This window comes from Rhipicephalus microplus, chromosome 3 (assembly GCF_043290135.1).
Source record: "Rhipicephalus microplus isolate Deutch F79 chromosome 3, USDA_Rmic, whole genome shotgun sequence".
NCBI classification, from domain to species: Eukaryota; Metazoa; Arthropoda; class Arachnida; order Ixodida; family Ixodidae; genus Rhipicephalus; species Rhipicephalus microplus.
The window spans coordinates 50,065,236-50,306,079 of NC_134702.1; the positions used below are offsets into that span (position 1 = coordinate 50,065,236).

At 46.6% G+C, this 240,844-nt stretch overlaps 9 protein-coding genes and 1 long non-coding RNA gene across 60 annotated transcripts; 4 read left to right on the forward strand and 6 right to left on the reverse strand.

Annotated features, from left to right (window-relative positions):
• Positions 1-874: 874 nt before the first annotated feature.
• eIF3c (eukaryotic translation initiation factor 3 subunit c) lies at positions 875-26,021 on the forward strand. Its single transcript, XM_037426077.2, has 20 exons — positions 875-996; positions 1,631-1,738; positions 2,486-2,551; positions 2,725-2,801; positions 3,518-3,639; positions 4,215-4,386; positions 5,223-5,326; positions 5,456-5,562; positions 6,737-6,869; positions 8,811-9,073; positions 9,404-9,578; positions 11,016-11,174; positions 13,791-14,198; positions 19,003-19,128; positions 19,916-20,069; positions 21,447-21,530; positions 23,233-23,546; positions 24,235-24,397; positions 24,527-24,592; positions 25,939-26,021. The coding sequence occupies exons 2-20, from the start codon at positions 1,644-1,646 to the stop codon at positions 25,965-25,967; spliced, it is 2,817 nt and encodes a 938-aa protein (XP_037281974.2). The 5' UTR covers positions 875-996; positions 1,631-1,643; the 3' UTR covers positions 25,968-26,021.
• A 3,207-nt stretch (positions 26,022-29,228) lies between these two features.
• Positions 29,229-36,205, reverse strand: LOC142803724 (uncharacterized). Its single transcript, XR_012894248.1, has 2 exons — positions 36,077-36,205; positions 29,229-29,395 (listed from the first exon to the last, which is right to left on the reverse strand). It is a non-coding gene; the product is annotated as an uncharacterized LOC142803724 (long non-coding RNA).
• An 896-nt stretch (positions 36,206-37,101) lies between these two features.
• Positions 37,102-70,358, reverse strand: LOC142803725 (uncharacterized). Its single transcript, XM_075889480.1, has 2 exons — positions 70,115-70,358; positions 37,102-67,600 (listed from the first exon to the last, which is right to left on the reverse strand). Exon 2 carries the CDS (start codon positions 67,253-67,255, stop codon positions 37,289-37,291), a length of 29,967 nt encoding a protein of 9,988 aa, XP_075745595.1. The 5' UTR covers positions 67,256-67,600; positions 70,115-70,358; the 3' UTR covers positions 37,102-37,288.
• Positions 70,359-75,015: 4,657 nt separating this feature from the next.
• LOC142803727 (uncharacterized) lies at positions 75,016-85,343 on the reverse strand. The gene is made up of 4 exons (XM_075889482.1): positions 85,117-85,343; positions 79,317-82,682; positions 77,203-77,318; positions 75,016-75,281 (listed from the first exon to the last, which is right to left on the reverse strand). The coding sequence occupies exons 2-4, from the start codon at positions 82,667-82,669 to the stop codon at positions 75,145-75,147; spliced, it is 3,606 nt and encodes a 1,201-aa protein (XP_075745597.1). The 5' UTR covers positions 82,670-82,682; positions 85,117-85,343; the 3' UTR covers positions 75,016-75,144.
• A 12,719-nt stretch (positions 85,344-98,062) lies between these two features.
• Positions 98,063-116,339, reverse strand: LOC119160057 (endothelin-converting enzyme 1). Of its 2 annotated transcripts, XM_037412801.2 has the most exons (14): positions 116,257-116,339; positions 115,322-115,446; positions 113,993-114,224; positions 111,366-111,464; positions 109,628-109,705; positions 108,776-108,885; positions 106,080-106,138; positions 105,632-105,683; positions 104,013-104,080; positions 102,901-103,037; positions 101,829-101,894; positions 100,511-100,618; positions 99,337-99,413; positions 98,063-98,425 (listed from the first exon to the last, which is right to left on the reverse strand). In XM_037412801.2, exons 1-14 carry the CDS (start codon positions 116,314-116,316, stop codon positions 98,320-98,322), a joined length of 1,377 nt encoding a protein of 458 aa, XP_037268698.2. In that variant the 5' UTR covers positions 116,317-116,339; the 3' UTR covers positions 98,063-98,319. The 2 variants fall into 2 exon arrangements, with proteins under 2 accessions (XP_037268698.2, XP_075745598.1); XM_075889483.1 differs by lacking the exon at positions 99,337-99,413 and having other exon boundaries at positions 98,155-98,425.
• A 1,835-nt stretch (positions 116,340-118,174) lies between these two features.
• LOC142802794 (neprilysin-1-like) lies at positions 118,175-132,898 on the reverse strand. Its single transcript, XM_075887838.1, has 8 exons — positions 132,887-132,898; positions 131,519-131,606; positions 128,613-128,807; positions 127,070-127,123; positions 125,947-126,123; positions 124,813-124,869; positions 121,682-121,896; positions 118,175-118,572 (listed from the first exon to the last, which is right to left on the reverse strand). Exons 1-8 carry the CDS (start codon positions 132,896-132,898, stop codon positions 118,369-118,371), a joined length of 1,002 nt encoding a protein of 333 aa, XP_075743953.1. The 3' UTR covers positions 118,175-118,368.
• Positions 132,899-134,555: 1,657 nt separating this feature from the next.
• Positions 134,556-176,645, reverse strand: LOC142803729 (uncharacterized). Its single transcript, XM_075889484.1, has 5 exons — positions 176,235-176,645; positions 154,583-154,850; positions 142,770-143,011; positions 139,687-139,799; positions 134,556-134,930 (listed from the first exon to the last, which is right to left on the reverse strand). The coding sequence occupies exons 1-5, from the start codon at positions 176,564-176,566 to the stop codon at positions 134,806-134,808; spliced, it is 1,080 nt and encodes a 359-aa protein (XP_075745599.1). The 5' UTR covers positions 176,567-176,645; the 3' UTR covers positions 134,556-134,805.
• An 18,170-nt stretch (positions 176,646-194,815) lies between these two features.
• Positions 194,816-208,295, forward strand: LOC142803726 (uncharacterized). The gene is made up of 5 exons (XM_075889481.1): positions 194,816-195,040; positions 197,612-203,031; positions 205,232-205,388; positions 205,865-205,977; positions 208,175-208,295. The coding sequence occupies exons 2-5, from the start codon at positions 197,634-197,636 to the stop codon at positions 208,183-208,185; spliced, it is 5,679 nt and encodes a 1,892-aa protein (XP_075745596.1). The 5' UTR covers positions 194,816-195,040; positions 197,612-197,633; the 3' UTR covers positions 208,186-208,295.
• A 1,672-nt stretch (positions 208,296-209,967) lies between these two features.
• Positions 209,968-212,436, forward strand: LOC119174930 (mitochondrial ubiquitin ligase activator of NFKB 1). Its single transcript, XM_037426067.2, has 3 exons — positions 209,968-210,188; positions 210,770-210,981; positions 211,311-212,436. The coding sequence occupies exons 1-3, from the start codon at positions 210,063-210,065 to the stop codon at positions 212,023-212,025; spliced, it is 1,053 nt and encodes a 350-aa protein (XP_037281964.2). The 5' UTR covers positions 209,968-210,062; the 3' UTR covers positions 212,026-212,436.
• A 1,053-nt stretch (positions 212,437-213,489) lies between these two features.
• On the forward strand, positions 213,490-240,634 carry LOC119174730 (uncharacterized). Of its 50 annotated transcripts, none has more exons than XM_075889486.1 (25): positions 213,490-213,593; positions 214,035-214,118; positions 214,751-214,828; positions 216,668-216,763; positions 220,161-220,178; positions 220,401-220,418; positions 220,645-220,662; positions 221,027-221,044; positions 221,166-221,183; positions 221,408-221,425; positions 221,655-221,672; positions 221,900-221,917; positions 222,152-222,169; positions 222,395-222,412; positions 222,639-222,656; positions 222,866-222,883; positions 223,112-223,129; positions 223,931-224,001; positions 227,456-227,521; positions 230,162-230,292; positions 230,971-231,133; positions 232,345-232,461; positions 233,727-233,831; positions 237,458-237,544; positions 239,530-240,634. In XM_075889486.1, the coding sequence occupies exons 1-25, from the start codon at positions 213,512-213,514 to the stop codon at positions 239,704-239,706; spliced, it is 1,491 nt and encodes a 496-aa protein (XP_075745601.1). In that variant the 5' UTR covers positions 213,490-213,511; the 3' UTR covers positions 239,707-240,634. The 50 variants fall into 50 exon arrangements, with proteins under 50 accessions (XP_075745601.1, XP_075745602.1, XP_075745603.1 ...); XM_075889487.1 differs by having other exon boundaries at positions 220,404-220,418; XM_075889488.1 differs by having other exon boundaries at positions 214,035-214,109.
• Positions 240,635-240,844: the final 210 nt, after the last annotated feature.

Here is a 240,844-nt window from a genome sequence, read left to right on the forward strand (position 1 = left end):
CATTGGTCGTCATAGGCGTGTCCTTCGGACAAGATGTCGACCGTGCCGTCAAAGGTATCTTCAAGGACATTGAGAACCCGGACCTGCGGCTCAAAGGCAATCACGTGATACCACTCGCTGTGTTGAACGATTGAAGATGCGCACACGTGGTATTACACACCCGGATTGTGTCGCTGTTGTGCTGCTTCGGCGTCATGGTTTGACGGACAGCGTATTGTGCCGCGTATAGTACGACGCCGAACGCAAGCCTCTGGGACTTCTTTACAGAACGGTTCTATTACCGAAGGTCGACACGCACCCTGAAGCGGCCGGATTGTTTACAGGAAAGAAAGTTGCGGCTGGCCACGAAACAAAAAACACGATAATATTTTCTCTTTATTTAAGTCTTCGACTCTTATCTTCATTAAAGAACGCCTTCGACTCTTATCTTCATTAAAGAACGCCTTCGACTCTTATCTTCATTAAAGGACGCCGTACTCACGTAACTGCGCATGTTATCAGCAAAATGTGGCAATACCGCGGAACATCTAAGGAGCATCTAAACGTTAGCGGTACTTATTTCATAGGTACATGAATATTTACTGATGACAATCATTGGTTCGTGGTGCTCTAATTTTACTCAACCGAAGTTAAACAAGTTACACCACTCAAAACACACGAATTTCCCGCCAATGTCTTACGCCAAATCAATTAAAGTGCTCATCAACTACCAGTGCTCATCTGTGCTATTCATACTCTATAGCATAAAATAATCACACTAGTACTTACAATTATGATGATTTGCACTAAACATTAGTGAAAACTTGTTTTTCGCTTCGAAGTGATCATCGTCTCATTTTGGTTATTGTCTATTGTTTATGTTAGCAACGTTGAGCAGACGATTTTTGGTATATATTTTGTTTTCCTACTTTCCTTCTTTCACTTGTAGCTCCGTTGCCGTGTTTTACGTGTGTTAAGCCTGTCTCTGAGTTTGTGAGCTTTCTTACGAGTGCGAAAGTAAGTATTCTTCTCATTAGTAACGCTCAGTTGACTTTATGATTAGTGATCAACGGCGATGATGAGTCAACCGGCGGCAGCTGCTTGATTCACGGCGTTTCGTCGCTCTCATCGGCGGCATGGAAGCCGGCGTGACCGCTGATCACTGGTGTTATTTCAACGTTGGCGAAGTGGTCACGCTGGCATTTTCGTCATTGTAAACACACGCGAATCGTAGTATTCGTGCAAAAAGGGTTCGAGACCCGTTTAGCGCAGCTTAGAGTTGTGGACTTACTATTAGCCGCTCGGACGTTTCGAGTGCGATCGCCGAAGTGACTCGCCCTGCTAGCCGTATGTCAGTGGAATTCTTTAAAATCGGCGCTGTAGTTATGGACAGTTATGCATGCGAGTAGGTTCACATCCATTACGAAACTTCAACGAGTTGCTTACTTATGCATTGTAAGCGCGTGAACAGCGCTGACGCAATATGGTATCGATGTATGCAAGTTCCATTGCCGGGTTGTCAAAACTAGGGTAAGTATGTAAAAGATAGCAGATTCGTTTGTCCTTCACTTGTAGCAGCTGACTAACGCGTGCACAATATGAGCGGTCAGGTTGAGGCCGGCCGTGTTGATGTTCGACCGTTTCTTTTCAGGTAACCGCTAGCCATGAGCAGATTTTTCGCCACCGGATCGGACTCTGAGTCCGAATCTGAGTCATCTGAGGAGGAGCAGATCCCGCAGAAGGCAACAGCCATCACATCGTAAGTAGTCCGTCGTGCATGAGATAATGATATTCTCTTTCTCCCGGTGACTAGTTGGCCAACTCGAGTTATAACGCGCCTTACTTTCGCTGCTTAAGCTTGTGATGCCAACCGTTGTGTGTTGCTGTGGCAGAGCCGACTGTCACACTCGGCAGTGTGTTTTTACCGTTAGCATTTCTGTATGCCTTCGTGGCATTCATTTAGAATATTTATATTGAAAGATGTTGCTAATTCACAGCACTGTCAGGCCACGGCACATATGCAGCTTGAACCATGATAGGCAGAGGGCAGCGTCATTGGTAAACAGCTTGCCCGACATCCCACGCCCTTCCTCCCATTTTGTATGCCTCGAACATGTAGCATTGATTCTACATTGACATATATAAGCTGCATGAATTCATAGAGACTTTGGTTTAGTCTGACTTGGCTAGCAGCAAATGAAGTGCCCACTTGAAGTGATGTAATGTACCCTGCATGTTTTCCAATCCCGGGTTATTTGTTAGCGTTGAACACACCAAAAACATTATTTGTAGTTTGTAGGGTACAGAGCACAATGGGCAGTGAAATTACAATGAGACAGGAGTCTACTTATCCGTACGACTGACTTTGCATCAGCCACAGAGGAGGGGGTAGACTGATACTGGTTGCAGTGCTAAAAACGTCTTGGAGTTATCTCTGAAGAGCTCTGTTATGTGTCTATCTTTTTTGTGTTGAATGGGAGGCTCACTTGTGTCTTTTTTCCCACAGGGCATATGCCTTCAGCGATGATGAGGAAGAAGCCAAGCGTGTTGTTCGCAGCACACGAGAGAAAAGGTAAAGAAAATTAGATGTGAAGCTTAACAGGGCTCTTCCACATAATCGTGCTCATGCCTGCATTTTCTAAAGCACCTGCTCTAGGTGTTTTTCAGGTTGCAATTGTACATGAAAGGATGTGGTGCAATCATGTTTGTGCTACTAATGGGATAGCTGCCATGTTTGCTTTGCAGGTTTGAGGAGCTGACTGACATCATCAAACAGATCAAGAACCACAAAAAGATCAAGGATATGAGTAAACTTTTAACAAGTGAGTTTTTTTTTTTTTTACTGAAACATGTTTCACATTCGAAGTTTTGTTGATTCATACTGCTTAAACGGCACCACAAAGTAAGACGAAAGCACGAGCAAGGACCACAATGAGTTGTGGTCCTTTCTCATCTGTTTCGTAGTAATATGAACACGCGTGTTTCGTGGTAGTAGCAGACCAACTTGCCCAGTCGTCAGTCCTTCTAAGCGGTTGGGCACTGGCATTCACTGGTTTCAATATGTTGTCATTATTTCGAAAAACTCAAAACTGACCTACTCGTAGCATCGATTCACTGGCAAGATGGATGCCATGGTTATACATATTATTTAAAAGATCTTTGTTTCAAATTTTAAGCAACTATAGACAGCCTTGTCATCATACAGTGACTGTAATAAAATTGATATATGCAGAAATTTTGCTTCAGGGAATAATAATTTGAGAATAAGATGCAGCCAATATTCTGGGAGAAGATTCAAGCCAATATTCAATACATTCAAGCCAATATTCTATGCTGCTTTGAAAAAGACAAGGCCACTTGAAGAACGTTAGCTCCAGTGACACCCCATGTTCAGGGATATTAGTTCAGGAAATTACTTATGTTCGCTATTCCTAGCAGGTCTGTCTAGTTGCTATTCGGTTTTCAGTAAATTTTATTGAGCAATTGTTTTTGTGGTTTGTCTTCCGCTCAATGATTATCTGAACATTTACTTTTCCAGGTTTTGAAAACTTGACAAAGGCCTTTCAGAAAGCCAAAGTGGTCATTGATAAGGAAGAAGGGGGCAACATTCCCAAGTTCTTCATTCGGAGCCTTGTCGAGCTCGAAGACTTCGTGACGGAGGTACGAAGTCGGATAGCACATGTTGGCACTTGTTGGGCTCTTTGCAATTCTTCTGAAGCATGTTCTGCCTTGATAATTGGCTTATACCGTGATAGCATAGCACTTTACTCTGAAGATTTTGCTAGCTTAACGGCTAGTTTAGCTGTTGGCTACATTAGGCAGTTTAAATCATTTGTCATCTACCGAGTGTTTCTGTGGAACACTTTCTGCGGGAACAGAAACTTGGTCTTGTGTTCGGATATTATACCGGAAAGTGAGACAAGTACTTCATTAGTGGATAATGGAAAACAGGTTGACAGTGTAAACATAACATAGCACACTCATACAATGCTAACGAGTGGACTTTTAGAAATGTTGCTACTGATGAAGTGCTGTTGAGAAATTCTTTTCAGACTGAAGGAAGAGTTTGTTCAATTGTCAATCCTTTCCTAGAATTGTCCATTGCTTTTGTGTGTTGGCCAGTTGTTGACTGTTTTCAGAATTGGTGTGTTTCTCTGTTGGTGTGGCTACAGCGAGAATAGAGATGGGGCAGGCGGCCTCATGTTTGTTTTTTCCCCGTCTTATTCAAACTGAAGTGCTGGGAGGACCGTGAGGGGCGCAAGAACATGTCCAAGAACAATTCCAAGTCACTGGCCACCCTGCGGCAGAAGTTGCGCAAGTACAACAAGGACCACGAGGCTGACATCGCCAAATATCGTGAGAATCCAGAAGAAGAAGACGAAGAGCGTGAGGATGACGAAGACAAGGGTGTGTTAAAACCCTTTCTGTTTATTCATTCTATGTGAGAATACAAAGAGATACATAAGCTCACATAAGTAATTTGAACCCTGCAATTCCAAATAAAGCTGCTCTAAGCCCAGGGAGAGGCTTCGTAAATTCGAAAAAGTGCAGAAACACAGTGCTGGTTGATGCCACTGGGCTAATGTTCCTGCATCGGCTTGCTGTAATGTTGTGGAGTTTGATGACTTGTTGTCATGCCTAGCTGATTTTTTCAGATAAAGATCTACTACTTTGCATTCTGAAAGATTCGGTCTATGAGGTTACAAATTTAGAGGCATTTAGCCTGTAAGGTTACCTAATTAGAGGCATATTCTCATCCTTGGGGCACTTTAAGCAGTTGAAAGTTCATGAAACTAGTTAAATTTTTTGCTCCTTTAGAGTGGGGTGTTTCTTATGTTTGACAAGAAATTGTTTAGGTGTGAGGTAGTTGAGTCGAAATACTCATCACAACAAGCTGGTGCGGGAGCTTGAGTGTGACATTGGCGCCTGTCTTTTATTTCGATATAATTAGCTATGTTCTTGTTCGTGATAACTGTGAGGTGCGGTTGTTTTTGCCATTAATTCTCTTTAAAGTGGCAGCACGATGTTTTATCGTTTGCAAAGTGGTAGATTATTTGTTTCATCCTGTGTTAATTTCACTGTGTAGTACACTTCTATAGTGTCGCTACAGTATTGGTCCAATGATCTTTGACGCTTTTGTCGCTATGGTACATTGGCTTGTTTTATAACGTGACAGTTTGGATTTTTCAGAAGTGCCTGCCACTATAGGTGGTTCTAACTGCATATTTCTGTGTTGCATTCAGACTCTGATGTTGACGACGAGATGAGCTTCAAAAAGAAGGCGTCCTCGAAAGCTGATAAAGACGATGCAAAATCCAAGTTCGTCAAGGGTGGCTCTGATGACGAGGTAAAGTGTTTCTTGCAGATTCATTATTTTTGAAGGTCACTTCTTTTTTTTCCATTTGCATTATGTATTCAGATGCTGTCTTGTCGAACTTCAACTTTGCTCTGTGTAAGATTCCTTTTTATCTTACAGTCGGATGACGATTCAATGGATTGGGGATCATCGGATGAGAGTGAAAGCTCTTCGTCGAGCGACGACGAAAAGTATGGCGGAAACCTGGCCAACAAGTTCTTGAAGAAGTGAGTGTCTTTAGTTTTACGCTGCTTTATGGTTTTGTGTTGTGTAAATGTTGTAAAACCTGAAATACTGCTGTCTTTCAACTTCTCACTTTGATGCGAGAAGTCTTTTTTGGTGGATTTGATGAAAAAGGCTTCATAAGCAGTTTGATGATTCTTGCTTAAAACAGTGACCTTGGGTGACAAAATATATGTGTTTCAAAGGTTTCTTTGGCGAAATAAGGATATGCAGCATCAGTGATGTGCTTTGCCTTATGAACAGTGTCGGTGTGTGATGTTTCGTTGACTTTATATTCTTATTTTTAGACCTCAATGATTGAGCCATTAATTTTTTCTTTACTGATTACTTTTCTTTAAATATAAATTTTTTTTTTCCATTACCCCTGTAAATAACATTGCTATCATGATGAATTAGTATTTTGCCTTTGTAATTGTACATTTTGGCCTTTAATTATTTTTTTAATGTATGATAAATCAAATTTAATGTGAAATAACTTAGTCACATCAATTATGAGAAACCACATATTTACAGCTTCCTGAGATGGGCAAAAAACATTCTAGGTCTACTTTGTGACATCTGTTGCTATTGTATCGAGGTTGATCTTTATGCAGGAGAAGTTAAATAGCAGTAACAATAACAAAAATCTCAATTTTTCTCATGCCATGCAGTAACGGTTCCTATTTTCATTACCGCTTTTGTATATGTGCCCGTGACAGCTAGTGAAAATGCGAGGCATCTTTTCAGATGTGACTTTGTCTCGGCCTATGTAGCGGACCATGACCATCGTGTTGAACAGTTTGTTAAAAAATTTTTAATCGCTTAGCATATGCGGCTAACCGGAAAACCCCAAGCCTACTTTGGTTTCGCATGGGACTCTCCTGTCTTGAATACATCTTGAAAGTAAAGGTAGAGTTAAAATTACAGCGCCGAAAAGAGTGTGCCTGACCAACTTGCAATAACTCGCGCCACTCTGAGCATTGTGCCTCGTCAAAATAATATTGCAAATAGTGGCAGCTTTAGTCCATCTGTGATAATCCTCGTAGCGAGTTTTGTATGCTGCCCCACACATTTTTCGTTAGGGCCCACCAGCCCTCATTAATGGCATTAGTGGCTTGCCTGTGCAAATCGTTCGTGTTGGCATGTTAATTGAATCTTGAATTTGGCCTACCCCAACAGCCGAGCTGGTGGTGAGAAGGACGAGCAGAAGGAACAGCGTCGTCGTGAGAAGAAGCGAGAGCAAAAGGACAAGCGCCGTGAGGATGACGAGGAAGGATGGGAGGAAGTCAAGGGTGGCGTGCCGCTCATCATGGTTGGTGTTCGTTTCTTGCTTTGCTTCTTCGCTCCTGTCGTTTCCTCGTACACTGATTTAGTGCAGAGATCTGTCCAAGTACGTGCACTTGTATTGCCTTCAATGTTTACCAACAACGCTCGATCTACGAGACAAGGGACGAAGCGCTGAAGCAAAGTGCCCATCCTTCCACCATAGCGGTAGCAGCGTCGTCTGCAAGCTGTGTGAACAAAACGAGAACGGTGTTAGGAAAGGCTAGCCTGTTTATTGAACGCTGTTATTTGGGTTGGACCATGGGGCGATTAACGACACAAATTTGGCAAGCACTCCTCTTTTCACTTGACATAACGTGGATGGTAGAACCACCTCGTATTGCAGTTGGCTGTGAGAAGCGCACATCGTGATAAGATTGTGGGTTTCACTCTTGCTGGGTGCTAGTTATTGTACCTGAAGTTCATCTTTTCTTAGGCTATCTGTATGCTTTAATTGAAACTGCAAATAAAATTTTTTGTGCTTTTCTTGGCTGCATTATTTGCGGATGTAGCAGGTGAGGGAGTTAACTTTAGTAGACTAACAAGTTACTGTTTATACTATGTACTGTCATGCTAAGTGTGACTTGGAATATGCAGGTTTTTGCTATCTAATCCACTCAGAGGTTGAAATTTAATTGTGTTGTTGTGGCTGTGTGTAAGTCTGCAATGAATACGTAGTTATGAGAATTTTTTGAAAGGGTGCCATAATAGCTGAGCTACATGCATTTCAAGATCTATAAAAGTTCCTCCCTTGTTTCGCTCTTTTCTTCGCTAGGCTCCATTTGTGTAAGGAGGAAGAGCAGCAAGTGCTCATACCGGTGTGCAGACAAACAGGTTCATCATGTGGATGGCATGGGCAGATTAGAATGTTGATGGCACAATGAACACTGAAGATTACGGAAAGGCACGGAGAGGAAAAGGGACTGCTTCTAGGAATTTGTGGGGTGCTCGCAGCGTAGTGTTGCCACGCTTGGCATTGTTGATCGTGACTAGGTTCTGAACTTGGTGTGTGCATTTGCTTGAAGCATTAAAAATTTATCGGATATGGTTTAGGAGCCCTTTAGGATCACCCACAGCTTCCACAAGCCTTCACATCCACATCGAAATGGAATATAGCCAAGTAAGGAAATATACTGTATTTACTCACATAATAGGTGCACCCCCAGTTTTGTCACAAGAAATCAGATTTTTTTATTACTGCGCATAATAGGCGCACCTCGAGCTTGCCCGTGATCAGTATTACTGTACTATATTTGCATGGTTGCAATTGGACGCCCTCTTACGTTAACTGAAGTGAGAAAAAAAAAAAGAGAAAAGGATTGCGCCAGCTCCGTGGGCTCGTCGAGTGAGAAAGTAGGGTGGTTGCCTGGGTGTCGGAGTAACTTCTGCACTGGCGCCGGCGTGGTTCCGGCTGCTAGCTGGTTAGCAAGCTACGCATGGAATGCGTGCGTCCGGCTACGGTATATGATGTAGTAGTAGGAAACAAACTTTTGAGAAATTTTATTCTGCGTAATAAGCGCATCTTAACTTGGAGTCGGATTTTCCGAAAAAAAAAAAAAAAATGATGCCTATTATGCAAGTAAATAGGGTAGTTTAGTTGGGTGAATGAGGGCATGGCTAAAGCTACGCGCAGTCACAAGGCCATGCACTCCCGTGTTGCAAGATGTATGGAATGTGACTGTACATATAGCCATCGGAAATCGAAAGCGTTGGGGGTGGTGAGAACGAGCGGGCATCTTTGTTTTTGTTTTTTGTGTTTGTTAATGCAATGCATCTACAAAGTTTCCGGACAGCACCCGTAGTGTGAGGCAGTGGTTCCGGCTGCTGTGTTGTAGCTGCATGGTACATCTGAAATCTACTGTGGCTTCAGAAAAATTTGTCTCGCAAAGTTCCGCAAGCACTTTCCAATGCCAAAACATTGGATGCGCAGGAGAAACCCAAGATGTTTGCCAAGGACGCTGAGATCAACCACCAAGTTGTGCTGAAGAAGCTGAATGAAATCATGGCCGCTCGAGGCAAGAAGGGCACCGACCGTTCGGAGCAGATTGAGCTGCTCAGCGAGCTGCTGGCCATCTCGCAAGCCCATAACCTGGGTCCCGGCTTTCAACTGAAAATAGTCTTTGCTGTTGTGTCGGCCATCTTCGACTACAACCCCAACATAGCAACCTGCATGAAGCTCGACATGTGGCACAAGTGAGTTGAAAGGAACCCACATTTCTTGGGAAGTCATGCGTGCCGAGTGCTGCAGTGGTTAAATGGAAACATTGCATTTTTAAAAATTTGTGAGAGAGACGCAAGAAAACAAGCTCTATTTTTACCTTTTGAAAAATGTATCTTTCAAGATTTAGTTGCATAGCAGTCAATTTAATAAGTGCAGCATAGTCTCTGTTCCTGGAAAGTGTCCTAGAAGTTTAGCTGCCACTGATTTTTTTCAATTCCTAATTGAATTAATAGCCTGTGGCAGTAATTATGAATAGTACAGTGATGCTGTGTGTCAAAGTGAGTTTTCATTGATGTGCACAGGTGCCTGGAGTTCATCAACATGCTTCTCGACATTTTGATCGAGAACAGCAACATCTCGGTTGGCGAGCATGTTGCGGAGGAGTCTGAGAGTCTGGTGACACCACCGTACAAAGTTAAGGGATGCATCCTCACTGTGGTTGAACGTATGGACGAGGAATTCACCAAAATTCTTCAGGTGAAATATCGCTTCCACTGAGTGATACATCTAGCCGTGTTTTACGTGTAGTGAGCTTGCAAGTGGGACTTGACTACTATCTGTGTCCACTTGTGGCTTAATGCTAAGGTCTTCTTTTTATGGAAGTCCTAGCTCATACTATGTGTAAGCATGCCATATTATGAAAGGTTTTGTTTTGTTAGGTAGCTTTTCACAATCTTGCGGATTCACTGCTTTCACAAAGTTTAGTTAACGTCCGATTTCCTAGAACCTTAAGAACGATTTGCGAAAAGTATGAAGCTCGCATGGTGAAAACAATTACGAAGGCAGTTGCTCGTGAAAGGCAGTTGCTTAACTGCCTTTCACGAGTCTGTAAGCATGTCGACAGCAGACTTCAGGTTAACAGCTTATCTTTTCTCATTGTCGGAGCACAGCACCATGTGGCTGTGGCCACAGGTTTGACTAAAGTGCGGCTGGCAATGGATTCGCGTGCGCTAGCTTGCAGCATTTGCGGTTTCGAAGGTATGACCACAGCAGCCGCGTCGCGGTGCTGCTGGCCGCACCTGGGATGCGAGTATGGTGGGTTTAAGGGTACACAAACGACCAAGATGGTGGCAATAATAGCTGGAGTGTGCGATTAGTGGTAAAAAGTCCGGAAAATCGAGTGGCAAAAGCTATAAACCTCCGAAATTTTGTGATACATTGTCTCTGCGGGGAACTTGCCCCGTCGTGGTAGTCTAGTGGCTAATGTACTCGGCTGCTGTCCCGCAGGTCGCAGGTCGCGGCTGTGGTGGCTGCATTTACGAAGAAGGCGGAAATGTAGGCCCGTGTGCTCAGACATGGGTGCAGGTTAAAGAACCCCAGGTGGTCTAAATTTCCGGAGTCCTCCACTATACGGCGTCTTTCATAATCATATGGTGGTTTTGGGACGTTAAACCCCACATATCTATCTATCTGTTTATGGGAAACTTGATGTTGCCGCAGATGAGTCCGAGAAATCGTGCATGTCCGGAATTTCAGGCGTTTGAGAAATCGAACGATGACTGTAGATGTTAATTGTTACTTATCAGAAAAAGCATTAGCCCGTGAAGCCCTTCGTATTTTTCCTACTGTTGTTGAGCAGAATGCATGCCAACACTAGCATATTGAGGTCTCCTTTAACATTGGAACGAAGCTTTGTCCTAATGGCTACATTGTCGATGATGATAAAATTTGTATACTGATACATTACCAAGCACAAAAACAGAAGTTCTCAGCTGTGGATATGTTTGCAAGCTCTCGTAGATTAGAGAAGACAATGAAATTCCCAAATTTAATATGAGAGTGACGAAAGCTTCACTTGGGGATTATTTTTGTGGTAGTTTTTAAGTGTCACAAATGCTTTATGTTCTTCGTTCCCAGTCTGTTAGATGAGAGTACTTGCCCTTATGTTTTCTTTTTTTTGTATCCTGCAACCAGGGTTGTGATGCCCACTCGCCAGAATATGTGGAACGCCTGAAAGATGAGAAGAATGTGTGCGACATCATAGAGCGGCTGCAGGGTTACCTGGAAGGCAGGGGTTCTGCTTCAGAACTCTGCCACATCTACCTTCGTCGCATCGAGCACCTCTATTACAAGGTGAGGAAACTTGCAGAGTTGTGAGGGCTCTCTAGAACGTTTTCTGTTTCGGAAGTGGTGTGTGCCGATTTCACTAGGGTATAGAAGACCTTAAAGGCGTGTGTAGCTTTAGCTAGCGTTTACGAGGACTTCAAAGGAGTGCTAACATTGCGTGCTTGATTTTTGTTTTTCAAAGGACCCCTGACAGCAAAACTTTTGTTCGTAACTTTTTTTATCGTAATTTGTAGCCTTGTGTCCAGTAATGCCAAAATTGAATGGTAAATGCTTTAAAATATCATATAATTAATCCTAGTGTCAGTAAATATGACCAATTTTAGTGTCGCTTCAAAATGCCCGCCTAAGTTCATGAGAAACTAGCACCGCACAGTGGGCGGGTGCCCAAGACCATGTGCACTCAAGCTTTGGTGACTCTGAATGCGCAGTTTTCAAATGTTGGACCCGCGTGTGGTGAAGAATGAATTGACATGGGTGCTTTGAGCGTGTCCTCTTCAAGGAAAAGCATTCCTGGCGTAAGCAGCCAAAACCACCTTGGTAGCAGCCTGCAATCGAGTGAAAGAGACGAGGAACAATAGCCCTCGTTGGGTGCCAGTCACGGTTTTACCGTATATACTCGCATAATGATCGCACTTTTTTTTTTCAAAAACATTGACTCCAACTTCGAGATGCGATCAATACGCGGGGTAAATTTTCCGTGAAAAAATATTCTGAGCATCGGAAATGCAAGAACGTCACTAATCAGAATTCTTACGATAGCTATCATGAAAGTAACCAAAAATAAAAATAAATAATGCTTACGTTGGTAATAAAATGCACGCATTACGCAGGAGCTACATGCATGGCACACTGCCCTTTTAGTTTTTGCCTCTCTGACCCCCTAACGTTCATTCAGACTCCGAAGCATCACTGGCGTCAGTGTTGTCGCCGCACGATTCCCTGTCGGAACCGGCAGTGTCTTCACTGTCCCACAGAGGGTCATCTTCCATTCCGTCGAGCACATTGGAAAAGCCAGCGACAGTTCATTCCGCCGCATGAAGCGTGTCGTCCAGCCGGAACTGGCGCGGAAGTCCTTTGTGGCTATTCTCAGCCTCTGGGAAACTGCACGCCTGTGTCCGTATAATCTAATGATACTGCATAACCATCCTTGCGCATGTCCTTCACGAATTCGAGGACTGCCTTTTAAATGTCGGGGAACTTGCCAGATTTGGGTCCGTGGAAAGCCCATTGCGTGCTGTTAGTAGCCATGAGCACGTTGCGCTGTTTTTTCAAATATCTGATCCGGATTTCGTCGACGCCGAAATGTTTGCCGGTAGCGCGCTTGCCGTGCTGTAGCGCGTAGTCAAGTGCCTTCAGCTTGACGCATAACGCCCCATGGTGGAACGGCGGTTCAACAGACAATCACAAAGCGCACAAAAAAATGTGATCTCGAGAAAAAAAAAAAAAACATTGCTGCGGGATGAACACAGGTCGACCAACAGGCGGCCGCCCCTGTAACAGTGTGGGATGTCAAAACAAACATGGCGGCTGACGGAGCGAAGCCCTCTGTGGAGCGAAGCCACCGCATTCTTTTTCTTTTTTGCGTTAGTTATGGAGGTTGTGAGTACGTCACATGCGTGAAAACAGTTTCTTTCATCTAAATAAGGAATGCTTTCATTTAAATCAGTAAATTTACGGCATTAGCAGAGTGATGCCCGCCTTCAGATCACAGAAACAATGATAGGTGCTGCGCCTTCAGCTAGACTTAGCACATGACATGTTGATGTGGCAAGTTCATGGTGCGATCATTACGCGGGGAAAAGGAAAGTCGAATTCTGACGACAAAATTTAGGGGTGTGATCATTATGCGAGTGCGATCATTACGCGAGTAAATACGGTATGTGTGCCCCATATGTTTGTGAAGTCGACAGCAGTTGCTTTCTTTTGGAATGCCACTAAGGGCTGTTGTCTACGTCATTTTAGTGGTAAAGTCGCAAGGTGCTCAAAACTGTGTGTGCTCATGCTTATTTTAAAACCAAATTAAAATACCTTTAGGGCAATGTTTGTTCGTCACAATGATCAGAAGTGTCACTCGTGCAGACTGATCAAACAGTAAAAGCATCTAGAGTTCCCCAATTTAGCGTCGGGGGGGGGGGGGGGGTGAGCATGTGGAATAATTTAGTACGATACATGGCACAGCTCATGAGCATCATTGGTTTGATTTATTGCCATGGCAACCACATTTTTTTGGGGTGAAATACAGTGACATCCTTCGACTTACTAAATTTGGTGCTCATTGGAGACCGTCAGGTGGTCAGAATAAATTTGTACACACTCGCCATGGCCTGCAGACCTACCATTAGCAACTCGGGCTGCATGTGACTGCATTTGTCCTGTCCTATACTAAAGTTCACGTTTGTTCATGAGCTATACAGACATGACTGGCCTCAGGCATTTTTTTTTTCTTTTTGTAGTACACCTCACGCAGCCACCATGTGTTTAAATACAACCCTAAAACAGAAAATACATTTCTGAAGTACTGGCTGTCGGGCTAGTTAGCGCAGTTGTAAGTATCAATAGTCAATTTTATGCAGAAAATTACATTTAATTGTGAATATTTAATCCTAATTTGCCCCACGGCAGTTCGACCCTACTGTCCTTGCTCAACGCACCAAAGGGAAAGGTGGCGATGCCACCACCGAAAAGCAAGACACAGACACCGAAAAAGCGCCGGCTATGCCCGAGAAGGCCCCCGAAACAAAATCAGCGGAGGCTCCGGTTATGAACGAGGCTGGCGGCGACCAGCCTGCCGCAGTGCCCGAAAGCGAGCAGAAGCCACCCCCGCAGCCACCAGCCAAGAACAGCCTGGAGCAGATGGAGCAGCTGTGCAAGTTCATCTATGCCAAGGACAGCACGGACCGCATCCGTACGCAGGCCATCCTCTGCCACATCTACCACCATGCACTGCACGACAACTGGTACCAGGCGCGAGACCTCATGCTCATGTCTCATCTCCAGGAGAGCATCCAGCATGCAGACGTGCCCACCCAGGTACGTGTGGTGCTGACACGTGTCATGGAATTTCTTGAACTTTTCGTGTAATCAAAGAGCCGGTTTCAACAGCTTGTTTTGGGTTGAAATGCCTTGTCATAGTGCTTTAACATGCCTCTTGCAAAATCCTTGCCTCTTTCAAATTGCTGCAAAATCCCGTTGCATGGGGAGTGCAGTAGGGATTTAATTTGTGTGGAAGTATTGATCAACATACTGGTGCGAGAGGTTCACAAAAGTGTGGCTCTTGGTCGAGTTCGAGATAACAGCATGGCTTGGAAGGAATTGAGTTTTCGGGTCTGTCGGAATACAAAGGTCTTTAAAGTTCCTTATTCTGCGAGTTTGATGCTGAAAGCTAGCAGGTGTTTTTAATTTATGGGCTTATTTATATTTTGTATGAACTAATTTTGGGCATGTAATAGTTTAAGATTGCTTCATTAAAGGGGTACTGACACAAAATTTCTCACTTATTGTTCTTTTTTTGCGTCAAATGATAGGCCAAGCACTCGAGAGTGTAGAAAATGTACCGGTAAGTGTGAGTGCGCTATGAAAAAATATTTACAATATGCTTTTAAAAGCTAGTTTCTGTTCCTACTGTACGCTGACGTCACCACAGGTTATGAGTAGCGCCAGCAGGCGGTAATATGTGTGCGTACATGTTATGTATCCTCGTCAGCACGTCGCATCTTTGATTGTCGATTGTCTGCTTCGTCTGCTGTGCACCTTACATGTGGCAACTGTTGTGGCAGGGAGGCTCTACGTTTGGATGGTATCATTTTAGTGCTGGACACATGGTGCAAATTCAGATGTGATTTGCCGTACGGCTGTTTGTGCCGACAGCCGCATCCGCGCAGGATCATGACATGCAGCGCCACTGGTGGGCGCCCGCTGCAGGTTTGTTTCTTGACACCCCGATAGCCCCGATCGCCCTGGAATTTGTGGCTATTGCCATTGCTGGTGGCATAAAAATATTGGATAAACTGTTTGTGTGACATGAAATAACTCATGATTGAATAAAGTGGAGCTTGAAGTGTGCTATTTCTCCTTAGCAACACCCTTTTTCGAACTATCAACGAGATATCAAGCGATGATGGTAGGCTATTTCGCAGATAAACAAACAGTGGCACTGACCGTCAAAATGTTGGCGCCACGATGACAAATTCAACATAAAATAATTCCTTTGCCCTCTGATTGGCATATATATCGTATTTGCGTGCACGTACGCTATATTACAGACTCCTCTAGCTCGCTTCACTGGTACGATGAATTAGAGCACTGCACAGGCCTGGGTCGGCCCGAAAGCCCAGGTCCGGCCCGGCCCAGGCCCGAGTCAGGTCCGTATCAGGCCTGGCTCTCATAAATGGGGTGTTTCAAGAAATGAGTCTAACATTTTTGAAAAACTACAAAAAGGAGGCATCTGCATTCTGCGTGCGTTGTTCCCTTTACTTTGGCAGAAGGCATCTTCAGATGTATACAAATTATTACGGCAGTAATTAGGTAAATTAATACAATTGACTTCACACAATTTAAAACAATTGACTTTTCATTGAGGGTGTTTTCGAAGTGGATGGTTTGGTGCATCGGTTCCGGTTTCCCCAGCTAAATTAGCCAGATTTCATCGCTCAGCGGTCATTACAACTTGCTGCCTTTCCCAAATTTCAAAATGGCTATAGACTATTCGTAGGAAGAACTTAGGAAGAACGTAGGAAGTCTCCCATTTGACTCGACTAGTGATCTCGACTGGTAAAAAGGTAATTATTTTAATTTCTGTATTTACTGCCAAATTATTGTTTTTACACATCTGAAAATGCATTCTGGCAAAGTAAAGAGAATATAGCAGGTAGAATGCAGATGCCTCCTTTTTGTAGTTTTCAAATTATATTAGACCAATTCCTTGAAACACCTCGTATATCAATATAACGGCATGTCTACGCTGCTTGGCTTTGTTGTGTTGTGGGGTTTAACATCCTGAAGCGGTCCAGGTTACGTAAGATTCCATAGCTGAGGGCTTCGGCTAATTTATACCAGCTGAAGTGCGTTAGCATCTACTGAAATCGGAACATACATGATAATGTCTGGCATTTGGATCCATTGGTATGCTGCACGTTTTTTCAAGAAACACGTAATATATGTTTGCGGTAATATTTGCGTACCGTAAGTAAAGATTTGCCAAGTGGTACTGCTGCAACAGCAACGGTACACTGCTAATGTCATAATAGTGTATATAATACGTGCACGCTGCTATCTAGGGAAAAATTTCGAGTATGCAGATACACACGCATGCTCGCCAAGCCTTTCTCCGCCTGCGTATACTACGCGACTCGCGAGTCACAAATAACTCTGGAGCTGTTGTTGGTGCTTTTTAACTGCGAGATGCGAAGTGACTTATCACGGGCGCGCCAAGCGATGGAAATGTTCCCAATTCTTCGTGCTAGCAAGGCAGTTGCAAATATTCAGCACTTGGCAGTTACCCGAAAATGTTAAGAATTTAACTGGAATGTTCATCATATAGAACAAGTTTTTGCTTGTTTTTACGGACACCGTGCTTTCCATAATTCGACAGTAATTCATAAGCGTCCTCATATGTCGAAGCGCAAGTGTTCTCATGGCACTAAAAAATGTGCAAGCATTCCCGCAGGGGAAGCAAGAGTTTTATACAAGGAAGTTCATGATTAAGATTTTGATTTGCTGCTGTACACCTTGAAACAGAGGGGCGTGGTGTATAGGCACGGGTGCATTGACACCTTTTACCGGATGAATGTGCGACGGCTGCTGTGGCACCCGGAGTTCAAGAATATTGCATCCCTTCAGACTATTTCCCCCCAATTTCTGCCATTTGTTTGGGTATTAACGGATAAGTAAGACACATCAAAACTGGAAACATGAGCTCCTACTCCTGTGATAAATTGAATGTACACAGGTCGCACGCACTAAGTTTATCTTTCCTTGGTGTCTGCAGAGGACCAAGCTGCTTGTGTCATACAGTCTTGCAAGCTGCATAGTTGCAAGGAAACTATGTGCGCTGTCATAACAAGAGTGAATTGAGTCAAATACGATGTGTTGTACTCGCGATTGTTGATATTGTAGAGAAGCCTCCGAACACTCAAATGGGTCGAACTCTCAAGTGCTTTCTAGTGGGTCTACCCAAAAAGGACGCCGCTCGCGCGGAGAGCCCGTGCTTGGCCTTTACTGTCGCCGTTGTGTATACTTGCTGTGTGCTGGCTAATAAACGCCCCAACAATATGTAGTTTTCTCATTGGTACAGGATTCTGGGTTCAACGTTTGCTCGTCATGTCCATATTTAAGTTGTAAATTGAAGCTTATTTTATAGATCGACACTTTTGCACTAAGTGGGTCTGTTCTTTCTATACAAATGTGCAATTAAAAAGTTCATTTTGTTTGTGCCGTTCATCTTACCGAGAAATCAGTCAGCTTAACTTTCGCCTCTTCAGAAAACACGAACAAAGTTAGAAAAAAAGATTAACAAAATTTTATGGCCACATTGGCTAAGCGGCCAGCGGACTTGAACAAAAAGGCACGAGCGCATTGCGCATGCATGCAAAGTGGGAAAGTAGGGATTCGGCATGCAAAGTGGGAAAGTAGGGCAACCCTCCTTCTCCCAATTTTCGTCCTTTCCCTATATCTAGGGACCTCACCAGTAACGTCATGAAAGAAATTTTCTGTTCAACATTTATGTTTAGTAGGCTGCCCGGCAACCGCCAGTGGTATAAAAGTGGCTCTGCCACTGCCGAGAGGGAATACATAGGAGGTATAGGCAGTTTTCGCCCCCTGGTAGTCCTCTCAGAATTATCTAAAGCTGTTTTTTTTTAATTGCATGGTGTAATAAATTACGCTTGTAGGAGACTTATTACATTTACCGTACTCGACAAACTTGGTTTGCATGCAAACTATGTAGACTCAAACTATAAATGTCTGCCATTTCTTTTTCCAATTTATGGGTGCAGTATATTTTGTAGTCATTCTCTGAAATTAAAAAAACAACAACAAGATTTTCTGGGGCACCACTTATATAATACAGCCAAACTATATTTTAATTACCCTGCAATTATTTCCCATTATGTTACGGGCATAATTACCTGAAAGTACGCATAATATACCAGTTAAATTCATTACACTCAAAGAAGTTCTAAAGACAGTCTAGAAAATATCTTGTAAGCGGCAAGTATCATGACAGTTACTGAATATAAAACAGTGCCTCGATTATGCTCCTGGCAGAATTGGCTGAAACGAGCTGGGCTGGGTATGGGCTGTATTTAAAAACACCGGGCCGGGCTCGGGCGGGCCGGAGCATGAAGTTTTCGGGCCGGAAAAGTCGCCCCGTGCAGTGCTCTACGCTGGATGACAGTGACAGCACGACTGCACGGCTCGAGCAGGCAATCGAGAGGGCGACACGCAAGTGCCATTTTTGTGTTTTGGTGCTTGAGGTTATCACAACTTGCCAGACTGCTGCTTGAAGTCACCAGGATTAGTACTGTAGACTGTTGCCAAGTTAGTGTCGATGTCGGTAGGTGCGCTGCAAGAAATTTGATTTTAATATCGAAATAAAACATCTTGTCAGCATTTCCCGAGCGTCGCACTTGTTTAGAGCCGTCTCTGTTTACAGGAGATTTGTATGGCAGAGCACAATCTCCTACGAAAACAGGTGTCGGCACACCTTTAAGGATGGATTACTCAAACTAGACTCCTTTTTACAACCTATGGTTTCCATCGCGTATATTTTTGTGAAGGGTTTATGCTGCTGTGTTATTGCAGTTTCTTCTTTTTTTTGGTACTTTTTTCTGTTTAGATCATGTACAACCGAGCGCTGGTTCAGCTGGGTCTTTGTGCATTCCGTCACGGAAACATTCGTGACGCTCACAACGCCCTGCTGGACATCCAGAGTGGTGGCCGTGCAAAGGAAATGTTAGCCCAAGTAAGCTTTCCAGGATTTCCCGTTTAGTGCATTGGTAATGTGACGAAATCTATCCTCTTTAAACCTTAATGCATATCGCTGGCTTTCTCAAGTGATCTTTAGTTCCATTTACAACTGGAGGAGTGCTAACAAAAGAACTTGATGCCGGAATCAAGCAGCAACCTTGTGCTGACACAAAAGGCTTGGAAAAGCTCATCATTGGTGGTTAAAGCATTTTTTTTTTGTTTCGAAAGCAAGCTCTTAGGCATAGCACAATATGGTGCTATATTCACTTCATGTAGACTCGTGAAGCGAGTGCCGACACTGTCCATACATCTAGTGATCAAGGTTGGGTGGTCAGCGAGGTCATGGGCCTGTTGCATGGATTTGGTGAAGGCTGGGCAAGCCCATATCCAAGTGTGTTGACTTCACATAGATGAGATGTCAATTGCTTATAGCATTCCATGGCACTTGCTCATGTTGCTTGGTTCTCTGTGCATTTCTTATGTGATAAAGTGACATTACCGACAACAGGGGCAAGTTCACTGGAACTACAGTTATGCATGGCTGTCAAGCTTGCGCATTGCAATTTCAATGCATGACGTTTGCCATATTTTGTGGTCTATGTGGATTACTCATGAGGCTACTAGTTATGAGTGGAGCATTTTATTCAAAAAGGTTTACAAACGAATGGGGCAGTATTCTACCTTGATGTTGTAGCTACTACATTGGGGCACTATCGTGGCGGGGGGGATAGGCTTTGACCTTCAGTCTCTGACGTACTTGCTACTGCTGCCCCATATCGCAGGGTCTTCTGCCTCAGCGTAAGGAAGAGCGTACGAACGAGCAGGAGAAGATTGAGAAACGGCGTCAGATGCCCTTCCACAAGCACATCAACCTGGAACTGCTCGAATGTGTCTACCTAGTGTCTGCTATGCTTCTTGAGATTCCCCAGATGGCTGGTAAAGTTGGTCTTGCTGACAACCAGTTCTTTCTAAAAAGGTTTCCTTGAGCACGTCTTGTCAAGTGGGCAAACCATGGCTAGTCCCATAGCCATAGGTCTAATGAGATTTCAACAAATTGTGATAAAAGACAGCATAAAGTATGTGAGTGATCAAATTTAGTTTTTATGCTTTGAGAGATCATAAATACACACAAAGAAACAAAGTGTTAATTGTAGAACATAAACAATAAGTTTAAAAAAGTAAATGAAAGAGAGATGCTTGCTAATAGCTCACATACACAAAAATAAATGAACAGAGGGAATTATGAAAGTGTGTTCATGAGACTTGTTCATGAGACTTATTGCAAAGCAATAAAAAAAATTGAAACGCCTTCTGCAAGATGAATTGTAGAAGACATCAGTATTCAACCTATTACCTTCTGCAAGTAGTAGTGTTATAATGTTTGCAGAAATGTCAAAAGGAGACAGCATGCTCATTCATTTGGAGACTGCTTGCCAACTGTGAAAAAGAGCTCAGACTATGGGGCTTAGTTTGGAAATATGTTTTGGGATTTGCAGACTTTGTTTCTGGACGCTTTCTTTCTTTAATGCCTCATTCGCTTTCTAGCATAAGATTCTATGCCTTCGACAATGTGGGGTCTCAATATGAGAGAGCGCCACGCTCTTGGTGTGAATGGACGCAGTTGACATGGTTGGAACGAACCAAACAGCAGACATTTATTTAACTACTCTTAGAATGACGATATCGCCAGCCGAATTATAACATTCATAGGGATCAAAACACTAAATAGCCTTACACAACATTGCACAACACTCGCCAACATAACAAACACATGAACACACACAAGGCGGCTTCGCCAACGCTTGACATATTCGAGGGCCTGTGGCAGACGACCCGCGGTGCCGTCCACTGCAGACCCACCTCTAGACAACCGTTCGGGTGAACCGCCACCGGCCAAAGAAACCCGCTCTTTTTCTCCCGTGCCGCCACCAAGGCCTCCGCCAGGCTTCGCTGCCGGCACCATCGTTCTAATTATGATGATGATGGTGGTGGTAAACGCTCCCGAGAACAACGCCACCTACGACTCCATAGTTGTGACCTCTGAATGTGGCCTATGTGCGAGACACGTACGCCACGAGGCGGAAACAACTTTACAGGAAGGTTTTAGCACCCTTACAACGAGAAGCATGTTTTGGCAAGGTTTTCTAACAGTTTGGTTGTGTGCTTGTTTCTGATAAGTTAACGCCTTGTGGACAAGTTCCTAATGGATCCTGGTAGATAAGGTTAATAACATAAGAATGTGCTGCTGCTGCTGCTGCTGCTGTTATCAGTGACCGTTTGATAATCTTGATGTCATTTGCTTTTCGCTTGCAGCTCACGAACTGGATGGCAGGAAAAGAATGATCAGCAAGTCGTTCCACTACCAGCTTCGCAACACAGAACGACAGCCGCTTGTTGGTGAGTGGTATAAAAGGAATTCCTGGTTCATGTAGGCAGTCATTGTTCATTTAACTGCTATATTACTATAGGTTCTCTGAAAACTGTGTAATAAAGCAGCTACTCCTTAGTTTGACTGCTTGCTTGCATGTGGCCAGCGAGAAGATTCAGTAGCCTTACTTGTGCAGCATTACAAAAAATTGGCTTGTGCATTGAAGTGTCATACCGACATTGTAAAGTGTAAGTAAACATGGGTGGTTATAGCGGTAATGAAATGTAGACATGAGTGTTTAACAAATCAATTTTGCTTTAGCTTTATCACCATGGGTTAGATTCTTCTTATTAGAGTATTATTAATTGTTCGGTCATTTCAGTATACTAGAACTAGTGTAATAAGCTAAACCTGCTTATAACAAACCTCTATATATAGCAAATTCATCGGTATAACGAAATTTTTCTATTCCCCGTTGTCACTTCATAGCAGCACATGTATTTGTGTCCTTTATGTAACAAAGTAACGAAAAGAGACATCCTCGATATAAGGCCTCGGATTTTGTCATTTTGGCATTTTCCACGGTTGCCCCGAATCGCGAAGCCGCGCTGGCGCGCTCGTGGCCCCGGCGACTCCCAGGCGAGAGTGAGCGCTCGTTATTGCGCAGGGTTGTGCGTGCGAGCGAGCCGGGCAAGGCGGGCCTGCACCCATCGAGCCGGCGTTGCTGCCGTTCTACCGAATAGTTTTCTGCGGTATCCAAGTCGTTCCCTCTTTGTTTCCGACGTCAAGCGCACGTGCATCCTTGGTTTCACTGAGCGAGCATGATATGGCCCCTGAAAACGTTCAGCTATGTTTTTTTTCTGCTTTTTTAAACGCGGGCAAGCATGTCGTCACTGCCAAGGGGATGTCAGATTAGGCGCAGGCGGAAACTCTCCGAGACCACGGCTATCCGCTTTTGGTCATACAATCACCTTTGTAAGATTTCACCCGTGTTGCAGTGCACATTTTGAGCACTATGGGCAACAGCGTTCATGGCAGTGTGCCATAAATGATGCAACATCATAGGTGCTAGTGCATTATGTGATAGTTACCACCGTTCAGTGTGACCTCATCTGCAAAGGGCAAGGAAGAAGGGTATTTCTTTAGGTTCGGTGTGCTGCATGAGATGCAGTTGGGGGGGGTTGCTTTGTGCTGGGTGCATCGGGGGGGGGGGGGGGAGTTTTGCATAGGTCTAGGTTGAATCTTCATGATAACTTGGTGGTTACGACACATGACTGCTTAGTCTTCATTCAGGTTGTGGGTTTGATCCCAGCTGTGGTGGCTACATTTTGACACAGACGAAATGCGAAAATTCTTGCGTACTTAAATTTAGGTAAAGATACATTGAATTAGGTGCAATTAATGTGGATACCCCTCGGATTATGGCAAGGCTCGTATTTGTATTGTGCTTTCGGTGCATGAATTTCTTGGATCAAAAATTTTTTGGGGGGGTCTATACTACTGCACTTTTCCAGAACTGGCGGTTGAGATATTGTAAGTAGAGAGATATGGTCAGCTCGAAACTGCCCTTATATTTTTGGTGGGTCGGTTATTAGCCATCAGAAGATAGTGTCGCAGCCGCTCTCGCCTTGCTGCTGATGTCTGGTGTCGTAGCAGAAGCACAAGCTAAAGGCAGTGCAATCCCCGACTTCCTAACGGGACGACGCATTGCGCTCACCTGTTGCTACCTAGGTCCCCCCGAGAGCATGCGGGAGCACGTGGTGGCAGCCTCCAAGGCAATGCGGGTGGGCCGCTGGCGCGACTGCTTCAACTACATCATCAACACCAAAATGAACGCCAAGGTGTGGGACCTGTTCCACCAGGCGGACACTGTGCGTGCCATGATCGCCCAGAAGATCAAGGAGGAATCCCTGCGCACTTTCCTATTCACCTACAGTAGCGTCTACGACTCGCTCTCCATCGAAACGCTAGCCGAAATGTACGAGCTCAACAAGTCGGTCGTCCACTCCATCATCAGCAAGATGATCATTGGAGAGGAGCTCATGGTGAGTGTGCCTTTGTGTTCATGGCTCTTTCCCTCTCTGCAATGTGTCTTGTGCGATCTTTTCCTTCTTTAATTGACCCCAATAGTGCGTGCCAAAAAGTGTGCAGGTTGCAGGAATGTACCGAGGGTTAGGGGGTCAAAAGTTCTCAGGCCATTATCTCATGTATTCTTGTGGCAGCGTGGCCTGGAAACTTTTGACCTCCCCTGTACCTTTTTCGTTGATTTTTCTTTCACTCTGAAACATACTTTGTGTGTTTTTTCATTTGATTGACCCCAGCAGTGTGTGACGAAAAGTCTGCAGGTTGCAGCTGCTAACATTTCTGGGTTCTGAAATGATTGACATCAAGATGAAAAGAAAAAAAAGCATTTGCTTGATTTACAACCACAGTGATAGTTTTGAACACATTACTGGTCTGCACCTATAAGGGAGCTGGTAGTTAGTTAGGGCCATTTATATAGTTTATGGTAGTGATTCTTTATTAAAGCGTACATATGTGAAAAAGTACTGAAACTCTAGGAAAAATTATTAGAATTGCTGATTGAGGAAGCAGCTCATTGTTTGTTTTGTGCTGCTGAAATGCTGCAACCCACCTGCATCCTTACGGCAGTTGCTAAGCTACAACAACCAGGTTGTGGTAATTGCATGTATGCTGGTGAAAGCTCTTAACGTTTGTTGCTGTTGTGTGCAGGCGTCTCTGGATGAGCCCAACCTCATGGTGGTATTACACAAAACGGAGCCCTCGCGTATCCAGGCTCTGGCCTTGCAGCTCTGCGACAAGGTGACAAACCTGGTCGACCACAACGATCGCCTGCTCGAGATCAAGCTCGGCTCCTTCTTTGGTCGGGGTGCAGGTATGCATAAATTAATGTAATCTTCCTTACACCTATCCCTTGAATGGGCTAGCACTTCAATTCGTTACCATTTATTCATTGTCTTACCAAGTACAGTGTGTTGAGAAATGTGAAAAACTATTGTTGCAGGCCTTCAAGGATTCAGGGACTCTGGTTACCAAAAGGATGGCTATGGCCAGCGGGAGCGCAACTGGGGTATGTGTTTAATTTTCACACTTTGCTGTCTTCATTGCTGTCTTCACTCTTGTATAGAGCTGCTAATGTTGTGCGTAAATAGTAAATTGGCCTCGCAATGTTTTTTGTCTGCATTCTGCAGTGATTGAGTGCTCGTAGTGTTGGATACTGAGATCAACTGAAAAAGAATTATAAAAACTGGTGCATGGAAAAGTAAAAGTTATTATTCCTCAAAGTTCAAAACCCCGCATACGAGGACAAAAAAAACGCATTCTCTTTCACATTTGATTGTGCGGCTGATGTCCATGGATGGTTGCAATTACCTACTGGGTGTTTCTAACAGAGACGTACCGGAAGTCTCGCCTTATGGTGGCCATTGTACAGTGCACCTAGTGTTGTTTTTATATTGTTTTTAAAATTTCATATTTAAAGCATTGTGTGTCTGGGGAAATATAAGAAGTGCTTTTATAACTTTTAGTGCACGACAGTGTGGCTTAGCTGTGACCATCTGAATATTACTGTAAAATTCCAAGCGATCGCTTCCCCTCCCCCTCCCTCTTACAGTCAAAGATAATTTGACAAGATGTTGGGGGTGCTCAGTCATAGATTGAAATTGAAGATGGCAAAAGAGCCGCTAAGAATAACACGGGCACACCCACGCTCCTGATGAAATGCTTTATTGAATATGCACGCATTCAGTGTTTTCGTTTGCTCTCGTCGGGCAAATAAAAGGAGTAATGAAACTGAAAATTTTGGTAGGGGAGAAGAGGCCGCACGTTTGAAATTTCCTGAAGAAGGAAGGGGGCTCTTGCTTGAGATTTTATAGTTGATTCAACTCGTGTCAAACCAATCGGAATGCCATGTCATTGCTGTCACTTCCACGTGAGGGAAAAGTCTCTTCTGATCACAGCAATGGTGCCCATGTGCTGCTGCAGTCCAAAGTCAAAATGGTTTCCTTGTTTGAGTAAAATTATAAGCTTCGTTTTGGTGCTGCCATTTGCGTTACAATATCGGTGCATTTCGCAATTCCTGAAGCGGCAGCTAACATGCTTCATTTGTGTCACTGGGTCTGTTTAAATGAAATACTTGGTTAATTATGTTCTGCTATGTGTGATATGCTATTTACCTAGATGCAAACATTGGTAGTTCCGGACATGCTGCAGGGCCAGTTTGTCATTACGTGCAAACGATGCCAGAGCTTGAATGACGCACATAGACACACGACAGTCGCAAGGTTTTGCGATATCTCTGTCATCTCTCATTAGCGCTCTGGTACATTGGAAGCCATGCAAGTTAAATATTGCACGATAATAGTTAAAAACCTAAAAAACGCTGAAAGCTGAAATCTCATTTCTACTCTTTTACAGGCCGAAGACAAAACCAGAGGAACTATTGAAGAGGTGGTTCTTATAATTATTGTTTGCTAAATAAACTAAATGGTCCGGCCTGATCAGTGCGTTGCGTCATTTCTTTACGTGCTCTAAAGACGTCCCGTGAAGCTTCTCAAATGTAGTAGTCACCTGCTAATGGTGAAAATGCTATCTATAATTTATCATGGTACTTCTATCCTGCTAACAGTAACTTCAGCTACAGCGTCTAACTACAGCAGCCTCCAAATAATTCAAGCATAAAGGAACCCCAGGTTTTCAGGTTTTTGTTAGAGTTATCCGATAAATATGACTTGGGTCAACATATCGATTCGTGTTGTGATGGAACATATTGTATACATTCTGGAGGCCTTGAAATGTGGAGATGCCCCGCCACGGTGGTCTAGTGGCTAAGGTACTCGGCTGCTGACCCGCAGGTCGCGGGATCAAATCCCGGCTGTGGCGGCTGCATTTCCGATGGAGGCAGAAATTTTGTAGGCCCGTGTACTCAGATTTGGGTGCACGTTAAAGAACCCCAGGTGGTCAAAATTTCTGGAGCCCTCCACTACGGCGTCTCTCATAATCATGTGGTGGTTTTGGGACGTTAAACCCCACAAATCAATCAATTGAAATGTGGAAATTTATGCAGTGAGAGAGGACAGAAGTGGCATGTGTTTTGATTGTTGTTTGTCAAAGATGCAGCAACATATTAGGTCTTATTTCCACTAAAGCTTTAGAGAGTGAGTGCAGTGAAAGATAAATAGGTGGAAAGAAATACAAACGGAAAATAGATAGAAGGAAAACAACAGAGGAAAAAAAACAGGTGAGAGAGCATTACAGACAGAGAGAGAAAAGACGTAAAAGAAAAATAATGGGAGAAAAAGATTGAAAGACAGAGAAGGAAATAGACAGAGAAAAAGAAATAGACACAAGAAAAGAAAGAAAAAAAAGAGCGAGCATAGCCACATATAGTACCCTGGAACCTTGTTATAACAAAATTTAATCTTACATGAAAATAAGTTTATCAAAAAATATGTTACAAAGGTATACTCCTAACACTGTCTTTTGCAAGACTATTTTTAATTTACTTCATTATGACCAATATTTCGTTATATCCGGATTCGTTATATTGAGGTTGGAGTGTGTAGAATAGCAAAGGGTGGAAAAGAGAGAGGTGAAAGTGTAAAAGCCTAGAGGAGCCAAGACTGGCTAGGTGCCCACCAGCTCTGCCGTGTCACAGCCTTCCGTGCTAATTTTTTTGCCCTTACTTCTTCCTTCTCAAAGTACCAGGGCAGCTAGTTTAGCCACTTTGTCACATTTAGGTTGGCAGTCAGCTTCATCTGCAACTGTTAGTAATATAAGCACAGATGTGTTCGATGAGAAGTGCAAATTCGACTGATACAGACGCGAGCAAAAATTTTTTCTGCATGTAAGGTTAATGATTATTGATGACTGTAAATTGGTGAGCAGGGCAGTACATATTTTTGGGCATGGACAAGCGAAAGAGTTGACCTAATTTACACAATAGAGCATTAGTGAAAACGTAGTGGGTCAACCAAAAATTTGAAATTTGTTTGAATTAACTGAAAGTTTGGGTTGTCACGAGGGTACTGTAAGGCTTGCTGGAGAATTGTGTGAAATGCCGATCAATTTTGCCATCGCCATCGCAGCATTGTCGGAACTCGAGGTCGATTAATCATTTCTAGCTTGAGCACCGACGGGCCTCAATTTTACAATTCCAGCATGTGAGCTGCTGAAGTTGAGTGCATAGACTTGTGCAGGGTTTCTCATTAGGGGCGGTAAGGGATTGAAGCCTAATCGCATCCCCCCCCGCCCGTGTTGTTCAAAGTTCGGACGAAAACAAGCTTCGGCAGTGGATGCAAAAATGAAAATTAAATGACGACGTGCTTACAACTGTTGCCTGTCTTCGGTCCCCAGCTTTCCAAGAGTTAAAGTGGAGAGTTTTGGTAATGCTATGTCAGTGGCCCTCGGTCGCATTATACGTGTCCCGTTGTCCCTAGGTACGTGGGGTCTGCCGAATTATTCATTCTAAAAGTCTGGGCGTGGAAACACGAACACATGAGAGAATACACCACAAATGCCTTTGTACCCTGGCGTCGTTGATGGTTTCTTGGCTTCTCTTTTGTGTTTGTTTGCGCGCTAGGACTTTGAAAACCTTTTTATTTTGGTAATTGGATGAATAAAATAAGATTTAATGCACTTAATCAGCATTTTTTGCAGATGCTAGGTCAATAAGTAGATTTCAAATGACTGCATTAGAACAAAATGTATGCGATTCCTAAAACATATAAACTTATTTTCTAGAAATGTTTGGCAACTTTGCTTTACGAAGCACAAAAACAATGTATATGGCAAGATTGCTGGAAAGATGGTCCAGCCAAAGATGTGATTTATTTTGTTATAATGTTGTTCACCAATTTATATTTCTCGATAATCATTAATAGTCCACAGGACAAAAATCTTTTACTCGTGAATGTATGCATTTATTTTGCATTCAAGGTTCATTGAAAACAGTCATTAGCATCACCAGCTATAGACCAACTCTGACAGTTCTTCCCCTTGATTTACAGTAGGTTTGCCCCCTACTGGAGATAAATGGCTTTGCTATATTACTTTGTTTTTACGCAATAGCGCTAAATAGCTCGTTTTGCAGAAATTCTAGTGTCGGCGTCGTCGGTTGAGAGTGAAAAATCATATTTACGTGACCGAAAAATCATCTTTGCGTGACCGAAAAATCTAGAAAGATCCAAATAAAATAAGTAATAAAAAATTCTGGGTCTAAGTGGTGATCGAACTGGGTCGTTGGGGTGGCAAGCGGGTGTTCTGCCACACAGCCACGGCTCTCTTTTTTTTTCTTAGTACGTACACCAGGGAATTTTTTTTTTCTGGTGGCTGCCCCCTTTTACTCTCAATGTGAAGCTCTCGAATTGTGAAGTCGTCATCAGGTTGGCAGATGTGCTGTTGGACTATTTTGAGTACCATAAAATAGTTGTATGATTTCAATAGACCGAATCGCCAACACAGATATTGCCGGCATCAGGAAGGGGGCAAACTGTCCAGGCGTATTATGCGAGCAATTGTATTTGTACTAGTACCTTGGTCTCTGACAAGATGGCTTTCTTCAATACAGCTTAAATGCCCTCCTAATGTAGCTCTTGCTGAGTTTGACGGATGTACTTGATCCACTTCCTTGCCACAGAGCTATGCAGAGCTACACCATGTCGCTATATTGTAAAAAGTGATTGGCAAGTTTTAGATGAACCCGTCTGTAAATTGTAAAAGTAGTGTTGTAGCATGATTTAATGGACAATTTTGCTGACAGGAAGTGGCTTCTTTGGTTGGGAGAGGGCTTGGTCGTGGCTGTCGTGTAGTGTTAGCTCTTTGGGAAGAGAGCCAGGCTTTGCTTTTCATAGTTGTCCTCCTTAGTATTCAGAATCTGAAAAAAAAAGGACAAAGGTGCAAGCAATTGGTGTTATCTCCCGGTAAGAAGTTTACTAATTGGTTGGTTAATAAATGTTACTGGTGATTTTCCTGTCTTAAATGGATAAAGCAGTACCAGAACAAAATCTTTTACCTCGTCCCTCCCGCTTCCCATATTTTTTTTGTTGTAAGTAAAGGTTTGGCGTATCAAATGCAGTGAAGGTACTGCGTAAGATCACAGTGTATATAATAAGTCAATGCAGCAGCTTTGCTGCAGCTAGTTTTCTTCTTGTTTTCAAAGCATCAGAGTACATCGAATAAATTAATGCAGCAGCTTTGTTACAAATAGTTTCAGGATTGTTTTCCAGAGGTTATACTGTGCCCTGATGTCGTGAGGCAGGTAGTAATCAAGTGGACCACTCTATACTGCTACTTGCAAAGACAAGCGAGCCGGCGCGAGCGGCCGAACGTTGGTTGCATTATGTATATCACAGGTGATCACAGTTTAATTGCATAGCTCAAATTGGTTTCAAAAGCAGCGTATGTTATGGCGCTAAAGATAAACATGTGTCAAATGTGTCAATACTGCCGGTGCTCTGTCGCCCGCCGAACTGAACCGCCATGCTTGTCGTAAAGGGTCGTCGATAGTGCATGCATGGCTGCATACTGTTATTCGGCAACTATTTGCGACATGCAGGGGAGTTCAGGGTTAGCCGGGCGGCGTGCCACGCGACGGCTACAACGCTTTAACGGTGGAGAGGAAGAAACGGGTGGCTGATTCGTCGCATGCTGGACAGTTGGCGCGCACTATTCTACTGTCTCTAGGCGGCGTAGTTCTGTATTCTGTATCGTGCGTGCCATACTTTAGCGTCGACGAGGTGTTATATTGCGATAACGGTTATATAAACACTCTCAGCATGTTTTTGCGTCACCGTGATGTTGCACATAAAGTCCACATTGATGACATCGTCACGCGCATCGTATGTCCAATGTGCGAGTGAAAGCGCGTTAGTGCAGGTGATGAACGCTTGTCTAGCGAAAGCACAGCGGCCGTATTTCGTCATGCGGAAGACCCACGGGACAACCAAATGGCTCCGCACTTTACCATGTGTGGTTGCGCTTGCTTACAGGCATTGCCAGGCGGCTTATATTTTAGCGCGAGCTGCGTGGTCTTGCCGCTCGGTTTGCGACTAAGTGATAGCACGAAGGTCGCTTTGCTCGCTGCAGCTGTGGCCCCGCCTCGGTAGTTTAGTGGCTAAGGTCGCGGGACCGAATCTTGGTTATGGCGGCTGCATCTTCGATAAAGCCGAAAACGCTGTAGGCCCGTGTGCTCAGATTTGGGTGCATGTTAAAAAACCTCAGGTGGTCGAAATTTCCGGAGCCCTCCACTACAGCGTCTCTCATAATCATGTGGTGGTTTCGGGGCGTTAAACCGCACATATCACTCTATCAATTGCTGCTGCTGTCGTATTTCCTTATGCTGCTATTTTGTTGAGTTATGCCACATTGCATGCTACGGGAGTTAGCTGCAAGCGTTGCTTCGTATGAAATTCCAATTCTCTCCGCCGCTCCAAAGGCGAGAGGAGCAATGCTGAGTAGCACCCTTTCCCCCGAAGCCGCAGCCATACAAAGTGCTGCTACGTTAAGGCGGCCTTACACCGTCCCGCTATATGCAAATTACCTTCGTAGAAACCGCATGCTGCTTGACTATATGCCCACTGGCCCCAGTAGAAGGTTCAGTATAGCGCCTCGGTCATCCTCTGCGGCAGCTGGGAAACTTTGTTATATTGGTGTCTGAGAACTGGCTAACCTCCCTGTCCTTCCTATTTTAGTCCTACTTCGTTATATTGGAATCGCGGTCATTTTAATGAGGTTCAGCATATTTAATAATTGCAATAGTTTGTTATATCGGGAATGAGTTGTAAGTTTGCCACATTGATTAACGACTTTGTTATAACGCAATTGACGATTTAACAAAGTTTCAGGACATATAACCTATACGTCCACAGAACAAAATGTGTCTTTGATATCAATGCAAACAAGCACATTTATCCGTGATTTCAATACATTGAGGTTTCACTGTCACCTTGAGGAATCCAGGACAGTGCTTTGAAAGTTCTGCTGATGCCAGTGGTTGACTTGCTCGCGCTTTTTGTGAACTCGTCTTACAATTAGTGCGCCGTGAGATGGAGAGCCACTGATGAAGCGGCGCGTTTGCTGGCAGCGGCTTCGCGGAACTGATGCTATACTGAGTTATCTATTCGCCTTCAGAGAAATGGAGAGCGAAAGCGGCGGGGGTGGTGGCAGTGGAAAGGCGACCTTCCGATTCTCGCCTGTCACCTCTCTGTCACTCGCCCCAACGTTACTAGAGTAGATTCAGTTTTCAAACCGCCACCGCACTTGCTAGGTGCTGGCACTGTAGTCGCAACGAGCTTCAGGACGCGGCGCACCTGACTCGCTGCTGTAGCAGACATGTTGATGCTTTCTGTCAGTGCGCCGTTGTCTTATCGCCCTTCCGCAGCTATCGTGCCACTGTTTGGTATTGTTGTCTGATCACGTGTCGTCTATTCATTCGGGTGTGACTGCTGTGATATTTGTGTGCAAACCATGCCAACTTGCTGCGTGCCTTGTGCACTAGCAGATGCCGCAAGAATGCAAGCAGTTAAGACGAACATTAAATAAAATGCGGAGCATTTCTCAGTCACACGATGTCGCGCTTTGGCGTCAGCGGCGCCGTCCACGACCCTACTGCCCATGCTTGGCTCGTGCCGGCCCAGGAAGACGCTCGCAAAACTGTCCCTCTAGGCGGGCGTTCAGCAAGCAACGCATGCGCAGTTGGGGTGCGGACCTCTCCCCTGTACTCCTCTCCCTCGAACGTGGGCGGTGTGTATATAAGCGGCGGAGCGCGCGTTCGTAATTCAGTCAAGGGCGTCTTGGCTTTTGTTTGACTTGACGCTTTGCTTGACTCTATCAGCAAGCCGAGCATGGAGTTGCGGACCTCTGCCTCGAACGCAGGTGTTGTGTATATAAGCTGCAGAGCGTGCGTTCAGAACTCGGTCAAGGGCGTCATTACTTGGCTTTCCAATTTGACGACCAATCAATAAATACACGCTTTAACTTTGCACTCCTTGCTTTCGCTTCTCCTTCTTTCAACAAATAAGAATAACAAAGAGGAAACAGTAACATTTAAGCATTCTCAAACCATACCCAATCATGCAACATTCACGCAATATCACTCCCCCACTCTTTTTTGGGCTCTGTCCGACATGAGCATTTCTTTAACGTTGAAATCAGTTCTATGTGCGGACAAGGAACTAACAACGAAGTCGAGAGTGTGCGACCTTCACTTTGATAAACAGGCCAACAAAAATGTACGTTTTAGATATTAACATTCATGTAATCGATGAAAAAGTGGTCAAAATCTCACGAGATACGCTTTTGCGTGTGTGTGTGTGTGTGTGTGTGTGTGTGCGCGCGTGCATGTGTGTGAGTGTGCGCGCCTGGTGTACGGCAGCACCCATCAGACGCTATAAAAACTATGCTTATCAGCACTTAACATGTCAATAATGAACTAGACATGCTCGGCGGAGCGTTGTTCTGGACTATTATGGCCTGTCTGTATGTTTTCTGACTCGCATAAGATGTACTTAATTACACCTGGTGTTACTGCTCTTAAGGATAACTTGGGGCAGAAATTATTGAGTAGACGTAGACAAACCAAGAAGTGAGAAATTCTTTCCAATTTTTTTTTCTGATATGTGTAAAAATAGGTTTTTTCACCTCCTTACTGCATATTTTATAGAAGTGACCACTCGTTAAAAACAAGGGAAAATATTTGTAGAACAAACATATTGCAGAACTCTTTTCTCTCACACAGGCTTACCCCGTGGAATCAGCGACCGCAGAAAACTGTGCAGTGCTGCACCGAAGTATTGTTTAGAGAATTACTGTTAGGTATATCCACTACGGCATCGTCATATGGTGGTTTTTCGACATTAGACCCCACATATCAATGAATACTGTTAGATATATAATGTTTAAATGAGTAAAGTGGTACCTTTTGTTCTGCTTGGAAATCCAGTGAATGGGCACTTAAAAATTTATTAGATGTCACCGTTAATAATAATTGTGTGTGGGGTCTTACATCCCGAAACCGCGATATGATTATGAGAGACGGGAGTAGTGAAGGGCTCTGGAAATATTGACCATCTAGTGTTCCTTACCGCGCACTGACATCGCACAGTGCACGGGCCTATAAGCGTGTCAGCCTTGGTTACTGCAGTAAAGCATACTATTTTTGTGCCCAGCAATGCATATAAGTGTCTAAAAACACATTTAAGAATGCTGAGATAGCATTATCAAGTGAACAAATGCTTGTGCGCTAGCAGACCACGCCGCGCGGGCTGGAACCTGATGTGACGGTTTCCACCATCATGCAGGATGGATGGATCGATTGATATGACTGTACCCTTTAGATCGGGCGGTGGCTAACGCCACCAAGCCGTAATACTTGGTGAACCAAAAACTAGATTTATTTTTTTTTTCTTTAAATAGTGAGGTTGAGGACTATTACTTTGCAGTGAAGGGTTTTCACTCGTGCCTTGACTTTAGCCACCAATCAGATAACTTCCTTCTATTTAATTCTACCCCCTTAATGTCTATTTTGCCCTCCCTGTCTCTAAAGCCCAGTGCAGCAAGCACAGAAAAGGTGCCATCTACGGAGCACGGTGGGAGTGGACAGCTTGCCAGCTGAATCTATTCGAACTCGCCCCGAAAATGGCAAAAAAAAAAAAAAAACTGGCCCAAGGTTAGCAGTACGCCCCATCCTGCTCCCTTGAAGGATATTGCTTTCCGTCAAGTAAAAATGGGACTATAATGCATGAAGCAAGCACCCCCCTTCACCGTTTGTTGCCACGAGCATAAGCGGACAGTCCTTTGTCGCAGCAGATCGATACGTGCACACGGATAACGTGTCTCGGAAATGCTTTGCTTCATATCGGGAAAATCACAATGCCTAAACAGCTGCGCCCACTTGTCGCATTATGGAGCGTCCTAATTGTCGCAAAGATTTCGCGCGTTGACTGTAGCTTTTAGTACAGGCATGCACAAAGTGCTGGCACATGCTGGTAACGACACAGTGCCCATACCACGCTATCATGCCGTGCAATGGAAGAAGCGGCACTGCAACTGTACCGCTGATTCTTGAGGGCGAATTGTTGTGCTACGAGTCGGACGAGCTACGCAAGTGTCCGGTGGGGGACCGGCCTTCATCCTCGCTAACTTGATGAGTGGGTGTAGCCAAAGCCGATTTACGCATATTGAATATGCTGCTGTTGCAGCGCCTTTCACACGGCTGAATGCGACGGAGTCTATGCTTCTGCGTCTAGTTCGCAAGACATGAAGTTAGTTTAACGCGCTGTGCAAGTGTATACCGTTGAGTTGTTTCGGAGACGACGAAAATGGTGCTGAGCCATGCTCTCGCAAGGATTGCAGAAGAAGGTGCTTTGTTTTCTACTTTCTCCAGAACCACAACAGGCGACGACGAAATGCATTGCGGTAAGTGTGTACTGTCGTGTGCTCACTAACAAGTGTCCGAGTGAAATACATATTTTATTTGAAAAAAAAAGATATATATATATATATATATATGCGTGTGGTATAAGCCTATAGATGACAACCCCACCTGTCGAGGCCGGAAAAGCTAATACGAATCATTTATTGGTCTTTTTGACATCTCAGGTTTACACTTTTAATTTGTTTAAATAAGTATAAGCGATAGTGTCATTGCTCATGAAATCGGCCGTTGCACTTTGGACTCACTTGAAACGTAGTTGTAGATACCGAGAAGGAGAGAACAAGTGGTTTTTTGCATATTTTTCGACACGAGATAGAGATTCCAGCAGCATTCACTGCCGTGATACTTGGCTGCCATGTTGACAGGAGGCTCATCTACAGATTGGGAACATTTTTTATGCTTAATGAGTGTTGGCCTCATGACGGTTATCTGTCGTTAAAAAAGAAAACTTTGAGTGTAGTTAGCACCCACCAATCAATCCAAAGGCACAATGCACGTGATGAATATTTAATAAAGCATGCAAGTTATACCTATTATAAAACCAGCCTTCTTTTTAGTGGGAAGCGGCTCCTCCCTCTTAGAAACTGTGCCTTTAAGGAAAACTGCGTCTTGGAGAGAATTGGCAGCCGATTCACGAAGTGAATTCTGATGATAGACCAAAGCTAAGTCCTAAGGCCCATAATGTCTACGTTGAACTCGCCGAATAGCATAAAGGACAGACGGATGGACCGAGGGACGGACAAACACATTCATGAATGGACGCACTGATGGGCGCATATGGACGGACACAGATAAATGGACAGATGCACGGACGGTCGGACAGACTGTTGGACGGTCTAATACTTAAACTGTATGCGCGTCTTGAACCGTCTACGTACGGCATATGTAACACCTGCGTTTCGGTTGGATGGGAAGCTGCGACGACGACGGCATCAACGGACATCGTACGAGCCCAAGGCGCTTCGCCACTAAAGAAAAAAAACATGGCCCGGATTTGCAGTTCGAATGCTGGCATGGCGACGCTGTACTCATGGCAAAAGTTCGTTTAGATGGTTGTGCCGAAGTTGCGGAAATAAGATCTAGAGCGTTTGTACTGAGGCGAAGACCAACACACCTACATACCTTGAACCACGGAAGATAACAGGATGGCCGCGGCAGCCACGAAGGCCACTAGGGCGAACGACAACGCCAGCACGGGAGCAGTCGAGTCCAGGGTGGTGCCGTGATCTAGGGGAAGAGGCCTCGGTGGTCGTCTGCACAAACGAGTTCAAATTTTTAGAACTTGATTGGGAAAGAACAGCGGATGCTGCTTGTATTAAAATACCTCAGCGTTCTTGAAGTGACAGCTTCTGTGACATTGTAAACAAAGATTAAGAGCTCGGCAGAAATATCTTTTTAAGAACTTGTTGGGGCATCAACTATGCAATGCTGTCCGGTGCAAAGGTTTGGGGGGGGGGGGCTTGACTTCAACTCTCTGCCTAGATGTTCTCACTCCCTCTTCTCACAACCGTGCTCGGACGGTCGATGAAAATGTTCGTTCCACTGCACTGTTTGCGCAGGCGACTGTGAGGTCGCCTTGGTTTAACTGGGCAGATTGCTGCGCTTCCATATAGTGAGCAGGTCGTACTCAAAATCGTCAAACATTTGTTCTAAACACACATTTGGCTTTGGCTTTTCGCTCTAGGTAACCTACAAGGTCACTTGAAGGCAGTCGACAACATGAGCTGAAATTATTTTATGCTTAATGTAAACTACTAGGAGCAAATTCATGAGGCCCCCACACTGTCTTGCCAGAGTTTCAAGAAGCACACGCATATGGCACCGTGAGATGTTCTGCAAGCATCACCTTCATGTGTAAGGTAGTGGGTGAGCCTATACTACCTAATAAAATGAAAGGGGGGAGTTTAGACGCTACGGTGAAATTTCGCTTCCTCTAGAACTTTGTGCATGCCTATGCTCCTGCTGACTATAAAAATGCCACCGTTCCCCCTCGCCTAAAGGCAGCAATGGCTGACCTTGTGCATCCGGAAGCTTTTCAATCTCGCTATCTCGAGCTTTCAGCGCGCGCTTCGGAAGTTTCCAGGTGGTGCTGTTAAACGAAAACCATCGCATTTAGCGTCGAAGTCTGGCTTGTAGTGAAAAAAAAAAAGACAAGGAAGCCTTGCTCTGCCTAGTGAGTTTAATGTCCTGAGGACCAAGGTGCGCTGTTCAATCGCTGATACAGGAATCACGATTCAGTGAGTCTCGATGAGGGAACGTCGTTGAACTACATCGCAAACTGCTTGGATTGAGATGCCCTACACTAATAAAAAAATGAATATGTGCATTTTGCACTCACCTCTTAGTCTTCTTTTCTCTCTTACTCCTGCCCGGTTCCTCGCCCATCGAGCTTTCTACCCTGGCTGGGACACCGAGCTGGGAAATCTCTATCGGTGGTGTAGAAGGTCCCGCAAATGCTTCCACCACTGGCCAGTCTATGCGGGTCACGACGGGCGGACTGTCTTCTCGCATTTGGGTCGAATGCTCCGGCGGCTGCGCTTCGGTGACCATAGTGGCACTGAATTCCATCGGCACAACGGCCACTAGCGTATCCCGAGAGAAGTCGATGGTAAGCGCGTGGAGTTCCGCGTGGATTGAGGCCAGCGGTGTAAGAAAGTCGATTTCGCCGACGGTGGTGAAAAAGTCGGGGTCGTCTGAATACGAGAACGCAGAGTACGCGACGCCATCTTGCACCGCGACCATGGGTTGTCCCACGTCGGTCGGCACCAGAAGTCCCATGTCGGAGGACAGCTGTCGCGAAAGCGGAGCGGCATGTTCCACAGAATGCGCCAAGTCTGGCGCCACTACGGCTTCGATGACGGGACCGTGATCCAGCGAGTGTAGTTCCGATAGCTCGATGCTGACCGCATCCTCGGTTCGCGCTTTCGGCGCCTTCGAAGACGGCACATTGGTGAAGTGCGATTTGGAGTGACTCTCGTAAGGGAGCAACGCAGATGGTTCGCTCTTCGTCGCGGTTTGAGTGATTGCTGTAGGTGACGTATCACGCCGAGCGTCGTTTTCTTTTGGGGCCACATCGGCACTTTGCTCTGAGCGGGGCTTCTTTGGCGGAGGTTCGAGTTCTTCTGGCGACACCCTCAATGTATCGCCGAGATTCGACCTGGACTGGATCGTCGTTTCTTTCGTAGGTTGTGCGCCTTGCTCTGCAGTTGACGCAAAGGTGCCTCCGAGCGTTCTTTCAGGCGTCCTCTGGCCATGCACTTCCGGCATTAATTCCGATTCTCGTTGCTGCACTTCCTTGAATTCTTGGGGTATTTTGTCAGGAATCACGGAAACCCTGTCGCTGTGCTCTGGTTGTATTGTAGCTCGCATTTCACTGTCAGACGCGCTTTGTCCGTGTTCAGCACCTCGAGACACTTTTCCGTATATTTCTCCAGCGAACTCTTTTGGAACACCATCTACCAACGTTTTCACGCTCGGCCCTGTTGAATGTGCTTCAGGTGTGGCGACAACTTCACCAGATGAAGCTTCAGTTAGTTGCACAGTTGATGTTTTCAATATAATCGCGACTTCAGATTGTTGTTCCTCACGTGGCTGGCACGACGTCCTTGTGGCTAGTACTGGGGCTTTCTTGGTCTCGGCCGATTGACTGACATCTGGTAAGTGCGTTTGTTTTACATTGCCATCACTTGCATATTTAGTGGCAAGACTTTCTATGGACGTTGCTCCCACTGGCCCTTCCGATGATCGTTTCATGCTTGTCTCGGACCCAACTCTTTCGGGCAACTCAATCATCAGCTCAGATGAGGCTGATATTTCTTCTAGTTCAACCGATTGTTCAGGCATATGGTGACCTTGTGGGCTAGTTCTGAGAGGGGAAATGTACTGTTTCGATTTGGGAATGAGGGCTTCTTCAGATGTCAAGTCAGTCGACTCTTCATCTTGTGGCTTCGTGACGACCTCGACCTGTGCTTGCAGTTCCTCGCGTTTTTTATGCGGTACTCGTGAAGTAGGCACAGGCGCCTCTTCACTCTCCACCGAAGGCAGCGTAAGCGTTTCCTGTTTTTGAAGTATCTGAGGAACCCGTTCATGTCTTTCTGTGGCGGCAGAGCTCGACGTTTTCCAAAACTTTTCGACCGCTTCTTCGGTTGGTGCTTTCGACGATGAGTCGAACTCGATCCCCTGAAATGTACTTTCGGATCGTTGGCTCGCTAGTTCCTGTGAGTGTTGAGAGGTTTCAAGATCACTTGACCCAGCAAGCTTTCGGTGTTGCGCAGCCATGGCCTCATCACTGCTACGTGCAGATATTTCTCGAAATGTCCCTTCTGCTAACCCCGAGGCTGGAGCTTTTGTGATCTTGTTTACATCCGAGCACGCTCCTTTCTGATAAGCTGTTTCCAATGAAAATTCTTCCGTTCCTCGGGATGGCTCCGCGGTGCTTTGATAATCCGCGCGGCTACGACATTCCACTTCAATTAGGATGTTTGCTTCTTGATATGCCGTTTCTGCTAATGATGTAGCAGATGGGGGCGCTGCAGTTTCGAACTCGGATTCGACTTTCTTGAACCACTGGCGTTCTGAGCTTGGTAATGAGAACTCGTCGGTCGTCGTTGCAGATGGTTCCGCAGCAGCCTGATTTCGCGTACTATCGTGTTCTCTCGCTGCAGAAAGAAACACGTCATCTGACGTCACTTCACTTGACCCCAAGCCTCGAGGTTGCGGCAGAGGCCTCAAATGCTTGTTCGGTGCTGTGGCCGATTCTGCGGTTACCGCATCAGCGGGCCGAATATATGTCATCGCGGAGGAGAACGCGTCGTCAGACGAAACATCAGTCCAACCCTCGCCATGCCGTTTCGTGACGCCCTGAAAGCTCGCTTCCTTTCTGTCTTGTTCCACGACTAGAGCGGCAGGTAACGTTCCATATTGCTCTTGTTGCGGCCTTGCGTTAGGTTCGATTTCTAGAGCCGTCTCTTCAGTATGGTCAAGGTACCTTTCTTCGATTGATTGAAGACCGTCTTTGCGTGGTGGCGGTCTGCGATCTCGCGATGTTCGCGTCTTCGCAAAATTAGGCTCCGTTTCCTCAGACGTTGCTTGCGACTGTTCAGTCAGTTTTAACGATTTTGTAGCGTGCTCGTAGTCTGTAGACATGACGGTGGCTAGACTGTGTGCGGCTGTGGCAAATAATTCTGTAGACGTTGCGTCTGCTAATTCGTCGTAATGTTGTTGCACGGGTGCGCTCGCGCTAGGGCGTGTTCCGGTAGTAAGGGCAGGGCCCTCCGACGTGTCCTGCGATGCCCCCGCGGTGGTGGTTTTATCAAATGTACGGCGGCATTCTACACTGCTCTCATGCGCGAAGGAATAGTCCGGAAAAGTTAAGGACGACTCGGTGGCAAGCGTATCTTGAGCCGTAGATGCAGATTTATTGTTTTCCGGTTCCAGTTCGTGTTCTCCCTGGAGCAAGCCATCTGAATCTGACGCGCGAACGTGACTTGCCAATGATTCAGCTGCATAGAACCCAGACCCGTAATTTGTTGTTTGTTCGTTAGCGGCAGCAGACGTTCTTGTGGCTCCTTGTCTAGTTAGGTTTTTACTGGTTTCAGGCTGCGCTACGGTAGAAGATTGTTGATCGTACAACGGCGACAGGTCAGGAGTGACGCTAGTCGGGTGAATTGGGGCCGGCGCAGATTTGACAGTCGTTCCAGTTTCTATGGATTGAGGCTCATAAAGATAGTCTAATTTGTACTCTGATGGCCGAACGTCATTTGCGTTGGCAGCATTACTCGGTGCACTCGCTGCTTCTTTTTGTTGATCCGTTATTCTACCCACAGACTTTGAAGTTTCGCGACGAGCTTCTGACCTAAAAAATTCCGGTACGTACATGTATTCTAGGAAATATTTTGGATGCTGTTCGCATTCCGGTGTTGCGACTGGCAAATTAGACTCCTCAGCTGGTCCAGCTGTTGACAAATCATCGGCTGTGTACGCGTGTGTAAGAGCAGCGGTCGCAGCTTGCCCGGCTTTTTCCTTCATAAAATCAGGTATATACAAGCACTCTAGTTCGTACCGTGGTGACGGCGCCACATGAACTTCGCCAGGCAGCGGTTTTGAGACACCTGCGTCGGCCTGGCCCAGAAGCTTTTCATGTTTCATATCTGAGCTAGATAACTTTACTTCAGGTTTGTCGAATATGTGCAGCTCTTGTGGTGGGTTGTCCTCCGAATCAACCTTATCCTTGTCAAATTTATCCAGCGGGATACTCTCGTTGATATCTTGGTATGCCGATTTGCCTTTAGACGCCCCTTCGGTCACCACGTCCTGTTCGATAGCAGCGAGTGGTTCCAGCGCGGAACTTTCGCTGGAATACATTTGGTAGCTGGGACTACCGCGATGAATAGGGACTGGCTCGAGCACTATCTTCTTGTAAGCGCGGTGCGGCTCTGGCGAGCTTGACTTACTACGAGACACTGGTTCGGACTCAACAGAAGGCGCAGTATGTTTGAGGTCGGGTGTCGAAGCATCGTCAAGGAGTTTGTACATCAAGGAACAAGGATGCACAATAAACGGCCCTTCAGGAACTTCGGGTTCTACCTGCAGTGGACTCTCCTCGCTAGCTGTGATTTCCTTGAAGCTATGCTTTAGCGAAGACAATTGTTCGTCGGAAGAAGCGTGCTTTCTGGAAGACTCGATGTGACCCTTTTCTTCAAGTGCACTGCCTTGATCGTGTTGCTTAAGGGACTCCTTCTTGTAGTTCTGCTGATGCTTGTGTTCTGGAGTTTTTTTCAATGTGGGCTGAGGTGCCGTGTATAGTGTTGAACCTGAAGCGGCTCTATCCTCAGCGGAAGCCTGAGCGCTCGATTCCGTCGGCCGTTGGGTCCCGAACTTGCTAGCAGTGACTGAGGCTGGTGAGTTTCCGTCCTCGTGATCTGGCGGTCTTCGCGCCTCGACTGCTGCATTCCACGACGGCTTCGCCTTTTCCGACTGACGCCTCTGGGTAGTCATTCCATCGGTGCGATGCCGCTGCGCTTCCTCTCCGGAAGACTGTGGACTTATAGGAAAGTCAGCTTCTTCCACAGACGGTGCGTCTGAAACCGAGCGCAGCACCGTCATCTCAACAACATTCCTTGGGCGGGGAGCGGCGCCTTTCGCACCGAAGGTGTAGCGTGTGGTCACGACCTCGGTCTCCTCGGCAGACGGAATGTCTGCCATGTCAGCCGCCTTCATAACGGTTCTAGCATCAATCTTCCGCGGTGGCGATCCGATGCCCATCGGTGGGTGGAAACCCAACTCTAATTCGTCGACTGAAGGTAGTTCATCCACGAAGTCTCTCTCTACAGGCCGCGAGCAAGGACTGCGCGTTCGCTTCTGGCGACCTGCTTGAGGCTGCTCTTGGTCCGTCGCAAGTGGAACAAGCTTTCCTGCTTCTTCCTCGGTAGCGGTGGGCTCGGGCCGCAACGAGGCAATCATTTCGGCCTCGACAACCTCTAATCTCCGGCGTTCAGTCTCGCTCAAAAACTGCTTCAGGATTACGTCATTTCGGATAGAACTTCTGACAAGCTTCTTTGACTGTGGGTCTCCGTCAGTAGACTCCCCCCTCTTGGCTGGCTTCGAGGGCTTCAAGATTTGAAAGGTCTCCTTGACGCACGTCTCCTTTTTGACGTGGGTCGTGACGAACCGATCGTCGTCCATGCCCGACGCCTTTTTCTTTTCTTCCTGGGAGCGCGATTCATCGATGCTTGTCGCAGAATACGTCTGCCTTCCACGTTTGAACAAGCAAGAGGGCACGGACTCGCCGTACTGCATCTCTTCGTCCCTCTCGCTTCGAAGTACAATCGTCCTTGTTATAAATTCGGCAGACTTGTTTTCGTCGTCCGAGTTTTCACGAGAAGCAGCTGATGAAAAGTCTTCCGACGCTATGGGTTCGATGTATTCAAGTTTCTCTTTCATATGAGTAATCTTCTCCGTTGTTAAGACGTCGAGGCTATCTTTGGAAGTATTCGTCTTCCGTCCCACAGCAGAAGTCTTTGACGAAGTTTCGTCGTATGCCCCGTTCTCTTTCGTCGACGATAGAAGTCTCTGAAAAAGCTCGACCGTTGTGACATCGCGAAGGATTCTTCTCGTGATGGCGTCAGCGGGAATTGAGAATGAGCTAACGTCGGATGACGATGAGCTACGCCGCACCTTTCCGGCCGAGCCTTTCCCTGCTCCCGACAGCTGTTGCTCTGGAGGAAAAGGCAGCCGGTCAAATTCCAGCTTTATTTTTTCGAGGTCGGCATCGCAGGGAATTTCGGTTTGCCCGAAAGCCTCAGTGAATCGAGAGAAGTAGAAAAGTCCGTTTGTGATATCATCTTGTAGCAAGCGCGGCTGACCTTTTATCGATTCGGATGTGACCGGTATCTGAACAAGCGAAGTATTCCCAGTTTCCTCCGTGCTTGACTTCTCGGCAATTTCCTTTCTCTCTGCCCTGCTTGCAGCAACCGACAAGCTAGACTTCGAATACCCTGCGTCGCCGGGGACCTCTGCGGTGGTAGGCATTTGCTTCGCTGTTTCCATGTCAATATACTCAGTGCTTTCGATCACAGGTGTTTTTTCGTCACTTGAAGATATGTGCGGAGCACTACTACTTCCAGAAACAATCTGATCTGGAATGCTGGAATCTCTTAAGTATGAGCCATGTGTCCTAGATACCTGATCAACGCTTCCCTTTGTGGCTCGTTCCAAATGGGTGCCGTATTCTGCCTGATCTTCTCGTGTTCTTGGACATTCGTTCAGTGGTTCCCGTACAATGAAATCGGCAGCAGTGGACCATTCTGCTTCATACCCTCGACAAGGAAGTACGTGCTTTACAGCCGGCATGGCACTTTTAGTATAACATGGCTTCACTTCTAGAGTAGCAGGCAGTTCTCGCTTCATCAAGTCTGGCACGTAAAGGTACTCCGGTTCGTAAGGTGGAGGCTCTACATAAAGCACCCCGGCAGGCCTCACAGCCTGTAACGCTCCTTGTGCTACTTGAGCTGTAGCTGCTCCCGATGGTTCTCGTGTCATAAAGTCGGGTGTATACCTGTATTCCATTTCGTAGTTTGGCGGTAGCACTTTCGCATGCTCAGCCATTTCCGGCGTGCAAACTTGATGATGCTGTGCCCTCTCCCTCTCAAGTGGTTTTACACGAGGTTTCCTGTAAGCTGGATCTGGTACGTAGGAGAACTCAAGCTCATAATCAATAGGTATTGTATGCTTTATTGCCGTCACCGCAGCTTCTATAGCGATTGGTTCCTTTTCTTTTGCAACACTACTGGGACTCTCTCGAGAAAAGAATTCTGGCACGTAGAGGTACTCTAGTTCGTAAGGTGGAGGCTCTACGTAAAGCACACTGGCTGGTCTCACAGCCTGGAGAGCTCCCTCCTGCGCTAGTTGAAGTGGAGCTGCTTTCGACGGTTCTCGTGTCATAAAATCTGGTATATATCTGTACTCCAATTGGTAGCTGGGATGTCGGACTTTCGCATATTTAGTCACTTCCGGCTTAGAGACTTCAGAAGGTTTGGTCTTCTCCCTCTCAAGTGATTCTACATGAGGTTTCCTGTAAGTTAGATTTGGTACGTAGGGGAACTCAAGTTCATAATCAGTAGGTATTGTATGCTTTATTGCCGTCACCGCAGCTTCTATAGCGACTGGTTCCTTTTCTTTTGCAACAGTAGTAGGCCTCTCTCGAGCCAGGAATTCTGGCACATAGAGGTACTCTAGTTCGTAAGGTGGAGGCTCTACATTACGCACACCGGCTGGTCTCACAGCCTGGAGAGCTCCCTCTTGTTCTACTTGAAGTGTAGCTGCTTTCGACGGTTCTCGTGCCATAAAATCGGGTATATATCTGTATTCCAATTGGTAGCTCGGAGGTCGGACTTTCAAATATTCAGCCACTTCCGGCTTGGAGACTTCAGGAGGCTTGGTCGTCTTCTCCTCAAGTGCTTCGGCATGAGGTGTCCTGTAAGTTAGATCTGGTACGTAGGGGTACTCAAGTTCATAATCAGTAGGTATTGTATGCTTTATTGCCATCACCGCAGCTTCTATAACGACTGGTCCCTTTTCTCTCACAACAGTAGTAGGCTTCTCTCTAGCAAAGAATTCTGGCACGTAGAGGTACTCTAGTTCGTAAGGTGGAGGCTCTACATAAAGCACACCAGGTGGTCTCACAGCTTGGAGAGCTCCCGCTTGTGCTACTTGAAGTGTAGCTGCTTTCGACGGTTCTCGTGTCATAGAATCGGGTATATATCTGTATTCCAATTGGTAGCGCGGAGGTCGGACTTTCAAATATTCAGCCACTTCCGGCTTGGAGACTTCAGGAGGCTTGGTCGTCTTCTCCTCAAGTGCTTCTGCATGAGGTGTCCTGTAAGTTAGACCTGGTACGTAAGGGTACTCAAGTTCATAATCAGTTGGTATTGTATGCTTTATTGCCATCACCGCAGCTTCTATAGCGACTGGTCCATCTTCTATAGCGACTGGTCCCGTTTCTCTCACAACAGTAGTAGGCTTCTCTCTAGCCAGGAATTCTGGCACGTAGAGGTACTCTAGTTCGTAAGGTGGAGGCTCTACATAAAGCACACCAGGTGGTCTCACAGCTTGGAGAGCTCCCGCTTGTGCTACTTGAAGTGTAGCTGCTTTCGACGGTTCTCGTGTCATAGAATCGGGTATATATCTGTATTCCAATTGGTAGCGCGGAGGTCGGACTTTCAAATATTCAGCCACTTCCGGCTTGGAGACTTCAGGAGGCTTGGTCGTCTTCTCCTCAAGTGCTTCTGCATGAGGTGTCCTGTAAGTTAGACCTGGTACGTAAGGGTACTCAAGTTCATAATCAGTTGGTATTGTATGCTTTATTGCCATCACCGCAGCTTCTATAGCGACTGGTCCATCTTCTATAGCGACTGGTCCCGTTTCTCTCACAACAGTAGTAGGCTTCTCTCTAGCCAGGAATTCTGGCACGTAGAGGTACTCTAGTTCGTAAGGTGGAGGCTCTACATAACGCACACCGGCTGGTCTCACAGCCTGGAGAGCTTCTTGTTTAGCTATTAAAGAAATAACTTCTCCCGATTGTTCACGTGTCATAAACTCTGGTACATACATGTATTCCAATTGATAAGTTGGAGTATATACATTGGCATGTTCAGACACTTCAAATGAGAAAACCTCAGTTCTTTCTGCTTTCTCTTTCACGCCATGTTCTACGTGAAGTCTACGTGAAATATCTCTTGCATCTGGTGATTCAACTTGATAACCAACAGGAAGCGTTGGATGTTGTGTGGTTAACACAGTGGCTTCTTCAGTGGCTACTTCCTTTTCTTTTACACGAATGGTAGTTGGTCTCTCTCTCGCCATAAATTGTGGCACGTAGACGTACTCTAGTTGGTAAGGTGGAGGCTCAACATAAAGCACCCCGGCTGGTCTCGCTGCCTGGAGTGCTCCTTCTTGCGCTACTTGAGGTGTAGCGGCTCCCGATGGTTCAGGTATCATAAAGCTAGGTATATACCTATATTCCAATTCGTATCTTGGAGGTTGTGTTTTGGCACATTCGGGGACTCCCTTTATCGAAATTTCCAGAGGATGCGTCTTCTCCCTCTCAAGAGATTCTATATGAGGTTTTCCGTGGGCCTGATCATCTATGTAGGGTAACTCAACTTGATAACCAGGTGGAGTTGGGTGCTTTACGACCGTAACCGCCGCTTCTATAGCGACTGGTTCCTCTTTTCTTACAGGCACAGTAGTAGGCTCCTCTCTAGCCATAAATTCAGGCACGTAGGGATACTCCAGTTCGTAGGGTAGAGGCTGAGCATAAAATGCACCGACAGGTTTCACAGCCTGGAGTGGTCGCTTCTGCACTACTTCAGGTACAGCTGCACCCGACGGTTCACGCGTCATAAAGTCGGGTATATACCCGTATTCCAATTCGTAGCTTGGAGGTTGGGCTTTGGCATATTCAGCTAGTTCCACCTTAGAAATTTCGGGAGGTTGTCTCTTCTTCTCTGGTGCTTCTTCATGAAGTTTCTTGTAAGTTAGATCTGGTATGCAGGGGAACTCATCCTCATAACCAGGTGGTATTGCACGCTTTATTGCTGTCACTGCAGCTTCTATAGCGACTTGTTCATTTTCTCTTAAATTGGCAGTGGGAGGCTCCAATTGTGCTATAAATTCAGGCACGTAGATGTACTCGAGCTGGTAAGATGGAGGCTCAACATAAACCACACCGGCTGCTCTTGCAGCCTGGAGAACTCCTTCTTGCGCTGCTTGAGCTGTAGCTGCTCCCGACGGCTCTCGTGTCATAAAGTCGGGTATATACTTGTATTCCAATTCGTAGCTTGGTGGTAAGGCTTTCGCATACTCAGCCACTTCAGGCTCGGAAACTAGAGGATGCTCTTCCTTCTCCATCTCATGTGCTTCTACATGAGGTTTCCCGTAAGTTAGGTCTTGTTCGTAGGGCAACTCAACATCATAAGCAGGTGGTGTTGTATGCTTTATGACCGTCCCCGCAGCTTCTATAGGGACTGGTTCTTTTTGTTTTAAATGGACAGATGGAGGTTCCACTTTTACTGTAAATTCAGGCACGTAGAGGTACTCAAGTTCATAAGGTGGAGGTTCTACATAAGGCACGCCGGCAGGTCTCACAGCCTGTAGCGCTCCTTGTTGTGCTACTTGAGCTGTAGCTGCTCCCGATGGCTCTCGTGCCATAAAATCGGGTATATTTATGTATTCTAATTCGTAGCTTGGCGGTAGCAATTTCGCATACTCTGCCACTTCTGGCTTGGAAACTTGAGGATGTTGTGCCTTCTTCACCTCATGGGCTTCTACATGAGGTTTCCCGTAAGTTAGATGTTGTACATAGGGCGACTCAACTTCATAAGCAGGTGGTGTTGTACGCTTTATGACCGTCACCGCAGCTTCTATAGGGACTGGTTCTTTTTCATTTAAAGGGACAGCTGGAGGCTCCACTTTTGTCTTAAATTCAGGCACGTAGAGGTACTCAAGTTCGTAAGGTGGAGGCTCTACATAAACCACACCGGCAGGTCTCACAGCCTGTAGCGCTCCTTCTTGTGCTGCTTGAGCTGTAGCTTCTCTCGACGGCTCTCGTGTCACAAAGTCGGGTATATACCTGTATTCCAATTCGTAGCTTGGCGGTCGCACTTCGTTATACTCAGCCACTTTAGGCTTGGAAACTTCCGGAGGTTGTGTCTTATCCATCTCATGTGCTTCTACATGAGGTTTCCTGTAAGTTAGGTCTTGTTCGTAGGGCAACTCAACTTCATAAGCAGGTGGTGTTGTACGCTTTATGACTGTCAATGCGGCTTCTATAGGGACTGGTTCTTTTTCTTTTAAATGGACAGATGGAGGCTCCATTTTTGCCTTAAATTCAGGCACGTAGAGGTACTCAAGTTCGTAAGGTGGAGGCTCTACATAAACGACACCGGCAGGTCTCACAGCCTGTAGCGCCCCTTCTTGTGGTACTTGAGCTGTAGCTGATCCCGATGGCTCTCGTGTCATAAAGTCGTGTACATACCTGTATTCCAATTCGTAGCTTGGTGGTAGCACTGTCGCATACTTAGCCACTTCTGGCTTGGAAACTTCCGGAGGTTGTGTCTTCTCTATCTCATGTGCTTCTACATGAGGTTTCCAGTAAGTTAGGTGTTGTTCGCAGGGCAACTCAACTTCATAAGCAGGTGGTGTTGTACTCTTTATGACCATCAACGCGGCTTCTATACGAACTGGTTCTTTTTCTTTTAAATGGACAGTTGGAGGCTCCACTTTTGTCTTAAATTCAGGCACGTAGTGGTACTCAAGTTCGTAAGGTGGAGGCTCTACATAAACCACACCGGCAGGTCTCACAGCCTGTAGCGCTCCATCTTGTGCTACTTCAGCTGTAGCTGCTTCCGACGGCTGTAGTGTCATAAAGTCGGGTATATTCCTGTATTCCAATTCGTAGCTTGGCGGTTGCACTTTGGTATACTCAGCCACTTTAGGCTTGGAAACTTTCGGAGGTTGTGTCTTCTCCATCTCATGTGCTTCTGCATGAGGTTTCCCGTAAGTTAGATGTTGTACATAGGGCGACTCAACTTCATAAGCAGGTGGTGTTGTACGCTTTATGACAGTCACCGCGGCTTCTATACGAACTGGTTCTTTTTCTTTTAAATGGACAGTTGGAGGCTCCACTTTTTTCTTAAATTCAGGCACGTAGAGGTACTCAAGTTCGTAAGGTGGAGGCTCCACATAAATGACACCGGCAGGTCTCACAGCCTGTAGCGCTCCTTCTTGTGCTACTTGAGCTGTAGCTGCTCCCGATGGCTCTTGTGTCATAAAGTCGGGTATAAACCTGTATTTCAATTCGTAGCTTGGCGGTAGCACTTTCGCATACTCAGCCACTTCTGGCTTGGAAACTTGAGGGTGTTGTTCCTTCTCCATCTCATGTGCTTCTACATGAGGTTTCCCGTAAGTTAGGTCTTGTTCGTAGGGCAACTCAACATCATAAGCAGGTGGTGTTGTATGCTTTATGACCGTCCCCGCAGCTTCTATAGGGACTGGTTCTTTTTGTTTTAAATGGACAGATGGAGGTTCCACTTTTGCTGTAAATTCAGGCACGTAGAGGTACTCAAGTTCATAAGGTGGAGGTTCTACATAAGGCACGCCGGCAGGTCTCACAGCCTGTAGCGCTCCTTGTTGTGCTACTTGTGCTGTAGCTGCTCCCGATGGCTCTCGTGCCATAAAGTCGGGTATATTTATGTATTCTAATTCGTAGCTTGGCGGTAGCAATTTCGCATACTCAGCCACTTTAGGCTTGGAAACTTCCGGAGGTTGTGTCTTATCCATCTCATGTGCTTCTACATGAGGTTTCCTGTAAGTTAGGTCTTGTTCGTAGGGCAACTCAACTTCATAAGCAGGTGGTGTTGTACGCTTTATGACTGTCAATGCGGCTTCTATAGGGACTGGTTCTTTTTCTTTTAAATGGACAGCTGGAGGCTCCACTTTTGTCTTAAATTCAGGCACGTAGAGGTACTCAAGTTCGTAAGGTGGAGGCTCTACATAAACCACACCGGCAGGTCTCACAGCCTGTAGCGCTCCTTCTTGTGCTACTTCAGCTGTAGCTGCTTCCGACGGCTGTAGTGTCATAAAGTCGGGTATATTCCTGTATTCAAATTCGTAGCTTGGCGGTTGCACTTTGGTATACTCAGCCACTTTAGGCTTGGAAACTTTCGGAGGTTGTGTCTTCTCCATCTCATGTGCTTCTACATGAGGTTTCCCGTAAGTTAGATGTTGTACATAGGGCGACTCAACTTCATAAGCAGGTGGTGTTGTACGCTTTATGACAGTCACCGCGGCTTCTATACGAACTGGTTCTTTTTCTTTTAAATGGACAGTTGGAGGCTCCACTTTTTTCTTAAATTCAGGCACGTAGAGGTACTCAAGTTCGTAAGGTGGAGGCTCCACATAAATGACACCGGCAGGTCTCACAGCCTGTAGCACTCCTTCTTGTGCTACTTGAGCTGTAGCTGCTCCCGATGGCTCTTGTGTCATAAAGTCGGGTATAAACCTGTATTTCAATTCGTAGCTTGGCGGTAGCACTTTCGCATACTCAGCCACGTCTGGCTTGGAAACTTGAGGGTGTTGTGCCTTGTCAAGTTCATGTACTTCTACATGAGGTTTTCCGTAAGTTAGGTCTTGTTCGTAGGGCAACTCAACTTCATAAGCAGGTGGCGTTGTACGCTTTATGACCGTCACCGTGGCTTCTATAGGGACTGGTTCTTTTTCTTTTAAATGGACAGATGGAGGCTCCATTTTTGCCTTTAATTCAGGCACGTAGAGGTACTCAAGTTCGTAAGGTGTAGGCTCTACATAAACCACACCGGCAGGTCTCACAGCCTGTAGCGCCCCTTCTTGTGGTACTTGAGCTGTAGCTGATCCCGATGGCTCTCGTGTCATAAAGTCGGGTATATTCCTGTATTCCCATTCGTAGCTTGGCGGTTGCACTTTGGTATACTCAGCCACTTTAGGCTTGGAAACTTCCGGAGGTTGTGTCTTCTCCATCTCATGTGCTTCTACATAAGGTTTCCCGTAAGTTAGGTCTTCTTCGTAGGGCAACTCAACTTTATAAGCAGGTGGCGTTGTACGCTTTATGACCGTCACAGCGGCTTCTATAGGGACTGGTTCTTTTTCTTTTAAATGGACAGTTGGAGGCTCCACTTTTGCCTTAAATTCAGGCACGTAGAGGTACTCAAGTTCGTAAGGTGGAGGCTCCACATAAACGACACCGGCAGGTCTCACAGCCTGTAGCGCCTCTTCTTGTGGTACTTGAGCTGTAGTTGATCCCGATGGCTCTCGTGTCATAAAGTCGTGTACATACCTGTATTTCAATTCGTAGCTTGGTGGTAGCACTTTCGCATACTCAGCCACTTCTGGCTTGGAAACTTGGGGATGTTGTGCCTTCTCCATCTCATGTGCTTCTACATAAGGTTTCCCGTAAGTTAGGCCTTGTTCGTAGGGCAACTCAACTTCATAAGCAGGTGGCGTTGTACGCTTTATGACCGTCACCGTGGCTTCTATAGGGACTGGTTCTTTTTCTTTTAAATGGACAGTTGGAGGCTCCACTTTTGCCTTAAATTCAGGCACGTAGAGGTACTCAAGTTCGTAAGGTGGAGGCTCTACATAAACAACACCGGCAGGTCTCACAGCCTGCAGCCCTCCTTCTTGCGCTACTTGAGCTGTAGCTGCTCCCGACGATTCTCGCGTCATAAAGTTGGGTATATATCTGTATTCCAATTCGTAGCTTGGCGGTTGCACTTCGGTATACTCAGCCACTTTAGGCTTGGAAACTTCCGGAGGTTGTGTCTTCTCTATCTCAAGTGCTTCTGCATGACGTTTCTCGCATGTTAGATCTTGTACGTAGGGTAACTCCACTTCATAACCAGGTGATGTTATACGTTTTACGACGGTCACCGTGGATTCTACAGCGATTGGTTCCTTTTCTTTTACATCCACAGAAGTAGGCTCCTCTTTCGCAATAAATTCAGGCACGTAGAGGTACTCTAGTTGGTAAGGTGGAGGCTGAGGATAAAGCACCCCGGCAGGTCGCACAGTCTGTAGCGCTTGCTTTTGTGCTACTTGCGGTATAGCTGCTCCCGATGGTTCATGTGTCATAAAATCGGGTATATACATGTATTCCAATTCGCAGTTTTGAGGTTGGATTTTCGCATATTCAACCACTTCCGTCTTGGAAACTTGAGGATGTTGTGCCTTCTCCATCTCATGTGCTTCTACATGAGGTTTCCTGTAAGTTATTTCAGGTGTGTAGAGGAACTCAACTTCATAACCAGGAGTTCTTGTATCTTTTATGGCCGGCGCCGCTGCTTCTAGAGCGAGTGGTTCCTTTTCTCTTACAGGGCTTTCTCTCGCCATAAATTCTGGGACGTAGAGGTACTCTAGTTCGTATGATGGAGGCTCAACATGAAGCACTCCGGCAGGTCTCACAGCCTTTAGAGCTCCCGTTTTCTCCACCTGAAGTTGTACCAGTGCCGATGATGATTTACCACGTGTGATGAATTGTCTGATATATTTGTATTTCATTTCGTAGCTTGGTGCGTTTACTATGGCATGCTGAGTGGTTTCGAATTTGAAAACTTCAGTATCCCCGGTTTTTTCTATCACACGTGTTTCCACATGAGGTAGGCATGAAATATTTGGTGCATCGGAAAATTCATAACCAAACGGAGAAATTAGATGAACGGTTGACACAAAAGCTTCCTCATTGACTGCTTCCTTTTCTCTTACAGGCACAGCAGAGGGACCCTCTCTCGTCATAAATTCTGGGACGTAGAGCCACTCTTGTTGGTACGGTGGAGGCTCCACGTAAAGCACACCGGCAGGTCTCACAGCCTGGAGAGCTCCCTCTTTCAATACTTGAGGCATCGATATTTCCGATAGTTCCGGTGTCATAAAGTCGGGTATATATTTGCATTCCATTTCGTAGATAGGAGGTTGAGCTTTGACATATTTAACCACTCCCGCCTTTGTTACACCGGGAGGTTGTCTCTTCTCCTTCTCTAGTCCTTCATTTAGTGTCCTGTAAGTTATTTCTGGTATGCAGGGGAACTCAACTTCATAACCATGTGGTGTTGTATGCTTTATGACCTTCACATCGCCTTCTATAGCAATTGGTTCTATTTCTATAACAGGCAAATCAGTAGGCCTCTCTGTCGCTAGAAAGTCTGGCACGTAAATGTATTCTAGTTCGTAAAGTGGAGGCTCTACATAAAGCACACCGGCTGGTCTTACAGACTGAAGAGCTCCCTCTTTCACGAATGGAGGAATAGCTGCTGCCGATGGTTCACGTGTCATGAACTCTGGTACATACATGTATTCCAATTCATAACTCGGAGGTCGAACTTGGGCATATTCAGGCACTTCCGTCATCGAAACTTGCTGATGATGAGTCTTCTCCCTCTCAAGTGTTTTTACTTGAGGTTCCTTGTAAGCCTGACCTTCTACATAGGGTAGCTCAGCTTCATAACCAGGTGGAGTTGTATGCTCTTTTGCCTTCACCGCGGCTTTTATAGCGATTGGTTCTTTTGCTCTTAGAGGTACATCAGTAGGCTCATCTCTCGCCATAAATTCAGGAACGTCAAGATACTCTACTTCGTAAAGAGGAGGCTCTACGTAAAGTACACCGGCTGGTCTGACGGCCTGGAGAACTCTCTCTTGCGCTAGTTGAGGTACAGCAGCACCCGATGGTTCACGTGTCATAAAGTCGGGTAAATACCTGTATTCCAGTTCATAGCTTGTAGGTTGGACTTTTACATACTCAATCGATTTCGGCTTGGAAACTTGAGGATGTCGTGCCTTCTCCATCTCAAGTGCTTTTACATGAGGTTTGCCGTAAGGTAGATCTTCTATGTAGGGTAACTCATTTTCATAGCCATGTGGTGTTGTACGCTTTATGACCGTGACTGTGGCTTCAAGAGCGATTGGTTCCTCTTCTCTTACAGGTAAAGCAGTAGCCTCCTGCCTCGCCATAAATTCAGGCACGTAGATGTACTCCAGTTCGTAAGCTGGAGGCTCTACATAAAGCACACCGGCTGGTCTGACAGCTGGGAGAGCTCCCTCTTGCGCTACTTGGCGTATAACTGCACTTGATGGTTCACGTGCCATGAAGTCGGGTATATACCTGTATTCCAATTCGTAGCTTGTAGGTCTGACTTTCGCATACTCAGCCACCTCCGGCTTGGAACCGTGAGGGGGTCGTGCCTTCTCCATCTCAAGTGCTTCTGCATGAGATTTCTTGTAAGTTAGATCTGGTAAGTAGGGTAACTCAACTTCATAATCAGGTGGTGCTGTATGCTGTATCACGGTCGCCGTAGCGCCTGCAGCAACTGGTTCCTTTTCTTGTACAGGCACAGTAGTAGGCTCCTTTCTGACCATAAATTCAGGTACGTAGCGGTACTCTGGTTCGTAAGATGGTGGCTCAACATGAAGCACACTGGCTGGTTCGACACCTTGGAGCACTCCCTCTTGGGCTACTTGAATTGTAGCTGCTTCCGACAGTTCACGTGTCACAAAACCGTGTATATACCTGTATTCCAATTCGTAGCTCGGAGGTTGGACACTCGCATATTCAGCCATTTCAGGCTTGGAAACTTGAGGAGGTTTTGCCTTCTCCACCTGATGCGACTCTGGTTTGCCGTAAGTTAGATCTTGTACGTAGGGTACCTTAGCCTCATGATCAGGTGGTGCTGTATGCTTTATGACCGTCACCGCAACTCTTGTAGCGACTGGTCCATTCTCTTGTTCAGCCACAGTTGTAGGCTCCTCTCTGGTCATAAATTCAGGCACGTAGAGATACTCCAGTTTGTAAGGCGGAGTCTCAACATGAAGCACACCGGCTGGTCTGACAGCGTGAACAGCTCCCTCTTGTGCTGCTGAAAGTTTGCTTGCTCCAGGCAGTTCACGCGTCATAAATTTGTGTATGTACTTATATTCCAAATCTGAGCTTGGAGGCTCGACTATCGCATATTCAGCCACTTCCATCTTGGTGAGTTTAGAAGGCTTGGTCTTCTCCAGTGCTTGTACATGACGTTTTCTGTAAGTTGGATCTGTTACGCAAGGGAACTCTTTTTCATAACCAGTAGGTTCTATATGCTTTGTTACCGTCGCTGCACCTGCTATAGTGACTGGTTCCCTTTGTCTTCCAACAGTAGTAGACCAATCTCCCGCCAGGAACTCTGGCACGTAGAGGTACTCTAATTCGTAAGGCGGAGGCTCAACGTAATGTACACCGGGTGGTCTGACAGCCTGATGATCTTCCTTTTTCGCTAATAAAGGAATAGCTTGTCCCGATGGTTCACGTGTCATAAACTCTGGTACATACATGTATTCCATTTTGTAGCTTGGAGTGTATACTTCGGCATGTTCAGGCACTTCAAATTTGGAAACTTCTGTCTCTTCTGCTTTCTTTTTCACGCCTTGTTCTACTTGAAGTTGGCGTGAAACATCGGTTGCATCTAGTGATTCAACTTCATAACCAAAAGAAGGTGTTATGTGTTGTACGGTTGACATGCCAGCTTGTTCAGTGACTAATTCCTTTTCTTTTACACTAATGGTAGTTGGTCTCTCTCTCGCCATAAATTGTGGTACGTAGAGGTACTCTAGTTCGTACGATGGGGGCTCAACATAAAGCACACCGGCTGGTCTTACAGCATGGAAAGCTCCCTCTTTCACGATTGTAGAAATAACTGCTCCCGATGATTCATATGTCATGAAATCTGGTGCATATATGTATTCCGATTCGTAGCTTGGAGGTCGCACTTGGACATATTCGGGCACTTCCGTCTTCGAAACTTGCAGAAGATGCGCTTTCACATGACGTTTCGAGTAAGTTAGATCTGGCACGTAGGGGAACTCAACTTCATAACCAGGTTGTATGGTATGCCTTATTGCCGTCACCGCGGCTTCAATAGCGAGTGGTTCTTCTTCTCTTACAGGGACAGCAGTAGGTTCCTCTTTCGCCATAGATTCAGGCACGTAGTGGTACTCCAGTTCATAAGGTGGAGGCTGAGCGCAAACCACAGTGGCTGGTCTCCCAGTCTGGAGAACTCCATCTTGGGCTGCTTCAGGTAAAGCTGCTGGCGATGGTTCACGTGTCATAAAGTCAGGTATATACCTGTATTCCAATTCGTAGCGTGGAATATGGACTTTCGCATAATCAGCCACTTCCTGCTTGGAGACTTCAAAAAGTTTGGTTTCGTCCCTCTCAAGTGCTTCTACATGAGGTTTCCTGTAAGTTAGATCTGCTACGTAGGGTAACTCAGCTTCATAACAAGGCTGTATGGTATGCTCCATTGCCATCACCGCGGCTTCTAAAACGAGTGGTTCTTTTTCTCTTGCAGGCGCAGCAGTAGGCCCCTCTTTTGCCATAAATTTAGGCACGTATTGGTACTCCAGTTCGTAAGGTGGAGGCTGAGCGCAAAACACACCGGCTGGTCTCACAGCTTGGAGAACTCCCTCTTGCGCTACATCAGGTAAAGCGGCTGGCGATGGTTCATGCGTCATGAAGTCAGGTATATACATGTACTCCAGTTCGTAGCTTGAAGGTCGGCCTTTCGCATATTCAGCCACTTCCTGTGTTGAGACTTCAGAAGGTTTGGTCTTCTCCCTCTCAAGTGCTTGTGCAAGAGGTTTCCTGTAAGTTACAGCTGGTACATAGGGTAACTCAACTTCATAACTAGGTTGTATGGTATGCTTTATCGCCATCACCGTGGCTTCTATAGTGACTGGTTCCTTTTCTTTTACATGCTCAGCAATAGTCTCACTTTTCATGAATTCAGGCACGCAGAGGTACTCCTGTTCGTCAGGTGGAGGCTGAGCGTAAAGCACATCAGCTGGCCTCATGGCCTGGAGAACTCCCTCTTGCGCTACTTCAGGTACAGCTGCTGGTGATGGTTCACGTCTCATAAAGTCAGGTATATACCTGTATTCTAATTCGTAGCGTGGAGGATGGACTTTCGCATATTCAGCCACTTGCTGCTTGGAGACTTCAGAAGGTTTGGTTTTGTCCCTCTCAAGTGCTTCGACATGAGGTTTCCTGTAAGTTAGATCTGATACGTAGGGTAACTCAGCTTCATAACGTTGTATGGAATGCTTTATTGCCATCACCGCGGCTTCTAAAACGAGTGGTTCTTTTTCTCTTGCAGGCGCAGCAGTAGGCTCCTCTTTCGCCATAAATTCAGGCACGTACTGGTACTCAAGTTCGTAAGGTGGAGGCTGAACGCAAAGCACACCGGCTGGTCTCAAAGCCTGGAGAACTCCCTCTTGCGCTACATCAGGTAAAGCTGCTGGCGGTAGTTCATGGGTCATGTAGTCAGGTATATACATGTACTCCGATTCGTAGCTTGAAGGTCGGACTTTCGCATATTCAGCCACTTCCTGCGTTGAGACTTCAGAAGGTTTGGTCTTCTCCCTCTCAAGTGCTTGTGCTAAAGGTTTCCTGTAAGTTACAGCTGGTACATAGGGTAACTCAACTTCATAACCAGGTTGTATAGTAGGCTTTATTGCTATCACCGTGGCTTGTATAGCGACTGGTTCCTTTTCTTTTACATGCTCCGCAATAGGCTCCTGACTTTTCATGAATTCAGGCACGTAGAGGTACTCCAGTTCGTAAGGTGGAGGCTGAGCGTGAAGCACGCCGGCTGGTCTCATGGCCTGGAGAACTCCCTTTTGCGCTACTTCAGGTAAAGCTGCTGGTGATGGTTCACGCGTCATGAAGTCAGGTATATACCTGTACTCCAATTCGTAGCTTGGAGGTTGGACTTTGGCATATTCAGCCACTTCCGGCTTGGAGACTCCAGGAGGCTTGTTCATCTTCTTCTCAAGTGCTTCTGCATGAGGCGTCCTGTAAGTTAGATCTGGTACGTAAGGGAAGTCAACTTCATAATCAGTAGGTATTGTATGCTTTATATCCGTCACCGCAGCTTCTATAGCGACTGGTTCCTTTTCTCTTACAACAGTAGTAGGCCTCTCTCTAGCCAGAAATTCTTGCACGTAGAGGTACTCGAGTTCGTAAGGTGGAGGCTCTACATTAAGCACACCGGCAGGTCTCACAGCCTGTAGAGCGCTCTCTTGCTCGACTCTAACTGTAGCTGCTTTGGAAGGTTCGCGTGTCATAAAATCGGGTATATACCTGTGCTCTAATTCGTAGCTTGGAGGTTGGACTTTCGCATATTCAGCCACTTCCGGCTTGGAGACTTGAGGAGGTTTGGTCTTCTTTTCAAGTGCTTCTGCATGAGGTATCCCGTAAGTTATATTTGGTACGTAGGGGAACTCAACTTCATGACGAGGAGGCTTTGTATCCTTTATGTCCGTCGCCGCTGCTTCTAGAGCAACTGGTTCCTTTTCTCTTACAAGCCTCTCTCTCGTCATGAATTCTGGCACATAGAGGTACTCTAGTTCGTAAGATGGAGGTTCAACATGAACCACACCGGCTGGCCTGACTGCTTTGAGGGTTCCCTTTTCTTGTAGGTCATGTTGTACCACAGCTGATGATAATTTACCATGTGTGATGAAGTGTCGCACATATTTGTATTCCATTTCGTAGCTTGGCGCATTTACTACGGCATGCTGAGCTACTTCAAACTTGAAAGCTTCAGTTTCTTCTGTTTTTTCTTCCATGCGTAATTTTACCTGAGGTTGACATGAAATGTCTGGTGTATCGGGAAATTCGGGTTCATGACCAAGAGGAGGCGCTTGATGTATGGTTGAAATGGCCGCTTTTTCAGTGATTGCTTCCTTCTCACTCACAGGTACAACAGTGGGCCCCTCTTTTGCCATAAATTCTGGCACGTAGAGGTACTCTAGTTGGTAATATGGAGGCTCCACGTAAAAAACACCGGCTGGTCTCACAGCCTGGAGAGCTCCCTCTTTTACTACTGGAGGTATAGCTGATTCCGATGGTTCATCTGTCATAAAATCTGGTATATACATGTATTCTATTTCATAGCTTGGAGGTTGGGCTTTGTTGTATTTGGAGACTTCCTTTTTGGAAACCTCTGAAGAATGCTTCTTCTCCCTCTCAAGTGCTTTTACATGAGCTTTCCGGTAAGTCAGATCTGATACATAAGGGAAGTCAACCTCATAAGTAGCTGGTCTTGGGTGCTTTATGACCGTCACCGCCGCTTCTAAAGTGACTGATTCCTTTTCGCTTACAGGCACAGTAGTGGGCCCCTCTCTCACCATAAATTCTGGCACGTAGAGGTGCACTAGTTGGTAAGATGGAGGCTCTACGTAAATTACACCGGCTGGTCTCACTGGCTGGAGGTCTTCTTTCGCTACTTGAGGAATAGCTGCTGCCGATGATTCACATGTCATAAAATCCGGTATATACATGTATTCGGATTCGTAGCTTGGTGGTCGGGCTTTGGCGTATTCGCTCACTTCCAGCTTGGAGACTTCGGAAGGCTGTGTCTTCTCTCTGTGAAGTGCTTCTACAAGATGTTTCGAGTGAATTTCACCTGGTACGAAGGGGAACTCGACTTCATCAGACGGTCTTTGTTGTTTTTCGGCCATCGCCAGGGCTTCTAGAGCGACGGGTTCTTTTACTTTTACAGGGACACCCGTAGGCTCCTCTCTCACCCTAAATTCTGGCACGTACACATACTCTAGTTCGTATGGAGGAGGCTCTACATGAAGCTCGACAGCTTGTCTCACGGTATGTAGATCTTCCTCTTCCCCTGCCTTACGATGTGTCTCTTTGACATGTTCAGGCACCTTAAAGTCGACAGCATCAGTCTTTTCTCTTCTTTTCTTCTGAGGTCCTGTTGGTTGAGGTGTCCTGGGAGTCAGATCAGAACCAGGAGGGTGTTTGGCTTGTTCTATGGCTGACATGTCAGGTTCTCGAGGTGTTCGTCTTTCTGCTTTTATAGGGACACTTGATGGTTCCTTTCTAGCCATGATTTCTGGCAGGTAGAGGTACTCTTGTTCGTAAGGAGGAGGCTGCACATTCAGTACAACAGCTGACCTCACGGGCTCTCGAGGTCGTGATTCGTCCACTTGTGTCTGTTCTTCACGAGGTTGTTGCGTCATGAATTCTGGTACATGAGTGTACTCTTTTTCGTAATATGTAGGCGTTTTTCGGGTTTCCGTGGAGATCTTAGCGAGTCGAGTTTTCTTTCTTTTCTTTTTGGGCTTTCTTAGCCCTTTTTGTGTAACAGTTCCTGATATGTATGGAACTTCGCCCTTGTAACCAGGGTGAGGACTTGCGACTTGCATTTCAATATGTTCAACAATATCTTTAGTCGGTGTTTCTGGAGAAGGAACCTGGAAATGCGCTTCTTCGCGTGTCATGAACTCGGGAATATAAAGGTATTCTTGATCGTACCCAGGTGGCTTTTCTTGTTTCACTTGGTCTTCTTTTTCTTCGACGATGCGGGTTGTTTTTTCATATTGCAACGCCGGAAAGGCCATTTCCTGTGAAGTTTGGCTGATCAAAATGTCCGCGCTCTTCATTGTAACACACTTCTGGTAGTTTGTAGCATCAGCACTGAAAGATGGCACAGGCGTGGTGGTACGTGCCAGCCGTAGTGGTTCTGTCACGTATCCGATAGCTTTCTGTGGAATCGGTGGTTCCTTATGGATATTTTCTCTTTCTTGAACCAGAGAATCAACCGGCCTTCGTTCTGCACCTTCCACTATAAAATATGTTAATTCTTTGGGAGAGGGCAGTTGCGCCATCGCAGGTTCTTGAAGCGTGTCCTCTCCGATGACTGCATATTCAGGAAGAGATATATCGAAAACTGGAGCCTCGCGGACATCACGCTTTTCAACTTGCCGTTTTCTTTCGAATTTTCGTGCTCTTTCTGTGTAAAACTTGGCTTTTTCAGACGCACTCTCTTCTACCTCTCCCCCAGGCTGGATTAATCGAACGGGCAGTCCTGGCGTGCCCCAAGGCTCCTCAACCGGAGGCCTGATTGGTGTATATCTACTCTGTGGAGAAAGGGGCTGTTTTTCCGTTTTTGCCTTTTTCCCCATCACAGGCCCTACTGCCCGGTGAGCTTTCACTGACGTTTCATCTTCGTACATTTCTGGAGGGGTGAAGCCTTCACTAGATTCCTCCGATGCGTCAAGAAAAGTAGGCGGTGAAGCAAGATATTCTGGCACTACGGATTCTTCTGACAAAGAGCGTTTCTCTTCATTCAGTGGTATCAAGTGAATAAAATCGGGTTCGAAGATTGTTTCCTCGGGCGCCATTGGCTGCTCTTCTAAAGTAATTATTTGTGGCTCTTCTTTTACTTGGTCTGCCCATGCTGGTGGAAATATGGCCTCTGGTGAGAGTGAAGGAAGCTCTGTCAGGGCCACACATGGCACTCCTTTTGCAGGAAGGGCTTCAGCTGCTGCTCCTTGTTCCTGACCCTTGAATAAAAAGAGTTCTCGGCCAGTGGTCTGCTCCGTTTCTTCTTGCGCCATACCTGCAGCTGCCAATCCTTGAGATTCCGGCGCTACTACAAGGCCGACCAATTCTCGCGCTGTTCCGGTAAGGGCATCATGTTCTGTTACTCCTGGCAGGACAAGTTCTTCTATTAAAGTATCCGCCATTTCCTGCGGCCCCATCGGCTGAGCGGCACCTTCAGCAGACACCGCCACAAGAGTTTCTCCGGGTTCTGCTTCCGGTAGCATTTCTTGTCCCTGCACGCCCATTGTTGTGATTTCTGTTTGCTCCATTACTTGTTCTGGTGATGGCGGAATGAGTGACTCTTCTGTGAAGAGCCTCACTGAAGGAACTTCGGTTAATGCGACTACTGGTGCTGTTTCCGCGTCAAGTGCCTCCGTCACTGCTTCCTTTTCTTGCATTTCTAATTGAGAGGCTGCTTTCATAATTGCCTCTCCCGCTTCTTCTCGCGCCGAAACTTCAGCTCTGAGGTCCTTCGTTTCCTGCATATCGGGATAAATAACTTCGTCGCTCAGCTCTTTTTTTTCTTCGCCCACCACCTTCTCAACCTCTTCTACACCAGACTCTTGTGTCTCTACTGCCGCCCTCGCAACTTCTACTGAGGGCGACTTACGGAGCGCTTTTTTCAATTTTTCGAGCTCCAACGGTTCAGCTGGCCTCTCAGTGAATAAAGGTACAAGTGAAACTTTTCCTGTACGTAATCTAAGAAGTTCTTGCACTCCTTGTACTTTCGGGAGTTGTTCTTGGGCGAGCGTCTCTACCCCACCTGTGTGTGGTTTTATTTCAATAACAGAGACTCCTTCTTCAAGCATTGATATCCCCGGAACGCGCGCACTTGGCTCTGAATTTTCTTTTTCTGGCATGAAGGGAAGTGCTGGTGGCAGCTCTTCTGGCTTCTCAGGAGGTCGCCTCTTCTTTTTTGGCTTTAGATCAATTGAAGGTAGTTCTAAAGATGGGCCAGCAGTGAAATCCGACGCCTTTCTTTTTGCGACAGCTTCTTCAGCAAGTCGTCCACGCAGGCCCTGTTTAGGCTTGATTTTCTCGTGAGGCTTTGCCTTCGGTTCGATTGAAGGTAGTGGAAAGCCTGCCGGTGGAAGTGCTCTTTTTAGAGATCGTTTCTTTCTTGCCTTCAGCTCAGCAGAGGGCAGCTCAGCAGAATGGGCACTGGGGACATCTAATGCCTTTATTTTTCCGACTTCTTCAGCAAGTCGTTCACGCAGATCCTGCTTAGGCTTCCCTTCGTCGTGTGGCTTTGCCTTCGGTTCGATTGAAGGTTGTGGAAGGCCTGCCGGTGGAAATGCTCTTTTTAGAGATCGTTTCTTTTTTGCATTCAGCTCAGCAAAGGGTAGCTCAGAATATGGGGCACTGGTGACATCCAACGTCTCTCTTTTTCCGACTGCTTCTTCAGCAAGTCGTTCACGCAGCTCCTGTCTAAGCTTGCCTTCTTCGTGTGGTTTTGCCTTCGGTTCTCTCGAAGGTTGTGGAAGGCCTGTTGGTGCCAATGCTCTCTCTAGAGATCGTTTCTTTTTTGCCTTCTTCTTAGAAGAAGGTAACTCAGAAGATTGGGCAGGGGTGCGGGACTCCAAGAAAAGTTTCGTTGAACTTTCTTGCTCCTGTTTTACCAAACGGCCCTCCTCTTTTGGCACCCGCGGAGTAATAAATGTTTGTGCAACTATTGCCTGCTGGGATGTTTTAGAGACGACCGCTCGAGTTGCTGAGGGTGGTTCGCCTAGCTTCGTCTTTTTCTCTGCCGGCCCAAGGAATGGGCTTTCAAGCCTTTCTGACGGGGCTTCTTTCTTGAGCGCGTGCTCTTCTGATATTGGCTGAGTAAAGGACCTCCCAGCTTCGGTGGTCGTGATCATGGGTGGCACCTTTTCTTGTTTATGTTTTGTAATGGCGAGAGCCTTGATCTTCGCCTGCGTTTTTGGAAGAGTATCAGTCGAGAACTTTTGTACTAATGGAGTTTCTCTGCGCGCTTCAGTATGTGTCTCAATAGCAGTGGCTTTTCTTGGTTGGGTTAGTCTGGTTGTGACCAGTTCCGACTCTATTGTAGATGTCTCTTCGGATTCAGGTGCACCACTTGAGCCAAGTGAAAGTGCGATTTTTTGTGTCTCTAGCGGAACAAGTGATAGGCGTTCTTTACGCGCGGGCTTACATTCAGCCGAACATACTTTTGTGAGCTTAATGAGCTCCTCTGTGGTTTCTTGCTTAATATTGGCCTTTTCATCAGATGTAATAATAGAAGGAGCTCTTGACGATTCTTTCGAACTTTGATCAAACTCAATTCGCAATAGATGTTCAGTGACGTCAGGTGAGAGTACGCATGGCATAACTTTATGAGCAGCCGGAATAGCTTGTCCAGATCCCCTTAATATAGCCCATTTGTCGGTTAGGTACTCCAGTTCCCCTACGCTTACGGTCCTTTCTACTAATGAAGTTTCTTTGGATGTGTTCTTCACCTTATCACCTTGTGATATATGCTGTTCAGCGGTCGCTCCAGTTGCTAAATTCTCTGACGGCTCCGGTGAATGCATGCTGCGTTCGAATGATAGTGTGCCGGATACAATGAGCTCGAGTGAGCCCGCCTTCTTCACATGGTGTGTTTTAACTGCCGGGATCGTCTCAGCTGCAAGTTCAGATTCTCCTGTTGACGAAGTTTTGGCGTGAGACCGCTCTTCAAGGGTCCCCGTCTGGTCTATCGATGGTGTTTTCTCGGAACCGAATAGGTCCTTTGAAACTGTTCGCCTTGGCGGACGTCTTCTGGTGGCTGCAACTTTTGTAGGACATGGTTGCGGCAGCAACCACTCATAATTCAAAGTGTCTATAGGCTCTACTAAGCTAGCATTCCAATCAATAGACGGTGTTTTTTCAGATCCGGCGTAATGCTGTGATCTTGTACGCCTTGGAGCAACTCTTTCGAAGTTTTCCCGTGTTTGCCGTGCTGGCCTCGGGAAAAGCGGTTCATATTCTATCGACGGAGTTCCTTCGGAACTATTGAACTCACCGGATGGTGCTCGGTGAAGCGGAGCCCTTTCGAAAGCTGGAATTTGTGCGAGCAGCATTTCCATCGTGGGATACCCAGATTCCGTCAATTCACCACTGCCGGACAGTGACTCCAGTTGCAGCGCTTCTCTCGACACCGTGCGCTCGATGTCATGAACGGATTTAACCCCTTTTATTGTAACTGGAGCCATCAGAACTGCTCGAGTTTCTTCTTCCACAAACTTACGTTGACAAATTTCTGAAATTTCTTCAGCGCTCTTCGTTTTCCCTTCCGAGGAGACAAGGTCGAGCGAAGCTAACTTTTCTGCTGATGGCTCTTCTGAGGGCGCACTTTCTGAACCATATCTTTCTGCGGTTTTAACTTTTAGGGGATCCTCCTGATGCAAAATCTCTTCGATGCTTAGCTTCCCCTCAAGCGCGGGCACCTCTTCTAATGGGACAAGCTCAAGCGTAGGTAGTTGCTGCTCCGTAGGAACTTCTGTCATGGCTGGTACCTCTGCCACTGAAGTGGCGTCTGCCGATGCTGGTTTAGGAGGGGCCGACTCTTGGTCGCCTTCCTCAGCCCTTGCTTCCTTGCCATACTCTGGCCACGTATCCGCCGATGCGAGTTCATGTGATCCTACTTTCCTGGCTCCAGATATTTCCGCTCCTCCATTAATCGGGAATGCTCCCGGAAATTCTTGGCGGTCCTGTCCAGATGCTTCCTTGCCTGACTCTGGCTTGTCAGGCTGCCAAGTAACGTTTCCGTCGGAAATGTATTTCCTCGTTCCTGCACTGGCTTCTTCCGGAGCTCTCATGGCACCCGTCGAATCAGTTCTTTCTGGTCGTGTACGTGGCTTTTTCTCGTGCTTTTTTGTGTCAGAAGGTGCCACGTCGAGTGTCCCTGCTGCTGATTCTGGGGGCTCAGGTGCGTCATAAGTGATTGCTGGGTATTCCTGTTGTGTCAGTGGCAGCGCCACAGTTACTTCGCTCGCGTTCAGTCCCTCTGAGCTATCCTTTGCTCTAAGGTCGATGGAATGACGTTGGCTTTGCGCTTTCCCGTCGGGCGTTGGCAAAACTACGAGAGACATACCTCTGATTGTCGGTTTCTTTGAGCGTTTTTTCTTCCCCTTCTGTATATCATGTTCAATTAGTTCCTCCTCCGAAAAGGACTCTTCGAGTCCAGATTCCGCTGACCACACTCTCGCTTCGACATTGGGGGCTTCTTCGGCTGGTTTCTTTGCCAAATAAGGCATTTTCTGATATTCTTTCAGATCAGCGTCAATGATTAATATGTCATGGCGTGGTCGTTGTTTCTCCAATTTTCCGTCCGCCGATTTCTTCGAGTCTTCGGTTTCTGACTCCCAAGTTCCCGTAAAGAGACCCCCGGACAAGTCTTCTTTTGATTCTTCGGCGACTTCTACTGGCTTCAGCTGCATCTCCTTAGACGTTGGCCGCTCTACAAGTAGGGTACTGTGCCGCGTTTCTTTGCGCTCAACGAGGGCGCTTTCTTTCAACTCTGCTTTGCGGGACGATTCCACTCTTGATGTTTGAGGCACTTCCGCCTCCTCGATGATCGGAGCCACCAAACCTTGAACATCTAGCGAGCGCCGAGACTTCAATGCTACAGTGCTGTCACTTTTGCTGAAGAACTCTTGAAGCCACCTGGGCATATCTGCTCGGCTTTCGCTGTCCTCCGAGGTGCTTGTACCCCCCTTTCCACGCTCGGAACTCACTCGCCGCAGTGGCACGTCCATGTGAGGAAACCGTACAATGACTTCATCCCTGCCAAACGCTTGTCTGACCTGCTCTTCACTCAGAAAGTATACCCTTTCAGTTGGACCTTTAATCCTTTCATCCACGACTTGCTGGAACTTTCCAGAGTCGGCTGATAACAGTCCTTCCGTTTGCGAGCCTGTAGCGCAAACGTGCTTTGATGGCTCCTCCACCTGGACGGCTTCCTCCTGCGTGTCCGGCTTTGACATCGGTGGCCGGCTTAGGGTTCCTTCGTCAAACCGAATTTTTCCGCGATCGCTAGTAGGGGAAGACTGGACGTCCGACGGCGAGAACATGGTCGTTGAGTCCGTTCTCTGCGCCGCAAACGCAGCGTTCAGAAAGCGCACGAGCTCTGCTACGTCCTTTTCCTTGATGTGATCGAGATTGACAGAGCGACACTTCTTTGCACCCCCGCTACCACTGTACTCTTGTTTATTGCTTTTGTCCAAAGAGCCGACCTCGAATGAAGATTTCGCGCGTGGCACTGGAATATCAAACTTTTTGGGCGACGAATGACTCGAGGGACCGGGCTTGCTTTTGTCTGTACTGGAAGTGGTCGGCTTGAGCATGACAACGATGTTGACGTGCTGTCGTCGCGGGGCCGTAGACTCAGCACCAGGTCTCGTGGTAGCGCCGCTGGTGGCACCACTGCCCACTGACGTTCCGCCTGATGCACCAGGACTTACAGTAGGGAGGTCTCCGGGGTCTACCTGAGAGGGCACCGTCCTAGACATGGTGTACCGTATGCTGGACACGGTGCCCATGCTGAGACTGGTGGATCTGGTGTGATGGCGGCTATCAGAGCCGCCATCATTCTCGTGCTGCAGATACTGCCCCACTTCATAGTCGGTGAAACGCCGGACGAACCGGATGTCTTCTTGCTGCCGCTGCTCCTCTGCGGTTGATTCCGCTTCCTCGTTACTTCCTTCTTCGCCAACTCTTCTAACAGTCGTTTGAGAAGAAGGTGGCTGAAATGCCGGTTCGCGGTTGTCGTCGGGTTGTTCTGACGCTGGTGCGCCGGGTGACGGCTGGACCCTCGAACCAGGGCCACCACCCGGAGGCGGATCTTTAGAAAACGGTTCGCTCATGGTTACCCTTTCCGCATTCTACACAGCGCCGCAGCGCTGCTGGCAAGCTCGACGAGACGCAGTCGGCGCTCTAAGACCGTGGCTGTGGGCCCTGTCCGATACTGCCGCGCCGGCGTCACGCTTCGAGGCCTCTCCTGTACTAAGCGTGGGCACGGTCGACCATTCGCCTCCAGTCGATTGCGTCCAGAAAGGGCCTGTTCGCAGTGGTGGCACCGCGACACATACACTTCCGACAATGCGTCGTCAGGACGCTACGCGACACCAGGGTGAAACGGCTCTCGGCGCAGGTACAGGACGATACAAATGCCATCGTACACTCCAAGCCACTCTCAAGAAGACGCTCACCTGAAAAGATAGAATTGCCTGTGTGCAGCCGTCCGATGGATTTTTGCCAGTGTGCAGCCCTCCGATGAATCGGAACGTTGTGGTGATATCCTCAACGCCATAATTAGACCGTTCACTGTATACCGGGTGTTCGAAGTTAAGCTTTATGGTTTTCTCAATATTCAGCACTGGGAGGAACATGAAAACCACCTTTGCAGATAATCATGTCGCATGAGTTATATGCAAAGGTGGTTTTTATGTTACTCCCAGTGCTGATTATTAAGAAAACCACAAAGCTTAACTTTGAACACCCGGTATACAGTGAACGTTCTAATTATGGCGTTGTGGCTATCGCCACAGCGTTCAGTAAGTCTGGCTGTCGGTGGCCCAATTAAATGACATTTACTAATTAACTTTACAGTGACTGCATCAAGCGGGAATACTTGTTTTGAAAAGTTGACTGCACAAGGGCGTCGTTACCCGGCGCGCAAACCAGATTCTAGGACAGAGAAGAGCTCCAAGCCATGTCGCAGAACGAGTTGTTTTTACGTTCGTGACGGTAAATCACTGGTTGCGGTGCTCGAATGCTGCCCTGAAGGTCACGGGCTCGATCCCAGTGGTGGTGGTTAGATTTCAATGAAGGCTAAATAGTGAAGGCCCGTGTACTAGGGGACGTGAGTGCGTGGTAAAGATCACCAGATGGTTGAAATTTGCCGGAGCCCTCCACTACTATGCCCCTCATAATCACATCGTGATCTTGGGGCGTACGTAAAACTGCGCATATTATTACTGAACTGATTTTGCCAAAGCCAATGTCTCCTTGTCGCACACAATCAGCGGCAAGTATGCATGGTCGTTTAGCTTGCATGCTTACGTCAACAACGTAAGAAATAGCTAGAAAATACCGACGTGTATAAAGCGCCCATAACGCAGCAACATTCACGCACAAACAAAAAAAAATGGAAGAGTTGGACGAATAAATTAGCATGCAGCTAATGTATGAAAAAATGAAACAGCACGAAAATGAAGACTGAAACAGCATATCTGCTCCGTATAGAGAACAGTCATTTGCACGCAGCCCTCCATTGCAGAGATTGCGGCTGCAAAGCAATCTTTCCTGAAACGAAAGTTACAGCAGAGTAAAAAGATCAAATGGCTAGGTAAATATTTAAAAGTATTGAAATAGCACGCCTTAAATGTATACATATATTTCTGTGAGAATGCCATAAGTAATCGTTTCCCCCAAAGTTTTTTTTTTACCCTGCAATGATATGCACAGCGCGAGTAAAAAAAAATACAACTGTTCTACTGTTGTCACTTCACTTGTGTTCCATCAAAATCTTGTTTGGTTTGTTCTCTTATTGCCATCATTATCAACTAGTGTAAGGGTCAACCGAAATTCTTAAATCATAAGAATCGACTGGTATAGTCATATGTGCATCGTGGATATGAAAGTGTGTGCCAAACTGCACGCAGGAAAGCAAGCACACAATCGCGTTGTCTAAGCAGGGACTCGTTTTCGTGACGCTGTTACAACAGGCACGACAATTTTCCACGGTTTAAAGCGCCAGAACCAGGATATGCGATTGTGAGGCACGCCGTGTGTGGAGGGCTTCGCAAAATTTTCACACTTTGGTGTACTTTACCGCACTCCGACATCAAGCAGAGTAAAAGGGCCTCTACCACTTCGACTCCATGGATCGACATGCGACGGCCGCGATCGAAACCGCGTCAGCGGTGGAGCGCCGCAACCGCTGTGTATACAACCGCGGCGGACGACGTCACGTCAGGCAATCGGTGCAGCTTGTTCGATTCGAGTCCCAAGCGTGGGCGGCACACGTCACGCTGTGGACGCATAAAACTCCAATGTCGGGCCCCGCAAGACAGCCAAGAGAGGAGTTTCGGAAATTATAGACAAGTGCGGCGAGTTTTACTCGTATTGAGCACACCGCACGGTGTTATTTGCTATGCTATACGGGTCTCAAACATGCGGCCCGCGAATCTCTCTGTGGTGGCCTTGCCCGAATATGACGGCCTTCTAACCGTAGTACGTTTTTCTTTCATTTCTTGAATACGTATGTTCATGAGCTACACAGATACGAATGGTCTCAAGCATTCTTGCTGTGAGGCACCCAATGCGGTTACTATGCGTTGAAACACCTGCAAAACGAAAAAAAAAACCTGTGTATCTCAGAATCAATGCTCCGGTTTCAGTCGTACCGGAAAACAGTATCGATGCTTCTCGAATTCTCAATCCTAATCACCTTCAGAAGAGGCCCATATATGATACGATAATGCCTTTTAAATGGAAGTGTCAAGTGACATCTTGTTCAAGAACCACTCCCCCTTCCAACCTTCTTCACTTCCTCGGCCCGTGCGAAACTGCATTTAGTCACTGTGGTCTGCTGGCTGAAATGAGCTTGACGCCCTTGTGCTAGATTAGCCAAACAGCGGACAGGCAAGCGTGCGCGTAAGGGGCTTTGCCGAGACACAGGCTGGACGGTAAGCGAAGGCTTTCATACTTCGATCACTTACCGCGTTCGCGGTCGCTTGGGTGTTCGGTCTGCTGGCCCCGGACGGGCGGCCTACGCCGCAGAAGGCTGCCGCGCCGCTGACCCCTAGACCACCCAGGCCGCGCCTTGCCGGCCTTCCTTAACCTCTTCTTTCACTAAAGCCGCTTTTTGTTGGCTGACACAAACATCGGACTAACAGGGTATTGTATTAGTTTGTGATGTTCAAGTTTAGATTCGGTTGAAAAAAAAAGTTCCCACGTAATCGAATGACTGGCCCAGGACCAAGGCACCAAGCATCGTTACGGTATTCTTTGTTGTTGTGGCTGTTGTTGTTTCTGCCGCCTCAGTAACCGGCTCATATCCACGAGACGGGTTAACCACACCGTAAAAACTTTGACACTGTGCTCGCAGTATGACTACGGCTTCATGTTATCTTTGTCCTCCACATGTGGCTTAGAGCCTTAAGGACACATAGGTGTAATAAATATTAGAAGCGTTGAACGAGGTAGCTATTTGAGGCGGTATCCGCGAAAATATGCGTCCAATAAAGCTTGAATGCGGTAATACGTTTTGTGCAAGGACAAGTTCACGCCAGTGGGATAACATTGGGCTGTGAAGGATAGTGATTCGGGTGACGAATGTGCGTATATGACATTAAAATACGCCATGCAGAATTCTATTTCAAGAAAGCAGTCTGAGCTTTTCACACGTTAATCCCAATGCGCGAACAGTAATTCCGAGGACAGCGTTCTCCTTTGAAGGGCGATTAGTTGACGAGAAGGCTTGTTAGCGAACGTTGTAGCTGCACCTCTGAGCGCAGTGATGATGCTCGCGCATGCGCGTACGTCGCATCCACGCGAGGGAAGGCCGGGAAGGAAACACCTGCGGCGTGCGAATTAAGTCAGTGACGACGCCGAATCATAACAAAAAACAAGCTTTGTTTTTGTTTGTACAGAAAGCCGTGGCTAACTGTCCAGCCGCCTTGATCTCTCCGCAAACCTGACGATGATGATGGTGATAATTCTCTGAAGAATGGCTCAACCCACCATGGCGGATTGGCCACGAGGTGTGATGCAGTAGAATTCGGGAAACAAAATGAAAGAGAGAGAGAGAGAGAGAGAAAACTTTATTTGCGCATAACTCGGAGCATTCCAAATGGTCGGGCCCCTATTCCAGGGCTCCGCTGGCCCTAGCCATCATCTCTACCCGTTGGACCAGCCAGCGCTGATCAACAATGGCCGAGCTGGACAGCAGCGCCTCCCATTGTTCCTCTGTGTTGTTCATGTTGTGGTGTTCTTCATTGTGATGCGTACACTCCCACGTGATGTGAGAGTTGGTGTGGCCCCACACCACGGACATATATCTTTGTATGCTGTGGGGTAGAATACATGCAGCCTGTGTAAGTTCGTGTATGTGTTTGGATTCTGCGTAATGCCACCGATTCCATTGCTGTAAGTTTCTTATGCGGTGCTGGATACACTTTTCTATTCTCCCTGTAATACTGAAGAATTGCACCAAAGTTAGGGTTGGCCGCTGTGGTAGCTCAGTTGTTAGAGCATCGAACGCGTTATTCGAGAGAGAGAGGACAGCCAGAAATCGCACTGCACGGGCTGCTCATGACCTCTAGTCTCGCTCGCCCGCCTCGTTTCTTGCTCCTGTTCGCCTATTATCTGTGGCTCAGATTTGGGTGCACGTTAAAGAACCCCAGGTGGTCAAAATTTCCGGAGCCCTCCACTACGGCGTCTCTCATAATCATATGGTGGTTTTGGGACGTTAAACCCCACAAATCAATCAATCAATCTATTATCTGTGGCGCACACCCGCTGGGGGGGATCGTCAAGAATCGAGTTGTTTTATCAAATATATCGAGGTTTTTGAACGAAAGAGGATTTAGAATAGCAAGCTTGGAGATTACATCGAAAATTGTGGTGCGTGATTTAACGTATACATCTATAAAAAAAGGAAGGAAAAAAAAGGCTGGCTTTCTTTAAGGTGAAAGGTAATGAAAAAATCAAGCATTACCCTACGTTTTTGCGTATGCAAAAATAAACATGAATATAACTTGAACATAATTATAACATGAACCATATATAAAATAATCAGGATGGTCGTCGTTGTCTTCATCGTTGGTGCTGCAGCTACGCATTTTTTTTGAGAGGGTAACCTTAGATATGCCTCATCGAACACGAAAACAGACCGTCGTCGGCATCATAGCGAGTGAGGCAGAACAGCACCACCAGGCGGTGACGTCATCCTTCATGACGTCAAAGTTCGTCAAAATTTATGACTCCATATTACGGGACGTCATCATCTCATGACGTGGTCAAAGGTGGCTTTGTCAAAAGTGGCCCGATTCTTTAGAAATCATATATTGCGTTCAAGACGCATGAAATCGCGCCTGGCGTCTAAGTGAAATAAGCTCAGAAGTATAAAATAAATAAAACTTAGGTTTGAATGAGAAGCACACCCAGGCCGTTTAAGTGACAAGCCGGTGTTGTACCACACAGGAACGTCATTGCTTGAAATTCCTTTGGAACAATACACTATATGAATGTCATGTAGTGTGGGAGGACTCTCGTTAATGCGTCATATATTGCGTTCAAAAAGCACGGAATCGTGGCTGGCGTCTAATCATGTCAATTGCGTTACGTATGCGTGCTTTAGAGGCCCAACCAATTTAAAAAGCTCTTACATTTCTATCACCGTCGACCGCAAAAGCATCAACAAAGTGGGCAGCCACGTAGTTTCGCGTATAGCCTTCCGAACGCGCAGTGGGCCCTTCGTTGACGCGCAAAAGGAAGCATTACATGTATTCTAGGATTGTTTGAGAAGGCCAACGTTACGCGCAGAGTCGTCCTTGTCCTTGCGGCATGCTTGAGGCATGCATCGAGAGGCTGTCGATTGAGAAGCCGATGCACACGGGGCCCGATTACGCTCTCGCGTTCTACCCTCGAAAGCGAGGCTCAAGCGTCCACCAAGTTTTCCTTTTGTTAAAATGACAGAGAAGAAACGGGAGAAGGTCGCTTCCGACTTCGGGTCGTCCTTCGCCAATGCATGAAGAATCCTGCCAGTTTACCCCTATTCTTTTTTAGCACAGTTTAATATATCGAACACATCCGGGCAATGGGAGGCACAGCTTGTCATCCCTGCCCCGGCGATCGAGCTATAGCGCTCCCGGGTCACGTCAGGCAGGTGGCTGTAGTCAGTGGAGCCCTGTACTTGGGGCCCCACCAACGATCTCGTGAATAGTCGCCCCAAATACCTGTCAACAAAGTTCTTCAAGTGGAGGGTGGTAAGAAGCGTCAATATAAATAAATAGAAAATTTTAACATTATCGGAGATGTTAGCACAGTTCATCGTCTATCGCCTGACTTGCTACATGAGGGTGACATTTATTCGGAACCTCACGGCGACGTCAACGCCGACGGCGAAAATGCGCCATGCCCGCCCACACAATTGCTAATGTGAAACAAACCGGGTGTATACTTTGAATTGATCGCGTCCTCGCATACGCTCTCGGTCATGTTGGTGTGCCGAAGACGACGCGATCGTGCTGGTGCGGCTCGTAGCTGCGTGCTTTGTTAAATCTGGTGCCGCAAATTGGAGTCGTTGCACGTGTGAAATACAGCAGACGGCACATACGCTTGCTAACTTTTCCTCGTAAAGTGTGGCGCAATAAATTACTAAGGACGCTGTCGTGTACTTGCCGGTCGTTAGGAGAGCATCTTGTGAGCAGCCTTTTACTTACCACGTTGGTGTCTATACTGCTGATGTGTGAAAATTTACGATAAAAGCACATTTAAATACGGAGTTCATTGGTGAAACTTAATTAGGAGAGAATATTCAAAGTTGGCGAACGTCTGACGATGACATACCGCGTGCATTAATATAGCCGCATCCGATACCTTTCGCCTTTGAGTCACCTTAGGGAATGCATAACGTATATCCTGCAAGTTTTTTTGTATTTTGTTTCTAATAGCTGATTCAGTTTGCGTAGGAAAAAAATAACTGCCAAGCCTGCGCAGAACGCGCAGCGTAATCACGGCGAAAGCGATCTTTTGCCAACCCTTACGTGTTGAACAAAATGTACCCGGAGGAGATAAAGCCGCAATGCAAATGGTGTCAGGCTGTGGCAACATATCACATATTTTGGGAATGTAGCATAGTGCCGCCACCGGTGGATATTATGCGTGGTCCCTCTCTGGGAGGCCGTGTTGACCAGCTCAGACCCAGTCGTCCAGTTAAGGGTCGTGGAGTGGGCCACACAGGTCGCCGCCAACCTGGGGTTGATGGCCATCTGACACATTTGCTCATTCGCAGCTGCTTTCTGACGAAATAATGTTTTACCATCCACGGGAGAGTGGCAATTATGGAGCCTTTTTTTTTGAAACACTCTTGGGGAAACTACAAGCACACTTGCAGGTTACCCACAACGCCATAAACCATCATAATTTTTGTGCAGTCAAGAGGCACTCACTATACCGTATTTCTGTTGTAGGCCCGTGTGCTCAGATTTGGGTGCACGTTAAAGAACCCCAGGTGGTCGAAATTTCCGGAGCCCTCCACTACGGCGTCTCTCATAATCAAATGGTGGTTTTGGGACGTTAAACCCCACATATCAATCAATACCGTATTTCGTCCTTCGTCGAAAAGAGTGCTACGCCGACGATGAAGAATTACGCCTGAAGATTCTGCAATTGTTCAAAGCATTCGACGACCCACCCGTGACGCGATTCGCGTTGTGTGACGCCTGTTCGTTCGCTTGCATTTCTAACACGCTTTATTAACCATATTCGCACGATTTTTCTCAATACATGAAGCCTGCCTTGAGTCAGTTTGCAACGAACAGGCTCGGTAGTAGAACACTGAGGTGGCACGGAGGGAACCCGGGCGCAAAAAGCTACCCTTTTTTGTGATCTCATATGTGATCTCATAACGGGTTTTGCTGTAAAGAGGACAAACCAGAGTTTGACTACAGGCTTCTTTAATGCATGCCGTAGGATGCAAGAGTTCGCGCGAAGATAGACCGCGTTTAGCAGCGATGCGTACGCGCTATGCCAGGAGCGACTTTACAGTGGTCTTCGCCGCTGCCGTGCTCGAGGCTGTGGCGCTAGTGTTTGGGGCCGCTGAAGTAGGCGGGGCTGGGGTGCTCAGCGTTGGCAGAGCTTGAGTCTGGGGATGGAGGAATCCTGGAAAAAGTAAAAAAAATCAGGATGTCACACTTTTGAGCCGGTTTTTTTTAAGACGAAAGTCTTTCTTGGGGTACTTGAACGCAGAAATTTTGGTCTTTTTCTGTCTGTCTGTCATGACTCAGCTACCCGGCCAAGCATTTGCTGACAGCCAGCTATGTCGAACTGGTGTCTGCGTTCATACTTGTGATCATTGTGGATCAAAAAGCAAGCACAACGCATCTCTGAGGCGCAACATCAATGCGTAAGTGGTGTTTTTTTTTACTGGAATATACGTAAATATGTAATTCTAAAGACCCTAGTGTTTCTTAGGTTGAGCTGAAAATGCGACACTATGCACGAAAAAAAGCCCTCTGACTAAAATATGGTGCTGCCACCTGGCATTGGTCCTGGGTTCTGCACAAGCTTATGTTTCTCAATGTGACTGCGAGATGGCGTTCATATCTCACGCCACGCCATATCTCACGCGGATGAGACCAGGACTCGTGTAGTATAGCAGGCAAAATACTCAGCGGTGACATTTGTAGCGAAGCATATACGGCTATATTTTTTCAAATGAAAGGCTTAGAAAATATACCACTAGGCCACAAAAAAAAAACGAATTTCAGTATGCTTTAAAGCTTCCCCTTACTTGGCTCACGTCATTACACTAGGCGTATTTCTTGTCACGTGCTCGCGCCAGATGTCGTGGCGTTTTCCGGCTGCTCAGCCTCGTAGCTCCTTAGGTTCATGGGTGAAGCACAAACTGCCACTTAAAAGTTTTTGCTGATGAACAAGTGGTCGTTTTGAGTGTTTTGTTACTTAACGTCACGACAACCAGCCGTACAGGTGCGTGATGTCACTGGAATTGACCCTGTCGCTTGACATCACGATAGTGTCTATTTCAGTAGATGCGCCATGCGAAAATCGACTTTAACGTCAATATATAATATGCAGCATTACCTTAGATTCGCACTTGCTCTGAGACGTCTCTGTATGCGGAAGCTTTCTATGGCAACGGAAACTTGCCTTCGAAAATTAGTGTTGGTGCCTCTATAAAAATGCACCCAATTTCCACGTCGCTACAATATTTTGGTCACCCCAATCAACCCAAATTATAATTAAGCGATAAAAATGTTAAACCAACGTAAATATGAAGCCGGCAATTCTTCTGTCTACATTTTTCTTCGCTCATAGAGATCAGGTTAATCGCTTGTATTTTTCTCTTTATTGGAAGCTCGGCCTACATTGCTATGGCAAAAATGAAGTTGAACGGAGCCTGTGAAAGCTCATTCATCAGAATTTGTAACTTGAATTCTCGCGCTACATGAGTTTCAATCGCAGTCGCGAAATTTATTCACGAAATCACAAAGTAAAACATGAACTGGGTAGGTGGATGGGGGCTTAACAAAGTTTCACCTTACGCTACCACATGTATTATATCTAACTTGGATTGTTTCTAAAGAAATTTATCCTAAGGATTCGAGAAACATATACATGCTGATCTCCAAAAATGTTCAAATCTCGAGGGCAGTAGCGAAACAGAGATTTAGTTCTACGATCACGTTTTAATGCGGAGTGACCACATGGGTTGTCCTACGAATAAAATGCTTGAAACCAGTTTCGTCTCCGCAGCTTACACGAACAAAGCGTTGTTAAACAAAAAAAAAAAAGAGAAAGAAACGTTAGAACGCTACTACGCATATACTTTTGAATAACTCTAGCGCGAATAAGATTTAACCAGAGTTTACCGATTCACGGACCATGTAACTCGTTCTCTCAGACATCACCTTTGACGGTCTAAGTACGTACGAGTATATCCGCCAATGCCGCTTAACTGATGTAAGAGTTATTAATATTGTGCTCATCTTGGTTTTCAGGGAGGCTGTAGTCTGATATCTACCGCTCCCGCGGATTCTCGCTGCGCATGCGAATTACTCACCGGGACGCGAGGAGCCCATGACGGCGATAACGACGACCACGATGACGAAGATAAAGATGAGAGCCAGAATGATGATCAGCGAACGCTCGGGGAACAGGGACTGCCTCTCGTTTTCGCTGCACGAGTAAGTTATCGCTGTTAAAATATAGTAATGATTGATTCTTGTCGATAAGTAGTAGTAAGAGTTTCCGCCCTCCAGGTCGTGATTACTTGTTTCGTTTACTACGTCTCAAGTTATCACTGATCACCTTGCGCTTATAATATAACTCAACCCCTCCACAAACACCCCACCACAAGCTAACCTAACTTAATAAAAGCCTACTTGTTTCAAAATGACGCTCAGTATACCGCATTGAATAGTGTTTTCCATGCGTGACGCTAAGTAAATCTTTAAACTCCTGTAATGAAATAACCTTATTGCTCACTTGATTAGCTACAAAAAAATTAACCTATTTTACAGAGAAAAGAAGATAAGAGTGAGCCCCGTAACTGTCTGCATCTTAGTGCGACACCTCAACAGTAGCTCGCGAGGGATGGGGGTAAGGAGGGACCTAAGGGATAGGATTTAAAGGTATAGAGATAAAGAGAGGGGGAAGGAGAAAGCGTGGCGCAGGGACAGCGACACCCAGAAGTAAGGAGAAGATAAGAAATGTGGACACGGTCGCAGGAGTCTGAGGACGGGGCACCACTCAGCGAGAGCTCTTGTCGGCGTCAGGAGATGGCGTAGGGAAAGCCAGTCGGCCAGAGCTGGAGATCGTGGGGGCACAACCGGTCGGCACGAAATACAGAGCAAGTAAAAAAAAAATATGTGACAAGTCACCTTTACACAAGAACCACGAAGGGTTACAGTAAGTGCAGTGCCATTCTTTTAAGACGGAAAAGCATTTTTGCGGAAGCCTGCCTAGTGGAGGAGCAAGTTACATGGAAGGAATAAGTTGTCCTTCGTGACGGCTGAGTCTTAAAACTCTCTCACGAGCTCCGCTTGAGTGATTTACACATAGGTATGCTGACGTCCTTCAGACAAGCTCAAGGAGAAGGCGCAATCAGGCATCTCATATACCAGCTTTCAATTATATTCATCCGAGGTAGCTTGAGTACTCGAGCAATATGGCACGAACATGAACGTTACATTTTTAAGGCGCAGAAATAAAACTGCACCATGGTGTGATGCATAATGCATGCATAGAAACCTCCTACGCAATACCTGACCTGCAACTTGCCTTGACCCGTCTTATCAGTAATAATTCAGTCCCGTGGAGTGACACTGTAGTTTATGGGCCTTTCTGTTTTGGTCAGAGGATGAGAGCGCTCGGTTACTAGGTGAGAATGATAATGAACACGCGGAAATGACGAAAAAAAACTTTAGTCACGTCGCTTCACTGTGAGGCTAAGTGCTGGCACAGGCACTGGGGCCCACGGGCGTAGTATTTTCTGAACTATTACCATTGCACCTACTAAATAAGCAAGCGCAATGTACAGTGCCAATTTTTATTAAAAGGAACACGGCGACGCGTGGCCTGCGCACTCCAGCGGCTGCTGGCAGCGCGTTCAAGCGGGAGCGAGAGCAACCACAGTCTTTTTTCGCGTCATCGCGTGGTGAGGAAAACAACCACTCGTTGCTGATATAGAACGGCGAGATTGCAACCTCCCCCCTTTAAGGCGATCACCGGCTCGCGTAATCATCCTAAAGGGGGACGGGTCGCAATCTTGCCGCTACTTCCATATCAGCAACGAATGGTTGCTTTTGTCGCCGCAAGATGACGCGAAAAAAAACTGTGGTTGCTCTCGCTCCCGCTTGAATGCGCTGCCAGCAGCCGCTGGAGTGCGCAGGCCATGCGTTCCCTTGTTCCATTTCATAAAAATTGGCACTGTGACATAACTAAAGGCGCTGCTTTGCTGAGCGCAGTTGTAAAAGTTCACTTATCGGTCTTGAAGGCGATACCTCTCGGAAGTGTTCGATTGATTTTAAAAGTGAACTTTTTGTAGTAACGCTGTTCACTGTACGGACACCTTGTCAGCCACAAGTCGTCATAATACACGATACTCATATTTTAGGTTGGCCCTTCTATCACTACCACGGAGTGTACAAATACTGCAGATTTATTTACACTCACCTCGGGTACCGCTCTATGTACATCTTCTTCATCGCCTTCTCGATGGCATCGAGGTCTCGTTGGTCATTGGAGATGTCGGTGATGTACGGCGGCTGCGGCGCGGCCGTCAGGCCCGCCGTTTGCGCCGCTCGCTGCGGCGTGCCCATCATCGGCTGCACCTGGTAGACCTGCTGCTGCTGCGGCTGTATTGGTCCCAGGAAGGCGGGCGCCGAGGGCACACTGTAAAGTGACGCGTTTTGCGGCATGCTCGACTCGGAGGGCGAATACGAGCTGCGTCGCGAACGCCAGCGCTTGCCCCTTCTACGTCGACGGCCTCTGCGGCGGTAACCGTCCCCACCTTCGTAGTAGTCGTCGTCGCTATCGGACCTCGAGCCACCGTAGCGCTCTAGCTTGCAAAACACCCTCTCCGAGTTGGAGCCCATCGCCTGGGGTCCCATCATTGGTCCCATCATCTGCGGCCCCATCATCGGCGACATCATGGGCGACATCATCGGAGATTGCATTATCGGTGGTTGCATCATCGGCTGCTGCACTGGTGGCAATATTATGGGGCTGGCGGCTGGAGGCGGCGGCGGAGGGGGCATTACTATCACAGGAGGCGGCTGCACGACCGGAGGTACCATTGCGTTCACTGTAATCGAACGAGACCGCGATGGCATTATAGGAGTATGTGTTGGATAAGGAATGAACGAAGGGGACGGCATCGGAGGTGGTGGAGGGTGATGCATGATGACTGACTGCACGGGAGACGGCACCTGCATGGGATACATTGAACCTGACGGTGACGGCACCTGAGGCATCATAGAAAAGGAGGGTGAAGGTGGGGGCATCATAGGAGGCAGCATCATAGACGGCGACGGAGAAACCATAGGAGACTGCATGGGTGATTGGTACGGCGACTGGTATGGTGATTGGTAGGGCGACTGGTAAGGCGACTGGTAGGGCGACTGGTACGTTGATTGTATGGGTGACATGGGTGACATGAGAGGCATGGGTGATGCTGGAGGCGAAACCATCATGGAGCCACTTGGAGACATCATTGGGTACAATGGCATTGAAGACACTTGACGCGGTCGTCTAATTCGGTGCGTGGATATTTTAATAGTAGGCTGGGTAGGGTCGAAATCACCATTTGCGGGTGTCGCAGGAGGCGCAGGTGGTGGAGACCATGGGCGACGCATGATGGGAGGATAGTACGATGGCAGTGGATCGGACGGCGATCTGTAGACCGGGTGGTAATGTGGGGGAGGCGGGGATGGCGGGGCCGTAAACGACGGTGGCTGCATTGCCGTAAATGAAGGGGATGGTGCTGCTGTGTACGAATATGACGATGAGGGTGCTGGGGACATCGGTGTCTGCGGATACTGGGGCACTCTGCGGCGCAAAATAGGTGGCCTCGGAGGTGGAGTTCCGTATCCCGGCATCGGAGGCCGTGGCGAAGGGCTGCTGTAACTTCTGGGTGGTGGTGTACCGTAATTAGGCGCAGGATACCTTATGGGTGGGCTTCCATAACCACCTCGGCGCAGCCTTCTAATTCGACCATGCACAATTCCCATCTTCCCAGAGTCAGCCGAATTTGTTCCACTTGTGGACACCTCCACCTGGAGGCGCGGTGATCCTCGCCTACCTACTCCTTGAGGAGGCATCATAGGCGCAGACAGATTGGGACTCATTTGCATAGATGCCTGAAGATACTGGGAATACTGAGGGTACTGGGAGTACTGCTGCATTTGCTGGTACTGCTGGTTCTGCAGCTGTTGAAGTTGCTGTAGTTGCTGAGCTTGTTGCATCTGCTGTAGCTGCGCAGACCTCTGAGCCTCGAGTTGTTGCTGTTGTTGCTGTTGCAGTAACAACTGCGATGCTTGAGCCTGCGCCAGTTGTTCCAGGAGGGCTGACTGCGATGATTGTTGCAGGAGAAACGAGGGTGGCTGTTGAATTTGTATCTGCTGATCGATCGGCACTTGAGGATGGATTGTTACTGGAGCACCAACGTTTTGCACGTCAAATCTTGGCGTGTCCATAGGTGATCCTCCAGTTTGGCGTATCATCTGCTGAAAGACTGGTTGGGATTTGTCCAGCTGGTCGCCAGGATAATGTTGCGGTAACGCTGTCAGCTGCATCTGCAGCTGCTGTATATTGGTAGGTTGCGGTAGCTGCTGCTGTCCCAAACCGCACAGTCGCTCCTTGGATCTAGAGATTCGAACATCCATAGATACAGGCTCCGCTGGCGGTTGCATGTGGACCTGGATGGTTGGTGAAAGCGTGGGCATCCCAGACCCATCTCCGGGCGCTTGCATATGCAGCTGCGGCGGAAACACCGCGCCACCTAGGGCACCTTCACCCTGAGAGTACAACAGGTCTGCGGGCGGGTAGCTTGAGTATGCGCCGCCGAAGTAGCTGTCATCCATAGAGCAGCTGGACAGCATGTCCGAGTAGCTATCGCTTGAATCGCTGTAGAACATAGCATTGGGCATATAACGCATGTCGTCGTATAACACAGAGTCGGGTGCCAGAGCAATCTGCGAGGAAGAATACGAGCCAGTCGGTGTCGCGAAAGATCCGAAAGGCGGTTTTCTTCTCCGATACTTGACGTCCACCACAATGCCACCGCCTTCTTTTGATGGTATCGAGATTGTGGAGGCGCCACCTGGTCTCATGCGGTACGTCTGGCGCAAAGCTGGCCTTGGTCCGCCGACAGTCGAGATGCTGATGTCGCTCGTCCGCATCAACGGATCGCCGTATCCTCTAGGGCTGTACGCGCCGGGAGCTCTGGTAGCTCCTGCAGCTCCCGATCCTGATGCTCCATATCCTCCCGCAGACCCGTACCCTCCCGTAGTCGCGTATCCTCCGGCTGCTCCATATGCCCCATTGCTGCGGTAAGCCCCACGGCCCCCCGGCGAACGGGATCCTGCTGCGCCGGTGGCTGGTACCCGGCGGTGTCCGGTTGTAACTGTTGCCGCGGCGCTCTGCGTCTGGCTAGGGCTCTTGCTCCCCGAAGGTGATGTGGTAGCGCCGGCCTTCTTGCTCTTCTTGCTCTTCTTGGACTTTTTCTTTTTAGACTTACTCCCTTTCTTCTTGGACTTGCTTCCTTTTTTCTTGTGCTTGCTCTTGCTCTTCTTCTTCTTGTCTTTGCTCTTCTTCTTGCTCTTCTTGCTCTTCTTCTTGCTCTTCTTCTTGCTCTTCTTCTTGCTCTTCTTCTTGTTCTTGCTCTTCTTCTTCCCCTTCTTCTTGTGGTGCTTCTTCTTCTTGTCGTGCTTTTTCTTCTTCTTCTTCTTCTTGTGATGCTTCTTTTTCTTGTGCTTTTTCTGGTCGTCGTCTTCCTCCTCCTCCTCCTCAGCGCTCTCTTCGGTCATGTTTGCTTCTCACCTGGGAGAGGGTGGGATGAGAGCACAGTGGTCGGCCCCGGTTAGCGTCCGCACGCCGGGACTACGACGCCCGCCGCCGCCGCCGCCGCACTGCCACGATGCAGGACGAAAAGTGAACACTGCAAGTGACTACGCTTGCGGCGTACGAATGGATGACCGTACAGCCACAGCTTTTCTGGCTTTCTTTACGTGCGCACTGGCCGAGCACCGCCGAATTTGCTGGTATCTCGCTCAAAACGGCACTCACTGGCAAAACTAAGCTACAAGCATGTCAGCTGCGTTGGCGGCGGCGGGATGGCTGGCTCGTTTTGAAGACTATGCGTGCATTGCACAGAGAGGCATTTGACTTTTTTGCGAGTCCTGACTTGGCTCCCGGAACACGAGTTGTCGCCGGAGCTGACGTTTCGACAAGCGGAGTTGTTTTTTTTTTTTGAAGGCTCGAAACTGCATACCTTAGCTTGTGCCCACGCACGGTTTCAGGCCTGAAGAAGACAAGTCTTCGAAAAGTTGGCTGTAGCGACACACCGTGTTCCGGATATTTTTCAATCTCTTTAAACTGACAGGTGAACCCTCCTAAGGGAATCATTGCAATCTCGTCAGAGACTCATGCGACCCCCCCCCCCCAAACAAAACATAAAAAAACGTTTACACGTTTCTTCTACAAATTATTGCGGCAACGATTCGCCCAAAACTTAAGATTGGCCAAAAATCACATAATTTTTGTTTATATGAGCCATAAAGGCATTGGTTGCGGGAAATGGTCCAGTTGCAACTGCAGCCCCATTCCGGCCTTACAAAGGTACGACGGCGGTTGGGCAGGGTAAAAGAAAGTGCAATGAAAAGGCTATCGGCCTTACGCAATTTCATAAAGGTATGAGTCATGAAGGAATGATATGATCATCCATGTTATAACGCAGGGTTCTCGAAGTCACGCCAGCTAGCGGTCCACATTCACGAAATTCAGTCCCGCGACGACTGGGTCAAATTGTCAGCCAAATTTCCATCACACGCTACTCTGTGGTGTGATGTGAAAACCATTTCCCATGACACGTGTATGGGTCATTTAGAAAATTTGCTGTCAAGATTCCAGCAACACATCATTATATACCGATCGCCAATATACCCAAAATATCAAATTCTGGTTCCAAAATATAGAGCTTTTTTTCCACGGTTTTGTTTCGGCCCGCGATGACCGCATGACCGCAACACACATGTCAATTTCCCAGCATTACGACATATTAGCACCTATAGCGCGGAGACAAAGCGGTAAGACCACACCAGCTCGCCGAAGCCGGAGCGCACCTGAAATAACCTTTGTCGGTTCTGAAGGAGTTTGCAAGGGGGGTTAAAAGTAACTCGTCTTTTCACTGTGAAGCCAAAATTGCGTAGCGCAATCACAACCACTGCTTGCGTCCTCAAATGCAAATGTTACTATGCCGGTACTGAACCGTCTCGTGACGCTCTTCACTTGCAATGAAAGAAAGCCTGTGACGGAAAGAATAAGCTTAGTTTATGTCAGTGCCATAGCCAACAAGAGCGTAGGGGGAGGGGGGGGGCAGGGGTTCGAACTTTTCTTAACTTTTTTCAAATTTGCTTGCGTACGTATACACGTGCACATAAAAACGCACGCACGAGCATACATACAGTAAGTTGACCCTCCGAAATATGTCTGGATACGCCTCTGGTTTACATGTTGGCTTAATCTAGTCTGCTGCAGCTTGTAATACGCAGTCGTACGTGACGGCTAACCCGCCTCAGTGGTCTGGTAGTTATGACCCTCGACTTCCCTGTTGAAGAAGGTCGTACAGGATCAAATCCCGGCTGCGGTGGCCGCATTTCGATGCAGACGGAATGCTAGAGGCCCCTTTTACTTAGATGTAAGTGCACGTTAAAGAACACCAGATGCTCGAAAGTTACAGAGACCAGCATTAAGCGATGTTCGCTCCACTACGGCGACGTTCAGAACGGTGTGACAACCATGGATTACAATGGTAATGATTAGGGGGTGGGGGAGGTGAGCGAATAGTAAAATTTCATATCCGGAAACATCGGAGGTCTTCGGAGGCTTCGGCCATCGGTTGTTATTTCACGTGCACCGACATGGCACACAGCACGAGGCCGTCGAGCACTTCACCTCCATGGGAATGCCATCGCCGGGGCCGTGATCGAACGCGTGACTTTCGATTCAGCAGCCCAGCACGCGGGCTTACGTAAAGTTGTGCTCGACTATAAAAGCTTTATTGTCTGAGAAATCCTCACTGGTTCCCTTGTGGCTTCACGCCACACATGGTAGGTTCATTGTGCATTTCGTAGTTCTCAAGGTAGAAGGACGCGAGGAGGGGCTATACCGCATCGGAGGGCGACCCCCGCGTGGCGCTCCTCGATGCCACACTAAGAAGGCTAGAAGGCGCTGGAATCGAGGTCCGCTCACTCACCGTGGCCTTGCGGCAGCTCCGACGGCCCCTGTTTCCGGCTGGGGCTCCGAGACCGGCCAGAACAGGAGCTTCTTTCGCGTCGCCCAGCCAGTCGGGGGAAACGCGCCGCGCGAGCCCCGGTGCGCGCTCCGCGGGGCACGTTCTTGTTCTTAATCTTGTTCTTGTTCGCCTATTTATCGTGGCGCATACCCACTATGGTGGATTGGCCGAGAATCGAGGGGTTTTAAAAATTATTGTTCAGGTTTAGAATAATGGAGATATAATATAAAGATTGCCCATAACCTAGGAAAGAGGGGTGCTTGATCTAATGCATACAATTATTTAAATAAAGAAATGAATTATGACGACGACAACAACAGGGCTTTGATGATGAAAGCCTTTGCGATGGCGATAACACCATGCCCCACGCTGTAGAGTAGAGCATTCAACTAGTGGGACTCACCCACGTCAGGGGATTCACCACAAAGCAGGTAGATTTAAGGAAATCCTTAGATATAAATTGCAGGAAAGAAGCGTAAGTTTAAGGGCTCGTTTTAGGGGCGAAGCTCCTTTTAGGCTAACCTTGTCATGCGTCTCGCGTAACCGAGAGAAGAAAAGACGAGAAAGAAAAGAAGGCGGTATCTCCCGAACAGTATAATAGACGGCGCTGTCTCATAGGAGTGCATGCAAACAGCAGTATAGTGAGGATATCTAGATGGCGCTGTATCGCTACTGTAAGGGCTTCACCCTATAGTTCACGATGAGTGAGTGAGTGAGCAAACTTTATTTAACCAGCGGATTGAGGCGTGGGCCTAAGCCGCACCAGGGGCGGTGGAGAGACCCTGTCTCTCAGCCGCCTCCCGTGCTCGCTGGATGGCCCATATTTGATCTGTCAGATCTGAGCTGATCAGCGCGGCTCTCCACCGCGCCCCAAGCTGTTCTGGGGAGACTGCATTGGCGTCCTGTAACTGTGTGCATTCCCATAACATATGCTCTAGGGAGGCGCGTCTCATGCTACATAGTTTACACGAGTCATCTGGGTATAGTTCGGGGTAGATGCGATTTAGGTGCTTCGGGTTGGGAAATGTTCTAGTTTGAAGTCGCCTCCAGTCAACCTCCTGAGATCTGTCTAATGTGGAGCTAGGTGGTGGAAATCTGCGCCTCGACTTTTGGTAGAATTGGATAATGTCGCAGAACCTAAACATTCTGTCCCTCTCCCACCACTCATCTCCTCCCAGTACCTCATGTGAAGCTCCATTGCGAGTGCGGTAAGTGAGACCTCGCGCTACGCGGTGAGCCTCCTCGTTGAGGTTGGGAATGAGCGACGCACACGGAGTGTGGGCTGGGAACCATATAATATACCTTTCTTCGAATTCCTCGGATGATATGAGATTTGCCTTGCGGAGGAGTATATTGGCTGCCTCGGGAGATATTCTTCCTCGTGCATAGTTACGGATTGCTGACTGCGAGTCGCTGATGACATACCTACACTTTGGGGAAATTATGGCCTGTGCAATAGCCACCTCTTCCGCGATTTCTAAATTATCCGAGCGTATGGAGCACGCGTTTACGCATTTGCGGTCGGTGTTTATTACTACCGCAACGTAGGATTTGTGACTAGGGTACTCCGCTGCGTCTACGAACAACGCTTCCTTGTCTCTGCCGTAGGCCTTAAGCAGAGTTCTAGCGCGGCTTTCTCTTCTGCCCTGATTAAATTCGGGGTGCATGTTTTTGGGCAGATTGGGGACCTGGATCTTTTCCCTGATCACCTTTGAAACCGACACTTTAGTTCCTTGTTGCCTATGGTAATTTATCCCCAACTTGTCAAGGATACTCCGTCCTGTGCGCGTGCTGGCTAGCCTCTCCAACTGGGCAATCTGTTGCGCTTCTATCAGCTCCTCTAAAGTGTTATGTAAGCCCAGTTGAAACAGTTTTTCGTTGCTGGTGCTATCTGGAAGGCCCAAAGCTTGTTTGTACGCCTTTCGTATGAGTGCGTTGATTTTGAGTTTTTCGGCTGTATACCAGTTTAGATATGCCGCTACGTATATAATGTGACTTATGGCGAATGAATAAATAAGCCTGATGACGTTAGCCTCTTTCATGCCTTGGTGTTTGTTGGTGACTCTCTTGATTAGCCGTATTGCGTTGGTGACTTTGGTTACTAACCTCTTGACGGTTTCACCGTTTGTACCCTTAGACTCGATGATGAGCCCAAGGACTCTGATTTGTTGCACTATAGGAATAGTCCTGCCATTTTTGGTGTGAATTTGGGTCTCTTCGCAAGCACGGTCCCGGTTGTATCCCTTGGGTGGTCTGCCTTTAAGCGTGGGGCGATAGAGGAGGAGTTCGGATTTATCTGGCGAGCACTCGAGGCCAGTACCATCAAGATACTCCTCAATAGTGGTGACGGCCTCCTGTAGTCTCTGCTCTATCTCTCCGTCACTACCTTCACACGCCCAGATGGTGATATCATCTGCATATATAGAATGATGTATTCCGTATATTGAGTTCAGCCGCGCCGGGAGTCCTATCATTATGAGATTAAACAGCATTGGCGATATGACCGAACCCTGCGGGGTACCAGCACTGCCCATAAGCCTTTCCTCAGATCTCAGTTCTCCCATTACGATAGATGCCGTTCTGTCTGTTAGGAAGTCCTTGACATAGTTATACGCTCTTGATCCTAAGCTTAATTGGCAGATCTGATGTAAGATAGCCGTATGCGATGCTTTGTCGAAGGCTTTTTTAAGGTCTAACCCTAAGATCGCCCGGGTAGCTCTTGTTTTGTTGTCTAGAATCTGCTGCTTAATTTGCAGCATGGCGTCTTGCGTGGAGAGCCGTGTGCGGAACCCCAACATGGAATCTGGGTAGATTTCGTTCTCCTGAAGATAAGTGTTGATTCTGTCTAGAAAAGCGTGTTTCATCAGCTTCCCAGCACAAGACGTTAGTGATATGGGGCGTAAATTCGATAGATCGGGGGGTTTCCCGGGCTTAGGGATGAGGATTACTTTAGCTTTTTTCCACTGTTTTGGTATAGTGCCCTCGGTCCAGCACTCGTTAATATATTGCGTGATGTTCTCTATGGCTTGGTCGTCAAGGTTCCGTAGTGTTCTGTTAGTGATCCCGTCTGGTCCCGGTGCAGATTTGGTGTTTAGCTTCTGTAGCGCGGCCCTGATTTCAGCCACAGTAAACTCCTCATCTAAGAGCTCGTTCGGGCCTCCGGAATATGGTCCGTGCTCTATGACAGGCATGGCGGGAATGTACGTGTTGCTAGCCTCAGCGATAAAGTCCTCCTCACTGCCGTTATACTGGTGCACCAGTTTACGCAAGGTTTGCTTGTGTGCTGATTTGGTGTTATCTGGGTCTAGCAGGTGTTTGAGCATGCGCCATGTCTGACCAGCATTCATTTGGCCATCGAGACTATTACAAAGTTGGTCCCATTGCTGTTTGCTTAGCTGCTTACAATGTACTTCGATCTGTTTGTTCAGCTTGGCTATGCGCTTGCGCAAGGGCCTGTTGTGCCTCTGTCCCCGCCATCTATTCTGCAGTGATTGCTTGGCCTCCCACATGTGTGCGAGACGACTATCAATCTGCTCTAGGGGTAGACTTGAAGTGATGCTTCGCGTTGCCTCGCTGACGTCGTTATTGACATCTTTGATCCAATCTTCTATATTGCTGATAGGGTCTTGTTTTTTTTCGCGTTTCTGACTTTCCGAAACTTATCCCAGTCAGTCCATCTAATCTGTCTCTGAATTTTTGCGGCAGCCATGGTTTCTATCGCGATTTCTAATATTCGATATCACTCCCCAGATCATCGAATGTGTTTTTCCATTTAGCGGTCCCCGCGTTACGAACTAACGTTAAGTCTGGAGTGGTGTCTCTTGCAAGCCCAGTTCCCATACGCGTAGGGGAGTCGGGGTCAGTGATGAGAGTTAAGCCTGTTTCATGAATATCCTGCCATAGCGTTTTTCCTTTGGCTCTTGTGTATCCGTATCCCCAAGCACTGTGTGGAGCGTTAAAGTCTCCACCTATGACGAGTGGATTGGGTCCCGCTATATCTATGGCCTTCTTAAAGACAAGAAGGAAGCGTTGTCGTATGCGTGTGGGATTGCTGTACAAATTCAGAATAAATATGCTCGGAGATTTTTTTCTTTTAGGGGCAAGTTCTACGAGTATATGTTCAATTTCGGTGATGCGGGTGTCGTGGCAGATTGCTACGAGTCCCTTCCTTACTAGAGTGGTTAGTGTTCTAATATCCCCTGTTGAGGGGCCGATCGCCTGATATCCCGGTAGCTTAGCTAAAGCATGGGTTTCCTGCAAAATTAGAACATCCGGTTTGGTTCTGTCTCTAAGGTGTTGTTGCAAGACTGCTCTCTTCCCATCATAGCTCCTGCAATTCCACTGCCAAATAATTAAGTCCCTTTTTCTGGGCTTCCCTATTTTGAGTTGGTGATCGAAGAGGGAGGAGGGTGAAAGGAGGCAGGCCTCATGAAATTAGTTGATATAGCCACTGATGTGGGGCCCTGAGATAAGTGTGAATTTCCTTCAGTGCTTATCGGAAGGTTGGTAGCTGGAAGTATCGGAGGTGTCCTAGGGTTGAGATTGGCTACGTTAGCTTCGAGTTTATCTAGTCTGTTCATGATCATGGATATTGCAAGCGAGAGGTTGTTGGTTGCCTCTGCCTGTTCCTTAACTGCTTTCTGTATTTCGGACAATGTTTGATTGATGTTCGAGGTTTGCGCCGTAGTTTTGTCATTAGACACCTGAGCTTTCCTTTTAAGAGGTGGCGGGGTACTGTCCTCGTCCATTCGGTTATCTGGCATTTCTTCGGGGCGCTCTTGGGCCGCGGAACGCATTTGACTAGAAGTTCTATTTGTGCAGTTTTTAAGACATTGAATTTCCCGAGTAAGTTGTGATATCAATTCTCTAAGCTCAGCGTTTTCTTTTTTCAGCTCCGCTATATCACTGACATTATGCGCAGTCTCCGCCGAAGGCTCAGGGCGCGTCCATTTAGCCACGTCTGACCAGCTCACCGTGAATACCGGGTTCCCTTGATGGCCATTGCCACCCTTTGGCTTAGACCGGGATCTGGAACGGGATGTAGTGCGCCTTCTCGGTCCCGGAGACTGGGTGGTGTGGCCGCGGGGCGTTGCGCAGGACCAGGACCTTGATCTGGACCCAGGCGTTGCCCTCGTCCGGAATTTGGACCTCCCGCGTTCGGTTGGCTTAGTGGTAGGGGGGTAGTTCTCCTCGAGCGTCTCTTGAAGTTGTCGGAACCACTGGCGTTGTTTTACGATGTAGGGTGTCTTGAACTTGGCCTTGCAGAGTTTGTCAGCCGTGGGATGATCCTTGCCGCACAGCTGACATCGTGGCTGACAGTGGTGGTCCTCGCTCGGATCAGGCGTTCCACAACCCGCACATAGCTTGTCGTTTGGCCTCCAACACACGTCACTCCTGTGCCCAAGTATGTTGCATTGTTTGCAAAAGTCAACTTGTTTCCTGTATAGTGAACAGCGTGTGAGTACTCCTCTGTACATAACGTGCGTCGGGACTCTGCTGCCGTCAAAAAGGACTATCACTGTCGTGGTGTTGCCAAGACGTTTGGCTGCGATCGCCGTAGGATTTCGGGCTGTAATAATAGCTGCGGTGATGTCCCGTGGGTTTTCGTTCAAAGGAACTCCTTTGATTACACCTTTGGCAGTGAGTTCCGGGGCCGTCTCGTATGCTCCCACCTCATACAACTTGTCGTTGGCTTTGATGTGCTTGATGCCTTGGTACTTGTCTGCATGGTCTTGGTTTGGGGTGCTAACGACCAAAATGTTCTGAAAATTATTCGGACAAATCGTGTCCGTCTCTCTTTCTTCATAAGGGATCTCGGCCGCTTCATACACAGCTTTGTCTAGCTCCGTTAAGCTGAGCTTGGATAGCTGCAGTCCTCCTCTTGGCCTTATAACTATCTTGAAGTCGCCTGTCGGCAGTCTTGGCATTTTGCTGGCTCTGGTTATCCGGGATATCAGATTTGCACCGCGCGTTCTAGGTGTTCGGGTAGGGCTAGGGCTACCACGGCGTTCCTGGCTACCTTTCTTCGCACGTTTTCTGTTTCGAACTTCTGTCCACCCGTTGCCTGTGTCATCTTCCTGTAGGGTGACGTCTTCGTCTTCCCGTTGGGTGGCATCTTCATTCTGCTGCGATACCTCCATTATTGATGATTACGGCCTGTATGGCGCGAACGCCGAGGCCTGGCTATCGTGAGGCCGCCCCAGTCGACGCGGAGCGCCGGTCGTAGGAATAGTAGACGCTGCATGGTGGGGGCTGGTTTTCGGTCGTAAAATCTCGAAAAATGATCACCTACCTTAGAATATGGTCTCTTCGGATTCTCGGTGACGAGAAGAATCAGATGGTATATAAATCCGAGCGGTGCCTGGCTGTATTCGCTGCGAAATCATTCTATGAGAATGGAGCCGACGTGAAGAGCGTCCATTCACCTCGGTGACCGCAGCGCCTCTCTAGTTCACGATGATGGCGCAGAGTTTTTCAAAGCACCATGGGGTTTAGGCACAGGAAGGGCAAACTAGACTTTAAGCGGGTAGAATGAACTAGGAGGAGCTTATCTGATTGGTGGCTAAAGTCAAGGCACGAGTGAAAATTAAACCCTTCACTGCAAAGTACCAGTCTTCAACTTCGCTATTTAAAGAAAAAAGAAGATAGATCTAGTTGTTGGTTCACTAGGTATTACGGCTATAGGTGGCGTTAGCCGCAGCCCGATCTAAAGAGTACAGCTACATCAATCTATCCATCCATCCATACGATTGGCTGCTGCGCGGGCTGTGCCTGGGTACGCGGAGAACGAGTGCCTCTTTCAGTCTCCTGGATAGTCGCTGTACATGGCGGATAATTGGTGGGGCATGGTCGAAGCAGAACGGCGGGCGCGTTGAAGACGCTTGCGCTCGGATCCCTTGGCTCGTGTCTCGGACGCATGGACGCATGCACGTATGAACGGACACACGAATGGATGGACGGGTGGACGCTTAGCCCCACTCATCATCATTAACTTTGCGGATATGCTGTGATCTTTCTTGGGGACCTTCGACGCAAAAATTTTGGTCTGTCTGTCTGTCTGTCTGTCTGTATGTCTGTCTGTACATTTGTCTGCTTGTCCACTCTTAACGGCACCGGGTACTTGAAACGGCCGACCCCATCCACAGTGCCCACCAATGTTGCTCAAGATTTAGCGTTCATACTTGTGCAATTGTCAATTAAAAACAATTATTGCTCATGTCTGTGGCACCATAACAACACGTATATAATCTGCATGTGCGTCTTTCACTAGAAAAGGCATACATACATAATTTTAAGGACCGTAGCACTTATCACGCTGTGCTGACCATGCAACGCTTGCACGAAAAGGCGAGTGTTTCCAACCCTTTGCTAAGACGAGATGATGGTGGCACCCACCCGTCGCCTTGCGTTCTACACTTTATCACCTCTGAGACGGGCGCGCTCACCCGCCTCAGAGCCACGCGCTTCGTTTTCCAAGAAACCTGCCAGATAGCGCTCATGTCTCACGTGTGACGTGACTCGATGCGCTCGTTCGCCTCCGCCGCACGCTCGAGGCACTCTAACGCAGCCTCTCCAGAATACGATTCACCGATTTTCTTGCGCAGAACATCAAATAAATGATTTGTTCACTCTCTCTACACGCAAGACTATCGTCTTTTGACAAAATTTGCAGATTTACATGCAGATATGGGGTCATTTTTTTTTCTTTATTAGTCACAATAATCAGAACTAACAGACAATGATGCCAAGAAAAGTATAGGGAATGTTATTAGAAGTGACGGTAACGTAAATGTGAAGAAATAACAGTGGGTTAAAGGATAATTTGCCACCGGCAGGATCCTAACCTGCGACCTTCCAATACGTGTTCGATGCTCTACCACTGACCTACGGGGGTGGTTGTCCCTCCGTCCAATTTATATGGTGTGTATGTCAGCGCCGCCACAACACTCCGTGCACATATTGAACCAGCGAAAGTTGAAACTTGCGGCCCCGTTATTTAGCAGTGGGTTCAACCCACCGTGGTTCAACCCGACATGGCGCTGCAGCCTGTCACAATTATTGGTTACACACACAGAGTTTTCACAAAATCGCGAGAAACTTTATGGTTATAGATGTTCGCACTTCTCAATGAAGTTAGACACGCGTTTGGTTCGGGTTTGCCTCACTGTTTATTTCGCATGCTGCACATTGTGCCTCGCATGATCACAGTCACGGAGGAGTGCAGTTAGCTGTTAAATGCGTTTCGTAATGCGTTAATCACAGTGGTTGTTCTCGAACCACAGGCGGTCACAAACGTCGCAGCCCAAGTCAGAGTGCCGCTGAAGGAGCTATCGCCGAAAGCGGGCGTTTGCCCTGGCGAACGCTGCCCCGCAATCGTCACGTTTGAAGTTCGAAGTTTATTTCACCACAGTGTTACACCATACAATGTGTGGTGTGGAATGCGGGAAAAAAGCTGCGATAAAAACGCAGCTTGACTAGCCCCACATCCAATCAATACAAGGCAGAAAAAGTGACAGCATTCATAAAGTCCTGGAAACAACTAAACAGGGACAAATACATAGTTTGAAGTGGCACCAACAAGAAATATTGCATACATAAAATTTTAAAAAATGTTGACAGGATCGCACTCTTTGGGGAAATACGAAAAAATAGAAATGAGCAGAACGTAAAAACAAATCTTTGGAAATGGCTGAATCTCTCTTGCGTCATGAAAGTAAAAAAAAAATGTTCGACATATCCTGTCGCGAAAGAAGGAGCAATTGTTCCAATGATAAATTGAATTTATTTAGTATGTGGGGGAATGAATGTTTCAGCATTTGTAGAGCATAGTTTGTTCGGCATCGAGGAACCTTCCAATAATCGCTCTGTCTAGTAGGTAGAGTAAGGTGCTGCGCTCTAAGCACGCTATGGAGATAAGATTGTTAATTTCAGTTTTTAAAGACGCTAGTGAACAATATTCATACATGTTGTCAAATCTTATGACTCTGAAATTGTTGAATAAGTGGCGTTGACGTCGCAACGCCACTTGTTCGGTGTAGACACTGCGCCGTGTCGCCTATAGGCAGAAAGAAATTGGGTGTCTCTTTTCCCCTATACTTCAAGAACCCCGCATTCATTATTCGGCGCGGCGTTGTTGTTAGCTTTGGACATCGCGGGCTAACTACACTACGTACAAGGAAAAGACGGGTCTCCTGCTTGCATGGCATGTGGTGGCTTCCCGGATAATGCTCACGTTCTGTTGTACTGTCCGGGTGGTCGCGCAGCCATGGGCGAGAGCCACAAGCACATATTTATAAACCTAAGACCTGCGGCCCTGGAGGAGTGGCTAGGGGACTCCTCCCCGGACATCATGAAGACACTGCTCCAGCATTTGCGAATTCTAGGCGTATCTGATGGATAGGTTTTTTTTTAGTAGACCCGGACCTGGGTTCTTTTATTTTTCTTAAATAAAGTTGTTCTCTCTCTCTCGCACGGGCTAACTCGGCGTGGTGGTTTGCAGAATCCGCCCGCTACCGGCGCTTTCATTCCTGTTCGCGAATTAGCGCAGCTTGGAAGGCTGCCTGATCATCGGTACGCAGTTGCTGCCAGAACTCGGCCTCACGGGCCTGTTTTTGTGCCAGGACTGCGCCATCGGCCTGGCAAGTGCGAGCTCTGTCACGTTTCTACTGTCCGCGCCAGAATTCTAGAGTTGTCCGTGGCGTACGCATGTGGAAGGTTTCAGAATAAACTGATGCGAGTGCGCTCGGCGCCACAGCTGCGGCGAAACGGATGACGCCACTCACAACGCAGCCAATGACGCGTGTGCTTGCGCACGACGCTGAGAATGACGTAATTGATAGGACAGCCAATGGAGACCGCTCGTGACACAACTGCCGCACAGTTTTTCGTTTCTCCTAGCCGTATAGAGCTTTTGCTGTAAAACAACCATCCAAGGACTGCGTACATACATTGGTGCACAGATTCATAGGACGGTGAAATAAATACCATGATGATGTTTCGAGATGCTAGCCAAGCCCAATGGTCGTTTTCAAACCGTTCCGCTAACTTTAGGAACGATGAGGAAGCCGATGTCAATGATCACTGCCCTCGATCACTATGATGACGACACAGTTAAAAATGTAAACGTCAGGGAACAAACAAACATCTGCACAATGAAGTTAAGCACGGTGATTACAAAACAACTGTGATTTCAGGCAGGATATATTTTCATGGCTTACCCCACACCAGTAGCGGATCCGGAGGGGGTGGAGTAAGGTCGATCCCCCCTCCCCACCCCGCCCAAAGCCTGACAGCACACCTTCCCCCTCTCTTCAGTGTTTGCCATCCACCTGCTATCCCCAGTTAGGACAAAAGAGTAGGACCACTGTGAGCACACATTAACAGAATTTATGTCATTACAAGGCCTTCGTGCTAGTAAAAACAAAAAGTAATGAACACGCCCACCTTTCAGGCGTTAATTCAAGTGACCGCCCCAACCCTCTTAAATTGTTGGGTGGATCCGCCCCTGCACCACTCACACTATATACGTGCCACGACCGAGGAACATTAACAATAACCATCATAAGATGTGATGGGAATGCAAATGCAGCATTTTATGACGGCCTGCGACGCTCAAATAACTTGAAAGCGCCTCTGTAGTATGCAATGCAGAAGTGGCGCTTTGCCTTTCTGGCAAAACATCCTGCAGTCGAAGGAATACGTTTAGGTCATTTGAAGAGCAACACTTTATGGTCTACCCCTCCAAATGTGTTGCACCTTGCTACTGAGGAACCAACCAACTTTTCGCCACACACGACTGTTTCTAATGGGGCTACCATATCCGAACTATACCTAGACATCACTAAAACGGGACGGAAAACACTACCAGAACTTCGCATCATTCGGAGGAGAGGGAAACAGCGCATCCCACATAAATAGAGGTGACTTCATCATCGAGCCACTACCACACAACATGCGTCTACATTTAATTTCATTTCATTTCATTTATTTATACTGTTAGCCCAGAAGTGGGCCGTTACAGGGTGGAAGTACAAACAATTATTTGCAAAAAAGATGTACCGTACAGGTCTCGAGATAATTTCTCGATATTATTGTGACCAGCAACTCGAAGTTATACATAACATATATAAATGGAACACACATGCGATGCAATACATACGCGCAGAACAGCACATGATGCATTTGAGGCGGCACTTTTGCACCGCGCTGAAGATTTGAAAGACAACTACTGCAGAATCATGCAACCAACAAAAAGTACACACACACGCCAAAAAAAAAACACATATGTCACTGTTATTCGGAAAATAAACGTTTTAGATTCTGTTCAAATGATGTAAGCGAGGAACAACCAATTATAGACTCTGGCAGCATATTCCAATCTTCAATAGCACGTGGAAAGTAACTGAACTTAAAGCAATCGTTACGTGGGACTAGGTGTGGTATATACATATTATGGCGATGTCTGGAGTGTTCTTGTGTGTTGACCTGGAAGTAATCTGAATAGTTTAGTTTAAAATGATTATGAATTAACTGGAAGAGGAATTTCAGACGCTCAATCCTCGTCCTAAGTTCAGGACTATCCAGTCCAGCTTTTTTACAGAGTTCAGTAGGAGAATGATGTCGGCGATATTTATTAAAAATAAATCTCGCACCAAGTCGCTGTATTTTTATTATTTTATTGCAGTTTGTCTTTGTGTACAAACTACAGTTCCACAAATATTGACGTGGAGCACGGGGCAAAGCGTACGATATTCATATGTGGGGTTGAACGTCCCAATACCACCATGTGATTATGAGAGACGCTGTAGTGGAGGGCTCCGGAAATTTAGACAGCCTCGGGTTCTTTACCGTGCAGCCAAGTCTGACCACACGGTCCTATTGCATTTCACCCTCCATCGAAAATGCAGCCACCGCAGCCGGGATTTGATCCCGCGACCTGCGGGTCAGCAGCCGAGTACCTTCCACTATAGACCACCGCGGCGGGGCGGCTTTGCTGTAAACGTGCGTGCTTTGCTATAAACCTGCGCAGAAAAAACCTGCGGCGGCATACCAGTTCTACTTTTGCATCATGCAGTGGGAATTTGGTTTGGTAGGTTCTTTGTTACCCAACACACTATAAGGTTCCGCCATGAGACGTGAAGGTCACACCGAGTTTGTGTCAAAAATATTACAGCAGAGGCCCGTTTGCTTAGATTTAGGTGCACCTTAGAGAACGTGCACCGTGTGGTTTATTTTTTCTTAGTTATCATGTCGTGGGTTTGGTACGTCACAACCCCACAATTTATAATATTAAACGTCTACCAATTAGTGATGGGTGTTTTTGACACAAATGAGGATAAGATCACGCCACACTGCCAAGTCATCGCTGACTATCAAATGAGGCGTAACCGCACGCACGCGCGAACCTCTAAGCACAAGCGAGACAAATTTCCAGGAGATCATTTTGTATCTGCGTCTTAACTATTGGGCAATTTAACCGCCGGTGGGTCGCTGTGAAGAGACAAATAGTTTCAATAGATTGAAGCTATATCGTTTCCTTATTTCTAACACAGGAGTGACTATCACAGGAGTGACACAGGAGTGACTATCATAACGGTTTCATGATCTCTGCACTCCCCGTCGCAGGTCTAGTATGAGTATATTAAAACGTTTCCATTTCGAATTAAGCATAAAATTTCCCGATTTCGGTGACCTGCAAGTTATCTTAAGCGATGAACAAGAGCCGTTATCCGGGCACTCAACGAGGCCATCGGCGCATCGTTGCGAGACCAATGCGACGTGACCATCCGGGCAACCAGTCAATATAGTATCGCGGCACGTGTCTATCCCGCAGTTTTTCCCGCGACGCAGCAGGTCGAGTGTTTGCGTAATGATTTCACAAAATACAACAGACAACGAGCACACCATTTTCTGACGATGACAAAGCGTTACGATGTTTCTTTATTGACGTCACGGGTAAACGCACACAGTGAGTTTCCTGCGTCAGGGGCCGGTGGTCGAGGGCTGTCATCTGGTAAGGGCGTTCGCGGCTTTCTTCCGAAATGCTGTCGCTCAGCGTTTTAGGGGGGGTCGAGTGGGTTCTTTGTCAAACCCCGTCTCTCCCACAGGGACACCCGACGGGGCCCTCCGGTCAGCATCTCTCTCGAACTCGCCCGTCGACGACGGCTAGCCGCCCCAGGCGATGCACTTCTGCTGCGGGTTCATGGGGCTGCCCTCTTGGCAGCCGAAGACCCGGGAGAACTCGCGAGAGTTCTTCAGCGCCAGCATCACCCTGCGTTCAGGGTTTCGAAGGTTTAGGGTTCGATTCACCGGCGAGCCTCGACTTGTCACCTATAAAGATCTTACTGAGGGGTAATTCTAGACGCCTAAAGCACCACAGGAAGAAATAATCACAGTTTCTTCCTGTGGTGCTTTAGGCGTCTAGAATTACCCCTCAGTATGACGAACCAACTAGCCCAACAACAAGTACTTCTAAGTTATATAAAGATCTTCTTTAAGGATGGGCACTAATACTACTGAAGGCAATTGTGCTCTCTCCTCAGTGTCGTCAAAGTCGCGCTTCTAAAAAAAAAGTGAGTTTACGTGAATCTCAAGAGTCACGTAAAGCTCAACAAAGAGAGCCCAAAAATGTCATCGCAGTAAAAGCACCAGTACGCTTGCCGATTGTAGCCATAGCGTGTACTCCAAGTAAGCACGCCAGTGTTTTTCGCTGTTTGGAGACCTTGGCATATCCATTGGCTTGTTAATGCGTTAGGCACCCGTGGACAGGCGTTTTTTTTTTGTTTCTTGCCGCGATGCCGTCCTTGACGATTACGTTTTTCTCTTCGCAACATTTCACACACCGGATTATCCAAGCACAGTGGCACACTTTGTGCTGGATGCCTCATATGTTTTGCTTTTTGCATTAGAAGAGGAAGATTATTACTTGATCATTAATTATTGAGCAGTTCTGCCAATATCTTGAGACATATGTTGGAACACGCATGTAAGTAAACAGACACAGAGAGAGAGAGAGAGAGAGAGAGAGAGAGAGAGAGAGAGAGAGAGAGAGAGATGAGGGAGAACTGTCGCTGAAAAGTGGTTATTCGCTGACAAGGCTAACTCGACTGCCGGTGCTGCTGCATCACTACCCGCTAAGTTTGCAACGAGCTGCAGTTTTCCGTTCGTCACAGATACGCTTACCTCTCTTTTACGAAGGCTTTGTTGGAGCCGTACATTTGATACATCATGTAGTCTTGGTTCGCCTTCACACAGTTGTCCTGGGAACGGGAGACAAAGAGAGATAGACAGAGAAAGCGTTTCAAAATACTTACGGCTGCAGTAATAATTGACAGTAACGTCCTCGTCATATTCACGCGAATTAATCAATCGACGGGTGAAATGCGCGGGCGTACATTTAACGTACCGTGTGCTACAGTGACTGCATCAAATGGGCGGGCCGGTTCGCTGGGTTTCATGATTCTTCTGTTTGGCGTTCGCTTACAGGGACACCGAGAAAATATACATGTCTGTTCGTTTCCTTTTTCTTATCACTCTTCAATGAGTCAAGCTGCACTGTGGTAATTTAATCAGATTATTCTGGGTTTTGTCTGTTACTTTGTCGAGGTTGTAGTTCTGTCAGAGAGTCAGCGAACGTCTTATGATTAAGGTCACGGTAATGGTTACCTCATAAACTTTTCATCACTAAATAACAGCAACAACGTGGTCAAAGATTAACTTAGAGTACACTTAAAGGCCGCGGGAACATTTCTCTTTCGCAAGCGAAGTTTATAACTCACCGTATTAAATGGCTTATGTACAAAAAAAAAAGAAACAAGAACGACACTTGTTATTCAAAGAAATGCGACCCTAAAAAAAAAAAAGCATGTGCTTGTATGTGCTGTTTTTCAATAACTGGTGCTCTTTGTCGGCGATCAGTTGTTTCTGATATGACGGTCTCATATTTTATTGAGGTGACTTGTCATTCCACGAGGTCACGTACATTTAATTGTTGCCCGAATACAAACGCATGACCGACCGTCTTTGTTGCCTGCAGTAGCTGAAGTGTTGCGCTGTTGAGAACGTGGACAACGGTCCCATTCGTGGATAGCGAGGAGGAGAAGGTTAGGAGAGAGCATTGCACATTACAATGGAAAGAACGAACGAACGAAAAAAAGAGTGCTAGAAAAGGAAAGAGAGAAGCATACCAGGCACGCACTCGCCAAGTTTGTCCTGTTCCCATTATCCCGAGAGTGCAAGAGCTTCTGAATCATTCTGTCGAGCTTGCGCATGCAAGTTCCCAGCGAGTTCCCAGCGAGTGCTTATGTTCCAACAAACCTGGAAAGGCGCTGGGAATCGCAGCTGCGCATGCACTCACCAAGACGTAGTATATGAAGAAGAGCTTATCCGACGAGAGGTGTTCAGCGTTCATCAGACGGAAGTCTCTCTGCCATATCCTGAAGACGTTCAGCAGCTGATGGAAGGCCTGCGGACAAAGCAGAGACAGCGCGTCATACGTGACTTTGTAAGGATCGTCTCGTTCAGTGACGTCAGACAGTAGGCTGTTGTGTAGTGCGTACTCGTTGAATTCATTGGGAGCACTTATAGTAGGCTGACCGGAACGGCGTCCTCAGCCGCTTCAAATGTAACTTATGACACAAGAACTTTGCAACGCCTCGTATGTGTCGCGGTGTAGAAGCGTGACACGAAACTGCTAATCATCGTTGTAAATGGGGATTCAATGCGAGACCCTCGGACGCGGCAAAGCACATCGTATACCGGGTGTTCCAGCTAGCTTGTGCCAAAACTTATAGACACGTAAATACAATGTGTATAGATGGACAGAAACAAAGCAGTTCTGCTTGCAGCTGCCTCTTCCAACACCCCGAATCAATTTAACCTAGTCACGTAATAGTTAAATTCTAATAATTAAATATTTATAATCTCATAATTACATTATTGGGGTCAATTTTAAAATTGTAGGCATTCAACAGTAACTTTTACCAAGTCTTACGATTCTCTCAAATGATGCACAAATGTTTTTATAAGAGTGTGAAACTAAAGTCCCAATGCAGAGAAAATTCGAGGGCCAGTAAAGCCACCGACAAATTCACCATACGAATTCCGGCCACGGCGACAGCATTTCATTTGAGACAAAATACTAGACGCCCGTGTTTTCAGGCTTAGGTGCATGTTAAAGAACCCCACCTGGTCGAACTTTCCGGAGCTCTGTGGTATACGGCGTCTCGGAATCGTATGCTGGCTATGGGACGTTAATTCCGCACAATGCATTGTGGTCATTATTAGTGAGCTTTTCATACGTTTCCAAAGCTTAGATAAAACAATTTGAGTTCTCCAGAAATGGGATATTTGAGAACCACGTCCTGCTTTAGCATAATAAAAAAAAAACAGTTACAGAACACCTCAGCATTTCATCGCAGGATACATTTGCGCACGGGACACTAAAACCTTTATTCGTTTCACAGGGTGCCCTGCAGACCGAGAAAAATTCGGACTAAAGGCGTACACAGCTGCGGCATAAAATTAACACACTATATGGTGTTACACAGCATTACGCAATGTTTTATACAACGTTACACTACGTGTCATAGAATGTGTCGATTATACAGTGTTATGAAGCATTGACACAATGTCATGAATTATGACGAATAGGTTCGGACGACGTAGGTACGCACCTTGAAAGCAGGGGTGATGGCGGCGCTCTCTTCGAACACAGACTCGCGCACCGTCGAGCCGTTGAGCTGAGTCATCGAGAAAGAGCGGAAAGGAAGAAGCATACGTCATGAGCTTTGCTGTCGTGTACGCTATTTCACTACATTGTATGTGGCTTCAGCAGTAACTGAGAAATCGTTAAACAATGAATATTGATGGAGACAATGTTTCGCCAAGGTGACTTCGGCGATGTTTCCTACTCAACGATTTCTCTTCACGTAAAAACTTCCAGTCAACTTCTAGTTGACTAGCAGAACTTGGGAGAGGCCTATGTTCTGCAGTGGACGTAGTCAGGCTGAGGAGGACGAAAACTTCCATCTGTCCCCGTAATTCTATCTGTGAGTTCGCGGTTGAGATTACCAGATGGGCGGGATTTCCGGAGCCCTCCATTACACGGCTTCCCTCATAATCGCATCTTGAGCTTAGGACGTAAAACCCCCGAAATTATGCTTAGTGTCCCTTCACCTGCCTGACCCTTTAAGGCCCATCGATTCAATTAGGCTCACGATGTTCGCAACGAGCTGTTCTTTTATTCGAAAAAGAAGTCGAAAACCCAACTACTAACAGACCTACAATAGCGTACGAAGCCTCCAACACAAGGACTATCACTATAAAAAAAAAAAAAAGAGCGAGTAAAAAGGGTGTCTTTTTGGCCCACAACAATAATCGTCATCTATATTGCGTTCCATCCTTGCGCTATCGTCCCGCGCCCGGTACATTCCGGTCACGATCGACATGCCCATTATCAGGGTTACATTGCATTCTCGATAGGAAAGTGGCCAGCGCCGAGTTTTCAAGAAAGGAAGCGCACGCAAGCCTGATGACGATTATTGTTGTGGGACAAAAAGACACCCTTTTTAGTCGATATTTTTTTTAGAGTGTAGAGCAATCCGTATACTGCCGACTATGGTATTTATGGATCGTTGCGCCACGGATTACTCTAGTAAATCTTGCAGCAAACTATGCTTTAGGGTCCCTTTAGAGTCTCGTGCCTGAATGTTCGTTAATGAGCGTAGTTCGAGGAAAGGAGGTCACCTTGTGACCCGGGTTGTTGGGGTCATCGAGCGCGCTGTACTGGTCGGAGAAGCACTGCAGCTTCCTGGCGAAATTCTGGGCGGACGTCTCGCTCCACACCATTTCGGGAAACACCTTGCCGGTGTCGTAGTAGTAGCCTGAAAGCGAGCGAAGACGGCTCTAAAATTCTAAACAAATTCCTAGTTTTAGAAGTATTTATAAAAGGCAATGATTAATGGCTAAGAAAAACACAATCCCAAGAATCCACATGCCTCTTCACTTCAAGGATTCCACAAATAATCTTGCGATTGGACAAATGGAAACCGTACAGCACTGTTTTTCTTTTTGTTCTTACCACTGAGAGTTGAGCTGGTTCGCATGGCACAACTATACCGAGTTCTTGTATGTTGGAGCTGTGTGGGTTAAGAAGATTCCTAAGGCTCGACATGCCCCAAAAATATTTTTGCTGACATTCTCTAGAAGAAGCGGTGGAGCAAGCTCGTAGCAAAAAAAAAAAAAAAATGCCCTAGACACCCCCCCTCCCCCTTAATTCTTGACAAAGGTGAGTGTTTTGCCACAAATAGCTTGCTATCTGTGGCAAAGCAAGTTTTGCCACAAATAGCTTGCTATTTGTGGCAAAGCTTGCTTTGTGCGTACTTTTGTTTCTGTGTGTTTTTATCTTCCTGGTTTGAAAATTTGTTCGTCTGCATATTGAGCATTCATGTAATTCATGTAACCCACTCTGCGAAAATCCCTAGTAGGGATTGCAGTATAAATAAATAAATAAATAAATAAATAAATAAAACAAAAACAGATGGTTTTCTGAAATAGTAGTGGCCCCCAGGAAGTGCCACCTCCCCCACCCTCCGAAAAATATGCCTGGCCTAGGGTGAGGGAAAAATACAGGAGACTGCTTAGAATAAATTTCAACTGGAGATTGAAAGGACATGGACGTTAGCTTCCGCTTCTAGTGAGCTCTTCACCCAATGATGCAGAACCCGAACCAGGGAAGACGAGAAGACTAGTTCCAACAAATTTTTCACGTATTAACGACAACGCTCCATTTGGTGTGTGTGTGTGTGTGTGTGTGTGTGTGTGTGTGTGTGTGTGTGTGTGATGCAGCAGTGACTTACTCTTTTCGTATATCATCCTTGTCATGGCTCTCGTCAGTCGGACACCGTAGCGCGCAGAATGAACAACACTGCACGAAACAAAGAAACAAGGTTAAGTCTTTCATGAATTCATAACCGGGAAGACAGCAAAGCAAAACTGCTGTTAGTAAGGTTATGCGAAAAAAAAAAAGAATTTGTCGAAATGGCAAAGCTGGCCCCAATGTTGCGGTGTACTCTTCCCTCGAAAACTTCCACCTGTTTCTGTAATTCTATCTGTGAGTTCACGGTAAAGATCACCAGATGGGCAGAATTTTCGGAGCCCTCCACTGCGGATTCCCTTTTAATCGAATCTTGAGCTTAGGACGTGAAACCTCCGAAATTATGCTTTGTGTCACTTCACCTGCTTGATACCTAATTAAATAACTAAATAATCGATTAGTTATTTCGCACGTACGACAGCGCAATAATCGTTATGGCAGGAGTGGGCTGCAGGACGCAATGTACACCGAAAAGGTTAATGTACAGCATTTAAATATCAGATAAGTAAATACATTTGTTCATTAGACGAGGATGTGTTACGGATAAATGTCTTTGATGATGAATTTAAACGTAGTGCGTGGATAGTAATGTACCAAGTATAAGTTGTGCACATGAATTTGTTCAGGAGATTAAATAAAATTCACCAAAAAGGAATTGTCTTCTATTAAAATACAACAAACAGACAGATGACTAAAGTTTTGCAATCCAAAAAAGATTCGGCGCTACGCGAGATGCATTACGTCTCGGAGATTCGATTCGGAAATATACGTGAGAATTTCCGGCCTACTGTCCTCCCGGAGGCGCGTGTGTGTCTAGCACAGCTTCAGGGATGGAAAAATTTCGTTTTTTTTTTATTTTTAAACTTTGCAAGTTTTCTTCGAAGTCGTAGGCTCGCTTCGCAGTTTTGTGAATGACAATTTCTCTTCCGTGAGTGTTCCTCCGGTTTGTCGGAGAACCGGTGAGCAAAAAGTCTATTTTTGAAAACAACAACAACAACAACAACAACAACAACAACAACAACAACAACAACAACAACAACAACAACAACAACAACAACAACAACAACAACAACAACAACAACAACAACAACAACAACAACAACAACAACAACAACAACAACAACAACAACAACAACAACAACAACAACAACAACAACAACAACAACAACAACAACAACAACAACAAAGCCCTGCATTTCAAGAAACCTCCTTCTGTTCTCGCATGTTTCTCTCGACAAAGTTTTGGGAAAAGAATTGATGTTTAAAAATAAATGAATTTTCTGCTGTAGCAGAAAGGTGGCCCAGACTATAGCCTGGGCCTCCTTTGTCTATTTTGTCGTTGAGGCGAGGTATTAAACCGTAATTAAGTCGCACAGCAACTAGAAAAACAAACGGTGTTTTGTTTAGCTGGGGAGTTTATAGACAGGTATGAAGGTTTTACTCCTAAAATGTCCAAACATCATAGCATGTTTCTAGCATTAATAATCAGATATTAAGGTTTGTACGTGCATCAATTTATATGGTGTATGATTATATTAGTACGCAATTTTATAAGTATAGAGTTGACTCAAGCTAAGTCAAGGAAGACGCTGGGAAACTTACAAGACTGAACTGTTGGTAGGTACCGATGTGTTGAACAGACCCATCGGGATGACTGAAACAAAAGAAAGGATTATACGAAAAATCATTATGATAGAAGAATACAGAAGCGCATCGGTGGGGTACAATCTCAAGCATGACGAAAGCGGACAAAGAGGAAAGATGTGCTCATTTCCGAGCACTGCGATTCTCCTCCCACCACCCTTTCTTCTTTTGATACAGGGTGCTAGGGCTGAAATAACGTAAACATCACCGTACGTGTCTTGTGCTCTTGGGTGATGGACATTCCCCGATGCAGTGTTTATTGAAACCTTTTACAAGACCATTATAGACATTTAATTAACAGTTCAGACTATAGTAGACAGCTACGAAGCTGTGGCATTTTTGGCCCAACAAAACGGAGAAGCTGTATGCATAGTTGCTACTATAATTAACAGGCAAATTTACTCACAGACGGCCTGCCTCTGCATGTCGTACATGACTTCAGTGTCGAACACGCTGCCGGGCCACCTGTAAACGAAAGCCCGTAGGCGAATCACGAGTTTGCTCTTTTGTATTTTAAATGTAGAATGCCGCTGACCATGGTGCCATACAACCTGCAGCATGATCATGCGGTAATTCGCACTTGTATTCGCATAGGGGTAGGTTCTGATGGGCCACATGGGCGCCATGAATCTGTTTATTAGTTATGTCCTTTTATACCCTCTCTATTTAGACAATCAAGTTTGCGTCTCTCTGGTTGGTCATGTCGTCGAACACGTTCACGCATCTGCCCATGGGAAATCTTCCCACATAGAGTCGTGCAGGCATATAGGCTCGAAGAATTGGGTAATAGACTGAAGGAAATTCGCTACTCTTTGCTAATGTGCGCAATAACCAATTTCCTAACTTATTTATTGATATAAGGGTATACAACATTCAGATAGCTTCCCTTCTGTACAACTGGATTTCATTTCATTTATTCGGGGATATTCACAGCCCACGCGAAGACATCAAAAGGAGACTGTATCCTCACTTAACCCACACTCTATACGGCCCTTCAGGTGTGCACAGATAAAGAAAAAACAAAAGTATACAATAACGCATCTCTCTACGTACATATACCAAAGTCACCCTGCAGAGTTCGAACTACGTCCTTCAATAGAAACGACGCACTGACCGCATGATTGAACGCTATGCAAGTCGAATTTTCCTCTCGAATTTCACCTGCTTGTAGTATGGAAATGAATAGAACAATAGAGAAATACTTCAGACGTGACGTCTTAGAAGTTACCAATAATAATAATAATAATAATAATAATAATAATAATAATAATAATAATAATAATAATAATAATAATAATAATAATAATAATAATAATAATAATAATAATAATAATAATAATAATAATAATACTTACTTCGCCCACTGCGGGAGGAAAAAGGCCTCTCCACCATTCATTCATAATCCCATATGCCCAACTAACATTGTCTCCTCCTCATACGCTTGCCTTCTCTAGGAATCCAGTTGGTTACCCTTAATGACCAGCGGTTATCCTGCCTACGCGCTACGTGCCCAGCCCATGTCCATTTCTTTTTGATGTCGACTATTATGTACTTAACACCTGTTTGTTCTCTGACACACTCAGCTATCTCCTTGTCCCTTGGAGTTACACCAATCATTTTCATTTCAATTGCTCGCTGTGTCGTTCTCAAATAGGTTGAACCCTCTTTGTAAGCCTCCAGGTTTCTGCTCCGTACGTTTCTGCACCTTCCTCTTGAGAGATGGGGGCAATTTACCATTCATGATATGAGAATTCTTGCCGAATGTGCTACAACTCACTCTTGTTCTTCTAGTGACTTCAGTCTCGTGCTTCGACTCCGCGGTTATATACTTGTTCTAAGTAGACGTACTATTTTACAAATTCAAGGGCACTGCCACCTATCTAAAAAGGCTGTTCTCTTCCGAGGTTGTTGTACATCATTTCCGTTTTATGCAGATTAATCTTAGGACCTACCTTGTCTAATTCAGTAATCATTATTTGCAATTCGTCCCCTGAGTTACTCAGCAATGCAATGTCATCGGCGAAGCACAGGTTACTACTCTCCATTAACTCGTATCCCTAACTCTTCCCATTCTAGGCCTCTGAAAACCTTCTGTAAGTACGCGGTGAATAGCATTGGGGAGGTCGTATCCCCTTATTTATGTGTATATTTAGAGTAAGGATGTACAAGTGTGGAGAATAACCACTTCATCACGCCGTGGGTTGATCGGTGCTGCGATGCATTATACACTATACTTGAAGTTAGCTCTCCCGCTATATAGGTTTTTTTTTTTTTTTAACTGGCCGACTTTAAGCTCCACTAGTGCACCTGTTTGCGTACCGCTCCTTTCATCTTTTTTTTTTCCACGGCACTCAACCGCGAACCGGCACAAACCCCTACGTCTCAGAGCCTTCAGAGTTTTCCAAAACTATTTAGGAGGCAAGTCGCGCAAAAAGTTTCGAACACTGCGCAAAATTTTCGAGAAGCACCGTGAATCAATATATATATATATATATATATATATATATATATATATATATATATATATATATATATATATATATATATATATATATATATATATATATATATATATATATATATATATATATATATATATATAATGAGATCTAACAGACAGTAATATCAAGGAATGTACAGGGGAAGTTATTAGAACCAATGGAATGTAAATAAGAAGAAAGAAAAAGTGGATGAAAAAAGTGCAAAAAAAAGTGGATGGAGGGAAGGCCGCTGTGGTAGCTCAGTGGTTAGAGCAACGAACGCGTTATTCGAAGGTCGTAGGTTCGATTCCTGCTCACGACTGGTTATTTTTTCATCCACTTTTCTTTCTTCTTATTTACATTCCATTGGTTCTAATAATTTCCCCTGTACATTCCTTGGCATTACTGTCTGTTAGATCTCATTATTATTGTGTTAAAACACGGAAAACACGTTTTTCCCTCATATATATATATATATATATATATATATATATATATATATATATATATATATATATATATATATATATATATATATATATATATATTGCCGTGCAGACGAGAAAGGGAGATCAGATTGCAGATAGTTTAGAGACAATTTAAGCATTCATTTCGTACTCACTGCTTCATCCGGGCTTTCTGCGTCGTGTACGCCTTGAAGATGTCGTCTCTGAAGTGCTGCACGTACGTGAAGTACTGCTTGATGGCGTCTGTGCCCGTTGCCGATGGCAGCTGCGTGGTCAAAGGTTTTTCGCAATGTTAATTACAATTAACCCAGTCTTAGGTGCCCGTAAGCTCAGCACTTGGGAAAAAAGTGCGCCATTTTTGCAAGATTAGTAGAACATTGAACACGTACCTCAGAAACACAGAATCTGCTTCAGTAATTAACCGAGGCTACCTCTACAGTAATTTCGTAATTTCTTAACACTTGCCACCTTACGGCTGAGTGTATAGAATGTTACTACACATTTTCTTCATGTCTGGGTCGAAGAACGCAAAAGTGCTGTAGCTTTAGTCAATGAGCGTAGAATATGCACCAACGAACTTTTTGAGGGCTAATGCATAGCGTATTTTGACTCCTTTTTTTTAAATTGAGTGCACTGTTGTTTTCTATATGAATATAACTTAATTAATGGCGGCTTGAACGTTACCTTTTCATATATATGCTGCCTGTTTATGTAATACTGGAATAGGGGGCCTTTAAAAATTGATGATGATGATGATAATGATGATGATGAAATGAATATACTGTCATCCGTTTAGCATGGGGCATGTTCATGGCCAGAAAGCGACAAGCATGATTCCGCGGCCATCCTGCTAGTGGCCAGTGTCAAACTTACTAATCCTTAATTCTCAGTGCATAACAAACGAACTACTTCGCAAAATGTATATCGCATCATTAGTCGTCGTACAGGCACTGGGGTAGTATGCGTTAGGAACCCGGCGTGTGTAATGCGACGCAGGTATACCGTACCTGGGCAATGTGTTCGAAGAACTTGTCTTTGATGGCAACCCAGACGGGGTAAAAACTCAAGATCTTCTGAGACATGATCTGAAAGACAGGTAAATAACACCGGCTGTTGTTGTTGTGAAAGGAAATGTGCCACAGACTGTTAGCAATTAAGTCAGCAGCCAACACCTATACCGCTCACTTGTCCCCTGCGCTCTCTCGGGCGACTACATACAAGCACATCGTGTGTCTTGTACGCCGTCTTGTATACTTCAGACAAGTCGTAGTCGGGTTCAACGATGGAATCTCACTACAAAATATCCGAAGAATACACTTCACATAATGATTTCTGCTATCACATTGGTGCAACATTTCAAGTACTTGGAGGTTTAAACATATTTAAGCGCATTCTAATATTCACACTGTGAACAAAGTCACCAAAATTTTCATTTAAACATAAAAAATGTCGCAGTTTCATCGCAAGAAAGAATCAGTGAATGAGATAGCTACAAGTTGTAATGTTATATACGAAGCGTATATAGGCTGGAACGTATTCTTGTATTCGATCTCGCGTAACTCTCTATATAAACTCTGTATGTCTAAGATAATATGGCCACTCCTGGAAGAGAAGCGGTTTTCGTCCAGTCTATTCGCGTGGACAGCACTGCACGTAGAAGCGCACACGAACCGCTTACTGATGTCAACGAGATAACCTGTGTGCCAGTGACTGCGCCCTTATAAGTTCGCAGTATAGCTGATCGAGCAACATAGTACCTCAACCCTGCTTCCCCAGCATGCCTGCATACTCCTTATAAACGCCCGGGGTGTTTCCTCTCTTCTTGAGCTGCAATCGACGGCAGGCCTAGTACGTGGGGTGATGTTATCGCATGCACCCTCCACGCGACGAAGATGAGCAGGCTGGTTTCATCTCTGCTTCAGCCACATTCGTCGATCCCGCTCGCACGCTTTTACCCGTGCGTGGAACAGGGGGGAGGGGGAGATGTTGTCGTTGTGGGCTTTATGTGGGACATGACGGCGACGGCGAAGTTCGTCGCGAGTGACCATATAATTGGTAACGCAATAAAAGGTAAACGAGAGCATTTTTTTCTGTATTGCTTTAAGAACACGGTCATATGTTATACAATGACAGAAGACGGTAAGTAGAAAGTTGTGTGCAAGAAAGACAATACAGCCGGGAAAGCTAGATGACTGAAAGCAATAGATAACTGCACGCCAGTCACGTAAAGTACTTGTATACCCACTCGGCACATGCAATATGTGAACGACGCAGCATTTCGGGTCGATTTCAGGCAGAGGAGCAAACCGAAGTACCGAATAGCACAGCTGTCTCAATAGTACTATAGATAGTACTGGCAATTGACGTCGCCTCTTGCGCCTTACAGGCATGATCTATGATCTCGCTCGCTTCATGCTGGAACTGACGGGGAGATGTAAATCAGTGACGTCACGTATGGGTATATACTAAGAGCGGACCGCCACTTCGCTGTTGGAACAACCCAATACTTAAAATCGCCCAGGTCAATTTCTTGCAGCTGTAAGTAAGTTAACGGCATGAATCTTTGCCTAAAAGCCTATTTATTACAATTTGCATAAGTATTCCAAGAATTCACTATTAGGCTCATATGTAATAATCTGAGAGACCACTGATCACGACAAAATTTCAAGCACATCCTTGGTGTTTGTTCCCTCGGTATACACTTGCAAGATACGCTACTATTGGCGGTGCGATGTGGTTTCTCACCTTTCTCTCAGCGATGTACCTAGTGAAGCCATCCATCCACATAGTTCGATTGATGTTTTCCGTAAACGTTCGGCCGATCTTGTCCGTGGTCATCCTGGCCTGGCAAAGAACGATATGCGAACGAACTGGCGTTTACCGAGAGTTTATTACGACCATCTTTCGTTTGATCGAGCATTAGAAATACGTTTTTTTTATTTAACAGGACATGTGTGAATGAAGGTAGTACATGACATTGTACACAGAGAATAGACGAAGGTCATGACATTCACAGAGCTGTCGGATATAGCTGGAACTGACGTGAAGGGCTGGAGTTTCCGAAATTTGCTTTTCCGAAATTTTTAGTGCTACTACAACGACAATACTTGTGTAGCTTCTCCTCATGAGGGTTAAGCACACCGTAGAATCATCCTTAACTGTTCGGGGATGAATAATTTCAAGGTAAACTACAAAGCACGAGTGGCGCCGAACGCAATAGAGGCTACGGGTCTTTGGATTAAACTTATTCATCAATCTCTTTGCTTTTATGGGGTTCACCAAATTCTCGGCAAACGAGCATTGTAGAATTCCGTGTGCCTTCGCAAATTTTTTGCATCAATGCACAGCCGCCACCACGAGCTGGAATCGAACCTGCAACCTCGTTTTAGGGCCTGTCTTACCTCTCCCAATTTTTGCTTCCTCTTATAACTGTATAAAGCATATGAATTTGTTTCTAACTCTTGTAATGACGTTATCTGTACAGGTACCGTTATGCCTCAAGCAATGCTGTGAAGGAGTTTACTTAAATGACAATAATTCCTTTGTAAAACTATTGTTTTCGTCATACGGAACATTTCGTTGTGACACTAACAACATCTTTTCGCCCCCAGTAGCCCCCTTTGTGGGTTGAATAATTTTGCCAATAGACTCAGGACTTCAGAAACGAAGGAATGAGTGAAGGCTGATTATCACAACATTACCAACCTAGTGAAACCAACATATTTTAAAGGAAAAGCAAAGTTTTAGAGCCACCATTTGTTGCTTTTGCAAGTGAATCGTAATATTTATGAACTAAAATAAAAAGGAATTATGAAAAAAGCACCATTTTCGTCGGTGAGATTGGAACCCGGAACCTTCGAATTACGCATCCGATGCTCTACCACTTGGGCTAAGACAAGGCTCTAACGATGGAGCTCCGTCGTAGCTCATTCTGGTACAGCGTAAATCGATACTTGTGTCTCAGTTAATATTTGCGTCTAACTAAGAGACAAGGCCCTCCAAATGTTTTCCTTCTTCCACACAACATAATAAAAAACATTGCGATGGCGTGACATCGGGCTCGGCCATGTGTCCAGCTGAAGTGCTGGACCCTACGGGGGAAGCCAGTTACATGTATATATCGACAAACTTCGTGATTCTTCGCGGTCAGGCTCTGTTGTCCTGCTTTGTGAGACCCGGTCCTGTTTTAAGCATTGCGAGGCCACCTGTGGTGGTTCTTGGGCCCTCAGACGCAGAAACCCAAGACAAAGACAAGAGAAACATCTATCGACTTCACACACAAAACAATCACAACACTGTGGCTATCTGTACAACACACTGGCTCCGTAATTCAGTCATACAGTCCTTATGTCTACGCGCCCGCGAGTAACCCACGCGTCCTCACTACTCGGAAGTCTAATTCCGTCGGGTGCCACTCACGCTCCCGCTGAAGACGATGGCGTCGACGACGCAACCTCGCCACGGGAAGGTTGCCAAGTGCACGGCAGCTCACGAGCAGACCATCAGCTGCTCGTGCTGGACCAGGCAGCCCCACGCTGCGGCCGACGCAACACCGAGGTCGCACCTTCAATTGGCGGTTGTGCGGGACCGGCTCCGACGTGGCACCGTGGCCACGATCTCGGTGACTGGTTGTGCCGGACCCGAGTCTGGACAGGATCAGCCGCTTGCCCTGGCCCGCACGCTCGTCCGCCACAGGAACAGCATGTCAGGCCCGGCCCGGAACCGCCACTCGCCTCAGGAACATGCCACGCTCGTCCCGGTTGGGTTGGTGACACCCGCTCGTTGGTTCGGTCCCCTGAGGCCCAACGCCTAGCGCTCTTGCTAGCTGGCCGCGTTCTTCCTCTGCCCGTCGCTGTTCCTGTGGCGGACGAGCGTGCGGGCCAGGGCAAGTGGCTGATCCTGTCCAGACTCGGGTCCGGCACAACCAGTCACCAAGATCGTGGCCACGGTGCCACGTCGGAGCCGGTCCCGCACAACCGCCAATTGAAGGTGCGACCTCGGTGTTGCGTCGGCCGCAGCGTGGGGCTGCCTGGTCCAGCACGAGCAGCTGATGGTCTGCTCGTGAGCTCCCGTGCACTTGGCAACCTTCCCGTGGCGAGGTTGCGTCGTCGACGCCATCGTCTTCAGCGGGAGCGTGAGTGGCACCCGACGGAATTAGACTTTTGAGTAGTGAGGACGCGCGGGTTACTCGCGGGCGCGTAGACATAAGGACTGTATGACTGAATTACGGAGCCAGTGTGTTGTACAGAGAGCCACAGTGTTGTGATTGTTTTGTGTGTGAAGTCAATAGATGTTTCTCTTGTCCTTGTCTTGGGTTTCTGCGTCTGAGGGCCCAAGAACCACCACACCACCCCTTGGTCCAGCGGACTCACCACAACCTCCCTGAAGGAAGTCTTGTTCAGGTGCTCCGAGTACATGTACAGAAGGTACAGAGGCACGGCGCGGTCGATGCTGTGCAGGCAGGCTCGCCAGCGTTCCACGTTCGGCTTGTAGATGCCGGTGAACTGCGTGTACCACACGTTGCGCAGCACGTCCACGCTGTCCGGCAGGTACGGCGACAGCTCCACCATCAGCCGGAAGCCGAGATAGTTGAGCACCACGTAGCTGCGAACGGACAAAAAAATTCACAGCATATCCACGGGGTGAATTATGATGAGTGGGCAAAGCTCCTAAGGGGAAATCATCGCTAAAACCGTGACTGTTCAGTGAAAGTTCGCCCACTACATTATCAAGAAAGACGTGAGAAACACTGTGTGTATATATGTACGGCAGGGTCCTCGCGCTGTTGCCGTGACGCTAGGGCCTCTCGTTCTCGAACGCTGGTGTCTTGGCGGCGGCGTCGCGCAGCCAGACGACATGCTTCGGCCTCCCGCTCTCGTACGGCAGTATCTTGGCGGCGTCGTTGCGCAGCTTCACGGAGCGCTTCTGCCTCGCGGTCTCGCACATCGGGATTCTGTCTGCGAACACGCGCTGCCGCCGCTCTGCGGCCTTATCCATCGGTCAACTCCGAGCGCGCGCCAACAGCGAACGGATTTTATCACAACGTTCCCCGCCATCTAGTAAACAATCCAAGAACTAAACTAGAGGCAGCCACGCCATCTAGTAAACAATGCAAGAACTAAACTAGAAGTGACTACATACATACGCCGAGGATGGACAGACCCACGCCTTAAGGAGCATCGCCCCTGAAAAGGGGTGCCTTGTGTAAGTGTCGCTGAGGCGTGGAAGAGTCAACTGAGAGTTCCTTAGTGAGGTGTATCATACCACCTCCACGATTGGAGGCATTGCAAGATTTCCGCATCTCACCTGGTTTTGCATTGTCTCCGTGATCAGTCCACCTTTGCCCTTGCGACGCTGTCGTGTGATGACGTCATAACGACGTCACGAATTTTGGCAATTTGAGAGCTAATCGTGACGTCATATGTTGTCGTCATCACGCGATTATTTTCCACATCACTCGTGTTGGCGCCGACAACGAATTTTTTCTGTTTAATGAGACATCTAACGTTTTCGCCTGGATTGAAAAATACTTTACTGAAACGTCAAATTAACCGAGTGATCAACGCCAGCGCTTCACGTTTCACCTTTTCCGGTTGCCCGGAGTGTTTGGCTGATGATGATTTTAAATATACTATCACGAGCTTGTCCAAACGTTTTCTGGCAACAGTCTACCAAAGTGCGAAGATGGTGGAGGAGCGTACCTCGGCTGATTCTTAACGAGGTCTTCCAAGGTCCTGTTAATGAAAGTCGGCGACTTGAGAAGGATCCTGGAGTTGTCCCGCATGGACGAAGGGTGGCTCCCCATGTCCACGACAATCGCCACGTACTGAAATGCAGAGCCAGTTGCAAGCGACATTGGCAGCATTTTAACGGGAAAGCAGATACGCGCGCCGCATGCACTGTGTTTATCATCGGAAGTCTTAAACATGAGCTGCACTAGTGGCAATTGCAAGTTAACGTTGTAGACATGGTAGATGGCTTGACGACGCTGCAAATACGGTCAATATACGGTTATTTGTCGGGGAATAGTTGCCACACGAGAAGCTAAAGACACAAAGCAGCAAGGCTATACTGAGCTCAATGTATATAGAGGCACCGAAACTCACCTGCAAAATAGTCTATACTAAGTTGGTGACTATAAGCACTCTGTAATTTTCAACGTACCGCGCCTAATCTAATACTGCCCCGAATGCGCGTGCAGTAGAATAATTTGCTGATTACAGAGCTTGGTGGATTGAAAAAAAATATGTCTACATGGGCTTTGACACACGCATAGCACGAGTTCGTTTTTGTAATACTAGACCCAAGTAAACTGAAAAACCCAGTAGCGGTGGTTATTAGAGTGAAAAAAAATTCTGGCTGTTTACAAGCTGTACAACGTGCATTGGCATTATCAAAGTTCTACTGTGCTATTTTTTAGAGCAACGTACAAAGGAGATTAACAATCGGCTAACACGCCTCGTGTAATTTGCTCCCCTTTGCAAGAGCTCCTACACGATGAGGGCATCCGTGCCTCAGTCGCTTACACAGCATCGATTGGGCATAAACAATCGAAGGAGAATAGACTGGCATGTTACTTGAGTGAAATAGCGTAAGAAAAAACAAAGAAATTGACCTCACAACTTGGGCGGCTCACCTTTCGCATCTTCATGGGAATTTCTTTCGCCATCTTCGTCATGTACCTGTCAGTTCCCATGATCGTCTTATCCGGGAGGCTTAAGCTCTGAAGCGAAAAAAAAAAAACGCATGAAAGAATAGGCCCATTGTAGGACACTGAGACTCCATGGCACAATCACGAAACATGCTCAAAGGTAACCATTTTCGCTCTGCCTCTAGACCCTCGTTCATCGCGCACATTTCTTTTGTATCACCGTCCCTCTGGCAGTTAAAATCAACGTTACTAGAATTCTAGTAACGTTGGTTAAAGTCAAGATGCGAAGCAGCTAACGGCGGAATTCAATCCGGTGGTGTGTGGCGTGCAAGGTGCCCGTGATGAACGGAACTAAGTCGACTCATGCGATGCTTTGGAAGCTACTCAAGGTTTCATTTAGTGGGAGGTGGGGTAATTTTTTTCTTCTTGCAATCAATCTTTAGTGATGAACCTATGATCACCAAATAAAAAAAAACAAAATAATTTTTTTATAAAGCTACATATCCTAAGCCGTTCATGTTGTAATACCGTCGTCTATTAAGTTGATCTCGGTGGGACTGGCACCAAACGATCGCATTATTCGGCGGACGGAATAAAAATATCCGGGGTGCTCGCGTAAGTGTCCGATCACTGTTTCAGCTCTGTGTATTTACCAGATTCTCTAACGACCGTTTTCTGTTTCAAACGACCATGTATGGTTTTATGGTTTCTTAGATACAAAAATTACGTTGACACAAATATCACGCACAAATGATCTGGAAATGTATGATACTAGTATTCTTCCTATTAGAATGGCCAATCAGAAATAAATACTGTGAACCTTCCCTCCCCAATCGCCTAAGAAGGGTGCCAAGTCTGCCCGGTACCTAAAGGTCGAAGTACAATGTCCACCGTCAGCAAAATAAAAAAAAACTCCCAAGCATTTCCCCGAGGGTGAACATGGTTAAGTGCGAATACATGGGGTGATGCTATGAGGGGTATTTATTCATTCGCACTATTATATTTATTAATCACACTATGGTGCCTTTATGGTGTAATGGTTCCTGGGAAGCGCAATTTGATCACACGGGGGAGTTTACGTTAACTCACTGGCGAATGCCAACGGATTTTAACTTTACTCCCCCTCACGACCCGCTCTCGACGGGAGACTGAGAGAGAAGGCGGGCGCGCAAGAGAGAGGGGTGCGCGCGCAGCTGCAGCGAGCGAGAAGAGCGGAGGAGCGAACGAAGGGGGAGGGGGTATAAGGCGCGTTACTGACACCGATATCAGTGTCGCGTCCGTGGCTTATTCGGTAGAGCGTCGCGCTGCGGCCCGCCAAGTCCTCTCTCTTTTAAAGATAGAGAGAAGACTGCGGACGCCGCCGACGGCAGTGGATGGTTTGGGGTCGCTTATAAAGTGTATTCACACTTAAAAAAACCCCTCCGCGCCGTTGCTTACTGATAACCAATTACCATCTGCCCACCACCTGGGTTTAACCTCGCCTAGCTGCGCAAGCGCCGAGGAACAGCCGCCCCCCCAAGCCATGCCCACAGATGGAGACACTTCGCGAAGCGGCCGGGCCGAATTCGCCCGGCATGGCGCGAGCCGAGCATGAGCGACAAAAGTTCCGCGCTTCTACCGGGCTGCCACAGCCAAGCTTGAACATTAGTTTCCGGCGCTGGTGTTAGGACAAGTTTGCACGTTCTCTGACTGACTGTGGTTCGACTCTACTCTGTGCCCAAGGAAGGCCTGGCGTCAGCCAGGAAGGCCACGTTAAGTTCCTAAGATCGACCAGCACCTTTGCGTTTTTAAAGCTTTGCATGGCTAGTGTAAACTCCCACCCCCCCTTTTTTACACACATTTGACCGCGTCCCAACATGCAGGTTTTCGACGATAATGGCGGTCGAGGAGTCCTGGCTGCTTCCGATCTTTACCCCCGGTAAGCCAGGGACCAAATGTGAACGCCGTTAGAATCACGTAGTTGCTTCATTTTCAATTTTGCATTCATTGCGAAGTTTTTTTTTCGAACACGTGACCAACAGAGAGCGAGGTGGGTGTTAATTGCGCTGATACTGCCCAGCCTTGATGTAACGATTCTGTGCACAGCTATGCTCGCTGTTACGACAAGCAGGGAGAGAGGATGCGAACCTTGACGAGGTTCTTGGCGAAGGTGACGACGCTGCTGGCGTGGTTGGAAGCGTCGGTCCCGCCGGCGATCTGGGCGCCCACCCTTAGCGACGTGGTCACGGCCTCCGTGTACCAGTTGACCATCTTGTTGAGGTGCACGTCGCTCTTGCGCAAGAACACGTCCGGCTCGTCCAACTGCGCATGCGCGACCATAGTTTCGTCACGTGACGTATCGTACCGCTTTCGTTCGTTAGCTGAGCAGTTCGGAAATGTTGCCAGCACTGAACTAAAAAATAACACGTACCGCCACTGCCGGGTACATAAATACTGGGTGCATTGGTTTGTCCGAATGTCCGCATTGGTGTCGGTTTGTCCGAAATTCTAAACTTGCAATACAAAGCATCTTTACGCGCCTTGAGGCGCGCAGAATTTGGGCATTTACCACGGGTCTCGCATTGACTATATGGCTTTCAGGTGGCGCAGTCTACGCTCCCTCAGGTATTTAAAAGAATGTCACCTGACTGTAGCGAACTTCTGTGTAATTTCGAGTAATGACTTGCAAGCGCTTTTTGCATAATGATTGCTATCACCTGGTGTCTTACTTTATTTAATTACGTACGTAACGCTTGTAGTTTCCATTTTACATGTGTTATACAACAAATAGTGCTACTGTTAGTTTTTGTGTCCATGTCCAAAGCGTCCGTAGTTATTAAACTAGTATCGCAACTGCCCCAGTTCTTTTTGTACTGTTATTTACTTCTGTAAATAACAGACGTAAATAACGCTGTTGTTATTTACTTCTGTAAGTGCCCCTTCCCCCCCCCCCCCTGCGTACTGGGAGGTGAGACTGGTCATGCAACATGCATGTAGGTATTTTCCCACATCTTACGTGCAACTTTTGTGCTTTCAACTTCAAATTCTCGCATTTTATTGTTTTGATTTTTTTTTGAGAGGGTGTAAGAGGAGAGATTTTACGCCGGTTACAATTACGTACCGGGAATCGGCCGGAGAGAGGCACATATCCACGTCTAGAAATGTGATAATAAAATATGATGGTCCATGAGAGAGAGAGAGACTTTATTGAAGCGGAAAAGGGAAAGGGGTAGTTTGGAGCTTCTATGGTTGGGGCCGTTTGTCCAGGACTTTACTGACCTTAGCCGCCCGCCGGACTTGATCCATAAGTGCAAGCTGCACTCCCGGGTCTGAGCTGGCAAGTTGTGCCTTTTACTGCTCCATACTAGGTGTCAGAGTTTTGCCGAGAAAATTGGCCAACTCACTTGGTTTACAATCGCACCCCCACCATATGCGGTATCGGTCTACCGCCGCACCACGGACACACGGCCGTAAAGCGTTCGGTGTATCGCGTGTAACTTCAGTAGATGCAGAGAAAATGCGTCCGTATGAATTTCTGATGTCGGTGGCCTCTTCCCCATTAAATTATCCCTGAGGTGTTCCACATTTTTTTTTCGTGTGAAACGCCGGTGAGCGAGAATATCCCCAGTTAGAATTCGGTATGGCCAACGAAAGAGAGGGATTATCCGCTCGGTTACAAAACGCGTGAGCTATAGCGTCCGTCCTTTCGTTGCCTTGGAGCGCTACGTGTTCCGGGAAGCAGATCAAGCGATGGTGGTGAGTAAGTTCCACACAAGAAGGAGGCATTGAAGATGCAGAGAAAGGCTCCCTTGCCTGGACAGGTTGTATAGATCGTGGCTGTTGGCGTCCGTAAGCTAGACACATTTAGACGCGTTTGTGAACTACATGCAGCAAGTGCGTAAGGTAAGCCGAGTTACACGACATATCAACAAGCACAATAGAGGGTAAGGTTTGCATAATGGACATAAAAAAAAAGAACAAGGCAATTACTTGCTTTTCCGTGTTTCACACAAAATCATTGAGATCCAACAGACAATAATGACAAGGAAAGTATAGAGGAAGTCGTTAGACCGAATTGTATTTTAAATGTGAAGGACGAAAGGTGGGTGAATAGATAACTTGCCGTGGGCAGGAACCGAACCTGCGACCTTCGAATAACGCCTTCGATGCTGTTTTCTCTCTTTCCATCTCTCTTCTCTTGTGTCAGTGTTTGCACATATATAACCTCCTTTAATAACGAATCCTTCCAACTAGCTCAAATTTCTCTCGTTCATAGCTTACCGTATCTACAATTTCACCATGTGGTTCGCACATTTATTCCTTGTTACTCAATATCGCAAAACGCAGCGCTTATATCATGCTATGTGAAGATAAACGGCATAACCAGGCTACTGTGCTTTTGATTTATTTAGAAAACCTGCCCTTGGTATAGTGATTCGCCGTATCGAATACACACAAGCAAATTTGTCTCGCGTGTAAAGTGAAACAGTGAGCGATAGTAAGGGCCATTGATCCAGCGGTCGAGGTCCGGTGGTCGGCCATGCCTGGAGCTTGTCGCCCGGAGCTGGCGAAGGTGGCCTAAGTGCAGGCCAATACAAGTTCCGCAACAAGTGTATTGCAGCCGTATGGCGGATTGGAGCGTCTTAAAGCGGGCAATATTGTATCATACGGGTCGTGGTAAGGTTGCGCCCACTTTGGGGTCGTAAATGGGGCAAGCGAAACGCCAGCAGATAGTGGCAATTCCATATTGCGAAGCAGAAGGCTCTCTCTAAAGACGCACCTTAACTCTTTTGTGCGCCACACCACTCTGCGAAGAGAACATGATGATCTACGAAGAGTGTTCACGGGTATCTAATAAAAGAGTAATATACGTGGCCATAGGTCGGAAAAAGAAAAAAAAAAGATCGCTCAGTCACACGAACCCAGGTATATATTTCGCGCTTAGGGCTCACTATAACTAGGACTCACCAAACTTTTCCTCAACCGGAGTCCCCCGGATTCAGACTCATTAAAGTATAACTCACGCGGATTCACTCAGACTCGGACAACTGGATTGGATTGAGTCTGAATGAGTCGGCGCGTGAGTGAATTTGCCGACTCATTTACGTGGCAAGTCAGAAAAAAAAAGGTCAAATGACTCTTCTTTCTTGAAGAGTAGCACCGAATAATGATGATACATTGATATATATGAGCATGTTGTAGTTGGCCAGCAGATTTAAACCTTTGCGAGAGTCCTTTTTAAGCCAAGCTTGCCCATGCTACAGGAAGTCACGCGCCGCGCATTGACCAATGCACATGCCGGAGGTGAGCTATCCCACACACACAGAGTTTCGCCGCACCATACACGCAGTGCACAGTGTACCACGCTCTAAACATCGCACGCCAGTGCGACATCATGCATAGATTACGCGCGCGGTGTACAGCAGCGTACCGCAACGACGAACTTGTCGACCTCCTCGGGATCGGGCTCGACGGTGAGCTTGGCCAAGGCGTGGATGCCCAGAAGCCGACACATCTTCGCCGCTGCCGTCCACACGGCGTCGTAGTCGCTGGCGTCCGAGGAGTCCGCGAAAGGCCAGCCGCTCAGGCCGGCGTCGTCTTTGATGCTGTTGAACTCCTTGTTCGTGTTCCCCGAGGGCTTGGACGCTGCCGCCCGATGAGGAGACGGAAACGAGCGTCGCCACATTAGTTGCCGCAATCATTGTAAACTTGTCATGATTTAGCACAAGATGTTAGGGAGTTTCCGAAATGGGGCCCCAAAATTTTGGGGCATGTTCTGCATGTTCTGCATGTTTTGGGGCATGTTCTGTTTTGGGGCATGCTTCTGCGCATGTTCGCTTTGGGTCAAGCAGAAGCAAAAATTATTGAATAAAGTCTGTGTGCTAAGACTCTAGGTTAGTTTAGTGATGGCCAACAGCGATCGCTTCAGTGGATGTCGTGTTTGCTTCATGCAAAGCTTTTGGGGCGGTTTTCGGGGCTGCCCCATCATCCGAGAAATAGCGTCCCGAACGCAAGACCAAAACACTGTTTGGGTCTTTCATACTCCTGTCACACGTGGCAACTTAAGTGCACTTTGCGCGAGTACACTTAACCGCGAGTGTCATTTGCGCGCTGTCACACGAGCAAGTTTAGTGTCACTCGCTGCAAAGTACACTTGCCGGCAAGTGCATTCCCCAACCTCACTTCACTGCGACGGCTGCGATGAAGTGTGTCGCCTCGGTACCAGTCGCTTGTACAGAAAGGCGCTGCTGCCTAAAGCGGCGCTCATACCATATTTAAACCATTGTTTTTCTTATGATGGATACTGTTATGTACAAAACAAGTCATAAAATACAACAATAACCTCGCTACTCTCACAGTCCGGCTGTTTTCGGCCACGTCCGCGGGGGGTACGCGGCAGCACAAGCACAGCAATGACTGCGTCCGTCGCGTTGTTTACTTCCAAGTACACTTGATCATGTGTAGGTGAGTTGTTCTTTAGTCATTTAAGACAGGTGCTACTTCTACGAGGACAACGTGATCTAACTATGAAACACAGGCGCGAAAATAACTATTGTGCGTCGCGCTATAAGTCCGTCAATCGCCACTGCCATCATTTCCAAAATACATTCGCTTTCTCGTGTAGCAGCGAGTCGCCGATATGACACTTCGTGAGCGTAAGTATACACTCGCTCAAAGTGCACTTAAGTTGCCACGTGAGACAGGGGTATTAAGAGGCTCAGTGTCCTCGATGTTATTTATTTGAGGCCCCACGGCCCTAAAACTGTCGAACGCAATAGCGTGATTCGGCCACATTCGCATAGCCTTCTCATTCGCTAGCCAATTAAGGATTTGATACTCGTTGGGCACCTTAACCTGGCCTGTAGGAAAAGAACACCGGTGCAATTAATACGTGGCGAAGTGCCCGCTATGTTTCATAATTCAGTAAAGATAATACACGTATCTACACAGCTGCAGGCTTTGTTGTTAAGGTTGCTCACGATGAACGACTATGCTTAAGCGCTTTGTATTGGGTGGGCTTCCAATAACCCATTCATTGACCAGTTCACATGGCGGCACGGTTCTACGCTTCTGGAACGCTCTCTTACACGTTCTAATGCAACTCCTCACACTATACAATGCCGTTTCTTTATTTCTTTTCGAAACGATCTGAAGCTCTGGCGTGGCTCTGTCATAAAACATCTGTTTGTAATGTACAAGGCACCTATAGGTTCGGTTATATCACAGTTCCATAACTTTTTACGGCGAGAGCTGTTATGAGATCACAACAAAGGTCACGTGCAGCGCCATAGTTATCTGCCGCAGCCGCCGCCTTCAGTGTCCGTAACCACTATCGCACGCAATAAGAAGAAAAAAAACATATAAATAAAAACACCAAAGACACAGCGGGGTTCATACCCAGGTCCCCTACGCGCCAGCTAAGTATTCTACCGCATAGCCATGCTGGTGCTTGAAACCCCGTTGTGAACTCTCCTTACGCAGGCTTGACGTCGGGAAAGAAATCGCGTTAGTATGACTAATAAAGTGTTTTAGAACAGAAAAAGGTATAACCAGGCGTCACACAATGCGATTTTCGTAGCGAGTTGGTCGTCCAATGCTCCAACCCATTACAAAAGCATGTTCTCGACCAGCTATTGATTGTGGCGCATACCTACTTCAGGCATAATTCGTCGTCGTCGTCATCGGTCACTGCATAAAAAAAAATTGAAGGAAATTCCTTGCAAGCGTGTTGCGGATACCACGCTTCTCCGAGGAATGACGAAGGGTATAGCAGACTGAATGCCGGCCTACTACACAAAATTACGATTATTTATGGCGTAGTGGGTACCCAGCAAGTGTGCTTTTAGCAGTCACCCAAACAGTGTTTAGAAAAGGCTCTGAAAGGCCGCTCTCTCAGCTTTCGCTGTGACTGTGCTGCGCATTCCGCGCAGGCTTGGCGTTTCACAATTTACATACATCGTGATTTTTCGCTCACTGAAAATGCCGATTTTTCCCCGTCAAGACCCTGCAGTGACGCCGATACTGGGATTTTTGCGAATCAAGCTCTTCACTGTTATCGCTTTAAAATTTGAACGAAGGGCAATGCGAAGAAACAGAAACGACCACTGTGCCATGTCTCCTTCGTTGAGCTTACACTTTGGGGGACTATGTATACGTATGTGGTTTCTCAAAGCCGACGTTAGAGTCATTACGAAACGTTGAAAGGCTCATATAAAGAGTTATACACTTTATCCTCGGCGGGAGAAAAAGTGGTGTTACCAGCGAAGTGGCTCGTAATGCTGCCGAATTGAGAACAAAAATATTAATACGAACGCCGGGAGGTGAAAGGACAGTGACGAAGAACTGCCACCTCGTAGACTTGTTACAGCTCGCTTATGTCATAGTTGTCAATCACCTGCCAGCCTCAAAGCTAAACGACAATGTAGCTTGCGTTGGCGACGGGTGTCACAGTGCCGAGTGCACGCGCAGCTCGTATCAGATTACTGATGGCCAGATTTGCGTAACTTGTGTTGCGCCCGCATAGTCACCGTTTTTTAAAGAAAGAGAAACGTGTCCACTCACATGCATCCCGGCAACCGTTGTAGAGGTTGTACAGCTTATCCGTGCCTGACTGGCGACCTGAGCGTCGTTGAGGGAAACGGTTGACATGGAAGGAAAGAAAGATATGTTGAGTTGTATGCATGCAGTCGATTAAGATACGGCCACGAAACAATGCGCACCGAGCTAGCACGAGGCGAAATTGCCGTCTGCACCTTCTAGTGGCGAGCCGTCTGCCCTAAAGGGCATGCGCACTCGACCATGTATACGTGCAAGGTTCCCATTGAAGTACAGAGGCGAGGTTGCGGCGCAGCGCCCCCTTTCCCTAGAATATCAATATATGGCATTGCGCCCCCTCCCACTCCCTAGTCACAGCGCCCCCACTCCCTATTTTGTCAATGTATGAGGCTGCCTCCCCCCCCCCTCTTCCAGTCAACTCGATGTTGATGGAGGTAGAATACACATCTTCGATAAAAATCGAATGTGCCAAGCTCTGTCACATCTTGCAATATACACTGCGCATGCAACAGTCTTCCGTCCCGCCGCTGTGGTCTAATGGCTAAGGTACTCGGCTGCTGACCCGCAGGTCGCGGGTTCGATTCCCGACTGCGGCGGCTGCATTTCCAATGGAGGCGGAAATGTAGTAGGCCTGTGTACTCAGATTTGGGTGCACGTTAAAGAACCCCAGGTGGCCTAAATTTCCGAACGCCTTCACTACGGCGTCTCTCATAATCATATAGTGGTTTTGGGATGTTAAACCCCTTATGTCAATCAAATCAATCAATTAATCAATCAGCACCAGTCTTCCGGCTAGGTTAAAGTGACGACTCGTTCGATCTTGACCGTGGCTGTCACATTTAGATGGAAGTGAAATGGTGGAGATCGGTGTAGCGTGCGATGTCAGTGGGCGATAAATAACACCAGATAGTCGAAATTTTTGGAGCCCTCCTTAAGGGCGTCTCTCATAACCATATCTTGGTTTTGGGACGTAAAACCCTAGATGTGATTATTAGTGCTATCTCCAGGTGGTGGAAGCGGAACGTCCTTTCAGCCACTGGCTTTTCTTATATTCTCACTTTTGTATCGTATCTACTGGCTACTAGAGCCGGTTCACGTGACCTAGTCGCTTTGCCCCGTTTCGCTTGGCCGGGTACGTACCGGTGATGACGGACTTCATGCTATCCTCCATGGCCTTGAAGAGCAGCGTGTCGGTGCTGATGATATCGGCGTTCTGCAGGTTCACCGTGTGCTCCGCCTGGAACTTGTTGCACACGTGGTCGTAGAAGTCATCGCACGGCTTCGTCGTCTCACTCAGTACGCTCGACACGAAGGTGCCTGCGTTGTGGCATCGTAAGCAAGGAAGGGTTCTTTAAAGGGGCCCTGCACCGCTTTTTGTTGAGCATGTTCGGAAAACGCTGCATATTGGTTGTCGAGGCTCCCAAGACTACGCGAGCCAAATATTATAGCGCAGCACGTGGCCTGAAATTTAGAAATATTCTGAAAATTGGCAAAAAATTCATTTATTTTCTTTCGTATAATGACGCTACATGCCCAAAATCACTGCGTCCCAGGCCAAGTATCAGCCATTGGCTGATTTTGTTACTGAAACTGCCGCAAAAAGCCACGATTTGTTCACGCAAGCGCGCGATGCCGCGCATATTCGGAAAAGAAAGAAAGTGTTCAAGGTCACGAGGTGTGCGTGACGTATTTTCTTTTCCAGTGCATCCCTCCCTATTAGCTTCTAGCGTTTTCGTTAGGATGACAGAAGATATGACGTAATTGTAACGTACGACTAATCTGTGTAACTCCACTCGTACTGGATGGATTTCAACATTTTTTTACAATGGTGAATTTGTGAGGCAATACGCTCTTTTAGTGAGTCCATTCTATGGCTACTTGGAACAGTGTTGCAGGGACCCTTCAATATGCATAGTGAAGTGTTTATTATAAAATAAACGATAAATGTTACTCTATCTAAAAGTAGCATATAAAGTATCTCTAGCGGCGCCGTCTACATCCCCACTGCGCATGCTCGGCTCGTCTCGTGCCTCGAGACGAGCCGAGTAGCGCAGTAGCTCGGCCGCAGGTCCTACGGGAGTGTCCGCTCCTTACGTAAGTATGTTTCTCTATGTTACCGTCGAATACCGGAATGACATTCTTCTTCCTGGACGTGATGAAAAGACACCCCTCGCTTTAAAATCGTGGGCCGCGTTACAATGGAGTCAATACGACAGAAAAAACAGTTAGGAAAACGTAAAACGAGCTGGGGGACGTGCATTACCTTCTGCCTCGCAGTAGTCGGTTGTGCACACGTAGTAGTCGCCCGGAGGAACATCTGCCAAAAGCGAGAAAAAACAGCAGAGAAGGCGAAATTGAAAACCTGTTGAGAGAAGGAAAGAGCAATGAAAACAAACAGCACAGCAGCTGGCTGTGTTAAAATAAAACCGCCCTTGATCACAAGGAAGCCCCGCCGTGGCGGTCTAGTGGCTAAGATATTCGGCTGCTGACCCGCATGTCGCGGGATCGAATCCCCGCTGCGGTGGATGCATTTTCGATGGAGCCGAAAATGTTACAGGCCCGTGTGCTCAGATTTGGGTGCACGTTAAAGAAACCCAGGTGGTCGAAATTTCCGGTGCCCTCCACTACGGCGTCTCTCGTAATCGTATGGTGGTTTTTAGGACGTTAAACCCCACGTATCAATCAATCAATTGATCACAACGAAAAAAGGCGAGGCGCAGGCTTCGCGTCGATTATGATCAAACATGCTGCGTTCCTTAAACATACCCTCTACTGTTGTCATCTACTGGCTGATTCGGAGAACTCCCGGTGGCACTTTTTCTGCTCCATGCGGAGCAAGTCTGTTCCCGTGGCAGAGTGAAAGAGCTCTCTGTATAGGCACCCGGCAATGCAGCTTAAGAGATCTGATGGTAGCGCCAGAACACACAGCCTGGCGAGTAGGCGCAGCAAAACCGAGTCTTCCACTGCGTAGCCTAGCGAGTAGACGCAGCAAAACAGAACTTGCACGTGCATATAATTTTTTTTAGTTGTGAGCAAGGGGGTCGCGGCTGATTATGTAAGCGTCCAGGAAGCGTTCTTAGAAAACGTGCCAAAAAGGGCACTGACACTTCAGCGTGCCACTGTGTTCAGCGAGCGTTCCATCTCTTAGTATCCCTGGCGGCCGGTAGCAACACTGCTGAGACGGCCCAAAGAGCTTCGTCGCGCCCTCTGGTCCACTGTCGGGTGCCTATGCTTCATTGTGAGATCCGGAGCAGCTCTACGGAGCAGATCTCTCTACTCCACGAAACGCGGCTGATTTGACCAAAGCTCGCAAGCCGTCCCGGGCGTGCGCAGAGCGTGGCGTCACACGCGACCGAAAGAACGCGCTGCCCGAGCACTCCCGTTGTCTCCGCACGTGTTCGGGATGGCGAAAACGGCGCGAAACGCGACGAATGCTGGCCATTTCAGGAAGCGACACCTCCAACTTGCTCTGTCGGGAGCGCATGTGCTCCTTTGGCAGACTGCTTTCGGTTGCCCTTCAACGGAGCACAGTGCTTTCGCGCAGAGTTTGACGGCTATTTTGAATCGGCCATTAGAATTCACCATTATGGTTAATTCCAATGGCTGATTCATAATGGCACATTCATCACAATGATGAATTCCAATGGCGGATTAAGAGTATCCAAAGAAAAAAAAAGCTCTTCAAACTATTTTTATATTAACTCGTTTTAATTTTAACTCGCCACGGGTTGGCATTTGATTGGGCTGTTTCTTCGCTAGATAGATTGACTGGCCAAGCGATACAAAAAGAACCATCGATTGCTTACTGGCGGGTCGAGTCTTTGAAGTGAAGGTGAATGTCCCCGTGTCGGGGCCTGGCCATGGGGTAGGACGTGGCGTGGTGGGCGGCCCCCATGGGGGGGTACCCGAGTGCCCACCTGTAGGATGCTTAGGTCTCGGGGTACGCGGGGAAGTCCAGTGACCCGGAGGACCCGTTGGGTACGGCTCTTCAGAATCCTCACCTGTGTAAGGTTGCAGAGGGAAAAACACACACAAACACACACAGAGAAGCTTTGCATGACATTCAGGACACAAAATATCACAGAAGTATAGCGATTATAAAGACCAGAATTTGGTAGAATTGCTCAGAGTCCTAATTGAAAAGGAAAATAATGCATAGAGTAATGATTTCTCCAGTAACACCCGCAAGTTTCTTGTTTTTTTGCTTCAGCAGAGATATCTTAAAAAGCTGTGATTGGTTCCCCAGTTTCGGCACCATAAAATGCAGAACAAAGGAAGCTTCGCCGTAGAAAAATGTAAAAGGGGCAAGACACACGAACACCTCGCTGAAAATGCGCTAGAAAGCGCTAAAAATGCACTGAAAATGCGCTGAAAATGCGCTGAAAATGCGCTGAAAATGCGCTAAAAAGGCAAGACACACGAAAAAGCGCTGAAATGCGCTGAAAATGCGCTAAAAAGGCAAGACACACGAGCACCTCGCTGAAAATGCACTAATCCCAACATCGTCCTCCTTTTCCAACAATAAATGGATGAATGCATGGATGCTATGAGCGTTCCCATTTTAATGGCCGATGACGCCTTCCCCCATGGTCGAAAAATCAATTTTTACTCTTTTCTTCTTATGTTGGCCCAATACTCATCTACTTCGATTAAATCGATCTCTTTGTAGCAAAAAAAAGGAAACTCACATCTTGGTTTTGTGTCTCTTGTGGCAGAATATCCTCAATTTTCCTACAATTTGTTTTTGTCCTTTCACTCTTTTTCTGCAACCGATTCTCTAACAGTCTCTTATTTCTATCACGGACGGGTTACCTTTCCATTGTTGTTCCTGAAACGGGACGATTCGCGTAGGGTCGCGCACAAACGTGCACTTGAGTGTACATCTAAGCGTTCAATCAGACCATGCTACGTCGCTACCTTATCTTTCCCCCAGCATGCGCATTTTCAATGAGTTTCGCTTTATAACTACGCTTTATAAGGCAACCCGACCTCGCTTCAAGCATCAAAGCACTTCCCCTCGAATATAGATCTCTCCTTATTTCGTTTTTGTAGTTTTGATAGTTACTCAGACCCGTTTTTTTCCCCTGTTAGGGTCATCTAGTAAATCCTGTCCGCCTCTGACTTTTCGCTTAGCGTTCTTTGTTTCCGAATCACTCACAGCCGTACATTCCTTAGTAAGCCTCCTAGTTCTTTTTCTCCACTGTTGTCTGTCAACGCTCTTCCTATACCAAGAACTGTGACACCCTCTATGCCTACCGACTCTCTTTCATATTCCTTAGACTCTCTTCGAACATCGTTTTGCACTGATCTTCCCTCATCCAAAAAATTGGCCATCCCGCATCTCAACCTCTATAGAAGACTACAGCGTTGAAAACGGGAAATTGAAACACACAGGAAAAAAACAGCGCGTTTTTTTTCCTGCGTGTTTTAAGTTCTGTTTTTGGCGCTGATCTTTCATGACGTTCCAGAATCAACTTCTTGTGCAGAAATAATGTGCTCTTTCTTAGGAATTACCCCCCCCCCCTTTTTTTTTTGTATGCGCTTTTGCTGGTAATCTGCTGACTACGTGTTTATTGCACCCAGTTGGAGGTATAAAATGGGCTTACTTGCAGTGCACATATCGCGCGACACAAATGTAAGGCATGATCGTGTCAAAAAGGCACATATATCAGACAGACCTGAAAAGCTCGCGCGGCTACCACACGCCTCGCAAGCTTATAAACCAGTGGTCTTAAAGGCACCAACAATGTAAATGGTATGCGTATTTTCCTTAGTAAACGTACTACGAATGTCACAATAGAGCTTAAACCGCTTAAACAACGACGGATAGCTTATTTGAGTGCTACTGTGGAACCGTGAAAATGTTAAGCGTTCTTTTGTTTTTAATGAATATCGGCATACCTCAGCGTGGCGCCGAACTTTGATAGCGCGCCATATATGTACCCCACGCCATTTAACCGTTAGTCAGTCTCAGCTATGTTCCGATGGATCGCTGTTGCTGGACCATTCTGTGTCAACCTCGTTTTTTCCCAGTCATTCTGAAAGCTGTCGAGTCGTTTTAAGCCATTCCCACGCTTCCACTCAGTGTCACATTTGCCCAGTCGTTTGTCGTTAATTGATAATCACACTTCTTTTGTCACATCAAAAGCTGCTCAGTCATTTTCAGTCCTGGACACTGATTCTCAAAGTTTGGTCATCGTTAGTACAATTGAGTAGTAGAAACTTCTAATCATTACTCAGGAACACTAGCCTCTTAATTTTCTCAGCCTCCTCTACGCTTTCACTTGAAGTCCTTAATTTTTACTATTAATTGATTTATTTAATAAGTGCGTATAATTATCTACAACTATCCATACCGTGAGTCCCTTATGTGTTATTGTTTATGATTACTCATTCACGTTTGCGCACTATCTACATATACCACGCATTTCACACTGTTCTAGCAAGACCCGTGACCGGTGCTCATCGTTCACAATGAGTCTTTTCATGCTTACACGTTAATAGGGCAGCACCGCTATTCTATGCCACTGGGAAAAGTGCAGGAATGTGTGGGGTGGCATTTTAGAAGTGGCAGTCATAGCCAACCAGCTCACAAGTTTCGACGAGGAACTGAGTTGTCCGAATGAAAGGATTATCACTGGGCATTTTTCTAACGTGCTTTATCGCGCTAATTAAAAAAAAATAAAATGTGTAATTATGAAGGTCTCAGTACCACTTGGCGCTGTTACTCTTGTCGACAGACCACCTGCAAAAACAAAAAAGTAAAGAGTAATGCGGTTAGTAATGTTGCCCTTCGATCGCTATGATGATTATACTAATTTCGTTAAAAGTAAGTGATTTATAGGTAAACCAGAGATAACGGTGAAACCATGAACGAAGCCGCAGTTCATGACGAAGATGACGTTAGGCTATTGGTTTTGGTCGTAACAAAGAGCAATCGTTAGTCGGTAACCTTGATCAGTGTGTACGGCTGATCGGTGCCTATATTTATGCAAAGAACTCAGTCGTTCGTGCTTTCCTTGTAAAATATGCGCTTGGTTTCCTGTCTATGTACTCCCACCTCATAAAGTGACATTTGTCATTGCTAAGACAATATTTAGATTGCTCGGTCAGCGATTTAGTTTCGATAATAGGCGTCATCAAAATAGTCAAACAGCCACAAATACTGCGCCGTCATCGGAAACCGACTGTCTACTTGTAGTCAAGGGGCACCGTTCTAACGCTAACGCTTTAAAAGCTGTCACACTGTGGCGAACATGTTTGATATTCATTAACTTATTTTATTCTATCAGTACAACACAGTAAGTTGAGGTGAGTGAAAAAAAAAAGGAGCTAGTACAACGCTATGATTTTCAGCAGCGTGCCGGGACATAGAAAGAGAAAAGAAAGCTCCATTAGTTCGCTTACACACACGCAGTAACGCATACAAAAAGGAACAATACAGCTAGACGACGCAAGAATGCATCCTGAAAACACACCAGAGAAACGCAAAAACACACGCTTGCACACGAACACACACACACGCACGGAAACACATCTTTCGAGCGGTTATTTGCAATTTGCCACTCATTCACGCAATCGTTACGCTTACATTCATTTCGGACACACATATTGGTAATTACGTTTGTGAACGTAGATATGCACCGGATGAGCGCCCCACAAAGTTCGCGGAAATGCGTTTTGAAACGTGAAGTGACGATGCGCGAAGGAGGCACTAACTACGGAAGGAGGTACGCACAACTGAAACCTCCTTTGTTTTCTTCGGACATCAGCGATTCATCACGAAATGCAAACTAGCCGAATCACAAGGCTGCCTTGAAAAGAGACAGAGCCACTTGTCCATCGAAACATTGGCTTCAGAGGATTAGTCTAGGATTCGACTAATCCTCCGTTCGAGGATTAGTCGACTCGCGGGATCGATCCCGGACGCGGTGATCGCATTTAGACGGATGTGAAATGCTATAGTGCTCCGTGTACTGTGCGACCTCGGTGCACGTTAAAAAGCACCTGACATCACATAACACCGTCTGAGGTAGCGTACGCTGACATTACTGCCTTCTCGTGTCTTCTACGCACTCACTGGCCACCACATTTCTGCACCTCAAATAGCCACACAAAGATGCGCTGTTAAAATAAGTCTACCTTTTTTTTTACATGTTGTGTGGTTGTCTGTAAGCCCCATGCTAACACCAAACGACCAGCCAAACTAAACAGCGCTCAACTCGCACTGTGAGCACTGCGGAGGCAGAATGCGTGTGGATCCATTGCTACCGATTTCGACAGGGTCGAGCCAAGTCAACAAACTACGACGGAAGTGCGTGAAATCGACGCTATCGTCGTTTCTCTACCATGAAGATGGTCAGTAAAACATGTCGGCTGAAATGACAGCAAAATCGATAAAGATATTATTTTAAAAAGGAAAAAAATAGGGGGCCGAGTCAGTGTTTACGGGAACCGGAACCGTGATGGTTCAAAGCACTGGGAGAACCAAGTTCATTATGTGAGCTCGGACAACGCTTCGTACTTTGGACTGTTTTAATACGTAGGCCAATGGAGATGTGAATATTTATATATACAGCAACAAGAGTGGATAAAGTAGCAAGTATGAATACAGACTAAATCCATTCGTCGCGTCCGATTACATCAGCGTCGCTCATCCCTGAATTCCCTCCAGTAACATTGGCAATAGCATTGACAGTAAGTGGCAGGCGTGCCGCAGTTCTATACCAGCACATCTGTGCAAGAATATAGTGCTGGGTGATTTTCACCGTAACCATAAGTATTCTTTCACTAATGTAAGAACGCTGCACACATAAGGAATTAAAAGATCTTCGTCTCCACTTGAAATATTACATTTACTCGAGCAACAGTGTCGGCATATTTCACGAAATGCGCCAGGATCAAAACCAGTGACATAAAGATGTGTCATAGTGGGGAAAATGACGTACGTGAAATACTTAAACGGTCCTTGACGTCACAGAAATGAGCAGTTGCGATTGAACGGGTACCGTTGCACAAAGTTGTGTGACTTAAGCGTGAATTCGTAGGCTTTATTGCCATTATCAGGACGGCTCACTGCTCTCCCATAGTTGAGTGCGAAGTACTTGAAATCGTTGAACACTACTAAACACGTCCATGCAAATATTTTCTGGGTGGGACTGCGAAAGCCTGCATTTATTCCTTGGTTATAGCGACCATCCGTTCGAAAAAACTTCGTTTTCCCGACAATATTGCGCTTTGTAAATACGAACGTCGAAGCCTATTTCGCGAAAGATTCCTTTTCGTTCGTTACCTTGTTTGCGATAGTTTGTACTACTTCTATATAATGGCCCGAGCTCTTTTTTACACAAGATAGAATTTTTTTAGTGCAAATATTGGCCTAAAAAGCGTAACGGCTGAAATATCAAATGTTTCGCAGGCTCCCAGTGAATGTGAAAACGCGATTTTACAGCCCACAAGCTGTGCCACAGTATACGTACTACATGTTTTTAGCGTCCTACGTTAGCCGAAGACGCGCCCGTACATTTCACTCTTTTTTTATAAACGCCGCGAAGTATGTGAAAGTCGCATCAGTATAACATTTCTTTTTCACCGAGCATTCACCAAGTTCCAACACTAATTCTCTTCCGGCTCTGGCCAAAGAAAAAAAGAAGGTGACGCGATTGACACTTCTACCGGTTCCCGATATGTGATCGACAATTTTAAGGCATATTAGCGCCGTCATCTTGGGCTGTTAAGCAAACGTTTTCTTAATTTTTTTGTACCTAGATGTGAATTGGTAAGGCCAGGAAACGTTGAATGCTCCAACACAACCACTTTCCACATATTCTGTATACCACTGTTCATTGTCGTTCAAGATGCAACACGGCAAGTTTAACGGCCCAAAATGGCAATATCGAAACCCGTCTGCAAAGTTTATACAGCGTGGGGGCGTCGACAGGCCATCATTGCGTCATGAAGTGCACTTTATAACCGTGTTTTGTGCTATGGAAGCCGAGTTTATTCAATCTTTTTGGTGCTCGAAGTCAGCACCTCAACGGGTTCGGAAAAATTTAGAAATGGTACTGTGCCTGGGTAGCCAGGCGAGACGATTCCTCCACCCGTGCCCATCGATGCCAATTTGTCTGCAAGAAAAAAGAAAGCGAGGAAATTAGTCGGTGATCGACGCATCCTACGTAAAAGTAACAATAGAACACTGAAGAAGCTTCGTAGTACAAAGCATTTTTTTATTTGAATAAATAATTTCGCTAACCTCGAGGTGAATGGTTGATTGTTACAAAAGGAGTTCCGAGTTTCAAATATAAATATAAATTACGTGATGAAAGCATAGATTATGTTTGTAAAATTGGCAGATCCCACGTAAAGTGAGAATCAATGATATGCGCAGCGTGAATGAGAAAAAGTTGATATGCCACTTTAAAATCAGCCCAACGCTACGAGGTGTAGGTAAATGATGCCGTACATGACTTTTATGTCATGATTATCATCTTTAGATGTGTCGTTTACCTTCGTCATCTATTCACGTCACGTGATACCAAATTTGTTATGTGTGGAGCTAGCGAAACGAACGCGAGCACGCCATGAGCGTGGTATATTGTCATGTTCTTACATGACACGCGTGTCAGGATTATGATGTTTGCACCAGTCATATATTTCGTCATCTATTGACGTCATGTAACACCAAATTTAGCATATGCGGAGCTAGCAAAACGGCCGCGAGCGCATCATGAAGGGCCCAATATACTCCAATGTAGCGTTGACGCACATGCACGTTGGGCACAGCGACGCTACGTTAGCAAAACGCGAGCACTCTATAGTCTGACGCCAGGCGCAACCAGCGTCCGTCGGCGCGGCCCGATGGCAACCAGCGCAAAATGCGACATGCTGCATTTGGAGCCGATTCCATGGAGTAATATTACTCTATGCGGATGCGTTGCCCAGACAACACATACTTTATGGACACACTGCGTCTCCCTCTTTTCGTGATGGAGTGACGCCGGACGCGTTGAAACGCGCATGCGTCAAAGCAACGCAGCGTGGTGCGTGCCTGTGAGTATATGGCAGGACTGGCGCCTGTCGTGGCATGGCGTGACGAAATGAACGCCGGCGAGCACGCGCACCGCGTCATGTCGAATTGTATTGGCGCCTTGACTGTGGCATGTAGTCATGTTCTCACATGACACGCATCTCATGTTTATCATTTTGGCACCGGTATCATATCTTCCTCATCCATTCACGTCCCTTAATACCGAATTGGTTATAAGTGAAGCCAGCGAAACGGCTGCCAGTGCATCATGAGCGTGGCATGTAGTCATGCTGTGACATGACACGCATCTCATTGTTATCATGGTTACACCAGTCACATACCGTAATATCAAATTTGATATATGTGACGCTAGCGAAACGGCCGCGAAAGCATCATGAGCGTGGCATGTAGTCATGTTGTTAAACGACACACATGTCATGATTTTCATGTTAGGGTCTGTCGCTTGTGTTCGCCATGCAATCATGCCATACCATACAGGTTATGCAGCGTGCCATGTGAAAGAAACCACCGCAAGAGCTGCAAGACCTTGAAATTTAAATCATGACATTCATGACATACATGTCGTGATTTTCATGTTATGACTAGTCAAATATGTTCTTCATACAGCCATGTGATACCATACCATGTTTGGTATCGACACCGTTATCGAAATGGCCAGGAGAGCTAGAAGTCGTAGGCGGCTAGATAGATGGATAGATAGATAGATAGATAGATAGATAGATAGATAGATAGATAGATAGATAGATAGATAGATAGATAGATACGCTCAAAGTCGCCGAAGTTCGCTATGAAATGCTTCGCATTGAAAAATGGATTAGTTCAACTTATGTTATGAATAGTGAACCTTTTCTGTGTTTCTTCAAAATGTGTTTCTATCTTAATATTTATTGCAAGAAGTGGGAGTTCTTGTTGTGTCGCTTCTGTCATAGTAAGGGGATGCGAGACCAGTCAAGCTGCCTACACGCAGCTTATATTCCACCAACCTTGTTCTTTTTGTATGTTTTCTATACCTATGTCGAAACGAATTTCAGTTTTTTCAAATTTCAAGTTATTTTTTTTAAGATTCTGCACCGAGACTTCATCGCCGATACGACCGCGTGACGTCACGACCTTGAAGTGGTTCCTACATGTGTGTCGGTGTGAGCGTGCACAGTCACGGCCCATACGAGTGGCAACATTTTGTCCGTGCGAACCGTAGCCCCGTAACCCAGTATGGCCAAAACGGTGGTGGTTGCTAAGATGATAAGGTGCGCAGAACAGAAAAGACACGGCCCATGTTGTTAGCGACCCTTAATCCGCTTGTCGCGTGTTTCGGGCTTCGTTGATCAAAAGGATGGTAATGAGAATCCTAGAGCGACAACTCATAAACCCGAATGCAATACTTTAGAGCCCCGCGCATGCGGGACTTGAGGGCAACTAAAGCACCGACATACTCATTCGAGAAATCCGCAACTACTCCACGCGACATCCTCGGAAACCAAGGAGGAGGAGGACAATAATAGTTATCCCCATCCAGATCTTAGCGAAGAACAGGCGCGAGACTGACGTCGAGTACAAACTAACACGTATCCTCACTTACAATGAAAACCCCGCATAAATCCCACAGTGTAACCGCGCAGCTTTCCGAGGTGTGGATAACGGCCAATTCCCGCCCACATTAAGTGGGAATGTGAATCGCAGCGCCAAAACATGAATTCGCCTGTTTTGGGGTCAACGTGTCGGACAAGGCAGTGGAAGACCTGGCTTGCTAGCGAGGATCGGGTGAGAGCTAGCTGGCTCTGTTCGACGAAGCCCGGCAAAGCTGAAAAGTCCAGTGGAGTCCTGGACTAAGGACTTCACCCACTTGCGCAGAAACCGTATTGTCAAAAAAAAAAAGTTTTTCATTATCAAACTGGCGCCAAAATTGCGAAGCGGTGCCAACATAGACAACAATTGGCCAGTGGACCCTTTTCATATTCGGCAAGTAAGCTTTTCTTGCCCTGCATATTTGCCCAAGTAATGGAGGCACCTGTCGTGCTTCAAGCGGAGACGCGGTCCTAGCTGGGGCTTGTCTGCTGTGCTTGTTCGTATCAAGAGTGTCGAGTCTACATTTTCCACGTCACAGCGTAAGCAATACGCGCTTGAACATGCTGTTTGCTGAAAGTGTCTAGCTGCCATCAGTAGAAACTGCATAGCAGAAAAGTTAGCTTTGCAATTTCGAAAAATGGTCTATCAAGCACCTTTAGTGGGCGGCACTTTCTGAACCAGTTTAGCGTTAGCCTGTGTCATTGAGTAGTCTAGAAATCACTTCCACCACAGCCGTGTGGCAACTTAAATTGAGCGCGCCTGTTCGTACCATGGAGGATGGCGGAAAGCTTAGAGGACACTTGAGCTTCGCTTTCAAGAGCCGAACGTGATTGCGTTAGGATAGCGTTCGTAAAACGGTTTCAAGATTGCAAGCGTTGTGCCCCAACAAAACTTCCGGTAACCTGATTTAACAGCTCCCACAGTCGAAACTGAAAGGACGTTTTCACGTTTTTCAAGGGTAAGGAAAGTCTCCTATTAGATTTTTAAAGATAAAAAGAACGTGTGTAATGTTCAAGGGAATCTCCTAAAGCTTTCGTGTAGCTCGAAAGAACGGTTACTTGAATTTATTTTGTCAAATGAGACAAAGAAAGTGTAGAAAATCAGCGGGCTATTTTCTAACGCTCTTCTTACCCACCGATGCTAATTAGGCACAGCGGTGTAGAAAACCAGATGTCATCAAGGGCCTGTGTTTGTAAACAGTGAAAGGGTCGATCGCTTTTCTAATCGCTAACCTAGCTTCGCTTCTCTGTGGACTCGTAAATCGTGCCTCAAGAAAAGCCGAAGTGTGGGCGCCCTTTTCCTCCTTTCATATCCATCTATGCGGCGGGACGGCCGGGGCGTATCCAGTCACTCATATTGGGAGGTGGGAGAGGGATGCTTGAAGTAAAACAGGAGAGAAGGGTTGGGGTCACGACTCGTTTTTAGCTATTACTATCATAAGAAGCTCATCACAGATTAAGTACCTGTCATTTGTGCTCGCAGTGATCCCACTAATTCGACCTAATCAGTGACAGGTGTTAGACGACGGGAAATAAAGGGAGGGAAGCAAGGATGCTGACACAGGCTTTAGAGAGGAGGGGGCACATTGCCACTACTTGCCCCCCACCCCTCTGAATTTTATACATTGTGACGAAACATGGTGAGGTGAGCGTGCTTTAGGGCCCTTTATATCATCTCGCGGAGTTACAATCAAGCTTCTGCCACGCACCCCCAAGATGTGTGTATCATTAACGGTAAAGAATACAGTTGAATATTTCGCTGCTTGTGTGACAGGGAATGTATATGCGTGGCGGCCGAGCTTATTAACACGTCCCGCTACCGAGAGAAGGGTTGCAGTTTCTTATCCCCTGTCCCACTTGAAACCAAAATTAAACAAAAAATATTTGCATGTATCTCGAGTTTTCACTCCCGGAAGACTGATTTTTCGCGCTTAGCCAACGGTGCCGCCACTGCCAACACAGACGGAATTGCTGCGAAATGAGCCCTTGATGCAATCGCGTTAAAAACTACGATGGGGTCTCAAGTGGCACCACAACTGTCGACAAGCCAACTCCCCGGCACATTGCCCTCCATACGAGCACGTGGTGCCTCCTGGGTAAGATTAGGCCTCCTAGTGTTACATAACTGTACACACTATTTGTACACACCTAACTGTACATATTAGGTACACATGTGTACACATTATCTTTAATGATAACGAAGGGTTTGAATGCCCCGTAGGCACGAAATACGTAGAGTACGTGGACTGAAATACGGAGTCAACTCACTGGTTCCGCTTCCCGTGACTGCCAAGACGACGATGATGACGACGAAGATGAAAATGATGACTAGGATGATGATGAGGGACCGTTCCGGAAACAGCGTCAGCGTTGTCTCCTCACTGCGAAGTGTTATTCAGGGTCAACTGCTAAGACTCTGCACGGCAATGGTATTAATTAGGCCGTAAATAAATAAATAAATAAATAAATAAATAAATAAATAAATAAATAAATAAATTTCCCTGAGTTTACGTGCAAAGATCATGGTATTATATGGAAGCACGCCGTATTCGACGACTACAGATAAAGTCTGACTACCAAGTTTTTTCAACTTGCACGTAAACCTAAACACATGGGTATTTTATTTTTTGCGTTTCGATCCAATCAAAATATCGCCGCGCAGCCTTCAGTCGAGCCTGCGCCCTCTTGCTTAGTGAGGAAACAGAATAGTCGCTAAGCTACCGCGGCCTGAATTTAAGTTAAAACGCTGGCTATTACCTTATAAAGAATTCGTGCCGTCACATAAGCTCATATTGTCAAAAGCTTATGTTGTCAACTCTTTGGGGATGAACAATCTATAAACTATAATTCCAGATATAATAACAAAACGCGCTATCTACGAAAAATAAACAGCTTACTAAATAAGCATGCGCTCTTCGAAGCATTCATGAAGTACTTCCGCTTCGTCTGGAAAATAACTACGTACAGCAACATCAACAAATTAACATAAAAAAGCAGGGCTAAGAGATATTACCGATCTATCTTTCTTTCCTCCTCACTTTTTAACTAGTGTTGAAGAACCCAAGGCTTCCATCCCCATAGGATAACATATATATGAATTAAGGAAGAGTTCAGTACGTTACACTACGAATTCTGGTACGTCTGACGGCGCGCACCAAATCATAGATAGCAGCACTGGATTGTATACTTCCGTTAACTATAAATAGTCTTAACTTAAGTTTCTCTTTAGGTACTGTTTCATTTCATGATTAATTACATCTGGGGTTTAGCGTCCCAAAATCACCATATGACGAGAGACGTTGCAGTGAAGGGCTCCGGAAGTTTTGACCATCTGATGTTCTTGAACGTGCACCTAAATCTAAGCATGTGGGCGTTAAGTATTTTCGCCTCCATCGAAATTGCGGCCGCATTGGCCGGGACTCGATCCCGTGACCTGCGGGCCTTTAGGCAGTGCAAACAGCCGATTTTCTATTTTGCGATTGTCTAGATTTCCTTCTGCTGTTATTATAGACGTCTAGACTTAAATTAAGGTTAGTGAACTCTCAGATTCAAGTTCACTTTCGTCTATCACTCAATGATGTACTAGGAAGGTGCTACTTCGAGGCGTGGCCCCGCGGCTGGTTTTCCGATCTCATCAGCTGTTCGACGAACGCGTCTAGAACTACAGTCGGGTACAAAGTCAGAAGAGGTCCCATCCAGATGACCAAAGCTCGCAAGTCACCGCCTCCGCGACTAAACAAATAGCCCCAGTGCTCGGCAATGTTCTCCAAAGCTGGGGAATGGCTGTCCGGCTTATGACGTCAGCATGAAGTGCACGCCCATTGGTTCAGGCTTGTGCGCAACCACTTTCGCTACTGACTTCTGGAGTTGTACCCGACTGTATTATTGAAGCAGACGGACACTGATGCACACCTGAGATACACGTAGATACACGGTTCGCTTCGCCGATCTCCCCTAATGTGTACATTTGCTACAGCGTGACAAGTATGGTCTGTTCATGCCCTTCGGTGGGATGCTGAGGCGTTCAGTCAATATTTCTTCAACTGAAATGTTTACCGTGCGAAGGCTACTCTATGACATTGTGGTTAGCTGTAGCACGTGATGGTAGATTAACTAAGACGACCGATGGTTTTTCTTTATTCTTTTTTTTTCGCCGTAGACCTAATAACACGCTCTCAAAACTTATACCTGTGCAAACCTTGGTGTTCCAGATTATATGCCAGTTTGCAAGAAGGCGTACACAAAAACTTGATACCGTAGATAGTTTTGGAACGCTAAACCACACAAATCAATCAATCTGGAAACTTAGATCATTGGCGCAGTCAGGATAGGGGTTTATTTTAACCCTTACCCCCTACCCCTCCTCCGTTTTGAAGTATTTCAACTTTTTATGTGTGTATGTACACCCGCACATACAAGCGTACGCAGGAAGCGTAGTTAATCACGCCTACGCCCTGCCTCAAATTCTGCAGGGTTACGCTACTGCCATAAAACCTAGACGTCCGCGGGATTCTGTCTTGAGGGAACAAACCCGTGTTTGCATCAGTGCGATGGCCGAGGGTATGCGCTGGTGCGCCTTCAGGGGGGTTTTGCTGGCATGGCTTGGTGGTGTGGCGCGTGCCCTTTTTCTTCCACCCTGCCGTGGCCACTTCGTAGATACTCAAGCACTCACCGAAAAGTAGTGAGAGGCCTATAGTTACAGACCCATAACCAAATAATAAGCGCAGCCCGATCAAACGGGCAAAAAAGATGGCCGTGCCGCCTTGGGTCACGGCTACATGGAATGATGCCACCAATCTAGAAACAGCGCGACGTATGCTCATAACAGAGGTTTGTTATCTCTTTCGCCTTCATCAATATCCGGTCGCCTTATGACTAGGATCTATTCCACCACTCCTAGAACAATACTTCGGCAGCCATATAGGCTATACCACGACGGCAGAGCTTCAAAAAAAAAAAAAAGCCCAAGAAATTTTTACGGGTAGGCAATTTGACAGGAGGGGAGGGGAAGGGTAACACATTCCTATTTCATTTTTAATAGCACACATCTGGAATCTGAGTGACCCGCATAAAAAAAACGAAAGCAACGGCGCCTGTCTAAGACCACTGAAACTGGATTTGGCGTTCTTTGAAAGCGCAAGGACTGCTGTTTTGAACTCCTTCGCTCATGGCCGGGTGGTGAGAGGCACGGCAATGTTGCGTGCGTATTCTGCCTATTCGCTTCTCAGGCACGCATTTTGAAAAGTGTCAATCGGAGCGCTGGGCAGCCTACATAAAGGGGTTGTCGATGAACCAAAGTGTTGACGAGAAGCGTAAGGCGTGGCTTATTGGCGACGTGACCAGTTTCTCACCTGGGGTACCGGTCGTGGTACATCTTTCGCATGTCTCTCTCGATGGACGACAGTTCCTGGTCGCTGACGTCGAGCAGCGGCACGGCGCCCACAAGGCCGGCGCCACCGATGAGTCCAGCCGCGGCAGGAACTGCGGCTCCGCCCCCGACTAGGCGCTCCGAAGAGGCCGCCATGGCGCCCCCGCCGCCAACGACGCCCACCGCTCCCTTGGAACTCCGCTTCTTCTCTCGCCGCTCCTCGACCTGCGGGAGACGGGGTGCATTGATTTAAAATGAACCGGATGAAACGGCAGAAGTGAAACAGCTCAATGCAAAGAAGTGGAAATTTAAGGGCTCGTTTTTATTTTGTTTGACGAAATGTTATCGATAACTTTTTGTCGCGTTAGTTCTCATTATTATTGAAGATCAGTGTAGTGCGTTAGGCCTGTAATGTCCACATAGGGTTCTGCCGGAAGAAAACCTAGAACACAACGTTAACCTTTTTTCTGGTCACTGAGCATATGTCTTTAAGGAATAAAAAAAACAATGAAATATAATGTTAGTTATAAAATAAATATTGAAGAAAATATTTATTTCTAAATATTTTACAATACATATATAATGTAACGGGGTTTATTTGCAGAGCAGAACGCAGAAAGCGAAGCAGTCAGCAGTGTCTGGCCAAGCGCAGCAAGCACGAGCTTATGCTGATGGCGATGCCCCTGAGGCGCCGAGAAATGCCGCTGAAGCTCCTCTTCTTCACTACAATTGCCCTCCGCACAAAAAGACGCCATCCTGGCGGATTAGGGAGAAGAAACGACTAATGGGTCATAATATGGCTTGAGACGAGAGACGTGGACAGTGTCGCGGCTGCGGTAGCGTAGGTCTGTGGATGGGATGATGGGCTCCACGATATAGTTGACGAGTGACGTTTGCTCTACAACGCGGTATGGCCCGATGTATTTGGGAAGAAGTTTTGCGGAGCGGCCAGGTGCGGTAGCAGGTGCCCGAAGCCATACCAATGAACCAGGTGGAAAGTTTGGAGCCGAACGGTCCCCAGTCTGGCGGGATTGCTGCTGCCACTGATCCTCGGTAGAAAAAGAGCGGGCAAGCTGGCGGCATTCTTCAGCATGTCGGGCAGCTTCGGACAGAGTTGTACTTTCGGACTCATAAGGTTTATATGGAAGAATAGTGTCTACTGTATTTGAAGGTTCTCGTCCGTATAGAAGAAAGTATGGCGAAAACCCAGTAGTAGCTTGTACGGCAGTATTATACGCGTAGGTGACGAACGGGAGAACTTGGTCCCAATTTGAATGATCAGAGGCGACGTACATCGACAGCATATTGCCAAGAGTACGGTTGAAGCGCTCCGTCATGTCATTCGTTTGAGGGTGGTACGCTGTACTTGTGCGGTGCACGATTCGGCATTCGTTGAGTAATGCCTTCAAGGCGTCAGAAAGGAAGGCACGGCCTCTGTCACTTGAGAGCTCGCGAGGGGCACCATGACGCAGAATGAAACGTTGCAACAGAAACGTTCCAACGTCACGGGCTGTGGCAGTTGGCAGCGCGGCTGTTTCGGCATAGCGTGTCAGATGGTCTATCGCAACAATAATCCAGTGATTACCAGCTAGAGCTGATGGTAGTGGTCCGTAAATGTCAATGCCGACGCGATCAAAAGGTCGACTAGGACAAGGAAGAGGTTGTGACGGGTAGACTTGCCCGGGAGGTAACTTTTGTCGTTGGCACTGAGCACACGAGCGAATGAATTTCCGCACGTAGTTATACATGCCACGCCAATAAAATCTGAGTCGAAGCCTAGCGTATGTCTTGAAGAGGCCTGCGTGGGCGCACTGTGGGTCTGCGTGAAAAGCTTCGCAGATAGCAGCTCGAAGATGGCGGGGTATCACAAGGAGACACTTGCGGCCGTCAGAAAGGTAGTGGCGTCGATAAAGAAGATCATCGCTTAGGCAAAAGTTGCTAGCCTGGCGGCGGAGAGCGCGAGACGGCGAAGAAGTGAGAGGATCAGAAAGAATGCTTATGAGGCCACTGATCCAGGGATCCTTTCGTTGTTCCACCGTCATGTTGCGCAAAGCGGATGACGCAAGTGCAGGCTCGAGGGAAGAGAGGCAAACACCTTCATCCGATATGAGTGAGCGAGAAAGGGCGTCGGCGTCCGTGTGCTTACGACCGGATCTGTAAATAACGCGGATGTCGTATTCCTGAAGTTTGAGCGCCCAGCGAGCAAGTCGTTCGGAAGGGTCTTTAAGTGTGGATAGCCAACAAAGGGCGTGGTGGTCAGTGATGACGTCGAATGCGTGACCATACAGGTAGGGGCTAAATTTTCCAAGGGCCCAAATAATAGCTATACACTCTTTCTAGGTCACGGAGTAGTTAGCCTCAGCTTTCGTCAAAGTTCGGCTTGCGTAGGCGACGACATATTCATCAAACCCTGCCTTTCGTTGCGCGAGCACAGCGCCAAGTCCCACACCGCTGGCATCAGTATGAACCTCCGTGGGAGCGGCAGGATCGTAGTGGCGGAGGATGGGTGGTGAAGTCAGCAGGTGGCGTAATTTGGTGAATGCATCGTTGCATGCTGGTGACCAGGTGTAAAGGCCCTCGTCGCCGCTGAGAAGGTCCGTAAGGGGCGCACATGCGGAAGCAAAATTTCTAATAAAGCGTCGGAAGTATGACGACAAGCCGACAAAACTTCTAAGTTCCTTCAAGTGCTTTGGCTTCGGAAAATTGGCGACTGCTCGAAGCTTGGCGGGGTCGGGAAGTATGCCGTCCCGCGATACGACGTGGCCAAGAATGGTGAGCTGCCGGGCACCAAAACGACACTTCTTGAGGTTGAGTTGAAGGCCCGCGTCGGTGAGACGTGTGAGGACGTACTCAAGACGATTTAAATGGGTGTCGGAATCGGTGGAAAAGACAACTACGTCATCGAGGTAGCATAAACATGTGTTCCACTTGAGGCCTCGTAAAATAGTGTCCATCATTCTTTCAAAAGTGGCTGGAGTGCTACAAAGGCCGAAAGGCATAACGGTAAATTCGTATAATCCATCAGGTGTGACAAATGGTGTTTTCGGTCGGTCAGATGCTTCCATAGGAACTTGCCAGTATCCAGACCGTAAATCCAGCGAAGAGAAGTATTCTGCTCCCTGCAAACAGTCAAGGGCGTCCTCTATTCGCGGTAACGGGTAAACGTCCTTACGGGTGATCTTGTTTAAACGTCGATAGTCCACACAGAACCGAATGGAGCCGTCCTTCTTCTTAACAAGAACGACCGGTGACGCCCAGGGACTGTTAGAATGTCGTACAATACCCCGCTGGAGCATGTCAGCAACCTGGTCGTCAATAACACGGCGCTCCGACGCTGAGACTCGGTAGGGGCGCTGCCATAGAGGAGTATGGCTTCCTGTGTCAATCTTGTGAGATATGTTCGATGTGCGACTGAGGCCAGAAGCGTGGCTGTCAAAAGAAGTACGAAACTTTTGCAGCAGGTTCACTAACTGGCTTCGTTCTGAAGAAGACGTTGCGACATCGATGGAGCGGTGGAAAGCGTCAAGGAGTGACTGGTCAACAAAAGAGTCAGAAATTAGTGCGCTGAGGTCCGTAGAAAGTAAACTAGATGGAGCGTCAAAAATGTGACGGGCGTCGATCGGATGCACGTGACCGAGACATTCACCATAGAATAAAGGTAAAGGCCCTTCTAGCGTATTGTACACGAGCGTCTTCATGACGCCATGGTGGAGAGTAAGGAGAGCAACGGGCAGTGGAGAACATTTGTGTTGAATGAACAGGGCAGAGGGCGTAAATAAAACATCACCGTCGAAAATAGCGTCACACGACACAGTCACCAGCAGAGAAGAGCGCGGTGGTACGGTGATGTCATCGGAAACAAACAGTTTATAACACGGCACGGAGGCTTCGACAGCGTCAACATCAGGAAGTGCAGATAGCTCAAGTTCAGCGCGACAGCAGTCAATGACAGCATTATTATTCTCAAGGAAGTCCCAGCTGAGTATCATGTCATGGGAACACGAGGGCAGCTCTACGAATTCGACGATATACACAATCCCTTCGATGACGACTCGTGTGGTACAGGCTGCGAGAGGTGTCACACTTTGTGCGTTAGCCGTTCTAAGAGAGAGACCAGATAATGGCGTCAGAACTTTGCGGAGTTTGCGGCACAGGTTGATGGAAAGGACGAATAGAGCGGCTCCGGTGTCGACAAGTGCCATGACGACGATACCATCGACTGACACTTCTATGACGTTAGCCGGACAGGGGCGAGGACTTGTGCATGGCGACGGGGACGCAGTTCGTGCCTCGGGAACTGCGGCCGTTAGTTTTCCTGGTCGGTGGGTCCGGAACGGCGACGCATAGGGGAAAGCGAACGTCGACGTGGAGATGGGGAGCGGCGGGTCGGGCCGTGTGGACGATCAGAAGAAAAGGAAGAGGAAGGAGGGCTTGAAGGCGTAGAAGAAAACTGAGGGTCGAAAGATGGCATTCGTCGAATGTTCTGAGCAGCCTAGCGACGACGACAATAACGTGCCACGTGGCCAACACCGCCACAAGCAAAACATATGGGACGGTTGTCGTAGGTCCGCCATTGGTCGGAGTAGACTCCGACTTGCGGCTAGGGGGCAGAAAACTGCGGCCGAGGTGGTATCGGCATAGGCGGCGGTGAATAGGTCGGCGGCGAAAAGGGCGGCGGCGAATACATAGGCGCTGGCTGGAACGAAGGCTGTCGAGGTCGAGCAACGGCCTCGGCGTACGTGAGAGGTGCGGCGACTGGGGGCGGTTCACGGGCGGGAGGAAGAACTTGTGCGACCTGGTCTTGAATGTAGTCGCGGAGTATAGACGTCAATCTGCGTGGTTGATCGGGTACGCAGGACATCAAAGAGAGCTGACGAGCGACCTCAGCGCCGATGAACTCTTGGATCTTGGAGAGAAGAGGGGCATGGTCTTCTCCTATGCCAAGGGTGGAAAGGCTGGACAAAGAGTCGTCGAGCACCGAGAGACGTCGGGTGGAAAGACGTTGCCCGCGCAACTCGTCAAAACTCTGGCCTGACTCGGTCAGTTCTAGGACAGCGCGAGGACTCTTAGAAAGCAACATTTGGAAAGTGTCGTCCTCAATGCCCTTCATGATGTGCTTGATCTTAAGCTCTTTGGACATCGACTCGTTGACTCGCTTGCAAAGGTCCAGAACGTCCTCAATATAGCTTGTGAAATTCTCACGAAGCTGCTGGGACCGAGTATGTAAGCGTTGTTCGGCACGGCGTTTGCGTACCTCAGGCCGTCCGAAAACTTGTGTGAGGCTCGTTTTGAAGACCGACCATGTAGGGAGTTCCGCTTCGTGGTTTATAAACCACAGCTTGGCCACGTCCAACAGGTAGAAGGAGACGTAGGCCAACTTTGCGGCGTCGTCCCATTTGTTAACGTCTTTGTCTTCTGTGCCTGAGAAAACAGGGGGATCTCGCAGACGCAGAGAACCGGCGCAGAGAACAGTAGGCGGTGCCAGTGGAGGAGTTGGAGCGGCGCTTGCGTCGGTAGGCATAATGGTTGGTAAAAAGCGATTCCGAAGCTCCAGGGTGATCGAAACCCAGCAGACTCCACCACTTGTAACGGGGTTTATTTGCAGAGCAGAACGCAGAAAGCGAAGCAGTCAGCAGCGTCCGGCCAAGCGCAGCAAGCACTAGCTTATGCTGATGGCGATGCCCCTGAGGTGCCGAGAAATGCCGCTGAAGCTCCTCTTCTTCACTACAATAATTTCAACTCCGTTACGGCATGTAAAAAGTTGATTTATTTGATTGATACGTGGGGTTTAATGTCCCAAAACCACCATATGATTGAGAGACGCCGTAGTGGAGGGCTCCGGAAATTTTGAGCACCTGGGGTTCTTTAACGTGCACCCAAATCTGAGCACACGGGCCTACAACATTTCCGCCTCCATTGTAAATGCAGTCGCCTCAGCCGGGATTCGATCCCGCGACCTGCGGGTCAGCAGCCGAGTACCTTAGCCTCTAGACCAGAGCGGCGGGGCATATAAAAAGTACAAGGTTGCATATTTCGGAATGAGACATCATGTACAGTAAATATATGATACAATGGGCAATGTACAAAAAGCTGAAGCAAGCGAGAAATAGAAAGAAAGAGAGAAAAAATAGCAATATCAAAAAATAAACTGTAAAAAAAATACAGGTAAACGAAAGAGAACAAAGAAAATAACGAGAAAACGGAAGAGAAACAAAGGAGACTGGCCAACTTTGCACATCCTTCATGCTTAGAACCTTTATTACAAAGCGGCCTTAATCGTTTTTATTTTACCGCCATAGAAATAAAACTGCCGTGAGCGGGAATAATATTCTTGCCATAGAGGTGACCCAGCGTAATGGCTTAGAGATCGCCGCCCAACACGGTAGTCTCTAAGTCACTATGGTAAGTAGTAGCCATATACCTTACTAAAGGTGATCTAAAGGTCACTTCTAGTACGGTATACCTTTAGCACTGAAAGTTTAGTGGTATACTTTTAGCAAAGGTCACCCTTTACTACATCGATAGCACAGTGCAGAACCCACAGCATCTCTGTAACGCAGATATAAGATTAAATGAGGTGCATCGCAATATGTAATCTCACTACTTTTGGAAATTTAATTGTAGTTAAGTTCAGAAAGCATACTTCGCGAGTGTATTCCCTATAGTGTTGTGCATTCGCATTTGGGGATTCGCGTATACGCTCAATTTTGCAGCCGTCTACAATGGTGGTGCTACAAAAAATTTAAACAGCTACATGCGTGAAACGCATATAGAAAACATGGCGAATCCATGTGTCATAGGAATCGGTATAAGACGGAAGGGAAACGTGCTTTAACAGAAGTAGCGGAGTGTTTGCTGTGCATTGTTTAGCCACAAGAGCCAAGGAATGAATGCTATAGCAACAAGTTGTAATGTCACGTGAAGAATAAAAAGCAGCTCCAAACATGCAACGCCCCGCTCAATCAAAAGGGACAACCGGAAAGAACATACGCAGCACGAGCGCGACAACGGTCACTGTTCGACCTTCGAAGCGCGCTGCTCAAGCACAAAGGAGAATGCACAAAACGAATGCACAAGTATATACGGCATGAGCTCGAACTAAAAAAAATTGGCCCCGTATCTGCATGCTTCACAGTAAATGTCGTCGAAAGACGATAGTCTTGCGTGTGGAGAGAGTGAACAAAACGTTTATTTGATGTTCTGCGCGAGAAAGTTGGTGAATTGTATTCTGGAGGCGCTGCGTTGCAGAGTCTTGATCCGTGCAGCGAAGGCGAACGAGCGCATCGAGGCACGTTAGACACGAGCGCCATCTGGCAGTTATCTTCAAAAACGGAGGAAGGCGTGCGCGCCCACGGAGAAAGATGCGCGGCTGTCTCGGAGGCGACAAGGTGTAGAACACGAAGCGACGGACAGGTGCCACCACCGTGTCTTCTTTGCAAAACGTTTAAACACTTGCCTTTTTGAGCATCGCGTGGCACTGTCAGCGCAGCGTGATAAACGCTACGGTCCTTAGAACTACTTATGTGTACGTTCTCTAGTATAAAGACACACGTAAAAAATATCTACGTGTTCTTATAGTGCCTCAGATATGCGCAATAATTGCTTATGATTTGACAATCGCACAAGTATGAACGCTGAAACTTGAGCAATATTTGTGGGCGCTGCGGATGGGGTTGGCCGCTTGGGGTATCGTTTGGTGCCGTTGGGGCTATTTTTACGGCGGACAAACGGGCAAACATACAGACACAGACAGACCAAAATTTTGGCGTTGAAGTCTTTAAAACTGTTGCAGTTAAAGCTTCTTTGTGTGAGCGGTTCACTCCTTTCGCAAAAGATGCCGCTGCAGTAGGTGACATGGCCTTAGTGCTCTAACTTGCGGTGAGGGCACGAAACAGACAAACCGCTGCCATCTAGAGATAAGCGTGCGTGTATCGCTTTGCGCGGGGCGACGATCTTTAAAGCACGCCCTTCGAGCCCGTCGCGCCGTCTAGCTAGTGATGACGCAAACACACTGAAGCCCACGAGCTCCGAGTACCACCAACGACAAATAGTGTATATAAATAGCTCGCCGTTATTGTGCCGAAGAATGTGTCCCGTGTGGCCGAGTGGTTTCGCGATGAGCGCTCAGGAGCGAGGAGCCGTTAAGTTCGACTCCCGGTGGCGGAGGTTTTTCTACTAGTATTCCTCTATCATCTGTATCCGCATATTTTTCAACGTCATATCCGTGACAGAAATACGTCATTAGAACCGTGGTGAACCCCAGCACGAAATCATTTTGTGCAAAAAAAAAAGCTTTATACAAGAATGCCGGGAAAGATACTTGATAGCATGCCCACACCGCTATCGCAGACAAACCTTTTATAAGAAATAATAATAATAATAATAATAATAATAATAATAATAATAATAATAATAATAATAATAATAATAATAATAATAATAATAATAATAATAATAATAATAATAATAATAATAATAATAATAATAATAATGTGGGATCTTTACATGAAAACTCTGAATATGATAATGAATAGGCCTTCACGTGCTCGGATATACTTAAAAAAATCAGATTAACAGTTGCCGGCGAAATTTTTGACAATTCGAATTTATATAAACCCCAATTTTAGCGACCAATGTGACCCTGTTCTTTATTCTTAACAAAAGGGCATGTCCGAAGCATGCGTTGCGCGATTTACTGCCATCTTCGTCACAAAAGCCAAGCTTGCACGGCTTAGTGCAAAGTGCCCGCGTTCATTTCAAAATTTTTATAGGCATTGTTGTCGGAGTTTTAATAACGTACTGTGGGGCTGCTAAGTTCATTATATCAGCATATTACGGCACGGATGCATGAAAGAAAGAAGAACAGTGCCTTGACGTCATCTCAGTCTCCGCTCACTTGTCAGTGTTCGCCCGTGCATTGCGCTGATCCGTTTCACGAAAGTCTATTCTATATCATTCAGACAAACGACCCCAACGTGCGGTGCATAAATGCATAGAACGTTTTCTTTTACAGAAGCCTTTTCTGGAATCAGTTCGTTTAGTAAGGCTCTAAAATAGTTTAATGCGTGTGCTTTAAAAATAGTTGGTTTCTACAATTTTGCTTTGTTGCAATGCACTGTCGCTAAACAGGCAAAGCACGCTTTACAGGCACGAGGTTGTACAGTTGTTCGTCTGCAACCGCAAGCGCACACATCGACTTGCAGCCGGCGCACTTTTTATGGCTAAAGCCTTGGAGGGCTCACGAAACGTGAAAATTGACAATTGGTGTCAACACAATTGACGCAAAAGATCACGATCACTTGACGACGTCACCATGAGATCACACATCGCCGTAATGTGCGTCGACATCATGACGTCACCTAACCTGCCGTCTCATGATCGCGTCATGACACGACAATGGCACTTGCACTAGGGTGTGCCAATCACGGAGTCAATGCAAAACACCGTTACATGCCGAAGGCCTACGGAGGGAGCCAGGTAAAGATCCATACATTGACCGAGACGAAAAGGAAGATGGTCTTCGCCTGCAAGTTGTCTTAGGCAAACGCATAAGAGATCGTGAAGAAAGATCTCAGTATCTATAAATAAAATAAATAAATAATCTAATTCTATTGTACGTGCGCTATCCCATATTTGAGAGAGAAGGGCTTCTGCAGAACTCGCGTCCAGAGCGGGAAATTTTCTCCGACCCTTCTTGCGGGCTCTGCAGAAATCCTGTATTCCAATTCACGAAAGCTCGATAATCGTGTTGACTGACAGTTACGGACCGATGGTTTCAAATCGTGGAAGAGGGGTTTCTTCCTGTTTCTTTCTCTCTTTCTTTCTTTCTTTCTTTCTTTCTTTCTTTCTTTCTTTCTTTCTTTCTTTCTTTATTTCCTTCTTTCTTTCTTTCTTTTCATTTCTTTCTTTCTTCTTTTTATTTCATTCGGGCTGTTCTAGTTAAGTGGAAACACACCCATCTGGCACTCTTGTACAAGATGGAAACGCAAGACGAGAAGGACGCAGTACGACCGCTGTCTAAGAACTGAAGTTTATTGAAACAAAAAAAAAACGTCACAGCTTTGTCTCAAAAGTGAAGCAAAGAACGCGATAGCAACAAACTGGAGGATGTAGTGTACACGTATCCCGAAGGAGTACGACCACTAGCGTGGGTTCGGTCTTAGCGAGCCACAGGGCACGCGTTAACCGTCGCCGTGGCGAGAACACGATACTGCTCAAAGTCGCAACACTATTGTGGCAACACCAAACGCAGTACAGCCCGTTGCAAAGGCGCGGCGGGAAAGCAAATAGGCTTACCCATGCCACAGGCATAAAAGTACTACACAGGGTGCCACGAGCACGTCTCCGCGGTAAAGGTGATCTGCGGAGACACCGGGACCAAGGCCCGGTCGCTCGAGCGAGGGCAAAGGCGCTCGCGTTGGCTTCGGAGGGAGACGGGTCGGCGTAGCTAGGCCACGCATTAGGACACCGTACCACCCTTCAAGCCTAGCGTTCGGAAGGGGGGGGGGGGGGGCATAAGGTAAGCATTTGCCGCGGGCGCAAGGCGCTGTTGGTGAAGTCCGAACGAGCCCCGCAGGGGGCTGACGGACGGAAATGAAAAGCGTGCTTACCCAATGTCGTCCCCGGAGAGGTCTCTCCCGCTTCCGACGCAGCGCGCGAAAATCTCTCGGGAGACTCCGCGCGTGGCGCTATAGTCAACATCCGCTACCAGGTGAGGGGGTTAAACGTCACTCCGCTCCCCCAGCGTGGCAGATAGCGGAGGATGGGAGACGTGACCAGACATGAGAACGGAGAAAGAGGCGGCAAAGCCCGCGCAAAGGCAGCGGGCCGGCCTCAATTCCCACAAGGATCACACGAAAAATGGCAAGCAGTTCGATCATTGGTTGAAGCATGCAGATCATTGTGAAGTAGATCATTGTTTTGAAGCACGAAAACAAAAGGGCTCGTAAAATCGCTGAAGCGTTCATCAAAACGGAGGGCATTGACTGCATATTTGAAGTGCATGTTTGTTTGCTAAATTGCGAAGTACGCTCGCTTAAGACCGTCTTTCACGTAACCTAAAACTCTTGCGTATACACGGTGTTGGTTTGCGTTGAGGTCATTATCAGTTTCTATAAACTTCTTGAGTTGTTCGACAGCGCTCGTACTGTGTCCTCTTTGCCTTGTGTGTCCGCCTTCTTCGCTCGTGCATAGCTCTATCTTGATACATATAAAGCTGTTGTAAACAGGCTGTAACCTATCAAGCAAGTGTTCATTATTTATACGAATCGGCGAATCAGCTACTTCAACGTTTCGTTACTGGGGCTTACTATACTTAATTTGAATTTTTCGCAGTTTACGTACGCGTCTTTTTAAAATTTGCCCTAATGATAAGCGACGTAAGAGCAGCTTTAATTCATGTCGAAATAGGCACCAGTCCTATAACATTGAATGTGCTACGTGAACGCCATTTCTCCATTAGGAACCCATTTCGAGACGCTTGGCAGGTACTGGCGATGCTGGCATTGTTGAAGAAGTAATGTGCTAAGATGCGACAAATATTCACGATGAAGCGTTGACCAAATGCCTTTGCGAATAATAATAATAATAATAATAATAATAATAATAATAATAATAATAATAATAATAATAATAATAATAATAATAATAATAATAAGATAGGTAGGTAGGTATGTATGTATGTAGGTAGGTAGGTAGGTAGGTAGGTAGGTAGGTAGGTAGGTAGGTAGGTAGGCAGGTAGGTAGGTAGGTAGGTAGGTAGGTAGGTAGGTAGGTAGGTAGGTAGGTTCCCCTCACCTCAAAGTACTCGCGTTCAGTGGACGAGATGACGGTGCCGCTCCGCATGGGTCTCATGTCTCCCGCCATCGGTGCCGCCATCATGACCGTGGGTGACTGCATAGGCTGCTGTGACATCATCATGGGTGCCGCAGCAGCACCGTAGTCGTAGTAGGCGGCGGGCGCCGCATTGTCGTAGTACTGCACATTCACCAGAAACTGGTCCTGACTGGGTGAGACGCCATCCCCGTAGTAGCCCTGCGCTGCGAAGTCGTTGAATGGGCTACGTCTGCGAAAAAAGGCGAGTGTGCATTCAGATTTTTTGAAGCGCAAACATTCGACAGAAATCTACGTATCTACTTCCGTTCTTATCAGGTGCGTAGCCATAAAATTTTCGGAAGGGTGGAAGGGGGTTCAGCTATATGCTCGTGCGTACGATAGTATCTGTGTGTTATTTATAAGCCAGAAAAATTGAGAAATTCCGAGACATCTAAACTACCAAACTTCCTGTCCTTTTGGTTATGCCCTACTTATTATGGCGAGGTACCTTTATTTAATAATGAGCTACATTAGTCATAGTCCCACGTTTTCGCCCCGCCGCGGTGGTCTAGTGGCTAAGGTACTCGGCTGCTGACCCGCAGGTCGCGGGTTCGAATCCCGGCTGGTGCGGCTGCATTTCAGATGAAGGCGGAAATGTTGTAGGCCCGTGTGCTCAGATTTTGGTTCACGTTAAATAACCCCAGGTGGTCGAAATTTCCGGAGCCTTCCACTAGGTCTCTCGTAATCATATGGAGATTTTGGGACGTTAATTCCCACATATCAATCAATAAATTAGCCCCACGTTTCCAGCTGAGTTCGTATTGATGTTTATTGCAATAGCAAGAAGAAAAAAAATGTATCAGTTTAGCAAATCGCATACAGTTGAAGTGTGATAAAGAACCACTTTCAACACAGTCCAAGTGTGATAAAGAACCGCTTTTAACAGCGATACCGATTCGGCAAACCGTAAAAATTACGTTTCTCCAAAAGCAATCGGCACTGTTGCCATGGATAACAAGGATTCCAGAGTTGCTTAAACCCCCTGGCATAACCTCGAGACGTCATGCCAAGCAACGCATGCGCAGTAGCGACAACCACGAAAGAGCTTCCGCCAAGCCACGCTTAGCGACGGACTCGGGCACCGGGACTGAGTTCCGCTGCGCTTCCGCCGCTCGATCAGGCACAGCCGTGGGACGCACAAAGAGAGCACTTGCTACCGAAAAAGAAGCACCGCATCGCGAGAAAACCGCAGCGACGAGCAGATCCAGAATACGCAGCCAGGGAAATGGAAGACAAGAAACAACGGAAAGATATGCCGATCACTGTGAGTGGAATGCTGCGCGTATATGTATACGTCAGAATCCAACCAACCAGTAAGGTGAGGGACATCCTATAGTGGAGGTTTCGCAAGTTTCGGATATCTGGTGTTTTTTTATTGTGCAATGAAATCGCTCAGTAAACGGAGCTCTGCCATTTCACCTCCATCGAAATGCGACCGTCATGGCCGGGATCAAACCCCCGACCTCCAAGACCGCAGTCGAGCACCCTAAGCACTACACCACCGTGACGGACGATTCTCGTACATGTTCTGTCGAACCACACTAAGATATGCAGTTCCGTAGCAAGGATGAAGCAATGAATGCAATGGCAACAAATTGAAATCTTATAAATAGTAAGGCCAGCAACGAACTCCTGTAAACGTGGTGTAATTTTGCTGTCTATAAGCTCCCAATGCAACGTCTCGATTGGCGCCGCTCCTGTAATCGTAACTGAAAATATCCATGGCGCGCTCTTTCGTCGCAATACTGCTGTTCTTGCTTCTGCGCACGCGCAGAGCTATCGGATTGCATCTGTGGTGCGTCGAATAGTGACTATTGCTGCCTAGCTGTGTTTCGGACAGAATGAACAGTGCACGCGCGCACGTGTCCTTCACGGCGCGCAAACTCAGGTGACAAACCACCTTGATTGATTGATATTTGGGGTTTAACGACCTAAAACCACCATATGGTTTTGAGAGACGCCGTAGTGGAGGGCTCCGGAAATTGCGACCACCTGGGGTTCTTTAACGTGTACCCAAATCTAAGCACACGGGCCTACAACATTTCCGCCTCCATTGGAAATGCAGCCGCCGCAGCCGGGATTCAAACCCGCGACCTGCGGGTCAGCAGCCGAGTACCTTAGCCACTAGACCACCGCGGCGGGGCGATAAACCACCTTCGTCGGCAGTGTTTTCGTCGGCAGTGTTTTCGTCGGCAGTGTCTATCCCCAGTCAAGCATAGCTCGACCGCTTGAGCGTCGCTCAAGGCAAGTGTCGGACTGCCACAATGAGCGCGAGCAAAGGCGAGACAAGGAGATTTACACTGAGGGTCGCTGGTTCTCTCGGTGCAATATGACCACGGGCTTCGTTCTCTGAGCTCGCGTCCGAAGGCTCCAAAATAGCGCACCTTGATAAACACACTGGTTTTGCTAAGACATCGTGACGTCCTTTGCTATGACGTTGCGTTTAAGTTAGCCTTGTTAGCTTATGTTTTCATCGTGTATCTTCGTTAACGACCAATTAGATAGTACAGCTAACGTCGCAGCATCCTGCTTAATGTGCTACAGCTATCACGTTCAGCTCATGTTTAATGTGAAGAGTCATTGTTGCTGTATGGTGGAGCACCCCACTTCCAAGCGACAAAGCGTTTCGGTGTAATCGCGGCTCCAACTCCGATTTTTATTCTTTGTATCCATCGGGATTTTTCTCTCACGGAGAACGCTGCCAACGCCGACACCGCATTTTCTACGACACTGGCTTTAAACGTTGACGTTAAAGTATACACGCAGTTTCCGACATCTATGTTGGACAACGTTAACATTCACAAATATCTCTCGAACTAAATAAAAACAAAAAACATAACACCTGATGATGAAAGATATTACCGACGACCTTTTGTAATGTTACCTTTGGTCCTCCTCTTTTGGTCTTGAATGCACAAGCAATTTCAATCACACGAAAATAATTTTGCGTCGTAGAAGATGAATTTGAAAGTGGAGTTGCTAGCATAGGTCGTCAGAACTTGTGGAGTTTACTCTGATTCACTCATGGTGTATGTTTTGAGCTGTGAACTCACTTGGACTCAGACTCATGAAAATTTTCCTGAGCCGGACTCACTCGGATTCACATTGAGAGAACTTTTCTTTATCCGGACTCATACTGACTCAAACTCACCAAAACATTACTCCCCCGGACTCACTCAGACTCAGACTCACGACGCAATCTGAGTCCGAGTGAGTCGACTCAGGAGCCTGTTAGTCTCAAATTGGCTTCTTCGACCATAGTATCAACACCAATATCTCACGAAATTGGTGCTCTTCTTGGCGGCGTTTGACATAGCATCTTCGACAACGAGTTCTGAGTGCTTGCAAACAAGGCCATTTTTCTTGGAAGAGATAACAGCATAATATATAGTTATTAAAAACATGCCCTAAAAAGTTGGGGGGTCAAGGCACCTTTATATGAATTCGCGCCTCTGATCAACAAATATTGAAACGGTGTATGAACGACACTGCTTTTAGTAGACGTGAGTATAAACGGGAATCTAGACAAGTGACTGATAGTAATGCTGAAGATGACTAAATAGGACCTTTCGTCGGGAAAAGAAAATGGAACTCGCTCAAACTCACTTGCGAAATATATATTGTGCATTGGACTCACTGGGACTCACCAAATATCACCCAAGCTGAACTCACTCGGACTCACACTCACGAACATTTTCTTCAACCGGACTCACTCGGACTCAAGACTCACGAAAATATTACCCACCCAGACTCATTCAGGCTCTGAACTCACTCAAACTCACACTCACGAAAATTTTCTTCAATCGGACTCACTTGGACTAGACTCACGAAAATAGGACCCACGTAGGCTCACTCAGGCTCTGAACTCACTCAAACTCATACTCACGAAAATTTTCTTCAACCGGACTCACTCGGGCTCAAGACTCACAAAAATATTACCCACCCAGGCTCACTCCGGCTCTGAACTCACTCAAACTCACACTCACGAAAATTTTCTTCAACCGGACTCACTCGGACTCAAGACAAACGAAAATATTACCCACCCAGACTCACTCAGGCTCTGAACTCACTCAAACTCACACTCACGAAAATTTTCTTCAACCGGACTCATTCGGACTCAAGACTCACGAAAATATTACCCACCCAGGCTCACTCCGGCTCTGAACTCACTCAAACTCACACTCACGAAAATTTTCTTCAACCGGACTCACTCGGACTCAAGACAAACGAAAATATTACCCACCCAGACTCACTCAGGCTCTGAACTCACTCAAACTCACACTCACGAAAATTTTCTTCAATCGGACTCACTTGGACTAGACTCACGAAAATAGGACCCACGTAGGCTCACTCAGGCTCTGAACTCACTCAAACTCATACTCACGAAAATTTTCTTCAACCGGACTCACTCGGGCTCAAGACTCACAAAAATATTACCCACCCAGGCTCACTCCGGCTCTGAACTCACTCAAACTCACACTCACGAAAATTTTCTTCAACCGGACTCACTCGGACTCAAGACAAACGAAAATATTACCCACCCAGACTCACTCAGGCTCTGAACTCACTCAAACTCACACTCACGAAAATTTTCTTCAACCGGACTCATTCGGACTCAAGACTCACGAAAATATTACCCACCCAGACTCACTCAGGCTCTGAACTCACTCAAACTTATACTCACGAAAATTTTCTTCAACCGGACTCACTCGGGCTCAAGACTCACGAAAATATTACCCACCCAGGCTCACTCCGGCTCTGAACTCACTCAAACTCACACTCACGAAAATTTTCTTCATCCGGACTCACTCGGACTCAAGACAAACGAAAATATTACCCACCCGGTCTCACTCAGGCTCTGAAATCACTCAAACTCACACTCACGAAAATTTTCTTCAACCGGACTCGCACTCAAGACTCACGAAAATATTACCCACCCAGGTTCACTCAGGCTCTGAACTCACTAAAACTCACACTCACGAAAATTTTCTTCAACCGGACTCACTCGGACTCAAGACTCACGAAAATATTACCCACGCAGACTCACTCAGGCTCTGAACTCACTGAAACTCACACTCACGAAAACTTTCTCCAACTGGACACACTCGGACTCAAGACTCACGAAAATATTGTCATGACGTCGAAACAGAGGTCTTGCGGCAGAAACTGAGACGCCAGAAACAGGTAGGTTCTTTTAATAGAACGCGCAAGAGAGTTCTTCTTTTTCATCCATTTCGTTGTACTTCATGGCACATGCACAACTGTCATTGTCTTTCTTTTTCGAAAAGCACGTGACATTTGCCTCCCTCCGAAAGAGGCATCGTCCCGATGCGCAACCTAGGCGCTCTACCAGGTGTATGAAGTGGTCGCGTCAACTGGATAAATACGGTTTCATACGCATGACGTGTACGACTTCGGGTAAATGATTTCGGCGCTTAGAACTACAGTCAGTGTCGGGAACAACTTCATAGTTCACGTCGTTCAAGCGTCGCGTGACGCTGTATGGGCCAAAGTATCGTCTTAGCAGTTTTTCCGACAGACCACGTCGACGTATCGGAATCCAGACCCAGACCTTGTCGCCTGGTGTGTAGCTAATAAACTTGTGTCGGGGGTCGTACCGTTGTGCATCTTGATGCTGTTGATGACAGATGCGCACACGCGCGAGCTGTCTGGCTTCCTCGGCGCGCTGAGTGAACTCTTCGGCGTCCACATGGATGTCGTCACACTCATGCGGCAACATGGCGTCCAACGTTGTCGTGACTTCGCGACCATAGATCAGACTGAACGGCGTCATTCCAGTGGTTTCTTGTCGAGCGGTATTATAGGCAAAGGTCACGTACGGCAATATCTGATCCCAGTTTTTATGTTCCGTGTCAACGTACATGCTGATCATGTCTGTGAGGGTCCTATTGAGGCGCTCTGTCAGTCCGTTTGTCTGCGGATGGTAAGCAGTTGTTCTCCGGTGAGCTGTACCGCTGAGTCTGAGAACCGACTCCAAAAGTTCTGCGGTGAAGGCAGGTCCTCTGTCTGTGATCACTGCTGTCGGAGCGCCATGCCGAAGGACGATGTTTTCGATGAAGAACTGAGCGGCCTCTGCTGCTGTGCCGCGCTGCATAGCTTTAGTCTCCGCATAATGGGAGAGGTAATCGGTGACCACGATTATCCATCTGTTACCTGTTGTGGAAGTTGGAAAGGGGCCCAGGAAATCCATTCCAATCTGGGTGAACGGTTTCGCTGGTGCAAGGACTGGATGTAAAAGACCGGCTGGCTTGCTAGGAGGCGCTTTGCGTCTTTGGCAGTCGTTGCAAGTTCGCACGTGATGGTTAACATCAGCGGGTAACTTTGGCCAGTAGTACTTGCATCGCAGTCGGCTCAATGTTCGGGTGTAGCCTAGATGACCAGAAGTTGCTTCATCATGGCACGCTTCCATAATTTCTTTTCGAAGAGAGGCTGGCACGACGAGCAAGTGCGGGTTGCCGGTTGGTGAGAAGTTTTTCTTATAGAGAACATCGTTTCGCAAGCAAAAAGATGGCAGTCCTCTGGCAAATAACCGTGGCACGTCCTTACGTCGTCCTTCTAAATATTCAATGAGTGGTAACAGCTCGGGGTCACTGCGCTGCTCCTGTGCAATAGTGGCCGTGTTGACGACTCCCAAGAATGCCGCGTCGATGTTTTCGTCATCACGAGCGACAGTCTCCACTGGCGACCGTGAGATACAGTCGGCGTCGGTGTGCCGCTTCCCAGATTTATAGACGATGGTCATGTCGAACTCTTGAAGTCTTAGGCTCCAGCGCGCCAAACGGCCAGATGGATCTTTAAGGTTGGTGAGCCAGCACAAAGAGTGATGGTCGCTATCAACCTTGAAGGAGCGGCCGTACAAATATGGACGAAATTTGATGACCGGCCACACCACGGCGAGACACTCCTTCTCGGTAGTCGAGTAGTTCTCCTCCGTGCGAGAGATAGTTCTGCTGGCGTAGGCTATTACTCTTTCACAGCCGTCTTGCCACTGCACCAGAACGGCACCCAGACCTACATTGCTGGCGTCAGTGTGAAGTGCTGTAGGGGCTTCCTGGTCGAAGTGCGCGAGGACTGGAGGTGTTTGCAGGCGTTGTCGTAGTTCATTGAACGCCATTTGCTGTTGTTCACCCCAAAAGAAGGGGACGTACTCACGTGTGAGTCGTGTCAATGGCGCCGCAATAGACGAAAAGTCCTCAATAAATCGCCGGTAATAGGCACACAACCCCCAAAAGCGTCTCACGGCCTTTTTGCCGCATGGTGCAGGAAATTGCGCTACGGCGTCTATTTTGGCCGGGTCAGGTCGAACACCCTCGTGACTGACGACGTGGCCTAGGAAGCTGAGTTCGTTAAAACCAAAATGACATTTTTCCGGTTTTAAAGTAAGGCCGGCCGAACGTATGGCTTGGAGGACGGTGAATAAACGGCTGAGATGTTCCTCGAATGTTGCTGAGAATACAATAACATCGTCCAGATAGACCAAGCATGTTTGCCACTTCAGGCCTGATAGTACGGTGTCCATGAGACGCTGAAAAGTGGCTGGCGCCGAGAACAACCCAAAAGGAAGCACCTTAAATTCGTATAGACCATCGGGCGTCACGAAGGGCGTTTTTTCACGATCTCTCTCGTCGACTTCTATCTGCCAGTAGCCGCTTCGGAGGTCCATTGAAGAGAAATAGCGCGCATGACGCAGCCGATCGAGTGAATCGTCTATGCGGGGCAGTGGATAGACGTCTTTCTTCGTGACTTGGTTCAACTTGCGGTAATCAATACAGAAGCGCAAGCTGCCGTCTTTTTTCTTGACCAAAACCACGGGGGACGCCCAAGGACTTTTCGAAGGTTGTATGACGTCATCCGCGAGCATCTTGTGTACTTGCTTCTGAATCTCCTCGCGCTCTTTCGGAGACACACGATAGGGGTTTTGCCGAATCGGTCGCGTGTTGTCTTCAGTAATGATGCGGTGCTTGGTCAATGGTGTTTGCTGTACCTTTGACGTACGCGAAAAGCAGTCTTCGAATTGGTGTATAAGTTCAAGCAGGCGCTTCCTATCAAAGGGCGGTAGCGTAGAGCAGATGTCCACCGACAAAGTTGTCGAGGCGGGGACAGCCGCGTCATCTGGTTGCAAGGTAAAACAATCCCCAGCTTGGTCTACATCGTCGTAGTAGGCAATTGCGGTACCCTTCTGGATTTGACGGCGCTCATTGCTGAAGTTTGTGAGGAGCACTTCTGCCTGTCCACCAGTAAGCGCCAGGACGCCCCTCGCGATGGAAATGCCTTGCGTGAACAAAAGAGTGACTATGTGCTCCGCTATCACATCTTTATAGCAAGGACACCCACTAGACACCGACACAAGGCAGCAGGATCTCGGTGGGAGTGTCACATCGTCGGCTATTCGCAAACGGCCGCGCGGTTCTTCACTGCTGTTATCGGCATAAGGATGAGCGCAAGACGTCACCATACGTTGAGGGATGTTGATAACAGCGCCATGATCTTGAAGAAAATCCATGCCCAAAATTAACTCTTTACAGCAGTCTGGCAACAGGACGAAAGTGGCCACGAAGCTAGAATCTCCGATGCGAAGTCTAGTGGTGCATTTACCCGTAGGTGTCATCAGCTGACCACCAGCACTCCTTATGTGTGGCCCTGTCCACGGTGTCTTGACCTTTCTGAGGCGGTCGGCGAGCTCTTGTCGCATGATTGAGAAGTCGGCGCCAGTGTCGACCAGTGCTGTAACGTGATGTCCGTCAATGAGAACGCTCAGATCGGCACGTACAACTTCATCAGCATTATTATTCGTCGTCGTATTCATCGTCGTTGTCGTGATACCTTCTTGCGATGATTGGGGGAACTTTTCAGTGTGTCGACGATTGGCAACTTTGCCCCCCGAGGTCGCATCAGTTAGTTTCCCCGGCGCGGGCTAGGCGAACGGCCTCTGGTGACGTCCGCGTAGCTCTGAGGGAAGTCACGGTGACGCGCAGGTGATGGAGATCGCCAGCGACGCGGTGGGGTTGCTTGAGCAGGCGATAGTTGATCGGCATCGTGGGCACGATGGTCTTCGGAGCGGAAAGAAGTGGGACGAGAAAAGTTCCCGAACCCAGAATTGCCGTGACGGCAATAGCGGGCAATGTGACCAGGTTCTCCGCAGTGGTAGCAAATAGGTCGACGGTCGGCCATGCGCCACAAGTCCGTTCGGCGAACTGGTGGTCGTCTCGTAGAATCTCGTTGCCACCAAGGTACGGCAGTGGGTCGTGGCTGGAAGGGCGTCGCCACAAATGTTGGTGGAGGACGACGGACCACATCAGCGTAGCTCGCTGGATGCGGCTCAGGATTTGGCGCGTGTGGTGTAATGGCTTGCCTGAACTCCTGGCGGACGATTTCGGCAACAGATGCGACTGGCGGTTAGGCAGGGGGAACGCAGAGGGCCCGAAGTTCCTCACGCAGTATTTCCCTAATCATTTGTCGCAGGGAACTTTCGCATACGGCAGTGTTCTGAGCTGCAGCACTTACTGCCGTGTGGTTCTGCAGGCGGTCAAAGTGTCGACGTCGTTGTTGCAGTGCGCGCTCGATGACTGTCGCCTCTCTTATGAATTCATCTAGAGTTGTAGGTGGATTTCGTACGAGGCCCGCAAACACTTGTTCCTTAACACCCTGCATTAGGTGACGCACCTTCTTCGACTCGGGCATGTCAGGGTCAGCTCGTCGAAACAGACGGATCATACCCTCTGCGTACATGGCGGCTGTTTCATTGGGTTTTTGCACACGTGCCTCAATCACTTGCTGTGCGCGATCCCATCGGTCCGAGTTCAAAAATGTAGCGAGGAGCTTTCGACGGAAGTCTTCCCAAGATTGGAATGTAGCCTCGCGGTTCTCATACCACGTGCGAGCGCTATCTTCCAGTGCGAAATATGCACGGCCAAGTTTGTGCTGTTCGCTCCAGTGGTTGGATACAGCGACCCGTTCGAACTGTTCGAGCCAGTCCTCGACATCCTCGTACTCTTCCCCACGGAAAACTTCAGGAACGCGAGGATGTTCAAGAGTTACCTGCGAGGGAAGAGTGGTCTGCGATGGCGGGATAACCGTGGATGTCGTAGGAGCTGCCATGCTGGAAAGAGGCAGAACAGGTGCGGACTCTGGACTTAGGCCTAGTAGGCGCCGACTGAATCGATGCACTGGAGTCGTGACGAGGGGCTGAGTCTCTGGACTAGGTGAACGGGTCCGAGCAAGACTGTCCTGCATCAGGTTGTAGGCTCCAGCACCTCCACCAGTGTCAAGACGTCGAAACAGAGGTCTTGCGGCAGAAACTGAGACGCCAGAAGCTGGTAGGTTCTTTTAATAGAACGCGCAAGAGAGTTCTTCTTTTTCATCCATTTCGTTGTACTTCATGGCGCATGCACAACTGTCATTGTCTTTCTTTTTCGAAAAGCACGTGACAATATTGCCCACTTAGGCTCACTCAGGCTCTGAACTCACTCAAACTCACACTCACGAAAATTTTCTTCAACCGGACTCACTCGGGCTCAAGACTCACGAGAGTATTACCCACCCAGACTCACTCAGGCTTTCTTCAACCGGACTCACTCGGGCTCAAGACTCACGAAAGTATTACCCACCCAGACTCACTCAGGCTCTGAACACACTGAAACTCACACTCACGAAAATTTTCTTCAACCGGACTCACTCGGACTCAAGACTCACGAAAATATTACCCACCCAGACTCACTCAGGCTCTGAACTCACTGAAACTCACACTCACGAAAATTTTCTTCAACCGGACTCACGTGGACTCAAGACTCACGAAAATATTACCCACCCAGGCTCACTCAGGCTCTGAACTCACTGAAACTCACACTCACGAAAATGTTCTTCAACCGGACTCACTCGGACTCAAGACTCACGAAAATATTACCCACCCAGACTCACTCAGGCTCTGAACTCACTGAAACTCACACTCACGAAAATTTTCTTCAACCGGACTCATGCGGACTCAAGACTCACGAAAATATTACCCACCCAGGCTCACTCCGGCTCTGAACTCACTCAAACTCACACTCACGAAAGTTTTCTTCAACCGGACTCACTCGAACTCAAGACTCACGAAAATATTACCCACCCAGACTCACTCAGGCTCTGAACTCACTCAAACTCACACTCACGAAAGTTTTCTTCAACCGGACTCATGCGGACTCAAGACTCACGAAAATATTACCCACCCAGGCTCACTCCGGCTCTGAACTCACTCATACTCAGACTCACGAAAGTTTTCTTCAACCGGACTCACCCGGACTAGACTCACGAAAATATTACCCACCCAGACTCACTCAGGCTCTGAACTCACTGAAACTCACACTCCCGAAAATTTTCTTCAACCGGACTCACTCGGGCTCAAGACTCACGAAAGTATTACCCACCCAGACTCACTCAGGCTCTGAACTCACTGAAACTCACACTCACGAAAATTTTCTTCAACCGGACTCACTCGGACTCAAGACTCACGAAAATATTACCCACCCCGACTCACTCAGGCTCTGAACTCACTCAAACTCACACTCACGAAAGTTTTCTTCAACCGGACTCACTCGGACTCAAGACTCACGAAAATATTACCCACCCAGGCTCACTCAGGCTCTGAACTCACTCAAACTCACACTCACGAAAAGTTTCTTCAACCGGACTCACTCGGACTCAAGACTCACGAAAATATTACCCACCCAGACTCACTCAGGCTCTGAACTCACTCAAACTCACACTCACGAAAGCTTTCTTCAACCGGACTCACTCGGACTCAAGACTCACGAAAATATTACCCACGCAGACTCACTCAGGCTCTGAACTCACTGAAACTCACACTCACGAAAATTTTCTTCAACCGGACTCACTCGGACTCAAGACTCACGAAAATATTACCCACCAAGGCTCACTCAGGCTCTGAACTCACTCAAACTCACACTCACGAAAATTTTCTTCAACCGGACTCACTCGAACTCAAGACTCACGAAAATATTACCCACTGTGACAGGTTCAGTAAATAAAGCCAGTCGAGCTAGCTGTGAAACGTTAATCTCTCACGAGAAAAGGAAGTGAGCGTTTGATTTGCAAAAAAAATTATACTTTCACAAACACACAAAAAAAACCACAAAAAGGAAAATACTAAGATCAGAAAAATGTTAACTAATTAGCACTGTCAGTTTCGTTAGCGAGCGGAAACCTCTAAGAGTCTAAACAGTCCTTTTCGTTAAAGTCCTCGTGTTTGAGTCCGGACGCGAGAGAAGACGGATACGGCTCACCAGCGGTTCACGCCCTTCAATAGTCCATTGGGGAAGCTGCCGTGGTGAGAGTGCATAAGCTCGGGCCCGTAGCCCGACGGCTTGCTCCCGCTCCCGGTAGACGTCATCTGCTGCGCTGTCTTCCGCTCGAACATCAGACCAAGGTCTTGCCAAGGATTCGCCAATAGCCGCTGCGGTTGAATGGTCACCAGGACCCCGTGGAAACAGTCGCCAGCTAGGTGGATGCCCTGACGCCCAGGAGGTACTCGCACCCGACGAGGTCGCACGCCGCACCCTAGCCTTCTTCTTCCAAGCACGAGCCCGAATCTCCTCTTCCTCGTTCTTCGATGCCCTGGCTCTGGATTTTTCTCCCATTCCCTTGAATTTTCTTCTTTTTCCAATCGCCAGTGTTCGCCGCACTGGCGCAATACGCCATCTTGCACACATTGTCAGTAGTTCATCTTACGCGCCAAATTTGAAAGTCACTTGACTCGCGCACTTCACTCACAACAAGAGTCCCCCCTTTGAAAAGTTTCTTTTGCGAAGAAAAATAAACTGCAGTTCAGTGCGCGAGAAGTCACCACGCGTCGTCCATTCACAAGATGTCCTTAACAAACAAACAACTTGAAGTAGTCGCTTGTCTCGAGAAAACGTAAAAATTCACAACCGGCTCATATAATCTGCGCCGACATTTTCAGAGCCTCTAATGTGCTCGACTCGGAATGAATATTCTTGTAACGCGAGGCTCCACCGTAATACCCTACTGTTCAGGTGTTTTGCCCTTAGGAGATACTGCAGTGGTTGGTGATCGGTCTGTACGACAAATGACGTTCCGTACAGAAAAACATGATACTTTTCTATCGCCCAGACCAACGCTAAGCATTCCCTCTCGATTGCTGAGTATCTCTTTTCGCGAGGCTGAAGTTGACGACTGGCATATGACACAGGGTGGAGGATGCCATCATGCTCTTGCATAAGGATAGCGCCTATACAAGAATCAGAGGCGTCAGACCGAAGCACGAATTCTCTTTTCAGATCGGGTGCTTTGACGATTGGCCCAGAAGACAAAGCCTTTTTGAGTGATTCAAACGCTTCTTCTCTATCCGTGGTCCACGTGGTCTTGTTTTTCCTGGGATCTCCGAGAATACGTCTTCGTAGGTACTTAAGATGTCCCGTATCTCCACCCGCTGTCGCTCCCCGATTTCATCTCCAAGCTTTATGGAGTCAATACCGCAGCTACCCTGTACTTTGAAAGTTGGTAGTGGTTTCTCAGACTCCTCTTCCTCCAGAACGACAAAAGATGATGTCTGAGGAAGCTGTTCTTCACGGCGTTCCTCATACTTTTTCAGCATGTTTATGTGGAAAAGTTTTTTGCTGTGTCCAAGGTCCAGCCAGTAGTCATAGTCGTTTTTCTTTTCTATGACTGGAAACGGCCCTTTCCAATGCATCAATAACTTGTTGTTGCTTGTGGGAAGCAAGATCAATGCACGGTCACCAGCTTTCAGGTCCCGTTGCTTGCTGTGGCGGTCGTAATACCTTTTCTGCGACACCTGTGCTCGGCTCAGGTTTTGTCGTACCAGCTCCAGTGTCTTCTCAATTCGCTCTCTTAAATCCAGGACATATCCGTACGTCGTCTTAAGTTCTTCGTTCTCCTGATCATGAGTCCATAGCTCTTTCAGGATGCTCAGAGGTCCTCGAATATGTCGGCCATAAATAAGTTCAAATGGTGAGAACCCGGAGCTTGCTTGTGGGGCTTCACGATAAGCAAACAAAAGAGGTGCTAGCAAGCGATCCCAACATTTAGGCTGTTCTTGAACCATTTTGCGGAGCATTTGCTTGAGTGTTCCATTAAACCTCTCTACCATCCCGTTGCACATAGGATGGTATGGAGTGCAGCTAAGATGCTTGACTGCCAGTAGTTCATTCACCTCCTTCATTAGATCTGAGGTAAAGCACGATGCCTGATCAGCCAAGACTTCTCGTGGAAAACCAATGCGAGAAAACATCTCGACAAGTCCCTCGGCCACTGTAGCTGAGTCAATTGCTGTCAAAGGCACTGCATCAGGGTAGCGAGTGGCGAAATCCACAAGAGTCAAAATATACCGATGGCCTTTTGCCGAGGCTGGAGTTATCGGTCCAATGATGTCGACCGCCACACGTTCAAAAGGGGTGTCGATCAACGGCATACGCCCTAGAGGCACCTTGCCCACCTTGCCTTTCGGTAAAGTCCTTTGACAGGCGTCACATGATCGGACATATCTGCGGATATCTTCTTGTACCCCGGGCCAGTAGAAGGCGTCCAGAACTCGATCTATTGTTTTTTTTACACCCTGATGACCTGACATGACATTTTCATGAGCCAAACGTAACACTTGGCCTCTCAGGGACTTCGGGACTATGGCTTGTTCAATGATCTTACCAGGGGACAGGAAGTATTGTCGGTAAAGAATACCATTCTTGGCTACGAAAGAAAAAGATGTCGAGCCCTTTCTAACAAACTTCTTACCCACTCTGGCTCTGCAGATGTCAAGCGTCTGGTCTTTTTCTTGTTCTTCGCGAAACATTTTGCGAGACATCTGGCCAGGGAGCCCAACAGAGATGGCCCTTCGCGAACTATTGAGACGTGCGGCACCAACCAGTTGAGAATTTGGGTGGTTACCTTCGTCCGCAGAATGAACTTTTTTCTTAATGAATTGATCTTGAGAAAGTTTCCGCGAAACGTCGGGGTCATTGGCGTCACGGGCCCCCGGTACGTTCCCAACTATGACGTCATACAGTGGCGACGGCATACACTTGACGATGGCCATGCCGGAAAAGTATGGAGATCTGATACGTATCTCCGCCTCAGGGGTTACGATGGTGCTGCCATCAGCCAACCACAACGTCGCGGTAGTGCCAGTTAGCGCTTCATCAGGTACTAATGACCGGCGTACTACCAACGTGTTGCTTCCGGTGTCCCTTAGGACTCGAACAATTTGTCCATTCACTTCCCCTGGTAACACTGGCATGGGACGTTTCCTACATTGCGCTTGCGTCTTCACCGTGCCCATAACATTGTCGTCTCGGTCCGAGTCGTCGCCATCAATCATGGATTGTTGTGGACCGGTCTCTTCTTTGGGTAGCATTAAACAAGATGTAGTTGATTTCGAAGTGCCAGTCATTTTCTGACAGCCCTTCACATCATGCCCCCACTTACGGCAATTTGTACAAAATACTTGTTTAGGTTTACTTCGACAGTCAGAAGCCTTGTGCCCCTTACGGCCACAAACAAAACATTGCATCTCTGCTCTTGGGCTTGAAATCAATTTAGCCTTCCCAGTTGTGTCCTCACTCTTATTCTGAACTATTAATAAGTTCTTCAATCTCTTTGCCTCTATGTATATATCAGCTGCCTCTGCCATGGCTTCCAGAGTCTTGCAGTTCTTCTCCCGTAAGAAGAGCGCCAGCTGACTACTGCAGTTCGCCATGAATTGTTCGGCTACAATCAAGTCACGGACTGAATCGAAATTCCTCTCTGTCTGAGACATTTCTATCCACCTGTCAAAGAAACTTTGGAGTCTCGTGGCATACTGTTTTCCAGTTTCGCCGTCTTCAGGCTTGCTTTTCCGGAATTTCTCACGGTAGCCATCAGCCGTGAAGCGAAAACGCTGGAGCAGTGCCAATTTGACTTCGTCGTATGACAGGGAATCGTTCGGTGACAACCGTCCAAATACCTTCAGAGCCTCTCCGCCAAGGCACAAACTAAGAGCCGTGGCCCACTTTTCCCGTGGCCAATCTTGACCTGTCGCCACTCTCTCAAACCTTTTCAGGTAGGCGTCAAGGTCGTCTCTGTCCTCGTTGAAAACGGGTATAAAGTTATGCGGGTTCACTACCATAGGCGCGTTCCTTTGGTTGCCCGTGTCAGCCACCGTAGGCTGACCGAAACCGGCCTCAGCTACTCTCAGGCGCAGTTGCAGCGTCCTCTCTTCTACTTCCAAGTGTCGCTGGCTTGCTTCTCGGGTTTGGTTCTCCGTTTTTGCTACTTCAAGACGTAGCTGTAAATTGCGGCCTTCCAGCTCCAACTGTTCTTTCTTCGCGTCTCTCTCCGCGGCTCGTTCATCGCGCTCACGCGCTTCTCGTGCGTCAAACCAAGCCTGCAATTCTGCTCCCTCCAACCCCATGCGTTCTGCCAGCGCCATCAACTCTCGCGAGCCCATTTTACTTTTTTAGTTAGCCTTACTCAAATCTACTTTTTAGTGGCAAACACTCACGTCCTGTCGTAGCGGACGCCAATTTGTGACAGGTTCAGTAAATAAAGCCAGTCGAGCTAGCTGTGAAACGTTAATCTCTCACGAGAAAAGGAAGTGAGCGTTTGATTTGCAAAAAAAATTATACTTTCACAAACACACAAAAAAAACCACAAAAAGGAAAATACTAAGATCAGAAAAATGTTAACTAATTAGCACTGTCAGTTTCGTTAGCGAGCGGAAACCTCTAAGAGTCTAAACAGTCCTTTTCGTTAAAGTCCTCGTGTTTGAGTCCGGACGCGAGAGAAGACGGATACGGCTCACCAGCGGTTCACGCCCTTCAATAGTCCATTGGGGAAGCTGCCGTGGTGAGAGTGCATAAGCTCGGGCCCGTAGCCCGACGGCTTGCTCCCGCTCCCGGTAGACGTCATCTGCTGCGCTGTCTTCCGCTCGAACATCAGACCAAGGTCTTGCCAAGGATTCGCCAATAGCCGCTGCGGTTGAATGGTCACCAGGACCCCGTGGAAACAGTCGCCAGCTAGGTGGATGCCCTGACGCCCAGGAGGTACTCGCACCCGACGAGGTCGCACGCCGCACCCTAGCCTTCTTCTTCCAAGCACGAGCCCGAATCTCCTCTTCCTCGTTCTTCGATGCCCTGGCTCTGGATTTTTCTCCCATTCCCTTGAATTTTCTTCTTTTTCCAATCGCCAGTGTTCGCCGCACTGGCGCAATACGCCATCTTGCACACATTGTCAGTAGTTCATCTTACGCGCCAAATTTGAAAGTCACTTGACTCGCGCACTTCACTCACAACACCCACCCAGACTCACTCAGGCTCTGAACTCACTCAAACTCACACTCACGAAAGTTTTCTTCTACCGGTCTCACTCGGACTCAAGAAACCGGACTCACTCGGACTCAAGACTCACGAAAATATTACCCACCCAGACTCACTCAGGCTCTGAACTCACTCAAGCTCACACTCACGAAAATTTTCTTCAACCGGACTCACTCGGACTTAATATTCACGAAAATATTACCTACCCAGACTCACTCAGGCTCTGAACTCACTCAAACTCACACTCACGAAAATTTTCTTCAACCGCACTCACTCGGGCTCAAGACTCACGAAAGTATTACCCACCCAGACTCACTCAGGCTCTGAACTCACTCAAACTCACACTCACGAAAGCTTTCTTCAACCGGACTCACCCGGACTCAAGACTCACGAGAGTATTACCCACCCAGACTTACTCAGGCTTTCTTCAACCGGACTCACTCGGGCTCAAGACTCACGAAAGTATTACCCACCCAGACTCACTCAGGCTCTGAACTCACTGAAACTCACACTCACGAAAATTTTCTTCAACCGGACTCACTCGGACTCAAGACTCACGAAAATATTACCCACCCAGACTCACTCAGGCTCTGAACTCACTCAAACTCACACTCACGAAAGCTTTCTTCAACCGGACTCACTCGGACTCAAGACTCACGAGAGTATTACCCACCCAGACTCACCCAGGCTTTCTTCAACCGGACTCACTCGGGCTCAAGACTCACGAAAATATTACCCACCCAGACTCACTCAGGCTCTGAACTCACTGAAACTTACACTCACGAAAATTTTCTTCAACCGGACTCACTCGGACTCAAGACTCACGAAAATATTACCCACCCCGACTCACTCAGGCTCTGCACTCACTCAAACTCACACTCACGAAAGTTTTCTTCAACCGGACTCACTCGGACTCAAGACTCACGAAAATATTACCCACCCAGGCTCACTCAGGCTCTGAACTCACTCAAACTCACACTCACGAAAAGTTTCTTCAACCGGACTCACTCGGACTCAAGACTCACGAAAATATTACCCACCCAGACTCACTCAGGCTCTGAACTCACTCAAACTCACACTCACGAAAGCTTTCTTCAACCGGACTCACTCGGACTCAAGACTCACGAGAGTATTACCCACCCAGACTCACTCAGGCTTTCTTCAACCGGACTCACTCGGGCTCAAGACTCACGAAAGTATTACCCACCCAGACTCACTCAGGCTCTGAACTCACTGAAACTCACACTCACGAAAATTTTCTTCAACCGGACTCACTTGGACTCAAGAATCACGAAAATATTACCCACCCAGACTCACTCAGGCTCTGACCTCACTGAAACTCACACTCCCGAAAATTTTCTTCAACCGGACTCACTCGGGCTCAAGACTCACCAAAGTATTACCCACCCAGACTCACTCAGGCTCTGAACTCACTGAAACTCACACTCACGAAAATTTTCTTCAACCGGACTCACTCGGACTCAAGACTCACGAAAATATTACCCACCCCGACTCACTCAGGCTCTGAACTCACTCAAACTCACACTCACGAAAATTTTCTTCAACCGGACTCACTCGGACTCAAGACTCACGAAAATATTACCCACCCAGACTCACTCAGGCTCTGAACTCACTGAAACTCACACTCACGAAAGCTTTCTTCAACCAGACTCACTCGGACTCAAGACTCACGAAAATATTACCCACGCGGACTCACTCAGACTCTGACCTCACTGAAACTCACACTCACGAAAATTTTCTTCAACCGGACTCACTCGGACTCAAGACTCACGAAAATATTACCCACGCAGACTCACTCAGGCTCTGAACTCACTCAAACTCACACTCACGAAAGCTTTCTTCTACCGGACTCACTCGGACTCAAGACTCACGAAAATATTACCCACGCAGACTCACTCAGGCTCTGAACTCACTGAAACTCACACTCACGAAAATTTTCTTCAACCGGACTCACTCGGACTCAAGACTCACGAAAATATTACCCACCCAGGCTCACTCAGGCTCTGAACTCACTCAAACTCACACTCACGAAAATTTTCTTCAACCGGACTCACTCGAACTCAAGACTCACGAAAATATTACCCACCCAGACTCACTCAGGCTCTGAACTCACTCAAACTCACACTCACGAAAGTTTTCTTCAAGCGGACTCACTCGGACTTAAGACTCACGAAAATATTACCTACCCAGACTCACTCAGGCTCTGAACTCACTCAAACTCACACTCACGAAAATTTTCTTCAACCAGACTCACTCAGACTCAAGACTCACGAAAATATTACCCACCCAGACCCGCTCTAGCTCAGACTCACGGCTTGATCCGAGTCTGAGTTTGTCCCGAAAGTCTATTCTTGGGTGAGTTCGCCGACGTATGGTTGCTGGTAACCCTAACCGAGGCCACAGAATATTGCGAGAATTCTCCAACTGTTTAAAAACCATAGACGTGTAAAGCACGGTAAATTGCTGATCTCTTGTGAAATACAATGACAGGGGCCTTACAAATAATCAAAGCGAGCAGAACGTGATATGTCGGTAACCCGATGAACATGAATTTTTGTACATCAGTATTATATGATGCGTATAGCGCGAACAGCGAACAAAATGCACTGATGGCCCGTGAGAAATTTTCTTTTCACCTATGTATGTGCCAATGTCTTGGGAACACACATCGTAAGGGTCCCGCACAAAAAGTGCGACACTTCACAAATTATGTGACAATCTACTGAAAAAAGGGCGACATACTCCACGCAAGTCAGCAACATGCTAAGGTTGCATCGGTATATTTTAAAGGTCTGGCTGGATTTTGCGGGAGCACCCGTATAGTCATACGAAGAAAAATTTTGAGCTAGCTTCGTACTAATAGTGCCAGGTGTGAAGTATCAAAGGAGCTGGATCAACCAAGAGAGAGTTAGCAGGGTCTTAATTAGCAAAGTATCATTTCAGAAGACCTTCAGTAACAAAACTTTTAAGCAATATAATAATTAGTGTAATTTTAGTTAACAAGGTGGACATCAATGTTATGATTACTAGCACTATCCTAGTTAACAGGGTCCTAATTTGCATTTCACAGTGCTTTTAACGACAGTGTGTTACTTGTATAATCGTAATTAGTAAAGTAATACATAAAGCAATGTTATTTAGCAGTGTAATAATTTACATGGTATTAATTTTCATTCTACGCCAGACAAATAACCACGGTGGTTAAAGAGAGTGCGGGCCGGTTCAAGATAGTTATATAGTCCTACCAGACTTCATAATGAAAAGCTGCGACACCTCCGCTGCTAAGACATGCAAATGTGCCAGAGAAACGTTATAAATGCAAGTTTATTAGTGGCTACGTTGACGTGATGGCTCCTCATTAAACGCCGCTCTGAAAGTTTTGGCGGAGCTGCATCCCAGGGAGCACCACGGCATACTTGTGTAAACTGGACACTTACATACGATTCACGAATTTAGAAAGAATGCTTTAGTTCTGGCAACATTAAAATTTAGCCTGGCTTCGTGCGGTCTGCTTGCTGTACCATGTGCTCGCCTTACGTTGAAATTCGAATCTCTTGTTTCTGATAACGTTGCGAATGTTGTCTTATCCGATTTCTTCTTGACACTCATTTTAAAATCGTGAAACAGCTGTTCCAGCAGTCTACGTAAGTCAACTGTTGAGTCTTCGAAATTCCGAGTGTGTGTCTGTTGCGTCATTGGGTGTAACGTTTCGCCGAGGAAGAAGCTAAAATTGCTCATTTGCCACTCGCGAACTGCCCTCTTTCTTGCTAGCTTGGTTGCTGACTTGTGCTACTATGCGGAAATTATTAAATGAGTGTAAGAGGGCATCTCCAGGTTCCGATTCTCCTCTGGCTTATGCTACAGTGATTGAATTGTTATTATTATAACTATCAAGTAGGCAAGGGCCTGGGAATAATAATAATAATAATAATAATAATAATAATAATAATAATAATATGTGGTTATACGAGTAGAACCAGGGCACGATTAAGAGGCACGCAGTAGTGAAGGCCTTCGCAAATTTTGATCGTCCCGTGTTTTTCAACGTGCACTTACATCTCACAGCACACAGGCTTCCAGCAGTTCGGTTCCACTGAAATTCGAGTGCCGTAGTCGAGATCGAACCCGCGACGTTTGGTCAAGTGGCCGAGTATCGTAACCACTGTAATTACCGACGAAAGCAGATGAATTCGAGAGAATACGCTCACCTTCTCGACCAGTCGACCGATAGCACAGGTCCCACAGCCGCCGGCGCGGGTGACGGTGATTTTGAGGCAGGCGACGCGGCGCCAGACTCTCGCTCCGGAGACCCGGGCTTGGAACCTCCCTTCTTTTTCGGAGAACTCTTTTTGGAGCTCTTCTTGGAGCCCTTCTTGGAGCCCTTCTTTTTTCCTTTGGAACCCTTTTTACCCTTGGAACCTTTCTTGCTCTTCTTTTTACCCTTGGAACCTTTCTTGCTCTTCTTTTTGCCTTTGGACTGCTTCTTTTTGGAATGTTTCTTCTTTTTCTTCTTGGCGTCGTCATCGTCTTCTTCGGTCATCTTGAGACGCCTATAATGGGCCTCTGGATCTCGGGCGAGCCAAGAGTCCGATTACTGCGTGAAGAAAAGTATGTTTGGTATCTTTAAAGATTCATCATCATCATAATCATCATCAACAGGCTGACTACGTCCACTGCAGGACAAAGGCCTCTCCCATTATCCGCCAGTTAACCCGGTCCTGTGCTTGCTGCTGCCAATTTATACCCGCAAACTTCTTAATCTCATCTGCCCACCTAACCTTTTGTCTCCCCCTAATCCGCTTGCCTTCTCTGGGAATCCAATATAGTTACCCTTAATGACCAGCGGTTATCCTGTCTACGCGCTACATGTCCGGCCGGTGTTCATTTCTTCTTTTTGATTTCATTTATGATATCCTTAACCTCCGTTTGTCCTCTAACCCACTCTGCTCTCTTCTTGTCTCTTAAGGTTACACCTACCACTTTTCTTTCCATTGCTCGCTGCGTCATCCTTAATATAAGCTGAACCCTCTTTGTAAGTCTCCAGGTTTCTGCTCCGCAGCTAAGTACCGGTAAGATACAGCTGTTATAGACCTTCCTCTTGGTGGATAGTGGCAATCTACCTGTCATAATTTGAGAGTGCTTGCAAAATATGCTCCACCCCATTCTTATTCTTCTAGTTACTTCAATCTCGTGGTTCGGCTCTGCTGTTATTACCTGCCCTAAGTAGACATAGTCTTTTACAACTTGAAGTGCACTATTGCCTATCTGGAAGCGCTGCTCTCTTCTGAGGTTGTTGTACATTACTTTCGTTTTCTGCAGATTAATTTTAAGACCCACCTTTTTGCTCTCCTTGTCTAACTCCGTAATCATGAGTTGCAATTCGCCCCCTGAGTTACTCAGCAATGCAATGTCATCGGCGAAGCGCAGGTTACTAAGGTACTCTCCATTAACTCTTATCCCTAACTGTTCCCATTTTTGGCTTCTGAAAACCTCCTGTAAGCACGCGGTAAATAGCATTGGGGAGATTGTGCCCCCCTGCCTTACACCCTTTTTGATTGGTATTCTGTTGCTTTCTTTATGAAGCACTATGGTAGCAGTTGATCCCCTGTAGATTTCTTCCAGGATGTTTATATATACTTCATCGACGCCCTGATTCCGCAGTGTCTGCATGTCGGCTGATATTTCTACTGAATAAACGCCTTCTCGTAATCTATGAAGGCTATGTATAGTGGTTGGTTATACTCTGAGCATTTCTCTATTACCTGATTGATAGTATGAATGTGGTCAATTGTTGAGTAGCCTGTTTGAAATCCTGCTTGTTCCTTTGGTTGATTGAATTCCAATGTTTTCTTTACTCTGTTAGCAATTACCTTTGTAAATAGCTTGTATACTACAGAGAGCAAGCTGATCGGCCCGTAATTCTTCAAGTCCTTGTCATCTCCTTTCTTATGTATTAAGATGATGTTAGCGTTCTTCCGAGACTCTGGTACTCTTCCCGTCAGGAGACACCTCATAAACAGGGCAGCTAGTTTTTCTAACACAATCTGTCCTTCATCTTTCAGCAGATCTGATGTTACATGATCCTCACCAGCAGCTTTGCCTCTTTGCATGCTCTCCAAAGCTTTTCTGACTTCTTCTATCACTACTGGTGGGGTGTGATCTGGGTTACTGCTAATTCTTATAGTACGGCGATGGCGTAGTGGTTAGAGCATCCGCCTCGCATGCAAAGGTCCGTGGTTTAAATCCTGGTGCCGCGCAGTTCCCAACCAGGTAAAAAATCCGCGTGGTGATGGAACTGCATTAAGATGCCTGGGGTGCGACCTCACTGGTAACCACCGCCGGTAACACACTCCCTCACCAGAGAAGGATTGGCCACCCTGGTGCAATATCTGGCCACTACCTCCCACATGCATACGTCCATTAACTCACAGCCCTCAGTCCCCAGCAGCTGCGAAGCAAATGACCACGGGAGTGGTCAGATCTGCAACGCAGCAGAGGGTGCTAAAGATCTCTGGATCCGGACAGGCCGCCATTAGAACCTGAACTTGGCAACGTTTAACGCTAGAACCTTATCTAGTAAGGGAAGTCTAGCTGTACTATTCGAGGAGCTAGAGGGTGTTAAATGTGATATATTGTCACAAAGACACAGGCACGTGGGTACAAAATAGGGCGTTTACTTTCGTAACCCAAGGGCCAGAAACGCGAACACCAGAGCACGCGCACACAGAACTACTTCGTTGTCCTCTTCAGAGGCTGGCTACTATAGTTGCCAGCCTACCTTGCGTAAATTCCCCCCTTTCAAAAGCGACCGTCCCGGTCGATTGACTGAGATGCTAGAGGTGACCATGAAAGAAAAAAAGTGATTACGTTAATAAAAAAAAAGCACGCGCTGCTGTGGATAATAAGGAAAAAGTTCGAAGTGTTCATAACTCGCGGGCGTGGTACGGTTTCATCCGTACTACATGGACTACTTCTGGACGTGGACGTCTACGGTTTAAACTGGTGTCGGAGCTTTGGGGAACTACCTCGTAATTCACGTCACTGAGGCAGCGCACAACTTCTTAAGCGCCAAAGTAGCGCCGAAATAGCTTCTCCGAAAGCCCACGATGTCGAACTGGTGTCCACACCCATACATAGTCACCTGGTTGATAGTGGACGCTCCTTCGGCCTTGGTTGTAACGGCGAGCGTCGATATCTTGCTGCGCGCGAATGCGGTTCCGTGCAAGCTGGCGGGCTCCCTCGGCTTTCTCAACGAAGTCGTCAACGCTGTCATTTCTGCTGTTGTCCTGGTCTACGGGGAGCATAGCGTCTAACGGTGTTGTGACGCGACGGCCATAAACAAGCTCAAATGGTGTTAGGTCTGTGGTCTCTTGCACAGCAGTGTTATAAGCAAACGTGACGTACGGCTAAATTTCATCCCACGTTTTGTGCTCTACATCAACATACATAGATAGCATGCCGGCCAATGTTTTGTTTAACCTCTCCGTCAAGCCGTTCGTTTGGGGATGATAAGCTGTTGTTTTCCGGTGGTTGGTGTGCGTCAGCTTGGTGACTTGTTGCAATAACTCTGCCGTAAATGCTGCTCCGCGATCGGTTATGAGAACAGCAGGTGCACCATGGCGCAAAACAATGTCGTGGACAAAGAATATGGCGACTTCAACTGCAGTTCCCTTAGGCACAGCTTTGGTTTCTGTATAGCGAGTCAGATAGTCGGTCGCGACAATTATCCACTTATTTTCTGAGGATGACGTAGGGAAGGGACCAAGAAGATCCATCCCTACTTGCTGAAATGGTGCTCGAGGTGGATCTAAAGGTTGGAGGAAACCGGCGGGCTTTGCGGGTGGAACTTTACGCCTCTGACAGTCACGGCAGGTGCGCGCATAGCGCTGAACGGACGAATACAGCTGTGGCCAGTAGTACTTCTGTCGGATGCGCGCTAATGTCCTAGCAAAGCCTAAGTGACCGGCCGAAGGATCGTCGTGGCACGCCTGCAAAACTTCCTCACGCAGTGCCATTGGAACGGCGAGGAGGAAAGTTTCCTGGCTGCTCTCAAGATTTCTCTTGTAGAGAACATTATTCCGCAGGCAATACGTAGTCAAAGCACGCGAGAGTCGGCGTGGGACGATAAAGTCTTCTCCTTGAAGATGCTGGATGACAGGAAGTAGCTCAGTGTCCTAACGTTGAAGCTCAGCCATCCGCACCACATCGACGATGCCAAGAAACGGTAAATCTTGTTCAGTGTCAGATGACGTCGGGGAAATAGGAGCACGAGACAGGCAGTCAGCATCTGTATGCTTATGTCCTGATCGGTAGACCACCGTCATGTCGTACTCTTGAAGGCGGAGGCTCCAGCGGGCGAGGCGGCCTGATGGATCCCGTAGATTGGCAAGCCAACAGAGCGAATGGTGGTCACTGACCACTCGAAATGGCCGGCCGTATAGGTAGGGTCGAAACTTGCTAATGGCCCAAACGACTGCTAGGCACTCTTTTTCGGTGGTAGAGTAATTAGCCTCTGCTTTTGTGAGACTGCGGCTCGCGTAAGCGATTACACGCTCTGCGCCGTTCTGCCATTGAACTAGAATGGCTCCGATTCCCACGTTGCTGGCGTCTGTGTGGATCTCGGTGTTGGCAGTGTCGTCGAACTGTGCCAGCACTGGAGCTGTCTGCAGTCGATTGCGCAGCTCTACGAAGGCTTGTTGTTGTTCTTCCGTCCATACGAAAGGTACATCTGGCCGTGTCAGTCTTGTAAGAGGTTCCGCAATTTTCGAAAATCCTTCGACAAAACGGCGGTAGTACGCACAGAGTCCGAGGAATCGCTGAACAGCCTTTTTGTCTCCAGGACGAGAGAAATCGGCAACGGCTGCCAGCTTCTCCGGATCTGGTTGAAAACCCCCCGGGCTAACCACGTGGCCGAGAAACTTGAGATCCTGATAGCCGAAGTAGCACTCTTTCGGGCTTGATGGTAAGGTTCGCTCTCCTTATTGCAGTGAGGACACTTTTTAGCCTTGAAAGATGTTCGTCAAATGTGGTTGAAAACACAACGACATCATCCAAGTATACAAGACACGTCTGCCACTTTAGTCCAGCTAGTACAGTATCCATCATGCGTTGAAACGTGGCGGGAGCGGAACAGAGACCGAAGACCGAAAGGCAGCACTTTAAATTCGTAGAGCCCGTCAGGCGTCACGAACGCGGTTTTCTCACGGTCGCCCTTGTCAACTTCAATTTGCCAGTACCCTGACTTGAGATCCAGTTATGTGAAGAACTGGGCGTGGCGTAGACGGTCTAAGGCGTCATTAATCCGTGGCAGGGGGTAAACGTCGCGTTTCGTGACTTTGTTAAGCCGTCGATAGTCGACGCAGAAGCGTAGTGTGTTGTCTTTTTTCTTTACTAAGACAACAGGTGACGCCCACGGACTTGTCGAGGGTTGGATGACGTCATCATTCAGCATTTCTTGAACTTGACGCTTAATCACCTCTCTTTCCTTCGGGGACACACGGTATGGATGTTGGCGAAGAGGCCGCGCCGACTCCTCGGTAACAATGCGGTGTTTTGTAATGGTGGTACGCTGAACTTTCGATGCTGTGGAGAAGCAGTCCGAGAATTCCCTCACAAGGTTTAGCAGCTGCTCTTTTCGTGAATCTGGCAAGTCTGGATTAACGTGAATGCGGCTTCCCAGGTCAGCGCAAGCTTTTGCATGCGGTGAAGTCGTATCCAATGTGCCGATATCGAAAAAGTCGGCGATTTCACTGAGAAAAGCGACAGTAGTCCCTCTAGGAACGTGCTCAAACTCATTGCTGAAGTTGGTCAGCAGAACTCCAGAGCGTTTATTCTCTTACCGAACAAGGCATCGGGCTATGCATATGTTTCGTTTGAGCAGCAGCGGGATATTTGCCTCAGCAATACCTTCATAGTCGTTGAACTCGTCAAAAATGTCGCAGGCTACCAAGGTGAACACGCTACTCTCCGGCGGTAACGAGACGTCATCGTCAACAATTCTCCAACCATTGACGTAACTGCCATGAGGGTTGCGCGCTAAAGCGTGTGCCGCAGAAAACGTCACTTGCGACTGTTGCAAATCTATCATGGCTCCATTATCACGCAGAAAGTCCAGTCCGAGAATTAGGTCCCTCGAGCAACTCGGCAGTACTACAAAATCTCCGAGATACGTAAATCTGTGAATACTGACTCGCGCTGTGCACCGCCCCACCGGAGTAAGAAGATGGCCTCCTGCCGTACGTACCTGCGACCCAGCCCACTGGGTAGAAACTTTCTTCAGCCTGCAGGCAAGACCCATGCTCATAACGAAAGTGTCTGCTCCAGTGTCAATTAGCGCTATTACTTCTTCGTCGTCCACAGTTACCGCAATGTTTGATGTCACCACTCTTCGCATCAAGTTTGACTGCGTCTGTACATCTTTTTGCTACTGTCGCTGTCGTCGTAGTGGAGGATCTTCCGTAGAGTCAGCGTCAGCGGCCTCACCTCCGGAGGTCGCTGAACTCAGTTTTCCCGACTTGCAGGACTGGGTGAACGGCGTCTTGGAGCGCCGCGTGAATAGGCTGGGCTCGGTGACCTGTAGCGAGCAGGCGACGACGAGCGAGGCTCTTGTGACCGATGTTCGATACTGCGACGATTCGAGATGAAACTCTCTATTTCCTGTGGTCGCTCGCCAGGTCGTGGACGAGGGGCATTAGGCGAAAATCCACGGAGACCCACACGACGGTAGGGACATGTTCGGTAGACGTGTCCGGCTTCCCCGCAGTGGAAACAAAGGGGCCTGTGGTCGGGTGTACGCCAGATGTCACTCTTTCTCGGTCTTGCTTCAGCGATCAACGGTGAGCTGCGAGGGCGGAAGCCTACCTCCATTTGCTGAGCGTGTCGCTCATTGGGGTAAAACACGCTGGTTGAACTGCACGATGGAGCTCATCTCGACGCAGTGCCTCTGTTGTGGCGCCTCGGATGGTTGGGGAGCGTGAACGGCTTGCCGTAGCTCGGCGCGTACCATCTCCGCAATGGAGAGCTGCTCTGCAGGTGAAGCAGTCACCTGCATCTTTTGTAGCTCTTTCTTAATGAGAGCTCTGATAAGCTCTCGCAACGCGCTGATGTCATTGCCGAGAGTGACAGAAGTGACCTCACTTGGGTTTACACCACGGTTATACTGCCTGGCACGCTGTTGAAGGGCCCTCCCCATGGCAGTGGCTTCCTCATGGAACTCCGCAAGTGTCGCAAGCGGGCTGCGAATCAGGCCGGCAAAAATCTCTTCTTTAACACCCCGCATTAGGTGGTGAACTTTCTTGGATTCGGACATAGAGGGCTCCGCACGCTTGAAAAGCCGATCCATGTCCTCTACGTAGGTCGTCATGCTTTCGTTAGGGCCTTGAACCCTTGCCTCTATAGCACGCTCAACTGTCTCTTTCCTGTCCTCTCGGGCAAATGCCTTGAGGAACTGCCGTTGAAACTCATCTTATGACGTAAGCGCTGCTTCATGGTTCTCAAACCACGTTTTCGCAGAGTCCTCAAAGAAGCAGTACACATAGCGTAGCTTACGCTCTGGGGTCCAATCGTTGATGACGGCGACCCGGTTGAAATGCTCGAGCCAGTCGTCGGCATCTTCAAAAGCAGCTCCGTGAAATGTCTTCGGCGTCTTGGGCTGGTTGATAACCAGGTGCGCTGGTGCTGGCGCGGTGACGTTAGGCGGTGTTTGATTCATAGTCCTCTGACGTTCAGGCAGCAAACCGTGCTGTGGCTCGAGTCCCTGGAGACGACGGCTGGAACGTACGTGCACAGGGGTAAGCTCGGCTGAGATACTCGATGGACTTGCGTCAGGGGTGCTCTCAGGGGACCGTATCATCTACCGTACCCCGCACCTCCACCAGAAAATGTCACAAAGACACAGGCACGTAGGTACAAAATAGGGCGTTTACTTTCGTAACCCAAGGGCCAGAAACGCGAACACCAGAGCACGCGCACACAGACCTACTTCGTTGTCCTCTTCAGAGGCTGGCTACTATAGTTGCCAGCCTACCTTGCGTCAATATTAGGGCTCAGTGAGGTTAAGACGACACATGAGGCCTATACGGTGCTACAGAATGGGCACGTCGTTTGCTATCGGGGCTTGGCTGACAGAAGAGAACTGGGAGTGGGGTTCCTAATTCACAGAAACATAGCTGGTAACAAAGATTAATACTATAGCAATAATGAAAGGGTGGTGGGTATTGTAATTAAACTGAATAAGAGATACAAGATGAAGGTGGTACAGGCTTACGTGCCTACATCCAGCCATGATGATGCTTCAGTTGAAAGCTTCTATGAAGACGTGGAATCGGCAATGAGTAAGGTAAAAACACAGTATACTATACTGGTGGGATACTTTAATCGAAAGGTAGGGAAGAAGCAGGCTGGAGACCAGGCAGTAGGAGGTTATGGCATCGGTACTAAAAACGCCAGAGGAGAGCTACTAGTAGAATTCGCAGAACGCAATAATCTACGGATTTTGAATACCTTCTACTAAAAACGAGGAAACCGCAAGTGGACATGGAGGAGCCCTAATGGAGAAAATAAGAACAAAATAGACTTTATAATGAGTGCACACCCAGACATCGTGCAGGATGTGGAAGTGGTTGGCAAGGTACGATGCAGAGGCCATAGAATGGCTCGGTCTCGAATTCGCATAGACTTGAAAAAGGAACGACAGAAACTGATACGAAAGAAGCCAATCAATGAGCTAGCACTTAGAGGGAAAGTACAGGAATTCAGAGTCTCGCTTCAGAACAGCTACTCGGCTCATAGTGGGGAAACCAACCTTAACGTAGATACAATGAATGATAATCTGACGAGTATCATTACGGAGTGTGCAGTGAAAGTCGGAGGCAGGATAGTTAGACAGGACACTGGCAAGCTTTCCCAGGAAACGAAGAATCTATTTAATGATTAATTCATATCAGACATGAGTACGCCAGAAGCTCATTACGCTGGGCAACTATAAGAGCTGAGCGAGGCATTGAAAACGAGGCTCATAAATATTTTTTTTTCGGATAAGCAGCGTCTTACGGCGCAGTTCATTTCGCTGTGCGCCGTGAACATCCTCACTGCGCATGCTCAACAGCTGGCAGTACGCGCTGACGCGCTAGCGCATTACGGTTAGTGTAAGGGGCTAGGTAAGATGCTGTGGCCGCTCCCCTTTACACTCTCTCAGAAATCATGTGATGGTGTTGGGGATTGAGATTGTGATTGATTGATATGTGGGGTTTAACGTCCCAAAACTACCATATGATTATGAGAGACGCCGCAGTGGAGGGCTCCGGAAATTTCGACCACCGGGGGTTCTTTAACGTGCACCTAAGTTTGAGCACACGGGCCTACAACGTTTGCGCCTCCATAAGAAATGCAGCCGCCGCAGCCGGGATTTGATCCCGCGACCTGCGAGTCAGAAGCCGAGTAGCTTAGCCACTAGACCACCGCGGCGGGGCTTGAGATTGTGCAGACGTGCGATGGACCAACGCGTTGTAACCTAGTCCTGCATAAAGCGCTTGCACGCGGTAGCGCGTTCGCGCCTGCGTAAGTGGCTGTGCAAGAGGCTGTGGCCTCTCCTGCTTACACTCTCTCAGTAATCACGTGATGGCGTCGGGGGAACAGGATGCTGCACACGCGCGATTCCCGCGTGGCATGCTCCAACAAGGGTTCGTGACGAGTAACAGCAACAGAAATATATTTAATTCATGGTGGGCTCCACTTCCAAGGACTCATTAGCATCAGACAATGTGCCCGTGATGAACGGAACTTCAAGTAGGCTCATGCGTTGCTTCGCATGCGACTCATGTTTCCTTCAGTAAGAGATGGTGTAATTTTTTCTTCGTAGCCCTTTTCCTCAGCACCTCCTCTCCCCGCCCTATCTCTCCAGCGCAGCACAGTGTCGCAGACTGGATACTAGTTATGGTTAACATTATCACCTTTTTATGTCAACATCACGTGACGCCAATCGACATTATGATAACGTTAATTGGTATGAAACACTTCGGTTTGGTTCAAAGTTTAGAGCAGCGCAAAACGACTGAAAACACAAGACAAAAAGGAGCCCAGAACAGTGCGCTGGATTCCTGTGGTCTGTTTATCTTACGCTTCCATCATTCGCACAGCCTTAAACTACCAACTTTAACGGGCTTGTTCACTCTTACATTATTTTACGGTTAGGTTACGCCCCGCCGCGGAGGTCTAGTGGCTGTACTCGGGTGCTGACCAGCAGGTCGCGGCTGCGGCGGCTGCACTTTCGATGGAGGCGAGAATGCTGTAGGCCCGTGTGCTCAGATTTGCGTGCACGGTAAAGACCCCCAGCAGGTCGAAATTTCCGGATCCCTCCACTAGGGCGCCTCTCATAATCATATGATTATGAGAGGCGCGATTCGTGGGGTTTATAACGTCCCAAAACCACCCTATAGGGTGATTTTGGGACGTTGTGGTGAGAGGGTGGTTTTGGGAGGGTGGTTTTGGGATGATTTGTGGGGTTTATAACGTCCCAAAACCACCCTATAGGGTGGTTTTGGGACGTTATAAACCCCACAAATGAATCATTACGGTTGGGTTACCTCTTTAGTAACGATAAGTCAGCTTGTTTCAATAAATTGCCGAGTAAGAACGCATGCTCGAATATATCTAATGGCCAGTACAAGAAAAAGTAATCGCCACGAGGAAAAATTTACATGAGAAGTCAAAGAAAACTTGTCACTTTTATGATGCCGCGGTTTCTGCGCGACATTTAATGCCCGCCTCATTTCAAGTACATGCTGAACGACAGCGCGCAATTGATAGTGAGAGTACAAGGTTGGCCTTAGTACAAGGTTGTTCTTTGAAATTAAAATACAGAAAAGGTCACGTTATGTTCACAAAAGTAATCGTATCAAGGCTTGAAAGTGTACTAGAAGGAAAATTGTTGCACAGAAAATAAGAACACACAAGAAACTTATAACCGACGAGCGCTAACTATCAACTGAAGTTCATTTGAGGTAACACGAATATTTATACATGTGAAATCAAACACACTCATCACGTGCTCAGGATCTATCTTGACAGGAAGGTAATTTTTTTTCTTCAAGGGCTACTGACGCACAACTAATGCATCTGTCTCATGCGCGCGCAATGTAAAAAGGTCCGAGAATATTCCTTTACAGTTTATCATTTGATCGTGCTAAGAATTTAGTCCTGTTAAGAATTTTAACGCAACGATTTACTTTCTAGTTTGCTACACCAGCTCGCCCACATCAAGCTGCTTCAGCTCAAGACGTTAAGTGCTACATGTGATCGCATTACTTTCACTATCTCACAGTAAACAAAAATAACGGCTTTGAGTACGTTCTCACAGCGCCACTGTTAAAGGGAAACGGTCCGATGTTCAATAGAAACAAAGGCGTTGTCATACTTTGGAATTAAAGAATGATTTGTGGTTATGTGTGAGGAAACAGCGGTATCATTACGAAACGCGGGGTGACTACCGATTAATTTGCACATAGTTCAAAGCACGTGGAGTTTTATGCTTCCTGCCCCCATTGAAATGTGGCCGTCACAACCGGGAATCGAAACCGCGTCTTCAGTTGGTCAGAACAAAGAAGTCGAAAGCAAATGACACAATGTACGGGGACCTAACGAGGATACTCCATCAGTTGCGGTGGGAAATACAGCCACGCGGATTATGTCCCCACCTAAACGCGCTTACAGAACCACGTGACTATGACAAGAAACGTTGCTCTTGTCACCTAATCCCTACTCTCATCGCTAATATACCGTTCTAAGTCACAATCACCAATTTTATAAGCAACAGAACATCATTCGCGATTACTGACGGGCGCAAACCATGTATCACTCCCATGTTACTCCATACGTAGCTCAGATGTAACGTACATCAACATTTCAATCTTCGTCATAGCAATAAAAAACATGTGCCCGTAAACGCACATGCCGGCGCGTGCTCTCTGTTCCCACAAGTGTTTTACCTGCTGCAGCGATTATCATCGATGTGGCATGACACCTGTTCGCTTCGTAGTAGGTACTCTTTGGTGTTCATTCACACTATAGCGACTAAAAGAAGTCGCACGTTCAATCCCGCCCGGCAACGAAGCAGCTACCACAGGTGACCTATGTTTCGGTGAGCAAATGCGGCAAAATCTTCGCCTCACCAACAACGGGTGCTCGCCCAGCCATCGCTTCGTTAACTAAAGGCTCATTCACACCTGCGGCGAACATCGGTGATGCTGACCATTTGCGAGTAACGGCCGAAAGCTGACTCAAGGCGACCGGTGTTCACACCTGCGAGCGGCATACACCCGTCGACGCGCAAAATTCACTTCTCCTCCTATGGCCATTGCCCCGTATTATTACCTGACGTCCTGTCCTGGAGCATCTGATTGGTTTAGAGGTTCGCGGCTGCAGTAACCCGGCTGATAGGTCGAGCGAGTGCCAGATCCCTGCAGAGCAGTCGCTTTGCGGCCGAAACGGCCATCTGCGACCAGTCGCTTTGCGACAAACTAGGTGGCGTGACCTGTGCCTGTCGCGGGTGTGAACACTGAGCCTTCGTAACCGGCCGTGGTCCCGTGCTCGTAGTTGTAGAGCTTGAGAAAATGGCGTTTCGAGGTATTCCCCGAGCAGCATAAGTTTAAGCACAATATGTACAACTCTCCTTCACCACCATTGGTGGTTCAATGACGAGCCCTTACACCTCGGCTGCGAAGGTGACATGCAAGCTCGCTGAATCTTAGCTATGTGCACACAACGGAAGTGATGTGCGGCGACGCGACGTCTTACTTTCCGCGAATGCCACGCTTACCATGAAAACGATGAAGCGTCGTTGTCAAAGCCGCCGTCGATTTCAGCGATGAGGCGGACCTGGCGAGGCTACAAATGGTCGACCTCTGAACGTGCGGTAGGCCGGGCCGCCACGTTCCGAAGCCGCACGTGCACGGCGTTTTTATCCTCTTTCACGGCAAGTCGGCAGAATGACCGTAAATACAACGCGGCGCATTCATTTGTAGGACTCATTTTACGCAAATCTGGGTGTTCGCGGGTTGTCGACGGCACCATGATAGGAGCGAAATTTCCCGGAGGATTCGGCCAGTTTAGTTAAAACCACATAGAAACTAGTTAGTAATTGTTCTTGTTCACCTATTAACTGTGTGGTACATACCCACTGGGGGGGGGGGGGGCTATGATTGTCTTTTCATCTTCCTTTTCTTTCATTGCTATATTTGTTTCTTGCGCTAAGTGGCAGTAGTTGATGATCTCTGCGTTTAATGAATGAACAAGTTTTATTGTGGCAAGGAAAGATAACTTGTCTTCGGTGGCAAGACATATTTTTGTCCACTTCTCTTTCGTTACGTTTACACTAGAATTACTTACATCCTCTACACTTTTCTTGGCGTCTTTGTCTGTTAGTTCTCGTTGATATTTTTCCCCGAGATATCGCGCTGATCTCTGTATTAAACATTCGGCTCAATATTGCTTCACTTCGCTAATAAAGCGTACATGCAGAAGTGTCCAGTTAACATCAAACTTCAATGTGCATTGGCGCGACATCTAACAATTGTAACGACGACACCCGTAAGGTAACTTCGACAGTCAATACTAGCGATGGCTAATATTGCACTTCAGACCTGGCGAAGTCAAGTACGTGTAACATGAAACGTCACACCTATATAAGCGCTATCACAAAATTGCTTACGTCATTCAGACGGGAAGCAGAAGCTTGCGAGATCACAAAGCGCACGATCACACTCGAAAAAAATCCTATGAAAAACAAAAGAGTTCAGTTCTCTTTCTGACCGACGGTCCTGTTTTTTGTGTTTCTGCTTTGTGTGTATACGCTTTAATGAACTAAAGGTATATGTCTCAATAAATTGAAAGATAGTGCTGTGATTACATAATGGCGTCTGGTATAGGGCCAGGCTTCTAATACACTTCGATTATGTGGATGTTCACGATCACGCGGTTAGCTGCTGTACTTTTGGCGACGGTCGGGTGTTTAGTGGGGCAAGGAGGAAAAAATTCTGCGGACCTCACTAATTGTGGAAGTCAATTTCATGTGATGTAGTCAGCGAGGAGCTAACTATGAAACACCTTATGGCTTTGAAGCTTGTGTTACAACATGGAATGACGTGTACAAGTACTTTTAGATGCGAAGCAGCTTGCGACGGAGTTAGGTCACGTGGTGTGCAGCGTGACCACCCTTATTGCGCATGCGCAAAAGCTGGCCCATGCACTGCCAGAACGGTGGCGGTAGTGGTTCGAAGAAGAAAAAGAAGAAGAAATAAGCGTTTATTTAGAAACAGTGTTCCGCCGATCCCCCTCAGTGGGTACGAGCCATGGCTGTGGAATCATCATCATCATCATCACCGAGCGAGGCCCGGTATCACCATAAGGAGGAAGGGTTCCCTAGTCTAGGAACCCTCTGGCTTCGACTGCCCTCTTGGCCCTGGCGATGAGTTGTCGCTGGTCTTCCAGGTCCTCGAGGACGAGCTTGGCCTCCCATGTTTCCATTAGGTGGTCGTAGTTTATCCTTGGGGCTTGGTCCCGTTCCAGTTGCATGTCGTGGTTCGCATGGCACTGGCATTCCAGGAGCAAGTGTGCCAGGGTGTCCGGTATATACGCTGCAGAGCGGGCACATGTAGCCATGTGTCGTTGGGTAGAGGCGGTGCATTACTATGCCATGTATGTAAGTGTTGCTTTGCAGGCGTCTAAATCGCGCTCTCTTCTTTGGTTAGTTTTGGATGAGGTGAAAGAAGAAGAAGGCGCCTAACTTCTGCAGCCCGGTTGGGAGAATGGCGCATCGTGCTCACGCGCTAGCGTGCAAGACTTCGGGGCACGGAGGTTGTTTCCGTCCTCCATGGAGCTAAATAAAGGCTGTGTCACATGCCCCAATTGTAGCGAGAAAAATTGTTTCGTTCGCTCCATTCGCTCTGTTCACAACCGCTGCTAATGGCGGTTTCGTTTCACATGGACTGAAAATGCTCCGCGATTTTCGCTCTGTGACTGGAGCGGCGATTTCTTGCCACCGTTCTTTGTCGCAGACACTGCAGAATTTTTCGAATGTAATGTATTGACCTGTGAATTATGATATCATTAAGTTTCCGTAAAAGGTAATGAAGAGCCGGCGTGTTTCATCATTTAGAAACACTTTCCAATGAATGAACGAACGAATGAATGAACGAACGAATGAATGAACGAACGAACGAACGAACGAATGAATGAACGAACGAACGAATGAATGAATGAATGAATGAATGAATGAATGAATGAATGTGAATGAGTGAATGAGTGAATGAGTGAATGAATGAATGAATGAATGAATGAATGAACTTCATTTGGACCAGGCTCTTTGTATATCAGCCCTAAGGTTGGTGGCCTCCTCAGTATCCAGGGGCGTTCAGGCGGGACTGCAAGTTTTGCCTTCCAGACACGCGCAACACTTTGCGCCACATGATGCGGGAGTGTCGCAACAATCCGGACATACCACCTTCGTCACCGCCAAGTGCAAACGCAAACGAAGAGAAAGAAACGGATAAAGAAGAAGCATTCGCAGACCAGTGGGAGGCTTTGCTGGTGACGCGAGACCCTGACAACCGGCTACGATTGGTGAACCGGGCTCGAGCGGCGGCAGCGAGCCATGTCTACTTTTCTATCTAAATTAATTTTAAAGTGCACAGCATCGGGCATTACCAAAACAAACACGTCAACGCAGTTTCGACGGCTTGGCCAGCCAGGCCCCATTTTGACGGGTCCCGACCGAAAATCGCTCCCGCCGCTGCGATCAGAGCGAAAATTTCCATCGTGTTGATAGCTCGCTGCAGACCACAGTAGCGGGAGCGAACTGACTTTTTTTTTTTCGCTCAGTGCGAGCGAATTCGCAGCCTGAAAATTGCCACTTTTTCTGTCATGTGAAACAGCCTTAAGGCTATGTGGCCTCTTCCCATTACACTTTCTCGGCGATCACGTTTATGCAGCTCGACGCCGTTCTTGCGGTGAATGGCATCACGGACCAGCCGCTGATGCACGCCATTCTTCAAGACGCCCTTCCGGTAGAGTTGCGTCATCTCTCTGGCACTTCAACCTCCAGCCAGCAGCCTTACGATGACCTCTGCTCGGTGGTGCTTGCCAGACATGGCCTCACATACCGTCCGCTTCCGTTTACCCGCACCAGGCAGGTTTCCCAGGCGTCGCAGAGCAAGGAACGAACCGGTCCGCAGCCCTCCATTGACCGCTACCTCGGTACCCCGGCTTCGACTACTTCTACACCTGATCCGGTCGCAGAAACATCCACTCCTGCACCTGATCACGACCGCGAGGTAGAAGACTCCCCCACTGCGGCTGACCTTCCCTCCGAGAGGTACATTCCCTCAGAGCCCCCGTGCGGAGCTTCATCACACGTGCCTGCTACCTGCACGTTTTCCAAGAAAGTGACGGCACGCGACACCGTGGCCCTCGCCGTTTCCGCGACCACCAGCTCAGACGTCTCGGCCTCCTCCTCGCCGCAGCTGCTGGTCAGCTCCTCGACGGTGCCCCCTACCGCTCCGCCACCTGCCACTGGTTCCAGCAATGGCCTGCCGGGTGCCTCGCCACATTCCACTCGCACCTACCCGGCCAGCAGCCGACCACACTCGGCGTCCCCGCTCCCCGCCCCTGTCCCTGTCTCTGTTTCATGGTCTACGACGGGCCCCAGCGCCGTGCCATCGCGGAGCCAGAGCCTGCCCCCAATGCTCGCCCGCAATGGCCTCACGTGCCAACCGCTTCCAGGGGCCCGCGACTTTGGGGTTGTCACTGCGTCGCAACGTGTGCTACCAACCGTGGCCCCACCAGACTCCATGACGGCCACCTTGCCGCCCGCCTCGGAGCCTGGCACAGGTGACCTTTCACCCGTTATTGACCTCCCGACTTCCTCTCGTCTGGCCACCAGCGACGCGTGTCCCGCGTACGAACTGCCTACACCATCTGTCGAGCCAACTGAACTATCTACGACATCTGTCGAGCCAACTGAACTGTCTCCGACCCCTGTCGAGCCAACTGAAGTGCCTACGACATCTGTGGAGCCAACTCAACTGCCTACGACATCTGTTGAGCCAACTGAGCTGCCTACGACGTCTGACCAGCCAACTGAACTGTCTATGACGTCTGTCAAGTCAACCGACCTAACTACAACCACTGTGGAGCCAACTGAAAGCATGGGAACAAGCACTGCCACCAGTCCACCAGCGTCGAATACCTCGACAGTGACTGAGGCGACAACTGAACCCGTCTTTCCTGCACAGCCTCCCATGACGCCATTTCCCGTGGTCCGCGTATTCAGCACGGCGACGAACGAGTCGCAGCCGCTGCCTGCTGACGGCGTGTGTGACTACACCTTCTACGACGGCCTCTACGACACGGGCCCGTTTGACACGCTTTACAGCCCGCACTTTAGTGCACCAGTTGAGCACGTTCTCAGTCACGCGTCGCTTCACAGCGTCACTGAGTGCGGCCTCTCTTTCGCTTACAGAAACGCATCACAAGTGGCGCGAGACCTCGAAATTCCAGAGGTGCTTTTCACGATTGAAGACCTCTGGGACCGAGCCATCCGTCATTACGGATTTCTTTCCATCGAGCGCTTACTTCTTCGTCCACTGTGCAACTCTCAGTGTCGCCCACCAGAGACCCACTGGTTCCCGATGGTCACTACACGTTGACAAACTGGACTTGCCAAAGGAACACTTTATGGACTGCCGTTCATGTACATAGCATTTGTCGCCCTCTTTCTTTTTTTCATACGCTTTCAAATCGCGCAAAGCGCTATGGGGGGGGGGGGGGGGAGCCCTGTAGTGCCATCATCACCATCATCATTTTTTCCATCACCGCGCCGCGTCTCTCGCACAGCTGGCGCTAGCTCGAGCTGCGCGAGAATTAGAACGATCTCACGCACCTGGCGCGTCGGACGTGGACAGCCACCGCGGCTCCTCTTCAGGCGTGCAATAAAGTGGTGAGATCAGCACGGCCCCGTCGGCCGTCTTCGACGCCGTCTCACGTCTCTTTTCTCTCGCCGCTACAATATAATGAACAGTGAGGCGCAATCAGTGCTTTTTTTTTCATTCATTTGGTGATGCCGATGTTGATGGTGTACGTATAAGGGCCAAACCTCATAAGCGCGAAAATGCACGCGACAGCGACGAGCGACGCGACGTAGATCGTCTTCGCGCGATCAGTAAATAGCGCAGGCAAACCTCATTCACTCGACGGCTTCGGCGAGCGAATTCCACTGTTGCTGGCATGAGGCCGTCTACTCTCACCAAGAAAACCGCGTAGCGAGCGGTATGCAATTTAAAAATAAGATATATTGTTGTGTAATGAAACGGAAAGTGTTTATTATTGCCTTGCAGCACTTTTTTATATGCACGTGCGTAATAAACATTGCGTTATTTCTTGTTGCGCATACGTGACTCGGGCAGGGTCACGTGCACCTATGTAGTCTTTGTCTTTTCCGGTATTTCGCTATTGGCTGCTTGAGCCCAGCACTTCCGGGCAATGAGCGACGGTTTCCAAATCTGGAGAACCGAGCGATCGCGCGAAAACGAGCACGCGACACGTCGCGCGAACGCCCTGTTTCGTCGCTCATAGCGTCGCTCGTCGCTGTCGCGTGCATTTTCGCGCTTGTGAGGTTTGGCCCTAAGGCTTCTCAACTATTGATGTCAGTGTCGATGTTCACGAGTTTTTCTCCGGCTGTGTAAAAGAGAAGAGGCCCAGTTTCTAGGCCCCATCCCCCTCTGTGTGTGGGTCAGCGCCATCAGCAACAGGATATCATCATCATCATCGGAAGAAGAGCCGGCGCGGTCGGCGCGATGGCGCCCTGCCGGCGCCCTCATGTCTGGTCGCTGGAGCCCGCCTGAGTTGTTCTCCCCGCACGGAACGCGCGTCCGGTGGGACGTAGACCGCTAGCGAAGCGTGAACCGCTGCAACAAGCTCGAACGTCGTCGATACCGTCGTTCCCGATTTACTTTCCTTCAAGCAGGTAAGCAGCGCGAATCACGTGTGCAGGAGTTGAACGCTGACACGTCCTCCCGCGCCGTTGTTGGAGCCGACGTCCATCATGAGATGTTTCCAACGAACGATGTATACATATGCCGGGAAGAACAAATTCGGGCATGCAGTGAGTGATGTCACACGTGCATAAGGTGTCCTTGTACATTTGCGAAAGTGCCTCTGCGCTCCGTATCGGGCTGCAACGTCTTGGTGCGCATCTTTAAGGTCTGTGGTAAGTTCGAGGACTTTGGTCAATGCCAGCTGCCTATCTGAATATCCCAGAAGCTTTCTATAGGAAGTCCTTAACTTATTAGTTGCACATGAAATGTCCAAACACAGGCACTAGAAACGAAAAGTAAACACCACAAAAACCGTGGCGTGTTGTCCAGCTTTCTTGTCTTGGCTTCGTGTTTGCACGCCTATACATTTCTTGCGACATGAATCCCAGTCAAGTTTTTCAACTTTCTGTCGGGACTGGAGAAGAGGTCGCTACAGGAGGGAGTAATGCACCCAAGTTAAGACTATATAAGAACGCCAGATACGTATAAGTTGAATGCGGGTTAATTTCATGCTTCTGTTATGCTTTTTTTTGTTTATAATCAAAGACGGTAGAGGGGGAGGAAACGCTCCAATCTAAGGATGAATTAAAAGTGTGGCAAATTCATTACGCTGCCGAGATTCGTTTAATAAACACAACTAATCTAAAAGAAAACTACAAATGAAAGTATCAGGTGAAGGTGATCTAACAGACGCATGAACGTACAAACTCTATCAGGCAAACACAGTGCGCAAATCAGGCAAATCGTATCACGCAGTGCGCGCTCTGTCTCGGCAGAGATCAGTAGACGGTTCCTGCCCTTGTGCGGGCTGGTCTCTGGCCGCTTACTTTGCGCTGAGGCGAGACTCGGCGCCATAACCGTTTTTTTTCCTCTGGAGCACTCGTGTTCTCTTATGGCAACGTTTTGTAAAGTTACGCGAGATCGTATCCAAAACAGTCAGCTGCTGGCCTTACGTAACGTAACATTCAAATTTGTTGCTTTAGCATGCATTGTTTCGTCCTTGCGGCGAAACCGGAATTTTTTTTTTTTTTACAAGTTATCGAGAGCGCCGCCTCTTCAACGAAGCATAAACGCACTAAAAAGCACGCTCGCGCGTTTCTCTATTGCGTAAATACTGAGATTCAGATTATCGGTGAGAAGTAGAAAGCCAATGCTAGCTTGTTTACAGATCTTAGGGGACAGCACTTTTTCTCTATCTCTCTCTCTCTCCGTTGCGCGAAATAGAACTGTGCTTTTCTAAAACGAAGTGAAACGTGTTGTCTTGCACAGGGATGGTTGCAGAGAGGACAAGTCATCAAACACATGCATAATGGCGTTATGTTTCCAACGCGTGAATATATAAAGATTATTGAAGCGTTGCGATATCAGTAATACGAAAAAAAAATAATCCATCACTTCCTAGCTCGAGGTACGCTGCAGCATATTGAATGGAACATCCATAGCCACGATCACGGACCCTTAGGTTTTCGTGGATGTGCCCCTCGTACTAACGTTTCTAGAACTAGGTACCTAGTTATAGACACGTTGCCTCATACTGTTTGTAGCCTGTGCATGACTGTGTGTGACCAAACGTTAGATGAACATGAATAGACCCTTTAGATGTGAACACGAAGTTCATCGCATAGTTAGATGTTTCGCAACATCATGCTAGCACCTTAGAAAATAAATGTGTTAGTTACGTCTCTGCAATCTCAAATGCGAAGCCTGATTTACAAATCCAAATTATTTGCAGGTTCGAATACGAGGTCTGTTAGAAAAGTATCTTACTTTTTTTTTGCGAGCTCCTGATGGATTTGAAACAAGCGCGCTTGGCATCAGCCGACCTTGAACCTTAGTGCGCATGCGTCAATTTTTTTTTTCCGCCTGCCAATATCGTCAGTCGCTGAGGCGCAGCGTTTCAGTAAGCTAGTGCGCAGTGCTCTCGTCGGTTTTTCACAACAAGGAAAATGACGGAGTGACTGGAGTAGCGCTACGGCACCAAATATTGCTAGAAACTGGGCAACAGCCCAGTTTCTGGAAAAATTCATCCGGACGGGTGGATGGAATCGTCCGTCCGACCGTCTGTCCGTCCATGCGTCCGTCCGTTTTCTGTCCATGCTTCCGTCCTTGCCTCCGTCTGTCCGCGCGTCCGGACGGATGACACATGGACGGACGGACAGACGCTTCGCCCCACTCATCATCATTCACTCCGTGGATATGCTATGTTTTAACGGCTAACGCCATTTTTACACACCTTGTTTCAGAGTCGTTTCCGCATCACTGAAGCAGTTGCGTGTCCTTCGTGTCTCCATTTTATTTTATCTTGTCCACAAGTTTCTGCGCTAAACGCTAAGGATATATGTCTAACGAATAAGGCCAGGAGTCAACCTTTATGAAAAAGTTAAGTTTTTTGTAGGCAAGCTATCTTCAGACATCGGCTTCAGTAGCTCTCATTGTACTCAAACTGCCTTCACACAGAGGGCTCGTAATTTACGCCTGTTATTGCACTTTTTTTTTTGCAGAGGCAAGCCAACAGCCGCCGCCATGAAGAAGCTCGCGTCCACGTCGAGGCAGCGCAAGAAACAGGTCAGCACCAGCAGCGTGGTTAACGTCAGGCAGGTGGAGAGCCGCAACACCAGTGGCGGCGTCGTCCGACGTACCGTCCAAAACCAATCGCGCTCATGCGAGTCCGCGGTGGAGTCTTACGACAGCGTCCTGGACGAGGAAGAGACAATGGCCACGTCCAACATTAGCAACGAGACGCTCAGAAGTCGGGAATCCACGACGGACGCCGGAGCACATCGCAGGAGCTCGCGTGACCCATCCGACAGCAGCCTCACGCTCAGTTTGCCTAAGGAGATCCACACCTCGTGGTTGGAGCACGACCGTTCTTCCAAGTCGGAAATGGATGCTGCGGCGGCGCTCAGGAGAGCACCACCGCCGGGCGAAATGCAGATTCAAAGGACGCACACGCAGGAGACCCGAAGCACAGCTAAGAGCATATTCAGTACCAACAAGTCGGTCGTCTTAGAGACTCAACGGAACAGCATTTCGGCCCTTCCTGGAGGTCACGCTCCTCTGCCATTGCCGGAATGCAGGTCGCCAAGCTACCCGCCCGATGTATCGACAGAGATGTCCGAGTTCTCGGACGTTCACCAGTACCAGTCGGTTGACGGGTCGTCCAAGTCTCATTCGGACAAGGAGTTCCGCAGCCGGTCCTCCAAAGCAACCGTGCCCATGGGTTCGGACGCGTCTCTCGTTAGCTTGCCGGCTACCGCAGTCGGGCCACGCGCGGGCAGTGAATCATCTGTCGGGACGAAGCCGTTCGTGGTGTCGAGCCGAATTGACCTCAGCTCGGCTGAATCCCGCGGCGCACTAGCCGGACCGCGCATGGCTAGCGACATGGACGTCTTCCGAAGTGGCTGGTTTTCTGAGGCGCAGCAGGAAATTTTGCAGCCGAGCGTGAGCGCGTCTCTCGACACCAGTGTTGCCCACACCTGTGCTACAGATATACCGTCAGCGATGTCCATTGACTCCCACAGGTTTTGGAGCGCGGACGTCCTTCCTGCCATAAGTTCCAGCATGTCTGCAGCAACTGGGCTTGAGAGTGACGAGTCGGGTGTGACGGCGAGAGACGATAGCCAACATCAGATAACGGGTGAGCCGTCGGTTGATGCTGGACTTCTTTACAGTTACGACGGTAAACCTCTATGGCAGTCATCAAGTTTTAGAAGCGCAGTTTCTTCGGCGGCTTCTGAGCACGATACGGCAGCCTCTCTCCAGAACATCTCTGGAAAGATGGCTGACTTATTCAAGGTGTTCGCAACGCCCGCATTAGAAGGTTACGAAGCTACGTCCGTTAGCAGCACCACATTTCCCGTGGCTCAGGGACAGACCGGCACGAGGACGAAGACGTACGAAAGCAAGCAAGAACAAGTGGGTTCTTCAAGAAATGTATCGACAGTGACTGTAAAAGAAGTTCGTCAAGAACCCACTTGGGGAGTTTCGACCTCGGCTGTGTTTAGTTCTGCTGAAGCCACTGCTGCTGCACCTTCCGTGCCTCATGGTAGACAGCCGGCACTTAAATTATCCCTTCCGCAAAGCAGTTACGCCACTTCCAAGGACAATCTAGCGCTGAGCACCATGCCGAGTGCTATCGTTTCGCATGAGCGACTACGGACGGCTGCAGAGTTAACTGATCCCGGGATGACCGCACCAAATCCATCTGTACGAATGCCTATAAAACAACACGCTGCCAGCTACACTGAAGTTGCTGCGACATCCCATGGTATTCCCAGTGCAAAACGTCCCAAGAAAGGAACTGAAAGCGATACGACTCTACCTCTGAAGTTGAAAAGTGAGACAGAAGCTCCTCCTGGTATGAAAGTTGTTGCTGGATTGACAAAAGCAGCACTTTCCCTAGAACGGCCCCCAAAATCTTCTGCCGGAATGTCAGTCACTGCTGGTGAAATCACGAGTGGTGGACAGCAACAGGAGTTGCAAACGGCAAGCGACGGCCGAGGCAGAACCTCACTGCTGACTGAAGAATACGGTAAACGTGTCAAACGTGAGCCTGGCAGTACGGCTGCTGCTTCTGGGTGGGCTTTACCGAAAGTGGGACCGGGCGAGCGTCGTAAGCGTTCCTCAGCTGGGAAAGTACCCGTCGGGACGGTCTTCCAGAAAGGTCAAGCACCCAGGAGACGTTCTTCCCAAAGTGCGACAATGTCTGGTGCTGCGACAGCCAAAGTACTCGCTGAGGGACGCGCCGAGCATTCAACTCGTCGCACGGCAAGCAAAACTTCGGCACCCAATGTAGCAGCTGGCACTCAGCAACCGGTCCCTGCCATGCCTGATTTCAAAGGTGGGGCGATGTCTGCTCAGCAGCCACTTGCTCCAATCGACGAAAGGTTAGAACGTTCCACGACTAGTTTCAGCATATCCGAAGCCGCGGCGCCAAAGCCATCAACGCTTATACTCCCTGCGGCTGTATATCGCGACGGCAGAGCCGAGAGCCGTCTCGCGACAACCACCGGGGCAAAAACCGAAAATGTAGCGGCGTCATCTGCAGTGGCAACACTTACAGAAGCGACGCCCTCTACGAAATTCCAAGCTGATCATCTTGCCGTCGGCGCCACCGTTCCTGGTGTCGATCAAACACCTACTCGTTCGGGTACCGTCGGCATCGAACTAGCGAAAGTTGGGGGTAGCGCAGATGTTGGATCACCTTGTGTTGCTCCAATCGACGAGTGGTCAGCAAGTTTGACTGCCAACGCAAATTTGGCTTCCGTGGTGCCTTCAACTTTGAATCAACAGACTAAAAAACATCGTGATAGTGAATCAATGAAGCATGGACGCGAGATTGTTGCTGAGCATCGAATTTCGCAGTCAGTTATGCATACAACTTCAGTGACTCCTTTAACAAAAAATGGTCCAGACATAGACAAAGAGAGACGTGCTTCAGAGAGCGTCGCTTATGATGAAGTTATTACTCAGAAGATTGAACAACTATGTCCGGAATCCAGTGATATCGACGTCGGACTGCTTCCTGAACTGTGTCAAGAGAAACTATCAGCAACCGTTCCAGAATCAGAGGTCGCAAGCCTTGTAGATGACATCAAACAAGATCATCAAAAGAAGCAAAATAAAGAGTTGGGAAAAATTACGCAAACTCCGGAGCCGGTGGAAAAGCTGCCATCGTTGAAATACGAACCAGTCACACAGCTCGACGATCAACATAATACGCATCACACAGAACTGGGAGCAACTTCGCATGATCCGGAGCAGGCGGAAAAATTGACTGCCCTCGAACATGAAGACCTGCAAAGCCAGAAGGACGCAGCGCGTAATGATACATATGTGATGAAAGAGCCGGAAACACTGCTACAGTTTGAACAGCCAGCGCTATCAAAGCACCCTAAAGAGGAGCAGGACATGCAACGCGAAGAAATTGGAGAAATCATGCAAGATGAGGAGCAGTCACTAAAGCTTCAACAGTGGGAGCAGCCCCACTTAACAAAGAAAGAGGGCGGTGGGCAGGTCCCTAAAGATGCGGGGAAAGCGACGGAAACGCCAGTCGAGTTGGAGAAGTTAGCGGTAACAAAAAAGCCTAATGAGGAACATGTGATGCAACGCGAAGAACCTGGAGAAATCGCGCAAGATGAGAAGCAGTCAGAAAAGCCTCAACAGTTACATAGTGACAGAGACAAACACCAGTTACCGAGAAGCCAACTGTTAACAACAATTAAAACAGTTAACAAAAGTTACAGAAAATCCTCAATAGTAACCAAGAAGGAAGGTGGCGGGAAATACAGCGAAGAACGAAAGGTTGAAACGCTGCACAGGTCAAGGTCACAAGAGCTGTTAGAGCACACACAAACAGTGATACCTAAGTTACCAACAGGAGAACTTGTAGAGGCACTGTTGGAGGTTCCCGTTGGTGCTTCTGCTGAGGATTCTCGGTTGAGTCTAGAGCAAACTATTGACTCAACGAGGAGAGGTGTGGGCGATGATCAAGCTGAGAGGACGACAGAACGGTTGGTTCCAGGGCATGTGAGAGCGTCACTTAGCACTCCTGTTTCGAAAGACGGCAAAGAACCAGCCTTTTTATTTGAGGAGTCGTTACGACGACCAACTGTAAGCTCATCGTGGGCAGAGACCAGCGTGCAAGATGAGGAGCGTCGAAGAAGCTCGAGTGTTGGATTTCCGAGGGCAGCACTCACGGTGCCTACTGCGCCTAGCGATGACCTTCACCTTGCCACCGCCCATGGTGACAAGGTGCAAACCGAACAGCGTCGCAGAACTTTAACATCAGGCACTGGGCATCTCGGTGGAGTAACATCAGGTGCTCGTACGGATGAGGCCGCTTCTCTCGCAAGTGGTGCTCCCGACTTTGCAAAAATGCCGTCTAAAGGGCAGAAAAGGGGTCCCGAATACCTGTCTGATTCACTTACTGTCGACGGCTCGACTACAGTTACTTCTAAAGGGCCTGGATTGGACTCCCACGGTGACATGTCGAGAAAAAGCGAAGAGACGACGGGAGAGACGAGAGTCGGGCAAGGACACAGCACGCGTGCCGTAGCGGGTATCTTCGACGCACACGACCGGGAGGTCACCAGTCCTGGGTCTGAAGATGCCGTTGGCGAACGCATGGTTACGGTGTCTGATTCACGTGGCTTTCAACCAACCATCGGTGAGGTTCTCGCGCCGCGTCCTCGACACGGCACGAGCGGATCGCGAGAGGGCGCTGATGTGGCGGCAGGCAAAAAGGACGAAAAGCGTCCGGAGTTCTATCAGTACGTAACAAAATCACGCAAGAAAATTGACATCGAAGGCACCACTTCGGTCGACTCTGACGCCATCGACGAGGACGCCGAGTTGACTAGAGACTTGTACCCTCTCTTGCCACCCGGAGAAGAGCTGGATGTAGCGGTGTCCACCACGAACTTGCCGTCCGAACCACATGACAAAGTGTTAGAATTCGAGCAGTCGGTCAGCGGCAAGTCTACCTTTCATGAGGACCAAAGTTCAACCACTTTCCTGCCCGTCTCCTCGGAAGAAGTGCGCCAGGAGCGCGGTTTTGGTCAGCGTGGCAGTACGGCATCCGGCGAGTCACTGCGAGAAGGGTCAGAAGGACAAGACCTTGAAGACGGGACGTGCGAGGGGCTATCTGGCAGCGATTTCGGCAAGTCTCCACCGTCAGAGATCGTTTTCGCACGGTCGTCACCGCACGTTCTAGGTGTACCTTGCACTGCTCTCGTGGAGCTTCCGTCCGAACAGCAAATTGTCGTGGCGCCATCGGGCGAAGTTCTCGAAGATAAATTCTGGGAGTCGGAGGGTGGCCTCAGCCCCGGCAACTCGTTGATCTCGCCTGACGACTCTGAAGCGACTTCCAGAAGCACTGTACTGAGGAAAGCCACGGCTCGAATCTTCCAAGCACCACCACGTAAGCATCTTCATGTTCAGTGAAGTCTCTGCGTATGCGTGTTTCGTTAAAGCATGATGCAGCTGTTCCGTCTAGAGGTGAACACGTATACAGAGTCATGACAATATAAATTGTAGTAAAAATGAGGTCAGCGATAGACCTTTCTAGCCGGCATGCCTTGCGGCAGATACATGTCTGTCACACCTTTTTTAGTGCGTTTGATAGACGGCTCTGCATGCCATAACCTCAAGTTCAAGTACTTGAAGTTAAACTTTTGTCCAGGCCACAGTGTCACACGAAGACGTCAACAGATGGCGCCCTTACTTGGTCACGCCACTTTCGATGCCATTCATGTTCAACCAGGTCGATATTTCTTAACTCATGACACGTAAGTGTGTCGCCTAAATGACGATGCTACAGTTACACTTGCCTTTGCAAATTTACATGACCCAAGGGCACTGAGCATGGCACATGAAACAAGATGATACACGACCCTGTTGTTGGGCTAGTTGGTTGCTCACTTAAAAATAATAATAATAGTTAGAGCGCAAGCACGGAATCGGCGATGGCGTGGTGGTTAGAGCATCTGCCTCGCATGCAAGAGGACCGTGGCTCGAATTCCTGTGCCGCGCAGTTCCCAACCGGCTAAAAAAAGATCCGCGTGGCGATGGAACTGCACTAAGAGGCCTGGGGTGTAGCCTCACCGGTAACCACCGCCGGTAACGCGCTCCCTCACCAAAGAAGGATTGGCTTCCTTGGTGAACTATCGGGCCCCTACCTCCCACATGTATACGTCAAAAAAAAAATGGTAGGTATTACCTTAAGTGACAAGAAGAGAGCAGAGTGGATAAGGGAACAAACGGGGGCTAAGGATATCATAGTTAAAATCAAGAAGAGGAAATGGACATGGGCCGGGCATGTAGCGCGCAGACAGGATAACCGCTGGTCGTTAAGGGTAACTAACTGGATTCCCAGAGAAGGCACGCGTGTTAGGGGGAGACAGAAGGTTAGGTGGGCAGATGAGATAAGAATCTTGTGGGTATAAATTGGCAGCAGCAAGCACAGAACCGTGTTGACTGGCGGAACATGGGAGAGGCCTTTGTCCTGCAGTGGACATAGCCAGGCTGATGATGATGATGACACGGCACATTCACACGCACAGACACAAGCAGCAAGCACATACAGCGCTGACACAAAACTAAGTTCTTTCACTGTACATTTCAAGTACAGCGGGATTGTATTGTTACATGTTCAGTTTCGTGTGAGCGCCGTGCATGTTTGGTTGACTTGTGCGAATATTCGAACGCTTCGAATATTTGCATATCACAGTATTCGAATTCACTTCGACCCAAAGTTAAATTATTACTGTAACTTTCGAAATATTCAAAATGAACGAATAGAGTCAGAAAAGTATATTAGTCCGCGGGTAACTCTTCTAAAGGTGGTTTCACTGCAGTAAACAAATGCTAAGCCGTGAAAACACCTGTTTATTGCAAATCCACGCTGCCGCGAAGCCCCACTTCAAGGTTGAATGAACGAATCAACACATCGGTTCACCATTTTTGACGTTTAAAAGCTTGTTATGCCTGCTTATACGCTCTAAGTATAATAAATATTAAATTGTAACATATTTTACAGGTTAAACCTTAGGGTATAGGTTGCATTTAACCCAAGATCGAGTCCTGCTATTATTAAAAGTAGTTCCCACTTCCTTTGGACCAAAAAAAAAAAGCATTTGCGCAGGACTTGTCTTAATTTTAAAAATATATATGTACTGTGCAGATTAGTTTGGTCATGATAAATAGGTTCATTTTCCTTGATGACATGCGATATACGTATTTGAATTCGAATCGAAATTATTCGAACAAAATCACTAATCATCGCTTCGAATTTGCTTCGAACCTAAATTTCACTATTCGCACAAGCATAGTGTTTCACGACTGTATATATATATATATATATATATATATATATATATATATATATATATATATATATATATATATATATATATATATATATATATATATATATATATATATATATATGTGTGTGTGTGTGTGTGTGTGTGTGTGTGTGTGTGTGTGTGTGTGTGTGTGTGCGTGCGTGCGCGCGCGCGCGCGCGCGCGCGTTGCTCTAGTTATTTTCTTAAAGATGATACGTGGCACAAATAACACAACCGCGTCTGACGCCGTTACTTTGTGGCTACTATCGCTCGCAGCACTGTGTGGCATGTTTCCGGCCCAAGATCCGATCCCGCTGAACTTGCCCGTGCCGCCACGATCGACGCCTCCTCAGCTCCCCGTCGAACGCAAGGCGTCCGATGAGAGGGTTCGCAAATCAAGAAAACTCCAGTCCCTACCTGAGAGGATGGCAAGGTAGGTGCACCGCTGTTGTGGTATTCGGTGCAGCCATATAGGGCTGTTTCGTTACCGATTGGTATACCCTTAACAAACAGGAACAGATTCAGCCACGCATTTTAGGTGTAGGGGGGGGGGGGTATGACACAAGAGAAGAAGAGGGTGTCCTGACTTTTTTGTTTTTAGTAGAACAAAAACTCCAAAGTAGTTCAAATACTGTATATCTCTGATCACAGCGCTACTTCTAATTTCTCTTAATAGGTGGTAGCTGGTGGACGACAGGCTATGAGGGGGGGTGACACAGGCTTTGGAGGAGGGGGGTGAGCGATCGACCTTACCGCCCCCCCCCTCCTCTCTGGATCGGCCTCTGTTGACAGCTAAGCGAACGCTGCAATAAGTACGCTAGAGCACACTCGGGAAAACGTTGGGTCCCTTGTGATTTCCCGGGATATACGCCACTGGTGTGACGTTGCTGCTGTGTCTCCTTACCGCAGCACTGTGAGGAGCACTCTGGACTCGGCGGCGCCAGTCATCGCACTCTCCTTCGCCCTGTTCGCGTTCGTGACGGCGGCGGCCATTTTGCTCAGGCGGGATAGCGACGATGCCTGTACGTGAGCCGCTCCTCGTTTCTTGTGTGATTACAAAAAAAAAAAAAAAAAAAAAACTCAACACTATACCAGTTGCGTACAATTAGTTGCATTAAAGGTGAAAAAAAAGGTTTTTCACAATTTTTCACAATTTCAAAAATAACACGCTTGTCACGAGCAAACGCTTGGTAAGTGATCAAACGCTGAAAAAAAAAAAAAATGTCAGGAAGGCGGGTGGCGACGCCACATTGCAGTTTCCGCACCAAATGTCGTGACGTCATGGATTTCGGCGGCATATCTACTAAGCTCTACGTGGTTACTGATCAGTAAGAATGAGGTGCATTGTTTTCTGAGAGCGCTATGGAGTTGAGATGCCAAGTTTCAGAAAGCCTTATTTAGCCGACGTCGCCAATATACGAAAAATACATTTATTTGAGATCCGTGACGTCAGGTGTTGGTATTTTCGAAGCGAACTTTTAACGTTAAACTTTGACCTTCATACCCACCTCCTCAATTAATGTAGCTGTTATGCTAAAATCATCACTAATATAGTTCTCAAGGTATAATTTACCAATCTAAAGTCATTAATCGTTTCAGTTTAGTGTTCCTTTAAACGTGCAACATTAAACATGGGCACAGGGGAGGAGGGCCACCCCTACCCTGTCACGTAAAAGGGTGGTTGAGGGGTTGCAAAGTCTGAACCTTCGCCCCCCTCCCCATGAAGGGGAACTTTGAGCAAACCTATGATTTTATATGATTGATAATGAAGAAGACGATGTACTAATGAAGAATTGCATTGCAGAAATAACACTGAGGTCTAATACTACAAATATGACTAGAGCATCCCCCCTCCTGCCGTTACGATACGAAGGGACAGGGGGGCCTTCATGTATAACTTTACTTTGTCGGACCGTTCACGGCATTAATTAACATGGCAGTTTATGAGCATGCAGATTTCTGACTATTGTTGCTGGCAAGGACTCCTCATGTTGTGTTATGATAACTATTCGCTTGCCACCTTTAACTCCGGAAAGCCGGTGACCAAAGGCAGGCCTTTGTTGAAAACACGCCATTGTTTCATTCTCATTTTTGCATCCACGGCGAAGTGTGCGTGTGTTCTTTCGGGCTGAACCAATTAAAGCTGGAAGGGGGAGAGAGGGTGCAATTATACTTGCTCCCCCTGTGTCTAGTAGTATAACCAAGAACTGATAATCTAGGTAAAGTGTCATTGTATGTATACGTATACATATAGATACGCATAGAGTTATAGTTGCAGACGACCATAGGAAGGGCTACACAACCGGTTCTGAGCCCTGGACAGTTCAACCCCTTCTATGATTAGTAGCGTCCTCTAGTCGACACTGGCACCAACATCTACCTAACAATATATGGAATGCCGTTCGCCATATTACCGGACGTGTAATCCGTAGGATGCAGCTATATTTTGCTCCCGGCCGGCGGCAAGTTGTTTTTTTCTTACATTTTGATTCCTCCACGCTTTCGTCATGATTACGCTGCAGTACAGTTAAAAGAATACACGTAGCTACCCGATAGCCTCATTGGCTTGTCTGTTCGTTTTAATAGGGATTGCGAATACCAGAGAAAATTGAGCTTAGCAAACTGCCCTTCTTTCATGCATGGCACAACTGATTAAAAGGCAAGCCATACTCCGCCGCAACGGAAGATCTCTTTCCCGTTGTGGAGACTGGTGCACGGACGCTGACAGCTGAATTTTCTTCCCTTAAAACTTATGCAGAGCTCTACATCTTTAATAAGCACACACATGTCGATCAAAGTGATTAAGAATAACAATTTAACACAAGGGGGCTCCGGACGAGAAAAAGCGTCACTTAATTGCAACTTTTCTCTCCTGAACTATTTTCGCCTTGGATTGCGTTTTAATGTCAAGCGTGTGCCAACAAGCCCAGCAGTTTTTTATTGTTATTTGGTGCAAATTTCTGGCTTATATTGTACATCAAGATTGAAATTGTAACGTCTAATGTCTCTACGAGCACTTTGTTGTTATTCTTCATGCTCTTGTCATTCTTCTTTCATGGACATGGATATGCAACGAAGCTGATCACGCCGTATTCCAGTATCGTTGTTGTTGCCACCGCCATTGTTGCTTTAGATACAGTGTACACGTGACATTAGATGCTTCTGAATGCCACAAGTGTGTGCTATCTCTCTCCTCTCTCTCTCTCTCTTGTTTTGCAGATCGGATCTAAATTCTCCTGGCTTCCGGCATAGTTTGTCAAGGACAATTAAGGAAGATGGATTTTTGTTTTTAATATTTCGCGACGTTGTGAGTTGAATTAAACGCATAAACAAAGCTACACGTATATTTCCGCTTTCTTTTTTAAAGCTCATGTCAATGTGCCGTGGTTTAAATTATGGTGAGCCAGGGAAGTCTATGGGGGGGGGGGGGTTCACCCAAGGAGGGTGAGGTTTATATTTCAAATATCATAATATATATCCCTACACAGTCAGTAATACAAAGACGAAATCATACTTTAATGTACCAGCGTACCACAACCCAACAAGCGGCGGACTCCAACAGTTAAGACCTGACCACACGTGCGCGTAGCAAAGCGCGCAGCTTCGCGTTGCCGCTAGCCCTCTCTCTTTACGGGGAGAGTGCAGGGCGTCGCTTCGAAATGCCACACGCTTGCACGCTGAAACGCCTGCGCGTAGTCAGGCCTTGAAGGCTTTAAGTTACCACACATACCCGTTGCAGCGCGTCAGCGCACGCAGCTTCACATTGCCTCTAGTCCTCTCTTTCTTTCTCTTTACGGAGAGAGGGCACGGCGCCGCTTCGAAATGCCATGCGCTTGCACGCTGAAACGCCTGCGCGTAGTCAGGCCTTGAAGACTTTAAGCTACCACACATACCCGTTGCAGCGCGTTAGCGCGCGCAGCTTCGCGTTGCCGCTAGTCCTCTCCCTCTTTAGGGAGAGAGGGCCCGGCGTCGCTTCGAAATGCCACGCGCTTGCACGCTGAAACGCGCGTATGTGGTCAGGCCTTTAAGGCCTAAAGTTATTACACGTACCCGTTGCAGCGCCTCAGCGCATGGCTACGTGAAGCTGCGCGCCAAATCTCTCCAGAAAGAAAGTGTGCGACGCCTCGTCAAAAAGCCACGCGCTGACGTGCTGCAATAGACACTTGTGGTCAGGCCTTTACGAATCAGCGCTTCTGTCACTCTTCGCATTTCAGACGTTTGGTTTAGCTTAGGTGCGCTGTTACGCAGAAGTATGAAACCGATAACATGAAAGCGATTCATGAAACCGATTTATGAAACTGATTTATGTGTTCGAGCATGTGTGTGAATTGTGCGTGTAGATATACTCATGCAGGATTGAAAATTTTGTGGAATCCGGGGGTGATGCGGCTAACCTTCGCTTCTAAAGAACAACGTACCGCGTGAACAAATTTTCACACGTGAAACCTATTCCCGAGGGTCCCGCGTCCCCGAATTAAGACGTTTTACGGCGTTTGCAGCATAAAAAAAACAAACTTAAGTATTTAAGAGCTGGAGTATTTAAGAAAATGTGTGTGTGTTAACAAAATGCCTACTGTAACGACATTAGCATTAGTTTCAGCAAATTTTTGTCGCCCCCACACTAAGTTGTCTTTGTCACGTTACAAATAAATACTCATCTTGTCGAATTATTCCAAACTTTCAATACTAGCTATTAGAAAGTCTTATGAAATTATTCGATTTGAATTCGAAACTAATATTAGTACAGCGGTCGTGCCTGGGTTTTTGGGTTTTGTCTGAAAGAACCACATGGGTTCGTGGTGATTACCGAGACACGAGGTTTTCGGAAAGTCGTGTAAAATTATATAAGTTTTTTTTTCAACCAATTCACGCCGCCGAAGAGCATGTTAGCATTTGCCCCGGTCTGTCATAAAAGGGCGGAAATCGCAAACGATTTTCGCCTACTGAATTTAGCGCTTGCAGGCTACTGTCTAGCAACGCTGAGAGTTTTTTTTTTTCTGTTTTTGATTTGGATTTTTATTGTACGTTCACGCAGGCTGGGCATGAAGACACGCGAGCCGAATTACACAATAATTTACACGATTCGCTTCTGATTCGAAAGATAACCATGTCCTTCGATTGGCTTACGCAATACCTAACGTTCGAAAACGTTTGCTTTGGTGTCAACCTTGTCACGCTCAGTGTAATCTATAAGGCGTACCGGTCTAAAGTGACGAATTTCGAGGCAGTACAGGTGAGAATAACTTTCGTTTGTAAATTTGTGAAATAGCATGTTCAATCTCACTGTGCGCAGTGTTTTCGAAACGCATTCCATTAGCATTGGAATCGAAGGTGCACTGAATGGCGAACGATTCGGTCTCTTGAATGATTGGGTCACCTTAAAACGAAAAACTTTACTTAACTACGCATGTGTTCAGAACTGCGAAATACTTACCCGCTCTTTGAACTCGCCGTCGACTATTTTTCATAGCCACGGAGCGTACAGTCGTTTCCCTGTCAGTAAAATTGAAACAATGTCGTGCTATATATAGCTCGTTTCGAATGAAGCAACAGCCGAGATTAGCGTAGACTTGGGCGTCAGAGTCGCACCATGATAATGGACTCTAAACCAGCTCGTCGGTGCATATAGTTGAGCTTGTCTATAAGAAAACACTTCAGTGAATGCAGTGGGTTCGTGTGCCGAAACGAAGTTCGAGTGTTCAAACCTGTTGACCCATTTGTGTTCCAGACGAGAAACGGTATGACTCTGGTTTCTCTTGATCCTCCACTCTCACTGAGCGCGTTGCGTTGCTCTTTGATTTCGCATTTTCACAGACAGCCCGTCAATTGGACATTGACAAGAACTTAGCATCAAAGTTGCTCGAAGAGTATCCCAATGCCACTGTTGTGCACGCGCTCATCAGAGGCCAAGTCAAGGCCATTGGTGAAAAGATCAAGAGCAGGCACCTGCGCGGTGCCAAGGCAGTCATCCAGGAATGCTGCCTCACAGAGCACAAGATCCAATGGAGCCCCGTGTCCCGCTTCTGGTAAGCATCTGATTGGGTTGAAATGATACAAAAAGGTTAGGTGGGGGAACAGAGAAGGAGAGAAATTGACAACACATTTCTTTACCTTCTTTTGTGTCAATGTCGGCACACGTAACTCGTTCTACAATTAATGTACTCGTCACAGCCATTTCTGGGTGCGTCTGCAGAATTTCAGTGATGGTTGATGATGAAAGAGTTTGGCTTGCATTGTTGTTCATAGTGCTGCATAAAATGGTTTGAGTGGTTAATAAGCAAGCAAAGGTCATTGAATTCTTGCATATTTATTGAAGCTTTCTTACCTCACTGAAAAGAGGTCTTACTTTCTTCAGGTCACAGACTCAACGAGAGATACACCGTATCATCAACTACGTGCCGTTTGCCCTTACCTCAAAACACAGCAACGTGATGGTCGAAGTGCTAGACCCCCAGGAGTGTGAGAATATTCCAGTAAACTGTGTCTACGAGAACTTCATCCCGAATCGAGAAGGCCTGAGTGGCGTTTTCTTTGGCTGGCTGCGTGGAGAACAGACCAAGGGCATCGAAGAGCAAGAATTCCTTCTCGAAGAAGGCACCACTCTAACTGCATTTGGCACATTGACAGTCATGAACGATGGTTCTGTCAAGCTGATGCCACCAGCTGATGGTGTCTCTTACTATCTTACGCAGCTAAGCCATCCAGCTCTCGTGTCCAAGCTGCGTTCAGAACTCACTGTACTGCGTGTGGTCAGCTTCGTCCTTGGCTGTACGGCTCTAGGTTTGTCATGCTACCTGGTGTTCACGTGGTGGAAAGCAAGGCAGGCATTGGCTCAGCAAAAGAAGGACTCGATGCGCCGTGAAGAAGCACGGAAGGAAAGACGGAAGCTCAATCGTGAAACGTCTTCAGAGGTCCCGTGTTGCGTCATCTGCCGCACAAACCCCGTAGAAGTGATGATCCTAGAGTGTGGACATGTGTGTCTGTGCACTGACTGCTCGGAGTTGGTTTCTGGAAACTGCCCCATGTGTCGCTCGCCCATCAAGCGAATTGTAGCGGCGTTTCTTCCTTGATCCAGAGGCTGCAGTGGACGTGCTTTTCGATATGTTATAAATGGCATGTCCTGCTCTTCAATGTTTAGGTCATAAACATTGACGGACACTTCAAAGTTTTTACTGTGGAATTTGATAGGCAGTTTGTTCAGGAATGTGCTTAGGAAAGTGTGGCTGAAAAAAAAAAGGGGCACATGGAGAACAAATTTATTACTGCATAATAATTGTTTTTGTATTTAAAGTAATGTTACATGCTTGGTCATGCATTTTGTTCTTGTTTAGACTGGTTTGTTGTTTGAGAGTACTCGAGTTTAGCAATTAGCTTGTCGCGTGTAATAAAAGCTGCCTACTGTTCAGCAATAAAAAAACGTTTTTATGTGACTGTATCATCAAATAAAGTTTATGTACAGTTCAATGGACAACTGAAGTTGACACATGAGCGGTCATTTCAAGAGTTTTTAATTTAAAAACTTGGAGTATGCTTGAGCTCTGCCTTCAGAAGAAAAAAGCGATAGAGTAATGGGGCCCCATACTCATTACCTCCTCAATCACTAGCGTGGCTTCATTTCATGATGGGCACCGCACTGCAAGGAAAGGAGTGTCTGTCTGTGTAACATTACCTGTTTCAGACTACACTAGAATTAACTATGCCTGTTCACTTTGTGATTGGTGGGTCTTAAAACTACCGACTAGGTGCACAATTTACTTGTTGTGATGCTTGGTGCGACTCTATATTTCTGCCATGTAATATTACATGTGTTAAGGAGACTTGTTGCACTACATTACATTCATACGTGGTTCATACAGGGCTTTTTTCTTAAACTGTATCAAGCAGTGGCATGGCTCTGTGGTAACCACAACACCTGCCTGCTCTACAGAAGACATAGGTTCGATTCCTACTCGGACAAGGCAGCTTTATTATTTTTTTATTTGCATCTCTGTGATTCTCGCTTACTGACAACGATAACTTTTTGCCCACTACATCAACACAGGAATTTTTGTGAATTAATCTGTTAAATCACGGTAGAAATGTGAATGTTCACATGTTATAGAAAGGTAGAAAAGAGGGACATGCAGCGAGGTTAGTTAGCAGGGTAAGTGCAGTAATATATGTTATTGTGTTTCAACCTTATGAATGTCTCCTAATCATTGTTTTGTTTAATTGTGCCGGCAGTGCCTAACTGAGCCCGAAAATTGACAGCAAGTTTGCGGATACAAGGAAAGCGTGTCACTTGCGCACTAACGGCACGCCAACAACATATCAATAAACGAAACCGAAACTAGCAAGAAAGTCGAACGTTTTTGCAAGTGCGCAAAATTTTTGCAAGTGCGCGCAAATCTCGTAGATTTCAGCTTTTTCGGGTGAGAGTAATTTAGACGTGGAGGTTTCTGGGAGCATTTTTTTACTTGTTTATTAAGTATTTGAATGCAGTCGTGTGGTAGAAGCATTAAGCGGGCGACTGCTCGTTAGGCTCTAACTGTCTCTATATAGGTGTTCTGCTGCTTTATGACATATCCAGTAGGGCACGCCACCGTCGCCGTTTTCCGGTGCCAGTTTCCAAAGATGAGCAAATGTGGGAATTCGACAGGCAAGTATTTAGTACTTGTTTTCGCGTGGTTTTCAGTCGCTGTCGACTCTCGAGCACTCTCCGAGATAGTATGATAACTAGATCTGCACGTTTATTGTCTAAAACTACGAAAATTCTCTTGTGTCGCAAAGGCACCTACGTGCGCGTTATGGGATATCGACGCTGCCTGCGAAGGTAGTCGCGAACTTTTGCACATTTCACGCCTTTGACAAGGAAACGATGTGCCGCTCGCTTACATTTTAACGCTGTATGAATCCTCTAGTACAACTGCGATTGTCGATCGTAATGATAGTGCATCCAGCTTATTCGATGCATCTCTCCGGAATGACTGATTTCTGTCGCGGTCGTAAGGTTTTCCCATCTTGGGACATCCTTGTGTAGTTCTCTGGGGAGCACTTGTGTGACTGCACTGACGCTTTCGTGTCGCTGTACTGTTTACAGCTCCGTACAAGCAGGAAGAGGTCAAGCCGGGCGCTCAGGATTCGCCCAAACCGTGCGCGGACCTAGCAGCGACAGGTGAGCGAGGTAAATGTGAAATCGCAATCGTTTCTGTCATGTGTCGTCGTGTGTCGTGTTTGATCCGTCTCGTGACACAAACCAGGTCCTCTTAGACTAGTTACTCGAATCTAGACTCATTTAAACGTAGCTGACAAGTGTGGCCCCACTACCTGTTCGGTGTTTACGTAATCAACTGCCGTAGTTCTGAATCATTTTTTTTCTGTCTGTGCTAGGAAGGAGAAAAAAGATGGTCGCAGTCGTTATTAATTCTTTCGTAGCTCGTTGTTTTAGAATCTTCATGCGCGTCGAATTGCACGCCAGATGACAAGCTCGTGCTACCACTCGCACAGAGTGCCAGCAAACTGCATTTGCTAAAAACGTTATAGACTGAAAAAAAAAAAAAAAGACAGGCTAGGCAGCAGGGCAGCATCACTGCCTTGTATCTTCTTGAAATTTTAGTTTGCTCACTAAACACTATACCCTGGCACTCTAGGCAGTCCTGTCCGACACATTCCCATTGTCAGTTTTGCTTTCTTTGGGGAAACAGCTGACTAAAGTAGAGTTGAACACTATGTGCTCTTACTCCTTGAACCAACTAGTTCTTTATTTGTCCAAAGAGGCAATGTTTCTATATTTTTTCCATGCTGCCATGTTGACAGCGATGCCGAGTGCAGAAGCCAAAGGAACTCCAGAAGCTGCTAGGGCTGTTGAGCCTGCCGCTGCTGACGCAAACAGTGGTAGGTCACGGAGATTCCAGAGACTATTGGTGCCCATGCTTGACACTGTGAATTTCCTCTGCATCTGTGCTTTAGCATGATTTGAATAGCATGCAAATTTGGCTTTTGTTTTGTGCACCGTCTTTAATCGTTTTTTTTTCGTTAGTGCTGATGTCATCAAACTTTGCTTTCTGCTTGGCTCTAACTGTTTATCACTTGCTGCTCTAGACTGGCCGATTTCTTTTTATAATTGCAGTAACTCATCAGCTAAGAAGTATGTTTTGCTGCTGAATTCAACGCTTGAGGCTTTCATACACGACCTCATTCAGGATGGAAAAATAGTTTGTAACTAACATTAAGCTGTACATAACTGCAGGAGATCAAAATAATGTAATGCCTTTCTCAAGCACATTTAGAGAGTTATGATTTTAGTGCTTTATAGCACACAAGGGAAATCATGTCTAAAATTGGCTAATGGCATGAACCCAGTCATCTAGAACTTTTGCCCTAGTTTTAAGGGTCAGTAAACAGGCTCTGACGTGTTTTTTTACATCCCATAAATAACCATGCTAATTGGTACAATAGACCGGAGTGATCATACTTTGTGAATATTGCAGTGCTGCTTGCGACACAGATCCTCCATGTCGAAGAATAATTCCTGTGCTCCTTTCCTTTGGCTGGCGAGTCCTCCTTGTGCGCGAAGTAATGAAATTTTGCCCGTGGGCAACATTACGCACCCCTGAGCTTCTTGATTGTTCCTTTGCCCTACGAAGTGTTGAGGCAGTTTTGGACGCGCTGTCTGCGTTTTAATTTTCCTTTGCTGCCCTCTGTCGTTTCGTAGGGCATGAGGCTACTGGGAAAAGCGGTATTGCCAGAACGAAAGCTTCCGATATAAAGAGACGTCTCGCTACTTTACCGCCAGGGGAATTGTGTTGCTCGCACCACTCTTCCTCCCCGTGTCGCTCTTACACGTGCTTGCGTGGGGGAAGCCGTGCTTGGTTGTTGGCTGCATGCCAATAACATGTTACGTTGATGAAGTGGGCATAGTCACGACAAAGGTCTACGCCTACTCCTTTCCGCTGGGATAAAAAAATCGCAGCATATCCACGGAGTGAATGATGATGAGTGGGGCGAAGCGTCCGTCAGCCCGTCCTTGCTTCTGTCTGTCTGTTCTTGCTTCCGTCCGTCTGTGCGACCATCCATGCGTCTGTCCGTGAGTCCGTTCGCACGTCCGTCTGCTAGTTTGTCTGTCCGTGCGTCCATCTAGTGAACACTCTAAGTGCCGCCATCTCGCATCCCCTGTGGCACATACCCGCTCTAGAGCAGGTATGTGCCACCGGTGGCTACCTACTACAACTACATACAGTACAGACCCAAGCCTTAAGAAGCTTTGCCCCTAAAAAGTGGGAAGGACGAGCGATAAACTGAGACTAACCAAAGCAGGTGGTCCTGAGCCCTGTAACTTCCTTATTACAGCACTTATTCCCAAAGTTCTTGCAGCAGCATGTTCACTTGGTACAAGTGCGCAGTTGTTCCTTCATTAGAAATTCTGAACCACCAGGTTGTTTACTGGCCCTTTAAATTTATGAAGAAGTGTCATGGCTGCTGGTTCTTTTCTTTTTAGCCTTTAACTGTCGGCGCACTTCTGATGTACAGTATGCGAACTAGAAACAAGGGAGAAGGTGGGATGTTTAAGGTCTCGATCTTATGCCAAACGGCATCCCACATTTTCTCTATGCTCATTTTCCCATTCAGTGGGGTCAGGCAGCGTTGTTTGTTTCACACATTGCCGCTGTTCCGATTTATGTTGAAAGGCAGCACTTGTGCATCTTGCAAATGGGCTTTTGCTTTGGCTTTCAGTGAAAACAGAAGGGGCCCTACTGCGACCTGCCCAGAAGGTCGAAGAAGATAATAAGATCATCTGCAACGTTGCAGTGACCATTTCACCAATCCTCGGTACGGAACAAGATCGTGCTCTTGCATTCCAATTTGTACTCTCATAGGAGCACAGCAAATAGCATGGTAGTCTTAAAGAAGGGAATAGGGGTCGCTTCAGCAGCCTAAAAAATTTAAAAAAAATGAAAAGGCTGCATTAGTGTTCGGCAAAAAAGAAAAAAAGCATTTATATCTTAAATCTGGACTAAAGGTAGCCTATAGCTTGCTAGCCTGCATTTCTTTGTAATAAGCTGCACATGTCACCATTGCCATTATATTTTATCTGTGATAGAGAGGCTGTCACGCTTGTTAAAAAAGTGGACGGGCCGCTGATCGCTTTTGCTCTCGTAGCTGTCTAGTGCGCACAGTGATTTAGTGCACAGGAGCTGTTATTTCCTGTTAGGGATTTGCGAGCAATGAGCTACCTCCGATGATCTATTTATCATCTAAGCCTGATGACGTAAGGTACCAGTCAGACAGTGCAAATAGTACCTGTGGCGTTCTGCAAGGTTTCATTTTAGGTACCACTCTTTTTTTCTTAAAAAGGGCCTGAAACACTTTTCAAGCAACCATGGAATGAATTCACTGGAAGAACTTATTGCCTCACGAATTCACAGCCGCAAAATTTTCAGGAGTCCGTCCAATGCGAGTGGAGTTACAAAGATTTGTCGCATGCTGCAATTGAATTTTTTCTTCTCTAGTCCCGACGAAAGCGCTGAAAGCTAAGCAGGGAGGGATGGCAGGGGCATTGAGAATATGTCACGCGCGCCTTGTTACCTTCAAAACTTTTTTTTGTTTTTGTTTTTTTAAATACGCGTCTTTTTCAGTGTGATACGTGCGCACGCGTGGACAAGTAGCGGCCTCCAGCGGCTACTTGTCCACGTAGCCGTGGACAAGTAGTCGCTTGTCCAGCGGCAATCTCTAACGACCGAGTGCACCATGTGCCAATCAGCCAATGGCTGATAGATGGGCTTTGTACGAGTGATTTTCGTGCGTGTTCCATCATTTGTCGATAAAAGAGAAAGCAATCTTCAGCTGACTTTCATCATTTATTGTGAATTCCAGGCTGCTTGCTGCGCTTATTGTTTGGCTCATTTGTTGTCAGGAGCATTTTCTACCGAATGGCAGTGTTTTCTGACCGTGCTCAGAAAGTCTTGCAGGGCCCCCTTAACATTAATAATATCATTGCAATACTAAAAACATTAGATATTGTGTTATATGCCCACAAAACGAATGTTTTATTGCCCTCAGATAACATCTTTACCCTTACTTCTTCAATTAAAAATTACCTAGAATCATTAAAGCATATGATTTTTGTTCCAATTAATAAAACAGTTGAGATTATATCTCGTTTTTATATAGCAAGTCTTGAAAGAATTTATGAGTACAGGTTCTTTTGGGAGCACTCCTTTATTGGAAGTTCCGATGGATGCATCATGTTAACTACATTAAATGGTATATAAAACAGCCAATCAGCATGCTGAATAAATATCGCTAGCTTAACCCTTTGCGGTCCAAAACATTTATCCACTTTCCGGCTCTACTGGTCCGAAACTATTTTCCTAATTTCAGGCGTAGCGAATAAAAACGAACTGTGGAAGAAAACTTCAGGGGACATTCATTTTTTCTTCTTGTATTCTGCAACCAACTCCTTTAGCGATATTTGGGCAGTGTATGATACCACTTCTACATTCTCCTGGGTTGAGGGCTAGAGTTGTTACAGCAGGTTTTGCAAAAAAAAAAAAAAAGGAGGTGGTGTCTTCATCGCTGTCCTCGTCGTCACTCACCCCCGTCAAATTACTGTCATCACTGTAAACCTCAACAACTCAGGCTCACTCAATCCTCAAGAAATGCTGTTTCATGTATTTTAAAGATGTGCCTGACTTCCAATAGGAAAACCACGAAATTTATACCACGAACACACCTCTCCGGTGGTGCCCGACAGCGAACCACTATAGCCGTGTTGCATTGTCGGGCAGCGTGCGTTGTTGGGCACTCCCCGACAATGCACGCATAATAAAGATGAATTAACGTAAAAGTATAATAGTGGAGTCTGCAGCAAACAGTTAAAAAGTACAACTGACACTTAACCCTTTGCCCGACAACGGACCGCAAAGTGTCAATTGTACTTTTCTACTGTTTGCTGCAGACTCCACTATTATACTTTTTAGTTTATTCATCTTCATTATGCTGTATTTAACCAACTTTACATTTGTAATTTTGCCAAATGTGCTTTTTCCACAGTCGTTCATTGTTGTCAGCCATACTCGTGGTACCAGAAGCCTAGTCGGGCGTTTATAAACACGCCTTTTACTCTGGCATTGTGGCAGTTCCTCTTTCATGCATTGTCCAAACTGTAAAATAAACTTCAGACTATGTTTGAGTTACGTAACACTTTTTGTAATTGATATATCATTAGTATAGAAGATCACCTAATTTCATACTAGTTAACCATAGGATGAATATTGTAAAAGCTGGCTGCGCAGCCCTTGATTAAAATCTGTGTCAACCCTTTGCTAGCATTCACACAGCCAAGAACGTGTATGCCTTCTGCAGAAGATCTACGTTGTAGCTGTTTGAAATGATTCAACAACCATTGTCACCACACCGTACAGGAACCTCTAAATTTGAATATTGGCAGTCATGCCTTCTGTGAGCTTTTTTCGCAACAGCTGTCACACTTTTCCGACGTGTGTTGGTATGCTCTGCCCTGACAGTTTTCGCGTGCATGTTTGCTGTGTTTTTGCTTGCATTGCACATGCTTTTTACTGGGCGCTTGCACAGCTGGTGCCAGCACACGTGCATGTGCACTAGTTGCTCTTGTGATGTGGTTCATTGTACTGCTGCGTATACAGTTAAACCCCTTTATAAGAGGCATACCTCGGGCAGCAGTTAGTCTTTTATACGAGACGTCTGTTAGAAGGGCGGTGCCTCGGATTCATTTTCTTGTGTACCCGCATTTTTTTGTTAGCACTGGTGCCTCTTATACCCATTTGTCTCTTACATCAGCGTCTCTTATAAAGGGGTTTGACTGAGTCTACATTTGGATGAGTTGATTTAGATTAATGAAGGCGGGAAACCCGAATGGGCTTAAAAAGACATTGACAACAGATGTAGATAAGACACAGCACGACACACGTGTGGTACGTGTGTCCAATCATCTCCACTTGACATTTTTTATGCCCAATTTGATTTTTTATCACCATTGTGTTATTAAGTGCTCTTAATAAACAAACATATTTTTGCTTTCTATCAAGTGCAAGGTAGTCAGAATCTGTGCTCACAGGTTTTAATGAAGGATTTTGACGGCAGGTTCTTCCCGTTCTAAAAGCTAACTTGATGGTTACGTTAAGGATGACCTGCTGTAGCAGCCCTGAGTCAATTTTGATCTGTTCCTTTTTTTTTTCCTTTTGTTTAGATGGCATAGACCATCAGGGTAAGCTGCATTCTGTTTACATTTTGAAATTCTCATAATTAAAAAAATTATTTTTGCTTTCTTTCGAGTTTACGGCAGTCACAATATGTGCTCACAGGCTATATTGGAGCATTTGGACTGCAGGTTCTTCCTGTTCTAAAAGATAGCCATATGGTTACCTAAGGATGACCAGCTATAGCAGCCCAGAGTCAATTTTGATTTGTTCTTTTTCTTTTTCTTTAGCAGGCACAGATTCTAAGGGTAAGCAGCATTCTGTTTACATTTTGAAATTCTCTTAATTAAAAAAATATTTTTGCTTTCTTTAGAGTGTAAGGTAGTAGTAATGTGTGCTCACAGACTATAATGAAGCATCTGGACTGTAGGTTCTTCCCGTTCTAAAAGCTAACTTGTTGGTTACGTTAAGGGTTACCTGCTGTAGTAGCTCACAGTCAATATTGATTTGTTCCTTTTTTATCCTTATCTTTAGTCGGCACAGACCATCAGGGTAAGCTGCATTATGTTTTTCTTTCGAGTATAAGGTAGTCGCAATCCATGCTCACAGGCTATAATGAGGAATTTAGACTGCAGGTTCTTCCCGTTTTAAAAAATAAACTTCATGGTTACCTTAAGGAAGACTAGCTGTAGCAGCCTAGCGTCAATTTTGATCTGTTACTTTTTTTTCCTTTTCTTATGTTTTTGCTTTTTTCGGGTGTAAGGCAGTTGTAATGTGTGCTCACATACTATAATGAAGCATTTGGACTGCACGTTCTTCCCGTTCTAAAAGCTAACTTGTTGGTTACGTTAAGGGTGACCTGCTATAGCAGTTCAGAGTCAATATTGATCTGTTCCTTTTTTATCCTTTTCTTTAGCCGGCACAGACAATAAGGGTAAGCTGTGTTGTGTTTACCTTCCCGTTCTAAAAGCTAACTTGTTGGTTACGTTAAGGGTGACCTGCTATAGCAGTTCAGAGTCAATATTGATCTGTTCCTTTTTTATCCTTTTCTTTAGCCGGCACAGACAATAAGGGTAAGCTGTGTTGTGTTTACATTTTAAAATGTTCCTATTTAAAAAATGTTTTCGCTTTCTTTCGAGTGTAAGATAGTCGCAATCTGTGCTCACAGGCTATAATGAAGCATTTCTACAGCAGTTTCTTCGTGTTCTAAAAACTTTATGGTTACATTAAGGATGACCTGTTGTAGCATCTCAGGGTCACTTTTGATCTGTTGTTTTTTTTTCCCCCTTTTCTTTAGCCGGCACAGACCATAAAGGTAAGCACCATTCTGTTTACACTTTGAAATGCTCTTAATTAAAAAAAAAATGTTCTTGCTTTCTTTCGAGTGTAAGGTTGTCACAATCTGTGCTCACAGGCTTTGATAAAGAATTTGAAATGCAGGTTCTTCCTGTTCTAAAAGATAACTTGATGGTTACCTTAAGGATGACCAGCTGTAGCAGCCCAGGGTCAATTTTGATCTGTTATTTTTTTCCCCTTTTATTCAGCTGGCACAGACCTTAAGGGTAAGCTGCATTCCGTTTACATTTCGAAATGTTCCTAATTAGAAAAAAAAGTTCTTGCTTTCTTTCGAGTGTGAGGTAGTCGCAATCTATGCTCACAAGCTATAATGAAGCATCTGGACTATAGGTTCTTTCCTTTCTAAAAGCTAACTTGTTGGTTACGTTAAGGGTGACCTGCTGTAGCAGCTCAAGGTCAATACTGATTTGTTCTTTTTTTTCCCTTTTCTTTTCCGGCACAGACCATAAGGGTAAGCTGTGTTCTGTTTACATTTTGATGTGCTCCTAATTTTAAAAAATGTTTTCGCTTTTTTTTTTTTTTTCGTGTCTAAGGTAGTTGCAATTTGTGCTCACAGGCTATAATGAAGCATTTCGACTGCAGGTTCTTCCCGTTCTAAAAGCTAACTTGATGGTTATGTTAAAGATGACCTGCTGTAGCAACTCATAGTCAATATTGATCTGTTTTTTTTTTTCTTTTTCTTTAGCCGGCACAGACCATCAGGGTAAGCTGCATTTTGTTTACATTTTGAAATGCTCTTAATTAAAAAATATTTTTGCTTTCTTTCAACTGTAAGGTAGTGGAAATCTTTGCTCACAGGCTATGATGAAGCATTTGTACTGCAGGTTCTTCCTGTTTTAAAAAATAGCCTTATGGTTACCTTAAGGATGACCAGCTGTAACAGCCTAGAGTCAATTATGATCTGTTCTTTTTTTTCTCTTTTTTTTAGCTGGCACAGACCCTAAGGGTAAGCTGCATTCTGTTTACATCTTGAAATGCTCTTAACTTTAAAAAAATGTTTAGCTTTTCCCCAGTGTAAGGTAGTCGCAATCTATGCTCACAAGCTATAATGAAGCATTTGGACTTTAGGTTCCTCTCGTTCTAAAAGATAACTTTACAGTTATGTTAAGGATGACCTGCTGTAGCAGCCCAGAATCAATTTTGATCTGTTCCTTTTTTTATCTTTTCTTTAGCCGGCACAGACCATCAGGGTAAGCTGCGTTTTGTTTACATTTTGAAATGCTCTTTATTAAAAAATTATGTTTTTGCTTTCTTTTGAGTGTAACGTAGTTGCAATCTATGCTAACAAGCTTTAATGAAGCATTTGGACAGTAGGTTCTTCTTGTTCTAAAAGAAAACTTTACAGTTGTAGCAGCCCAGAGTCAGTATTGATTTGTTCCTTTTTTTCTCTTTTCTTTAGCTGGCACAGACCATCAGGGTAAGCTGCGTTTTGTTTACATTTTGAAATGCTCTTTATTAAAAAAATATGTTTTTGCTTTCATTCGAGTGTAAGGCGATCGCAATCTATTCTCACAGGCTATATTGAAGCGTTTGTACTGGAGGTTCTTCCTGTTCTAAAAGCTAACTTTATGGTTACCTTAAGGACGACCTGCTGTGGCATCGCAGTGTCAATCTTGATCTGTTTTTTTTTTTTCCTTTTGTTTAGCCTGCACAGACCATCATGGTAAGCTGCATTCTGCTTACATTTTGAAATTAGCTGCAAGTATGTAGTCATGTTCTAGAAAGTAGACAGTTATAGTATACCGGGCTCACCGGGATACCGGGCATACCGTGATACCGGAATCGAAGTGCGCATGTGCAGATACGTACATTACTCGTACGGGTTACCGTACGCGCGGTATTTTTCAGATTTAAGGTTACCGTGATAGCGTAAGTGTACGTAGTGTACATAAACATGGTGGCGCTCTCGGACGCCCGCTTCGAAGTGATTTTGGCGTAGTTGTTATAAGATTCGCTTTGTTTGCAGCAAATGACTGTTTAAAGCGGCTTTGCTTGCCTTCAGTTAACTTCGATAACCGAGATTGTGAATAAGTTGGCAGCGTAATTCTCGAGACAGCGTCCCATTTCGAACGCGTCGAGGCCTAACTACAAGATCGATGTAAACAAATCAGCAACATAATTTTTTCGCTTTTGGTGCGCAGTTCATATTTATTTGCTTTTATTAATAGTAAAATAAACTTGTAACAATGCTTCACGCGATGGCATAGGCAAGCATTCTCGTTTTCTTTTCTTTTTCATTGTTGTTAACTTATTAACCATCCGATTGGTGGTGACATTGTCCCAGCTGGGGCACATAAACTACGTAAACGCTATCCCGCTAAACTATAAGACGATGTCCACAATGAACTTTTGCTGCACGGCAACTTTATTCCCTTAACCTCCGCTATCATGCTAACCATAAACTATAACTGTTTAGTAAATTTGGACTTCTTACTAATACGGCATTTTCCTAAACCATTCACAGAGGAGGAGCACAGGCCAAAAGGACCCAAAGTAAATGAAATATCTCTGGAAGGTATCGGGCTCGATGACACGGTGAGTTGTGAAGTGTACTAGTGGCACCTCGATATAATTTGACGTCGTGTTCAAATATTTGTAACAGCGGTCCTGATTAAGCTCAAAGAAACTCCGTCTGCAGTTTAGAAAATTATCCTCATCATGAACTGGCACATGTTCTCACCACCCTCTGACTCATTTTTTTTTGCTTTCAAGACACTTACACTTATTTATTTGGCATGGGGTGCAATAATTATGAGCGACGAAATTTTCAGACAATGAGACGAAGAGATAGAAAGAAACACACACGCAAAAAGGAGATCAAAAGGATAGAGTAAGACGAGAACAAAGCAATTTCGAAAAGAAAAAAAAAAGAGAAAAAAAGGAAGTGATAAATATAAGGGGATGAGAGATAGAAGGAGCGAGAAAGACAACAAACGAAACAAACGAAAGAGCTAGAAAAAACAAAGTAGAGGAAGAAAAAACAAGAATAAAGAGAAATGAGGAAGGCCACGAAGCTACATTCCTTCAGCTTAGCACCAATAAGCTGCCTTAATTTTTTTTTTTTTTGTCAGGTTAGTGACCCGACAAATCAGTTCCGTTTCCTGTCACTCAGAACATATATTACTGTACGGTCTCCTCGCTAACAAACTTTGTGGGCTGTTTGGGCCCCACTCTGGTGCATGTGAAATTACGAAAGTACATAACTTCCAAGAAAAATCTACAGGTTAGCTTAAAATGTAATACACTCATAGCTCAATATTATGAACACATATTGGTTATAACTAAATAAATGAAAAATAGTCTTGCAACAGATGAAACGTTAAGAATAACCTTTATAACAAATTTTTGGATATAACGATCTTATTCGCCTGTTAGATGCTTTGTTATAATGAGGTTTGAGTGTATTTGTTGGGCTGCTGACAACAGCCGGTCTTGGCTTTACGTTAACCTAAATAATTGGAAGTGCAGAGATCTTTCTGACATACTTATTGCAAATATGGAAAATATGGAAGCACTAATTAAAGGAGCCTAGCTGCTATTAGGGGCTTAAATAGCTTAAATACGTAAGCTGCAAATCCTTCCTGGCACACATTTTGGAATTCTGGCGCCACCTCTCTGTAGTGTTATATACGTGTACAGTGGAACTTCTATCATACGTCCCACGGTTTAGCGACGACCCACATTTAATGATGAATCAGTTTGGTTCCCACAAAATCCTCATAGAAGTAATATATTAATCTTCTTGGTTATAAGATACAGTTTTATGCCATTTTCGCATCTTACGATGACTTTCAGATTTTGTTTGAAAGAAAAAAGTATCACAGCATATCCAAAGAATGAATGATGATGAGTGGGCGAAGCGCCCGTCAATCCGTCTGTGCTTCTGTCCGTGCATCCGTACGTGTACCCGTTTGTGCGTCTGTCCGTTGTGCATCAGTTCATCCGTACGTGTGTCCGTTTATCCATCCGTGCGTCTGTCTGTCTGCTTGTCTGTCTGTCCATCCATCCATCTAGTGAACACTTCAAGTACCACCATCCAGTGGGCAAGCCAAGGACTAAATGAGAGTATGTACCACATTTCTGCTGTCAGCGCAGACGGATTGACAGACGCTTAGCCCCACTCATCACCATTCATTCCATGGATATGCTGAGATACGTGCCATCGGTGTGCAGATATGTGCCACAGGTTGCGTAATACGACAACAGGACGCACAAGCCACGCCATAAGGAGCTTCGCCCCTACAAAACCTTCTTTACTCAAATCAAACGTCCTCCAAATATTCATTAGTGCTGAAATATGAGCCTGCATTCCCTTAGGTTGATGATTAGAAAAGTATAGATCAAGACAAAATGTCTCCTTAGAATGGAAAATTTATTCTCCTGGAAGTTCAGGCGTTTCTATGTACGCCTTGATTGCATGCATGCGTATCCGGAGTAATTACCCAGTCGAGCTCCGCAGAGTAGCTTCAGCTGGCCAAAAAGCTGATATTTTCACGTTTCCGGTCCGTGGAAACTTATCTTGGTCAACTTACAGCTGATCTCCTGCCTTTGTCGCACTCACAGTCACAAGCTTGCGCACGAAGGCAGCTGTTTTCACCATGCAAAATTACTTTCACTGATTATCAACGTTTATAACAAGAGTAGGACATCTCTAGTTGCATTTCACAAGCCAACAAATTATAACGCAAACAGCTTAGTCACGAACAAGGGCATTGAATGCGAACTCGCAGTCTGTCGTCATTATGTGATAGCGATGACACTGTATCTGGTCTCTTTTGATGGGAGGCTGTTGGCAATGTGGTTTCAGTTTCGTTCTCATGCACAGGCAATTTTCGGACTGTGTTTATTGGTAGAAAGATGTGCGTTGGATTACATTTTTTTTGAAGCTGAGAATAAAGATTTGCTCGCACCTCCTTTAACTAAGTAATGCTGCCATTAGCTGCCTTGCAGAGGGACAAGGTCGTGCCGTGGGCTTATTCAGGTGGTCTGTACCCATTTTTCGGGGGGCAAAGCTAAGTGTCACTACCTGTAATACTTAGTTTTTCGCTTATACAACACCCGGATTATACGTACGACGGTTTTGCATGGTCCCTTGAATGATGTATAATCGAGGTCCCCCTGTATTTTTACATCTAATGTGCAGGGCAGCTGTATAGTAGTTTGTGTGCTAATGTACAGTAAGTCGACATGTACTTACTATACTATACTATCTATGCTATTCTAACTAACGTTGCTTTGTAAAGTAAGCTTTCCCTCATCTTGAAAGCTAAAGCCTGTTATGAATACAATGTAAGTGAATTTTGAAGGAAGACTGCCAGTCTTAATTGTAATTGTGTTCATGGTATTTTGGGTGTCTCTTTAAATTGTTGTAAAACAGCTTTTTTTTTTGTGCTGCCACCTAATTCACAGACCTGTAACCGCCGCTCTAACATATCGATATTTAGCATTATTTGTTTTTACGAGTTTTAAAAGAGACTCACGATCAGTACGATCCAGCTAAAGCAAGACATTTTGGTGCTCGGAACCCTCGAGTGTTCTTCGCTCCTAAAGCTAGTTTCAGTGCAAAGAAAGTGCACATTATGTTGATCTTTTCTCCGGTATTGTTGTAGACCATGCTTTTATGCAAAGAGGGAAAAGGCCACATAGGGGGCCGCACTTTTATAAACAGGGCTGTATGCACTTTAGCTCAAGCTCTTGAATTCAGTCTAATAAACAGAGGCGAATTGGGTTTGGTGCGATAGTTAAGAGGACTTTTTCAGTGTCATTGATTTACACGAGGTGTCGTGGAAAGATCATTTAGCAAATTCATTAAGTAAACGATGAAAGTAGCGTGTGTACCATGACAGCTCTTGACTTTGTTAATGGCACAACTGTTATTAGCTCTTACTCATTAAAGCTGTGTGATTTTAATGGGGCAGCTTTTTTTGTTGTTCTGTTTTTCTCTTGTGAAGTTGACAAAATACTTGCATTTCTCGCTTGTTTGATGCAGTTCGTCGATTTCAACCATTCCCGCATTGGGAAAGTGTCAAACTTGGAACCCCTGCGGAAAGTAGAGGTCAGTGATGCATTATGTCTTGCCTTGGACAAGCATTCACTTGGGTGGTTAATATAGCTTTCACTATTTACTGCAGAGGCTATTGCGGCCAATCATCGATACCTTCACTGTAGCACAGAAAAGCAAGCAAATCGTGTGCCGTGAGTGTTGTGTTGCGCATGCACATAATGTGCTGATCTGAACATTTTGTAGAGCATGTTCGTTAATCAGTTTAAATGTGAGATGATTTATTGAGTTGACCCACCTTTCTACTAAAGGTATGTGAAGTGCCAAGAAGCCTTCATGATTCCTGTAAATCAAATACAGTAGACTCTCAGTAAACAGAAATCTGTTAAACAGAACTGCTGCCTACCTGGATCAAGTACTTCTAAAAATATTGGTTTTCTTCTTGTATTCTGCACTCCTGGTCATCTCTCAGTCAGTGTAATTCCTATTAAACAGAACATTCAGGTTCTGTTTAATGAGAGCCTACTGTACGTATGATGCATTTATGATGATGAAAAGACAAGTGCTTTGGAAAGGACTACAATGATTTGAAGCTCACGTGTGTTGTTGCCTTGTAGCCATGTGCATACCTGCCAAGTCTCCAGGACTTTCCGGGAGACTCCAGGATTTCGACCAGTTCTTAACGTTTGTACGGTTGTCTCAAAAATCTCCTGAAAATTGAAATTTAGGGTCGTGATCTGGCCGCATTGACAAATGTGCAGCCCAATCCGATAGGCTTTTTGGGAACCCATCACATTTTATGGTAAACGAATTTAGGAGACATTAATCTAAACCTACAGTAGAATCTCAATAATGTGAAACCAGCAGATACGAATTCGTGAAATTTCCCAGCCAAATTCTAATTTGTTCATTGCGCTAAAATTTGAATGTTCCGAGCACTTTTCTTCATCGCGGCGGGCTGCATGAACTTTAATACCGAAACCATCAAACAGTACCCGATAGCAGCGTGCTCGAAGCTTCGAAAAGACACACGCTGCCAGTGCACGCACTGTCAGAACTGTGGTTATCGTTTGCCACAACCGCTGTGGACCGAACCGCGATTGCTCTTGACGCGATCATGTGTGGCGATGATGTAGCTGACAGAACTCCGAAAGTATACAGAAAGTGCCCGTCCATCCCATCCATTCAGATGTGTCCCAGGAAGACATACGCGAGTTCTTTTGACAGAAATAGATTTTGCTAGTTGTTTTGATAGGTATTTTTGGCCCCTTCGAGATCGCACCTTCTACTGTACAGTAGTAGTTGGGAAACCCTGCCCTCGGGAGTTCAGTCACTCCAAGCCATTAAAATACTGCGCAACGCAGATATTTACTGCTGCCTCCCCTCCAAACCGCCCCTATTTTTTATTGCCATTTTTTTTTATGCAAAAAAGGAAAGGGGCAAAATAAATCAGCATGACACCCTTCTCTCTCCTCCCCCCATTTTCAGAATCCTTGAAGTTGGCAGGTATGCATGTGCCAATATATCCATCTGTGAATGCACTTGTTTATAGCCTCTAATCTGCACCCCCCTCTGTGCATTTGTACTTCTGCTTTAGCGTCTTCACAAATAGAACGAGATGTGTCAATACTGTTGGGCACTTTGTGTTTTGGCTTCACTATGATAAGATTAATGAGCAAAGGAAAATTTAATTCAATGGTTCTGAGTGCCAAAGCTGCAATGCGATTATGAGGCTCACCGTAGTGGGAGACTGTGGCTTAATTTTGACCACTGGGGGCTCTTTGGGTGAACTTGAATATAAGTGCACAGACAGGTGTTCTTGCTTGTCCCTTTCGTCGTAATATCTCTGTTGGGGCCTCAAGTCTATCCTGCATTCCGGAGCTTAGTGACATGACAATATTAGTAAGTTACCACGGCAAACGAGATGAACAAGAAGGGAGGATCCAAATTTCTTTTTCTTTTCCTTCCTCTGTTTTTTGTCACCACCACATGAAGCGAGGGTAAACATAAAGTAAATTTTATATTTCTTTGCCCTAAAGTGTAGAAGTGATAAATCGAAGTGAAATAAAATTAGATGAATTAAGGAACTACTAGCTGTCTTTATGAGCTATACCCACAACCTCTGTATTGCAAAAATGAACAAACGTGATGCTCTGCGTATTGAGCTTTGGTGATAACTCCTGTGATGCCTGCATTTTTTTATTCTTTTATCGACGGGAACTGTACCTGATCCTGTAAGTGTTAGCTATTGCCATCCAAGGGATTGCATTTGGTTTGAGCACTGTACGATATCTCACTTTCATAGAAATCACAAGATGGTTTCATAATGTTAAGTGGTGAAATGCAACGCAGTGCAGCCTGTCAAGTCGCTGTGCTGCGCATGCAGTTCATACTGTGTTCTTTAGTTGACTGATAAATCGAGCAAGCGACAATTCCAAATGTTTTATTTATCATTGGTGATGAAAAAATGTAATCATGTAAAAAAATTTTGATACTAAAAAAAGCTGCATCACTCATCAGATGGCTTTTTTAAATTACCAAAATAAAAACCAACATAACCCTGTTGTGGGCTCTCATGGAATGAAATTAATTCAGACCTGCTGCAATTGTATAGTTGTCACAGAATTCTGCCACCTCCATTCAATCAGTAAGTAAGGTTGAATTCTAATGGCTTTGTCTTTTTTTTTTCCTTAGGTTTTAATATTTAGGAACAACTTGCTGAAGAAGATCGAAAATGTGCAGATGTTGGTAACGCTGAAGGAGCTAGAGTTTTACGACAACCAAATTACAAAGATTGAGAATCTTGATGGTCTGGTTAACCTTGAGTGAGTACAGCATTTCGGTCTTTCTATAAAAAGTGTGATGACTTCAATTGTAGTACAGTTAATGTAGTTAAATTCTTGGCACTAGCCTTTTCAGGGTGATCCGAGTACAGTTAATCTTTGATATGCAAATGAAGGCATGAATGCTTATTGGACATATGTATTAGAAATTTTGAGCAGTGGCTGGTCATCTTGTATTTCATTTGGTATGCTACCCTTATAACGAGTTGTGTAGTGTTTAGTTTAACAAATTTGTGTTTGAAATCTATTGGCATTTGGTGCTAGCTTACACAATTTTCTTTTCACTTATTATTGTGACGTGATGCTGCTCTAAAGAAATGAAGTACCTATATTTGTTTAAATGTTTACTGGACAGATATGACATTTCTGTTTTAACTAGTTTATGTTTCCTTATTGGGCTAAAAAAACTGTCTCGACCATCGACTATTTGGTATTAAAGTACCGGCAACAGCAAATTATCATAACAGGCAAAAATCTAGTGCACTAACGTTGATGTCTTATTTTTTATTCATCGCCAATTCAATCTAGTTCGTTATGGTTCCAAAGGGACTGAACTGTTCAATGCTGTCACCAAGGTGGAAAAAAAACGAACACTGCACAAAGATTTATTTTCGTATTTCATTTTATTTTATTTCATGACTTTGCACATATGTGACAAAGAATCCTGGACATCTCGTTCAACCGGTTAACGAAAATTGAAAACCTCGAGAGCCTCGTGAAGCTAAAAAAACTTTTCCTGGTGAACAACAGGATCACAAAAATTGAGAACCTCGACACACTTGTCAACCTTGAGTTGCTTGAGCTGGGTTCCAACCGAATAAAGGCGAGTATTATGCGCGATTGCTCTTTTTCTAGCTCCTAGGTCTTCTTAGTGTGTCGTTAAATAATTTAATGTTATTAGGCAATTTTAGGTGTACTAGAAAGTGATAGGTACTAGAAAACAGCCCTTGAGACGCGGACGAAAAAGTGGCCCTTTTTCTACCCACTTGTGATGTGGAGCACCGGGCACGAAATTCATTGAATGTCACTGGGCAGGAGATCCATAGGGCTAAAAAACAAATTAAGAACCATGGAATGTGCATAATCAACACTGTGCATAGTCAACACAATGTGCATAATCAACACAAAGAAGTAAATGTGACAGTTTTTAGTTTGTGCTTGTCCCGTGTACTCCTGTGCACTGTTTTTAAGCATCCGTGTTTGTGTATAAGCAGCGCACTGCGTATCGACGTGTGACAGTTCTTAGCTCATGCGTTCTTGTGCTTGAGCGGCACACTGGGAGTTTCGAAATGCTTGTCGTTCTTCATGTAGTATTCTATTTTTCTTTTGCTATTACATGAATGATTGATATGTGGTGTTTAACATCCTAAAACCATCATATGATTATGAGATGCCATAATGGAGGGCTCCGGAAATTTCGATCACTTGGTGTTTTTTAACGTGCACCCAACGGTGAGCACACGGGCATACAAAATTTTCGCCGCCATCAACAATGCAGCCGCTGCAGCCAGTATCTGATCCCGCGACCTGCGGGTCAGCAGCCGAGTACTTTAGCCACTAGACCATCGTGGCAGGGCTTTTTGCTATTACATTCATTGCATTGTCCTTGGGGCAAAACTGAGACATCTTTTTCTTTTCTTACCTCTCATATTACTTTTTTTGAAGCAAACCAGGAATTCACATGAAAAGCCCTTTTGCTGCGTAGATTGTTAGACATCTTTAGCTGACAGAATGACTAGAATGGAGACAGTTGCCACTAAATGTAAGTACAGGAAATGCAGTTATTTGAAATGTAAGTTATCCACTAATCAGGTGCAATTCATTAGGGGTAGCAAGTGCCAATAGTTGTGGCTTTTTGCTTCATTTGTTCTTGCTCCAAGTCATTTCAATATTTTTTAATTTTTTCATTTCTGCAATATCTTGTTAGCCCAAATACAGGTTTATTGCTGGATGAAGTTTAAGCTGACAGCTGGCACGTAGGCCAGCGTTCAGTAGAGTGTTCTCACTGTCATGATGTCTCATTGGCAATCGCAGGTCATTGAGAACATGGACCGACTGGTAAATGTTAAAAACCTTTTCTTGGGAAAGAACAAGATCTCCAAGCTTCAAAACCTCGAACACCTCAAGCAACTGGAACTGCTTAGTATTCAAGTGAGCCCTTTTTATTTATTTTTTTTCCCTCGCAGAAATTAGCCGTTCGCGTACTGTTGCCTTATTCACAATCTTCACAGTGCTGCTTTTGAACAAGAAAAGTCAGGTCCTGTGCAAAAGTCTGCCCAATCAGTGTTATTACGCATAATAGCACTGCATATAACATTCATAAACAGGTGTGTGTGTGTTTGTCCCCTTGACTTTCACAATGATTTTCACCAACTCGGCAGGCGCAAAAAACTTTTTGTAGTTTTCAGTGAAGATATGTTTGACTCGAACGGAAAAAGGGCTACAGAAACTGAAAATGCGATTAAAAGAAAATTATTTTTTTATGCTCCATTCAGAATGAATTTGTACATGACTTGTGATTCTCTCCGGTTATAACAGACCCATTCATTGTTTCCATAAAAGTCTGTTGTAGCAGTGCTTAGATTTTACGTACTTCTTTAACAACTTTTTAAAATCCTCTTCACTATGGAGGTCTGTTGTAATGTGGTTATACTGTATCGTAAAATGCAAAGCTAGCGTCCCCACCCGAGCAAGCGCTCTCCCCCTCCTTCTTTACGGTAACCTCTGTTTCTGAGATGAGCGTCACTTGTGTGTCACTCATATCCAAGGCTTGACAGCCATTTCAGCAGTAATGGGGACTGAATCATTTACCGGGTGTATTGTATCTAGTGCGCTACATGGTTCGCGAGATGGTGTGCTGCACACCTGACTCTCCAGTGATGGCGATATACCTTTAGAAGAACGTTATTCTGTGCAGAGAAAGTGTGAGGAGTAGACTTTTTCGTGCGACGCTGAGGAGTCGTTTGGGGAGTTTGACAGAGGCGGATGGAAATAAAAACAGTAAATAAGAATTTATTTTTAGTAGTTCTCCCACCGCCACCTTGAATTTCGGTCCGGAACAGAGCAAGTGCCCTCTTCCCAAATTGGGTCAGATTATCCTTCAGCAAAGGGGAGTAGGGGGGGGGGGGGGGGGGGCTTTCTCGGAATTTCATGGTACTTTAACAAACTACTGTTAGTATCTCCTTTTCAAGCCATTCTAGACTTACTGGTATGATAATGGCCCCATGTGTTTGTTACAGGCTAGTATTGACGAGGAAATGACAAGATATTTTTTTGTTTACCTTAAAGTTCAACTTAAAGTTCAACTATATTTACCTTAAAGTTCAACTATAGCCTTCTCTGTACTGATCTCTCTGCATTGCACAAATTTCTTTCTGGGCTGATCGCGTGAATGATTGTTGCTCTTTTTCTGCCAGAGTAACCGAATAGTGAAACTTGAAGGGCTGAGTGAGAACAGGAATCTCTGCCACTTGTTCATGTCTCACAACGGCATTGAGCAAATTGAAAACCTTGAAAACAATGTGAGTATCCGTCTTATTTTCCATGCAAACCCTCTGGTTTGTACCCTATCTGCTTCTGAGTAGATTGTAACTTCAAAAAAACATGGAGTTCCATTCATTCAATATATGCATATATATATATATTATCGATTCCCACAATTGTGGCCCATGTGTTGACGTTGAGGGCAATGTATTATGTTGTAGGTGCCAAGGTGAAGGGCTAGTCAGGAGGGTGGGTGGCTTTGCACGTACCATCATTAAAAGGAACGTAAAACGTTTTTTTTTTGTCAGTGTTTAGGCTAGAGCATCATCAAACCATTCACACTAGAGATTTAGTGGCACGCCGTGTACCAAGAACGCTACGGATAATTACGACATGCCCTTCTTCTCACATCTACCTGGCCTCCTCAACTTAATAGGCATGCTAGCATCGCTGGCCATCTCATGAAGGCATTCAACCATTTGAACTCTAGACCTCAGAGATCGCATGCCGACAGGTTACGCGCAGTCTCGGAGGCCACCCCATTGCGCGCCCGGCAGCACGCACGCTGTCTGTCAACAGAGGTGAAGAGTCGCGGAGTAGTTCATATCTGCTCCGACAGGTGCCACCCCCTATCAGCCGATCTTACTTCCGCGCATTTTATAGCCCATGACAGCCAATCAGGTCGGCAGCCACGGTGAAATAGCTGCTGACGTGCTCTGGCCTCGTCAAGTGGCCATAGCATGTTGTTATGTCAATGGGTGGTTGAAAGCGCGCTTGGCCGAGTCGCAAAGATCTGCAGCGATCCACAGCTTTTTAAGTATTATAATAAATTACACAGTTTAAGCAAAAGAGCTCAAGTCGGTCTCAAATAACCCTTGGGACTTGGTCTATCGGCCCAATGTGTTTGTACAATAACGCCAAAACTGTTTCAGGGTTCCTTTCAACTTGCTTTAATCATTGAAGGTTGTATCATTTGTTTTGGTGGTTACATGATGCAGAATAAAACAGTACAAGCTTTGGTGCGACTGTCTAATGCTTTGCTACTACTGTATTTGCATTTCATTTTATGGCCAAGTTTTTTTTTTTCATAATCAGCCTAGGCCACTTTGTATAATTCAACATTCTCTATTCACGGCACACGAGTAAAACAGCTGGGCTGCTTTTTATACATCAGTATCAGTTAGGGTAAACTCTGCATTGGTTAACTGCGCACTCCAATACCTCTAGATTTTGCATACAAGCTAACCATTTTATTAATCTCGGCTGAAGTTGTGGCATTACAGTGTATGTAGTAGCATCATCTGGTCAGTCAAGGAGGTGCAACCTTATTGCTGGGCAATAACATGTCGCTTTTCTCCAAAAGTTTCGATCGTTTTTTGGCTGAATTTTTAGTCACCTTGGAGTTTATGTTGATGAAATTCAGTTGCACAATGGAAGCTTCTTTCTTTAGGCATGATTGCCAGGTCGAAAAGACAAAAAAAAATATAGCCAAGAAATTGGAAAGACTGGCCGAAAAGTAGCCACGCTTGTGTGAAGATGGCTGTGGCATTTTTATTTAAACGACGAAATGCAAGGGTGTTCTTGTGGAAATTCTAATGAGTGCACCAAGAACTCTTCAATATCCTAATGCTGAGTTTAAAGCAGGTGTTGTTCACATCGGCAATAATTTAATGAACGATGACAAAGTTTCTTGCACTGTTGTAGAAATGACGCTCTCTTCACGTGTCTTTTTTGTGGAGAAGGTTACAGTTATTGCGGTTGCAGCTCAAATAGTAGTCACTTTTGCAATCATTCCTGGTGTGACGACCAACAAATTGACTGATTGGGCTAGTTGGTTTAGCATACCTAAGGTTTAGCAACCCAAAAAAAGTACAGTACAAAAAGAGAAACGGAAAGCAGTGTATGGTTATGCACAGAACGCAGTTTGTCGACTGTGCGCTAGGTGTGGTGTGCAGGACCCCATTGTCATGTGGTGCATGCTACGTGGGCCAGACGGGCAGGTGCCTAAACGAACGCTTACGGAGCAACACGCCAATAATGTTCGCAATGGCAAAGATGGCTTCCTGGCGTAACACGTGAGCACGTGCAGGTGCACTTTGCTGTTCGAAAAGACAACAGTTCCCGGCAAGTTTAAAGAACACTAGCGTATAATCTATGAGGCTGCTCTGATGGCGCTTGAAAGGAGCGCCTGCGTAAGCAAGTCATCAGCCTAGCTATGTTTTTTTAGGTGCGAGGGTCAGCGTAGCAGGCTCAGTGATTGTTCGTGATATTTCGTATCTTTACATCTGTCATTTTTCTCTGTTTTTTCTGTTCACTCGGGTATAATAAAAGCCCTCTTGTCAATAAAATTTTACTTGGAAGTCAGCGCTTGTCCCGTCTTTTTCCTGTCCCGGGTGTATTTTTTCACGCTGTCAAACCTTAAGTGATGACCAAGTCCCAGAAGTTTATGTTGCCTGAGTCACAGTCTGCATGTAATTCTAAGAAATACGACAGGTATTTTGTCAGATATTCAATTTCTTATGTTAATGAGTGCAGAGCATCCTGTATGCAGAGTTGTTTGAGTTTTTTTTTTTTATTTACAATTACACTATAACTTGTTAACTATAATATTATTTTATGTAGTTCCACAATCGCAAAGAAGAAAAGTATTCTGAATTAAATTTAATTTTTTAAAAGAGTAAATATGGTTCTCCGTAACTGGAGAGTTTAAATACAAATGTAGCAAAAAGACGGCCATTATATCTGTCTCTGCCGATGCTTAAATGAGGTCTAACCAAGGAACTCAAGCTCGTGATTGACAAACCAAGTCTTGGCCACAAAACATCGGTGAATTTTTGTGAGATGCGGCGACCAAGCAGGGACAGGTTTCTGTCCGGGCAGACATCCTAGATGGTCCAGTGTTAGAAGGCTCTTCTTGAGACATTGCCGAGTACTGTTGGTGCAAATGACAAGCTGAACCAAGCTCCAGGGGCGTATCAGAGTAGAAGGCTTGAAGGAACTGGCAGAGCCAGAGGACTAAGGGACCGCACAGCACAATCCACCACTCCTGAGATGTTTGAGCCGCAAGACTCTTCTCTGTTTGCACTTGAGCCAGAGCCCTGCTGCTCAGGCCAAAGCGATGATGATGGGTATTTACAGATGGAAAGATGAAGTGTATGAACAATGCTCACAATATGTATAATAAAATGTGTGAAAGCAAGTCGTGTGCCCCTCTCCTACGGGTATATTAAAACTGTCTGCCTATGATCGCGCGTGTGCTGGCGAATGTGTTGTGTTTATCTCTCTTCCCTCTCGGCTCTCTATCTTTCATCTCCCTCTTCCCCCTCCCATGCGCAGGGTAGCAAACCGGCTGCCTATAGGCTGGTTAATCTCCCTGCCGTTCTTTTCGTTATATTTTCCTTCCTTCCTTCCTCTGCCTATGATGGGAGGCCAGCACTGGGTAGGTGGCGTGCCAAAAAAAAGGCGCCTGGTGAGATTTCACGACTTAATTCAGCCGCTCGTGCAAGGTTGCTTGCTTTTTTAAATAGGTAATGTATTTTTTGGTAGATGGTTTAAGAGCATTGTGTAAAGCATAGCCAGTCAGCAATTCATTGAGTCGAGGATAATTCCTGTAGACTACTTATGGTTTTTATTCCTAATTTTGGTTTTCCTCTCATGCCTGCAGGTGAAACTAGAAACCTTAGACCTCGCGGCCAACAAGATCAAGCACCTGACCAACATTAAACAGCTTGTCAACTTGGAAGAATTTTGGGTATGAAACTGCACCCATTCCTAATATTGTAAATTGTGGCACATAGTTTTACTTTTTACTAGTGGTAATTTTTCACAGACTTATTAGTGATATTCATCTTGATTTCACGGGACCGGAAAAAATGTCTGAAGTCATCACCAAATTTTTCAGAGCATCAAGAAAACAATAAGCAAATGTTTGTTGTATCAGTACATCCTATTTTTCTGCATGAATATGTAAATCTTGGTTTTTATACTGTGTAAGAGCAGTGTAGAAGGCTTAATTTTCATTTCGTGATTTCCTTAACAATTAATTTGCTTCGATGTTCTTGTTACTTCGTAATCCCATTTTTCTAAAATCTCTAAAAGGGATAGCATTATTTATAAATAAACAAAAAAATAATTAAGTATTTTAATAAGTATTATTGATTCCTTCCTTTTCTCGTACTGCCACCGCGGTCACGTACCACATCATTATTTTAAAGTGTGTGCTGCTGCACATATGGGAAAATAATTATTTCATCGGTAACAGAATGTTTATCCTGTTCGATATAGCAGTTAAGCTTCTTGCCAGCATTCAGACCCAGACTCGAATGCTCGTCGCTTTCAACAGCTTCTGCCACGCGTTTTGTGAAATTGAGTGACTATTGGTTGGAAGGGGTTAGCATTATCAGATTTTCTGAGTTAATGAGCTTTTGCTGCATTTGTGACCAATTCTGTAGGCTAGTTTGTTTACAGCTAAACATTGCACAAGTTGTTCAAAATTGCATGTGGTTTTTTTATACCAACTCTGTTAGAGAGCATGGTGTCAATGTTCGCATAGTGTCGACACACAATGATGAAAGGTACATTAGGCGACGAAAGTTCTACAGTAGAGCTTTCAAAGCTGAGCTTGAATGTAGTAGCAATAGTTAATACCATAGCGAAGTGATTATGTGTCGCACTAATTTGGCAAGCCCCAGTACTCACCTCCACCCCACTATATATGAGCCACTTGTGCATAAGTTGCTTATTGGGTATGTGCCCAGCATAGCATAGCCTAGCATAGCTCCTAGCATAGCATAGCCATGTATTAGAAAAGCAAGGGGGTGAGAAAGGGAATTGTGGATGAGTAGTTGGATGGGATCATAAGGAGGAGGGAAAATGGGAGGTGAGAGGGTAAAACATACCTGCACTCTAAAAAAAATCGAGTATTTGGTGAGTGTTTCTACTACACCACAATAATCGTCATCTACATCGAGTACTTTCTTCGCGCTATCACCACGGTTTCGGTAGCTCGTGGTCACAAACGACGTGCGCATTATCAGTGTGTCATGGCATTCTTGACAGGAATTTGCCCAGTACCGGGTTTTCAAGAAAGGAAATGCGAGCAAGTTAGATGACAATTATTGTTGTATAGCAGAACTACTCCCCGAATACTCCATTTTTTTCTTAGAGTGTATGTATAGCATGGTATAGCAAGGGGTGGGGAAAGGAAGTGGAAGTGATGAGGGAAAACACTAGAGTGTGTTAAAGCATAGCATAGTCGTGTATTGTATAGCTAACGATGGGAAGGAGAAGCGAGGGTGAAGATGGACAAGGCATAGTAGTAAAGTGGAGGCAAGTTGAGGAGGGAGGCAAGTTGGAGGTTGGAGACATGCAGGTGTTCAAGCGGAGAGAAAGGGGACTGAGAGGAGATGAGTTGGGCATGGGAGAAGGCGGTGTGCAGCCATGCCAAGTGCATGTGGTGTGACGTTAGTGAGGACGTCATCGACCTTCTGCGATGTTGAGTAGCCTCTGCTCTTCACTGCACATTGGTCTTAACGACTTCAATTAAATCCACGAATAATCTTATAGTTATTAGATGACATTCACTGACTTAGGCCCTGTTTATTTTTGATAGCTATGTAAAAAGCAGTCAGGCTGAGTTGTGTTTTCATGAGCGGGCTTTCTTTTGATGTGCAAATTAATGACCATATTGGTGGCGCGTTTTCATGTTAAGACTTCTGTTTTTTTTTTTCTGTGCAGTTTAACAACAACTTAATAGAAAACTTTGAAGAAGTGGAAGTGCTTCGGAACTTCCCCAAGCTGGCGACAGTCTACTTACACAGCAACCCCATCGAGAAGGACCCTATGTACAGGCGCAAGATAATGATGATATCTTCAAGTGTGACGCAGATCGATGCCACAATGTGCCGCAAGTAGCCAGCAACGCTCTGGTCTACAGAACTTATCACAGCCGCAGCCAATGTGGCTCAGGGTTCTTTCATGCGCCAGAGGCTTGCTAAAACCTAGTTTCGTTGGCTCTTGAAATAACAGGTGCCACAGTCATCAGCCAAAGAACCGAGAAGCAGAGTTTTGAGCATGTTGGAAAGTTAAGACGGCAAAGACCTCTTTGTTGTTTCGTTTGTGTGCTGAATAAATTTTGGTTGGAAGTGTCGTTGGTCTTATGAAAAGTAGGCCGGCATGTCTTGTCCATTTTGTACTCACTGAGGCCAAGTGCTCTGCCTGTAGGTTGTGAATCTCTAAATTAGAACCCTAAGGCAGACCACCAAAAGTGTCAGTCAGCAATGTCAACAAGGTAAGCTGACAGCAATGCATTGTTAACAATACATTCAGTTACTGATCATACCTCTTTCCTGGCTCTATTTTTGTACAAGAAGCAGCTGCAGGCAAGCAGGCTTGCGATGTAAGTGCTCGTTTGTAATATACTTCTGCTTGCAGTTTTGAGTAAAGAACCAAATTTTTTAGTAAGTCTTATAGGAAATATGTTTATGTGAACCCATCACACAGCATGGAATCATGTGCTTATTTTGTACTGCAAAGATACCTCTTGTTGTATTGAGCTAACAGGACATTATGATTTTTAACGATTCATTGAGGTAACTAACCAAGACATGTAATTTAAGACACTCTAGTTTACTGTGTTACAGTGCACTCTTTATAGATCTGCGTGAAAATTTGTTCTAGAGAGTTAGGAGGTTTGAATATGTTGACATGCATAAGTCTGCTGTACTTATAACTTTGCTGTGCATAAACCTTTTTCTCTCCTATATGTGTATTTAATGTATTATAAATTCATGTAATACAAGCTGAGTACTTTTGCAAAAATAAAAATTTTTAATGCACTTTCTTCAATTCTCATTATTATGTATCTATTCATGGACTCAATATATTTAGCAGTAATTATGTGGCCAAACCATGAATAAGGATGCAGTGGATCACATTCTCAAATGATGAATGGTAATCTGCCGCTAACCCACCCTCAAGAGGAAAGTATATAACAGCTGCATCTTGCCTGTACTTATCCACGGGGCAGAAACCTGGAGGCTTAAAAAGAGGG

Coding starts and splice junctions, on each gene's coding strand:
- eIF3c (XM_037426077.2), top strand. CDS start 1,644: ATGAGCAGATTTTTCGCCACCGGATCGGACTCTGAGTCCGAATCTGAG. Junction 9,579..11,015: donor AATTCACCAAAATTCTTCAG/GTGAAATATCGC, acceptor TCCTGCAACCAG/GGTTGTGATGCCCACTCGCC. Junction 11,175..13,790: donor TCGAGCACCTCTATTACAAG/GTGAGGAAACTT, acceptor GCCCCACGGCAG/TTCGACCCTACTGTCCTTGC.
- LOC142803725 (XM_075889480.1), bottom strand. CDS start 67,255: ATGAGCGAACCGTTTTCTAAAGATCCGCCTCCGGGTGGTGGCCCTGGT.
- LOC142803727 (XM_075889482.1), bottom strand. CDS start 82,669: ATGACCGAAGAGAGCGCTGAGGAGGAGGAGGAGGAAGACGACGACCAG. Junction 77,319..79,316: donor TACATAGAGCGGTACCCGAG/GTGAGTGTAAAT, acceptor TTACTCGTGCAG/CGAAAACGAGAGGCAGTCCC. Junction 75,282..77,202: donor CATGGGCTCCTCGCGTCCCG/GTGAGTAATTCG, acceptor TACTTTTTCCAG/GATTCCTCCATCCCCAGACT.
- LOC119160057 (XM_037412801.2), bottom strand. CDS start 116,316: ATGGGAACTGACAGGTACATGACGAAGATGGCGAAAGAAATTCCCATG. Junction 115,447..116,256: donor TTCCCATGAAGATGCGAAAG/GTGAGCCGCCCA, acceptor TCTGCATTTCAG/TACGTGGCGATTGTCGTGGA. Junction 108,886..109,627: donor TCTTCGAACACATTGCCCAG/GTACGGTATACC, acceptor TTGACCACGCAG/CTGCCATCGGCAACGGGCAC.
- LOC142802794 (XM_075887838.1), bottom strand. Junction 128,808..131,518: donor AAGAGTAACAGCGCCAAGTG/GTACTGAGACCT, acceptor AACCTTACACAG/GTGAGGATTCTGAAGAGCCG. Junction 126,124..127,069: donor CGACTACTGCGAGGCAGAAG/GTAATGCACGTC, acceptor GCCACAACGCAG/GCACCTTCGTGTCGAGCGTA.
- LOC142803729 (XM_075889484.1), bottom strand. CDS start 176,566: ATGACCGAAGAAGACGATGACGACGCCAAGAAGAAAAAGAAGAAACAT. Junction 143,012..154,582: donor CTGAACGCGAGTACTTTGAG/GTGAGGGGAACC, acceptor CGTCTCCCGCAG/GTCGAGGAGCGGCGAGAGAA. Junction 134,931..139,686: donor AGTCACGGGAAGCGGAACCA/GTGAGTTGACTC, acceptor TTTTTCTTGCAG/ACAAATTGGCATCGATGGGC.
- LOC142803726 (XM_075889481.1), top strand. CDS start 197,634: ATGAAGAAGCTCGCGTCCACGTCGAGGCAGCGCAAGAAACAGGTCAGC. Junction 203,032..205,231: donor AATCTTCCAAGCACCACCAC/GTAAGCATCTTC, acceptor TATCGCTCGCAG/CACTGTGTGGCATGTTTCCG. Junction 205,389..205,864: donor CTACCTGAGAGGATGGCAAG/GTAGGTGCACCG, acceptor TCCTTACCGCAG/CACTGTGAGGAGCACTCTGG.
- LOC119174930 (XM_037426067.2), top strand. CDS start 210,063: ATGTCCTTCGATTGGCTTACGCAATACCTAACGTTCGAAAACGTTTGC. Junction 210,189..210,769: donor CGAATTTCGAGGCAGTACAG/GTGAGAATAACT, acceptor GCATTTTCACAG/ACAGCCCGTCAATTGGACAT. Junction 210,982..211,310: donor AGCCCCGTGTCCCGCTTCTG/GTAAGCATCTGA, acceptor TACTTTCTTCAG/GTCACAGACTCAACGAGAGA.
- LOC119174730 (XM_075889486.1), top strand. CDS start 213,512: ATGACATATCCAGTAGGGCACGCCACCGTCGCCGTTTTCCGGTGCCAG. Junction 214,829..216,667: donor CGCTGCTGACGCAAACAGTG/GTAGGTCACGGA, acceptor TTTGGCTTTCAG/TGAAAACAGAAGGGGCCCTA. Junction 227,522..230,161: donor AACCCCTGCGGAAAGTAGAG/GTCAGTGATGCA, acceptor TTTTTTCCTTAG/GTTTTAATATTTAGGAACAA.